The sequence below is a fragment of the Meles meles genome, chromosome 18 (genome assembly GCF_922984935.1).
Source record: "Meles meles chromosome 18, mMelMel3.1 paternal haplotype, whole genome shotgun sequence".
In the NCBI taxonomy this organism is placed as follows: Eukaryota; Metazoa; Chordata; class Mammalia; order Carnivora; family Mustelidae; genus Meles; species Meles meles.
In genome coordinates, this window is record NC_060083.1 from 24,128,188 (window position 1) to 24,344,134 (window position 215,947).

The 215,947-nt window shown below is 47.8% G+C and overlaps 5 protein-coding genes across 11 annotated transcripts; 3 read left to right on the forward strand and 2 right to left on the reverse strand.

Annotated features, from left to right (window-relative positions):
• The first annotated feature begins 571 nt into the window (after positions 1 to 571).
• On the forward strand, positions 572 to 151,603 carry NXN (nucleoredoxin). Of its 2 annotated transcripts, none has more exons than XM_045984455.1 (8): positions 572 to 1,049; positions 125,216 to 125,333; positions 126,948 to 127,081; positions 127,520 to 127,620; positions 129,227 to 129,333; positions 145,210 to 145,389; positions 147,053 to 147,177; positions 150,085 to 151,603. In XM_045984455.1, the coding sequence occupies exons 1-8, from the start codon at positions 684 to 686 to the stop codon at positions 150,265 to 150,267; spliced, it is 1,314 nt and encodes a 437-aa protein (XP_045840411.1). In that variant the 5' UTR covers positions 572 to 683; the 3' UTR covers positions 150,268 to 151,603. The 2 variants fall into 2 exon arrangements, with proteins under 2 accessions (XP_045840411.1, XP_045840412.1); XM_045984456.1 differs by lacking the exon at positions 572 to 1,049 and adding an exon at positions 112,430 to 112,669.
• A 4,373-nt stretch (positions 151,604 to 155,976) lies between these two features.
• Positions 155,977 to 164,138, reverse strand: MRM3 (mitochondrial rRNA methyltransferase 3). Of its 3 annotated transcripts, XM_045984457.1 has the most exons (4): positions 163,773 to 164,138; positions 163,273 to 163,517; positions 160,145 to 160,312; positions 155,977 to 157,303 (listed from the first exon to the last, which is right to left on the reverse strand). In XM_045984457.1, exons 1-4 carry the CDS (start codon positions 164,084 to 164,086, stop codon positions 156,759 to 156,761), a joined length of 1,272 nt encoding a protein of 423 aa, XP_045840413.1. In that variant the 5' UTR covers positions 164,087 to 164,138; the 3' UTR covers positions 155,977 to 156,758. The 3 variants fall into 3 exon arrangements, with proteins under 3 accessions (XP_045840413.1, XP_045840414.1, XP_045840415.1); XM_045984458.1 differs by lacking the exon at positions 160,145 to 160,312; XM_045984459.1 differs by lacking the exon at positions 163,773 to 164,138 and having other exon boundaries at positions 163,331 to 163,460.
• A 31-nt stretch (positions 164,139 to 164,169) lies between these two features.
• Positions 164,170 to 182,712, forward strand: GLOD4 (glyoxalase domain containing 4). 2 transcript variants are annotated; one of them, XM_045984460.1, is made up of 9 exons: positions 164,170 to 164,300; positions 165,845 to 165,894; positions 166,660 to 166,780; positions 170,734 to 170,878; positions 175,701 to 175,837; positions 176,651 to 176,737; positions 177,009 to 177,122; positions 177,212 to 177,298; positions 182,446 to 182,712. In XM_045984460.1, exons 1-9 carry the CDS (start codon positions 164,211 to 164,213, stop codon positions 182,509 to 182,511), a joined length of 897 nt encoding a protein of 298 aa, XP_045840416.1. In that variant the 5' UTR covers positions 164,170 to 164,210; the 3' UTR covers positions 182,512 to 182,712. The 2 variants fall into 2 exon arrangements, with proteins under 2 accessions (XP_045840416.1, XP_045840417.1); XM_045984461.1 differs by lacking the exon at positions 165,845 to 165,894 and having other exon boundaries at positions 164,174 to 164,300.
• A 4,242-nt stretch (positions 182,713 to 186,954) lies between these two features.
• On the forward strand, positions 186,955 to 195,263 carry GEMIN4 (gem nuclear organelle associated protein 4). The gene is made up of 2 exons (XM_045984476.1): positions 186,955 to 187,884; positions 191,036 to 195,263. The coding sequence occupies exons 1-2, from the start codon at positions 187,875 to 187,877 to the stop codon at positions 194,197 to 194,199; spliced, it is 3,174 nt and encodes a 1,057-aa protein (XP_045840432.1). The 5' UTR covers positions 186,955 to 187,874; the 3' UTR covers positions 194,200 to 195,263.
• A 143-nt stretch (positions 195,264 to 195,406) lies between these two features.
• TLCD3A (TLC domain containing 3A) lies at positions 195,407 to 203,460 on the reverse strand. 3 transcript variants are annotated; one of them, XM_045984477.1, is made up of 5 exons: positions 203,282 to 203,460; positions 202,768 to 202,851; positions 198,976 to 199,180; positions 197,518 to 197,613; positions 195,407 to 197,038 (listed from the first exon to the last, which is right to left on the reverse strand). In XM_045984477.1, the coding sequence occupies exons 1-5, from the start codon at positions 203,401 to 203,403 to the stop codon at positions 196,769 to 196,771; spliced, it is 777 nt and encodes a 258-aa protein (XP_045840433.1). In that variant the 5' UTR covers positions 203,404 to 203,460; the 3' UTR covers positions 195,407 to 196,768. The 3 variants fall into 3 exon arrangements, with proteins under 3 accessions (XP_045840433.1, XP_045840435.1, XP_045840436.1); XM_045984479.1 differs by lacking the exon at positions 202,768 to 202,851; XM_045984480.1 differs by lacking the exons at positions 195,407 to 197,038; positions 198,976 to 199,180 and having other exon boundaries at positions 197,556 to 197,613.
• Positions 203,461 to 215,947: the final 12,487 nt, after the last annotated feature.

Genomic DNA, 215,947 nt, shown 5'->3' on the forward strand with positions numbered 1-215,947 from the left:
CACTTCTCCTATAGTAGACAAAAACATACACGAAACATACATAGTAGAGAAAGTAGTGCAAGCGAGACCTAACCTGATGAAGTAATTGTGTACGAAGATGCCAAGTCCTGTAAGCATTGCAAGAGGCCAGGGGGGTCCGAAATGGTCGATGAGGCTTTGGGGAGAGAGAGAAGAGCACAAGCGAGCGAGCACTCGGGTGGGGGGACTGTGGGAATGTTTGGGGAAGTCCGGAGAGAATCGAGAGTTCGGAAGGTTGGGGGCCAAGCCCAGCTCCGAGGACTACAGCTTCAGAGAGGCCGGCTCGGCGCACCCCTCTCCTCTCTGCACTTAGCTGGGAGAAAGCCCTCAGAGTAGAGTGTTTCCGGCCAGCTTTCTCGCCCGGCGCTTTCCCCGGCCATTCCGCCGCGCGTGAAAGCCCCTGCCCCGCGAGCCAGCTGCAGCGGATCCGGGCCCAGCGCGCGGCCCGAGACTGCCACGGAGGGGGCGTGGCGAGAGCGGCCCGGAGGGGGCGGGGCGTGGGCGGGCCCGAGAGGGCGGGGCTCTCTCCTGCCCCGCGCCCGCCGCAGCCGAAACCGCTGCTGCCGCCGCCAACGCTGCCGCCGCCTCCGCCCGCCTCGCGGACCCAGCGAGCGGGGTCGCCGCCGCCTGCCCGCCCGCGTGCCCCGGGGCTGCGGTGGGCCAGGATGTCGGGCTTCCTGGAGGAGCTGCTCGGCGAGAAGCTGGTGACGGGCGGCGGCGAGGAGGTGGACGTGCATTCGCTGGGCGCCCGCGGCATCTCGCTGCTCGGGCTCTACTTCGGCTGTAGCCTGAGCGCCCCCTGCGCGCAGCTCAGCGGCAGCCTGGCCGCCTTCTACGGCCGCCTGCGGGGGGACGCGGCGGCCGGGCAGGGGGCCGGGGCCGGGCCGGGGGCCGGGGCGGCCGCGGAGCCCGAGCCGCGGCGCCGCCTGGAGATCGTCTTCGTGTCCTCGGACCAGGACCAGCGGCAGTGGCAGGACTTCGTGCGGGACATGCCGTGGCTGGCGCTGCCCTACAAGGAGAAGCACAGAAAGGTGAGCGGCGCGGGCCTCGTCGGCGCCCCCGGCCTGGGAGCGCAGCCCGCGAGTTGGGGGAGCAGGGTCCTCGCCGGCCTCGCCCGCGCCCCTCGCAGCCCCTCAGCCGGGCTCCTGCACGCGCTTCCCTTCGTGTCCCTCAGTGTCCCCTTCCTCTGTGTATGCCCGTCCCCGTCGGAGGACCCCGCCGTCCTGGGTCTCCCGCGGCAACTCCTCCGTGCGGGCGCCAGACCGCGCCCGTGGGGTAACTTTGACACCCTCCGGCCACGGACCCTGGCTTGAGCCTCGAGGAGTGGCGAGCCAGGTCCCCACGCGCTGGGAGCCTCGTAGAAGGGGCGGCCGTACTGGGGGTTCCGACCCCGTGACCCCGAGCTCCCCGCGGGAGGCGCGGGGAGGGGCTGCTTCCTTCCTTCAGCCGCCAGGCTCCGGGCGGATACCTGTAGTGGGTAGGGGAGGCGCTCGCCCCCTACCCATAATGCCCAGACCAGGAAGTTTCCTCTCCCCGAAAGAAATCAGCTTCTCAGGGGACCCCGCCCCTCCCCCACCCTGTTACCCGGGACTCCGAGGCCAGGCCGCCCTGCGTCCCGGAGAGGCAGCCGCTGACCGTGGCTTTGGGGGAGAGGGGCGCTCACTCCTCTCCCCTTCTCTTCCCTCCGCCCCCGCGGGTTCGACTAGTGGCCACCGGGGAGCTTTTCATTGTCTGCCCGTCCGGCGGTCCCTCCCCAGATGCCTCCCAGGCACGGGAACAGACTCGTCCCTGCGGCCCCTAGTTGCTGGGTCGGGGTTGTCTCGGCACACTTCGAATTAAACGCTTAACAGAGGTGCAGATTAAGTGGAGAAACGAGGACTGGGGGAAATTTTACACTTCGCTGTCAACTTTTCATTCCTGCTGAAATTAGTTGGGTTTTCGAGTGTGTCAGTTGGATGAAGGTGTCTGTTTTAAGAAAACGAATTCGGGAAATTTCCTCGTGAATCGAAACAGGACAAGTTTTGGAGCGCTCTTGCCTAATTGGTGTGCCTGACGCAACGTGTGAATCTAGCCCCTTCCCTTTCAGAGGAGAATCTTAGTTTATGGAGTGGACAGGAGAAGGGCCGTTTGGGGGGCTTTTAGGTGCCTCTAGGGAGGATGGTAACGGCATGCCGTGTGTTTCTTTTATGTGTACAGAGTCTTGTTGAGAAGCATGATTGAGATTTAGTAAGAGCGAAAGGCTTATACTGTGACCCCAAATGTCTTCAGTAAATCATCGATCCCCAGGCAGTGTAAGGTACAGACTTGGGATTTAAAGTATGAAATACAGTTTAACAAATACAGTTTGTAAATTCAACATTGGAAAAACATGGGCTCACTAACCACACAGAGGCAAAACTTGGCATTTTAACCACTTTTTAGGTAATTTTGCTCCTATTTGATTTATGTACTTGATAGTGCATGAATGTGAATGGCCAGTCCTTTATTTGCTTAAGATGTATGGGAATTCTTTGTTTTCCTTGGTGGCTGTTTTAATGATCTGTTTAGGGAGGAATAATGTTCAGAAAGTGATTTACCAAAAAATATTTTCATTGTTACCGCGAATTTCTATAGTATACCAGTGTGTATAAAATGTCCTTATTGGGGGGCGCCTGGGTGGCTCAGTGGGTTGAGCCGCTGCCCTCGGCTCGGGTCATGATCTCAGGGTCCTGGGATCAAGTCCCGCATCGGGCTCTCTGCTCAGCAGCGAGCCTGCTTCCCTCTCTCTCTCTCTGCCTGCCTCTCTACTTGTGATCTCTCTCTGTCAAATAAATAAATAAAATCTTTAAAAAAAAAAATGTCCTTATTGGGCAATACAAATGATTTCTAGTTTTTGCAAACAAATAATGATGGTAAATGTTACAGACCTAAGGCCTATTGTGTTTTTCACAGTGGATGAAGGAAATTTGCTGGATGGTAAAAACATGAAGCAAATTGAGATGTTTTGCAAATGCTTTAAGCTTTTTCTTGGAAAAGGAGACTATTTCATATGATCTGTGCCATGCCTGGTTCTCTCTGTCCTGGCTAGTCCTTTTGCACACACACAAAAAGTGGGTCTCTGTCCCTAGTCTGGACCTGCTCATTCCACCTGGGTGAGAGTCTGGACCACACAGGGCAGACCCTCATTTGAAAATACAGTTCAGAATGCTGAGCATGGCCAAACCGTGGATGTTCGCAATTGGGCAGCTCGAGATCTGATCCCAGATATATTCGTTGTGATACACCAGGTAAAAAGACTTCAGCTGTGTTTCTTATGGAAAACATACTTTTAGAAACTACAAAAGCTATGTACTCACTTTGACAGGAAGTATTTTCTCCCTTGAAATCAAAGAGAATAAACAATTCCCCTCTTTTAAAAAAAAATTTCGAGTTTTTATCTCTCCTCTCTGAAATCGAAATGCTTAGAAGTAAGTCTGTGAGCTTGTGATGGCAACGTCATGGTGAGAACGGTGAAGAAGGCCAGCGCATCCCCAGTTCAGTTCAGGGTGCTCAGTGGATGAACACTTACTTACCTTCTTCCTGGTGGACCCTGACCATGTTGTCTCACCAACTCTAACAATAGTTTCAAAGGATAGAATTTGTTTTACACAGAGGGGCAACTAGAGTTCCAGATTACTAATTTTTTAAAGTTCTCATTAACATTTGTTCTTTACAACCTTTCATATACTGCTTCCCGTTGGGATGACAAAAGGTATGGTTCTAATTAGTTATTGGCTGGCATTACTCTAAAGAAAATTGAAAAATTATGGTGGGGAAAGAAAATGCTGTGTGGTACTTTTTTTTTTTTTATTAATTTCCCCTTTATGTAGTAAGAAAGTCTGGGGATGACCATATATACGTTATGCTTGCATTTTGCCTGGCTCTGCTCACCTTGATTGGAACTGTGAGAAAACAGCAAGTAAAAGGACTCCAGCATCTTAAAAAAAAAAAAAAAAATTTCCCAGTGAAAGGTTGTCCTGTTTCTACTTGCTTTTGTGGTAGGTGCAAAAGTAATTGAAAGCTTCATTTTTTTTTTTTTTTTTTTGGCTTCCAAGCACACACACACATAAATAGCTGTATAGAAATTGTAATTAGATGATAATAAAACTTTGAGTGCCTTTTATAAGAGCAGTTTTGTCAGGAAACATATAATCTTGAAGTTAAGGTAGTTAGACTTGTTTTAATAAGTAGGTTTGCTTTTTGTTTTGTGGGTAGACATTTTTCAGATTTCTGTAGAGAGAGGATGGGATGAGTAGTTGGGAAGTTCAGGGATTTGCTCTATTCCTTCAGATGAGGATAAGTTGCTTAGTTGTCAGACTAGGAGGGTCGATCCCCAGGATCTATTTCAGCGTCATAGAGGGGAACAAGGGTTTTGGTTTTAAAGTCACTGGACTCAGTTCTGCCTAGGCGGGATGTCTGATGGACTGCATTTAGTCAGTGTGGGTGCACTGACATGAAATGGTACGGGACCAGAGGTCTTGGATCACACAGGTTTGCTGGGCTCTGGCTTGGCCTCAACTTCCTGCCAGACAGAAAGGAAAAGATAAAGTTGGGGGCAGGAGACCAGCACCCAGGAGGTACCCCTGGTCTACCTGCTCCAGTCAGCGGAAGTGGAATCTTCCTGCTTCCCTGTGTAGGTTGCTTGCCCTGGGTGGTTGTATTGGGTCAGATTCAAGTCAGAAGCTTGGTCTACAATTCACCAGAATCCCTTTGGCTCTTTGGAAAGGGGCGAGCTTGATACCAACCCAAAGAGTCTTAGAGCTCCATCGCTTCCAGCTCATCCTCCCCCAAATCCAGATTCCCCAGCCTCTAAGAGAATGACCTCTGTGATCGGGACAGACCACTTGGAAGGCGCTGAAAGACGGCAGAAAAGCACAGCTTTGGAAATTGGGGTTTTCTGCCTTCTGTGAAAGGAGCCTAGGCCAGGCAGGATAGGCTCCCTCTGTTCGTTGTGTTTCCAGGACTTGGATCTGTCTAATAAAAGACCATGGTTCACTTAAAGTAATAAGAGCAATTTTCCTTGAGAGTTTTCCTTGTTCTATCATTTGTCATGTATTTTTTTAAACCTTTAATTTTTCTTCTCTGCATCATGAAGATGTCTAGTGTCATAGTAGTGGTTAAAAATAGACACTCCTGTCCATCCGCGTGGGCTCAGATCCTGGCTGTGTCATTTGTTAGCTTGGAACCTTGTGCAAATTGCCCTGCTTGTCTGTGCCACAGGTCTCCTCCCCGGAAAGTGGAGATGGTAATAGCTCTTGCATGTAGTATGTGCTCAGTAAGTGCTCGCTGTTGTTCCTGAGTTGTCGTGAAATTGAGGAATTCTTTCAGAGCTTGAGCCTCTGGAATGAATCACATTACAGAAATGCAAAACCATTTGGATTTTTCTAACAAATGAGTTTTACCAGCATCCAGGAGGATATGGTGAAGGAACTCAGTGGAAAGAACTGAGGAGAAAGACCTAGAAGAATGAAACAACGAAAGCAAATGAATATTTAAAAAAATACCGCTCCTTAGGGGCACCAGGGTGGCTCAGTCAGTGAAGCGTCTGTCTTCCGCTCAAGTCATGATCCCAGGGTCCTGGGATCGAGCCCCTCATCGGGCTCCCTGCTCCGCGGGAGTCTGCTTCTCCCTCTGCCTGCTGCTCCCCCTGCTTATGTGCGTTCTCTCTGTCTCAAATAAATAATAAATCAATACATCCTGAAAAATAAATAAAAATTAAAAATACCACTCCTGAAAGAACTGAGAGTTCTGAGATTTACCGAGCCCCACACTCACCTTTGCCGGTGAAACTTGAGACACAGATCATGAAGCCCAGACATGATAAAGGGTGACAGCTTTAAGATGATCCTTTGTGAAGGAGATTAATTATGTACTTGGTGATCGTTTTGTGGTTTGCCTGAGCTGTTAGGCGTGTCTGCCACCAATGCTGCCTGCTTCAGTCTGGGCAGCCTGAGGGTTGCCGGATTGCCGCTCTTGCAGCCTGGGAAGGGGATGGTGCCCGCCCTCTGGAGAGGTGAAGACCTCACCCCCTAACGCGGCCACCTCCCTTCCAAGCTCTGGAATGTTGTCAGATAGGTTTGCTCAGATGTTAGTGTAGCCGGTGGTGGGTTACTGTTCAGGCCTCAAGGTAGCAATTCAGGCCCGACTGGCTAGCTGTCCACAGCCCCTGCTGATTGATGCAGGCTGGGCTGTGAACCGGAGCACAAGAAGAAAGCTGCGGGTTTTGAGGTTAGGGTCATTGATTTCATTTACGCTGTCTACCCACAACCCCTCTTTTATCATTGTTCCCTTTGGTCTGAGGCCTTGTTTTAATATCTGCACAAATTTGAGAAGGAGGGGTTTGTGTTATTCCCAGCTGGGGTGGGGAAATGAGCAAGTCCCTCTGTATATGGTCAGTGGGAGGGGGGGCGGGGGGGGTCTTTTTTTTTTTTTTAATAGTACTTGGGATTCCAGGGCTCCAGCTGGCCCCAACCAAATAGACTGGGCTCCTCGAGGCTTGTTTTCCTTTAAGGGGGGAGAGCATAGGCTCGGCATAGGATGTTTTCCTTCTTCAGGCACTGAATTCCAGCAGTGTTCAGTGCTAACCACCAGGGTGCTTAGTTTTCTGTCTTTCATTAACTTGCTTTTCTGCTCATTCAAAGGCACTCCAAGAAAATGGCTACAAACTCAGAATCTTTTTGCTGGTCCTGACTCTCATGAGGTCCTTGCATGCTATTGCTTTATACCTGGCCATTTTTCTAAAAGGAAAGAAGTGTCCTGGAATCTCAGGAGCCATCCTTGCTTCTCCTGTACCCCTCACATCCACATGGCACTGAGTCCTGGTGTGGATCTGATCTCTTTAATACGTCTCAGCTCTGACCTCTTCTCACCATCCCTACCATCACTGCTTGACTTCAGGTTTCATCTGGACTACTGTGCACCAGCAGCTTCTCCTGGGGCTCCTTGCTTCCAACCTTTTTTTTTTTTTAAGATTTTAATTATTTATTAGAGAGAGGGGTGGCACAAGAGGAGGGGTAGAGAGGAGGGGGCAGACTCCACACTGAGCATGGAGCCCGACAGGGGGCTCAGTCCCACAACCCTGAGATTATGCCCCAAGATGAAACCAAGAGTTGGACACCTAACTCACTGAGCCACCCAGGTGCCTCTCCTTGCTTCCAATCTTGACCCCTGAAATGATTCAGCTTAAATGATTCAAGCTGTCTGTCCTCAATGGTCAGTTTTATTTTGTTTTGTTAATTTCCAGTCAGTCGCACCAATGAACCTCACCTTTACTAAACATGACTCCATCTTTCCTTTCTGTCTGGGTTGAACCTCCTGCAACCACCCCACTAAGTTGACCTCACCCAAGCTGGTCTCTGTCCTATTCAACAAGACGAGCCCATCAATCACAAACCTGATATTGTTGCAATGTTGAGCTGCCATAAATGTTTCTGAGTACTCATTCTCAGTTTTTGTACTCACCTTGTGTGGACCATTAACAAACAGCTTATGGGCAAGCAGTGGCCTGCACACCCACCTTGAACAGCACTGCTCTAGACTGTTTCCAGAATGGTCAGATCCAAAATCGTAACTTTATGTCATTCTCCTGCTTAAGAATTCTTTAGTAGTTCTTCATAGCTTTAGGGGTCAAGTCCAAATTCTAGAGCATGGTCCTTGATTGTTCTGTCCCCTCTCTCACCTGCATGGTGTTCTCTTTCCTCCTGACTGGCTGAGTTGGGAACTTTTAAACTCAGTCCTGGTCTCCCTGTTTCCCTAAGAGGCTTTCCTGTCTCTTTTCCCTCTAGGTGAGTCGATTCTGTGGGCTTCCATAGCTCTTGTGCACAAAGAGCCTAGCACTTAGGTTGTTTTTTATTTGTTACATTATTTTTATTTATCTTTAAGATTTTATTTATTTGAAAGAGAGAGCAAGAGAGAGCATGAACAGGGGTAGGGGAAAGGGGAGAGGGAGAAGGAGGCTCCTGCTGATCATGACAGTCAGTCACTTAACTGATTGAGCCACCCAGGCACCTCGGGTTTTGGTTTTTGTTTTTGCTTTCATTTAGACCATAAGCTCCTTGAGGACAGAAACCAACCAGAGGGAAGAGATGCTAATTAGTTCTTAGGTGCAGAGACGTGGATAACGTGATCACAGAAAGCAGGCACGTGACTTTTCAACTGGGAACGTGAAAACATGACAGTTTCCATACCGTGTTAAGTTGAAATGTGCACTTTCACTATTACAGAGCTTGATTTTAACATTTAATATTAGAGTTGGGCCTTAATTGAATTGTATAATTGTATTCATCTCAGTATGTGGGTGTTTTTGTTTCTTTTTTTTTTAAAAGATTTTATTTATTTATTTGACAGACAGAGATCACAGTAGGCAGAGAGGCAGGCAGAGAGAGAGAGGAGGAAGCAGGCTTCCGCTGAGCAGAGAGCCCGACGCGGGACTCGATCCCAGGACCCTGAGCCCGACGCGGGACTCGATCCCAGGACCCTGAGACCATGACCCGAGCCGAAGGCAGTGGCTTAACCCACTGAGCCACCCAGGCGTCCCTTGTTTTTGTTTCTTAATGAGTGCTTCAGAGAACACTTACACAGGCAAATAGATGTGTAACTCGATTGCCCTGTAATTATGTGCTCAAAAATAGGAAAAGACTCTACTCTCCACTTTTGAAATGTCGAAAATCCGAGGCCATTAAAATAGTCTTCTCTCTGCAGACTTACTGTTCCAAGCTTTTGTATTTCATAGATAGTTTGTGTTTCTCAAGAATCTTTCTTCCAAGGAACTCAGAAATGCACGCCTGTTACATCTCCCAGCAGCTAGTAATCGGTAGATACCAAACGCTTTAACTTTTCAAAGTATGTTCGAGCTGGAGAACTGAAGCAAAGAGAACCGGTTATTAGATTAGGGTCACAGTGTCAGATGAAAGGGCTCAGCTGAACTCCTTAAATGCAACTCAGTCCTTTCTGTCCGCGAAATTGTATCTTACAAAACGTTCACATCAAACGTTCTCCATGGAAGAGGAGGGAGCTGGAAGTTCTCTTTTCAACAAATGGCTTTTGGTGTGAATTCACTCTAGATCTGCATAGAAGACCCCGAAATAAGACAGAAGTAGTTTTAACAGGAAGATGGGAAAGCCAGAGCTTCTTTACCGTTGCTTCCTTTCCGTGGTGGTGGTGTTGGTGTGTTGGTGGTGGTGGTGTTGGTTTCTAAGGGCTAAAGTAGATCAGCCAGTGAGTGAAGTGCCCCCAACTCCCTTTATCCTATGCAAAGCCTGCGGGCTGCTACAGTGCTTTTGTTCAGAGACAAAATTGAACTTCAGGTATCCTGCCGAGATCCTAGGACTAAATCAGTCCTCCCTTTTATGAGGTTTTCAGAAACTGCTGTTCTAACTTCCAGTAAAATCTCAAACATGTGCTTTCTGCTTTATGACAAGTAAGAAGTACAGTAATTGAAAATTGCTTGAGTGCTCTTATTCTCAAGTGAAACCCTGTAATGGAAACTTTTGTTCTGTGGCATCCATGATTAAAAGCAAACATAAATTTTCTGCCGCTTGCTGGTCCTAACTCTTGGACCAGATATACGGTGCATTTTTGTATGAACTACACTTAAGAAAATCCTTTTTAAAAAACCATGTATGCTTAAATTCAGCATTCCTTCTATCACCCACTCCCCATCTTATTATTTCAATGCAGACACCAATTACAGGTAAATTCAAGTAATATTTCGCCAGTTAAGAATGCTTTTATCTCAGATCATTGTTGCATAGTCATAAAACAGGGTGTGGTGAGTTTCACTCTTCTAGGGATAGGGTTTCTCTTTTTGTTTTCCTATGAGAATTTTATCCAGATGAAGCCGTCGTATTGCTTTTTATTTGTCTTTTTTGGTCAGCGTGCCAGGGATAGAAATCTGAATGGATGTAGTCTGTTTAAAATCAGAAGGTGTTGCCTTTTTTCCCCTTTAAATGTGATCAGGTCAAGACAGTTTTCTTTTGATCGTGGTGGCTCACAGCACAGCTGCCTCATCTGTTAGTCATTTCTCAGGGTTTGATGTGAAATATACAGATTGGGCGGAACAACCTGCGATGGGGAAAAACCACAGCTCTGGATGGCAGTGAGTGTAGGTGAGAGGACAGCCTTTTCTCCACTTTGGGCCCCTGCTTAGCTGCAGCTTAAGAAAGTGTTTGTCCCCACGGATCTTCACAAATTCTCCATGATTAGAAGTGAATGCTCAGAATCTGTTGCACAGGGGTAAGAGTATGGGTTCTGGGCCTGGGTTTCCCAGGTTTGAATCACACCTCTGTCACTCTCTAACAACATGATTTTGGTGCAAGCTACCGGGCTTGTGTATCTCTAGGTCCCGGTCCTTATTTTTACTTATTTTTAAAGATTTTGTTTATTTATTTGACAGGCAGAGATCACAAGTAGGTAGAGAGGCAGGCAGAGAGAGAGGAAGGGAAGCAGGCTCCCTGCCGAGCAGAGAGCCCGATGCGGGGCTCAATCCCAGGACCCTGGGATCATGACCTGAGCCGAAGGCAGAGGCTTTAACCCACTGAGCCACCCAGGCGCCCCTCTAGGTCCCGGTCCTTAAAATGGAGATGATAATGTCCACTTTATAGGGTTGCCGTTAAGGGTTAAATGAGTTAATGTTCGAAAAGTATTTAGAAGGGTGTGGAGTGCCTAGTAAATGCCTTTTAAATGTTTTCCCCAGGCGCTTGGATATTCCGGCCCCTATGTTATGCCTATTCAGAGTACAGGAGAGAACAGATCTCAGCTTTTATTTCTTTGTATCACTCCTACCTTCAGCATTCCCTTACACTGGGCACCTAGACTCAGCATCGAGTGGCCCATCATGTGATCTTGTTTCCCTGTACTTTCTTACCAGGACAGCGATAATTATGGCCAGTTGTTGATTTGATGACACATCTGTCTTTGAATATAGGTAGAATTCTAGACCGTCTCTTCGACTGCTTGCTCAGTTGTCCTGAATGGATTCCAATTTAAGTTTTGAGCTGGGAGGGAGTAGCAGAGTCTGGTCTGTGTATATTTCTCCTGCCATTTATTTTTTGACTATTATGGAAAACTTCAAACATCACACTGGTAGGGAGAATAGCACAGTGAGTCCCTATGTACCCAGCACCCAGGTAGAAGGATCACCAACTCATGTACACCCTCTCTCCCTCCCCCTCATTGGACTGCTTTGATGCAGCTCCCAGGCATCAGATCATTTCCTTCATAAACATTTCACTAGGGGTGCCTGGGTGGCTCAGTGGGTTTTGACTCAGGTCATGATCTCAGGGTCCTGGATTGAGCCCTGCATCAGGCTCTCTGCACGGCAGGGAGCCTGCTTCCCCCTCTCTTTCTGCCTGCCTCTCTGACTTCTTGTGATCTCTATCTGTCAAATAAATAAATAAAATCTTAAAAAATTTTTTTACTAGGGAACTCTTTAAAAAAAAATCACATTATCCTATCAAACCTAAAAAAAACTCTGGTAATTCCTTAATATTGGCAAATACCAGTCAGTATTCAAATTTCTCTGATCGTCTTATAATTTATTTATTTATTTATTTTACAGTTATTTGTTTGAATCCAGATAAGGTCTACACATTGCATTTGGTAGCTGTGTCTCTAAAGTTTCTCCTTCCACTTAAACTTTCTCTGGGTCTGCCCCCTTGCCACATTCCCAACCCCTTATCCGTATTTCCCCCTTAATCTATAAAGGCCTATAGAATGTTGACTCTTTGGTTCAAAAGTATCCTAGGCTGTTGCTGAATGTCCTGGTGTTGGCCTCCTCGTGGGCCTCCAGATGGGCTGTCCTTCTCCAGCTGTCCGCCGGGGCCCTGACCTCCAGCAGGCTGTTCTCCTACTGACACGAGGGCCACCACAGCCCTGGGTTTGTGTCCTGTCCTCTCAGAACTCCAGCAGAAGGAGGCCAGTTTGGTGACCTTCCCATCCCAGGACCAGTCCCCATAGTCAGGGTATGTAATACTCTGACCAAACCTAAGTCATATCCACACCTGTAGAGCCAGAGGGTGGGGTCACAGACCGAGTGGGTTGAGCATCAGGAAAGGGATGGTCGTGTGTGTGTGTGGGGGGGACGCTTACCCAGGAAAATGAGAATGTGTTACCCGAGGGAGGGGTAAGAATGAACTGCAGATGCCCAGTTGAGTCACGTGCTAACCCCATGGCGGCATGCCCACCGAGTGGTCAGCCTCTGCTGAAGCATTCTAGTGACCACGAAGTACCATCTCCTTGGAAGGCCATTCTGACATCAGCCGTCCTCTCCTCGGGGATGGCCAGCCTTCAAGGAACTGTAGATAGCTCTTCTGTCTCTGAGATGAAAGATTCCCTTGGTCCTTTGGCCATTTCTCCTCCGATTCGGATTCAGATTTCATTCCCATCCTGGCCATTTGTGTCTGAGCCCTCTCCAAGATTGTCGGGGACCTCTCTTAAAGGATAGTCCCCAAACCTGAACACAGATGCCAGGGTGGTCTGTCCTGGGTACAAAGGGTCAGGCATTGTTAACTTCTTTGTTGAGGTATTATCTAAACTTACACCGTCATAGTTTGAGATTGCACTAGCTTTTCTGACAGTCACATTACACTGTGTTGACTCCCTGACCTTTTTGTCAACCAAAACTCCAAAGTCTTTTTCATCATTTTAATACCTAAACAAACGAGAACATAGTCCCAAATCTTGTATCCGTTATCCTCAAGAATAAGCTTACTTAGGGGCGCCTGCGTGGCTCAGTCAGTTAAGCGTCTGCCTTTGGTCCCTGTCATGATCCCAGGGTCCTGAGATCAAGCCCCACATTGGGCTCCCTGCTCAGCCGGGGGTCTGCTTCTCCCTCTGCCCCTCCTCCCTGCTTGTGTTCTCTCTCTCTCTCAGATGAATTAGTAAATTTTTAAAAAAAATTTATTTATTTATTTAACAGGGAGAGACAAAGAGATCACAGAGGCAGAGAGGCAGGCAGAGAGGGGGGAAGCAGGCTCTCCTCTGAGCAGAGAGCCCGATGCGGGGCTCGATCCCAGGACCCTGAGACCATGACCAGAGCTGAAGGCAGAGGCCCAACCCACTGAGCCACTCAGGTGCCCCAAATTAGTAAATTTTTAAAAAAGAATAAGTTTACTTAGATTTGATAATTTTCTGCCATCTGTCAAAATCTCTTCACATGCGTGTCTGGTCATCCATGATAATCGTAACCCTTTCTGAGTTCTGAACTATGTGATCCCTTCCAGACTGTCACTATATCTGGGGAGGGAGGCCCAGGTCATACCACGGAAGACTCCTCCAGCCTAATCTTGGTCTATTAGTCAGTTGTCGAAACAACTTAAAATCCAGGCAGTTCTAAATTTGCCCAATGATATTTATTATTCAGCCGGCGTTTCTCCATCCAGTTCGCATTGACTGTCAGAGACCTGAACAGATCGCTTCCATAACTTAGGCATTTGCCGAATCCCTTTCAAGGAAAGATAGTCCGAAGTGACTTCTGTGTAGTGTAACCCATGCTTGCTTCTAAATTGATCACTTCTTTTCCAAAGTGTGTGTTTAGTAACCGTAATGAGCTGCGGCATCTGTTGGAGGGTTGGTGTCAACTCTGTAGTTTGCAGAATCTCCCCTTTTTGCCCATTTTGAAAATCTGTGCTCCTTCCATCTGTTAGCTGCCGGGGAAGAAACCATGGCTGGGGGCAGGTGATCTTGCGGGCACGTTTTCTCCCTCTTGGGTGTAATTCATACATTACAGGAGGAGAGTTTCGAGGTTGGCTGGGCCCCTGTGTAGTGTTGGTGCATTTGTTTCCTGCAGAGGACGTTGTAGGAAGAGCCAGACCAGAGTAGGACGGCCAGAGACCCTGTTCTTGTGTGGCTGGGAGCACCCGCCTTTGTTCTGGATGTCCAGATCCTGCCCTTTCTGAAGGCTGTGGCTGCCTTGTCCCCATCCCAACACCTCCCTTTCCCCACTGGCTCATTAGGGCACTAATAGAGCCTGAGGGAGTCTTTTCCTTAATGCCATTTCTCCCCATCGGGCTCAGGCAGGATGAGAATCTGGCGGGCTAATTAAGTGTGGCATTTTGTTTCAAAATTAGCAAGAGACAGGAAACTAGCTACAAAGCAACCGAGTGTCCTTGTGCAGATAGATTTTTCGTAATATTTGACTTTCTAGGATGAATTACTCCGTTTGCTTTCAAAATTTTACCGTATTTGAAAATGGGCTTGTTTTCTCACCCAGGTGCATTTTCTTATTCAAGCTGACGTGTAAACCCATTCTACGCTTAGCAGTTTGGCACCTAAGAATTCTGACATTTCACATGTTAGGTATGGGATGAATTGGAATTAAATGCCTTAAAGCACTTTTCCTGGGGGAAAACACTTTCTCAAACGTTGCTGGCTTCAGCCCTCGGATGCATTGTTCCTACTTTTACAAACGTGCTTACGAGTAAAATACCACTCAATACCACTTGAACGTATTCGCTTTCATTTGGAGTCGTGGAGAGTATTAATTTGCAGCAACTGTGGTGGGACCCTCTGGTTTTGAGGCTCTTTTCGAAGCACGGCTTTCCTGTGAAGGCTTAGTTAGTGACTTCTTCTGAGGTCACCAGAGCCTAGTTTTTGGCTCATACAGCCACCGAGAAAGTAGTTAGCAGGCGAGTCCAGATTCCTGGAACAAACATGGTGTGTATCTTCATGAGGAGCCTGGAGTCTGTGGGTGTTCATCCATAGAACAAATGTTCACATTAAAAAGCCATTTATCATTTCTTTACTCGGCATGCACGTAAACACAGTTTTCTACTTAACTTTTTCCCATTTGCAAGAGAAAGCCAGCATTTCATTTTTTAGTTATAAAAATAATCGTCCTTCTAGAGATAATCACTAAGAGTGTCTTACATATTCTTCCAGAAAAAGAATAGATAGGGCCATCTGGGTGGCTCAGTCGGTTAAGCATCTGCCTTCGGCTTGGGTCGTGATCCCTGGGTCCTGGGATCGAGCCCCGCATCGGGCTCCCTGCTCAGCGGGGGGCCTCTTCTCTCTTCTACTGCCACCCCTGCTTGTGCTCGTCTAATAAATAAAATCTTAAAAAAAACAGAATAGACATATCCTGCATATATGAATGTCTCTGCTTACATATTTTCTACACAGGTAGATTTAACATTTGAGATTAATTTTTGTTTTGTGAAAGGGCCATGTCTTCACATGTTAAATAAAATTTCAGATAAAATGAAAGACATGCAGGGATAAGGAAGTCTCCCTCCCACTGCTGACTGTAGCTTGCCTCCCCTAGAGCGGCTCCTGTGACCAGTGTCTTGCATATCTCCTGAGAGGTACTTTGTACATATACAAGCATGTACATATGTGTGTGGCTCTGAGACACACTTTAAAAAAAAAAAAGCCAAACCTTTTAGCAGGGAACCTGGTGTGGAGCTCAATCCCGGAGCCCTGGCACCGGGACCACGAGCCACCCCAGTGCCCCTAAGCCAAGCCTTTTAAACAGATCTTGCCTGTCCATGACAGGTGCTACTTTTTCTCTCTGGTGGGTAAAGACTAGAAATGTCTTTATGGGACATTTGTGGGACAAGGCCTGGCCTTGTGATAACTTTGTATCATGCCTGCCTTGGTATTTGAACCCAACACAGAGACAAGGAACAGAATCCTCCCAGGCACCACTATCCCTAGAAGGGAAATGGCTTAGCCTGACATGTTCCCTGAGTACGGTGGGCCTAGGAGAACTTTGAAAGCAGCTTTCCCTGTCCTTGCAGAGGGGCCCCCTCTAGAACTGACATAAAGCACTGAGAAGACCGTGTTTGTGGAATTTCCAGTGCTGAGCCCTGCCATTTGGCTAAATTAAGAGGTTCATTCTCTGAGCTGTCATTCTTCCCTTCTAAGAGTATTTGGGTCTATACAGGGACAAAAGACTTCCCCATGCCGGCCACTTCTATTATGCTGTGTCTTTTGTGATGACTGGTATTAGGCAAACCATATTTAATATCGGTTTTTATTTACTGAGTGTGCTGCACGTTGAGAAAATCCATCACCCCCAGAATCCAAAGTTATGAAATAGTAAGGGATTATGTCTGTTATTTTCATTACAGAAGGATCTTCATTTTATTAGGCTGAACTGTTTTAGATTGTGAGCTCCTAAGAGATGTTCAAGATGTGATTTCTTCCACTTGGGAAAAAACCTTCTTTACGACATCTTCGGGATGCATCTGTTGTTTGAGAAAAATGTACAAATATTACATCAAAAGTCATCATATCAAATATCACACATGGCTTTCCTCTTCCTTTAAACATTCCTTACTCATTTTTATAAGAGGCAGCCGAGAAAACTTACAACTACTTCAGTTGTAAATTTGTGGATGCAGGTTGCTTACAGAAAATCAGAAGTTTGCCATGGGAATTAAATAGGTTTATTATATAGATAAATAGATAATAGAAATTATGAAAGACAAACTTTGCAAAGATCTAGTGAACTTTAAAAGGGGATTTGATTTAAGAAGAGAAAGGGAATGAGTGTCAGTTGTTTTTTTTTTTTTAAAGATTTTGTTTATTTATTTGACAGACAGAGATCACAAGTAGGCAGAGAGGCAGGCAGAGGGCGGGAGGGGTGGGGGAAGCAGGCTCTCCGCCTAGCAGAGAGCCCCATGTGGGGCTCGATCCCAGGACCCTGAGATCACGACCTGAGCCGAAGGCAGAGGCTCAACCCACTGAGCCACCCAGGCGTCCCTGAGTGTCAGTTTAGAAGCGAGAATATATTCTGAACAGTTGGTCATAAATGAGGATTAAATGTATGTCCTGTAGGACAGAACAAAACTAGAATGATTCTTGCCTCACCTTATCTTCACGAAGGTATCCTTTCAAGGTATCCTTTCAAGCTGCGTAATAATAGTAAGACATTATTGGCAACACTAAATGTTCATTATGGAATGGTTAAGTAAATTACAGTCTCAGGATCATGTTGAACAGCTATTAAAAATGGAGTGAATGACCTTTGCTGGAACCCAGACCTGTACTTCAGATATTGTATTCAAAAAAGATCCTAAATTATATGGATACCCTGATTATAATACAACACTGTTTAAACAGATGTATAAGAAGAAAGGTTGGCCCAAATACCCCACATTGCTTAACATTATGTTAGGGTAGTGGTGTCTGTGGTGGTGGGTCCCTGATTTACAGATGCTCTCAATGTAATCACTTTCGTAATGAAAACTTATGTGAAGAAAATAATGGTGCTCTTGCCTGAAAGAGTGTGTATCTGGTTTGTGAACGCTTTGTCTTAGCATCGGGCTTTTGTTTGTTTGTTTGTTTTGTTCTTACCCCCTTTTGATCTAGTTGGCAGTTAAGTGGCATTTTCAGAAGATGAGCAAGTAACCTTGCTCAGTGGCGTCTTGCTGAGCAAAGTAAAACGGAGGGGGGAAAGAGTTAGTGACAACCTACTTCAAGAAAGCTTTCTGGAAAGAATAACTTGAAAGTGACCTTTTCAAATGAGGGGGAGGGTGGTTCAGTGGATTAAGAAAGAAAGATATTCTGGATATAAATAACCATGTGGGAATGAAGGGGGAAAGTTGAGAAGGAGCAAGTTCATTTGATCCAGCCCTGGAGAGAATTAAGTAGTGAGTACGGGTGCGGGGAGAGAGAGAGAGAGAGAGAGACCTGCCTGTTTGGAAACTGATGTGTGACCACAGGCTCCCAAACTTAGGGCGAACATTGTTACCTTTTATAAGGAAAACAAAAATTCCTTTGGCAGGTGGTCAGGAGAATACATTTCAGGTGCTTCTGATTTGGAGGGTATTTCATGCCTGAAGACTCTGGAAAGCTGACCGCTTACACGGTGATCGGGGCCTCTCTCAGGGTTTGGGCTTGGAATGAGAAAAGGTCTGGATTCCAGACGTGCCAGGTAGTAGGAAACTGATGCCTTCGTACCAAAGAGGTCAAAGTCAAACCCAAGAACCTCATCGCGGGCCTGTTTGCAGAAATGCCTTTTCTAATGTGCTTCGTTCCATCCAATAGAAGAAACCCAGGGTTAATGGCTTCTGTTTGTGAAATAAAGGAAAAGAAATCTCTCTGGGAATTTTCCACTACTGTGCAGTGTTGGGGAGAAGGGGAGCAACGACAGGGACTAAGAGGCCCCCAAGCTGGAGTTCTCATCAGTATGCACTCATATTACAAAAATCAAGCCTGTGCTTTTCATTGCTTTGTATGGACACTGGCCAGCCTTGGTCAGTCATGTGTTTTTGAGTATCTCATTTGCCGCGGGCAGTGTCAGGATGCAGCGAAATTAGTGGACAAAGTCCCTGGTCTCAAAGGCATTTCTAATTTTAATTTTCCTAGGGAGATAAGGCATGAGATATGTATGTGTGTACGTACACACACACACATTTATATATGAACTTAGAGTCTCTGTTGGACGACGATTGGTGAGGTGATTCTAATAGGGATGGGGTTGCCAGCAGAAGCTCCGAGAACTGAGTTGGACGGCTCTGACCTAGTCAGACAGCAGCTGGAGAGGCTGACCCCTCTCATGGGTGACCTGGCTCAGACCTTGCTCTTCCGTTCTCTAGCTTTGAGATCGGGCCATGTACTCTGATCTTTCCAAGTCGGTTTCCCCACCTGTAACATGGGAATGGTAGTAGTACTACTTTGTAGGGCCGCTGTGGAAGTTTGAAGATGACGAAGAATTGAAAAAGCCTTCAGCATGGTGGTGGCCCATGACAGCTGGTCGGGGGGTGGTGACCGCTGAGTGTCCGGTCCGGCCAGACCAGAATGTTGCTGAGGGCAGGGACTCTGCGCCCTTCGTCTTTATGTTCTTCATCCTTAATACATTTGGTATAACTTATTAATGAATGTTAGACAGAAATATTTATTAAAAGAAAGAATGAGGTGGTTGGGACCAAGAATGGAAGAGTTGGTGGGAGTTGGGTAGAAAGGGGACTAGAATTCCAAGCAATAAGGTGAGTCTCAAAGTTAAGAGAGACGTGCATTCTTCTGTATATTTGTGCTTGAATCATAGTCAAACAGATGCTCTTATTATATAGCATTGGGCAGTGGGTCTTTGAATGTTAAACCGGGAAGGATGTTGGGGATTATGTAGCCACTGCCTTCCTTTACAGCTGAGAAAACTAAGGCCTGGAGCGAATGCCGCCATGTTGCTGACCAGCCTCTAGGTCCCAGGTCTCCTACTGCTGGGTCCATGATATTCCTTGATATCCTTCCTGGTGGCACTTTATTTATTTATTTTTAAAAGATTTTATTTATTTATTTGACAAGTAAAGAGGCAGAGAGAGGGGGGAAGCAGGCTCCCTGCTGAGCAGAGAGCCCTATGCAGGGCTCAAACCCAGGACCCTGAGATCATGACCTGAGCCGAAGGCAGATGCTCAACCCACTGAGCCACCCAGGCGCCCCACTTGTGGCACTTTAAATAAAAATGGCCAGCAGCGTTGGTAGGACATTGCCAAATTTCGCTGGTAGCACGGAGAGATAAGCATCCTGGAAAGAGGGAAATGTCACAGTCCTGTTTTTCCCAAGTGATTTTGTGGATCTTGGCCTGTAGACAGCAGGACCGCGATTTTTCCCTGTCCCAGGAGCCTGTGCCTGCAAGCCGAGCCCCTTTCCTGAGGAAGGGCCGGGGTCAGGCCCGGGGCGCTGGTGAGACCTCCTTCCGTGGAAAGCCTCAAGTGTCTGGAGCTCATCGCTGAAAAAACAAACACGTTACTTTGCCGAACAACGACACTGAGCACTTATGAAGGGGATTATGACCAAGGCTGAAATATGGGCGATGTAAAGAAAGGCATTTAAAAGGAGCCAGGTGTTTCAGTTGGTGAGTCCAGGCTGATGGGGCTCCGAAGTGTGAAAGAGAAATTCCATTCGGATGACTCGGCGGCCTTGGCGTTTTTTCCTGCTGGGCCAGCGGGGAAGGGAGAGGAGGCATGTTATCTCGGGGCCTGTCCAGGCAGTTAGCGCCCTTCCCGTGTTGAAGGATCACCGGGACCTGAACTCCGGGTACCTCGCTGTGGGGCCTGGGGTCGCGGGAACTTGCCCTCTGTCTCCAAGAGATCATTCTGACCTGAGCAAGGAAGAGGGAAGCTGGAGTGGAGAGGAGCACAGTCGGTACGGAGCCGCCCTCCTTGGACCACACTTGGCTGTGGACTTGAGTCCGGAAAGGGGGCTGCTGGGCCAGACCAGTGATTGTCCTAGAGGGAGACTTTAGATGTCCCGAAACTTCGGATGGGAAGATTCCTCAAGGCAGTTCTTATTAATGCATCATCTGGTTGAGCTTAAACATTCAGAAACCCTGCGCCGTCTTCTTGAAGCCGTGCTCTGCTGTTTGCCCTCCAGAGAGCGGATGTGGCATGGAGCTGTGGTGACCGTGGGCACGCACGGTCCCCTCCCTCCCGGGGGACCACGCACAGGACTTGTTTCAGTCTTCTTTCTGCCTTACAACACTGCATGCGACACAGCCTGTGGACTCAGTGGTACCAGACTTAGGGCCACAGCGGTAGAGCCCGTGTCTGAACGCAGCTTATCTCCCTCCTTAGGACACGGCACAGCCTTGTTGCACACAGGGACACTGGACAGCATTTCAGCACGGTGTCTAGGAGCCATTTTAAATAGTGAGGTCACCAACAAAATGCACAGAAGTGTGAAAAACATGGCACTAAACAGACCACACAAGGGACAGTTGTTTACAGGACAGGCTGGAACAAGGAGGCAGCGTGCTGCCTAGTTGGACCTCGTCTGGGACATGTGTGGCAGGCGGGTGACTCAGATTTTTTCACCAGCGCGTGTCTATGAATGACTGCAAAGGCATCACTAGATCAATTTGAGGGTCACAAATAAATCTGTGCAAGGAGGCAAATTTGCAAAGATGGAATTCATGAACAATGATGGACCAAATAAACATGCCGAGCAACATTTATACTGTAATTGTGCTGGGTTTTAGGGCCCATGCCTTCGGCAAGTTCCTTTATTCCCACTACCTTTTTTAATTGTAGAGTTATAAAAAAATGAGAAAAATACACATTTGCAGAAGGAAGCATGCTCAGGTTTGTCCATATTCCACCAATTTCTTACATTTTGATGCCTATGTTTCTGGAGTTTTTTCTCTGCAAATGTGTCCCTGTCATCTGTACCCTCACACGTTTTACAGATATCCACGCATAACTGTGTTTAAGGACACCTGGGTGGCTCAGTCATTCAGCGTCTGCCTTCGGCTCAGGTCATGATCCCGGGGTCCTGGAATTGAGCCCTGAATCGGGCTCCCTGCTCAGCGGGAAGCCTGCTTCTCCCTCTCCCACTCCCCCTGCTTGTGTTCCTTCTCTCGCTGTCTCTCTCTCTCTCTGTGTCAAATAAATAAAATCTTTAAAATTAAAGAAATATGTTTAAAACAAAATTAGGGGTGCCTGGCTGGCTCAGTTATTGAAGCGTGCAACTCTTGGTCTTGAGGTTGTGAGTTCGTGTGCTCGCTTCGGCAGCACATATACTAAAAATTGGAGGTTGTGAGTTCGAGCCCCATATTGGGTGTAGAGATTACTTAAAAAAATTAAAAAAAAAATTAGTATCCTACCATACTCACTGTTATACAAGCTGCAGTTTGCAGTTCCTCATTGCCGGAGCCCAACATGAGAGGTAGGAGTGAACGGTGAGGGACGAGGCTAAATAGGCAAGCAGGGGACAGAAGGCGAAGGTGTCCTGATGAGAGCCACTGTTGCATTCTAAGAAGGGCCCTTCCATAATCAGATAACCATCGTAGCCATGTAGACAATGGACTTGAGGGCAAGAGACCAGAGCCACACAGTGCAACAGCTTCTAGCCATGTGTGACCTTGAGTACCTTGAAATGTGGCTGGTCCTGAGATGTACTATGTTAAATATACACCAGATGTCAGCAAGGTGGTGCCAAGAAAAAATGGAAGCTGTCTCATTAATCCTTTATTTTTTTTTAATCACTTGCGTGTTGGAATGATAATCTTTTGGCTATCTTGGGTTAAGTAAGCTATATCATGAAAACTAATTTCTACCAGATTCTTCCTACTTTTTAGTGGCTACTAAAATTTTTTGAATTGCGTGTAGATTGGCCCGATAAACCCCCGTCGTAAGTTGAAAATATCGTGTAAGTTGAAAATGCATTTTGTACCTGAACCTCCCAAATGTTGTAGCCAAGCCTTGCCTACCTTAAACGTGCTCCAAACACTTGCAGTTGGGCAAAGTCATCGGACACCAGGCTTGTTTTATAATAAAGTGTTGACTACCTCTTGCAATTGATTCAATACTCTACTGAAAGTAAAAACCTGTGGTTGTGTGAGTGCAGAGTGGTTGTGAGCGTACTGGTTCGTTCACACTGGAGGTGGTGTGACTGGCTGGGAGCTGCGGCTTGGGGCCTCTGGCCTGCCTCACGAGAGGGGAGGCACCGTACATTGCCAGCCCAGGAAAAGATCCAAATTCAAAGTTTGAAGTACGATTTCTACTGAAAACATATCGCTTGCGCATCATTGTAAAGTCAAAAAAATCAAACCACTGTCAAGTCAGGAACCGTCCATATATCTAGTGGACAGCATTGGACGGAGAGGGAAAGATGGTGAGGAAACTACACAGGGCAGTGGGGATGGGATGTGAGGGACGGAAGTGGGTCTGAGAAGCCTTTGGGGATACAACCCGTGGCGGTGTCCTTGGCTTTGGAAGTTGCTGTGGACCAGAACAGACAGACCGGGGAGACACAGCAGGATCTGTTCCAGACCACTGCCATAAAAGCGAGTCAAATGAATTTTTTCATTTCCCAGTGCATATAAAAATTATGTTTGTACTATACTGTAGTCTGGTAAGTATGCAATAGCATGTCTAAAAATGTACATACCTTAATTAAAAATACTTTATTGCTAAAAAATGCGGACCCTGTGTGAGCTTTCGGTGAGTTACCATCTTTTTGCTGGTGGAAGGTCTTGCCTCTGTGTTGACAGCTGGGGACGATCAGGGTACCGGCTGCGGAAGGTTGGGGCGGCTGTGGCCACTTCTTAAAATAAGACCACAGTGGAGTTTGCTGCGTCGATTGACCCTTCCTTGCACGAGCGAGCTCTCTGTCGCCTGTGATGCTGTTTGATGGTATTTGATCCACACTAGAGCTCTTTTCAAAATTGGAGTCCATCCTCTCAACATGGCCACTGCTTTATCAACCAGCCTTATGCAATAATCTAAATCCTTTGTCGTCAGAGCTCCTGGGTGGCTCAGTGGGTTGAGCGACTGACTGCCTTAGGCTCAGGTCCTATCCTGGAGTCCCGGGATCAAGTCCCACATTGGTCTCCCAGCTCTGTGGAGAGCCTGCTTCTCTCTCTGACTCTTCCTCTTCTCATGTTCTCTCTCTCTCTCTCACACACACACACTCTCTCTCAAGTAAATAAAATAAAATCTTTAAAAAAAATCCTTTGTTGTCATTTCGACAGTCTTCACAGAGTCTTCACCAGGAGTAGATTTTGTCTCAAGAAACCACTTTCTTTGCTCAACCACGAGAAACAACTCTTCATCCATTAACATTTTACCATCATGGGGTGCCTGGATGGCTCAGTGGGTTAATAAGCCGCTGCCTTTGGCTCGGGTCATGGTCTCAGGGTCCTGGGATTGAGCCCCGCATCGGGCTCTCTGCTCAGAGGGGAGCCTGCTCACCCCCCCCCGCCTGCCTCTCTGCCTACTTCTCTCTCTCTGTCAAATAAATAAATAAAATCTTTTAAAAAAAACAAAAACATTTTACCATCATGAGATTGCAGAAATTCAAATATAGTAATATTGGAAAAGTTTGAAATATTGTGAGAATTGCCAGAACGTGACCCAGAGACACAGAGCGAGCAGATGCTTTTGGGAAAATGACTCTGATAGACTTGTTCAGCACAGGCTTGCCACAGACCGTCATTATTTAAAAACAAACAAACAAACAAAAAAACCCCACACCGTCTGCAAACACGGTCAAGCAAAATGCAGTAAAATGAGGTATGCTCATATTTCTGTCCTCCCGGATGTATGTGTGCAAGTTAGCCCTCAGTGTGATGGCGTTTGGAGGTGGGGACTTTACGAGATGATTAGGTTCCCATGAGGTCACGGGATGGGGCCCTCATCGAGGAATCTGTGCCCTTATGAGGAGATGAGAGCTTGCTCTCCCCACACCTTCGTGTGAGGCAGTGGTCTGTGGACCAGGAAGAGAGCTCTCACCAGACACAGAAACTGCCAGCGCTTTGATTTTGGACTTCCCAGCCTCCAGGAGTGTGAGAAATCAACGTCTGCTGTTAACGTCCCCCAGTTTCTCGGTGTTTTGTTAATGGCAGCCTGAGCTAAGACAGGGTGAGACAGGAAGGAGTTAGTGGCTTCGAGGTGTGTCACCAGCTGAGACCTGGGAAATGGGAGGTTGTCGGTTTGCAGGGGGAGGACTAGTACAAGCAGGTAGAGATGGTCCTTTATTTGCAGAGTGGTGGGTCTGGGCTTCGGAAAGGCCTGTGAGTCACCAGCAGATAGAGCCAAGAGAGTGGCTGCGATTTCTAGAGAGTATGTGGAAAGAGAAGGGGTACTGTTCTTATCCTCATTGTACAGACAAGGATACTGAGGCACATAGCCCTGAAATTACTTACCCGAAGTCTTATAGCCAATGGCACCTGTTGGGTGCTCGCCTGCCCCTGTGTGACCTGAACTTTTTTTTTTTGCAACTTCCACACTTGCCCAGGCAAGAAGTGGGGGCACTGTCCTTTGAGCCTTAGGAGTCTCTTAGACCACACACAAAAATCTTCCCTTCCTTTAGTGCTTGGCCTTGTGAGAGCAATGGTGATGGATGGCAAATCGGGGGGAATTCTGCATTCCACTGCGCTGAGGTCAGTGCACGCGGGAGCCGAGTAGCACTGGGTTTCCCGGCTCAGCCTTTGCTCCTGGGCCGGCTTGGCTCCTTCGGTCTGAGCCTTTGGAGTGGATGAGCCTCCACTTCCTGGGTGCCTTCTGCCTGTTGATGGGGCTGGGCCCCTTCTTCTGCTGCTCCCCATCCTTCCTGCCCTATGGCCATTCCACTAAAGATTCTGTAGGACCCCAGGCCAGGGGCAGGGTGGCAGGGCGTGTGTAGCCCATCCCTCTGGACCAGGACTGGCTTCACCGTGAGGAATGCTGCCCCCACCCCCCAGCCCTGCCCAGACTCATGCCTGAGGTTTTTCTGCTTTCGTTCACTTCCATACATGGAAGTGGGGTTGCCAGCCTCCTTCGGAGAGTGCCTGTAAGCAGGAGGTTTGTTTCCCCACAACTGACAGACACCCTCTGGCTCACATTTTTAAAATGCATTTATTGGAAAAGACTCCAGATTTAACCACCCATGTCTGCAGAAAGGGAACTTGGCCATCTCCACGGAGAGAACAGGCAGCAGAATCTGCAGTCTGGTTTCTGAGAGCTGGGACTACAACATTTAATCTCCAATTTTGCAATTGTTACAAAGTTCTAATCTCATGAGTGATGAGCTAGTAAATCGTAAAATAAGAAGAAAAGCTTTTCCAAGGGGGAAGAGATCCATTTTATAAACACTGGGGCTCGCGTGTGTGCGCGCGCGCGCATGAACATAGATTAGCATATATACATTTTTGTCCCTGATTTAAGAGTATCTGAGGAGCACAAACGAGTATGTGGTTGTGCTCTCCGCTGGAACGAAGCACCAAACCCAACCCAACCCTCGGTCGCCAGTCCTAATACCTGTAGACCTTGAAATTGCCCCGCAGCCCACTGATATGTATTTTCAACGAACTTAATTGGCTCTGCTGAGGAAATACCTTTTTTTTTTTTTTTAAGATTTTATTTATTTATTTGACAGAAATCACAAGTGGGCAGAGAAGCAGGCAGAGAGTGAAGAGGAAGCAGGCTCCTTGCTGAGCAGAGAGCGCAATGCGGGGGCTTGATCCCAGGACCCTGGAATCATGACCTGAGCCGAAGGCAGAGGCTTAAACCCACTGAGCCACCCAGGCGCCCCGAGGAAATGCTTTTTAATAATGCGCAGTGCTAGGGTTCTACCCATTTTCCTTGGTGTTGGCTTCATAAACAATCAGCAATTGGAGCGTATTAACAGTTCGACTTCTAGAAAGGGATCATTGACAACAGTGGCTGTTAAAGTCATTTTGAGAAATCATGAGTGTGTGTGTGTATGATTTATTTATTTTAGAGCAAACACAAGGCGGGGAGGGGCAGAGGGAGAGAATCTTCAAGCAGACTCCCCGCTGATTGTGGAGCCCCAGGGCTTGATCCCATGACCCTGTGAGATCATGACCTGAGCCCAAAACCAAGAGGCAAGATGCTTAACTGTCTGTGCCACCCAGATTCCCTATGAAAGTATATTTCTTTTTTTTTTTAAAGATTTTATTATTTGACAGAGAGAGATCACAAGTAGATAGAGAGGCAGGCAGAGAGAGAGAGAGGGAAGCAGGCTCCCTGCTGAGCAGAGAGCCCGATGCGGGACTCGATCCCAGGACCCTGAGATCATGACCTGAGCCGAAGGCAGCGGCTTAACCCACTGTGCCACCCAGATTCCCTATGAAAGTATATTTCTTACGGAGCCTTTTTATTGGTTCGGTGTGTAATGTGCTGGTCCTCTTGTGCCAAAATTACCATATTGTCTTGTTCTTTTCTCTGCTACCATCTTGATTGTGTACAGTTCTTTGGATGTGTTTTGCTGGATTTTTTTTTGTAATCTGCCTCACATCTCTGAAATTTGTTAAGCATGGAATCTGAATTATTTGAAAACTGTAATTCAAGACTGTCCAATTCTGGAAGCATGTAGCAAGCTCTGGTTTTGTTTTGGGAGGCTGGAGGAGGGGCAAGAAGATCTATACCGGCCTGACCACTGCTCAGCCCACCCTCCTGCCCCCCCAACACTCAGTACCCTTCCTGCCTTAGATGAGATCTTAAAAATAAAATCACACCTTCTGCTCCTTTCTTATCATGTTTTATTTTGAGCTGAAAATAGCAAGCCTTAAGCTTCTTGATCTCTGTCCTTGCTCCCTTCCCCCACCGGATCCCTGTCTTTAATTGTATAAAAAGATTTTGAAATTCTTCCTTGATTCTTTCCTGCCTCGAGGGAAAGGGGTGAATCGGCACCAGCTTTATTGCTAGAGCCCGTGATGTTGATCTGAATTCCTTCTCTTGCTCTTTTGCTAGTTAAAAGATTCCCTGCTGTGACAGATGGATGTGTATTCAGAGGGCATTGAATTTGTAAGGTGGATGGAACTGCCTTCTGAGTTAAAGGGCTTCTTTTAAGCAACCCTGCTTTTCCCTCCTTTTATAAAAAAATGATTTCTCAAGCATCAGGCTGTCATCAACCTACTAATTGTTTTGCCTCCAAGCAGGACCAATACTTGGGGCAGATTGCTTCTGGCTGTCTAGCTGTTTGGTTTCAGCATTCTCCCCTTCCTGGCTGCTGCTGGCCAAATAGCTGTCATCCCAAGGTGTCAGGCCTGCAAGCTGAGGCCTCAGGATGGGTCCTGTCTGCCTACACCAGCGGCTGCTGCTCCCAGGCTCCCAGGGGGCTGGAGGGCCTTCGCTTTTCCCGATTGAGGAAGGGGGTAGTGCTGGAAAGGAGGCCAGCAGGGAAAAGACTTAGTCTCTGTTCTTCCTGTTCTAAAGTGCGGATCCCATATTCCTGTAGGGAATACACTTCCCAACCTCGGAGAGCAGTGGGGAGAGGCAGGGCATGGTGGGGGGGTCTAGTTCTGATCCCTGAACTGAAACATCAAGGGGTAAGTTTTCAACCCTGGCTGATATTCAGAGTCAATGGGGAGCTTTTAAAAATGCATATTCCCGGAGCGCCTGGGTGGTTCAGTGGGTTAAAGCCTCTGCCTTTGGCTCAGGTCATGATTCCAGGGTCCTGGGATCGAGCCCTGCATCGGGCTCTCTGCTTGGCGGGGAGCCTGCTTCCCCCGCTCCCCCCCTCTCTGCCTATCTCTCTGTCTACTTGTGATCTCTGTCTGTCAAATAACATCTTAAAAAAAAAAAAACATATTCCCTGTGCTTGTCACTGTTGCGTTACTGGCATATACCACATAGGCCATGCACCTATAAAATGAGTTGAATGCATGGAAACCCCACTCTTCCTGCCTATAATGTCTAAGAAGGTGAGTGGTCCGTCATTCATACGTGTAGAATCCAGAGTAGCTGTGAGATGTAGCCTTCCTTCCCACGTGAGACCCAGCAGTCAGCAGCTCCGGTCCGTCTCACTCAGGCCCTGATGGTTACTGGTGTTAATATGCTTGAAGGTCACAACTGAACTCAGGCATCTAGTGCTTTGTGATCTAGAATGATCCCCATAAAAGAAGGGGATGCTGGGGCGCCTGGGTGGCTCAGTGGGTAAGGCCTCTCTGCCTTTGGCTCAGGTCCTGATCTCAGGGTCCTGGGATTGAGCCCGGCATTGGGCTTTCTGCTCAGCAGGGAGCCTGCTTCCCTCTCTCTTTCTGCCTGGTTCTCTGCCTACTTGTGATTTCTGTCTGTAAAATAAACAAATTTAAAAATCTTTAAAAGAAAAAAAAAGGAGGTGCTGAGAATAAAGAATCATAATAAGGGGAAGGATTATAGCTTCCATTTATTGGGTGCGCATTCTACCAGACCCTGTCTAAGTGCTTTGTATGTATTTATTTGAAAAATGTTCATGGGGACCTCACTGGACACTCCTCACATGTTCTCTATTGTGCTGGAAGACTCCAAATAAACCATCAGTTCCCTGGCCTTTACAAGGTAGACGTTTGTTAAGGCAAGTAGAAGGTTGGGGTGCCAGTCCTAGCAAGAGTAGAAGCCGGAAAAGAAGCAAAGGAGAAAAAAGCTTTTCCTTTCGTGGGGTCCCTTTGGCTTCCCTGTCTCAACATGATCTCTGATGGAGGCACTATTACACTGGGTAGTTTTGCCAGTCACCCTGATCCGTGGTTAAGCCAGTGTTTGAACTTGGCCCTCTGCTTCCAGAACCTGCCCCCGCAGCTGTGCTGAACTACCTAGCGGCTGACCCAAGCTGTCACATGGAGGTTTCTTCCCAGCACAGAGCACCTTCATGGGATATACTCCCATGTGCTGCCTCGTTTAATTTTCATAAGAGCCTGTGAGGTAGGCGCTATTACCCCATTTCACAGAGGAGGAAACTGAGGTCCAGAGAGATGAAAAGGTGTGCCCACAGAGCCAGGAAGTGGCAGAATCACCTGGTCGATCACATTTTTTTTTAAAGATTTTATTTATTTATTTGACAGAGATCACAAATAGGCAGAGAGGCAGGTAGAGAGAGGGGGGTGGGGGGGGAAGCGGACTCCCTGCTGAGCAGAGAGCCCAATGCGTGGCTCGATTCCAGGATCCTGAGATCATGACCTGAGCCAAAGGCAGAGGCTTTAACCCACTGAGCCACCCAGGCGCCCCAGTCTATCTCATTTTTAAGGCGCATTTGGGAAGCAAATACGGCCTGTCTTTGGCAGGAATTTCTCAGCTGCAGTGTTCCTGGAGATAGGGTGGGCTAGGGTCTTGACCACACTGAACAGTCTTGGAAAAGAGAGAATTCAGGAGAGCGGCTGAAACTTTCAGTTCTCAGAAGACAGCCTTCTGCATTCTCAAGCACATACAGTCCATCAGCCCCTTGTCTTCTTTTAGTGAACCCAGTTCCCCCGACACACACACACACACACACACACACACACACACACACTCTTACTCTACCCCAGGAAGGAATGTCTATGGCAGTGAAGAAAGAGCCCTTTGAGCAGCCAACAGGGAGAAAACACTCGAGGTCCCAGGACTCCAGGGACATTTCCAGGCTGTGGTTTGTGGCCCTAACCCAGAGGAGCTCCTGATTGGCTGATCATCTCTGAAAGGTTAGCATTTCTGTGAAAGGGCAGAATTGACAAGATTCTAGAGGGAAAAAAAGGTTAAAAAAAAAAGTCATGGGAGACCTAAGTAGTTGGAGCAAATGGGAGAGACCCGCCCCCAACAACCAACAACAACACACAGAGCTGTGTGCGCTGTGGCCCTGTGACCTTCTTTGAGGCACGGGTGCTGGACCCCTTGATTTGTTACACTGGGGGCCTTCTGCAAAGAAACATGCTCTTTGCCCCTTTTTCTAGAATCATACATCTTATGTATCTTCTATTCCGTAACTTTTGGTAGAGATTTAGGAGTAAAAAGTACTTCGGTTTTGCTTCGGCTTCATCCCATGCGGAGGTGATGGGAAGTCTGGGCTGAACTGGTGAGGGCATCCTTTGTCTCAAAGGAGTAGCCGGGAGGTCAGATCTTTCAGAATGTTTACAAAATGTGGCATCTTCCGATTCCTAAGGGTCATCAGCTAATTAGCATTTAAACTGTGTGTGTCAGGAGCTACCTCTAATGGCCTGATTTGGTGCTCGGGTGGCCTCTTGGTGATTTTGGCCTTAAGGGCTGCCAGTGATGCAACAGCTCCTATCGCTGTGCTCTTTGTACCCTGCAGCCTATAGAGCAGCTGGGGGTAGGGGGCTTTGCACGGGAAGACGCTAGGAACATTCCGGAGTCGGCAGCACATGGTTTCCAGGGAGTTTATGTTCTTCTTATGGAGGAAAAGCCCTACTTGGGTCAGAGAAGCCATGAAGAACAGAGATGGCATTCAGCCAGGTGGAACCGTGTGGAATAAGTCGGAAGGCAAGCCTGGGACCTCCTGGAGTGGGCTGAGAAGCTAGGACTTGCCGTGGCCTGGAAAGGGAGGGGAGAAGGAGCATTTCAGGCAGAGTCCCCAGTGTGAGCTCGAAAGCAGTCATAATGCATACCGTCCTCAGAGCCCTTGGCTGTGTTCGGAGCGCTGCCAGCAGCGTGCTTCCCTGCCACAGGGCTGCGAGGTGAGGGTCTCACAGAGGGAAGACCGGCGTGCCAGGGACCGGGCCGATGCTTTGCAGACTCTTCTCCATATTACCCATGAAACAACCCTGGGAGATGGGTGGTGGTAATCCACTTTTTTCAAGGGAGGAAACTGAGGCTCAAAGAACCAAGGGGATTGACCCAGCCCATGCAGATTCGCAAGAGACCATGATGGGATTCAAGCTCCGGCCTGTCCAAAACCCAGCCTCCTTCTGTCACAAAGGCGGTCTGGTCCACACAGCTATAAAAGTCAGACCAGGGACTCGAACTCTGGTCCCGAGAGGGCCCCACACTGCAGGTGCTCTCTGGGAGTAGAGGAGTGCAAGTCTGCATTAAGGGTGGGGCTAGAGAGGCAGGCTAGTAAGTTTACCCTGGGTGTGTGATGATTTAAGGAGCCATTAAAGGGTTTTGAGCAGAGGCATGAGATGCTGATTGTGGTATTTCAGGAAAATTATTCTGGTGTGATTTTGCTGGGGAACTAGCACGGGGAAGAGCGGCCTGGGAGGCTAATGAGAAGGCGCGGGCCAGGGTGGTGACAGAGGGCATGCTTGTCACAGAGACTTGTCACAGGACTGCAGGCTTGAGAAAACCGTTTTCAGCCCCTTTTGGAGCTTCCCACAAGTACTTTAAAAGAGGACTGCTCTCTGTTACAAATCACTGGTATGTTGTTGATTACTGAAGCAACCATTCCTAGAGTTTTCTGGTGAGCCCTTTGGGCAGCTGACTCCATTTTAGAAAAAGCCATTTCCATTTTGCACCCAATTTTCTCTTCTCCATGTGTTTCGCAGTTGGTAGGTGGTTTGTTATTGTTGGTTTTAAAATTTTCCCCAGTGCGGCCCTTGCCCGAAAGAGAACACTGACCCTGTTGGTCACAATTTTAAAAATGTTGACCTCTGCCCAAGCATTTCTGGATTTTTCTCTTCCGTTTCTGAGACCGAGGACTATGAACTCCGTGGGAATCCCCAAACAGAACTTGGTGTTTTTGAGGTGAAATTGAGGAAAGGGACTTCCTTCCTTTCCTAACTCTCTCCTCACCTTCATTCACCCCGCTGACTGACCCTGCTGCTTGCAGAGGGACTTTTCCAGAGATGAAAGAAGAAGGATCTGGTCCTTTATCTTACTGACTGACTGATGGCAAGCTCTGCGGCCAGTATGGTTGGGCTCATACTTGCGACCCACAAGATCAAGAGCCTCGTGGCCTACCATCTGGGTGCCCTGGATCTGATCACTTTTAGTTATTTGAAACAAATAAACAACAAAAATTCACCCTTACTTTTGGCCCTTTGCCGTCTGTTCAACCGAAAGAGCCCTCCTGTTGCTCGGAGAGGAGTGACTGGCTGAAGCAGAGCGAACATGTGAGAGGAGCCGCGGTGTCGACCTGAACACAAAGCAAGGCCTTTCCAGCTGACAGGAAAATGGCTCTTTTGGAGGCGCTTCTCATACAGGGAAGGGTCTGTGTAAACTTGAAGCTCCAAAGTCAGAAGTATATTTGGAGTTTGGGGTTGCTACAGACAAGACTGGAACCCAAGTCACCTAGATGCCAAGCTCACCTTACAGAAGTTTGAGCACAGTTGTATCGCAGGTGATCTATATATTTTTTAAGTGGGAGAGTTATTGAATGAAATGACTTTTTTTTTTTTAAGATTGTATTTAGTTATTTGAGAGAGAGCGTGTGCATGTTAGCACGGGAGGGTAGGGGAGGAAGGGGAGAGGGAGAAGCAGACTCCCGGCTGAGCAGGGAGGCCCCCACTCTGGTCTTGATCCCAAGACCCTGGGATCATGACCCGAGCCGAAGGCAGACACTTAACCCACTGAGCCACCCAGGTGCCCCACCAGATTTTTTTTTTTTAAGATTTTTTTTTCTTGTGGAAAAATATACGTCATAATTTACCATTTTAGCTGTTTTTCAGTGTACAGTGCAGTAGCACTAGGCACCTTCACGTTACTGTGCGACCGTCAACCACCATCCATCTCTAGAACTTTCTCGTCTTCCCCACCTGAAACTCTTGATCTGTTAAGCAATAGCTCTTCATTCCCTCTGGTTGGCATCAACCATTCTACTTTCCTGTTTCTATAAATTTGACTCCCCTAGGAACCTCACAGAAGCGGAGCCATGCAGTACTGCTCTCGCGTCTGGCGTCTTTCACCTTCTGTAATGTCTTCAAGGTCCATCCATGTTGCAGCACGTGTCACATTTTCCTTTATTTTGTCAGGCTAACGCTGCGTCTCGTGCGTACCGCATTTGGCTTATCCGTTCATCTGTCTGTAGACGTGGAGATAGATTTCAAGCTCTCTTCCAACCTTGTGGTTTTATGAATCTCTGACTTACCTCTCATAACCTCATTTGTTTTCTGGCCATAAATTGGACTGCCAATTATGGATTTTTTTGCGCGGTGGGGGGGATTATTTTAAAATATGTTAGTAGTGTTCTCTTGAAGAAAGATCTACAACTGGGTGAGAAGGTGTTACTTAATTTTCAGTGCCTGAAGGCTGGAAGAAGTACGTAAGCTCTGGAGAGCAGACCCACCTGGGGGTGAAGTCTTAGGACCTTGCCAGCAAATACCTATTGCTTTTCCACTGTGATCTCAGACACCTCTGTCCAGTAGATCTCCTTGGAGCCTCTGTGCCCCTGCCTGTGACTTTTCTCTGGGGGCCCCTGCGCTGGGATCCTTCCCGTGGAGCTGGGAGTCTGTGGTCCACAGGGTCGCTTCTCGCAGGACACGCACCTCAGTTGAGAGATTTAACATTCACAAACGTTTTAGTCTCGAGAGAATTATGATGCCTGAGAAGGAGCTAACCCTAATATTTACCTTTAGAAAATGACAGGTTATTTAAAAGTAGTGAAATATGTTGGCATAGAGAAGGGAGGGTAGAGTCTCGAGCTTGCCTGTCCTGTGGAAACTCCGAGGAGGCAAACACAGGCTATGAATTTATGGCTGTGCAGCGGACTCCTATTTTTAAGGGTTCTGGAAAGCCTGCTGGGTTGTTGTAAAATAAGGCAAATGGTAAGGTGCCAATCCTGAGTAGTGAGGAGACTTGTCTGGGAGATAGCTTCGTGAGGGGAGCTGCCTTTGACCTTAGAAGAATTGATTTTTGGCAGCTCTGCTGTTGTATTTTAAGGTTGCTCAAGGCTCTTTTTTCTTCATTTTACCAAAACATCTATCGGGATATTTTTTTCTTTGAAAATTAATACGGGGGGCGCCTGGGTGGCTCAGTGGATTAAGCCGCTGCCTTCGGCTCAGGTCATGATCTCAGGGTCCTGGGATCGAGCCCCGCATCGGGCTCTCTGCTCGGCGGGGAGCCTGCTTCCTCCTCTCTCTCTGCCTACTTGTGATCTCTCTCTCTGTCAAATAAATAAATAAAATCTTTAAAAAAAAATCACCTATGAAAATTAATACGGGATCATGGTAGAACATTGGAAAATACAAAAGGCATATGGGGGGGAAATCACCTATTGGCCCCTTTTCCTGTGTCTTCATATTTCCATGTAAGAATATAATTTTTTTTCCTTTTTATTAAATGTTTTATTTATTTGTTTGACAGAGATCGCAAGTAGGCAGAGAGAGAGGGGGAAGAAGGCTTCCCGCTGAACAGAGATCCCGATGCGGGGCTCAATCCCAGGACCCTGAGATCATGACCTGAGCCGAAGGCAGAGCCTTAACCCACTGAGCCACCCAGGCACCCCAAGAATATACTTTACTTTTCTTTCTTTCTTTCTTTTTTTTTTTTTTAAGATTTTATTTATTTATTTGACAGACAGAGATAGGCAAAGGGACAGGCAGGGGGTGGGGGGGAACAGGCTCCCCGCCAAGCAGAGAGCCCGATGTGGGACTCGATCCCTAGACCCCGGGATCATGACCTGAGCTGAAGGCAGAGGCTTCAACCCACTGAGCCACCCAGGCGCCCAAGAATGTACTTTTCTAACAGATGATCTCTAATAGCTTCATGGTATCCCACTATATAAATATGCCGTGCTTTATTTAATAATTCCTTATTATGGGAAGCTTAGGCCAGTTCCAAATGTTGCTATAATAATCAGTGTGGATATAAACTGGGTTTTATGTACATCTTCATGCATGTCTTTGGTTATTTGCAAAGAATAAATCCCTAAGAACTCCTGGGTCAAAGATTCCTTTATATCTTTAGGTATTTTTCCGCTTTCATTTGCTCTATCCTCAGTGTGCCTGCCTCCTTCCTTCCTTCCTTTCTTTCAGGGGGAGAGAGAGAGCAAGCACTGAAGAGGGTTCGGGGCGGGAAGGGGGGCAAGAGCAGAGAGAGGGGGAGAGAGAAGGTCTTAAGCAGGTTCCACGCCAGTATGGAGCCCAGTGCGGGGCTCAATCCCACCACCCGGTGATCACAACTTGGGCTGAAATCAGGAGTCAAATACTTAACTGACTGAGCCACCCAGCACCACCCCCCCACCCGTTTCATCTCCTTTTTCCTCCCTTTAATTACTTTTTTAAATTATGTTCCCTGTTCTCTTTTTATTGTTCCTTTCAGTTCTGTAGTTTTGGCTCTGTTGTTTTTTATTGCCTTTAAATGGATCTTGTAAAAAATGTAACTGCATTTTTAGTTTTCTTACAGTATTTCCTCATTTTATTCCGCCCTCTCTCTCTCTTTTAAAACATTTTGGCCTAAACACAAGCATGCATTTTGCACATTTTTCTCCTGTTTCCAGTGGTCTACTCTTTGTATCTTAAATGCCACTTAGCTGTTGTGTTGTAGAATCTTTCTGGAAGCTTCCTAGTTTGTATTGTTTGTTTGCTCTCGAATAAAGTTTTGTCAGGTCCTGTATTTGCCCACAGATGGGGCTTGTAATTTCAGCTCGGTTGCCCTCTGTCTGCCTCGTTGCCGACAGTCTCCTTTCAGATCTTGGGATTGTTAATACAAAGTTATGGCTAGTTCAGCTCTTCAGTATCCCCACGGGAGCTGGGAAGATGCTGGACACATGGGCAGGTTTAGCAGGGAACATCTCTGTTCTCTTTCTTCTGTGTCGGTTGGAGCCGCTGAGCTGGGGTCAACTTTATGCTCTGACTTTTTTCTTTTTTCCTTCCTGCCGGCTGTCAGCCGTGACCGTGGCCGGCCCCCCTGTTTGTCACATTTCTGCTGCAGACGCCACACCTCCGCCCTCAGACCTCCCATCCCATGCTTTCCAGATAGCGCTTTCTAGAGCAATAAACAGCCCAAGTGATATGCTTATTCTGTGTCTCTGGCCCCTGGTGTCCTCCAGCACTTGCCCTTCTGAATAAGAGGTCATTAGTGGGGTCCGACCAAAGTCTCATTCCCTTAATCTCTGTAGACTGCTGCTGTTCAGGAGGGTCCTTGCCATTCTAGCCTTGGTAGCCTTTTCGAATCCAGCCCCAGCTACACTATTTATATCTGGCAAATATTCCTTTTCCTTCCGTCATGTCCTTATATCAAGCATAAATCTCCTGGGTTATTATTTAGTGAGGAGAGGCTAACCCATAAGTTGACGCGGATCCCTCTGGTTTTTTCTGCTGGGTGTAGCATTTTTCTTCCCTCGCTGGCCTGCTGCTGAGTGCTGCTCTGGGCTATATGACTTCAAAGCTGTCCCCCCAGAGGCAGCTGTCCTTAAACTAAAACTAAAACGAAAGACATTTCAGAGCTCTTTAAAAAATAATAATAATAATAATAAAACGCCCTGTGAATCCTCTGCTTTTCATGTGGTTCCTAGCCTCCCTCTGACAGCATGACCTGTTCTGGGCTGCCAGCTCTCATTCCTTTGATGTCTGTCTCCAGGATACCTCCCTGGAATCTGAGCAGAGAAGAGTGAAATTGTCTGGTGTGAGTGTGTTGAGAGGGGGTGTTGGGGGTCGGGAGGGAGGGACCCCAGTAACTTTGTGTACGTGTTCGGAAGGAATTGAGGTTTAACTGGCAATAACGCTGGATGAACATACGTTATTCTTGATTATGTGAATATTTCAGTTTTTCTTTTCTTTTCACTGCCCTTCCCCTCCCCACAAGTTTTCCCCTAAACTGTGACTTCGGTATTCATTGTGTAGGAGCATGGTCTGGTTGTTTTTGAGCGGTGTTTGTTGTTTCCCCTGTCTTCTTCTGGCCATTTGCCTCTCTGGAATGCCGGGCCTCCTCATTTAGTCATGCTAGTCCCCCTGTTTTTTTTTCCTTAAAAAAAAAAAAAAAAGGAATTTTTTTCTTATTACAGAGAATATCAAATATATACAATAGTGGACAGAACAACATCGTGAACCCCCATACACTGATTGTCCAGCTGAAGACAATGATCAGTTCCTAGCATCTTTTTTTCCATCTGTTCCCTTTGCCACCCTACTTCCCCTCGTCCCCTCTGTTATTTTGAAGCAGATTTCAGACATCCTGTCATTTCAGCCATAAGTATTTGGCTATGACCTTTAAAAGATTAGGATTTGAAAAATAACTAATACTGTTACCACGCCCCCAAATTAATAATTATTTGATAATGTCAAATAGGCAGGCAGTGTACAGATAAGGAGTGCAGATACTTCCTATTGTCTTATATATGTATTTAAGAGTCGTCTTTTAAAATTACACCTATATCTTAGTTAATCTCAAGCTTTATCTAAGTGTTTACCCAGCTAAGGCCTAGCCAGCTTTAATTAAACATCCCCCCAAGACTAATAAGGGGAATTGGTATCTGGCCCCATGCTGCAGACCCTTCTAACCAGATAGCCCCGGTAGCTAGAGCCCTAGGCTCCTTCTCTATGGGCTTGAAGCCCCTGGAGGCTATGATGGTTGCCCCATAAACTTTGAGTCTCTGAGGTCACGGCAAATTTTTGTTAAACATGTTCCAAATGGTGACATTTTTAAAAATTTTTTTTTAAATTTTATTTATTTGACAGAGATCACAAGTAGGCAGAGCGGCAGGCAGAGAGAGAGGAGGAAGCAGGCTCCCCGCTGAGCAGAGAGCCCGATGTGGGGCTCGATCCCCAGGACCCTGGGATCATGACCTGAGCCTAATGCAGAGGCTTTAACCCACTGAGCCGCCCAGGCAGCCCACCAAACAGTGACATTTAAAAAATGTTATTCCTGGGGCATCTGGGTGCCCCAGATGGTTAGTCGGTTAAGCTTCTGCCTTTAGCTCAGGTCATGATCCCTGGGTCTTGGGATCAAGCCCCAAGTTGGGCTCTCTGCTCAGCTAGGAGCCTGCTGCTCCCCACCCTGCCCCTGCTTACCCAATAATCAATCAATCAAATCAATCAATAAAAATTTTTTAAAAATAAAAAAATCTCATTCCTTTATCCTTGTTTAACAAACTTGCATAGCACTCACTCCTTTTGTACCTAACGTTGATCTAAGTGCTTATAGGTACATATTAGTTCTTTGTTCTCCTAACAGCCCTGAAGATTAGCTTGTATTTACCAGAGGGAAAATATTATTTTCCGTCTCTTTTATATCAGTAGGTTTTGTGATGGTGAACCCACTTCCTGCATTTTCTGGGACACTCCCAGTTTTATGTTATTTTAACTTTTCTGGTAAAAGTGAGTGTATATGTATAAATGTGGACTATGTCTTTGTACTGGGAAAAAGTCTATTATGTGACCATGTAATCGGAAAACTGGTTCAGCCGACCACTCTGACGCTTGACCGATGATCCTCATGCTTGTTAAGGCTGGTGCCGGATCATCCTTCTTGCCTCACTTGTCTGCGTGGCCAGCGTTTGGCATGGGAGCGCCAAGGCAGGCTGGCACACCTGGTTATTCTCTCCATGCTCCCCCCTCGCTTCGTGTATTTCACAGGGGTCCGATGGTCACAGCAGTGTCTGGTCTTTAGGTCATTCCTGGGGCCTGGACGGTGTGGAGGAAAGACTCCGAGCCCGAGCTGCATAGCGTGTCCGTTCACGGAAGGCCTTTAGCTGGGGTGAGCGTGGGCCCTGGGCTCGCACCTGCCAGGAGGCCACTCGCGGGGCTGGGGGTGGGCAAAAGGGGGCTTGCGCAGCTGTGGTGCTCAGACAAAGGGCCGCTCTTCTGCGCTAGGGGGAGGGAAAGGTAAGACTGAAGGCTTTGTCATGGAGAACATTTTTCATCTAATGAGAGAAGGCGGCTTCAGCCAGGTGTGCTAATGAATAGTGTTTACACTGGGTTGAAGCCTGATGGGACACGCAGCTTTACTCCATTTGAATGGGTGGCACGCTAGTGCTATGGAAAGACCAGCCGTTCTTTAGGGGACAACGGATATAAGCAGGAGGGGGACAGAGGATAGCGTAACCTCACAGCCACGGGGCCACAGATCTTATTTGGGGTATGTTTGAAGGATGCCAAGCAGACTTTGATCTGGGCAGCATGGTGGCTCTGCTCGCTAGACTCCAGCCGTCTACACCCGCCTTAATAGCATCTTCTCCCAGAGCTCTGTCACAGCAGGCCCCTTCTGTGACCCCTGGTCCTATTCCACACAGGACCCGGTCTGAGACACAGTAGGTGCTGCATATATATATATATATATTTATATTTATATTTATATTTATATTTATATTTGGGATGAACAAACACACACTCATTCACTGTAGCCCTCAATGGCTTGCAAAGGCCTGGGGTCTTCTCATTTTCACAAGAGCTTACCAGGTCTTCTCTGAACATGGATCACCTTTCATTTTCTAGATTCACCTTTCATTTTCTAGATTCCTCTTGATTCTGCTTTGGCCAGAAGATTCTAGGGCTTTCCAAGCTTTCCCCTGGCCACACCCTGACCCGATTTCATGGCTGTCAGTTTCCAGAAATTGCCCTTCCCAAACCTCATTGCCTGATTGGCTACCCTCAGAGGAGCCTCTGGTGTGTGTCCCTGCCCTGTTGTCACAGCCATCCATTGGGTGGTAGCCCCCCCGACGCCTCAGTGTTGTTCAGTGGGCGGGGGCAGATTTTTGGATGTCACGTAGACCACATAACAGCAGAGAAGTGACTCCTTGCCCAAGAATCCCCAGAAACCCAGGAAGGGGAGTGGAGTCCTGTGGCTGGTTGAAGTGATAGAACCATGAGTGGCAGCAGGCAAATGCTCTGTCCAACTAGAAAGTCCGCTTGGAAACAGGTTAGGAGAATGTTCTTAATTGGGTTGCAATTTGGCCAGACTTGGGATGATTTTTTTTTTTTTTGACCCTCAATTTAAGTACTTTCTCAGAAGTAACCCCTTGGTTTTCTTTTTGCGCTTCCTAAGTTTCCCATAGTCAGCGTTTATGACTTTTATGATACTGTTAAAAATAAATGCCTTCTTAAAAAAATAAATGGAATTCCAAAGACATCACCTCACTTGTTAAATTGCACAGCGAGGCAAGCACCCGGTGCCTCTTCCCATCTGTTTACTTTTCAATTAATAAAGGGCAAGGGATGTTTGTGCTCAAGGCTTGAGGCCCTCAGCTGCTTGCATTGGAATCTGTGAATTTAGTCCAAATTGATAACGTTCTGCTAGTCACGAAGGCTTTCATTTATTCTATCAAAGCCGCTTAAATGAAGGCGGATTTCTCAAACTGACCACGTAGTGTGGAGGATAAACAGCTTTCTAAGAAGTGTTTTGTGAATAATAGGGATGTGGATTTGCTGTAGGGGTCTTGAATAGTTTTTATAATGCATTGTTTTAAGTTAGTGGGAGGCAGAGATGAAAGGACATCTCAAGATAAGCCCTGTGAGTAATTTTTGTTCGAGTGAGGAGTTGAGGAGGATGGGATTTGCTTTAGCATTCATGTGCAGTCCTGATGCAGAAAGTGTCCCAAAACAGAATGCTGCCTGGGACTCACGGCAGGACAGGGCCCTCATTTTGGCTGGGATTTGGGAATTGAGCATGTGGTGATTCTAATATTAGAAAACCAGTTCTTAACCCTCCCCCGTTCCTTATCCTTAAAGCTCTCTGTCCCTCTCGCAGTGTGTGTACCAAGCCTCTCCTCCTCCTTCCTCTCGTGCTCTCTCTGTGAGCAGTCCTTTCATTTATTTCTTGGCTGCTTATCTTCTTATTAATCAGATTTTCTCCCTTGGCCAAGCTCTTCTCCCAAAGGCCTTGCCTCAGTCTTATGAAGCACTCTGGGCGGTTAGAAGGGTTCTGTGCTTTAGATGCGGATGTTGGCTTCTGCCAATGGTGACTGCATCCTGAAGGAGGAAATCTTACCAGAAACACCGAAGTACCTTCTGTGTGATTGGTTACAGTGTGTTTTGGTCCCAGGGGCACCAGGAATGAGACACTAAATTATCTTGCGTTTTGGAACTTTTGAGGATTTGGAAACAGGCGAATTTTTAGTCCTCTTAGGGGATTCAGGCTGCAGATATTAAAGTTGGTGGGAAGGGACTATTCCGAGTGGTCACAAAGATTGAAAAGAGGCAGGGTTAAAGGGGGGGGAGGAACTGAAGGGGTGCCTGGGTGGCCTAGTCGATTAAGCATCTGCCTTTGTCTCAGGTCGTGATCCTGGGGTCCTGGGATCAAGCCTCACACCAGGCTCCCCGCTCAGTGGGGAGTCTGCCTCTCCCTGTCCTTCTGTCCCTCCCCACTGCTCATGCTCACTCTCTCTCAAATATATGAATAAAATCTTAAAAAGGAAGAGTGGGGCTTGACCACCCATCTCTGATTTCCTTTGGGATTTGAATAATTCAGATCAGTCAAAAGGAGATTTTTACGGAGCACAGGCAAATAGCCTTTCTGAGTCTCTTTCCTCATTTTTATTCCGTTAGTTGGACTGGATAATTCCTAAGTTCTCTCCAGCTCCAAAATTCTATGTGAACGTCAGGCATTCACATGGATTCACGTATAGTTGAAGGATGTTTAGACTTTGCAAGAAAAACCTGTGAACTGGTTGACTTGAAATACTAATCCATGCAAATAATCTTGGAATTAGTATAGTTAACATATGGGATAATAATACTACTGACAGTAGCTATATTTATAAACATTTACCATATGTAAGACACTGTTTATTATTTATTTATTTAAGATTTTATTTATTTATTTGACAGAAAGATCACAAGTAGGCAGAGAGGCAGGCAGAGAGAGAGGGGGAAGCAGGCTCCCCGCTGAGCAGAGAGCCCAGGACCCTGGGATCATGACCTGAGCTGAAGGCAGAGGCTTTAACCCACTGAGCCACCCAGGCGCCTGACATTATTTATATTTTACGTGTATTAATTTAATCTACAAAACAATCCTATGAGGTAAGGGCTGATATTAGCCCCATTTTGTAGATGAGAAGCAGGTTAGGTAACTTTTGTAAGATTGTAGATTAGTTAAGTCATGGCATCTGGGTTCAAATGCAGGCAGGCAGGATTCCGTCCACCATTATACCCCACTGCCTCTATAACTAATTTTCCTCGAATGAGTCACGTTAGATCCCCTCAACAATTTACCAGACCTCAGGTAACCCGGACCCTGCCACAGGCTCTGGCCCATTTTCCTCTTGACTCTGGTCGTGTCTCCTGCCTGGAAAGTGTCTGCCCTTCTGCGCTCAGCCTGCCCAAACCCAGCTGTGACCTCCAGAAAGCCTTCCCCAGCTTTCTGGGGACCTCCAGCTCTTTGAGCTCCTTTCGGGAACGTCTGGTGTTACTTCCTCCTCAGCAATTTGGCACTCACATTGATTTGTAATTTTCATTTTGCTTTCCAAACCGTGTTATAAGCACTTTGAAGGAAGGGAAGAGGACTGAACATTTAGATCACCCTGTTTATGTTCAGGTGGGCCTTAGCCCAGTTCTAAATGGGCTTTTGGACTTTCAATTTTTGTTTCCCTCATTGAGGATGGTCGGGCCCGCAGATCAGCCCCCCAACCTCTGGACATAACTTCTCACAAGACTGTTTAGAAGAGGGGCGCCTGGATGGCTCAGTGGGTTAAAGCCTCTGCCTTCGGCTCAGGTCATGATCTCAGGGTCCTGGGATCGAGCCCCGCATCAGACTCTCTGCTTGGCAGGGAGCCTGCTTCCTCCTCTATCTCTGCCTGTCTCTCTGCCTACTTGTGATCTCTGTCAAATAAATAAATAATAAAATTAAAAAAAAAAAAAAGACTGTTTAAGAGAAATGAAAAATAGTTCTGGGGGTGCCTGGGTGGCTCAGTGGGTTAAGCCGCTGCCTTTGGCTTGGGTCATGATCTCAGGGTCCTGGGATCGAGTCCCGCATTGGGCTTTCTGCTCAGCAGGGAGCCTACTTCCCTCTCTCTCTCTCTCTTTGCCTGCTTTTCTGTCTAGTTGTGATCTCTCTCTGTCAAATAACTAAATAAAATCTTTAAAAAAAATGAGTTCTGTTTCATGGAGCTGGTAACTAATGTATGAAATTTCATTACCCTCAGCAGGGGGATGTAGAGAAAACTCAGTCATTAATGATGGTCCCCTGTTCCCACCAAGGGACTCTAGGGTAGCTGTGTTGTCCTTTGGGGCTTTGTGGTGACGAAACACTTGGGTGTCCGGAACTGGGTATGATAAATTCATCTTGCCTGTCAACACCGACTGATGGGGAGAATGTTAGCGATCCCGAGGCTTCGTCTGGTTACCAGGCCTGTCAGGGGCTCTGTGGAGGGAAATGGTGGCAAGTCAGGAAACCTCTGCCATCCTGGAGCGCTGACGGCCTCCTACTGGGAGCAGAAGCCTCGCTGGAGCCCATCATCCCAGTGTATAGGGTACAGGTACTGCTTGCCCACTCCCACTTCACTCTATTTTAAGTCAGAAATGGCCAGAAGATATCTGAGAGCTCCGTTGAGAATGCCAGGAGCCAGAACAGAAGTGAAGCGCCTCTTGCGTCCTTGTAATAGCAGATGACTTAGGCAAAGCTGGCCACATGGCACTCCCGCCCCCCTCAGCTGCTCAGAAGAGGGAGCCCCCCAGCCCACATACTGCCCACCGATGGCTGGGGCAGACGGGTACCTCTCAGAAGCTTCTTCCTTTGAAGAGTCCTTTCTGCTGGCTCCCACCAGAACTTAGGGTAGGGTGGCCTCCTTCTGGCCCTGACCCTGGGTCGGGGAGACTAGCTCTTAGATTGCTTTAAGATGCTTCTTGTCTTAGAAGGGGCTCTGGCTTTCACCTGAGGTGAATCAAAACTCAGTGACAGAGTCACCTCAGGGCCGGAGAGCAGCGAAAATGGAAACGGGACTCGAGTGGGTGGAACAGTTTCATTTTACAGAGAGTGAGCAGTTCCGCTAAGGAGATGACAGGTAGCCCCCAAAACTGTCCCTGAGTTTTGTTTCGCTCAAGACCTGTGGTTCTCGAACCCGAGTCCGCATCAGAATCACCTGAAGGCTTGCTAAAATACAGATTGCTGGGCCCTGCCTTGGAGTTTCTGGCTAGTTGGACCGGGGGTGGGGTCCCCAGATTCACGTTTCTAGCTGGTTCTCAGGTGATGCTGCTGATGCTGCGGCTGCCGGGCCAGGGATCACACTTAGGGAACAAGCACTCAGGACAAAACCAGGCAACGCTAGCCGGTACCCAGGCAGGGAGGCAGACTTTTCAGATGATCTTTGGCCTTCACTTTTTTCCTAAGTTTCCGAATAGATTAAAAATATTTTAAAAATTGGGGCACCTGGGTGGCTCAGTCGGTTAAGCGTTTGCCTTTGGCTCAGGTCATGATGCTAGGGTCCCGGGATGGAGCCCCGCATCCAGCAGGCTCCCTGCTCAGCCAGGAGTCTGCTTCTCCCTCTGCCCCTCCCTGCTGTTTGTGCGTACCCACTGTCTCTCAAATTTTAAAAATGTATAAACAATTAAATAATATATTCCAACACAGACTCTACATTGTCCTCCAGCACGGGGGCCTCCATTGCTCTGAGTCTGCGCTGTTCTTAGTTTATCCTCGGAGCCCTGTACAGAGGAGGATAAGCCATCAGCTGGGGCTTCCCCATTTCCTGGACATGAAACCCACCTGTGTCTTTCACTCTTCCTGCGGTCACGATGGTTGATTCCTCTCGGCGCATCCCTTCCTGGTAGCATCTCCATTAAAGGTTTACCCTTCCTCTTTGTATTTATATACGGTTTTTCCGTTGGGTTCTCCTTTCAGCCTTGTAAAATGACCTAGTGTCCAGCCGCAATTGTCATTAATCGTGTCCCAAGTGTCCCAGATTCCCACGGCTCGCTCTTTCTTTCCTGTAGATGAGCACCTCTAGCAAGCCGCCCTTGGCCCCGTAACCATATGCGTGCCTCTTACATTTCCTTCTTTGTGAGGAGCGCTGGATGGGTGGGCTGGGGCTGGAGGAGATGGCCCCCAACACCCAGATCCGGAGGGTCCAGATGTGGCCTGGTAATTGACTTCCCCTACCACCTGCGTGCAGCTAGATCTACTCTTTATTTATTTTTAAAGATTTTATTTATTCATTTGACAGAGAAATCACAAGTAGGCAGAGAAGCAGGCAGAGAGAGAGGGGGAAGCTAGCTCCCTGCCGAGCAGAGAGCCTGATGCGGGGCTTGATCCCAGGACCCTGAGTCCATGACCTGAGCCGAAGGCAGAGGCTTAACCCACTAAGCCACCCAGGCGCCCCTAGATCCACTCTTTATTATTTAATCCACTCAACACTCTGCATTCAAGGCCCTGGTCATGAATGACCCATGGATGAGGGTTTTCCGAGACAAGTAGGTCTGAATCACTAAACACAGCGGTGAGGACGGAGGGTAGAGGGTGCGCCAAGTGCCCCTGGCAGGTGTGACATGTCACTGCAGGACCAGAGCAGGTGTTCCTCGTGCAAATGGCAAATGTGTCAGAGAAGGCAGCCTCCTTCAGGGCCTTTCTGGCTCCCTGGGAGATAATGCTGATTGCAGTGAAAACGGCGAGTGCCTGCTTCCCATGCAAAGTTACCATTGCACTCTCCTCCCTGTGGGAAAAAAATAAAAATAAAAATACATATATATGCTTGTGGCTAAAAATAAACAGCATACATAGGTTTGTAATAAACAGGGATCTTTCTCTGTTTCTTTCTGTTCCCCAAAACTACCCCTTTGAACTGTTTACGGCTTTTTTATTGTTGTTTAATTCTGGTAATTATGTCTCTAAATAATACATATTCCCCGCTCCTATTTCTCTGTCCCTCCTTTTTCAACATTATTAGTTGCTTTTCTCTTAGGAGGGATGATTATTTAGCTCACTTAAATGAACCTTGCCTTCCTGGTTCTCTTGATATGATCATGTCACCATTCACAGCTCTCCCGATTACACTTTTCGCTTTACATCACGTGCTTATGCCTTGAACCCTGTCCTTCAGTAAAGACTTTCTGGTTGGAGACTCTTGGTGTCTTCTCACTTTCAGCTCTTTTCCCCCTCCCGGTCCTGTTTTCTGTACCTTAACTTTCACTCCACCAAAGTCATTGCTACTTACATTGTTATATAACTGAGATTCCTACTTGCTTGAGAATCTGTAAATATTGTTCAGGGCAAATTCAGCTGGTGTATTACGATTATTCTTTCGTATAGCTTTTTGGTTTTGTTTTTGTTGATGTTTCTAGTTTTCTAGTTGTCCCCCCTTGTCTTATTTGACTTACGGCCTCCGTTTTTCCCTTTAAAACTCAATTCAATCAGGCCTTCTGTTGAGTGCCTCCTTTCCCTCGGAGAGCCCCCCTTTCCTGGGATTCTTCAGTCTTCCTTCTTTCTAGACAGGTTGTTCTCTGAGTGTGCCACATAGCTGTCATGCTGGAACTTTCCCGAGTTGGATTTCCAATGGGATTTTATTCTAACTCTACTCACTGAGTGGGTCCAAGTTTTGTTTTTTCGTTTTTGGGGTTTTGGGGGGGTTGTTTTGGGGTTTGTTTTTGGGTTGTTTTTGTCTTTGTAGTCCAGATACCAATCACTAATGTTACCAAGGAGATCTTAAAGAGCAAAACGCATTTTTGAGAGCAGAGATTTAAAATTTAGTATATGAGTTCAACACGGGTTAGGTGTAAATGAGAGTCAGCTGTCTTTGGATTAAATGTTACTATAAAGTTTTTTTGTTTTGTTTTGTTTTGTTTTTTAGAAGATTAAAAAACGGAAGTAAAGCAAGGATTCCAAGGGCTGTTCTCTCTCCAGGGCAGCAACGGGGCTTTGCGATCTGGCCTTAAGTCTCCTCTGCTTGGGTCAGGCCCAATCAGGGCCTTCTCCCGGGGTTGAGGGATGGTATGTGGTATGCTAGGAAATGGTAGATGAAGATTTAACCCGAGCCCTGAGTTGAAATCTTGCCATTGGCCCCTGTTAGTTAGTTGATCTCCCGTATAAGACAGACAGTAAAGCCAGACTTCCTGGAATATTGGGAAGGTCAAATAAACCAAAGAAAAAGAAGGCATCCTGAAAAACTGGCATGTTCTGTAGATACAGGTTATTGTTACGAAGTTGTTGTGATCGGAAGCCTTTGCTGCAGAAGCGAAATCAGCAAAGGCTGAAAGTGAGACGAGACTGAATTGGGAGGTTAATGCACCATCAAAAAGAATTACACAGGGTCATATTTAATAACATAAACCAACATTTTACTGCGGGAGTCACCAACTCAGAGGCCAGTGGGGACCAGGCGGGTGAAGAGGAGTGAATTGGGCCCCCAGATGGAGTCCCCATCCAGGGGGAAGGCCCCACTCGCCTCCAGCTGATGCTGCCTTGGAGGAAGGAGGTCTTCTGCCATATGGGGATTCCATGTAAATCGGAAGCAGATCATAAAAATTATTCTCAGTATTACATTTACATAGCTGATCATACTATTTATGTGTCTCCTAGTTTTGTGATCATTTGTATGTGTTCGTGATATTTATTCCCTGATACTTTTCTTCAGGGGAATCAGGAATAACGTTGAGGCGAACCCAGCCAGAATGCAGCCCTTTGGGACACAGTGAGAAACTTACCCCCAGGTTAATGTTCATCCGGTGAAGGCATGTTGCTTTGGCCCCTTACCAGTTGGCCTTCTCCGACCTTCAGGCCTCCATCTTGTCCACAAGGCGTCCACGGACAGAAGCTCGTTGAATGTTCTCCCCGTGAAGTCAGATATTTCAGATATACTACCTTTCCCCAAACTGCCATTGTTTGGAAGTAAAATATGAAGTTAGCATGTTTTAAAGAAGCGGCGCCGTGCCTTCCTAACCCCACTCCCCTAAACCCTCGACTCATCGGCAAGTGAACATCACATTTGTACGAGGCTGGAATGGCCGCACATCTTCATCTGTGCCCTCCTTCCTTCCCCCAACAGTCCCGCAACCTCAGCAACTTCTCCAGAGTTTTGGCCAAGGTTGGCTTCAGGCTTACAAACTGGTTTTCCTTTATCTGTGATGTTTATCCTCACCTCTCTTAATTACCAGCAGCCCAGCTCCTCCGAGAAGATGGCTTTGTCGGTAGAAGCTTCTCTGACTGCTGATGTTCTGGGGAGTCGAAGGAACCTGATGTGGGGACTTCAGGAACTGGAGGACCGCTGGCGAGGGGTGGCCGGGCCTGTCTCCAGGCACTGTTTTGAAATGCGCTATCACCTGTTTCCCATTTAGCCCGTCTCCTTTTTACCTCTCTCTTCTCTGCCCCCAAGAGCCCAGGGCCTTCTTTTTTCTTTTTTTCCTTTTAAGATTTTATTTTTTTGACAGGGAGAGCAGCAGGCAGAGGGAGAGAGAGAAGCTGACTGCCCACCCAGCAGAGAGCCTGATGCGGGGCTCAATCCCAAGACCCTGGAATCAAGACCTGAGCCAAAATCAGATGCTGAGCCAACTGAGCCACCCGGGTGCTCGAAGCCCAGGGCCCTCTGGTGGAAGTATCCCTGCCCTTCAGCCAGATCAGCCCAACCCTCCCCCTATCCCTGGCCAACTGTTGTTGTTGTTGTTTTTAATCTCCTATTCCAGTACTCCTCCCAGCCTTCCATCAGATCACCATTCACCTTCCAGGGTATTCTGAACAGGTTACCGGCTGCTCAGGTGGGAAGACGGGCAGTCATATTTAAGAACAGAACTTTTCATTACCTAGAACCATGTTCCCAAGAACATGGGGGAAGGCTGCTGTTAAAAAAAAGAGGTGGGGGGGCACCTAGGTGGCTCAGTGGTTTAAAGCTTCAGCCTTCGGCTGGGGTCGTGATCTCAGGGTCCTGGGATCGAGCCCCGTGTCGGGCTCTCTGCTTGGCCGGAAGCCTGCTTCCCCCTCTCTCTCTGCCTGCCTCTGTCTACTTGTGGTCTGTTTGTCAGATAAATAAATAAAATCTTAAGAAAAAAAAAAAGAGAGTGGGGGGAGGAAGCCACATAAATAGTATATACTTAGGATTTGCAGATTTAACACTGTCCTGAATTTTTGAGTGCTTCAAGCAATCCCACAGGTTCCTGAGAGGTAGTAATTTGTAATTTTACTGAGACGTGGATTTGAATTGCAGCTTGGTTGTAAATCTTAACTAATTAAAACTTTCTTTGTGGGAAGGAAACAAAACAAAACAAAAACGGCTGTTTTGAAAAGAAAATCAGCTGCTAGTATTAATGATGTTAGGAAAGAAAAAGCAAAGATGTCCAAAGAAGGGCTAGGTCTTAGCCAGAAAAAAAGGAGTTTTGGATAAATTAAAGACTAGGATGATGAATTTTGCTGTGCTGGGAATAAGTCCACCGGATACTTCAGAGGGAAACAAGGAAGTTCATGAAAGTTTTAGCGGTTGCTTGAGCCAGAACAGCATTTTTTTCCAGTGAGATAGAGCTCTGGAGAAGGTTGAAAAGGGGGTTAACTTGGAGTGAGAGGTGAGACATTGAAAAGAAAAAAAACCAGGAAAAAGCCAGAAGCCTCGATCCCTCTTTCTGTATTTATGGGTTTGGGGATTTATGGAGCTGTCTGGATGTTCTTCTCTGGAATGTCAGGGCTCTCTTGTACCCCTGTCGTTGGATGTGATGGGACAGGTGCTTCGTGGCCAGCTGTCAAGAGTACTGTGAAAGAAATTCCTGCATTTCGTTTCCGGGTGATCTGATTCGCTGATGTTTAAGTTTCTGTACCTCTTCCTTACCATCAGTCCTTCCTTTTGACTTTTTCATCAGTGTGTGTGTCTCTTAGCCAGAGGCAGTGAGTGTTGAACTGAAGGAAGACCTTTATGGTCGGCTAGTCCTTGCCACTCGAAAACACCCGACTGCCCCCAGGGCCCCGGGCCAGACAGACTTCAAAGCAAGCAGTTACTTTGCCTTCCCATCTCTGTTTTAAAAAAACTCCTCCCCTTGCTGCACCCTGACCTGTCATTATCTGGTTGTCCAAAATTGCCACCTAGACCCGTCTCCCAGCACCGTAAAACCCTAGCGCCCGCCTGCCTTACTAGGACAGTTTTTCCTAGGGCCTAGAGTTTGGCAGAAGTCTGTAATTGACACGTAACGTGTGAATGAAGCTTGGTCTTTGAAAGTTGGTGTTTTAAAAGCAAATGAGGCTTGGTGGTTGCCAGAGCCTGGGGGAAATGGATTGGTGTGTTAGTGATTAATAGGTATGGGGTTTCAGGCTGGGAAGATGAGAAGGTTCTGGATATGGATGGTGGTAATGGTTGCAGAATCGGGTGAATGTACATAATGCTACAGAACTGTACTTGTAAACATGGTTAAAATTTTAGGGTATGTATATTTTACCACAATTAAAAAAAAATGAATTATGTCAAATGAGGCTTTCCTGAAGAATATGGCACAAACCATACAAGAATACAAGATCTTGGGGCGCCTGGGTGGCTCAGTGGATTAAGCCGCTGCCTTCGGCTCAGGTCATGATCTCAGGGTCCTGGGATCGAGCCCCGCATCGGGCTCTCTGCTCTGCAGGGAGCCTGCTTCCTCCTCTCTCTCTGCCTCCTCTCTCTCTGCCTGCCTCTCTGCCTACTTGTGATCTCTCTCTCTGTCAAATAAATAAATAAAATCTTTAAAAAAAAAAAAAAAGAATACAAAATCTTGGGGCCCCTGGGTAGCTTAATTGTTAAGTATCTGCCTTCAGCTTAGGTCAGGATCCCACGGTCTTGGGATTGAGTCCAGTGCGGGGCTCCGTGCTCAGCGGGAGGCCTGTTTCTCCCTCTCCCACTCCCCCTGCTTGTGTTCCCTCTTTCACTGTGTCTCTCTCTGTCAAATAAATAAATAAAATCTTAAAAAAAAAAAAAAGAATTCAAGATCTTTTAGAAAATTTGGCAAATACAGAGAAACAGAAGAAAATAGGAATCCTGAATCTCCCTACAGCTGACATCTTGCATTTAACTGCCTTTGTATATACCTCCAGCCTTTTTTCTGTGTAAATATAATTTTTATACAAAGGTGGGACTAAACTATATGTACAGTTTGTAGTTTTCACTCAGAGGGTTGCGGATATTCTCCTATGGCATTTACCATTCAAGACATCATTAGTTTTCACAGTTGTTTGATACTCCATCTTTCCTGACTCCCAGATAAGGTCCCCTTCCCAGTATTATAGGCACTTTCATTGTGACCGCTGTTGTTTATTAATATAGAGTTTTTAATATGTGTGTTTGGGGCTATTTGATGTCTGTCTCCTTACGAGAGTGTCAGTGCCAGAGGGATAGGTATTTTGTGTGTTTAGCTTACCATCCTGTCCCCAGTACCTGCCTGGCATGTTGTAGGTTTGTAAACAAAAAGTAAATAGAGGGGCGCCTGGGTGGCTCAGTGGGGAAATCCTCTGCCTTCCGCTCAGGTCGTGATCTCAGGGTCCTGGGATCGAGGCCTGCATTGGGCTCTCTGCTCAGCGGGGAGCCTGCTTCCCTTCCTCTCTCTCTGTTTGCCTCTCTGCCTACTTGTGATCTCTGTCTGTCGAATAAATAAATAAAATCATTTAAAAAAAAGTGAATAGATTTCTACATTGTTGGACATTTCCTTTCCTGATTTTTGCTCATAAAGTGTATATAAAAGCTCTTTTTTTATATAAATCTTTTTTTTAAGATTTTATTTGTGACAGAGAGAGAGAGCACAAGCAGGGGGAGCAGCAGGCAGAGGGTGAAGCAAGCTCCCTGCTGAGCAAGGCACCAGATGCAAGACATGATCCCTGGACCCTGGGATCATGACCTGAGTGGAAGGCAGTCACTTAGCTGACTGAACCAACTAGGCATCCCAAAGTTCATGTTTTCTTAAAGATTTTCTTAATTTGTTTGAGAGAGAGAATGCACTAGCATGGGGGAGGGGCAGAAGAAGAGGGAGAAGCAGGCTTCCTGCTGAGTAGGGGGCCCGATTTGGGGCTTAATCCCAGGACCCCAAGGTCACAACCTGAACCAGAGGCAGATGCATAACTGACTGAGCCACCCAGGTGCCCCTAAAACCTCTTTTTTTTTATAAATAAGACTTTGTACAAATTCGTAATAATTTCCTTGCTAAAAATTCTTTTAAATCTAGTACGTTTAGTGTAATAATAATAATTATGCTCTGTGTGGAGTTTTAGAAAACAAAACAGAAGGGAAAAGTAAACATCACTCACAGTCCTTTTTCTGGGGTCTGGAATAGTTTAAAGATTTTTTTTTTTTTTTTATTTATGTATTTGACAGAGAGAGATCACAAGTAGGCAGAGAGGCAGGCAGAGAGAGAGAGGGAAGCAGGCTCCCCGCTGAGCAGAGAGCCCGATGCGGGACTCGATCCCAGGCCCCTGAGATCATGACCTGAGCCGAAGGCAGCGGCCTAAACCACTGAGCCACCCAGGCGCCCCTGGGGTCTGGAATAGTTTAAATGGCATGATAATATCTGTTAGAACTTTGAAAGAAATTGCCTGTGAACCTGTCTGAGCCCAGTGCCTTTTTGGGCAAGTGGTGATTTGACGACAATGTCTAGATAGCCTGTGGTTATTGTTATACTCAAGTTTTTTACTTATTAATTACTTTTGGTCTTTTGTATTTTCCTCTGAGAGTATCTGTTTTATCCAAATGAGCTTTTAATTGGTGGAATTCTGAGGAAAGTTCTCAGCCTTCACCAGTCTATGAAGGAGTAATTAACATTGCAGTCAGCGGGTGAATCAGAGGTTTCCAGTGACGAAGAAGCCTGGTTTCTGGGAGATGGGCAGCAAAGGGCAGAGGTGTGTTTTGGAATCCAGGAATCTCTTGGAGTTGCCCAAGTATTTCAAAATGTTCTGTGTTCTTGTCAGGATTAATGAGATGGTGCATGTAAAAAGTTTAGTACTCACTAGATGGTTATTTACATTGCTCTTCTGTGCTGGATGCCCTAATAGCACCCCCGGGGATAGAAACTGGATGGAGAAGATAAGGGCCCTACCTTTGAGGAGCCCATCATCATATACAGGGAATACAGAGCATCAACAAACATAAAAAAAACTCAGGGATGGAGAAAGAACGAGCTTTCTGCTTGAGGAAGAAGCCTCACGTCCACGAGACATGAAAGAGAAGCATTGGCATTGGCTGTAGGAGGAATGAGGCAAGGAGGGATGCCCCAGACAGGAGAGATAACCCGTGTGGTGGGTGAAGGGGTCAGAGTGTGGCATATTCCAGGGCAACAAAGAACCGTGGTCATCTGTCGTATCTTCCATGTGATGCCACATGGAAGCTGGAAAGGCAGGTTAGGGCTAGGTTGTGAAGACCAAAAGAGCTGGTGACTGTTCCTAATAGTCAGGAGCCATTGAGGGTTTTAAAGCCAAGCAATGGTATGATCATAATTATGGTTTAGAGAGATGGGGGATGAGAGAGAGAGAGAGACTCAAGGCTGGGAACAGCTTGGGGGTGGTTGTGGTTGGTGCAGTGAGACACAAGAGAAACCCTGGGTTGGTGGGACGGTGGTAGCAGGGAAAGCAGACCAGGAGGGGCCTAGAGGAGCTTGGGAACTGAGTGGTTAGTAGAGTTGGAGTGAGAAGTAGAAGGAGATGAGCGACATCAGGCCCCTGGGAGTCACACACAGCACCTTGAAAGAATTGGCACAGGCTTCATCCAGGCCCTTCCTCACTTTCTCTTGTCTCTCTGGCTCTTAGCCCCAAACTTGACCCCCGAACTTGAGCTAACTGGGTCTTTTATTAAGCTCTTGCTTTGAGAATGTACCCCTTAGGTTTTATCTGTGGCCCTACCCCATTTCTAACTCATGATCTTTACACTTGGAATCTATGCCCATGAATACAGCGGTTACCCATTTCTCCTTACGAGAATGGCCCCAGGTAACATGGGTACACAGGAGCTGTGCCCTTTGCCTGGTAATGCTGCTAAAGGTTTGAAGCAGGGGGCGCCAGGTGGCTCAGTGGGTTAAGCCTCTGCCTTTGGCTCAGGTCATGATCTCAGGGTCCTGGGTTCGAGCCCCACATCAGGCTCTCTGCTTAGCAGGGAGCTTGCTTCCTCCTCTCTCTCTCTCTGCCTGCCTCTCTGCCTACTTGTGATTTCTCTCTCTCTATCAAATAAATATATAAAATCTTAAAAAATTTAAAAAAAAAAAAAAAGGTTTGAAGCGGGGAGCTGGGTTGATAATGACGTCATCAGCCAATACAAGAAATCCAGGGGAAGAAGCAGGTTGGGGAAAGCAGTTACCTTGGCTTGGACATGTTTGACATTCCCTTGGAATGAACAGGTGGAGATGCCAGGTCGATAGAGCCCAGAAAAGAGGCCGGATGAGGAATGAATGAGCCATTAGCTGGCAGACGTTGTCTAAGTTGGGGGAACAGATGAGCTCATCCTTGAGGGAGGACAAGAAAGCCAAGGGTGCAACCAGCCCTTGTATTTAGGGGGCAGGCAGAGGGGCTGGGGACGGAGACCAGCAAGGACAAATGATGGAGGCTAAGGAGCCAGGAGAGGCAAGTGAAGAGTTCAGAGGAAGAGACGGAGGGCCGTGGTGTCACGTTATGGTGTAGGCCCCTTTCTAAGTGCTTTAGCTCTGTGGTCCTGCCTGGTCTTTAGCACAGGGAACTGAGTGGTTAGTAGAGATGGATGGATCTATGAGACGGGTGCTCCGCTCTGTATGACACAGATGAGAAGACTCAGTCCCAAGGACGGCAAAGCAACTTCCGGAGGTCGCATAGCATTTACGTGGCAGGTTTGGGGTGACAAGAGCCCAGGTGGAAGAGTGGGCTGTGGGAGGTACAGTGCCAGCTTCTGAGACCTGGGGGAGGAGATAAGGAGGGAAACTGAGGAAGGAGGAACCTAGAGCATCCGTACTGGATGTCCTCTTTTCATGGTGGAGCTGAGGCAAGGCTCTTGAGTGAATGGCTCTGGGGTGGGAGAGTGGGCAGACTTGGAAAACACCTGCTGTGGGCACCAGCAAGGGAGCTGAAAGAGAGTGACGGAACGGACTCCTGAGCTAGTGGCGGAGTCCTCAGATGCCTTGGTGGCCGGAGGACTGGAGACCGGGTTTGCAGGGCGGCAAAAATCAAGAGCCGGCGGAGAATGCCCTCTTCGCTGCAGTGAGGTCCTAGCTGATGAGCCGGACCCTACAGTCTTGGCCGGACAGTGACTGAATCAGGGCGCAGAGAGCCTGGGCGAGCACCACACATCTGGAGGGAACGCAGCTGGATGCTGGGCTGGGGGACGTGGGAGGAACTGAGCTAAGAGACTACGTGAGCACAAGGCCAGCACAGGCCCTGCTGGGTTGTGGAGTCCGATTTCAGCGGGGCGTAGGTGTTCCCCAGTTGTGCCTCGCTGAGACGACACCTGTAGGGGTCATGTTGGCTTATTAGGCTGAACTTATATAATTGTAAGATGCTGTCAGATTCCCCAAGGCCAAAGAGATAGCTGTCTGGGAGAAGTGAAAGGATAGGAAGCAGGATTTCTAAGTTTGCCATCTGGGATTTGGGGCAGTGGGGTGTTAAAAATTCGGGATGTTGCCACGCTAAGGTGAACTGGAGGTCGAGGTCCTCAGCGTGGAGGGCATTATGGAGCTGGGTGGGCAGTGTAGCCAAGTGATGAACACCTTTAGGGTGCTGGTGGGAGTTGAGGCGGAGAGAGAAGGAGATAACATTTTGTTCTGTGGCCTGGAGGCTCGGGAATGTTTGCTCGTTCCGTGAGCAGAGGGAGGTCCGGACAGATGAGCTCCCGCGACAGTAGGTTTACCAAGATTGAACAGGGCGTGTTCCCAAGCGTTTTCTACCAGGATTGCTTTGCATCTAGTTGGATTTTTCTGGATTCTTTTCCAACAGTATTTTCCCAGTTGTTTTTTGCCTCCGGAGCTAGGTACTACCTAATAAATGTCGATCGATATGCCGTCCTAGCTTCCACCTGGGGTCCAAGTGAGATGAATGCAGGGATTTCAGTGGGCAAAGCATGGACAGTGGCGGTGGTGGTGGGGGAGGGGGGGACACACGGAATTTGTGACCCCCGATGAAAGTACGTATATATAAAGGGATTTGACCCAGTCTTCACAGACTTGGCTGCATTAATTTAACTTCCAATCATGCTTAGATTATAGAGCTTTTTCCTTGTTGTCACTCGTGTTTAATGGCATTTCCGTTTCCAAGAATTATCACACGACATTAACGGAGCCCTATCACAAAGGCTGCTTAATTGGAACAGCCCTTCCAGAACCATTTTAATAAGGAAAGAGGCTGTGCAGATTTGATTTAACCTAACTTTGTTGTCCGAGTCCTTAAATTCACCAAGGTCTCAACCAAACCCTTTTTAAGTCAGGAAGACAGAAGACGGTTAGAACTGAAGTGAGTTGTTGACTTAGCAGGCAAGTGAAGATGGGAATTAGGGGGCCCCCTAGCCCAGTTCACAAAGGAGGGTGCCATGGTGAGGCCACCAGTGCATCTTGGGCTCCTCCAGTTTCCTTTTAGATCGTCCTTCCTCCTCCCTCTAGTCTGAACGTCACAAAGGAAAATAGCCTTAATCAGGACCAGACTGCTTTGGGCCTGGGGTTCTGTGGCTCTGTTTCGGGCACAAAGGGCCAGGCCTCACACAGTCATCCTGTGATTACAGAAGGGAAGAGCTCTGTGTCTTGGGGGACTTGATACTGAATTTTCTGGGGGCTTTTGTTTTCATTTTGGTACTTCTGGTAGGAGAATGTTCTAGGTTCTTTTCTGAGTTAGACATACAGCTTGACTTTTTCATTTAAATGAAACTGCTATTTCATTTATTCCACAAATACTTAATGAGTTTCTGTTACGTGCCAGGTCCCGCACGGGCTCATGTGCCCAGAGCTCAGTAAACATTTTATTAGAACCAATTAGGGGCACTTGTCCACAAAGCAGACTACAAAACACTTTTTTTTCTTCCCTGACGTGCTATCCCCTGTGTTTGGAACGCCCTCCTCACCCTTGCCCGCTCTGCCCACCCTCTAGGACTCAGCTTGGCCATCACCTCCTCTGCAGAGCCCGATCGTGTCCGCTCTCCTTCCCGTTACTCCTGTGATGCGCTCGCTACGTGCCTGTTGCAGATCCGGAAGCTGGGATTTACCTCCTGGAGGCTGAAGAGGGTCGGAGCGTCCACCTAGGGTGGGTGGTCTGATTTGGGTGGAACGGTTAAATTGGTCCCAGCCAAGTCCTTGACAGAGTGCCCAGGGCCAAGCCAAACTGCCCCTAGGTACCAGGGTTGAGTTCAAGGAGTAGGGGTGAAAAAAAAGATGGGACGAGAAGAACAGGGGTCAGGAAAAGGCAGCGACTTGATCAGAGAGTGGGAGCGGGTTGAGAAGAAACGAGGAGGTGACAGTGTGGCACTTGGGGCTTGGCTTTTGGTTCCTGAGTCGAAGAGTTCCAGACGGAAGACTTCATCCCTTCGTTCACATCGGAATAAGCAGTCTTGTCGGAGGCAAAGTCTATTTGATTTGGAACTCCAGCATGCGTAATGGAACAGGAGAAAGTGAGTGTAGTATGAATATGATCAGCGAAAAGAAGATAAAGACCTGCTGAGAATATCTGCCTTCCACTTGGTTAGAATTTTTTTTTTTTTAATTTTTAAGAAAAGGATGTAATGTACAGCATGGTGACTGTAATTACTGACCCTGCACTATGTACTTGACATCCACTAAGAGGTTAGATCTTTAAGTGTTCTCACCACATACATAAAAAACGTGTTACTGTGTGAGGGGATGGGCATGTTATTTGGTCCAATTGTGGTAACCATTTAACAATATATGTGTGTGTGGAAACATCGCATTGTATACCTGAAACATACCCAGATTTTTTTTTCCAGTTATATGTTAAGAAAGATGGAGAAAAAGAAAGAATAAATAGCAGAACACCGGGGAGAAAGGAAGGAAGGGAAGGAGGGAAGGAAGAAAGGAGTGATGGAGGAAGGAAGGAAGGGAAGGGAAGGGAAAAGGGAAGGGAGGGAGGGAGACTAAGTTAGTTTCTAAGGAAGAGGTTAAGATGGTGATTAACTCAGAGGGAGGCCTGTTGGCTATTGTAGCTTCTGAGCACACTGGTAAGACCCTCCATACTTTGGCATAGCTTCACAGCTCCAAGATCACTGCCCCATCTTTTCATCTTGCCTTTCCCCCGTTTGCCCATAGCATTTACCTCTGGGCTGCCGGGATCCCTGGAAACCCCAAACACTTAGAACTTTGATTCCTTGAATATTTACAGTAGCTAATCTAGCTGGGGTAAATTTCACATTTCACCAGGAGGAACCATCGCTTAACCACGCCTAAAAATCTCCTTGATTTTTAAAGTTTGGGAATATATTTTTATTTATTTTCTTTGCCTCCCTTTTTAGTTAAGTAAATTTGGAATTTAATTTATTAATTTTACCTAAAACAAGGGATTTGACCTTTAATCATTTCCAAAAGCCCCCTGTAAGGGGAAATTATGTTTGAAATCATTTCATTTTCAGCAGGAAGAAGTAGAAAAGAATAAAACGGATCCTGAGCCATAGGAACCCGAAAGCACATCACTCCTTGAGGTTTTTCCCATTTGATACTGTGCTTTCTGGAAGATGCAATTTTCTGCTTTCATTTCTATTGTCGACCTGCCAGAATTTCCAGCAAAGTGGGCCCAGTATTTCACTGGAGGTTCCTTTTCCTTGGAAGCAACTCAAATAAAATCATCATTCCGTTTCTCCCTGTTCAGTTGACATTCGACTAAAACAGTGCTCTGGCAGCTAGACAGGAGTGAGCCTCAGTACTTTTCTCCCAGTTGTTGCCTTGCAAGAAGTACCTTTTCAAAATGCCGTTGAAAACAGAGAGTAGAGAGAAAAACACAGACCTGATTGCTTGGAGAGCGAAACTCTAGGGAATAGGGGAGAAGACCTGGCAGGGTGTCCGAGGGAGACCCTGGATGTTCCAGATCTGCCCCCCCATATGTGGTCACTCATTTTAGTGTCGTGCCATCCGGTTTCCGAGAGCTCCCACCCTTTGTTGGGTCAACTTTACATTTCCAGCTCCATGGTACCCTTGTTTTATTCTTCCTTTGTTCTGCGCCGGTGCTGGTGAGCATTATGCTGGGTACTAATTAATTCTCACTTTTGGTCCTCTCTTAGAAAGAATTCCTAGAAGTTATCCAGCATTCTACTTTGTAATACTCCCGTAGGTCCTAATCCTAATCCCACTTATGGTCCACTATAGAATCCCATTTTTTAAAAAAGATTTTATTTATTTATTTGACAGAGATCACAAGTAGATGGAGAGGCAAGCAGAGAAAGAGAGGGAAGCAGGCTCCCTGCTGAGCAGAGAGCCTGATGTGGGGCTCGATCCCAGGACCCTGAGATCATGACCTGAGCCGAAGGCAGCGGCTTAACCCACTGAGCCACCCAGGCGCCCCATAGAATCCTATTTTTTCTAATATGGCTTCCTTTCTAACCCCCCGCCCCACCTTTCATATTTTTATTTATCTGTTTTCTTCTACTTCTGCTTTTGATTCCATGAACTTACCACTTCCTCCAGGAAGCCCCGATTCCCCTGGTAGGGCTTGGGTGTGCCTTGCGTGCACCTCCCCTTCCCATATCATAATACTCTCCATTCAATTGCGTGTTTCATTAATTACCTCGCTCAGTGGACTGTGAGCTTCTGAAAGCTCAGAAGCAAGTCTTTGTTAATCATCTCTGTCTCCATCCAATCCAGTGCTGGCACAAGGTGGCATTTAGTAAATACTTGGTATGGTTTTGTGTGTGTGTGTGTGTGTGTGTGTGTGTGGTTTTGGGTTTTTGTTTTTTAGATTTTATTTTATTTTTTTTTAATTAAAAAATTTTTTTCAGTGTTCCAAGACTCATTGTTTATGCACCACGCCCAGTGCTCCATACAATACATGCCCTCCTTAATACCCACCACCAGGCTCACCCACCCCCCACCCCCCTCCCCTCCAAAACCCTGTTTGTTTCTCAGAGTCCACAGTCTCTCATGGTTCGTCTCCCCACCCCCCCGATTTCCCCCAACTCACTTCTCCCCATCTTCCCATGTCCTCCGTGTTATTCCTTATGCTCCACAAGTAAGTAAATACTTGTTGAATTGTGTATATCCTGTCTCCTCTGGGAATCTTGCTTGCTCTGTCAATTGCAATCTCAGTATTTGTTTTCTGTCTTTCCTCTATGATCTGTCTACTTCCTCCTCTGTAAAAAAAAATCTTCCTCTCTCTTCATGAACCCTTAATTAAGCTCTTATTCCATCACCGTCCTTTTTATTTCCAGGCTTCTCTTTGCAATAATCCACGCTCACTCGTTCCCCTACCCTCCCCTACTTCCAGTCTGATTGTATGAGCCCCCCATAGTTTTTCTTAGCACTTTGATGCATTCTTCTGTGAAAAGACTTCAGGTGACTGCAGTCCCCGTTGCATGGGCTTCAGCCTCTCATTAGATGGCATACTTGTGAAAGGCACGGACTTTGCATCCACAGATGTGGACATGTGGCAGGGACTCCAGAAATGTTTGTTAAGTAAACAAACATTTGTAGGGGATTTGTTAAATAAACCCCCTACAAAGAACCTTTGCTTATCGTTGTGGTGGCACATTGATATTATTTTTAAGCTCTCCCGTCTGCACAGGCATTAATTTGGGACCGTCATGTTCAACTACCAAGAACAAATTAGAATGCAGTTAAAAAAAAATCTTCCCTGAATTTGGGAGGACACACCATTCTAATTAGAGTCAACGTCCTTGCTGTAATGTGAGTGACTTTATGCCAGTGGAGGGGAAAAGAGAAATCTTTTTAAATGTGTTTTTTTTTTTTTCCTATTTCATTTTTCTCTGTTCTTTTACTGGAAAGGATAAGAAGAAGAAAGTGCTGGAAGAGAAATAGTTATCTGAGAACATCTGTCCTCTGTTCGTTGCCTGGGGATCTAGTGGGTAGTTGGAGAACCTGCCTCGTTATCATTTTTTTTTTCTTTTGGTCTTGTGTTGAGCCATAGTTTCTTTGGGAAATTGACCAAGTCTTTCTTTACCTTTTGAACTGGGCGTTGTGCTGAAGAGTCTCTGGTGTGGCAAGGCAAGGGCCAGAATCTTCATCTGTAATCACTTCTGTTTTGAAACGGCTAAGCCACGGCATCTTTTACTAGAGGCAGAGTGGGTTGCTGGACTCTGGGAAACTGACAAGGATAATGGACTTATCAAACAAAAGGAGAAAACGTGCCTTTCCAGGGCATGTGCCATTTCGATGAATTACATCATTGGGTGCTGGCAGTGGTTTGGTTCACAGCTTTTTGTTCTTCCAAGTTCTCACAGATTTCGGGGAAGGATTTTTGGTGACTAGTTGTTAATTTTGCTGTCTGACTTCACCTCTCTTGAAAGGAAATTAACATACAGAAAATTAAACAAGATTTTGTTGGTGACTGGAACAGAGAGGACTCTAATACAAAACTTCTGTGTGCCTCAAAATACCAGAAAGCAGATCAAATGACAGGCCATGGACTGGGAAAAAAAAAAATCTTTCCAACACATACAACAGAGAAAAAGGCCCATTTTTTTTTTTTCCCCCATTTTTTTTTTTTGAAATGCATAAATAGCTCTTAAATTGGAGTTAAAGAATTTAAACAGAGAGAGAAACATAAATATGTTTGTGAACATGAGCAGATACCTGGTTCCACTTACAATGAACGAAGTACAACTGATAAAATATAGTGGCAGAAAGAGCACTGGATAATACTCAGCGCTTGCAAGGGTGTGGAGAGGCAGGTCTTCCTGTGGTTCAAGGGAGTATAAACTGATGCAGTTTCCTTGGCGCTGTCACTCAGAATTAAAACACATATCATTCGGGTACCTGGGTGGCTCAATTGGTTAAGTGTTTGACTCTTGATATCAGTTCAGGTCTTGATCTCAAGGTCGTGAGTTCAAGCCCCACATGGACCAATTAATAGATAAATAAAATATTTATCATCTTTGACCTACCAGTTCAGTTTCTGGGAATTGATACATCCAAATTTACAAATGTAAACAAAGATGTCTATACAAAAATATTCATGATGGCAATATTTGCGGGTGAGATGTGAAATAGTATAAATGCCTAAGGGGAGAAGATTGGTTAAGTAAATTATGAAAAGATTTCTCATTTGTGCTGTGTAGATTGTGCTCGTCTTTAGCCCTTCTGTGCCCAGGATCAGTTTATAGACTCTCAGCTCCGAATTCATCCTTCATTGCCTAATCTATGAAAGGGGATCCGTTCCCTTTGAGTATTTCTCTGTCTCCAGCTGAGAGGTAAGAAAGTGATAACATGCATTTTTAAAGCAAGGGGGCTGGGAGAGATGATATTTTTGCTTATAAACATAGGCACAGGCACAAATATCTTCTGGAAACTACATAAAAAGATGGTGAGGGGGGCATCTGAGTGGCTCAGTGGGTTAAAGCCTCTGCCTTCGGCTCAGGTCATGATCCCAGGGTCCTGGGATCGAGCCCCACATCGGGCTCTCTGCTCAGCAGGGGAGCCTGCTTCCAGCGCCACCCCCCACCCCCGCCCTGCTGCCCCGTCTGCCTCGCTGCCTACTTGTGATCTTTGTCTGTCAAATAAATAAAATCTTAAAAAAAAAAAAAAAAGATGTTGAGAGGTGTTACCTCTAGGGGTAAGACTGAAACCTGGGGAGACAGACTCATTGGAGTTTCCTACCATCTGCATGGCTGTTTTTCTAGTTAGAGAAAACTACAAAACTTTGGTTAGACGTTAAAGGAAAAAAAAAAAAAGAACAACGAACAGACTTGCATCAGTGGAGAAACAGATTGTTCCTAGCTGGAAATGTGAAATACTGTAAAGACGTCATTTAGGGAGCGCCTGGGTGGCTCAGTGGATTAGGCCGCTGCCTTCGGCTCAGGTCATGATCTCAGGGTCCTGGGATCAAGCCCCGCGTCAGGCTCTCTGCTCTGCAGGGAGCCTGCTTCCTCCTCTCTCTCTGCCTGCCTCTCTGCCTACTTGTGATCTCTCTGTCTGTCAAATAAATAAATAAAATCTTTAAAAAAAAATGTCATTTAATCAAAATTAATGTATAGGTTTAATGCAGTCATGGTAAAGAAAAAAAAATCCAAGGTGAAGGCAGGGCATGGTTTTTATCGTTAAGAAGCTTAGAGTACAGTTTGGGAGACAGAAACATAATGTTCACAGAAAATGCCTTGAACAGTTACAAAGCAGTATATCAAGTGCAAAGCAGTAAAATTGAATACATGTGTATTGTGGGAACTTGGAGTCCTTTGAGAGAATAGACAGAATGGAGTTAATCAGCAAAAGATAGTTTTTTAAAAAAAAGCTTACAAAAGATAAGCTATAACAAGAGGGACTCTTTCTTAAAGTCCATAGTCTCCCTACCCCCTGCCCCCCCCCCAAATGGAAACTCCCTCTCCCCAAGTCGTCTTCATCTAGGGAGGGAATTCTTTCCACACTGTATTTTTGCATTGCAAAGACCTGTGTGAGAACGTCTGTGAACTGCCCACATTCCTTGTTCTGCTGCTGAAGAAAGTGGCCGAGATGCCTCTACATTTTCACTTTTGAGTTTGCAGATGACTGAAAATTAAGTAATCGAGGACAGACGGGACTGGGTTGACTGTACAAGGAGTACAATTGCTCCAAGAATCTGGAAACAATACTGACCACATTTGTTGGCATTAATTCATCGAAGCAATAACACTGTATATAGAAAGTATGTTGTTTAAGAAAAAAAGTCATCAGTTCTGAGTATTTGTTGCACTTGAACTCTAACTTGGAACTGATGATAAATTCTTTAAAAAAAAAAACAAACCAAACAACAGACAATATGATGCATTGGGAGCTTTAAAAAAAATTCCCACAGCATTTGGAAGACATTTCATCATCTCTCCGCCAGTTATAAAAATTAGAATTTTAGTCATAGCTTGTTTGATTTAGAAGGTGTGACATGTTGCTTCAACCTAGAACTGGAGAGAACTTTTTTTTTAATTTTTTTATTTTTTAAAGTTTTTTTTTTTTTTTTTTAATTTATTTATTTGACAGAGAGAGAGATCACAAGTAGGCAGAGAGGCAGGCAGAGAGAGAGGGAGGAGGAAGCAGGCTCATCTGCGGAGCAGAGAGCCCGATGCGGGGCTCGATCCCAGGACCCTGAGATCATGACCTGAGCCGAAGGCAGCGGCTTAATCCACTGAGCCACCCAGGCGCCCCTGGAGAGAACTTTTATAGAAGAAAACAGTTGCTTTTGTAGGTCTTCATGAAATTTTCTCGGTGAATGAATGAAATGACTCTTAAGATTTTCCCCCTGACAAATAAATTGCTTTTATGTGTGGAGGAGATTTCATGATGATTCTTTTGGGGGTTTTGTTTGTTTTAAAGATTTTGCTTTTAAGTAATCTCTACACCCAACGCAGGGCTCAAACTCACCACCCTGGGATCAAGAGTCACACATTCCACGGACTGAGCCAGCCAGGCGCCCCTAGTGGTGATTCTTTTGTAATATTAATGGGAAATAGATGTAGATATTAAAGGAGATCTCACCTGGTAACATTTCTTAAGATACGTTATCTGTTACAGGCCATTTCCCAGTAGCTGGCTTATCTGGGTCACATAACGTAGTTAAGATTCATTTCCTTTGAAACAAAAGTTTATGAAGCTTCCATTTTTCATCCCTTGCAAAGCTCCAGTAGAAATAAAGAAATGCTGTCTTGTGAATAGTCAAAAGTTGTCATGGTTTTGGTGGCTTTACTGTTTTTTCTAATCAGCGCAGGTCAGTCAAAATGCTATACTGAGACTTCATTCTAAAGGCACATCAGTATCTGCCTCTGTTTGGTATCACTGAAAAACAAACACAAATTCCAATAATCTGTCCCTTGCCAGGTAATAGAAAAATTGTGGAATGTCAGGGAGGACACTTATATGTAACACTTGGGTTTATGAGCTTTTGTAATTTCAGAATTTGCCATGTTTTGAGATTAAAACTGAGAAACAAGACCAAAGTCTTTTTTTTTTTTAATCGTTGAATTAATATTAACTTAAAAGAAGATAGCAAGATGTGTTCTCTGATAGGACAGATTACTGGCAGGGTGTGTATTTTTTAAAAGCCTTAATCTCGGTCTCCAGTGTTGTGTGTTTTTGTTTTTTCTTTTCCAGTTTTGTTTTTTAAACATGAGGAGTTCTTTTTAACCTCAAAGGTTACATGGATTCCCTCATAACAAAAGCAGGTGTACTTTCAAGTTTGGGGTTTGCAGACGGTTTTGGGCGCTCCAGTGGATGGAAGGAACTTCACGATGACCCTGAGGCCGATGTTCGGGCAACAGTGTCGGGCACTGTTCAGATTTAACCTCAGTGTCTTCAGTCCAGAGAGTTAGAATGTGGGCTTTTGAAACACCCAAACTGGGCTCTAGAGTAGAAAAATCAGGGGTCAGAAATGGCATGGTCCTTCCTTTGTAGCACATTTCCACCCCGAGCAACTCTGGGGAACGCTCACTTAAGACCATCAAAGTTGTTATGATTCATTTTGTTTCCGAATGTTAACACCTTTGCTACTGGTCCCTTTAGGTACAGAAGCAGAACTGCCTTTGATTAGGGGCCTCTGGTATCTGTAGGGGTGGCCTGGGTGGGAGAAGAGCGCAGTCACAGGCGGGTGGGCCCGGCTCCCGAGCCCATGCGGTCAGGCCACGCTCAGTCCAGTGCTGTTCAGCAAGTATGAAAACAACAAAACAGATATTCTACTACTTTCAGCAGGGACCCTACCTTCTTCTTCTAGTTTTTTGTGTTTTTTTTTGCCTCCCAGTATATTTTGTAGTTCTTTATGAAAGTGGAAGTGTCTGAAGATACGCTCATGTCAACTTGAGAATACTCCAGATCTGATACCTGAAAAATCCCTCTCTCCCCCACACCCGGTTCGGTCCCCCATTCCACCCCCACCCCAGAACACTACTAGGAGCCGAGGAACCTGGTGAGCTCTGTGTGGACTCAGGATTTCCCCAAACTCACCTTGGGCCATGCCACCCCTGCCCGTTCCCCCTCATCCTTAATGAAATGTTGGACATGTCGAGCGGAACACACTTTGGGAGAGGCTGCTCTTAGATGTAATCTGGACTTAGAGAAACCCAGCACGTTTATGGCGTAGCTGTAAAGTGGGGCTGCTGTCATTGATGGCACCCATGACCACTGCCTGGATCAGCATTCTGCGTCCGGGGAAGAGCGCGCCCACCAAGTACTGCAGATAGCTGTTGCAAAAGAGGATTTGTTCTCTGCCCACAATTCATTCTCCAAAGACAGAAGCTTTCTCTGGGTTCTCTTAACCTAAATCATTCTTCAAAACATAATTACTACTCACTTATTCACTTAATCACTACTCAAAGCTTGCATTATTGTCTGCATTATCCTAACAGTGGGGCAAGGAGGAGAACCTAGCAAGTCTTTTTTTTTTTTAATTTTTTTTAAATTTTATTTATCTGACAGAGAGAAATCACAACTAGGCAGAGAGGCAGGCAGAGAGAGAGGAGGAAGCAGGCTCCCCGCGGAGCAGAGAGCCCAATGTGGGGCTTGATCCCAGGACCCTGGGATCATGACCTGAACCGAAGGCAGAGGCTTTAACCCACTGAGCCACCCAGGCGCCCCCCTAGCAAGTCTTTTGTTCGACTATCAGGAAATATTTAGACAACAGCTCTCTCCTGAATCTTCAAGTATTAATTATTTCTAACCACCCAAATTCACAAATAATTTGTGAGAACACTGAGAAGAGTCAGGAGGCTGGAAGAAAGGGAACAAGGTGGGGTGAATGGGCGGATGGTGTGGAGGGTGGCTGTTCTCCATCTTTGTTCACTAGCTCAGGACATGTTTCCTGAATTGCCTAATTCTCTGGGAGGCAAGGCTCATTCTCTCTGGAATTCATTGACCAGTGATATAGTCCTTTTTTTTTTTTTTTTTACATTTTAAACATTTTTAAACACAGAGAGAGAGATCACAAGTAGGCAGAGAGGCAGGCAGAGGGAGAGAGGGAAGCAGGCTCCCTGCAGAGCGGAGAGCCTGATGTGGGGCACGATCCCAGGACCCTGAGATCATGACGTGAGCCGAAGGCAGAGGCTTAACCCACTGAGCCTCCCAGGCATCCCTGTATTCCTGTTTTTAAACCAAGGTCTTCATTTTAACCAAATAACTGTTAAATATGCCTTGGAAATTATGATGGGATTTTTCTCATAAAGTAGGTTTGTGGCTTGTGATACGGTACGAGTGCTAGGGGGACTGATAATTGATACACATTTCTTACTGTTTATATATGTCTCCAGGAAGGAAGGACAGCTGTGTGCAAAATGTTTATAGACTGAAGACAGGAATGCTATTGATCTGTAAGGATGATCTGTTCTCTGCCAGGAGCTGTACTAACAATAATCAGCATTTGCATAGCACTGTACAAGGCCTTTTGTAAATATTTTAGCATATGATCCTTACAACACCCACATAAGGGAAGTTGCATGGGCATTTTCATTTTTTTTAAATACTTTTTTTTTTTAAAGATTTTATTTATTTATTTATTTGTCAGAGAGAGAGAGAGAGAGTGAACACAAGCAGGCAGAGCGGCAGGCAGAGAGAGAAGCAGACTCCCCGCTGAGCAAGGAGCCCGATGTGGGACTTGATCCCAGGACTCTGGGATCATGACCTGAGCCGAAGGCAAAGGTTTAACCAACTGAGCCACCCAGCCGTCCCTAAAATACTTTTTTTAAAAAAGATTTTATTTGTTAATTTGTCAGAGAGAGAGAGGGAGAGAACAACCAGGGGGAGCGGCAGGCAGAGGGAGAAGCAGGCTCCCCCCTGAGCCAGGAGTGCCAGGACTCCATGCCAGGACCTGGGGATCATGACCTCAACCGAAGGCAAACGCTTAACCACTGAGCCACCCAGGGGTCCCTCCATTTACATTTGATGAAGCTGAAGCTCAAGAAGGTTAAGATTACTTGCCTAGAGTCATTCTAAAAATGGCCTTTTCTTTTTAAGAAATATTTTATAATAATATATTTTTTAAAGATTTTATTTATTTATCTGACAGAGATCACAAGTTGGCAGAGAGGCAGGGAGGGAGGGGGAAGCAGGCTCCCTGCCGAGCAGAGAGCCCGATGCGGGACTCCATCCCAGGACCTTGGGATTTTAAAGAAATATTTGAAGAGCATAGTGTGTATGTTTATTATTTACAGGCTGGTTATTCAGAAATACACAGTTTAGCAGCTGGCACTCTGGACTGGTCTTAGTGACGCCGAGTCTTAGTGCCTTGTAGTCCATGCAGGAACCACAAGCCTCACGTGGCTACTGAGCACCTGCCATTGAAATGTGCTCTGTTTAAAAATGCATCCTGAATTTCAGTGACTGCATACGGAAAAAAAGAATGTACAATATCCCATTAATACTTATTGACATTGATTCTATGTTGAAATGATAATATTGCAATTATACTGAGTTAAAATCTATTAAGATTAGTCAATGGGACTGGTAGGAAATTTAAAATTACATAGGTGGCTCACATTATATTTCTATCGGCCATTAATGGCTGGAACCATTTTCCGTGGTTTGCAAAAGTATGATTTGTGTCTCACACAAATAATACACCTTTATATCTCACTACCATTCTGGGAGGTTAATTGTCCTTCACCTTTGTGGGAAGGGGCAGGGTGACCTAAACTTCTCTTTTTAGAGGACTGCTTTAAGAAACTTACCAATTATTTTATAATCTCAGTGTAATTTCAGTGTTTTTAATGATAGCACCTTGCAGGAAAGTTTTGATCCATTAGCCCTTGTTGGGGGTCAGTGGTGCTCTGAGTGTGAGAGTGTATGTGAGCACACACGCGTGTGTGCGTGGGCTTGTGTGCGGCAGGGAGATAGAGGGGAAGAGGAAGATGGGAAACAGAACCTCCAGGGGCCTTTGCCCAACTGTGCGGCTCTCCACCCTTCAGGAATCAGATTCCCGAAAAAAGATTTGGACTCTCCACCTTTCTCCCCTTCCCCTTAAAGAACTCCAGCCCTGGGTGCCTGGGTGGCTCAGTGGGTTAAGCCGCTGCTTTCAGCTCAGGTCATGATCTCAGGGTCCTGGGATCGAGTCCCACATCCGGCTCTCTGCTCGGCAGGGAGCCTGCTTCCTCCTCTCTCTCTGCCTGCCTCTCTGCCTGCTTGTGATCTTTCTCTGTCAAATAAATAAATAAAATCTTTAAAAAAAAAAAAACAAAACTCCAGCCCTGTGGCTGAGTCCCCGTTCCTGTTGGGAGTGTACTGAGTTAGGGCAGAGCAAAAGGCTGAAAATCAAGTTAGAGAGAAACACTTTATAGCCGACTCGCAGTAGAAAAGAGACCGCTGGGAAACATTTTTCTTTATGAACCTTTTCTGATTTGTTGTCTCCCTTCCTCCCATCCCCGTTTTCTATGGGGTGTCATAAAAGTGGAGGCAGTTGTTACTCAGATGCAAGGCTGAAGTCGCGGTCAGCCCACAGGTGTCTTTCTCCACCGCCAAGCCCCGCACGCAGCCTTGCTCGCCAGGCCTTCCCCAGGCTTCGCGGGCCTTCCAGGATCACTGAAACATCAGCAGATGTTGTCAGGCATGTACCGACAGAGTTTGGTCTCATTCAGCCTAATTATTAAGATTCTTGGCAGGAATTCCACATGAATCACCTCCAAAAAAAATTTGCATTAAAGTTAATGCTATGAGTTTGACTTGAGCCCACAAAACTAAGAAAATGAAGCCCAGAAATGTGGCCTTAACTCCTCCTTGTCCACAGACCGGTGACTTTCCCCCTCCCACAAAGGATCGCGCATTTTAAGAACCTGTGTTTGTTGGGGCGGGGTGGGGGCCTGCTTCCGAGGGGTCACTCCAGAAGGGAGTTACTCTGATCCTTCTAGTTAAGGCAGCGGTCAGGCCCTCTGGCTGTGGAGTTCGACATCTTGGGTTTGAATCCTACTAAGCCACTTACAGGTCGTGGATGACTTTGGGCAGGTTCCTTGGCCTTTCTGAACCTTAATAATGCTCCATCTGGAAAATGGGCATAATAATGCCTCAAAGAGTTGTAGGTACTAAATACACTGTTGCATGTGATGCTTGTAGCTGAATGGAAGAGGCAAGCCAGCACCCGGTGACCGACCTCAGCTGCTTTTGTTAACCGCTCTTAAGTAATCGTTCCTTGGGGGAACGGTTCTGGGACAGCACGCGGTGTTGGCATGGTAGGAGAAACGAGCATATAAAGATGCTTCTCTGCTTCTCTTCTCTCCCCTCCCTCACGTCCCTGTAGACACGTTTGCAGGAAAGAAAACAAGCCCTGGAAAGCCTGTGGATTAACAGTTGACTCTTGGGGCACGGAGCAGCGTGAGACAGCTGCAGGAGGATGCCTGCTTTCTGGTGACCTCTTTGTCATCCCTGCGGTCTCCCTCCCCAGTCCGCGCCTGCCTTTCTAGAGGTGGGCTTAGGACCCTCACTGTGATGGGGAGCTTCAGAAAGACATTTTATGCCTTCTGCTTGTGGATATCAGAGGAAGATAATCTGCTTGCTCTTGGAAGATCATTTTTTCCCCTATTACCACTGTAGTTTTTATGGATAGCGCTAATGTTGTTTGATGCCTGGGTTGGATCACGGATATCTGTTCCTTGTGTGTGTGAACAATGGTAAGACTGGTGAGAGGTAGGAGGTGAGTCGTGATACTTTCCCTCAGTTTCAGGTTCAGTCTTGACTCATCAGCTGGAGTAAACAGCCAGGGATATTCTGGGGACGTGACCATGGAAGGGCTGGAACCTCCTCCTGGTGTCACTGTCCAGCTGACAGACGTGACTACACCAGGCCGTGTTCAAACTCCCAAGTGGAGGGGGGCAGCTCTCTTAGGACGAGTGTTTCCAGGACAAAATCCAGGTGATGCATCACCGAGCTAACATTTAGGGAGCGCCTGCAGCTTGCCAGGCGTTGTGCTGGTTTTAAATGACAAAGCGTCCTTTAATCCTGGAACTGTTGCCTGAGGTAGGGACCCAAGAGGAAGCTGGAGGTCAGGACGGTTGCAGTACCTGAGTCACAGTGGAGTTGGGGCAGAACTGGCAAGTGCAACCAGCTCTCCTGTTTCCCAGGCCAAGGTTCTTCCCTGGCACGAACTGCAGAGAAGGAAGGACTTAGCGTTCAGTAAGTCCGCTTCTGTGCTGGGCCCTGTTATCCCCCATTTCACTTAGAGATCATAGCCCCAACTTCCAAATCCCTGAATTTGGATAGGCTAAGTGGGTGCAGATTTGAATGCCTGTCTGCCTTCCTGAAGTCCATGCTGGTTCCTTGGAATGGCTCTGCCTCTTAGAAGATGCTTTTCGCTCAACAGATGGGGTCATTTTTTAATATCTATACAGAACAAGCCTAAGCTTTTAAATATTGCAAACCCTTCTTTCTTGAAAAGAAAAAGGCAGACATTTTTGGCACTCTTCTTTATAGGCATTGGCTTTTGAGTGGTTTTTGGCCTTCTAAGAAAGAACTGAAGTTTAGGCCCAGTCCCAGCGGTGAGAGTGAAAAATTAATGTCATTCATTCTTCTTCCTCTTGAACTAGCAGATCCCTTTTGCCTGTAAATAAACTCACCACCTCCCTCTTCCCACCCAGGGAGGGCCCTACACACTAGCCACAGCTTGCCAGCAGTCTTCTGTGAGGACGGAGATTTTCTCCTGACATTTCTACCTGATTTGTGTCTGTCTGGTTTCTACAAGAGGCAGTGGTATGTGGTGGGAAGAATTTGGGTTTGGGAGCTCAGTCTGGTTTCCTGGTTTTTCTGACCTTGGGCACGTCACCATTTCTGAGCCTCAGTTTCTCTGTCTACAAAATGCTTGTTTCTCCTCCTACAAGCATTTTAGCTCTACCCTTAGTAAAAAATGTTAGTGTTAAAAACTGTAGTGTGAGGACAATCATTTAACAAAACCCTCTGGTTTCTCTCTGTAAAATTTCTAAATTGAGTAGGATCCTTCCTTCAAGAAGCTTACTGTATCCCAGGAGAGAACCCCCATACCTTAATCACCATGACAGAGAGCAGAAGATGACATAAGCCTGGAGAGACAGTGGAAAGTGCTAGTTTTGTGGTTTTGTTTTTTTAAGGCCCAGTGCTGATTCCTACAGACACAGTCATGAATAAGACAGTCTTTGCCCGTAAGGAGCTAGGTCTCCTAGACCTGCAGTATTTATGGCTCCTATTAATGGCTGCCATTTTCCTATTTGTAGTTGTTCATTGCTTGTCCTCCATTGCTAGTACGTGAGTGCAGGAGAGCAGGAACCCAAGTTTTACGTCGTATTTCCTATACTAGCAGCTCAGCATCTGTTACGTGAATGAGTGGAGGGGTGAATTTATTAAGTGAAGTTAAGGAGACACTTATGGAACAGAGGTGCTATCCGAAAACCATGCACAAGGCAGGGCGGGCACACGGGAGGAATCCCAGCCCCTTTTCCTTTTTGTTCGGTGCGGGGGGAGGGGTTGGCAAGGTGGGCATGTCATAGTCATTTGCCAGAGAAGGTGACGTCCAAACTGATTCTTGACAGCAAAACAGTGAGTTAAGAGATAAAATTGGGACCAGAAACTATTCCAGGCAATGGGAAGTGGAAGGGACTATGTTCCCAGAGGATCACAGTGCACTAGGGAAGGGGTTCGCAAACCAGGGGTAATTTGGTACCCGTGGGGATATTTGTCACAATTGGAGGGGAGTAGAGCCAAACATCCTACTGTGATCAGGCGTCCCCCCCCCACCCCAAAGAGCCGAGGCAGAGAAACCCTGAGCTAGGGGAAGAGAACTGCCTGAGGAGGCCTAGAGGGGGACTGAGGTAGGAACAAGGGTGAATAGGACAGGAGGAGGGGGTGGCAGTGGGTAGGTAGTTCTTTGAGAATTCAGTGTCGTTCAGCCAGCTCCATTCATGGAAACTTCTCAGCCAATAATATCAGGTTGCCTTTAAATAATCCTGAACCAAGAATTCTTTTAACACCGAGTTAAAGAGCTCACAGTATTGAAGAAGTCTTTGCTGACTGCCAGGGGACTGGGCATCCTGAAGCCCAATAGATGATGCTGCCTGTCAATTCTCTATTTCCTTTCCTAATAGCAGAACATTCCGGATGTCAACGAGGCTGCCCAGCATTTTCTTTCTCTTATTAAATTTAAGCGATTGCCTTTCCACATTGAACTGGTGAGATATAAATGCATCAGACCCGGGAAGTTGCTTTCAAAAAGAAATGGAATTTGTTTCCTTTCCCCCCCCCCCCCCCTTCTCTTGACCACATGACTCATCGTGCTAATTGATTGTCCTCTAAGCAGTGTTGGGCGGCCCATGGTGGTTTTGTTCTTCCTCTGCTAGGAAAAAGCGAGGCCCTGATGCTGCAGCCTTTATTTTCACCCATCTGGGCATTTGAGGGTGGCAACAGCCCTTACCCTCCTCTGCCTCCTGGATTCCCAAAGACGGGGCGTTCCAGTTCTCCCGTGAGCCTGCCTTGGACTTGCCCGGGACCTGCCAGGAGCTGAAGGTTGTTTTCTTTCTCCCACAGGAAATAATTTTCCTGGGCACGGCAGCCCTGGGTTGCCAATCCCTTGCTTTCACGAGAGCTCGCGCATGTGTGACAGTGGCACTATTGTTGGGAGTGCCGGCGTTCCCACTACAGATCTTGTTTCTCTGCTGCGGGGATTTTTCGGAGAGGTGTAGTTTAAACAGTGAGGCATGCGACGTCACCACTGGTGGGGGGGGGGAGAGAATATTCTCTGTGATACAAGGCAATGGAGAAATGGGGTGAGCTGCTGATGGGGCACACGCTGTGGGAGCCTCAGTGGGTTGGGGTAGCCCAGGGCCGCTTGGTCCTTTCTATTGTCTTGAAAGTCTGGAAGGCTCGAGCATCTGTTGGTAAGGGTTTGAGAGAGTCTTGAACTGGGGGAGAAGCTCTTGTTAGGAGAACAGCTGTGCCAACTCCGTAGAAACTACCCTGGGCTAGGCTTGATGAGATGAGACGGATTAGTAAGTGTTTAGAATTAGTTAAAAGTGAAGTTGAGGGACGCCTGGGTGGCTCAGTTGGTTAAGCAGCTGCCTTCGGGTCAGGTCATGATCCCAGCGTCCTGGAATCAAGTCCCACATCAGGCTCCTTGCTCGGCGGGGAGCCTGCTTTGCCCTCTGACTCTGCCTGCCACTCTGTCTGCCTGTGCTCACTCTCTCTCTCTGACTAATAAATAAATAAATAATAAAAAAATCTTAAAAAAAAAATTAAAAGAAAAAAAAGTGAAGTTGAGGCAGAGATCTAGATAATTGCAGAAACCATCTAGTAAGCACGGCCAGATGACCCGCATGTAACTTTTGACTCCCCTAAACGCTTCACTATCCGTAGGCTACTGTTGACCCGAAACCTTCCCAATAACGTCAGTTAGTTGCCTGACAAGACGTAGTTTGTATGTTACACGTATTATATACTGCGTTCTCACAATCAAGTAGCTAAAACAGAATGTTAGTAAGGAAATAATAAGGAGGAGAAACATTTTCAGAACCGGACTGTAACAATCCATGTGTAAGTGGATGTGTGCTGTTCAGACCCGTGGCATTCAAGGTCACTTGTACTGTGTGCACCAGGCACCGGGTCAAGGGCTAGGTGCACACGGTCCTATTTGATCCACCCAACCGCCCTAGGAGGAAGAGGAGTCATTCTTAAGGCCTGTTTTACCAAAAGGTTCAACCTTGGAAGAAATGGATGGGGTAGAGGAAAATGGACGGTGTGGGGAAAGCTCTGGTCTTTCCTAGCCGGGCCAGGCGATGTCCCCAAAGCAGCTTAGGGATGTAAGTGCCGCTCGTCCCCTTGCCCAGCTTACCCACGGAGTGCACCCTGATTGTTCCCCCGGTGTGTGTATGACCGTATCCTGTTCATCTGACTCTTCAGAGAGCCTCTTTTCTTTCTCTCTCTTTTAGAGAAGACGAGCCATCAAGGGAAGGGGTGATAAAAGAGGAAAGAGGAAGGAAATGGGGTCACAGGTGAAAGGAGTGAGAGGAGTCAGAACTCAAGGCCGCAGGGGAGGCTGACGTTGTTCACATTTCAGGTGTGTGCATGCCAAATGGATGTAAACTTCATATTGACCCATCTCATTATGCATTCGGGGGGGTATACAAAGCAGAGGGCAGGGTCCCTGTCCCCATCGTAACCCTGCCAGAGCCCTCAGAATCACCTAGGCAGAGGCACCTGGGTGGCTTGGTTGGTTAAGCATCTGCCTTCAGCTCAGGTCATGATCCCACGTCCTGGGAACAAGTCCCACATAGGGCTCCTTGCTCAGTGGGGAGCCTGCTTCTCCCTCTCCCTCTCCCGTTCCCCTAACTTGTGCTGCGTCTCTCTCTTTCTGTGTCAAATAAGTAAATAAAATTTTGAAAGAGAAAAGAAAGAAAGACAAGACCTAGACAGAACTGTGGCAGCTGCCACCAGGAGGACCCCAGGTTGGAGGGGGGCACCACTTAGATACTGCCTTCGACCTTTTGGAGGCGTAATGTCCTCCATTCCTCACCTCCAGCTCCTGGGCTGGAGAGAGCAGTCTTGACAAAAGGAAGACCAAGGAGGGGGTTCTTATGGAAGACCTCATGCAGCGGCCCAGGCGCTGGCTTTGAGGTCAGGACAGGAGGATTGGTCCCTCTTTCTTGGCTCTGCCTGGACCTTACTCACTCCCCCCCACCCCCCAATAAGATGGTCCTCTAGAGGCATCTCTGCAACCCACGTACACTCAGAAAACTCACCTTTTCTGTCCGCCATCCTGAAGTGGGACTGAAATCAGCTAGACTGGTCGGCTCACTCCAGGCACCCAGCCTGCCCCTTCCAGCGCTTCCTCTCACCTGGAACGATTTTGCCGCATAAGGACATATGGCAGTGTCTAGAGACTTTTTAAAAATTTCATAAACTTGATTTTTTCATTAAAATTTTTTTATGCAAACCATAAATGACTCTTAATCTCACAAAACAAACTGGGAGTTGCTGGAGGGAGGTGGGATTGGGAGAGGGGGAGCGGGCTATGGACATTGGGGAGGGGAGGCGAACCATAAGAGACTATGGACTCTGAAAAACAACCTGAGGGTTTTGAAGGGTCAGGGGTGGGAGGTTGGGGCAACCTGAGGGTTTTGAAGGGTCAGGGGTGGGAGGTTGGGGGAACAGGTGGTGGATAATGGGGAGGGCACGTTTTGCATGGAGCACTGGGTGTTGTGCAAAAAGAATGAATACCGTTACGCTGAAAAAATAAATAAAATGGAAAAAAAAATTTTTTTATGATTCTTTTTTTAAAAAACCCATTTTGCCTAGCCCCCCACCCCCCCATCCCTTCGGGCAACTATCATTTTGTTCTCTGCATTTATGGGATTGTTAACGAACTTTATTTTGTAGGGCAGTTTTAGGTTTATGGAAAAATTGAGCAGAAAGTACATGTCCCCCCTTTTCCCTTCCCCCCGTTTTCCCTCTTATTAACCTCTTCCACTAGTGTGGTGCATTTGTCACAAATGATGAGCCCCTATTGATCCATTATTACTAACTAAAGTCCGTAATTTGCATCAGGGGTCATCCTTCGTGTCGTACCTTCTGTGGGTTTTGACAAACGCCTAATGACACGTATCCACCATTACCGTACGACACAGAAGAGTTTCTCTGCCCCCAAAATCTCCTGTGCCTTCTGGAGACATTTTTGACGGTCACGGTGAGGTGGCTGTCGCTGGCATCTCATGAGTAGAGAGGCCGCAGCTACGGCCAAATGTTCTCTGATGCGCAAGCCTGTGCCCCGACAAGACGGCACCAATGCCATGACTGGGAAACCCGCTGTGTGGAGCCTCGTGCGGCTGTGGTTGTGTGTGGGGTTTGGGTGGGGTGGAGAGGCTCCAGGGCTGGAAAGGAACCTGGTGTTTGGATGGCGGGAGGCCTGGCCTGGCGGTGCAGTGGCAGAAAAGAGGCAGCCGGGAGGGTTTGGAAAGGCCCAAGGAGAAAACGAACTGTAACTGGCAGGCAGCATTCCAGCCCTAATCCCTACACACATTCCTTTAACTCTCACCCTCTTAAATTCAAACCCTGAGGTCTGAGTCCAATTAAAATGCCAAAAATCGTAATTATTGGGCTGTGCACGGCAGGGTGAGCTTAGGTTACTCTCAGATGGAATGCAGTCTCTGATCCATCCAGGACTAAAAAGCCCAGGTCTTGGGTTCAGATAAGCATTTTTTAATGGGTTTAAGCATCACAGTTAATCTTCTCAGCTGCCTCCGTTACCTTTTCTGAAAAGGAAGGCAGTTGTCCTCCTCGTCTCAGCTTAGGGTACCTTGACGAGTTGGTCTCTGCAGTGTGTACTCTGTTAGCTTTTGTGATGCCAACATTGTGTTATGGGCAACAGGGCTTGCTGTTGGAGACCTAATCAAATACACACTGCCAAGCACTAGCCTTTTTTTTTTTTTTTTTTAAGATTTTATTTATTTATTTGACAGAGGAAGAGAGCACAAGTAGGCAGAGAGAGAGGGGGAATCAGGTTCCCCACTGAGCAGAGAGCCCAATGCGGGACTCGATCCCAGGACCCTGAGACCATGAACTAAGCTGAAGGCAGAGGCTTAACCCACTGAGCCACCCAGGTGCCCGAAGCACTGGCCTTTTTATACTGGGACAGGCTTATGCGGATACTGAGGTTTGCGGGTGAGGGTGGCAAGCTACAACAAGAAGGCTGCTTTTAAAGACAAGAGGTTTGTAAGGGAGAAATCCAAGCTGTCAGTCAGCCTTTTCTGAAAATGGGGTGGGGGGCGTGCGCGCTCGAAGTGGGTGGTGTAGCTTGCATCAGCTTGCAGACCTCTCATTGCTCCGTAAATCTTGTCAAATGGGAGCAAAGCCTTTATTCCCCTGATAGGCATGGGAGGAGAATCCAAAACCCAAACTCACTCCCCTGCAGAATGTAAATATGGATAAAGAGAAATATTCCTTTTCATAAATTACCTCCTCCGCCGTTATCTTCCCGATGTCCTCTAAAACCCCAAATGTAACCAGAAAAATGATGTTGTGGAAAAAAATTTTCCTTCGTGGGTGTTGGGGCTGGAGAGGGAAAAGCTTCGCAGAACAAAAAAGGTTCTAACCGAGACATGTAAAACAAGTTTTATTAAAACGTTAATTATCTCCCACCTGCTGGTCCTTTGTGAAGTTCAGAGGAAAAGGGCTAATTGAGAACAGCATTTGATGTTCACGAGCGTTGCTGGGTTCTTTCCTCTTCTTAAAAGGGATTTGTTCTTAATCAAGTTTATTTCATAATCAGTAGGTTCAGACAGGCGTTCACATTTGCATTTTTGACACTGTTTAATTAAGATCCTTACCTGTGAGGTGTCGACTTTGGTTGTTTCGAATTTATTGTCTCGGTAAGTTTGCATCTCAGGTTTGGGCATTTTTCCTTAGACTGATGGTGTGGGGATCGTGAACCGGCCATGCTCCTGCATGCCCTTTGTGAGTGAGGCCACGTTTTGTGTTGGCAAATCCAGGGGGAGCAAAGACTAAGCATTCCAGTGCTTTGTCGCTCTCTCTGAAGTAGAAGTATCCACGGGCTCTGAAGCGTCTATGGCCTTAAACTTGAACCCCCAGGCACCACACTCATTTTGCATCCTGCAACCCCCCAGGATTAACCGGCTGGCCTTTCTCCTTTATCTCCACCTTTCCACCATCTTCTTTTTGACCTGAATGGCACAATCATCCAGCCGTCAAGGCTCAAAGCTTTCAGCGTGTTGCAAGCATGAGAACTTCACTTAGTAAGCATTTGGCTCCAGCAGGGACTGGGCTTACTGCTCTGCCTTCTCACTCTCCAGGGAGGCAAGCGTCGCCTCGATGGTGGGGGGAGGAGCTGAGAGCTGAACCTGTTTGCTGACCAGAACAAGGCCGTGGTGCTTTCTCTTTGTGCTCTGAGAATCTGACTCCCAACTTCCTGGGTCTTGTTTTTTGAGTCTGGCATTTGGAGTGGATCAGTCAGTGCTTGCGTAAATTCCCAGGTATCTAGAAGGTTCTCTGACATCCCCACTGTCGTTTTTCTCTGTGATTGATAATCACAGTTGTCTGAAGACCTTAGAGCACCCTACTTTTTAAAGTTCTTAAAATCTTGCTGAACCTTCTCCAGTTCTGAGATGTGGAGTATCCCCCCCGCTCCCCTTTGGAAACCCCTTAAACCCAGTGTTCTGTCCTTTTCTGTGCTTACTCCCTTAGGATGGTGTGAATCCAAGCAGAAGGGAAAGGAACTACAGAGCACACACAGACAACATGGCTTGTCTGCCCCAGTTACCTCAGCAACCTTCGAAGTAGTTACTGACATCTCTGTTCTGTGAACAAGGGAACTGAAGCTTGGGGGAGGCTCAGCAGACTTGCCCTTGGACTTCATGTCTAACAGGCGGGAACAGAACAAGGATTCGAACCCAGGTCTGCACACCACCAAGAGCCCACGTGCTTTCACCCTACATAATTTCCTTTCCATTGAATGGGAATTGGGTTTAATGGAATTGTACTTTTTCTTAGGGAAAAGGAGGTAGAGAAGCCTTATAGAAACATGTGGAAAACCTTTCTTCCCCACCCCCCCCCGAAGCCAAAGGGGCCATCTCAGTAAAGGGGGTTTACTTACATCAAGTGAATGGAAAAACTGGGTCATGTCGCGGCCAGGAGCCTGTGTTTCTGTTTAATTGGCTAGCACACATTTTCTTTGTCTTTGTTTACCTTGTGGCTGGTTCTGACAATATGGATTCTTTCCTTAGCCTCTTCACTTGGGAGAAGTAAGCGGTAGGATTTTAGTGGACAGAGAAAAGGACCGAGAACGCCCGGGATTTGGAAAAACTCCACTATGTGGGGCAAAAAAAGAAATACGCTTGTTGACTTTGATGGCAAGAACATATGAATGGGGGGCCGCCTGGGTGGCTCAGTCTGTTAAGTGTCTGCCTTCTGCTCGGGTCACCATCCCAGGGTCTTGGGATCCAGCCCTGTATCGGGCTCCCTGCTGGGCAGGGAGTCTGCTTCTCCCTCTCCTTCCACCTGCCCCTCCCCCCTGCTTGTGTTCTCCCTCGCTCTCTCTCAAATAAATAAATAAAATCAATCTTTTTTTTTAAAAAAGCACAGGAATGACCACCTCCTGCATCACACCCCCCGAATCACACACAGCCCTGTTAGCACAGAACTTTGTACACACCCTCATCTCCCCTGTCCCATCAGTCCTTCATCACTGTGGTCTTCTCCCTGGGAGAGTACTGGCCAGTCCACCAACAGGTGTTTATTGAGCTCCTACTAGATGAAAGTTTGTTGGACCCAGATTGTCAGGCAAAAATGAGAGAATAAATAATAGAATAAGATCAAGGCATTTTTCCTTTCGATTTCGATCAAAGTACCCAGAGGAGTAAGAGCTGTTCTTTCTAGATACCTTCTTTATGTCATGTCATTTCAGGATCGCTGGAAAGGATTTTGATCCACTTTATAGACACTGAAATTTTCAGGATTTAGCCATTTCCTTTCAGAGCCTTAAAAGTCATTGTGTAATCAGGACTTTATTTCCTGTCTCTTCTTTCCTTTCTCCTGCTTTTCTCCTGTCGATGTCCCATCCCCCTCTCCTGCACTCTCCTCCCCCCCCAACCCCCCCACCCCCATCTCCCTGCCCCAATATCTGGCTTTTCTCTCACCACAGTGACTTTTGGTAGCTTAGCAACATTGATTCTCATGTAGCAAAGCTTCCTGTGAACTGCTGGCCCTCCCAAGGAAAAATCATGTGAAGCGTCAGGTATCCAGCAGAAGCGATCTCCTTGGGCTAAATATCCCCTTGTTTTGGTAAGGGCAAAGCCCATTTAGTCCAGCCTGGATGTGAAGGGACCTTCTGCTTGCTTTATTTATTGATTTTTTAAAGCCAAAGCAATGTTAGCAGAGCCAAGAATAACGTTGGAGAGACTCTGTACAAGAACATACCCTTGCTCAGTTTCCTGATGGGAATCCAGTCAGCCTTACACTTGGGACCCGGGAGCTTTGGTTGGAGAAATCCTGCATGGCGATCCGAATGGGATGGGTCCTGAATGCAGAGCCTTTTACTTCTGATGGGCTCCTGCCCACCTCCTGCCAGCCTTTTGCTGCCTTTTCCATGTGGTCTCATGCAAGGGTTTTGAGCCATATTTAGAGCCTTTGTTCCCATTTTCCCAGGAGAGCTCAAAAAGCCAGCATCTCAGTCCCCAGGTAGGCACAGAGCCTGTCTTCGGAACGGGGCTTGTGGAGAAAAAGGAGAGGGAAAGGCCATTTAATTGCAGAGACCATCCCTGGCTGAGAAACGCAACAGGAGAAAAATGGAAGACCGGAAGGAGGAGATCCGCTGCTGAATCCTTCAGCCTTTTCATTGCCGATCTCCTGCTCAGATGCCCACGTCTGTTAGTCACCATCCAAGGCTTGCCTGATTGTTATGGGACCGGTCCTGCCAAGGCCCCGTTCCTGGATCTCTCTCCCTTGTACCAGTCCATCTTACCCGGGGACCTGGCCTAGGATTGCTTTCTCTTAGATACCCCGCTTCCCCCTCAGATGGCTCTTGCCAGCTGATGTGCTCAGCCACGCTCCTCTTCCCTGCATTCCTCCATCATTCTTCCTTGTCCTCAGTCAGTTATGTATCTGGGGGGAAAAACCCCACAAATTAATAATAACAATTAATAGCAGATTTTAATACTCGTTATTATTGGATCTAGAAATTACAAGGACAGGCAAGTGGGCCGCTCTGGCCGGCAGTGTTTGTTACTAAGGTGAGGTAGACCAGTTCTCCACCGGGAGCTTCAGTTCACCAAGTAGCTGTGCGGGGTGGGTTACTGTGAGGTGTGGACACTCACTTTGCTTCCCTGGGTGCTAGACTGGTTATTGGGTATAGCTGCTACGGAACTGTTTGTTCACACTCTAGAAATCAGTTCTACCAGGACATTCACGGTGGTGAGATGCTTGGGATCAGACATCGGCTCGGGCTAATTTATTAACTTGCAGGGGGCATCCATCCCTGTTCTGGTGTCTGATCATTTGCATTCCGTCCAGGATGCTGCATTTCCCTGTTCTCTGGTGGCTAGAAAACCAGATTAGGAACTAGATTTTTTTTTTTTTTTAAGATTTTGTTTATTTATTTATTTGTTAGAGAACACAAGTGCACAAGCAGGCAGAGCTGCAGGCAGAGGCGGAGAAAGAAGCAGGCTCCCTGCCAAGCAAGGAGCCTGATGTGTGACTTGATCCCAGGACCTTGGGATCATGACCTGAGCCAAAGGCAGTAACTGACTGAGCCACCCAGGTGTCCCTAGATTTTTTTTTTCTTTTCAAAAAGGTAGTTGGATGGCAAGATAGAGGGATACTTCTTTGTACCTATTCCCAGCTCAACCCTTCTGTGAGCACTGAATCCACCCCCCTCCCCCGACAGTGTGGGGCATACTTCCAGAACTTGCTTTTGTGTATCCTGATTTTCTCTGTTCTTTGCTCACCACGCCCTACGTCACATCCATGGTACACCCGCCCTCCCCCTCCCCAGGTTTTCCTTTAGTTGTGCTTATCCCCCTGTCTAGGCCAAGGTCCTGTGGTCTGGCGGCACCATCTCTCTACTTTGCACTGTTTGGAACAGTTATCTCTAAAATCTCCGCCAAGCGAGCTTTCTTTGCTTCTCTTTCGGGGAATTTCTGGTTTTCCAGGTGCCTGCTTTCTGGGGAGGATTCCAGGGGTCCTCTCATGTGTGATCTCTCTTGGGAGGAGATTTTAGTTTTGTGGCCCAGGACATTTACGGCCAGCTTTTTTCTTTCTTTAGCCTCAGGTCATGAAGGTGGCGTGGGAGGGACTGCCCGCTGTGGGTGCCATGGAAATTTGAGGCCCACGCTGGTTGGACTCCAAGAATAAAGACTACTTTTACAATAGCCTGCGAGCAGCTCCTGCCTGCGGAGCTCAGGGAGAGAAGAGGAGAGACCTGGGCCTCCAGCAGGGCGGTTGCTTGTCTGAGAAACCGAGATTTAGCAAGGAAAGAGCCAGGTCCTCATCCAAATGACCTGTCTTCTTCCTCCAGCCTGCTAACTTCTGGCCTGATAGGCACGGTTCTTACACACATTGGTATGAAGAAAGAAATGAGAGGAAAAGATAGAAAACTCCTCTTTTCTTCTTCCACTTAACAGTGAAGAGTTGCAGGTTCTATGAACTGATGTCTCAGACACATGGAGGGGGAAGAGGCTGGTCCTTTGCTCCGAGATCTTTCCTTCACCCCACCTTTTCTCAGGAAAGACGGGACCACCCGCCCACCGGTGTTCTGGTCCTGCTCCATGGCCTGGCTTCGGGGACCTTGGTGGCTTCTGTCTCGTGGTTCCACATAGCCAGGCAGAGTCCAGCTTGCTTTCCTCAGATTCTTCGGGGTTCCGAGGCTCTGTTCTCCACAAGATCACAGTTCTGTCAACAGGGTTCTCTGCTTTTCATCACTTCTTGGGAGGTTGTGAGCCGATCACCTCCTCAAGTCCCAGGTTGATAGAATCAACCTCACCTTAAACCACCAGCTTCCCAGAGGCTCCTTCCAGATCCTCATGCCTTCCGGCTTCTCTTCCCCAGTTGCCTCCAACACAGCACCTATCCCTCAAGGCAGTATTCTTGCAAAACAGGCTCTTGTCAGTGATGCTGTCTCTGCCTGCGAGAAGTTCGGCTTTAAAGATTTTTGCTTTTTTTTTTCCTGAAGATTTTATTTATTTATTTGACAGAGAGAGAGATCACAAGTAGGCAGAGAGGCAGGCAGAGAGAGAGAGGAAGGGAAACAGGCTCCCTGCTGAGCAGAGAGCCGGATGCAGGGCTCGATCCCAGGACCCTGAGATCATGACCTGAGCCGAAGGCAGAGGCCTAATCCACTGAGGCACGCAGGCGCCCCAAGAGTTTTGCTTTTTTAAGCCAGAGCCATTAGAAACTCTAAAGAGACGATGCTCGTTCCTCTCGTCCTCTAGAAGTTCTGGACACGAAGCCGGGTCTTCTCAGCCAGAAGGTGGGTTTGAGTGGGTAGAACTGTGGCACTCGGGGTGAGCCGTCAGGAGGGACCTGGGCCTGCGGGCCCCACCCCCGCCTCCTCCTGTCCTTACTTCTCGGCCTCAGCAAGGCACAGAGTGGCCGTGAGTCTTGGTTTCCCGTTCTCTGAAAAGTGTGCACACAACTCTCTGACCATGACTCAAACACCGGGGTCTCAACGCAGGAACAGAGTTACTCAGTTTGTCCTTCTTGGGACGCAGTGTGGTGAGTGGGAGGAGCATAGGTTTTTCGTATTAGAGCCGCTGCCTGTTCTCCCTTCACCATCCAGTGGCTCTGGTTCTTTCCACCGAGTTCCTTCACTCTCTCGGAACCTCTGTCTTCTCATGTTGTAAACGTGGGGCTGATGATGGCGATGCCCACCTTCAGGACCGCTGCTGGGGTGAGATCACGCCAGGTGCCCGAGGGGCCAGGACAATGCGCAGTACGCAGCAGGTACTCACTTTGGAAGAGGTGGTTGTGAGGAGCGGCTCGCAGTTAGAGAAGAGAGTAAGACCATTGAGGCGCCTGGGGATTGGGCACGGCATGGGACCTACCCCACGGACTAGCTGCTCTGGCTACGGCTGGGCTTCGCCACTCCGAGGCGCATGGAAGGCTCAGCGGCTGGCCTGCCCAATGTGCTCGCTTCACTTAGTTGGAGTAAAACCAAGAGCAGCCACCCTGTGCCTTCACTTGTGTTAACGTTCCTTCCTTCATTCAACAAGCCGGTAAGCTAATACCTATATTCTCGCGGTGCCTGAAAAGGTACTAGGGGAGATTTTGAATAAAATAGCCCCCATTTACAGCTTAGTCAGTTTAGACGAGACAGAAAGCCAATCCTCATTATGCAGAGGGATAATTACTACTAAATAAGCTAACAAATGTCAGGTGCTTTGCACACAGTTGTAACCATCTTAGACATATAGAAGCCCCCCACACCAGTGTAAAAAGATGTCTGGAGGGGTGCCTGGGTGGCTCAGTGGGTTAAGCTTCTGTCTTCGGTTCGGGTCATGATGTCAGGATCCTGGGATCAAGCCCCGCATTGGGCTCTCTGCTCAGCGGGGAGTCTGCTTCTCTCTCTCTCCGCCTACCTCTCTGCCTACTTGTGATCTCTCTCTCTGTCAAATAAATAAAAAAATCTTAAAAAAAAAATGTCTGGAGGCAGAGTGGAATGGAGGGGTGCTCGGCTTCTGAGAGTAGCTGATGCTTGATCTAAGCCTTGAGGACGAGTGGGGACTTAGCGGGTTGGACAGGTGTGAAGATAGGGTGGGAGGGAAGTTTGAAGAGGGAAGGTGGTAGGAGGGTGCTCTAGGTAGCTAACTGCGAAAACGAAGAATCGCTTGATGCACGAAAGGACCTCAGTGCTTTCGCTGTTCTTGCTAAGGAGTGTGGTCTATATGTTCAGGGTGATGGAGAGCAGTAGAAGGAAGTTAAGCAGAGGCTTCTGTGTTTGGATGAGGATAGATTCGGGGGCGGGGGGAGGGCAGAATGGAAATGGTCAGGAGGCAGGTGTAGTAACGTGGATCTGAGCTCCAGCTAAGGCAGCTGGGATGGAGAGAAGAGAGGTGGGTTCAGGAGCGATCCAGGGAGTGACTGAGTAGAAGGAAGGAAGAAGGAAGATGGTGGACAACTCCCGGTGTTCTGGCTTGGCAAATTGGGTGGGGGGTGGTTTTTGCTTTTCACCAGGACAGGGAGTAACAGCAGAGAAAGAAGGGAAGGGGAGGTGATCACTCTTGGGACGGTGAACACGCCCGGTAGGCAGGCACCACATGTTCACTCTGGAGTTCGCCATTACCTACCGCGAGATGGAAAGGGCAAACTTTTTTTTTAATACAGAAAGAAAAAATGCACAGATCTTAAGTGTTGAGTTCAATGTGTTTGGCCAGCTGTTGTGTAAATATCACGCAAAACAAGATGTAGAACATTTCCATCTCCCTCGAAAGTTTCCTCTTGCTCTTTTCTAGTCACCCCGTGATCACGTTTGGTCTTCTGTCACTATCATTTGCTTTTGCACATTCTAGAACTTAATGTAAGTGGAATCACACATATGCCTTCAGTGTCTGTGGAAATCGTCTATATCGTGGCATGTGTCAGTAGTTCCTGGATGTTGCCGAGAGGTAATCCAATGAATGAACGTGCCACAAGTTCTCCGTTCTTCTGTTGTTGGAGGGGTTTCCAGTTTGGGGTGAGAGATGGCTGCTAGAAGCTGGGACAGTGTGTTGCATGAACATATTTTTAAATTTCCCTTGGGGAAATACCTACGAGTGGGATTATAGGGTTAGAGGGTACATGTGTATTTACCTTCAGAAGAGTTCTCGAAGCGGTTGCACCATGTTATACGCCCCCCAGCGGCGCATGAGGGTTCTGGTTGTTGACTCCTCACCAGCGCCTCGCGGTGTCAGTCCTTCATATTTCTACTGTTCTAGTGCCTGTGAAGTGGTTCAGTTTGCATTTCCCTGATGATTTACGATGTTGAACACGTTCCATTTGCTTATTGGCTATCCACATATCTCCTTTTTTTAAGTCTCTGCAAATCTTTTGCCTGTTTTTTCGTTTGTCTGTTTGTTTTTATTGGATCACTTCTCTCATAGCTGATTTGTAAATGGTCTTTATATAGTTGGGGTACGAGTCCTTCGTCAAAGGAGCATTTGTGCACGTTTTTAGATTTAATACCACTTGGTTCTACCCATCTAAAAGCAATGGAGGCATTTTTAGATTCTTTTTTTTTTTTTTTGCATTTTTTTGCCTTTTTTTTTTTTTTTTTTTTTTGCATTTTTAGATTCTTGCCGAGATATTATGAAAGGTGCTTTAGTGATTACAGTCCTTGATTTCGGTCTCCGAAAGAGGGTGTGTGGTACTGTTGCTGACTGTGGGTTTCGATGGGGGATTGGAGCTGAGCACGGCCCAGGCAGGCCGAGGAGAGGCTCTGGGTGTTAAGAAATATGTTCATTTGTGGTCCAGGGAGAGTCCTTCCCAAGCTGTAGAACAACCAGTGTTAGAGTCTTCCCAAGAATATATTCCTCTGTGTTATTTTTTTAAAATGATGGTAAACAATGGGAACTTCCAAACTTAATTTCACTGTAGAGAAAATACTATATGAATCCTATCTACTTACTCAGCCTCAATGGTTCACAGCCAGTGGGGTTTTGTCTGATCTCCATCAGTTAATTTCAAAGCAAATCCCAGATGTCATGTCATTTCTGTCATAAACATGTTCGAATGTATTTCCAAAAGATAAAGAATCTTTAAATACACAAACACACACAACCAAATTACCACACCTTAAAAATGAATAATTCCTTAATAATACTTCTGGTTTTTAACAGTTGATTTGAATGGCCTTTGTCTGAATTTTGATCATCACTGGGAGAAGACAAGCTTGGTCCTTTTTCCTCCATCCTGGCTCTTCTTGTATATAGTCCCTCTGGGGTCATGTGTTCTCACTCTAGCTGTCCGCTTCCCCTTCACTTTTTCTTAAAATCTTTATGTCCAGTGGTCCCAGGTGGCTCAGTCTCTTGAGCATCTGACTCTTGGTTTCAGCTCAGGTCATGATGTTGGGTTGTGGGATCGGTCTACACCAGGCTCCACACTCAGCAAGGAGTCTGCTTGGTATTCAATCTCTCCCTCTCTCTCCACCCCTCCCCCCCACTTGCGTTTCTGCACACACTCTCTCTCATAAATAAATATATCTTAAAAACAAAACCAAAGGAGTGCTTTGTGACTCAGTCGGTTAAGCATCCAGCATCCGCTTTTGGCTCAGGTCATGATCCCAGGGTTCTGGGATCAAGCCCTGCGTCAAGCAGGGAGCCTGTTTCTCCTTCTCCCTCTGCCCCTCCCCTGCTTGTGCTGTTTCTCTCCCAAATAAATAAATAAAATCCTTTAAAAAAAAAAAAAAAAGGAAAACCACCTTTATGTCCAGCACACATACATGCAGAAAAGTGCATAAGACATAAATATACAAGTTCCTGCATTATAACTTCCATATAACCACATCAAAGTGAAGAACTAGACCTTCACCAGACTCTAAAAGTCTGCTGCGTGTGCACCTTCCCTGGCCCAGCCCCAGCCCCCCCTCACCCTCCTTACCGTCCAAAGAAACCATCACCCTAACTTTCACGGCAATCACTCCCTTGCCTCTCTGGAGAATTTTCAGCCTGAGTGTGCTTCCCTAACCACTATAGTTTACTTTTACCTTTTTGGAGCTTTATATAAATAGAATTATTTATTAATCTGAAAATGAAGTCAAATTTGTCAGGCTTTTCGTTTAAGGTTGTGCTCTTGGGTCACTAGAAGAAATCCTTCCCTACCCGGGGGCGCTTTCATTCTTTTTGCTTTTACCTTCTGACCTCTTGTAAGCTTTATTGTTCTGCCTTTGGTGTTTAGGACTCCTTTTCACTTTTCCAACCAATTTCCCATCTCACTTTTCCCAGGAAGACATTCCACAAGCATGCAGACTCCAGCCGATTGTTCTTTGTTCTAGCTTCTCACCCCCCAACATGAGACTTCCTGATTGTGGACAGCGTGGACTCACCAAGCAGAGGCCGGGGCTCACGCTACCCACCAAAGAGGGAGCAGCAAGAGAGGGAGACAGTTCCAGACATTTGAGCCACCGACCCTGGTCTGATCCACCTCTAGGAACTCTGGCCCAGACTGTGGGATTTGCGGAGGAGGGCCTCGTTTAAGCTAGCTTATCCTCTTGTCAGCCCAAATGGCCTGCTTGGTTTCTGGTTAGAAGCATCTACCCTTCACCGTCAACTTATTCTTTTGGCCTAAAGAATGTTCTCCTAAATATGTAAAAGGAATTTGATGGAGGGATCTCCAGTTCTACCCACTGTGGGTCAAGGGAGCCTTGAGCGCCTTTTCCTCTTCTTTACTTCTCACTTCCGTGAGTAGAGGTCTTTGGGTGTGCTGGCTTCCGGCCGCTTGGAAGAGTCTGTAGCTTTTCTGGGGTGCTCTATTTTGAGACCGATTGTTTGGATCTGATCAGAAAAACAAACACTTATTTTGAATTTTCTCCCTGACCTCTCTGAGCTAGGTTCAAATGATCTTTTTTAACTCTACCACATGTGAATTACAGGAAGCGCTCTCCTGTTGGGGAAGTGGGTCATTTCCAAGATTTTTCTCTCCAGGAAAAGTGTAACTTGTTAGTTTACCGAGAAAGGCTCAAGCAGGCAACAAAGAAGTACTTATTAAGACATTTTCTTCTTTTATGTGCCCCTAACACAATCTTATCATAAACCTCAGCCCTGGTAGTTAATCTGAAGTTATTTAATTAAATTCTTTCATTTTACGTATGAGGAAATAAACACCCCCCTCGCCCAAAAAAGAGTGAATTGCTCAAGGCCATGTGTTGTATTCAGAGACTGAGGATTAGGAATTATGCCCTGACTGAGGATAAGGAAAACAATGGATTTAAAAAAAAAATTGTTGTGATCTCGCTTTTTTTTTTTTTTTTTTTAAATTTCTTGAATGAAACCTCATCCTTGAATTTGGTGCATCAGACAATCAGGTTGGAATGCAAGTGGAATTTCCATTCTTAACCAAACAAAATATAGCTCAGAGGTTCTCCTTGAAAGATGAATTGTTCTCAGTGTCATTTTGTTCATCACTCTCTGCCTGGACCAAAACACTGCTTTACCACAGTGGGCATTGTGGTTGAATTCCATACCTGTGAGAGAAGCTTCTAGAGACCTTTTGCTTGAACCGCACATACTTAGCGGAGTTGTTTTTTCTGAACCATCCGTTTTGCTGCCCCCTGCTGGAGGCCACAAAGACACAGTTGCTGAAAGCTCCTCCCCACTTTGTAGGAGGTAAACCATCCCCCCACCCCAGGAGGGGAAGGCCAAGTCCAACAAATTACCAGTAGATTCGCATGCAGTATTCATGTCGGATGTCTCCAACTCGGTCAGTCAGCCGGTGGTGTCTTTACCTGGTTGCTGGAGAGACCTCAGTTTCCACGGATCCAAAACCAAACTCGTTTCCCGACATCCACCCCTTCTGCTTCCTCTTTGTCACGCTGCTTCTCCATCCCTCACTCTCCACCCAGTCTTTCATTAATTAGTTCATTCAATATTTGATCTCTTAACAGGTTTTACCTGTTTATAAAGGCTCTGGTTAACTCCGTAACAGCGTCCTACTGATTCATAGACCCAAGCTACAATCCTTGGCATTTCTCAACTCATTTCCCCTCATTCTCAGGGTCCGATTAGGTCCTGCAGAATTGCTCTAGGAGTGCCTTAACCAGTCCGCTGACCTCCAGTCTCACCCCCGTGACAGGGCTCCCAGCAGACCTTCCTAACAACACCAGTTGTTCATACAAACACACCTTCTTTGAAGGTGGATTGAATCCAAAACTCCTTGGTGTGGACCTCAAGGCCTCTCACTGCCGAGCCCCACCCAGCTTCCCGTGTCCTCTCGCGCAGGCACGCTCACCAGTGCTCTGCGCTCTACCGTGTCGACCTGCCCCAGAGATCCTCAGACCACCACCGGCTGCCTCAACCTTGAGCCTTTGTGCCTGCTGATTGCTCTACCAAGGCTGGCCCTCCCTTCTTCTATATCTGGTGTTGCGGGGCTCAGAAATAAACTGTATGCATTGTCCTGTCAGGTGTGGAGGACTCTAACACACCTGGCCTCCACTCTGCAGTCACTTCTTGGCTCTGCAGATGTCTCTCGTGGCGTCCATTACCTCTCCTTTAAGTAAAGGACAATTTCTTGTCTGTTTCCCCCTCCAGACTATGGCCCCAGTGTGTAGCATTTCTCTTCTGGCCTCATTTTCAATAGTTTGTTTCCATGATGACATGAACGAGAGTCCTACTTGCCAGCCCCCGCGGCACCAGCCATCACCATCACTGCTCCCCCTACCCTCCTGAACACCCTCCAAGGCTTTATATTCCACAATATTCCAAAAACTTGCAGTTCCCCGAGTGTCCTGGGCTTCATCCTGCCTCTCACTCTGTCTTGGCTGCCTTCTTCCATCCTACTCATAACCTGCCTCATAAAATCTACATCATTCTTCAAAAAGCAGCTCAGTCATCTCTTCTTTCTCCATTTGCTCTAACTTGCAACAAGATTAAATAATCAAAATAGCTCACACTTTGTGTGGCACTCTCAGCTCTCGGCACTGTTCTAAGCATGTGATACTTGGCACAAAGTAAGCAGTCAACCAATGATAGCTAGAACTATTCTTATTTTTAATAATAAGTTGCATTAGGGGCGCCTGGGTGGCTCAGTGGGTTAAAGCCTCTGCCTTCGGCTCAGGTCATGATCCCAGGGTCCTGGGATCGAGCCCCGCTTGGGTTCTCTGCTCAGCAGGGAGCCTGCTTCCTCCTCTCTCTCTCTGCCTGCCTCTCTGCCTACTTGTGATCTCTGTCTGTCAAATAAATAAATAAAATCTTTAAAAAAAATAAGTTGCATTATGTTAATTGTAGTGTTGGTGTTTCTTCAAAATTATTCTTTTCTCTTGTCCTTTTTGTCTTTTGTTCCAGCTAATTTATTTATTCATCTAGAGCAGACTCTGGTTTTCTCACGTAGGCCTCTGCAGTAATGACAGTTGCCTTGGTGGCAAAAGGATGGCGCTTGAGCAGAGAACTCAGGCAGGAGAAGACAATGATTCTATTTTAGGAGTGCGTGTTGGAGAATGAAAAGAAGCTGAGAAGTGTTCATTCTCACTAGACTCCGGTCTGTTTCCTTTTCCCACCTTCCCTTTTCTGTTGTCCCATGTAGTAAATGAGCTGCCCTGTTTTTCCAGGGAAATGACTTAAATGAAGGCTTAAACATTTTTTCCTTGACCAACTGTGAGAAAATTGGGGTTTTTTATTTTCTTTGTGGAGGGAGGAAATCTACAAACTCATTGGTTGTTACCACTATTATTATGGACAAAGCTTCAAGAACTTCACTTCCCCCAGTCCTTCTACCACAGGGGCTATGGTGGTCTCAGGTAAGCAGAAGCTAAAAGTTTCCAGTAAGAGCCTGATGTTCCCTAGTGCATAATTTCAAAGGTGATAGTCTCTCTCAGTGACCTGAAAGTCATTGATTCGGGTTCAGTATTAACCTGGGTTCTCCAGAGAAACAGAGCCAATAGAGGTGTGTGTGTTTATAAATGAAGAGATTTAGTATAAGGAATTGACTCATGGAGTTTTAGAGGCCAAGAAGTTGCAAGGTCTGCAGTCGGCAGGCTGGAGACCCAGGAGTGCTGATGGTATAAGTTCCAGTAGAAGACCAAAAGCAGAAGACACCAGCGTCCCAGCTCAAAGACAGTAGGCAGTTGAGTTCCCTCTTACTCAGCCTTTTCTTTGCAGGCTTTCCACTCATTTGGACAGAGCTTATACTGGGGCGGGCACTCTGCTTTATTCAATCTAGCGATTTGCAATTTAGGTGCAAATCTTACCTGGAACCACCCTCACAGACCCACCCAGAATAAGGTTTAACCCGCATCTGGGCCTGCTGTGGCCCATTCAGATTATCACAGGTGCTTGCACACTCTGTGTGGCTGTCTGTCTTCTGATGGTGTGGTTCAGTGTCCAGGCCTGGAGTGTACAGCAGCTTAGCTGCGAGGCTCGGACTTGATTCTGGAGCTCACCTTTTTGTCCCCGGTTTCTCCATATACAGCTGGTATTACTTCAGGACTTCTTTGTTCTGTATTAGAACCACAGTCCTCAACTTTTACTCCCTTTTTTTTTTTTTTTTTTTTTTTGGCCACAGCACACACGGTGTATAAAATTACATGTATAGCATTCTTCTGTGACCGTGTCCAGATTTTGACAATTCCTTCCCCGTATCCCACCCTCCAGTTTCCCAGGAAGTAAAGCAAATAGCACCAGAGATGCTCTGTGACTTATCCTTTTTTTTTTTTTTTAAGATTTTATTTATTTGACAGAGACACAGCAAGAGAGGGAACACAAGCAGGGGGAGTGGGAGAGGGAGAAGCAGACTTCCTACAGAGCAGAGAGCCCTATGCGGGGCTGGATCCCAGGACCCTGGATCATGACCTGAGCCAAAGGCAGACACTTAACAACTGAGCCACCCAGGGCCCCTCTGTGACTTGTTAATGAAAGCATTTTCTGAGCTTGAGAAAAACTCGGGTGTTCATCAGTAATGCAGCATAGCTAGACGGGGAACGGCTAAAGCATGTTGAGTCCTGGTTAGGTACTAGCCTGCGATTTTTCCACTCAAGGAAACTTAGGAGAAACATGCACGTGCTGTGGTTCATATTTGAAAAAGAAATGATTTACAAACTTCCCTTTAGGTAACACTAATAATTGATTCCTTGTCTGTCTCATCATGGAGGTGATTGTATTGGCCCAGTCTTAATACTGGAGCTCCTGGATTCCTGAGAATTGTATACTCTTTGGTTAATGGCAGTTGTGACTATGCCTTCAGAATTACGGCAGTTAAAGGTCACCGTGTTTAAAATCAAAACATATGTCAAAGTTCTGGATGTGTGGGTGATTCCAAAGTATTTGCTTAGAAGGAAAGAGGATAGGATTCCTCATCCAACCTGGCCCTTCCTATTCCATGATGTTCCTTTACGCCTCCTAATTGATATCAGGTTATAAAAATGAGCCCTTAAAGCTTGCCTGTGAGTCTTCTGTATCACACAATAAATTCAACATGCTTTCCTTATTACTAAGACCTGGCAGAACCTGTGCCTCGCTAAATTAACTTCCCCTCAGTTTCTCTAATCTGTTACCTCCATTCCTTGTGTTGGGGAATTAGAATTAGGAAGTGATTCAGGATTGAATGGAAACTAAAAGGATGGCAGCAGAGGCTTGGAGCAAGGCTTCTCAACCTTGGCGTTTTTGACTTTTTGAGCCAGATCAGTTTTTGCTGGGGGCAGGGCGGTGTGCTATCCTGTAGATTGTAGAATATTTAACATTAGCCCTGCCTTTTACCCAAGACATGCCAATAACACCTGCTCTCCCCAGGTGTGGCAACCAAAAATGTTTCCAGATATTGGCAAGTGTCCCCTGGGAGACAAAATCACCCCTGGTTGAGAACCCCTCGTTTGGAGCAAGCACTCAATCCCAGCACCGTTCTTTTTTGTTTTTTTTGTTTGTTTGTTTTTAGATTTTATTTATTTATTTGACAGAGATCACAAGTAGGCAGAGAGGCAGGCAGAGAGAGAGGAAGAAGCAGGCTCCCTGCTGAGCAGAGAGCCCAATGTGGGGCCCCGTCCCAGAAGCCTGGGATCATGAGCTGAGCCACCCAGACGCGTCCCCGCCCCTAGCATCATTCTTGAGCAGCAGGTCAGCCTGTTGACTGAGAGCAAAGAAAAAATGAGGGACTTGTTCCCAGAGACACTAGGAGGGAGAGTTGGCGGGACTTAGCCGTTGATTGTTCGTGGAATACAAAAGAGCAGAGGGAATGAGAAACGATGTCAAGATTTACCTGTTTAACACTTTCTCCTTTCCCTTGTACTTGTTTCTCCGGTTAATTTACAGAACTGAGTATTTGCAATGAGGAGTATTGTGTTAGTGGGTAGAGCTAGGGAGCTAATTGTTTCTATTGAAACGCAGCTACACCAATTATTCTTACAGGATCTTTCTACAGCATCCAGTTTAGATGCTGCAGACATAACGCTCAGTATTAAGTACGTGAAAGTGAACAGGGACAGAAACTCCTGCCAAAATGCCTCGAGAAGATGGTTGCATTTACAGCTCAGGGCCGTTTCGAGGACTTTAGAGACCTCCCTCCACTTTGTAATCTGTGAAGGTTCGAAGCCCTTGCTGGATCAGAGCAGAGATGTGTCAGGCAGCCCCCTGGACATTGAAGCTGCCTGCCCAGAGCTTCTGGATCAGAGAGCGTGAGCAGGTGCCTGGTGAGTCAGAAGCTGGGACGCCCCTGGGTCAGCGTCAGGAGCTGCAGGAGCGGCTGCTGTGTCTGTTCTGGGATGGCCTCCTCAAGGCGGTCTGGCCTTTGATGGAACCTGGTGTGAGTAAGGACTGCCTACCCTTTGATGAGAAACAGATTTGTGTTGGGAAGTTAACAAATAATGAAGTAGAAAAAGATGCGAGGAAAGGAACTGTTTGGCAGATGGGGTTCGCCAGGTCTTAAGGTTCATCTGTGGGACGGCCACACCGGATAAAGGCCTGTGGCCGGGGGTAGAGCGCCGGACACACGGCTGTTGCCTCCCTTCTGGATGTAGGCTTCTCTCTGCTCTGCACCTGTCACTTGTGCAGTGATTGGGTTTTTGCTTTGTTTTTTTTAAAGATTTTCTTTGTTTTATGTATTTATTTGATTGGGAGAGCCAGAGAGCACGAGCAGAGGGAATGACAGAAGGAGAGGGATAAACAGGTTCCGCACTGAGCAGGGAGCCTGATGTGGGGCTCCATCCCAGGCCCCCAGGATCATGAATGGAGCTGAAGGCAGATGCTTAATCATCTGAGATCTGAGCCACCCAGGGTCCTGTGCAGTGATTTCTGAGACGAAAGGACAGCCTCTTTTCCTCTTTGTCCTTTCTGGACACTTCCCTTCTTCTCATTTACTCCTACACACAGGTACTGGGTGGCGAGCCTGGTACCCCCATGGTGGAGGGGCATGGTTTCTGCTCTTGGTGTCAGGGAGCAGGAGAGAATTGTGATATGTGTGTTGGGATGGTATTGGGCACGCCGCGTACCCAGCGCTTGTCACTCTGCTGGCTGGATGAGAGTTGAAAGTGATGAAATCGGGGGATTTCCCAGAAATCTCATCAAGTCTTGGAGAAAGAGTAAGTCTCAGAGAAATAGGACAGAGGGGGCCTATCCAGGTAGAGGGAAGAACATATGCAGAGGACAGGGTTGGGGGGGGGGTGTCTCTGAGGACAGACAACTGTGAATGTTAAAGGATAAGGTTGGCAGTTGGAAAGAGTGATAAGAGCAAAACGTCTGATCTGGGAAGGACATGAGACTTCATTTTGAAGGAGTCAGAAGGGTTTTGAACATGAAGTGGTTTTGTAAAAAAATGTACACTTGGATGCATTTGTGGATTTTCTGTTTTATTGCATTGGCTTCCTATAATGTACCAAAACACTGTATGTATGGAGACTTTATGATAACTTCTAATAACCAGTAGTATAGATCCCACATTTAAAAAAAAAATTTAAGAGCAAGAGAGAGAAAGAGGGCATGGGCAGGGGAGGGGAGGGGCAGAGGGAAAAAGAGGGGGACAAGGAGATTCCCTGCTGAGCTGGGAGCCTGATGCAGGACTCCATCTAGGACCCCGAGATCATGACCTGAGCAAGTCAGACGCTTCACTGAGTGAGCCACGCAGGTGCCCCAAATCCTGCATTTTTATTGTATTTTTCAGGGGGTTACTGGCTATTCTTGACTTTTTTTCATGTGCACTTTAAAGCAAACCTGATATTTTTCTTTTGGGATCACTTTAATTGAGCTACATATTAACTTAGCGCACAAGATCTCCGTAATGTTCCACGTTCTGATGCAGAAATGGTGTTCCTTTCCTTTTTACAAGGTCATTTTTGTGTTTTTCTGTAGTTTTTAAAGCTTGCCTCAAATAGGGCTTGCAAGAAACGTGAAATGGTTTTAAACAGGTGTTTTACGTTAAGCCTGCAGAAGGCCCAGTGGGTAGGAGATGGAGAGAAGTGACCCCAGGAGTGGATGCAGGGAGACCCCTGGAGCTCTTGCAGGGATCCAGCCAGGAGAGGATACACAGGAAGCCCCACAAGCCCTACCCACAACCTAAGTTACATCCTCCTGCCCCTGAGCCCCTCCAACTAGGTCAAGTTCCTGTAACTCTGAGGGTCTCTACTGGCAAGGTGAGGTCCCCAACCAGGACCTTCACTTACGCTTTGCCATATCCAGCATGTCCTTCAGAAGCTAGCTGATTGCTCGTATGTTTGTTTAAACTTTTGAATCTCCCAAATTAGGCTGTCTGTTTTTCTCTTATTAATCACAAGTTTGGGATTGTCCAGAAGGCCAAACTGCTACTCTCCAAGCTTTGAGAAAAAAAAAAAAAATGTCCTTGGTGTTTTGCAGCTCCATAGTTTGTGGGACTTGGCCTTCAACACAGGGAGACTCTACTTCCGTAGCTGTGCAAGCCCTTCCCTGAATATAACCTGAGGGACTGGAAAGAATTCCCTGGGGAAGCCAGAGAACTTGCTGACCAAGCTGGCATCGGTTTTCTTTCCTGTAAAATGTTTCCACTCGAATGTTCCGACTCCAGCCTGAGGCTGGCACCGGCTGAGGGTTTGCAGCAAAGCAGTATTTGAGTGCTGGCCTTGCCCTGACCCACGTTCCAATCATTTGTTTCACTAAGAGTATATATTTGGAGATAGCAAACTAGATTAGCTCACATCCAGCAGCGTAATTGCTAATTCAGTTAAAAAGTCTTCATTCGATCTGGGCCGAGACTGAGCAGCCTCAAAGGCTGCCAGAACTTTTCCAAAAAGAAGAGGCCTTCCCCTTTTTTTTTCTTTACGTACAAAAGCAGAGCTACGAGCACATGGTTAAAAAACGCAGGCTGTACTGGAGGGTAAAACACAGGCATCACTCAATAACCATACCCTGCTGGAGTATGAATATATGCACGTATCTTTCTCCACATGTTCATAAATACACGTATATGTATGGGTAATCTGTTTCATTTACCCAAGGAAAAAAAAAAACTTGATTAAAAAATTGTAAGTATGGGGGCGCCTGGGTGGCTCAGTGGGTTGGGCCTCTGCCTTCGGCTCGGGTCATGATCTCAGAGTCCTGGGATCAAGCCCCGCATCGGGCTCTCTGCTCGGCAGGGAGCCTACTTCTCCCGCTCTCTCTGCCTGCCTCTCTGCCTACTTGCGATCTCTCTTTCTGTCAAATAAATAAATAAAATCTTTTAAAAAAATTGTAATTGTGTGTCTTGACAGTCCTTCCCTATTAGCACATGCTGACCTGACTCAATCTGTGAAATACCAGCATTATATTCCACTGAATGGGAATAGCATGATTTATGCACCCCGTCCCCTGTACATGGACATTATAGCCCTCCCCCAGGCTTTTGCTGTTTCAGATAATGCTATGATTAACATTCTTACACACTCATGCATGCATATCTGTGGGATAACTTGTAGCATTGGAATTGCTGGGACAAAAGATACCTATGTTGTTAACTTTAATGACATTGCCCAGGTCCTTCATGTTGGGGACAGAGAGGGAGCTGCTTTACAGGAAAACCTCACTTCTGCTGCTTACTGCCAGCCCTTAAATGCTGGCAGTTTCCTCCTCCCAGAAAATGTTGATCCCTAATATGGAGGCTATCAGCACACGCATTACAAACTGAAAGGCTGCACTGGCAAGGAGCACGAGTGACATTTGGCAAGACAGATGACCTCTGGGTGCATCGGTTTTCTTGTCCACTTAGTGCGGGCAAGATGATCTGTTTAGTCCCATGCCATGATTTTCTGTAAGCCCGGGTACTGTTCTAGTTCTGAGACTTAGCAGCCTGGCCTCTGGGAAGGGCTTAACCAGGAGATAAACTTCAGTCTGCCCTTTAATTTTCAGCTCCTTTACCTTTCAGCATCACTTAACAAAGTGAGAAGGCTCCAGGCTATCTGGCCCTTCCCTGGGCAGCGGACAGGCTGAACAGCTTCTGGGTCATCTGTGTTTTCAGGAGAATTCATAACAGTTTACTTAACTGCATCATCCTCTTTGCTCCTTTAATGCCAAATACATTCCTTAAGGAGGCCCTTTAATTAGAAGAACCTCAGAGTGAGGGATGGGGTAATTATGGTTTCCGTTGCAATTAGCTTGGAAATTCTCTTGGGGTAGAAGTCTGGTGAAAAAAAATTCGGTGGTGCCGGACCAGAGAATTGTCTAGATAGGGCAGAAATGCAAGATGAGGTCTTCCAAAGCTTCGTACATCTTGGTCGAACTGAAGTTTATTAGAGAAAAGTGGCCTGAACACCAAAGGTAGCAGTTCATGTGGTGGAACCCCATTTGTTCCTCTGTTTTCTTTCGTTTAGAGAGTCAGCCCCTCTGCCCGACACCTGCCCCCCCCCCCCCCGGATTGATGTCTCAGTCGCACATTGTATGTGGAACAGAGAGCATGGACATTCAAGAACCAGCAGTTTGAGGAAGACCCATCTTTAGATTCCCTGAGAAAGAAATGCATTAAGCCTTCCCTCTCTATGCTCCCAGCCTTTCACTTTGGGAAATTTCAAACCTACAGAAATGTTAAGGATTAGTGTGATAAATGTCCGTCTTGCACCCCACACGTAAATTTACCAATGGTAAACACTTTCCTGCAATAAGTTACCAGGTGCTGGGGCGCCTGGGTGGCTCAGTCGTTAAGCATCTGCCTTCGGCTCAGGTCATGATCCCAGGATCCTGGGATCAAGCCCCGCATCGGCCTCCCTGCTCGGCCGGAAGCCTGTTTCTCCCTCTCCAGCTTCCCCTGCTGGTATTCCCTCTCTCGCTGTCTCTCTCTGTCAAAAAAATAAAATCTTAAAAAAAAAAAAAAGTTCCCAGGTGTGGCTCCTGCTGCTGCTGCTGCTGCTGGCCTGGGGAGCTGATTTTGAGGAACCTGTGGCATACACCCACAGGGCGCCTGACTGGCTCAGTCCGTGGAGCATAGGACTGTTATCTCAGGATGATGAGTTCAAGCCCCACATTGGCCGCAGAGCTTCCTTAAGAACCTGTGATGCAAATCTGTACAAATGTATGAGTGGTGGGTATTTTTTTGCTCCCCTGAACTATTCGAAAATAGATTGTGTATGTCATGGTAGTTCATTCCTAAACATTTCATTATGTATCTTGGGAAAACGGGAAGTTCTCTTTGCAACAACAGTATCATTCTCAAATCCAAGAAATGGAACAGCGATACCTGAAGGACGTAGGTCAGCTGTCTTCTAGAAGTTGCCAGTCTGAATTTGTGTCCCATGATAAGATTCAAGTCAAACATTTTTGGCAACATTGGACAGCTGAGGCATATACTTCGGATCGCAGTTTATCAGGAGGCACGTCATGATTTTGTCCTGTTGCTGGTGTCTTAGTCCATTGGGGCCACTGTAACAAAGTACTATAGACTGGATGGCTTAAGTAACAGACCTTTTCTCCTCCCAGTTCTGGAAGCTAAGTAGTCCTAGATCAAAGCCCCGGCAGGTCCTGTATTGGTGAGACTCATGTCCTGGCTCATAGATAACCTTCCTTTCGCTTTGTCCTCACATGGCCAGAAGAGGCAGATGAACTCCCTGGGGCCTCTTTTATAACGGCGTTGATCCCATTCATGAAGGCTCCACCCTCGTGACCAACTCACCCCACAAAGCCCCCACTTCCTAATACCATCGTGCTGGGGGTTAGGATTTCAACAGACAAACTTGAAGAGGCACAAACATTCGGTCTGTAGCAATTGGCAAGGCTGAGCCCAACCACTTGGTTAAAAAGTCCGCCAGATCTGTTTCTTGTAAAGGCATTTTCTCCTTCCTAATTAATGAGCAATAAATGCTCTAATGTTTTAGGACCATAGGAACAGTCTGTCCCCAGGAACTTGTCACGCAGTGCTTTATTTATTTTAAGGTAGAGGTTTCTTGAATACACCGCAGGGGAGCAGTGGACAGGACAGCAGAGGAGAGTGAGCCTGTCCGCCCCACCCAGTGGCTTAGCATTCATTGATACACCAACGACCCCTTGCCTAAATACGTTTTTACATGGGTCAGTGCAGAATGTGGATCTTTACATTGTTATTATCACTTCAGACTCATGGATTTTTAAAGAGTTCAATCAATCTATTAAATTTATTATTCTTTTTAGTGCTCTCACAACCCCAAGCCATATGAATGGGAACCTTTTCAGGGTATCTCTTGCGTCCTTTTAACAGGTCCCCAACATTCTTTTTTTTTTTTTTTTTTTTTAATGATTTTATTTATTTGACACAGAGAGACAGCAACAGAGGGAATATAAGTAGGGGGCATGGGAGAGGGAGAAGCAGAATTCCTGCCGAGCAGGGAGCCTGATGCAGGGGCTCCATCCCAGGACCCTGGGATCATGACCTGAGCTGAAGGTGGACACTTAATGACTGAGCCACCCAGGCGACCCTGTCCCCACATTCTTTAAGTATGTTCTTGCTGTTCTGGCGCACAGGCAGCTGTTCATGCTCGGCTTCTGCTTTCCTTGACCCCATCTTATTAGAATCAGCTGTTCTTCTAAGAAACCCTGCTTCCTTCTGGTGGAGAAATGGTGTTTAGAAACCAAGGTGTGGATGTCAGGCGTGCCTGCTACTAGGAGTGCCACTGCTTCCAGACACTTCCAGTAGACATAACAAAGAAACCCAAATGTTTTTTTAAAATCTCGAGCTCAGTACGGTCTGTTTGATTCAGAACCGGCATCACAGGGCACGTCCTTACTTTCTCACTGCATATCTGCATGCTTCTTGTCCCAAAGTGAGAACCTTATTTACAAATTTGTTTACAAATTTACAATTTATAAAATTTACAATTTATAATTGTAATATATAAATTATAAAATTGTATATAAAATCTTCCCTTCCTTCCTTCCTCTCTTCCCCTCGCTCTTTCTTTCCTTCTCTTTCTTTCCCTCCCTCCCTTCCTTCTTTCCTTCCTTCCTCCAGGTAAGAGTGAAAAGTCAGAGAACTGTACCCAAAAGTCCCTTGAATAATTTTGCTCTTCTGTTCAGATAATGTAATAATACCATAAAGAGTTAGGTTCACATGTTTCTATTCCTATTCAACTTTAGCATTTGCTTTTTTTTCTCATGCTTTTTGATTTTATTCTTTTAACACATAAAATATTTACATGGTCCCAGTGTCAAAACTGTATAAAACAATAAACTAAGAGAAGTCTCACTTCTACTTCCAAGAAGGAACCATTTTTTTTTTTAAAGATTTTATTTATTTGAGAGAGAGTGGCAGGAGGGGTAGAGGGAGAGACTCTTAAGCAGACTCCTTGCTGAGCCTGGAGCCAGATGCGGGGGTCGATCCCACAACCCTGAGATCATGACCTGAGCTGGAATCACAACCAGACGCCTAACTGACTGAGCTACCCAGCTACCCTGGAAGTAACCATTTTCATTAGCTCCTGATTTATCTTTTCTGTCCCATTTATTGCAAAACCAACAAATACCCATCTGTCCTAGGACATGTTCTTCACGGTTACCCAGGAATGGTCTGAGGTGCTGGTTCTCAGGATAGGCCCTGACCACAGGGAGCAGATTTGGGACAGTGAAATGCATTGTTCCTTATCCCCCACCCCCACCCCCGCTCTGTCAATTTGCTTAGTTGTGTCTGTTGCTTTAGTCATCTGTGCGAAAGGGGCTGCACTCTGTGGGAGGATGGTTAACGGATCACGAGGAGGACCTGAGGTGCAGGCCTTCCAGAGAGAATGAAGATGTCCGAGTCGGTTTTGATGGTCGGTGTAACGGCCTTTGACAGGAATGGAGCTGACGCTGGGTGCCCCTGGAGCAGATCCGAGATCTGGGAAACAGATTTTGACAAAGCGGAGAAGTTGCTGCTCTGGCGGGCCTTTTAATGCAGCTGTTGTTTTGTACTGGAGTGATTGGAGTTTCCCTTTCCTTTTCATACCCTAGTATCTAGCTCTAATCCCCAGATGTGAACCCCCCAGCTGCAGGGGACACAGCTTTTCTTTAGAATAAACATCTCGGGGAAGTTAACTTTTCACGTTTGTTGTTGTTCTTTCCTTGACATTAAGGAGCTTTTATAAGCAATTAAAACGAAGAGAAAACCCAAACCAAAAATTCCCCTAAACTGCAAATGACCTCAGTAGGGATCTCTTCCAGTATTTCTGGTCTTAACTCCTTTGGTGAGTTTAGGGAGTGCCTCTTGGTCTCACTTCCAAGTGACAACTTTCTGCTATTGGTAAATGTGGATAAACATGTCTAATAGATTCCATTAAACACGGTTGTGGGGTTAGATTGAGCAGCATTAGCTGTAAAACTCTAGCTGACCAGGATGTTGGATCTGAAAGTATTTCCTGGAATGACTTGGTCTTTTTCTTGAGTGGTGAATGTTCTCGGTAAAGAAACTCCCGGACAGTGGGAGATGGGACGGCCTCTGAACCAGATCCTCCCAGTCTTAAATCATTTCATCAGTTCTTCCTTGGGGGGTGAAGCCTAATTTGACCATGGCAGGGCGCTCGGAAGGGAGGAAATAAACTCTGAAAATTGACCGCTGCCTGATCTTGGCTAGTCATGGGTTAAAGAGGGAGATGTGAGGTTTTCCCTGATATTTTCCACTTCTCGGTCCTTCTAGTACTTTTGTGGTTTTGTTACATAGAATACCAGCTGTATTACCTTATTACCATTTACTTACTATTTTTCTTTAAATCAACTCACTTTTAAAGTTTTGATTTGTTTCGCTGTTGAAAGAGAGATGAGCAGGTGTTGGAGAAACGTTCATCATTTATTAGCATCAAACTAAGACTTTTCTCCTAAAGTAATTGGAAGGACCAGAAGAAAATAGAAAATGGAATAATATTTGATCCTGTTTTGATTCAGTATTACTGAGCAGGGAATATTTGTGCCACCGAAAATTGACTTCCATTGGGTATAGATAAGGAATTCTGCTTAGGGAAACCTTGTCCAGTGACAGATTTTTGACTGCCCTGCTGGTGTTTGGGATGGTGGTAACCACTGACACAGATAGCTTTTATGCTTGTTTTTAGACTCTCCTTGAAAACTAGGGGTTTCATAGTAGTGGACATGGGTCTAAAAACGCCCTTATTTCAGATCAAGGCACTGGTGTTTCCTCTAGAAACATCCACAGGCATACCTATTGCAATCCATGTGCAAAAACGCCAGAAGATGTGACAGGATAAAAATAAAGGTGAGACACAATAAGATAAACAAGGGACGAGATACATAAGAAATAAAATAAGGAAGGAGAGGACAAAGGAGAATTAGCAGCGAGGCTAAAAACGTGTATCACCGTGACTGTACACCTGCTATATCGGGATGTAAGGTTGTGCATGTCCTAACAGCTCGTGTCATCTTGGTCAAGAAAGAAAAGCCTAGCCTTTGCTAGCCCCGTCAGGCTCCCTAGCTGTGGTCCTGGTTCCTGGTGACCTCTGTGTGGTGACGACTGAAGGAAGCAGCTTGGAGGGGGTGGGGTGGGGGGAGCTGCTGCTTCATTTACAGATCAACCAAACGCTGGAAAAGCTCTAGCCAAAAACAGTAACTTTGGCTTTATTTATTTTTTTGTTTAAGATTTTATTTATTTGAGAGAGAGAGCACAAGCAGGGGGAGTGGGAGAGGAAGAAGCAGAACCCGCTGAGCAGGAAGGCCCCCCACTTGGGGCTCCATCCCAGGACCCGGGGATCATGTGCTGAGCTGAAGGCAGCTGCTTAACACCTGAGCCACCCAGCCGTCCCTAACTTTGGCTTTAGAATAGCTGGTGTTGAGCCCTTCTGGCAACAGTTAATTAGCATAATCAGCTCTCCATTTGAGGCCATACACTTGCACCATTGGTGGTAAAGAAGGCCTATCTGTGTGTTTTGTTCTAGAAGAGGTCTGTGCCCAGCTCATCCGAAAGTGGCATCGTTAGAAACAAGTTACAAAGAAAAAAGGCTAGAATGGAAATCTCTTCTGATCTGTTTGAAACCACTCCCTTAGGAGAATATTTCTGATTGTGACTCATGAATGGTCACAGTACAGGATCTGGATGAGCCTAGTAGCCCAGGGTTGTGTCCATCCCCTTGGCCTGTGACCTGCTCCTATCCGAAGAAGAAGAAGGGCTCCGTCAGAGCCACAGGTAATCTGAGATTTCTGATGGATCTCTCCCCCAAGTGGGGAAAAGCAACTGGGCTATGAGGTAAAACCCCGATAAAACGTTGGCCTGAGAGACCCTGGCTCATTAAGCAAGTATCTAATCCGTACTTGCCGTCACCTCTTTGGCCGGGGATGGGTGTCACCAATAAACCCCAGTTTATTGTGGATGATGGGGCTGCTTGCAGGCAGGCCAGCTAGAGTGAATTTAGCCGTCCAGGGGCAGGCCAGGCTCTGCCATGGAAACCGGCGGGGGCGGGGGGGGGGTTCTAGTGAAAGGCAAGTACTTAGCAAACAAGATGAAGCCCTGTGTTTACATCTGGAAGGTCCCCAGCTTAAAGCATGCCCTCCCATGAGGTAAGATTCTCCTCCTGCCCAGCGCTTCCAGTCAGAATGCTAGAAGCGAGGGCCGTGGTGAGAAAGCCAACCTGAGGGGATTTCCTGTTCCTCCTGTGCTTGCGAAAGCCTTGACTTTGGTGTGTCCGTCTCCTCTTACATAGGGTTTCAGGCCATTTCTTTCTTCAGCCATTATTGAAAAGAATTTTGGCAGATGCAGGGGCCAGATTAGACCTCCTTATCTCCGTCTCCCCTCGGGGACTGCTGTCGAGTTCCCTGTCTCACTTGACAGGGATCATTCTCTGTTGGTTTCGATGGAGTTCTCTGGCACACTGGATTTGATTTGTTGTAGCACATACATTCCCTGTGCCAAGGTACACAGAGTCTTCTGACTTAGAGGCTTGTTTTATGATTTTTTTCCCTTTAAACTTAATTTATTCTACATATCCCATGGCAGAGCTAAGCATTTGCGGGTGTTGGGCCTGCCAGAGCTGGTGGTGTGGATCACATGGGGCCGTGTCTATACTCGTTGAAGGATGGGAGGATTGCCTCCTTCTGGGGCCCATTTGCAGAGAGAGCTGGGCTAATTCAAACAAAACTTTTGAACAGACTTACTCCCGAAGAGAACCTATGGGATAAATGGATCCTAGGGCAGCAGTCAAGTTCTTGCTAGCCTTAGGAAAGCTCTTTCGGACCGGATGGAAAGCCCTCCCTTCCCTCTGCTTGCAGCCCTAGGCATAAGTCTGCGGGGTCTCCTTGGGGCACAAGGGGTCCCAGAAGATTCAAGGACTGAAACGAGCAGGGGGGACTGTGAAGGCTTTTAACCCTCTCTGTGTGTATAAAGAATTCTAAACTTTTAAAACTCCCCTCAGGTGAGCAGATGGAATCATTTAAAAATCCACTCAACTGGGGCACCGTGGGTGGCTCCGTTGTTAAGCTTCTGCTTTCGGCTCAGGTCATGATCCCAGGATCCTGGGATCAAGCCCCACGTCAGGTTCCTTGGTTAGGGGGAAGCCCGCTTCTCCCTCTCCCACTCCCCCTGCTTGTGTTCTCTCTCTTGCTGTGTTTCTCTCTGTCAGATAAATAAAATCTTAAAAACAAAACAACAAAACTCTCAACAATGGGTTCCCCCTTTCCCAGTACCCGGTAGGGCACGGACTTTCAAGGTGTGGAAAAACTGGGATGGAGACCAGCAAGGTATGGTGAGAAATGAGAATTAGAGATAGCGATTCCAGATAAGTCATTCGCTTACTCAGCAGAGATTTGGATTATGGGCGGACTTGGCGCCAGGCCCTGTGCCCAAGATGGGGCCTCTCAGCCCTGTCCTCTCAGAGCTCGGCAGGGCCATTGAGGAAGACGGGTCACACGTATTGTGAAAATCACAAGCAGGGCTAGGAAGGAGGAGCATCAGGACCTGGACGTACAATGATGGACCCGGGCTAAGACTCGGAGGGGGCAGTGGGCAGAGATGGCTCTCCTGAGGAGATGACGTTTGGTCTGAGATCTGCGGGATGGGTCAGAAGTAACCCAGGGAGGGAAGAAAAAAAAAAAAGAAAACAAACCTAGTCACAGGGACATATGTAGGAAAGAGCAGCTAGGACCCAAACTTTACTGCCTGGCGTAAGAACTGCCAGGCAGCTTCTTAAATCTATCTTTTTGCATCTCACCCTCAGAGAGTCAGAAGGGGCCCAGCAATCTCTAGCCCCCCAGGGGATTCTGATGCAGGTCTTCCTGGGAGGAAATGCTGCCTTAAACGTGGTTGGAGAAGCTCTTTCTTTTCAATGTGCCATTTTTCGCTGCAGATGACTCCAGGCCTCCTTTGTCAAGTTGGATACAGTTAGGTTTAGCATAAATGTAACCCAACTGCTCAGGGGATCTTGGCAGCTTCCTGGTCACGGTGCGTTTTTTAAGTTTCCTTGATGGCAGCACCACTGCTGTGGCCGAGGTGGGCTTTTACTGGGTGGGGGTGGGGGGTACTTTGTGGGGAGGAGTCAACCCAATGACAAAAGTAAGACCGAGCCGGCAGGGTTTCCTCCTTGGTAGAGGACTTTCTCTTTGTTTTCTTTTTCTTCCTCCCTTTCTTTCTTTCTCTCTCTCTTTCTTTCTTTAAGATTTTGTTTATTTGACAGCACACACAAGCAGGGGGAGCGGCAGGCAGAAGCGGAGGGAGGGGGAGAAGCGGGCTCCCCACTGACCAAGGAGTCTGATGCGGGACTCGATCATGGGCTCGTGATCATGACCTGAGCTGAAGGCAGATGACTGAGCCACCCAGGTGCCCCTCTATAGAGCTTTCTGGAAGCAGTGGGGCCATGGTCAGCATGTAAGGGTGAGCTGAGCCCCACTAGATTCTCGTCCCCTTTTCTCATCACTGCCTCCACTGGCACAGGAACCGAGGAATTCAAGGTGACAGGACTGGTACTGGGACTGGAGCCACTGATTAAACTACATGATGCTTTTTCCATCCGCTGTTTCAAGTCTGTGCTTATATCAGGAGAGAGTGCTGAATGCATTCCTCCTTTAAATCCCTGGAACACTTGCTAACCTCCTTGCCAATAGAGAAAGCAGACCTCAGAGCCTTCTGCAGGCACCAGTGGCTGGATAAAGTTTAATAATTATTTGGTTTTTGTTCTTTCACTTATCTTCTGTTTAGTGGTACTGGTTTTCCATTTACAATAGCGATATAAAATTTCCTTTCAGAATAAATTTTGTTTTCTAAAAAAGAGTGTTTAAAACCTGTAAATAAGAGCTAGGAAGTAGAGACTGTCATGTCGAGTTAGTGACAGTGATAGATGTGAACAACGGCTTGTGGGAAATCTGCACACCGGAAGGAGCCACTGGATTTTCTGTGTCTTTCCATCCTCTTCGCAACCCTCCTAGGCAAGAATGGCCATTCCCCCCGGTTTACAGCAGAGATCGCTTTCTCAGGGAAGTAAAGGGACTTGGACAACCTGGTCCATGTCACCACTCTGCTCTCTCAGCCTGTTCCTCGCTGTGACTAGGGCACACAGTGAGTGACCACAAATGCTTCTGAGCCCCCCCCCCTCCCCCCCCACCCCGCCTTACTTCCTCTGCCTGGTGCTTTGGGCATTTTCCCTTTCTGTCTGTGGCCTGGAGCTCTCAGAGGAGCGGGCAGGGCTGACCCCACCCTCGGTCCCGGCCTTTTTCATTTCAGCCTGGAGAACTTGGGGTCTTAATTGTTAAGTCACCCAGATCTGAGCTCAGGTGCACTCGGGTGGTCTGGAGCCCAGTTTGAAGCTTGTAGACACTGAAGAGTTCAGTTCTGATAAAGGCTGACAAGATTTTTTTTTTTTTTTTAATTTATTTGACAGAGAGAGAGAGATCACAAGTAGGCAGAGAGGCAGGCAGAGAGAGAGGAGGAAACAGGCTCCCTGTGGAGCAGAGAGCCCGATGCGGGGCTCGATCCCAGGACCCCGAGATCATGACCTGAGCCGAAGGCAGTGGCTTAATCCACTGAGCCACCCAGGCGCCCCAAGGCTGACAAGATTATTGAGCTCCTGAAAATGGTCTGGTATCCCAGAAAGTTCGAGCTGCTTCTGGAGAATCACTTTGTGTGTGGTTTCTGTTCAGAAGGCCCCGCAGCTTGAGTTCCCAAAGCAAGTGATTAGTGGCATAGTCGAGGTCTGATTCACTGGGATGTTTCTATTCTGGAGCAGAAAGGCATTCTGGTGGCAACCTCAGAAACTGTACATTCCCAGCCCCTTTCGGTTCTGTGGCACCAGAGGCTTCTAGAATCTAGAATCAGCTGGCGCACCTAGCTGGGGAGCGTCCGCAAAGCACAGCGCCTCGCCGAGCTGTCTTGGAAACTGACGTCGGTGGCGACAGGCAGTGTCTGTTTCTGGATGTCACTAATGCTGTGGTACCTTGGGAATGTGCTGGAAAGGACACTCGGGTTTTTGCAAGTGGCCATTCATCTTGTCTGTAGAAACCTCAGGCTTTCCTCCCTCCTGACTCAGCTTAGGGCAGCGTCTTCTGGAGCCAAAGAGAATGCACAGCCTTTCTGAAGGGAGAGCCAGCCCTCTATGGGGGGGCCTCAAAGAGGGACGCTTCTCTCTGCAAGTTTGTCACAGTTTGTTCACGGTCGCCTTCCCTTTGACCCACAACTCAGAGAAGTGGGTTGATTTTTCTCACATCAGCATGTAGTATTTTTAAAAGGCTTCTATTTAAGAAATGCTGTATTTTCCAGGCTGCTGGCGGGCACTGGTGGGCTCTGTTACCTTGGGCGAGTCGTCTTGCTACCGTCCTGCATCCATAGCACGCAGAGGAGTTTCCTCCCCAGGGTCCTGGAATGCCATGGGGGCGACAGAGGAAGGACAGATGAGAAAGGGATTAGAAAGGGTTCAGGATACAACGCTATTTTGCTTTTCTCTCGCTGGTGTTTTAAGCGGTGAGGATTTCATGGTGTACACGGGCCCCCGTGCACACATATGCACGCATCTGGCTTAGTTAGGGGTTGTTTACAAGGAACAGAAATGCGCTCAAGCTGGCATGAGTGGATTGGGTTAGGCTCTCAGAATACAGTTGTTAATCACACGGGCATCCAGATGCAGGAAATCGAGTTCAGCCGGGAGGCAGAGGACCAGAATGGGAGTCAGAAAGAGGCCCTCTCACCCTCCTCCTTGGGGGCTGCAGTTTCTCATTTCCTTCTCTGTTCTCTGCCATCTGTTTTTGTGACTGCCCCTTCTCGGTCACCTTCATTTTTCTCTGCTTGTCGTTGGTCTAGCAAGTCTGCTCCTGCCTCCGCATCACCTCCAACGCTGTATGTCTAATCAGCGCTGGTTCACCTTTTCCACATCCCTTCCACGTTTAGAAAACAATCTCTGTTTGTCTTCTGGGATGAAGGGACAAGGCAGCTTGCCTCCAGAGGCCAGGGACTAACGGGGTGGGGGGCAGTGAGAATGGGGGGGGCAGTGGGGGTGGGGGCGTTAGCTGCCCTGAGGGCTGAGAGGATCAATATGGTGCTTTCCTCTAACGTAGGTGTTACACGTTGGTTGGGAAGTTCCGACTGTACTGAATCTGTCTTTTATTTCTTTTTAAAGATTTGTTTTTTTGACCCAGAGAGCACAAGGAGGGGGAGCAGCAGAGGAAGAGGGAGAAGCAGGCTCCCCACCAAGCAGGGAGCCCTACTCGGGTCTTGATCCCAGAACTCTGGGACCACAACCCAAGCTGAAGGCAAATACCCAACCAACTGAGCCACCCAGGCACCCCGTGAATCTGTCTTAGTTCCCAATTTCTAAATTACCAGGAGAGGGTACAGCTGGCCTCAGATCCGGTGTGCACGCCTGCCGCAGTCACCTGTGGCCCGAGATCGCTGCCCGTGGAGCTCGCGTGTCCCACCATGGGGCTTGGGGGTGTGGGGCAAGGACCAGCATCACGGGTGGAGTGTCCAGATGGCAAGCAGGTTCAGGTACACAGCAGACTCCTTTCCTCCCTTGAAGGCAGGGACCTTTGTCCTTAGTCTCCATAGCCCTACACCGTCTGGCACAAATACTTGGTAGGCTTTCGATGCCCAGTAAATGTCTGTTGAGGCGTAAGCGACTAGGCATACGCGTGGTATAGATCTGAGGTTACTCTGAGCGGCGTCTTAAAGTATGATGCTTGATCTCTCTAGAAAACTCCCTCGGCCCCCGTTCCCCCGCACCCCTGGCCATGTCCTGTCCTCGGACGCTGCTTCACCCCACTTCTCTAGCACTCCTAGCGACCGGGGACATTCTTGCTGTTTTCTTCTTTCTCGTTACCATCTGAAGCCTCAAACTGAGAGTCGTTAACCAGCGAGGCCGGCTGCCTGTGTTTCTTCTCAGTATGAAGCATTTGGAACCAATTGTGCCGTGGCCCCTTTGAGTTAGCTGTTTAGAAGTAAAACAACACACACTAATACTTCATTGTAAAAATGTCTTTCCGGCCAATATCTTGGACTTTTGTGTTTCTGTGGAAACGCCCATCTATATTTCCTGCTTGGGTTTTTTGTTTGTTTGTTTTTTGGTTTTTTTCTTTTTTCTTCCTAATGACCAGACATTAACCTGGCAGAAAACTACTATGTTTTTAAAAATTCTGCTGATGTTAAGCAAGCAGCAGCAGTTACCTTTGGAGATAAGAAATCAGCATTCAGTAATTGGACATAAATTGTTGGTGGCTGACATCCTGTTGAGAGTGACAGAGACTGCAAAGACCCTCTGCTTAATTAACGATTTCGTCTCAGCCCCTTCACTCACCCTGTTTCGTAACAGCTCTGTTTGAGCAGAGAGATGTGGATCGACGATATTTCTTTGTAAGAATTGGGGAATGTAATACTTTGTTCTGTATGTACTCTCATATTTCTTTCTATATTGGGTGTGGAGCTCTTTTTTTTATTTTGTTTTGTTTTCCTTATTCTACATGAATCACTTGGATGCATAAATTCAAGGACATTTGTTTGCGGCTCTCATACATCTGTCTTGAATTTCATCTTTTCCACCCTGTCTTCTACTTTCCAAACAATTTACCTCCCTCTTTCTCTTTCCCTGCTGTTCCTCCTTTCACTGTGGACCCTTTCATTTCGAGAGCTGGCAGAGGGGACCCATGCAAGCCGCAATCCATTTCTATATAACAGCCTTGGGGGGCATGGTGATCACAGCTTCTGAAGACAGGACGCGACTCCTTTCACTCAGGACACAGCTGGTCCATGGCAGGGTGACTCCTGCCGCTCCTCAGAGCTGCAGCAGAGCCTGCCGGCTTCCCGGTGACATAATGGTGTTCCTGTCACGGCCCAGTCCAGTCCAATTTACGGAGCACCTTGCTGTGCCAGGCTCTGCGCAGAATGGGCCCCAATGACTGTCCTCTTTGATCTCCACCCCCCCCCAGACTGGGAATTTCTCACATCATTGTAAATGTTTCCTTTCCTCCCCTTGTCGTTTGGCCCAGGCTCTGCTGGCCTTCCTGAGGCAGGAAAGTGGTAACAAGAGGTTTAACTGGGCACTTGGAAAGTTCTGCCAAGAAACAGAGCTTTCCTGCAGCCAGTGGGGGGGTGGGGTTGCACAGCAAAAAAAAAAAAAAAAAACAACCAATGAAATAACAATCAGCTAGGAAATGGAAAGGAGTGCTCTACTGAGTGTCAATGGCCCCGCCGTGGATCAGGTACAAACAGTGCTGAAATGCTAAACATTTCTGTAATTCGCACAAACCACACTTCCTGCCCCTGTTTTCATCTCAGGAGTGGACGTGGAAACGCTGAGCCTGCGCTGCCGGCCCGTGTGTCACAGCACTGGGGTTAGGAGGGGTGATGCCGTTGCTGTCCCAATCAAATGGAAACTGCGGGAAGTTTCCAGCCTACTGGCCTGATTTCTTTTTGGAAAGCAAATTACTTAGTAGCTGTTTAGGAAACTACGGTGAACGTGGAAACAGCAGACACCAGCTCGGCTTGGTTTTCATGCCGCGTCTGGAGAGTCCCATGTGAGAAGCTGAGAAGCTGCCTCTTTCTTGGCCTGAATGTCACCGGTGTCACCATAATCATTTATGGAGTGCCGACTGTATGCAAAAGCAGCAGGAGATTTTATTACCCGGGAGGGACGCGTCTAGTGAAGGACACGTGAGCCAGTCTTTTGGTTCCGAGCCCTACGAAGGTGACAGGAATAGGCTTCTGGAAGGATGGAATCCCCTCTTGCTGTTGACTTGGCAAGTCACTTCACAGCCTGAAACTCCCTTGTTTCCACGGTGTGCGACGTCTGCCTCTTTCTCATCGGAGCTTTCCACCATTGTACGTGGTTCGGGGGGGGCTCGGTCACGTGCAGTGTTCATGTTGGATGTGTCATTCTAGTGCTGAGTGAGAGCTAGTAGAAAATCAGAGCCTGGAGCTCCAAGGTCATGGCTTGTCAGCACCCCCAGAATGGAGGAGGCTTGAGGGGAGCCCTTTTGTCGTGTCCGGGACCTTGCGCTAACACCATCACAGTGGTGGTCGTCAGGGGTTGGGGGGTGGATTCTGTTTTCAGATGAGAAAAGGCTTCTTAGCATGGATTTTTTCTTCTTTTTTTCAACAAAATGAAACAAACCTTGCTAACTTGTTTTTTGCAAAGTCCCTTGGTTGGATTAGCTGAGGTGAGTGGATGGTGCCTGCCACCTTCCAGCTAAGGGCAAGGAATGGAGAGAGAGAGTCCTGCCCTGAGGAGCAACTTCCTCCAGCAGAATCGCCACATCTACAAGGCACGGCATGGCACCTTCCTTCCACACGGTCCTTATTTCGAGAGTTCCTTTTTTCCTTTTGTGCTTCCTTGCAACCTTCTGGGTCCCATAAAAATCTGGTGTGCAGACGTTCAGGATTTATTTCTCTGTGGTATGAACTCAACATTCTGGGTTGAACTGGTGTGGTGACGCGTCTCTCAAAGGAGGTGGCAGATCGGGGATCCCAGTGTTGGAGTAAAAATACACTGCTCAGAGCGAACGTGGGCCAACTTGAACTCTTTCCTGGTTATATCAGCAGAGGAACCTCAGTGACACAAGCCACAGAAACCCCAGCTCTGCCCCCTCATCACCCAGGACCCTGGAGCCATTGCCTCTGGGACAGGGACACGGTCTCTCAGATTCCAGACCGACTCTGGCTCCTCGTCCTGTGTCATGGGCAAACTCCCAGCCTCTTTAATCCTTCTCCCTCTATAGCATTTGGCCCTGGTCTGTTATTACTAGCCACCCTCTTACCATTCCAAACCACTCTGCCCAGCTAGAGGTTTTTTTGCACCAGATGGGGCTTTAGGAAATCCCCCTGTCAGCTTGTGAGAGCTACAGCATGGGGAAACAGAACAGCCTTTCCCTCCGTCTGTGGTGTCGGCCAGAAAGAACTTGGCAGCCATATGTTCCTTTGTACTCCCCAAACTGCTCCTCTCCTGGCTTGTTGAGTCATCAGGGCAGGAAGCTGTATAGCAGAATCAACGAACCTCTTTAATTAGTGTTACAAATGATACCAGGTTCCAAGCGTTGAGGAACGAGATTCTCCAAGGCCGCAGGGAGCTAGAGCAACAGCGAACTATGGGCAGGGGAAGGAAAGAAATACTTTGCATTTCAGTGATTTTGAAAGGGCGAGAAGAAAATACTGACATTTTTCTGTTCATGTTGGTGGGCATCATTTCGAATCTTAATGATTTGTTGTTGTTGTTGATTGAGGCTGATCCTAAGGTGCGGCTTTCTGAAAGAAGTTTGGTGACGGTTGGTTGGTGAGTGAGTTCTGAGAAGGAGGGAGGAGGAGGCCGCCGGGCTTCAGCTCCCTGCAGGCTTCTTCCACGACTGGTCGCATGTGGGATGCAGCCTCCTTCCCATGCTCTTTGTCACCAGACTCACAAGATGGGGGCCCACGGCCACTAGGCCCTGGTCTCCAAGCCGTGGGGGACACTCCTTTTTTATTTTTTAATTTCTCATGCCCACCCGCATGGCCACCGTCAGCCCCCCTTGCACCTCAGGTGCTTGTAAGCGTTTCTTAGTCAATTTCTGTCACTCCACAGAAAGAAGGGTCCACAGGCTGGGGCCAGCCTGCAGTGTTGTCTTCATTTCCATGAAGAAGGGGAGCTGTTGCCCCGCCCCCAGCATCATCGCTGGGAAAGTAGAGACTTCTCTGCTCTCCCTTCCTTTGTCAGGCTTGATCTGCTTACCTGCTGGCAGAGGTTCTCTTGTAGAATGTTCTCATCCTGGGTCCCAGCGGACTAGGGCCGCCGAGCTGTCCCGATCACAAAAGTCCATGACTCCCTGTTAAGTGCTCTTGGCAGTGTGACCGCGTGCAGAGCCCTTCCCCTCAGTGGACTTTCTGATGTAAAACCTGGAAGGGCACACGTTAGACGTGTCCTCATGTAAGAATGGCCAGGGGCCGTTCTGAGCACATGGTTCTCCCAGGAGATGGGTACTACCGGACTGTTTCACCATTGAAGAGCCAGAGGCTTGGAGAGACCAATCTGGCTGAGGCAGCAGAGCAAAGGTTCCAGTGGGTGCCGTCTGCACCCAGAGCCCGAGCACTTGCCGGCCACACTGCTTCCCACCTTGACGCAGTAAAGCTGGGGGGCTGCCAGAACACAGCGATCCCCTGGGAGAAAGGATTAAGGGGTAGTGGTTGGTTTGTGCCCAAGACCATGTGTGGCCCTTCATCCTGGGAACCGGCCGTGCATTTGACAGCGCGCTGGAGTCACAGGGTAAGGCAGAGGCTGGCTTGCTGTGGACGGGTGCGGCGTGTGTTGGAGGGCTGGCGGCTGCCGAGGAGAGACACTTGGATAACGAGATAAAAGGAAGTGCCACACCATTTCGGCACCTCTCCAACCAGGGGCAGAGCAATTTCTGTTGTAAAAGAATTCATGCAGAGCGAGGTGAGGCTCGTAAGAACTTAAGTCCACACAGCACCAGTGAGTGACCGGCATTCCCTCACTCCATCAGGCTGTCTCCTGGCCCAGTTCCTCTACCTGTGGGTGCCCCAAATGCTACAAGGCTGGAGAAGTCATTTACTCCACCCCCTCCGCCAGAATGGGAGCCGGCAGCTGACCTGGGCACTAATAAACAGGAGTTGGGGGGGTCACCACATTTTTCTGCCGCTGCATCCCCTGAGATGGAGCAAGCCTATCTCCTGCACCATGTCTTCCTTCCTCCTGGCAGTTGCTGTGCTTTTCCCAGGGCCTGGACAAAAGTAGTCATGGTTCAGTCTTTCCCCCCACCCTTTTTAAGATTATTTATCAGAGAGAGAGAGAGTGTGCGAGCAGGACCAGGGGGAGCAGCAGGCAGAGGGGGAAGCAGGCTCCCTTCTGGGCAAGGACCCCCCCCGCCCCCCGCCCTGCCCCGCCATGTGGGGCTTGATCCCAGGATCCCGGGATCATGACCTGAGTCAAAGGAAGACGCTTAACCGGCTGAGCCACCCAGACGTCCTGTGGTTCCATCTTTTTTTTTTTTCAAATTGTGGTAAAACAGATAAAAGGTAACATCTGTCAACGTAATCCTTTTCGACTGGTAAACTGTAAGATTCCTGAAGGCAGACCCAGTATTTCACCCCCATTGTTTCTGTCTTGCAGAACTTTGATTCATGCTGGGAGGCAACGAGAGCCAATATTGCATCCCATAGCCCAGCTAGGTCAGCGATCTGTTGGTTAGAAAACTTACCGTTCTGATATTTAGAGTAATGAAGGATCAGTTTTGTAATGTCGCTCCAACCCAGTCTTGTCTTTCATGTTTAGTACAGCCTGGAGAGGCAGAGATGATCCCAGAAGGAGGGTGTGTGGCGCGTGTAAGGCCTGATATCTGTGCCTGTGGGAAGCAGGTGGACGTGTTCTTTCCTGAACCTCGCACTCTGTGACCCGTGGGGCACGGACCCTCTTTCTGAAGGAGCTATGGTGAAGGGAGCATTGATCATCGCTCCAGCTTCATGAGCGCAAATCCTCGAGGAGGACTTTGGTTTCTCGTCCTCAGCCTGGCCCATCCGCCCGCCTCTTTCCCTTGGTCTCACCTGCTGGTCGGTTCTCTGTGTTGGCTTCCGGCAAAGGAGAGGTGGGAAGATGAGGAGGGTGCAGGGGTCCAAGGCCCCATCGGAGAAAGGGAGAAGAGCTCTAATTCCACCAGCACTTGTTTTGAACAATTTGTTCTTCAACTTAAAAAGCCTTCTGGGCCCCCAACTGTCCCAGGGCACTGGGAAGAGTCTTAGACATCAGGGGGCCCTTAGCTAGTGGTTATCTAGGCATCTCGTCTGGCTGGCGTGAACTTGGCCAGCCAACAGCTGTACCAGGCTAAAATTTCAGTCACAGGACAGATCATGCTGGAATCATGCCTCAGGAGCAAGGTTTCATCTTACCTCTGGGACAGAGTCCTGCTGGAGCATTGAGAGTGATCCTGAGATGCCAGTAGCGACAATAGCAACAATAATCGTAATTGATAGTAATCACAGCAGCTAACCAACCCTCTAGCACCCCGTCCGTGCCGGCTCTGTCTAAGCACTTCATGGAACATAATCTAAATCTTCACAACATCTAGCCAAGGGTAGAGGTATTGTTATCCCCATTTTTTAAAAAGATTTTATTTATTTTTTGTCAGAGAGAGAGAGAGTGCACACAAGCAGGCAGAGAGGCAGGGAGAGGCAGAGAGAGAAGCAGGCTCCCTGCTGATCAAGGAGCCCGATGTCGGGCTCCATCCCAGCACCCTGCGATCATGACCGGAGCCAAAGGCAGCGGCTTAACCCACTGAGCCACCCAGGCGCCCCTGGTCTCCCCATTTTGCAGATGAGAAAACCAAGAGCGAAGTGAGATAGCTTGTCTGAGGTCACCAACCGGCGGGTGGCCAGAGCGCAATTAGATGTGGGCCAGCCTGGGCTCCAGAGCCTATGCTAAGTAACCTGCAGCCTTATGGGCCGCCTCCAGATTGTGTGTGGAGGGCTTCTTTTCTCTCCGACCATACAGAAAATGAACTTCAGTAGTGTTCAGTTAGGAAGGGTGGGGACGCTTTTAAGGCTTTGTGGTCAGCGCTTGGTGGAAGGGCAGGGGGAAGTCTTGCCTAAGAAGACTCTCCGACCTTGCCAGGGAGCTCGCTGGTGAGTCTTACATCTGTGTTAGCTTTGGGCTTGATCCCATAGATTTGCAGCAGCTGTTGAGAAGTAAAAACTTGGACCCCCAGTCAAGTGCAAGGCCCAGACCTCGGAACAAGAGGCAGATTCTGAGTCACCCTCCAGAGTTGGGGCTTCTCGGAAATCGCCAGGTTGCATTTCCCTGTGGCATCTGTGGGTGCTGACAAATCCCTCCTCGTGTGTCAGAGGCCCTCGGCTTTCGAGCGTGCCATTTTGCAGTTTGCCGGTTCCCAGCCCTGTCCCTTTTGATATTTGCTTCATTGTTTCGTGGGTCACTGGAGAAGCGTTCCTGGCCGGCATTCCTAGGATGATAGCTCCAACCACAGCCTCGGCTTCGCTAACCAGAACCAGCCGCCAGCCGAGGAACGGGAACTTTCAAGTAACTCAATAGCCCATTTTGTCATCCTTGTTGATTTCTGCCAAGCTGAGCTAATACTGTCTCCTCTGCCTTTTTTTCCCCCATCTCCTCTTTGTTGCCTTGCTTCTGAATCCGGCGGACTAGTTCTAAGCCCTTAGATCTCTGAGCTCAGAGGGTTTGCTGCGACCTCTTCTGCCCACGTCCCCCGGCCTCTGGGCAGCTCCGAACGGAGGTGGCACAGCCAGTCCGACTGTCGTCGAGGTGAACTCGGGGTGGACGTTTGGCCAGATGGCCACCCGGAACAGGGCAGGCACTGGATGTGAACATCACTCACTTGTCCCAGCGGCAGCCGTGCCAGCCAGGGAGGCCCTGTCCACGTGCTGAGGTTGCCAGGAGCCTTTTCTCTCCCGGGTCTGGTTCAAAGGCTGCGGGGATGGGGGTGGGGCGCAGCCAGCCTGGGGTCCTCCCTCCTCCCCAGCACCTCCGCCCAGGCACACTGCACTTGACCCTGCGGTCACCTGGCACAAGGTGAGGAGGCCAAGCCGAGAGTCCCATCCGAACCACACGTCACACGTGTCACACGTGTCAGAGTTCTGAGGAGCAAGAAGAGCAGCGTCCACAGAGGCTACTCGAAACAATTTCCAGATGCCCCTTGAAAATCTGGAAGTCCAAAACGGAAGTGGCAGGCAGAGAAGGAGGGGGCTGGGGGGAAGCCAACAGACCTCGTAAAACCTGGCCTCAAAATAGGTATGTGTTTTGCAGAAGGTGCTCATGGCAAAAATACCACCGTGACAGAAGGAAATCCCGTTTTCCGGGGAGTTCTATATACAGCCCACTAGCTATGCGGTTGATTGATTAACTTTACAACAGCTGACAGGGAAATTTTTTTTTTTTTTTTTTTTTGAAGAGGAAGCTGACAAGGCAAGGGGGCAAGAAGCATAAATTGGATGCGGATACTGGTGACGTGTCCGAGGGTACCGTGCTTTGGTTTGCACAGCGCCTCCTCCCCCGTCACCTCACCTAAGTTCCAAATCTGTCTGGACGCGTGGGCATTACTGCTCCAGGCAAGCAGGACCGCGGCTCCTACTGACACCCACGGGAGCTGAACGGGCCTGCTAGCACCCATGTTCATTCTTCACTGCCGGATTTCCTCCCAAGAAGGAGGAGCTCTAAGAGAGTGAGAAGGCCCCGATTCTGGTTCCCGTCTCCGATGAAATGCTCTAATATCACACCAGGGAAGAGGAGGAACTCCTTCCTTGGGGATCCTTAAAACTAAGTGCAGTCAGGGGCACCTGGGTGGCTCAGTCGAGTAAGCGACTGCCTTTGGCTCAGGTCATGATCCTGGAGTCTCGGGATCGAGTCCTGCATCGGGCTCCCAGCTCAGCAGGGCGTCTGCTTCTCCCTCTGAGACATCAGGGGACCCTGTCTCATGCTCTCTCTCTCTCAAATAAATATATGAATCTTTAAAACAAAGAAACAGGGGCGCCTGGGTGGCTCAGTGGGTTAAAGCCTCTGCCTTCGGCTCGGGTCATGATCCCAGGGTCCTGGGATCAAGCCCCGCATCAGGCTCTCTGCTCAGCAGGGAGCCTGCTTCCCTTCCTCTCTCTCTCTCTGCCTTCCTCTCTGCCTACCTCCGATCTCTGTCTGTCAAATAAATAAATAAAATCTTTTAAAAAACAAACAAAAAAAAAAAGAAAGAAAAAAAGAAAAAACAAAAAAAGGAAACAGAGTGCAGTCGGCGCTCAGTCCTGGGTGGTTCTGATCTTTAGCATCGTGAAGGCAGAGGATGAATTGGAGGCTGCGGGCAGTAGTCAGTTCCGACAGAGTTCAGGAGCGTAGCGGCAGCGTGGGACCAGGATATAACCTCCCACTCTTCACAGTTACATCATCTCAGAGTTTAGGCAAATGCTGATTTTTATTAGAGGGAGTTTTATGGATGGGGCAATATCTTAGCTCTCTCCAGTTGAATCAAGGTCAAGCCATGCCCTACAAGGAACTCCCAAGACAGGCGAGGTCATCATCTGGGGTCCATAGGCCACTTGGGATCAGACAGGTTGACCAGCAGCCCTCAGGGAGTTCACAAAATCTGTGAAATGACACACAGACTTTTTTTAATGAATGTGCATTTTTCTCTGGGGAAAGGATCTGTAGCTTTTATCTTCCAAAGTGTCCACGACACTAAAATGGTTATGAAACCTGCTTTAAGAGGCCTCTTTGAAAACCGTTAGTGGACTTGAGATGTCCTACACACTTGAAAAGGTACAGGGGTGAGTCTTGGGATCATTTCTTCAAGCTCTGGCATTTCTCCTTTCCAGTCAGCGTCAGAGAATCATCAAAGAGGACCTCTGTGACTTTTCTAACATAAGATTCACTTTCTGACTGAGGTATCAAAATGGACATCCTTAGAAAGATCATTCCCGTGCCTTCTGCACCAACTCAGAGCAGGGCAGCTGTGATCCTGCAGCCTGAAAAGGACGGGCCTATGCAGTCTGTGCATCCCCTTTGAATGCTGGAAGTTCCTCAGTAAACCGTTGTTCTATAAAATTATACCATAATGTATTAGTTTACAGAAGGATGGACTTTGCAGTGTCAGAGATGAATCTAAAAGCATCATTACTTTCCACCGAATCAGTGGGCTTTTATTTAGAAACAAAAGATCCAACAACTGTGGATAAAACACAAGCCAAGACCTCCTGTCTCCCTTGAGCCCCAGTGAGAAAGAAAGGGGGGGAAATCCCTAGTAAGGAGAGAGGGAAGGGAAGGGTTATAGGGTTTCTGGAGAGGTTTCTTACCTTTCCAAGAAGGATACTGAGAGAAAAGAATGATTTCTGATGATTAAGGGTGGGACGGAGGAAGGGTGTTCTAGTCCTTCTGCTTACAGGAGGGACCCAGAGCAAATTGTTCCTTTTATCTGTGCGGGGTCAGGAGACAGCATCTTTGTTTTTAGAGTCTTAAAAAGTATTGTACTACTGCCCCTAGGGTATCCCCCAGCAGGCCAGCCAGCCCGCAGGTCCCCCTTTTATTATGTCAACTGGGGAATGGCCCTGACCCACGCTGGGTTGGCTCAGCTTCTAGGCGCTGGCTGCCCAGGGACCAGGAGCTACCTGTCCTTTAAAAATACCTAGCCAGGAGCCAATACATGCTTACATTTCAAGTACAATGTGGGTGCCTCTTTTCCAATCACAACGTATCTTCCATTTTTATATTTCAGGCTCACAGGCTGCAACTTACTTTAGGGAACAGTCAGGTTGCCCCTAAAGAAGGTCTGTAGCCAGATGCTCTTTGTTTGTGGGAGCCCCAAGGCCTAGGAAAGCTGAGAGATGGGATCCCTTAATAATATGTGTGACCAGGGAAGATTTCTTCTAGGAAGCCAAGGATGGTTTAACCTTGCAGTTAAAGGCTACTAACGAAATACATTGCAACAGATCCAAAGAATAACCCTATGGTCTCCTGGGTGGCTTCAGTCGGTTAAGGGTCTGCCTTTGACTCAGGTTATGGTCCCAGGGTCCTTGGATCAAGTTGCATGTCGGGCTTCCTGCTCAGCGGGGATCCTACTTCTTCCTCTCCCTCTGCCTGCCGTTCCCCCTGCTTGTGTTCTCACTCTCTGTCAAATAAATAAATAAAATGTTTAAAAAAAAAAAAAAGAATAACCATAAAGTAACCATCCATTCCTGATCAAAAAGTTTGGTCAAAAAGTTATGGGAGGCTATTTTTTTTAATTGCGGTGAGATAGACATGACGTGAAATTTACCATCGTAACCATGTTTAAGTGTACAGTTCAATAGTGTTATATATATTCACATCGATGTGTAGCCAGCACCACCATCCATCCCTGTAACTCTTTTGATCTTGTAAAACTGAAATTCTAGGGCCACTGGGGTGGCTCAGTAGGGTAAGTGTTCAACTCTTGGGAGTTGATCTTAGGGTCGTGAGATCGAGCTCACACTCCCTCACACACACGTTGTCTCTCAAAGAAATGAATCAATTTTTAAAAGAGAAACACTGAAACTGTACACCCATTAATGTCACATTTCTTCCGTCTCCACGTCTACCAGCCCCTGGCAATCACCATTATAATTTCTGTCTTTACGACTTGGACTACTCTAGGTACCTCATGGAAATGGAATCACACAGTGTTTGTCTTTTTGTGACTGGCTTCTTTCACTTAGCGTGGTGTCCAGAAAGTTCATTCATGTTATAGCATGTGTCGGAATTCCCTTCCTTTTACAGCTGAATAATAATCGTGTAAAGAATATCTCACACCGAGGGCTGAAATTACGTATGATAGTAAAAGATCTATTATCCATTAAGATCAGGAAGAAGTTAGAGATGCTTGCTACTTACTGTTCTGTTCTGGAAATCCCAGCCAACCTAGTTCTATAAGAAAAGGAAATAAATGGTATAAAGGTTGAAAAAAGAAGCTAAAGTTACCTTTATTTGCAAATAGCATGGCTTTCTATGCAGGCTCCAACGTGCTTTGAAGAAAGAGTATACTATACATTCAAAAGTTAGCTGTTTTTCCAGCTCTGTCTTTCTATTTGTGATCTCGATCCCACCTTCTGGCCTACTCATCAGCTTTGTTCTTGGATTTTTCCTTCTCATTAATTTTTTCCTGATCTGGATTATTCCCAACAGCATATGTTAAAGTATCTCCCATCTATAAAATATCCACCCCCTGACCTCATCTTTAAAATATCCTCTCTCTGACCTCATCCTGTGTTTTTCCAGCTACAGTCCTGTGCCCTGCTCCCTTCACAGCAAAACTCTTAAGGAAAGTCGTCTATAGTCACCACCTTAGCCTCTTATCTGCCATTTCCTTTTTCCCTATACAACTTTCCCTCTAATTATTGTCCTCCGCTAGGTGTCTCGTGTTGGCAAGCAGACTCGAGTCTGTCTGGTCCCCCTCCCACTCCAGGTGTGTGTCCTGGACAGAGCAGCACCCAGTCCTTCCCTCTTCCATTCCCTCAGTCTTTCATCCTTGCATCACTGACTCCTTGACCGGTCAAGGTCGTGAATGACCTTGGTTGCCATATCCGTTGGTCAGTTCTCTGTCCTCATCATACTCAACGTCTCAGCGGCATTTGACACGGGAGTCTAATCTCTCCGCCCCAAAACATTTCTACCATCTGCCTTTTGGGACACCAGAGTCTCCCTGTTTTCCTTCTCTGTCACGTGTCACTCCTTCTCAGTCTTTTGTGGGTGGCCCCTGTATCTGCCCGGGGGTGCCTTTCATCTGTAGCCATGTCCTATCCTTGGAGAACCTCATGCAGGCCCGTGACCCCTGAGAGCATGCAGGCAGTGATGATTTCCGATTTATTTATTTATTTTTAATATTTTATTTATTTGACAGAGAGAAATCACAACTAGGCAGAGAGGCAGGCAGAGAGAGAGGAGGAAGCAGGCTCCCTGCGGAGCAGAGAGCCCGACGTGGGGCTCGATCCCAGGACCCCGGGATCATGACCCGAGCCGAAGGCAGAGGCTTTAACCCACTGAGCCACCCAGGCGCCCCGTGATTTCCGATTTATATCCTGCTCTGTCTCCTATCAGGGGTTTGTGCTCAAATGCCATTTCTTCAGAGATGCCTTCCCTGATCCCTCTCTAAAGCAGGTGCCACTCACTACCTCCCTCAGCACGCCTTTGCTCTTACTCTGCTTTTTTTTCTTTTATTCGAGTATCTGAAATTATTGTTCTAGTCTTGTTTGTGGCGTGTCTCTCGCACTAGAATAGAAACTCTGTGAAGGCAATGACTTCATCTGCCTTGTTCTTTCTTGCATCTTTTGTGCGGAGTTAAGGAAGGAAGTTAGTGCTAAGTTAGTAAGTGACAGTATCTACTGAGTGCATTTTAGCACTCACCAGTCACAAAAAAATATGGGCAAGAGACAGTGTACTTACAATAGAGAGACATGAAATGCCTAAAGATCAATGAGTAAAAGATAAGCAACAAAAACAAGGCTTCATTTCTTCCTATCAAATTAAAAACAAAACAAACCAAAACCAAAAAACTAACACCGGTGAGAATACGGAGGAATGGGCTCTCTCGTTGACTGCTGGTGGAAATGTGAAACTGTCCCAGCTTTCATTAGTGGTGAGTCATGGCTGATTTTTATCTCAACTTTGATGGTTTGCTACATTTCTCATTTTTTCCAATCATTACTTTTCTTTCCCAGTAATTACTTTTCAAACCAGAGAAGTCACTTCATCTTCCTCCCTGCCCACTTTCAAGTTTATTAACCTGGTGGGATCCTCGCACTAGCGAACTTTCGGAGCTAAGCCCGGCAACGGGATGGTCTTGTTCCGTCGTTGAACTTCTTCTTCTGAAAATGTAGACGCTGCAGCCTCTATCAGGTTTCTCTGGAATGATGCAGCTCTGGGCAGTGCAAACTACGTGCAGAGTCGCTCTTGCTCGAAGGGCTGGTTCGGGAGCCCACTGCAAAGGCGGGGCCCAGCCAGTTGGAGGTGGGGTCCCATAGCCTTTCCTGCCAAGACTCGAGTCTCCAAAGACAGGGAAAGCCCTCACACTTGTCGGTACATACCCCACCCGACTCTCTCGCTGCTCGGGATTGAATTGAAAACAGTAATCTGCTCTGTGCAGCCGGACTTCTGCTGCCTGCTTCCCTTGGACACATCTGTGCCCCATTCTGCCAATGCCCAGGCGGCCGGCCCCCCTGCCTGGGCCCCCGGCCCCCGGAAGGGAGGCTGCAGCTGAATCACCAGTGGGCCATTCTTCCGTTTCCCCTGGTTTCTTTCTTCTCTGGAGCCACCTTGGTAGTTGGACATTTTGTGTAATTATGTCGCTCTCTGGGCTTGGCAGTCAAGTTCCAGAGCGCCCAGTGGCCCACCTGAATGGTGTTCACCCGATGGCTGGGAGCACAGAAAGGGAGCCGGCCCCCACTCAGCTCCCCGTCCTGGGCTGTTGGCACAGCCACCCTCAAGAGCCTGCCAGTAGACTGTGGGTTGTTTTAAGTGGCACCGAGAACTGAGGGCTGGGGCTGGCTCAGGATGCTGCTTCCCCTGTGTTTGTGGGTGAGTGGCACACACGGCCACTGCCGGTGCTCCAAGTGCGGGAACCCGGTGGAGTGGGGAGCGGGCCAGACTCTGGCTACTTGGTCTTCAGTTGAATACCCTTGTCCCCTCTCCTTTGGGGCTCGGGGGGCACAGCTGAGCCGGGGAAGCAGGGGAGCGCCTGCCTGCTCAGAGGGTTGAGAGGCACCAACAAAAAGCCTCCCTTCCTGCCTGGGTGGGACAAGCTTCACTTGTTGGTCGATCTGTACTTCACTGTGTTCCGGTTCGTTCACCGCTCGGGCCCGAAGCGCAGAGAGGATGCTGCAATTCGTGCGGCTTGGACTTAACCACCTGTTTCCCTGTTCTTCTTACAGCTTAAACTTTGGAACAAATACCGCATTTCCAACATTCCCTCACTAATATTCCTAGACGCCACCACCGGGAAGGTCGTGTGCAGGAATGGGCTGCTGGTGATCCGCGATGACCCAGAAGGTAGGACCTTGACGTGGCCATCCCGGACTCCCCGCTCCGTCCCCCTACCCTGACGCCGTCCCCAGTGACAGAGAACATGCACATGCAATGTCTATGAGCCGGTTTACTCCGCGAGAGCGTGTGGCCATGAGGAAGTCACAGTATTCTCCAGGTCACGGTTAAGATTTTTAAAGAGATCAGAACGTCCCTGCTGGGAGCTTTAATTCATGGGCCAAAGGAGATGGAATCAGAAAAGGGAAGTTCGGTTTTGAGGGCTGAGTGAGAAGCCGTGAGAGCCCGGAGGTGGACTTCGGTGCTGTGTCCGTAGTAACCGTCACCTTCACCATTAGAGGCAGACTCGAAGCTTGTGAGCTTCTTGTCTCTTTAAACTGTCACCATCGCAAAGTCACGGTCTCTGTGTCGCTCTCCTGGCCCCGGAGGTGACTGACCTCATTTCTTGGTGCTGCCCAAGTCCCACAGCCTTGGCCTTGCTGACTGTCCGGGTGGGTGGCCGAGTGCTCCTCACCGAGCCGCCCACCGGCTGTCGGAGCTCTGGTTCTCTCGCCACCGCACTGGAGCCCTCAAGTGTCGCGAGGTCTTCCCTCCCTCACTTCCTGCTCAGGGGATTCAACCCTGGTCAGAGATTCTCCTGGGGAAAATTTCACCTGCTTCAAAGAATAGCCCTCGGTTAAAACCCAGGCCTGGTAGAACCCAGTCTTCACTTTCTCAGATCACACACACACACACACACACACACACACACACACACACACTCACACTCTCACTCTCACTCTCTCTCTCTCTCTCTCTCTCCTCTGAGCTGGTTAAAAACGCATAGTTCCCAGCCCCACCTCCAGAGATGTTGGGGTCCCTTTGTTTCGGGGTGGGCTTGGCCACTTGCATTTTTAACCAGTCTTTGCTTCTCCCATCTCCCCCACCCGAGGCGATTTCTGAGGCAGTGGTCCGCGGACCACCCCGTGAGAAAACACTGTTCTGTTGCTCTTCCTGCCTGGGGCTTACGTGTCATCAGAATGTAGAACATCTGGGTTGAGTGAGTTTTACTCTTTCCTTTGACTGGATTTAATTCTCACTGGGTTCCCCGGGCCCCAGCCCAGACCAACCGCATCAGAATCTCTGGGGGTGGGCCCCGGGAGCATCGTATTCTAAAATTCCCCGACTGATTCTAAAACTCTGTCAGAGTTGGGAGCCGCTGAGGTTCCAGGGCTGGACTTGAGGAAACTCCACGAGGCAGTGATTCCCCAGCCTGGCCCAGCATCAGACTTACCTGGGGAGTCTCTTTGGCTTGGTTTTGGACATACCTCTTCAGCCTTAGCCCCAGATCCCAAGACTCGGAGCGTGACCCAGGCTTCCGTAACTTTCCAACCCCCCACCCCGCCCAGTAGACGGGCCCTATGATCACCTGGGTTCAGGAACCACTGTCTCAGAGGCAGGTAGGGCTCTGCCACAAATGGATTCCCCCTGTGTCACTGTGTTTTAGCCCCAGAGTCTATCCTTGTGTTAACAAGTACTGTTTGATGGTAATGCTGTCGGGCCGTGCCTCTCTGAGGTCTCTGGGGCCAGAGGCCATAAGGAAGAATCTTAACAACATTCTCACCATCTCTTGCCTGTTTTCAGGTTTGGAATTCCCTTGGGGACCTAAACCCTTCAGGGAAGTCATTGCAGGGCCCTTGCTTAGAAATAATGGACAGTCCCTGGAGAGCAGCAGCCTGGAGGGGTCTCACGTGGGAGTCTATTTCTCCGCACACTGGGTAAGTGTTCTGTCCAGACGGAAGGGAGCAGTGATGTTGCCACCAGGGCGCATCGTGGTGGGCTCTTGGAGGTGTTACTGCTCAGGCAGGTCTCCCCAGTGTTCTTTCTTCCATCTGCACCTGAAGCCTTGTTGGCACGTTACGGGCGCTTATCATTATGAACTATGATGGCAGCAAGAAGATGACTTCTTTTGACTGGTTTGAAAGTATGGTCTTTCTGACCCACTCTGATGAGGCTTCCAGCAGTCTCTACGGGGGTTTGTTTAAACTGCTGCTCCCTGCTGTGCCCCGTGTGGGTGGGAGGTGCCCTTGAATAAGCTGGGTTTCGCTCTCCCAGTCCTACTTGGTTCCTGCTTACCTGGTCTCTCTTGGCAAGTGGCTGGGAAATGGGAAGCCAGACCCAGCGTCAGGCTGCAGGATCCCCCTTTCCTCTTGCAGTGCCCACCCTGCCGAAGCCTCACCCGGGTCCTGGTGGAATCCTACCGGAAGATCAAGGAGGCAGGCCAGAAATTTGAGATCATCTTTGTTAGTGCGGACAGGTAACGTGAGCTGGAGCGAGTGGCCGTGTGGTTCCCTTTTCCAGAGGTGGTTAACGTGCATTTGTTTCTCTGGCCTTACCATCACACCTCCCAAGGGTAGAGTGTGGAGATGGGGGTTAGGGAAGCCTTATGCGGGATGATTGGCAAACGGAGAGATACATTTCAGATTTCCTCGCACAACTGTCTGAAGGGGAGCTGAGAAAAACCTGTCCTTGCTGTAAATATTGGGGCCTGTCCACTTCCAGCCTGGGTCATTAGAGATCAGGATGTGATTTTCTGATTTGTTCAGTGTTTTGGATCACGATGAAAGGGCTTGGAGGGGAAGGATGGGAAGGATGGGAAGGAAAGAGCCAGAGGCTCATGGAATTTGACACCTGTCTGGGATGGCTGAGCCATAATTTCCCCTCACTCTGGCCATGTGCTTGGCCTTGGGGCCATCCTAAGACAATAAGGGTGAAGTCTATTCCTGGAGCACATCAGGTCCTTTTCATTGCGACTTTCTCTGCTTCAGGCCCTCTTGTTGGTTTTACTCATCAGTGACCCTCCTTCATCACAAAACCTCAGCTCCCATTCAGACCAAGCCACCAGGTGCTCCTGCTTCTTAAGTCCCTGTTCACAGAACATTCTCTGGCATGCCAGCACACTGAGGGCCTTCTGTCTCTTTGTTTTTTGTTTGTTTGTTTGTTTTGTTTTAAGATTTTATTTATTTATTTGACAGAGAGATCACAAGTAGGCAGAGAGGCAGGCAGAGAGAGAGGGGGAAGCAGGCTCCCCGCTGAGCGGAGAGCCTGATGTGGGCCTCCATCCCACAACCCTGAGATCATGACCCCAGTCGAAGGCAGTGGCCTAACCCACTGAGCCACCCAGGCGCCCCCCTTCTATCTCTTTGAAGTCTGCACTGTGCCGTGCTCCATCCCCAGATCCCCATCTCTGCATGGGACTGGGGATTAGATTTGAAGGCATAATGCATGGAGCAGTCGCTTTTTAAAGCTTTAAAAAAAAAAACAAACAAACTTTATTGAAGTATCACTTACGTACAATTCAATGACTGTTGACCAGTGTATGTACCCCTGTAATCAGTATAGACATTTCCATCATCACAAGGTGCCTTCTCAGTCCGCACCCTCAAACCCCAGTCCTGGGGAGCCCCTCATCTGCTTCCTATCACTATGGTTAGATCCGTTGTTCCTAGAGTTTTGTTATACATGGAGTCCCAGGCTTCCACTTGGTTAAGAGTGTGCTTATACACTGTCATACGCACAGACTAGAAGTGTCATGGGGAACGCAGTGTCCACGGACACCTAGGCTGCTTATAAAAGTGCCACCTGTCTCTGCTGACAAATGAGAAGTTCGGCCGGAGTTCAGCTGCTAGGACCCAGGGAGCAGGCTGCTTGCAATGGCCTAGTTCACATCTGCCTGTCGCGTGGAGGTTGTTGCTTCTCCGTGTACACCAGAGGGGGTAGAATAGTCCACCCCCCCCCCGTTATCTGGTATCTGAGGAGCACAATAGGGGTGCCAAACCTGGGGAGCCCCGGCCATAGCTTGGTAGAAGGCGGGAGGACCCTGAGCTAATACCAGAGCCTCGCTTCCATGTGTGTCTCTGTAGGTCCGAGGACTCGTTCAAACAGTACTTCAGTGAGATGCCCTGGCTTGCTGTCCCCTACACTGACGAGGCCCGGCGGTCACGCCTCAACCGGCTGTACGGAATCCAAGGTAGGCCTTCCTGACTCCAGGGGGCTCCCCGAAGACTTGCTGGACTGGCTCACCACACCTTTGGCTTTTCTTTTAGAGGGAAAAGGACATCTTTATTTCCATAACTGTTCATGTTCCTGGCTGTCTTAAAAATTACATGCTGTGAGTTCTATGGTGTGTAAATTATACCCCATTAAAGCCATTGTTGTTGTTGTTTTTTTTTTTTTTAAGTACCTGTCCAGGCAGAACAGCCCCTTCTCAGCCCCTGACCTCGTGTGCTCTGATGCAGTTGGGCTGTGGAGCCCGCAATCCCAAATGACGCGGGCAGAACCCTATCCTAAGGGTACCTGTCAGACCTAGGAATAGTCTTTGGTTCCATGAGTGAGACTCTGAGTCTCTGTCTCCTCATCGCTCATTATCATGATCCGAGCCTCAGTTTCCTTATCCACAAAGTGAGCCTGATAAATCCCTGCCGCAAGGGGTCTCTGGGAGCATTCCTAGGGTGAGGGATCTAGAGCATTTCCTCGTTCCTGAGGCACAGTAGTGAGGGCTGAGTGGCTGGGACTTGTAGGTGAGAAAACTCATTTCCTGAGAGTGTTGAAAACGAGGACTTAAAGTACTAATCATGTGTGTTTTCTGGGAATAATGGTTATTAAGTGAGGCAAACTATGTTTTTATTTTCTATTACGTGAATACCTTCTTCCCAGCCTTCACCCGGCTGGCTTTTCTCTTGATAAAGCACTTAACTGACCTATTAAGAATTAAATGCATTCTTCTATGTCAATTATATCTCAGTTTTTAAAAAAGGATTAAACTCATTTCCTTGGTAGCCATAGTACCAGGTCCCGGTTAGCCCTAGGCAGACACAGCTAATATTTGAGTTCTCAGTGGTTCTTGTGTTATAGGGAGTAGGAGGGGGAAGAAAAAAGGCAAATCAAAATTTAGCCACAAATTCCACAGCTTAGAGGGGACTCATAAGGTTCTTTGAGCTTTTTCTTTACCATTTAGAGAAAGCATATGGCTTTGTTTGGAACTAAGCTTTAAAAAAAAATGAACAGTTAATTTTAAGTCAGTGCTTCTCCATTCCAGTAAGAGGCCTCTAGGGAGCTTGTGAAAAGGCAGATTCAGATTCCCTGGGTGTGGCTACGAGTGGGGCTGAGATCCTGCCTCTCTAGCAAGCCCCCAAGTGACAGTGATGCGGGTGGCCCAGGGTCCACACTTTGGGGATTGGTAAGCTATAGGTCTTCTTGGAGCGAACCCTTCAGGACTGTGGCGGCTCGTGCCTCCTTTTAAAAAAATGAAATCGGGGGGGCGCCTGGGTGGCTCAGTGGGTTAAAGCCTCTGCCTTTGGCTCAGGTCATGATCCCGGGGTCCTGGGATTGAGCCCCGCATGGGGCTCTCTGTTCAGCAGGGAGCCTGCTTCCCTTCCTCTCTCTCTGCCTGCCTCTCTGCCTACTTGTGATCTCTGTCTGTCAAATAAATAAATAAAATCTTTTAAAAAAAATGAAATCAGTTCCCTTCCCAAACAAAAGCTTAGTGATAGATAGGAATTGTTTACTGGTCCAGAAGGAAGGGTACCGGGTTGAGTAACTTAAAGAAGATATTACAGGCTTATTTCCTTCTCACACTCTGTTTGCACAGAGACTTAAATCATGCGGGCCTTGGTGTAGGAGCATCTGTCGAGAGGAGTATCAGGAATGACCTTTGGCTGGTGGTACTGAACAGAGGACTAAATTGCCCCTTTGTCAGGATAAGTGAAACTTCAGGTCTCTGAATTCTTTCATTCATTCATTTGAGAAGTTATTTACTGAGAGCTGGCTAGAGGAGGTCTGTTGAGAGCTGGCTAGAGGAGGTCTATTCTTCCCGGCCTGGGAGACACAGTCTTGAGTAAAGACAGACCGCATCCCTACCCCCAGGGTGCTTACAGTCCTAGACGGGAGGCTCATACCCCATCAGTCAATTGTACAAATAAGTGTAAGTGCGATTGTGAGTGCTCGAAGGAAGGTGCCCCCAGTGCCGGCGGGGCCTGTAACAGGGAGTCTGGATTGGCTGGGAAGGTGAGAATGTTACGTTCAAACGGAGATCTGCAAACCTTAGGAGTTTTAAATGTAAAATGGAGGCAAAGAATGTTATCAGCAGAAGACACAGAGGCCCTGCTGGTGTAGGGCTGCTGGGAAAGAGAGCCAGGGCAAGGGTCCTCTGAAATCAGAGTATGACAGGGAAAGGGCAGGGCTGGAGGGTTTTGAATGTTTTACTTGGTCCCCTTTGTTCACTTAAAAAACACACCTTGGTCCTAGGATTCAGATCTTCACCCCAGAGGTAACTCTGTGTCGCTTAAAGGACATGTGACAGTCTTACTTTTTTTTCTAAGATTTTATTTATCTATTTGTCAGAGAGAGCGAGAGAGCGAGCACAAGTAGGAGGAGAAGCAGCAGGCAGAAGGAGAAGCGGACTCCCTAGTGAGCAAGGCCCCGCTTTGCAGGGCTCGATCCCAGGACCCTGGGACCATGACCTGAGCCAAAGGCAGATGCGTAACCCACTGAGACACCCAGGCTTCCCATCACAATCTTATTGTAACTGCATAGTGGGAAAGAGGTGCAGTCAGCCAGTGTGAATGTACCTCAACCTCAGTCCCTGGGTTGTGACCAGATGTTCTTGGAAGGGCTCCAGGTGAGACCTACTGGTAGGCTGGGTAGTTCCAGATCTTTCCTTAGTGATACCTAGATTTTGCTGCCCTTCAGTGCCCATGTTTACATGCAGCCGTGTCCTGCTTCTTCTGAGGGCCATAGATTTCTCATCTTGGTCCTTGCAGCAATACAGAGACATTCCTGAGTTTTCTCTATTCTCTACTCCCCATATACGCCAGCATGCATCTTTGATGTGTGTCTTCCCCTGACTCCCCAGCAAAGGCCCTTCGGTCATGTTCTGGCTTCTCCTGCCTCCTTTCTATCAGCTTCTGTACATGTCTGTGCGCGTGCGTGTATTCACACACAAATGTGCACAAAACGTGACTCTGCGACATGCTTGGGCCTTGGAGCATACCCTCACAGATGACTGCGGAGGCATCTTAGAGGTACGTACCAAGAAGAATGTCAACTCTCCTGCCTCTACCAGGCCTGGGGCCTCTTGGACCTTTGCCTGGGGCATTGTTTCCTGTTGCTTATATTATTCCACGTTCACTGTTACCACCTCTTGTCTAGGCCACCAACAACTCAGTCTTGTCTCTATCTTCCGCTGAGTGACCTTGAACTAGTTCCTTATCCTCTCAGTAAAATTGAGAGGCTTCAGCGTTGGGCCTTAATAAATATTTAACAGATTAATTAATTAATTAATTAATTAATTAAGGAAAGGGGGTAAATTTCCTTTTACAATAGAAAAGATAACTTTTGGATGTCAACAAGCTTAAACAAAGGCAACCAACAATATTAATAACATGTATGGCAAATCATCAATACCTTTCATAGAAAAAGAGATCTCTTTAGAAAAAAAGAGAGAATTGGGCACCTGGGTGGCTCAGTTGGTTAAGTCTCTGCCTTTGGCTCTGGTCATGAACCCAGGAGCCCTGCATCAGGCTCCCTGCTCACCGGGAAGTCCGCTTCTCCCTCTCCCTCTGCTTCTTCCCCTCCTTGTGCACCCATGCTCACGCGCTTGCTCGTTCTCTCTCTCTCTCTCCGTCAAATGAATAAATAAAAGCTTTAAAAAAGAGAGAGAATTTAGTAAAAACTATGTATAGGATATGAGGCAGGCAGTTCATCCAGGGCATTGGTATGATAGGATCATATCATTTTCATATGACGTGAGAAACATTCAGCATAATTTACTTCCATGATTTACAGATGAAAACACTGAATTTGGATCTATCTCATTTGCAAAGAACTCCCAGCACCCCCACCCCCCATCCCCACTAAAAGAGAATCCCTTGTGTAGGGAAGAGAGCAGACTGCTGGTAGAAATGTAAATCAGAACAACCTTTCAGGAGACCAATTGGCAATATACATCAAAGGCCTTTAAAAATCTACAAAACCTTTAATTTAGAAGTCCCACTTGTAGGAATTTGTGCTCAGGAAATTATCCTATAGTGCCCAGCAGAAGCGGAACTTCTCTTGAGCGAGTGGTGGATTTTTGTTTTTAGTTTTTTTCTTTCATCTTTTGTGTATGTTGTATTTCATTATGGAGCACATTTTTCCCCCCTTTAACCCCTAGAAAACCCAGAGCTGAATTTGTAACCACCTTTAGCAACTTTGCAAAACTCACCTTTTTTGTTGCATGCCCTTGACCCTATTAGCTTCATTTACTCTTCCTGTTTTCCCTTCAGGAGGATATTTTCATCTGTTTTTATTGGCTTCGATCACATACTTTTTAAGCAACCTCCAGTCCTTTTTGGAAGAAAGGCAGAGTAGGTTTAAATGCATGGGAATCTATTTCTTGAACTCCCACTAACCACCAAGCCTATGCACTGAGCTCCGTGGGACATAGGAAATCAGAGGAGTAGCCCGGTGCTGCCCTTGGGTGGACAGGAGGAGACTTACACTGGGGGGATAATCTCAAGAGCAGAGTATGACAGTGTCTTGAGGAACTAGAAAGTGTTGGTCCAGTAAGTGCCATTTTGTATGAGGGCTTAGAAGATTGCCACTTGCCCCGGCCACCACAAGGCCACTCCATGCAGAGGCACATTCTTTCCCAGCCCGTGCCATCAATGAGCCGAATCTTTCCTCCCCGAGGTAGAGCCCTTTCCTGGATGGGGGATGTGGGGAGGCGGGACGCAGGTGTTCCTGGTGGTCAGTGCTAATGCTGTGGAATCACTTGAAACTAACAATTACCAAAAGATGGTCTATATCATGCATAGTCACTTTGAGGGTGGCAGTCTGTGCCCTCTCTCTCTGCTCCGTGAGATGCCTCCGGGGACCCTCGGGGAGTGGGGCAGGATTGGTACGGAGCAGCAGTCTCAGAAGGAGAGATCACAAGCTGCACGGTTCGCGGGCGCCCTACAAACTGTTGGGCAGGACACAGGAGAATTAAATGGATCACGTTCTGCCTGCCTTGGGCCAGCGGACAAGGGAACGCTCAGATTCCGCAGCTGCCAACCTATAAATATTACAGACGTAGGAGCCGCGGTTGTTAGGTGTGGCCCGGGCAGCCGGAAAGTGGCTGCCCACGACCGAGGAGGAGGAGAATGGGGACTTCTCGGAGACACGTTGATCTGGCACCAACTCTTAAGGCCCTGGTGGTGTGGGGATGAGAAGCACGCACGTGGTCGCGACTGCAAGGGGCTCTCGGTTGAGGACCAGCAGGCTGACCTGGAGGGGCGCTGTGTGCAGGCGAGCAGTGGGCAGCGAGCCGCGGTGAGAGAATGAGATTCAGGCCGATCCCAGCTCCCACCAGCGAGCGTCCTCTGCCTCGGGCTGGCCTGCTGCTGCTCATTGGTTGGCTCCCCTCTGCCCTCTGTGCTAGTCTCTCTTCAGAGCGGACCTGTCTCCTCTCCAAGCCCCCACTCCTGGCTTTCTCGCTCTCAGGTGTATAGTCTCCCTGGCACAGTGTTTGTGCTGTCCGCTTCCTTGATCACTGACCTCTTGGCCGAAGCCTTAGGACCCATTCCTGAGGGCATCCTGGCAGGCTTTGCCTGCTGACCTTGATCCGTCTGCCTCTGGCCCTGTCAAACCAGACATGCACTAAGGCACAGTGACATGAGAGTGTGGAAAAAAGCACAGGAGGCTTCTCAAGGCAGCACCTAGTGACGGGCCGCGCAGTGGAATAATCTGGAGCTGTTGAACCAGGAAGGCTTCCTAGAAGAGGTGGCTCTGGAGCAGAGCCTTTCAGAGTGGACGGGATTTAGATAGAGAATGGCGAGGGCAAAGGTCAGAATAGGATGCCTGTCGTGTACCGCAGGGCAGAGTGGGCAGTTAGTCAATGACACCTCCTCCTAGCGAGCCTCGAGCGCCATTCCGCACATCTCCTTGATTTTGACCCTTTGCACTCTGGAGCCTTTTGAAAGTTTTGATTAAAGTGGTGATCAGTGCCATAGTGACACTTAATCTAGACTGGAAGAGAAATCCCAGAGGCAGATTGTCCACTGGTACTTCTGATGGACGCAGTGAGCACCCACTGTGACTCGGCCTCACACCAGGATTCGTGACGGGCCTACCTGTGGGGAGAGGGACAAGTGGCCCATGTGGCTGCTGCAGCCCAGAGCCCATCCCCCTGCGTCTGCCTCCGTCCAGCCTCACAGGGTCACTCACGATCTTCTGCTTCATGGCATTGTTGGGGGGGGCGGGGTTCTGCACGCATCAGGGGTCTGGTTTCTGTTGGAAGTGCCTGTTGTTGGTAAGTTCTTGTGCAGCGGTCCGTACTGATCTTACCAGCCAGCCGCAAGTACAAGTTCTTGCAAGTTCAGGCACTCCTCGGGGATGGCACAGGTTCGGTTCTAGACCCCATGCTAAAGCGATACCTCAGCAACAGATTAATTTGGAGGTTGCTGTGGGATGTTGTAGTCATCCAGGGCCAAGATGGCGGTGCTCAGGGAGGGAGAACGGCAGTGGGGGTGGCAAGACCGGACGGGTTCTTGACAGAATTTGAGGATAGAGGCTTAGAGTTTGCTGACAGATTTGATGTGGGGTGTGAGAGTGAGGGAGAGTCAGAGAAGGCTCCATGGCTTCCTGCCCAAGCAGCCGGAAGGAGGCAGCCCCTGTCAGCAAAGTTGGGGGAGCTGTGTGCGCTGGGCGTGGGGCATGTGGCCAGCAGCCGTATGGAATTCAGTTGAACAGTAGCTTAATTCTGACCATGCTGCGTTTGAGATGCCCATTAGACACTCAGCTGGTGGTGTGGATTCAGTGGTCTGGCATTGGGAGGGAGATGGGCCTTGAGGTAGAAATCTGCCATTTTCCAGTTGTCCCGTAGTTCTAGATCGAGCCTATTATGGGCTGAGGTCTCGTGGGAATGACTGGGGATATTGGCAATCCACTGACCTCCCTATTCTCCTCTCGCTTCATTTGCTTTTGTTTTCGGAAGCTTGGGGCTACCCCTAAAATCCTTTCCCCTTCTTCCTCTCCTTCCGCATCACCCGTCTCCTATTTCCTGCCCCTCTGTTTCTTGGGTTTCTCTTGCATCTCCTTCACAGAGGCTTGGTGCTGTAATACACCTGGAACCCCAGCATTCCTCCGCACCAAGTTTTCCTGCTTCATCCCAGCATGTTGGATGCACCAACATAACCCTGGGAACCTTCCAGAAGATTGACTCCACTAGTAGGATTCATCCCCTGCCTAGAAGCAAGCCCTCATGGCTGTGGCCTGGCTTCCCAGACTCTGGAGTCTGGTCTCAAATACCTTTGCAGCCCCATTTCTTACTGCTCCCCTGTGTACACCCTCCCCCCACCCCCCACCCCCCAGCCCTGCCATCTCTCCTGGCCTGCCACCCCAGTGCCTTCCCCCCGGAGCAGACCTTCCTCTTGCGGCCTCCCATGCTCATGTGATCCCTTGCCATGTGTCCCGTTCCTGTGTGTAGCTGCAAGGGCTTACTCCTTTCTTGTGGCTTGGCTGCTGCTTTAGGACAAGGAGTGGGGACGTGTAAGTTCCAAGCCAGGAGTTCTTTTCCTTCCTATCCTCCTTCCTCTCTTTCTTGTTCACTCAGGCTTTGCTTCAGGAATCATTTCTTGGGCATCTCCCGTGTGCTCCAGCCGGTAGGAGGCGGCCGAGGGAAGCAGGAGGCGTAGTGAGGTGCCCCGGGCCTGGCACCTGAGCAGCAGGAAGTCTCTTCCCGACTCACTGAGGTTGCGTGGGTCCAGCATCCGGGCTCCTTGTCCTCCACCTTGGATGGTTTTCGCTTTGGAGCCCTTGTAGTTCACATCCATGGTGTGGTATCATTTCTCGAGTCTTGGAAGCAGGGATCTCCTTGCCAGGTGTACCATCTCTTGGTTGGATTTTGCTTGTTTGCATCTGAGGATATTTAAATGCCTCCAGTCCAGCTCTGATACCTATGACCTTGATGGAATTGTCTATTCTTCTCTACTCATCATAGCATCATGGAACCCTGAAAATTATCTTTGATTGAATCCTGACTATTTTCTGAGCTTTGTTTGACTCTCTGGTTACAACTCCATAGTCACTCATGTTTATATGTATGACTGTATATTCTGGGCTCTTTTTACTTTTTATGTAATCTCTCCCCTTAATATGGTCCTCAGACTCACAACCCTGAGATCAAGAGTTGCATGCGGGGACCTGAGTGGCTCAGTTGGTTAAGCACCTGACTCTTGATTTCAGCTCAGGTCGTGATCTCAGGGTCATGAGATGAAGCCCCACATCAGGCTCTGCATTCAGTATGGTTTGCTTGCAGGTCTCTCTCTCTCTCTGCCCCTCCCCCTGCTTACTCGTTCTCTGTCTCGCTCTCTCTCCCTCTAATAAATAAAAATTTTTTATTTAAAAAGAGTTGCACCCTCCACCAACTGAGCCAGCCAGGCGCCCCTACCCACAACACTTTTTTTCCTTCTTCTTTAAAAAGATTTTCGTATGTATGTATGTATGTATGTATGTATGTATTTATTTGACAGACAAGGATCACAAGTAGGCAGAGAGGCAGGCAGAGAAAGAGGAGGAAGCAGGCTCCCTGCAGAGGCGAGAGCCCAACGTGGGGCTCGATCCCAGGATGCTGGGACCATGACCCAAGCCGAAGGCAGAGGCTTTAACCCACTGAACCACTCAGGCACCCCCCTTTTTTCATTTTTTAATATTTATTTATTTGAGAAAGAGAGAGAGAGGCAGAGAGAGAAGCAGGCTTCCTGCTGAGCAGAGAGCCTGACACAGGGCTCCATCCCAGAACCCTGAGATCATGACCTGAGCTGAAGGCAAGACACTTAACCAGCTAAGCCACCCAGGCGCCCCTACAACACCTCTGACACCAAATGTGTGCGGATTTTCCCTCCACACTCACCTCCTGGATTCTCTGACACCACCTGGTTGTCCTACAAGTCAGCTGAATTCTGGCACCATCTACTTGGGCTTAGTGTCTGATCCCACAGATCTAGCACTCAGTCCCACCAGAACCCCCACGCTTCAGACATTAATCATAAGTCTAGGCCTCCCATGCTTCTGACCAACCAGCCGTAAATTAGGGGTGCCCATGACCCCCTCTTTGGGTTTGGTACTTTGCTAGAATGGCCCATAGAACTCAGGAAAGCAGTTGATTTATTCTCATCAGTTTATTGTAAAGGCTACAAGCCAGAAAGAGCCAGAGGGAACTGATGCCTGGGGTGTGCTGGAAGGGGCACAGAGCCCCCACGTCCTCTGGGCACACCACCCTTCCAGCATCTCCACCAACCCAACCCAAAGCTCTCTGCCCCCACCAGTTAGAGATCTTTATGGAGATTCCATTACAAAGATAGGATTGATTCAATCCCTGCCCATTGTGGATTAGCTCAGCCTCCAGTCCTTCTCTCCCCTCCCCACGGGGCAGAGGTCAGGGGACCCGGCTGGAAGTTCCAACTTTCTATTCAGGCCTTTCTGGCCACCAAACTCCACCTTCTGAAGCTTTTTAGGGGTCCCCAGCGACTGGTCACCTCACTAACATGCAAAGACACCATCATGCCAGATTCCAAGGGTCTTAGAAGCTCTGTGTCAGGATCTGAGATCAAATGTTATAAGACCAAATATTACAACAAGAGGTCCTCTCACCCCTTCCTCCCAGGAAATTACAAGGGTTTGGGGAGCTCAGTGCCAGGAACTGGGGATAAAGACCAATTGTGTGTTTCTTACTATATTACAGTATCACCATGTACACCATGTACACACAGTCCACACGTACACGGGGTCAGTAGAGGGTTCTTACTGTTTTGAGGATCCGGTCTTTAGCAAATCCTGCAGGGCTGTCTGGGAGAGCTCACGCTTCCTGACTGACTCTCTGTGTTCCGGGGTCTGCGTCTCCTCCTGAAGCCGTCCGATGAAGAGCAGCACCCGGGACGTTCCCCTGCCCAACCCCGAGCCAAGCCACCACCATCTGGTCCGTGCCTTACAGGGACCAGGCACCCTGATCTGATGGTCACTTTGTGTATTGAGGCACATGAGCACAGAGCTTCCCTGTGTGATCCCGACAAGCTCCAATGAAAATGAGTAGTATGCAAAGAACTGGGGATCCCCTGCTCATCCTGGAAGCTGGACCCAGAGCTTGGCTGGGTTCCGAGCACCACCCAGCATCCCGAAGGACGCCTTGCATAAGATGCCTTGTTGAGCTGCCTGTGCAGCTGGCCGTGGCAGTGTACAGATCTTGAGGACTTTACCAGACCCGTGACTGGCCTTGATGCACTTGCACCTGGCCTGCCCAAGCCGAAAGTCCTGTTTCTGTCGCTGCTGCTGCTGCCGCTGCTGGCCGCCGGTCCCTGCTCCCTCTGGAGCTCTGGACTGAGCCCAGGCAGTGTTAACCAGCAGCTTCACCAGGACACCTGTGCTCACCGAGGCCCTGGCGTCCCTTTGTCCCACGGGAGTGGCCCTTTTACTCTGAGTCCCAGGCCTCCCTACTGCCCTAGCTTCATGCAGCCCTACGAGCTGTTTAAAAATGCTTTTCTAAGAAAGGGGTTTAGACACACTTGGCAAAAGGCAAATCCCATTAGCAATTGTCTAATCCTGGCTGTCAGAGAACACCGTATTCTTTGCAAGGAGGCTTAGTGCCCCTTCTCTCCTGGGTTGGGGGCCCTAGCGTTTTGTTCCTCCTCTCCCCTCTGTGGGCCCCAACCTTTGGGGAAGGCAGACAGCCTAAGGGCTGTGTAGGGGACAGAGGGACAGATGCAGGCCCCACCTCCAGGAGAACAGTCCTGGAGTGGGATGGTGCTTCCAGCCTTGGGGGGTGGAGGGGTAGCGGGGGCGGCAGTGGGAGGACCCTGGGCAGCAGGATCGCCTTCTCTGGCTTCTCTGTCGCTCCCTTTCCCTCCTCCTCCTCTTCCCTTTCCCGCCTTCCTCTTGGGATTCTGCCATCCTCCTCCCTCTTTCCCAAACTTGGCCCTCTTTCCCGCCTTCATCAAAAAATGAATTTGAGGCAGAACCTATTGATTCTGTACAGAAACAACCCATCTGGAGATCGTGTTCCCCTCGGTGGAGGGGGAGGAGGGGCCGGTGCCAGTGTGTTTCATGGCCGATCCCAGTGTTTGGAGGGCTGGCCCCGGAGCTCTGGGCGGGGGAGCTGGGCACTGCCTCGGCGTCCCGTTCTGGGTGTCTCGTTTACTTTGGAGCACATAAAAAAAAAAAGGAAGGACAAAGAGTAAGAACAAGCACCCATGTGGCCACCACCTAGAAGTGACCATTTTGCTTCGGGTGTTGAAAATCTAAACAAATGGGTATGCGAACACAGACCAAGGGAGCCTCCCGTGCCGCCCCGCAGCACTGGGCTCCCTCCCCGGGGGAAATGCTACCATACGTTTCATGTGTATCTTCGTAATTGGTTTTCATATTTTTACTGCCTATGTACGAATCCGTGAATAATAAATAGCCGCACCGGATGTGTTTTTTAGAAGCAAACTTAAGTGCTGACATGCTGTAATACCCATCTGTAACTTGCTTTTCTCACTAAACGTTCCGTGTTCAAGACTTCTTGTTGCTACTGATACCTGGTTAATTTCTCTGCAGTGCCAAAAAGGGTCTCACCGTGGGAGGGACCGCAGTTTTTGTTTTTTTTTTTTTTTTTTTTTTGTTTTGTTTTTTTAAAGATTTTATTTATTTATTTGACAGAGAGAGATCACAAGTAGATTAAAGAGACAGGTAGAGAGAGGGAGAGAGGAGGAAGCAGGTTCCCTGCTGAGCAGAGAGCCCAATGCGGGACTCGATCCCAGGACCCTGAGATCATGACCTGAGCCGAAGGCAGCGGCTTAACCCACTGAGCCACCCAGGTGCCCTGTTTTGTTTTGTTTTTAATATTTTATTTATTTATTTGACAGAGAGATCACAAGTAGGCAGAGAGGCAGGCAGAGAGAGGGAGAAACAAGCTCCCCACTGAGCAGAGAGCCCGATGCAGGACTTGATCCCAGGACCCTGAGATCATGACCTGAGCTGAAGGCAGAGGCTTAAACCACTGAGCCACCCAGGCGCCCCGGGACCGCAGTTTACATAGCCTTTCCACTGTCGATGGACACTCCGTTGGGTCTGGTTTCTCTTTCTCACAAGAATGGGACCATAAATGTCTTTGTGCCTCCCGTCACGGACACGCGGCCCCGGTGGCATGCGGGCTCACGGGCCAAGTTCAAGCTGGCCAGAGCCATCCCTGCACCCTGCCTTGCGATTCTCCCGAGTTTCACCACCCAGACCAGCTGCCCTCTCCCTCCCTGGGCTCTCCAGGCAGGGGCTGGTTTGGGGGAGTCAGCGGGGAGTACAGACAGAGCTGCTGAAGGAAACTGGCAAGCCATGTGGCCAAGGCGGGGTCTGTGCATGTCGTCCTTGTCTGACTGCCCTCCAGTTCTTCTTTGGTTTTTATTTTAAGCTAATACACATTTATCATAACACCGGTTAAGAGAACTCAGATCTCTATCCCTCTCACCCACATTCCTGCCTTGCTGCATACTTGTTTTTCCTGTTCTGAGTTCCTTTTGGTCTCTGTCCGCACGCACACGTACTTACCCAGAGCTGCACTCGCACACGGCGCTGGATATTCGCTACTTTCTATTTAACCGCATTCTACAAACTGTTTCCTCCTTGCTGTAGTCCCCGCCATGGGATCACGCGTGTTGCCCGGCCATGCGCCCTCACCTGCTTTTCCTGCTGAGGGGCTGCTTTTCCTCCATTTCTCTCTTCCAGCTCCCAGCAGTCTTTGCGTGACGACTCCCAGCCCCCTCAGATCCTATCGCCGTCTAGAAGCAGAGAAAGAAAGCTCTCGGGGTGACAGCCTGCCCAGCTCCCGTCCCGCTGCCCTGAGCTTCCCGGCCCCAGGCCCCTACCACCGCCACCTCCTTCAAAAGCTTCTCTTCCCCGCCACAGTAGAAAAGCAGCCAAACTCAATGTAGGACAGGCTCAGGACACACGGCTTTGGGATTGTTTTAAAGACTCACAGATAGCTTCCTCCCGGGAGGAAACCGTTTGGAGCAGGCTTTGAGGCCTTGCTCTTTCTTTGCGGGTTTTGAGGGAGACTGTGAAGGGGACGTGTAGGCGCTGCTCGTGGGCCAGCCCGGCTGCCCAGGGCCGAGGGCTTGAGGCAGAAGCTTTCTCTAGAAGCTGGGGCGTGTTATGTTCTTCCTCCGCCCTGCCTTAAGCTTGGGATGGCGTAAGTAAATGGACACCAGCCCCATGCGTGCTAGATGTCACAGAGTTCCCGGAGTCCTCAGCGGTGTCGTTGACCTTCTCTCTGCATTCTCTCTGCATTCTCTTTGTTCAGCTAACTGCCTCCAGCCAGCCCGGAGATTGCTGTTGATCTCACTAGGCTATGGCACCAGTGTTCCTTACCTCTGCCTTCCCAGGGGCCAAATAATCAACCCAGGGACAACCAAAACTAGCACTAAGGAACCACTTTATAGAAGAGCTAGTGCTCATGGGTCATACTCATTGTACGGCAGTTTCTCCGCTCTCGGCGTTTTACACTTACCCTCTTGTTGGCTGCTCACAACACCCAGCGAGAGGAGGAGACGGTCTCCACCCCCTGTGACAGCTGTGGAAATGAGGCTCCAGGAAGTTTAAGTGGGTGGCCTGGATCTTCCTTAGAATTCTCCCTGTGCTTTCCCTCAGCCATCCTGGCCAGCCCAGCTGGGAGCCGACGAGCTCCAGCAGAGATGAGGTGCTCCTTCTGCATTCCCTTCAGAGAAGCCCCTCGCTGGCATGGAAGTTATTTCGTACAGAGGCATCGATTAGAAATTTTCCATTCCCTTTCAGTTTCCCATTAGAGGCTTTGCCCTATTTTCTTCTTAGAGGTCTCTGCCTGGGGGAACCTGCTTCAGGCGAGGGGAGTGGGGATGGCTTGCTGCGGGGAGGAGAGGGAAGAGGGGATGGCAGCCCCAGCCTCCCTCTGTAGCCTTAAGGAGGAAGTAGAGAAAGCTGTGGATGCTGGGGCTGGGGTTGTTGGGGGGCGGGGGTTCCCCACCTGCAGTGGCCAGGTAGAAAAACAACAGGCAGACCAGGGCTCCTGTCTCAGTGTGGCCACTTGTGGCCTGATGACCTTAGGTGGGTGACCTAAGGGCTGGGAGAGCCAAGGCCCCAGGCGGTGCTGTTCTTCGGTAGAATCAGCTGAGGATGCCTCAGCAGCCAGCTGGGGGCTCCCATGTCCTTGTCCTGCTGGTCCCCAACAGCAAGGACTTCAGAGTCTATAGTTAACGGTAACCGAGAAGGCCCCTTAGAAACTAGGAGTCCCTTGGAGAAACTGAGGCACCACACCAGGAGGTGGGTTTCTTTGCCTTCAGGTTTTACTTTTCTTCGCGTCTCTGTACTTTGCCTCTGTGTTCTTCACAGACCAACTGAGCATCCCACGTCTGGACTGCAAACAGGCCAGCTGCTCTGTCTAATCACAGCAGGAGGCAGGCCCCGGTTCAGCCCAGCACTTGTCATTGCCAAGAACTTTACCAAAGCATATTTGAGATGGGGTATGGCTACGGGAGGCATTCATCAACAGCCGGCTGGCCTGTCGCGGTGTCTGCGTCCATCCCTCAGGACGCGACGTCCACCCATCCTCGGGGATGGGGAGCCCAGACTCTGGAGGCTGACCTGCAGCTGTAAGGATGGAACTGGAAACACCCCAGATCTCTTGTGTGCTCTGCGTGACACACAACTCAGGAGGCCTGGCCAGTCCTGAGAATGTCCCAGAAGCCCCCAGGAGCCCCTGCTGCGTGCGTCTGTACGTGATACAGTGGGAATGGCAGTTCTCCATTTCTCTGTGGACCCGTTCTCCGACACGCCAAGCCACTTCTTCTAATAGGTGTGAACATAATGGACTTGTTTAAGTCCTTTTGAAGTCAGGCCCACTGCTGCCTGCCTGTTGAGCCAACAGCCGCACCAGGTTACAAAACACTGGGGCCATATTTCTGGTCCCTCGACGGCTGTTGCCCCTTCTTCCCCCCACAGAGAAGTAAAATGTCAGCGGAGCAAATTACTCACTGAATACTTCGGAATCTATAAATATTAAATTGTTATGGCTGTCACTGGCCCAGATAAAATTAAAGCTCTGGTCAGCTCCAGAGGAGAGGTGGCTGGTTGGGGGCGGGGTGGGGGTGGGGGAAGGGAGCTGCTGTCAGTGGAGAGAGAAGTGTCTCCAAAAGGACAGAGCCATGGCTGTGGTTGGTAGGGGGTACCCTGGATGGAGGAGAGGCAGCGGGCAATGGGGTACAAAGAGCCAGGAGGTAGAAATCCCAAATGCGACCATAACAGGATGGGGTTTTCTCTGGTTTCTCACTTGAGGCTTGATGGTTGGGAAAGTGTGTGGTTTGCTGGGAGTCTTGTGTCCCATTTCTTACTCCAGCCCAGGACCCTCTCCAGGCAGCAGGGCTGGAGATGGGGGTGGGGTCGCGGACTCCCTGGCAGCCAGCTGTCCCCTGTTGTGTGCAGCCCCTGCCCCAGGCTCCCGGCCCTCACACTGGCTAGCTGGCAAGTACGCGGCATGGGCGTGCGTTTTCACACCCTTTGCTTGGGTTTTCGGTCCCCTGCAGGTGGCAGGGGTATCTTCTTTGGGATCTCCTGAGGATTTATTGCGTGTTTCTGTACGCCAAGACCCGGTGCTAGGTTCTTTCAGCGCACTACCTTGTCGATCTTTACAAAGTGCGAGAAGAAGGGAACTGTTGTCCATTTCCCACACTGCAGTGGGGGACACTGACACCATGAGGCCAGGAGAGGGGAAGGGAGTTGCCAGCTTCCTTGAGGAAGTCGCAAGGGAGTCCTGTGGCTGTTCAGCGACTGAGCCTGGAACCCGCCCCAGCACTTCCCCACTCTCAATTGAGCTCTCTCTCCCTTGCAGGCATCCCCACCCTCATCGTGCTGGACCCCCAGGGGGAGGTGATCACGCGGCAGGGGCGAGTGGAGGTGCTGAATGATGAGGACTGCAGGGAGTTCCCGTGGCACCCCAAGCCTGTGCTGGAGCTCTCCGACTCCAATGCTGTGCAGCTCAACGAGGGCCCCTGCCTCGTCCTGTTCGTAGGTAGGAAGCCTGGTAGGAGTCCCAGGGTGGGTTGGACTCAAAGGATCTCACATTTGGGGGAGTGTCTGTCCCTGCAGCTTCTTTCTGTCACCAACAATGCCAAGCCTGGGCTTTTGTCTCTCCCAGCAGCCTTGCTTTTGACCCCAATGATTTATTCATGGCTTTGCCCCTGCGGGAGGGGTTCTGGGAGCTGACTCTGTGCTTTCCTTCCTAGACTGCCGGCTGGGAAGAATAGGTCAGGCTGGAGCCCGGCCCCCACGACCAGACCCATTGTTGGAAGGAAGCCGGCTGCGGCAGCTGGGCAGCTGCAGGCTGGGCCCCCTTGGGCGAAGGCCCCACCCCCACCCTAGCCGCAGGGCCGCATCTCAGGCCAGGTGTCCCTCTCAGTCGCCCCACTCTCTGTTCAGTGGGGGGCTGTTCTGCGGGGCAGGAAGACACCAGAACATTCACTCCAGGCTCCCTGTAGCCCTGTGGGATGACCCCTGTTCCTTTTGCAAAGGAGCGACTGCTGGCTGGCCACCTCACCTTCTGCCTTGGGACATGTTACTCAGCTCCATCTCAAAATAATTTGGAGTCCTAGGATCCATGGCTGAGATGCTGCGAAACCCATTCAGTTGATGGGGTGGGTAGGGGAGGTGTTCTGGAAGTCGGGTGTGGAAGCCTGCAAACTGACTTGAAGGCTGGTCGCTGTGCTTAGAAAAAAGAGGTCTCCTGGGGAAGGATGGTCTTGGGGAATCCTTGTCCTCGGGGCTTTGCTGCCTGCTGCTGGCTCACACACCCACATCCCAGGGCCTCTGGGAATCGTTCTGAACTGAGGGACAGTTGCATCTCACAGGCCCTCTCTAGATGTCGGTTAGGAAGTCCCAGAGAGGCAAAGTGAGTTCCCAGCATCACAGAGCGGGTTGGACGTGGGTCAGGAATAGGTCCTGCCACGTCTGCACGCTGTGGGCCCCTGGGGCAGTGTGGCATTCCTGGGTGAAAATCCTGCTGCCTGCCTCCCCTTCCCTGCTTTGCCGCTCAGGGAGTTGTCTTGTTCTGGGTTACAAGGTCCTACGGAAGTGAGCCCCAGGGCGCCTCGGAGTTGCTCCCCCACTGCTCTTTCACTGGAGGCCGGGGGCTCTGGGGCATCCAGGGAAGGCAGTCCATCCTCTCCCTGATGAGTCCAGCCAGCCATGAAGTTGGTTTTCCAGGAGTCCCAGTGCCTCCCCCTTGCCACAAAGCTGCAGACTGGACTGCAGTCCGGACCCCCTCCTCAGTGCCCCAGCTACCACCCCTTCTGCCAACTTCAGTAGGAGGTCAGATCTGAGGTCATTCTGTGGTTCTGTGATTGAGAGAAAAACTACAAGGACCTCAGGTCCTGGCTTCGGGGAAGCTCGGCTTCCAAGGCCAGTTTGTGATGAATTCGGTGGAAAGAATAGCGGTGTCTGGGGTGTCAGTGAGTTGTTCCTGCGGGAGCGCAGTCCAGTGGTGCGCATGCGCCGCGGACACCCCACACCCCCCCAGCCCCGTGTACCCTGGAGGCGAGGTCTGTGTCCCAGGTGAAATGTTGCTTCCGTGCAGGGGCTGCCCAAATGGGCATTTCAGGCCCGGACCCAGCTCCCTCAGGGGGCGCCACTCCATCTGTTCCACAAACCAGTGCTTCTCGTGTCTCTCCCCATTACAGATTCTGAGGATGATGGGGAGTCTGAGGCAGCCAAGCAGCTGATCCAGCCAATAGCCGAGAAGATCATTGCCAAGTACAAAGCCAAAGAAGAGGAGGCCCCACTTCTGTTCTTTGTGGCGGGGGAGGTGAGTGCCGCCGGGGCCTGGCCCGCGGGATGCTCAGCAGGCCAACTTTTGGGAAGTGCGTGATGCAGCTCTAGGGGATGTTAGATGGAACCCCATGATCTGGGATGAAGAACGCACAGACAGATGTGGCATGAAAAAGTGTGTCGTCCCATATGGAAAACCATTTCCTGTGGCTGCTGTACCTTCTTCCCTTGTTTGCCACTCAGCAGCCTGGGAGCTGCAGGGGCACCCTCTCGGGAAAGGGCTGCTCCCCAGGCTGCTAGGAAGAGTGGCAGCCACAAAGATGGTCAGCGGCACTCCCTCCGTCCTGGCTGGGTCCAAACCAGGCCCGGAATGCTTTACAAAGTGTCTGCGTGGCCAGTCTCTGGGCCCTGGCCTGTAGAGTGGGCGCTTCCCATGGCTGGCAATACCCACGACTCAGACCTGTATTTCCCCAGCCCCCCGGGGCGGGTGCTGAGGCTGGACACTGCTGCTGTCCCAATCTCTTATCGCCTTGTCTCTTGAGGGCCTCCAGTGGGGACAGACTGCGCAGAGGACTTCTTACAGGGCGAGAAGGCCAGGTGCTGAGCTGGGCCAGCTCCCGCAGGGGGCCAGAGCCTCTATCCTGGCGACGCAGGAGTCCCTGTAAGATGGCTGTCGCTGCTCTGACTCGGTCCCCATCCCCAGGCAGCCCGTCCACGCATGCTCCACCATCTCCCCCCGCCCCACCCCAGCGCTGGCCCAAACCTGGTGATGGACAAACACCCTTTCGGAACTCCCCTGCCTTCTTTCTGCCCATCTGCATCCCCAGTGGGTCGGAGCCCGGCACTCATTTCACGCCGTGCTGTTGGGGTCTCCCGAGAGCCCACATGGGCAGACACCCCGAACCACCACCCATTCATCACCGTTTCAATAGCCACCCCTGCTCAGCCCTGCCGGGCCCCTCGCAGGCAGCTAAATTCCCCCCTGCTCTGCTGCTGGGTGGAGGGAACAAAGCCGGTTCACAGGGCCCTGCCTTGGGGCGACACAAGCCCCCTCCACACAAAGCACAAGTGGAGGCTGCTCTGGATGCATTAAACTCCAACCCCTTTCAGAGGGCTGAGAGGAGAGATGGCGCACAACAGACCGGCGGAGCCAGGGGGCAGGGGTGGGGCTGGGGAGCTCTAGTGAGTGCATTAGGCATGTGACTGAAAAGCCGCACTTGGGTCTTCTGTGTACCAGGCAGCTAGCTTGATGGGCACCATCCCGTGTTCCTCCCCACCGCCCCACCCCCCGGACCGGAACAGCGTCATTATGTTTCACAGATGAGCAGAGCCAGGCTTGGAGGGCGCCCGCCGGGCATGCGCACTTGCTGGCTCGCACCTAACCCCGTGCGAGTCGTTCTGGAATGCATTTTACAGGGGACAAGGCCTGGGCTCACAGAAGTGACTTTTCAGGGCCACACATCTTTAAGTGGGTTGTGCAGAAGACAGCGTGAGGTCAGTGGGACTCCGTGAGGCAGTGTTCTCACTCCTGTCCACATGGTCCTGCAGGTGGCCAGGCCCCGAGGGCAGGATGCCTGCGCCAGGACAGGCGAGGGTCTGACGGAATCCTCTGCTGTCCAGAGCCCCACCTGGCCATCCTGTCCTTGCTGTGCACTTCACCTGGGCTCCTGACCTTGCAGCTCTCTTAGTCCCGTTCCCTGGCCCTCCATGCTCACAAGCCAGGCGGCATGGAAAGGGCTGGGTGGGGTGCTGGGTCATCAGGCACTGACGGGGCACCTCTGAGCCAGGACTCTGACCCTCTCCCACTCCTCTTGGAGCTAAGGGCGTTTGTCGTGCTCTGAGGGCAGAAGTCATCCCACTGAAGCCTTAGTAGACGTTAAAATTCATCTCCCCGTGGTTTCCTCTGAGGGAGAGGGGAGGGGCTACAGCACTGTGCTCGGCTTGGCCCAGACCTCCTAATGGGAGTTTGGTGGACCGTCATCTTCCAGGAGTCTCCCCTCTGCTTATCCTGGAGATGGTTGATGAACCCACACAGAGGGCCTACGGGGCGGCTGGGGGTGGGGTGGTGGTCAACAGGAACAGAGATGCTGAGTCACCGGGCATTGCTGGAAGTGTGTGCCATTTCTAATCATTTCCTAAAGATCTGCCCTTTGAGAAAGGAATGGTTTTTGTCTGAGAAACCAGTGAGTGGTAAATTTTGTGCCTCCTGCTCGCCAGCATTTAAGGCCAGGACTGCCCCGAGCCCTTCCTGTGCAGAGGGACCTGGGCCTTCCTCCACTTCAGAAGGCTATGTGTGCTGTTTTATAGGGAGATGGCCTCAGCACGGGGGTGTGGAGTCCGTTTCCTGCTCTCTACCAAATGAGCGGTGGTCTGAGATGTTTGCTCCCTTACAAATTCTGGGTTTGCTTTTGTACTCGATAAGGGAAATTCACCTGGACAGTCCAGTCCGTGGGACTGTATGGTCGGTACAGGCTCCTGTATAAGCTTCATGAACCCTGTCTTCTGAACTGGCCGTGCAGCTCCTGCCCCCCTAAACCTCAGGGGTGGGATGGGGACAGTGAGCCATTTCTGTTCACATCATTCCAGAGTTGGAAGTCCAGATTGGCCTCAGATACCCAGAGTGGGGCTGCAGATAATTGAAGAGATAATGGCAAAAGGAAGTCATTAAAGGACAACACATTTTTAGCAAGCAAGCAGAGGTTGCTTCTGTGCTAATGAAGAAGGAGGACTTGTCTGGTGGTCTGGGGAGATGCAGAGTATTCTCCAAGGCAGGGTCGAGTCCACTGCTCCCTGTTCTCCGAGAGCCCATCCTTCCCGGGGACCACCCACTCTTCAGGACACTGGAGGGGCAGCTTTCCCTGCCATCTGGGGGGGATGCTACAGGGGACTCTCTACCCTCTTTCTCAAAGACTTACTGGTTTTCTCTCCCTCTGGTCACTTCCAGGATGACATGACTGACTCCCTGCGTGATTACACCAACCTGCCCGAGGCTGCCCCTTTGCTCACCATTCTGGACATGTCGGCCCGGGCCAAGTACGTGATGGACGTGGAAGAGATCACCCCCGCCATTGTGGAGGCCTTTGTGAATGACTTCCTAGCAGAAAAGCTCAAACCAGAGCCCATCTAAGGGGGCTCCAGCCTCAGGAGACGTTATTTAAAAACTCAGTCTTCTCCTCTTCCTTCTCCCCCTCCTCCCCTCCACCCTTGGACTTTTCCGGCGTGTCCCGAATCACACAGCCCAAGTGTCCAACCTCTCTGTGGTGCCTTGTTTTCTGCATTAACTCCTCAGCTAGCACCCCAAGGTGCACCTCCTCTCCACAGCAGAGGAGCCCCGCCGTGGCTGGAGACTCTGCTTGGGGTCCACGGGGCTGGCAGAACCCGGCCAGAACCAGGACGGCGGCCTGCTCCCGGTCACTAGCTCTCGGTGAAGTAGTTGCCGGGTGGTCTTGTGCCAAGTGAACATGGAGGGACAGCACACTGGAGCTCTGGTCCCACCCCTGGTGTCTGCACGCTCACGCAGGGCCCAGCACAGCTCCGTGAGGGAAAGGGAGCTGCTGACGAGAACCTCCTTTCTCCTAAGTGACTTCGTCTCTCTTGGTGTGAGGGGAAAACACCAGCTTGGCAGTCGGTTCTTGGGCCAGGGGATCTCCAGATCTCAGAGGAAGCTCGTGTTCTTTCTCGGGGAGAAAAAGCGTAGCTCTGGTAGTGATTCATGTAGTGATGGCTTTCGCTGAGCTCCTACCACGTGATAAGAACGAGCTTCTCGTTTTTTCCTTACATCTTTCTTCCTGGATCTTACCTCTCCAAGTTTCTGCCTTCTCATACGAACAGCCTCTATGGTCTTGGAGTTTTGTTAATAAATGCCCCCCTCTTGGACAGCTTCCCGGGAGGCACCCAGCCCTGTGTCCTTAGAGGAGCCCCACCTCACTGGCACAGACCTCGACTCAGCCCAGCTCGGGGCCTGGGGCCGCTGTAGCTCTGCCGAGGTGCCTGTGTCCGCCTTTGGTTACCCGTCATCCCTCTTTTCTTTTCAAAGCAGAACTAAAAAGAGACAAGAAATTACCAGAAGCCTAGCTTTTTTTTCTAAGAACCCGCACAAAGAGCTATGTCCACTAAAAGTGGGCCTTGGATGCACGTGGCTAGGCTCAGGTAGCTTGGCTCCCACAGAAGGAAGTTAACAGCTGTGTCCTTGGCACTTGGGGTGGAGGGCTTCGCCTAGGGGTTCACAGGGTTTGGGCCTCTCTCAACCAGGCGTTAGGGTCCTTCATGCGATCACAGGCCTTACCCTTGGCTCCACGCGTCCCCCAGATCCCCGTCAGCTGTTGGCAGCGCTGCTCCTTGCTGACTTGATTGTTGACGCGTAGTTCGGAGGTTCGGAGTTAGCTGGTAATCAGACAGTCACTTGTCACAAGCCTGAAATGCATCCGCCTAGTGAGAAATAAAGCAGGCATCTCTGGACATTATCCACAACTTGGCCCTTCCTGTGCTTTGTAACAAAAATCTTTTTGTTCGTGGTGCTGGGCTCTGGGGAGGGGCGGGGGACATACAAGATCCTCTTGACTTTCTTTGGAGGCGGTGTCTCAGAATTGTCAAGAACTGGTCATCTGAGGCCGAGGAGCTCCTTTGGCTTAGCGGACCACAGGCAGATCCCTGCTGGAGCTCTGGCTGCCGTCTCTTCTGGGTCCGCTCGGCACTGGCAGAGGGTGGATTCCCCGATCACAGGCCTCCTTGTGGACACTGGTGCTCATTCCCTCCCCACAGGGGAGCACGTGCTCTGAAGCCCGAGGCCAGTTGCTGAAACAGGAACCCCGCGCAGGTCTCCCTGTGAAGAATGGGCAACCCTAGCTCTAGCCTGGGCTAGGGACTTCTCTGGGAACCCTGCCTGTTCTCTGGGAACTCTCCTCTGGGAGTGTGGCGGATGCAAGGACGAGGTGAGCTCCCCTCACTTGGAAGATGGAGTTCTCTGGATTTCTGCCTGTGTCCTGTATCATGATAGCCCGGGAAGAGAAGTCTCTTCTCTTCTGGTACAGAAGGAACCTAGTCCTGTGAGGGGTCCCTGTAAGTCTCTGCAGCAGACAAATTAGGTCATCTTTGATTCTTCTAGGGCCTTACAGGGCTGACTGAACTACTTGCCTGTAAGGGCCACTGAACCCTTGTCACCAGATTTCCCCTTTTAGAGCGGCATGTGGGTTGAGATCAGTGGGAAGGTTTACGACAAGAAAGCTCTGGGTATATATGGCGGCTCTGAGCGCAAGCGCTGGGGCAAGACTACTTCGCCGATGCCAGCAAAACCCCGTCTCATTAGGGCCAGAAGTCCTCAAGGTTCTTGATGCAGACGATGTGGGTGGCTTCCCAAGTCCCACTAAGCAGCTCCAAGATACCTTAATTCTTGTCACTAATTGGAAGCAGGTTAAAACCCCGGCTGTGATCTATTCAAGGGCTTCAGTCAGCAGCGAGGGAAACCGTGCCTGGAGGCAGGAAGGTGGGCGGGAAAGATGCCATCCTGGGGTTCCAGATCTTGTGCTCGCCACAATGACCTCCATATCCTGTTCTACCCGTTTTCACAACAGAGATGAGACTTTTTTTTTTTTTTTAACGTGTCCCCAACAATAAAGATCCGGTTAAGAGAAAGGGAGTGTGTTTGGAATTGGTACATAGTGGGCAGCGCTAAATGCCAGGGCGCAACGGAAGCTTCCTTTCTGGGAGCGAGGTGGCTGCCTGCTTCCCCCCCACCCGGACCCACCCACCATCGCCAAGCGTGTCCTCAAATGCAGTGGCTCTTGCTTACCCAAGCACAGGGAGCTGGTACTGTCTTTGGCATCAGCCAAGCTTCAAGTGGTAATTTTCAGCCAGACTTTGTTTTTGCCTCTTGCCTAATTAAAGACACAAAAAAAGCTGTTCTCTCCTCCTGCTGCCTTGTTCTGGGGTAGCAAATGGAACTCTGCAGCGATCTAGAGACAGAATCATGGTCCCAGATCAGATCAGCGGGACCTAGACAGGTGTCAGCTTAGAGAGAATACCAAGTGTTCGTGCGTGTGTGTGTGTGCGCGCGCACGCACCTGCACATGTGCAGAGACTTGGCTCGTAGCTCCGGGAGGGATCTGAGTGGGCACCTGGCCCAGCCCTCTCCGGACACACAGATGTGTCTACATCCTGATTGTAAGCCATCTCCCTGGGCCAGGCTGGGGAGGCTGGTGCTTGCCCCATAGGATTAGAACATGGCCTCATGTGGATGGTGGGGAGCTTCCACAGTGGCCCTCTGTGGCTCCTCTGGGTGGTGCCGTGTGAACAGAGAACTGACCCTGAGGCCCACAGTTAGGGATCTTTCAACTTCCCTGAAGCATCCTTTTTTTTTTTAAAGATTTTATTTATTTGACATCATAAGTAGTCGGAGAGGCAGGCAGAAAGAAGTGGGGGAGCAGGCTCCCTGAGCAGAGAGCCCGATGTGGGGCTTGATCCCAGGACCCTGAGATCATGACCTGAGCCAAAGGCAGAGGCTTAACCCACTGAGCCACCCAGGCTCCCTCTTTGCTGACTCCATGGCTTATATCCAAGCAGGTCGCCCAAGGGAGAATTCTTTGTTGACAGATGGCTGTTGCTTATTAGCTTCATTCTTGATTGTTCAATGTTAGTAAATGGTGCAGAGGATATATTTTCTGGGAAGCAGAGGGCAGTTTGCAGGAAAATTTTATGTTGGGTCTACTTTATGGCTGGGATTTTTCCGTCTAGTGGGGGAACTATAGCATTAGGATGTCCTGGGTATGCCTCAAATGTGAAAGATGAAGAAAATCTGCTTTGTTTAAGGTACAATGTGTTCCAGCCTCTTGGGGGTTTGGAACACTTCCCAAGCCAGGAAGTGTGTGGTTGTAGTTGGGTAGGACTTGTTCTGAAGGACTGCTGGACTTCTGTTAATAACCTACCAACTCATGGAAGCCTGTCGGCCAGTGTGTAGCCCAAAGGAGGCAGGCAGCCCCAAGTCCAGATTCCTGGGTGCTCGTGCCTCACACAAGCCCGTCACCCACACTGGCTAGAACTAGGATTCAGTAGGAGGCATGATGTTGGGACCCAGGGCTAAAAAGGAAATCTTTGGGCATCACAGGATGTGGAAGGAAGTCCCCAACGAGTCAGGAGCCACTATGCCTCCCGGTCTGCGGTCAGTATGCACCCCGCGCTCCCCACCCCAACACACATACATACCTCCCATCACAGAGGTGAGAGGGAAGCTGGGAGGCCAGAGCCTGCTGCAACCCCGTCCCCTCCCCAACCTTATTCCCTTCTTGCATACTGAGTGCAGCAGCTTTGAGGAGGGCCCTCCAAACAGGCGGCTCCAGCTGAAGGTAGCTTCCTTACAATACAACAAATGTAGTAGGACGAGAACCGGTGCCATCCGCAACAGATTCCCACTCGGTTACGCCTGGCCCCTGAGCGTTGGCCTTGGCCAAGGCTTCCTGAGTCCAGCCAGGGCGGTACAGCTTGCTCCGTCTCAGCTGCACCGACAAAACAGGGCGACCTCGTTCAGACTTTCAGTCGCCCACAGCAATAAAGAGCTCATCCGTGCACTTGGCTTCTAGCTCATTCCCTCTGTGTGTTCACTGATGGAAGACAGAATGTAAGTTCCTGGAGCTTAAAGATGCCTACGTGAGTTTCCTAAAATCGTTTTAAGTGAGCCAGCCAGATCTGCTCCCGGGGACGGGTGGGGTGAGGGGCTGGGCCCCAGGATTGTGGGGAGGGAGGGACATCTGGGCCCTACAGCACAGCTGGTGGCTTTCAGCACTAGTCACAGGACCCCCGGTGAGGTGCTGCTGCTGGGGCCTTTGAAGGGCAAGATGTCCAAAGTAGAGCTAAAGGCAGCTCAGCCTGGAGGGGTGCAGTAGGTGTTCCCATTAACCTTGGGGCAAGGGGTAGCAGGTCACAGGTGAAACTGATAGAAACCTGTCCCCAGAGGTCTGCTCACTCTCTGGGCCGTAAGGACAGGATTCTCATAGCAAGCTGGCCGGTGAGGCTGGGGGGCTGGGAAAGGGCTCTGCAGCTCTTCCTGCCCCGAAGCTCCAAACCAGGGTGAGGGTTCCCAAGGGGAGTTGCAGGCGTCCGGGGACAGCAGCATTTGCCCAGAGCTGCCTTCCCAGACGTTCCACTCCAGGGAAGGAGTTGGCCCGCTTTTTCTTGCTGCAGCCACTTCCCACCTCTGATTTCTCCTGAGTGTTTGGTCCGCCGTCTACCTAGGCCTCAGATTCTGCTGAGAACCAGAAGCTGGATGTTTCTCCACCTTCTGCCCCTCTGAACACAAGAACACAGGCCTGCTCTCTGTGCAGAGAGGCCAGACTCCAGCATTTCCAACAACTTGAATCCAGGAAACTCCTGTCCTCTCCTTCAGGGCTGGGAGTGGCTTTGAAGCACGGCTGCCACCTCGTGGCAAAAATCACCCACAGCGCTCGCTCCGCACAAAGGCTAGGAGCCTGGGGACAACAGTGTCTCTGAGCCCGTGCTTGTCACGTACTGCTCATTTTTTATTCTGATTTCCTGGGGAAGCGGCAAAAAAACAAATGTTGGCCTTAAGATGGAAAAGAATGTAAGAGAGCAATTTTCCATCATCGTTCAAAAAACACTCTGCCACCTCCTGCTTCCCCTGTAGTCATTTTGAAGAAAGGAAAGCGCGCCCTCTGCTCTGCTGACTGATCATCACAAATATGCAGGAAGTCACAAGTCAGGGTACATGAGCCACTGACTGCAAAGTGAATGGGATGTAAATCTCTTTCACCTGATGTGACAAAATAGGCTGAGAGTTACGGGATAGGTATACTTTTTAGTTTTGTTTTTACTGGAACAAGGCATAGGGTTTGTTGCTCTTTCATTGATCTTTATTTTGTAACAAGAATCAGCAGGAACAAATAATCCAGGACAAAGCTGCAGGAGACCGGTTTCATGCTAGAAAGGCATGAACTTCCTGTTCGTGACCTCTGCTTTCTTAGTACTTTTCCAAGGTGTTGAGAACAAATGTCAACAGACTCCAGTGGTAGAGGTCCCGGCGCTGCCTCCCAGATTCCGCCCGCTGGTGGGCCAGGCAGTACAGCTCTCTGAAGCTAGAGGGCCAGGCCCCAGCCTTGGTGGGCTCGGCACAGCACAAAGGCTGTGGGTTCTCTGACCTTCTAAGAGCTGACAGGGCATGGAGGGGCTCAAGAACAATGTGCGGGCCACAGGCACGGAACATCTGCATGAGGTCCCGGGCAGCCTAGATCACAGTGCGGCCCCAGAGCGGGGAGTCCAGGCCATCCGCCTGGGAGAGACTGTTCCTGCCAAAACCGCTCCCCTCAAACATATCCCACTCTGCCACCAGTTGGGACACAAGTCATGCTCGATCTCTGGGTTCTCTCAAGAGGAAATTTTGTTAGGGAGCAGGGGGATAGCTCAGGAAGAATTCTCATCCTTGTTGTTCTTGAGGATAAGCAGAGACCCATGGAAATTCTTACTTTTCTGGTAACCATATAATAGCACCTTGCCTACCGCTTGCCTCCTGGATGTGGCCTGGGAAGCCACAAGTTACTGCCTCTATCTCCTAACAATGCAGGAGGGACTGGGACCCCCACATCAAGGACTGACTTCCAGGTTCCCTCTCAGTGGTTAACTCCTGTCCCTGCTTGAGTGTTCCGCCTTCACACGCAGTTGTCTCTTCCCTTCAAAAAGCAGGATGCTCGCAGCCATAGCCGAGTTCAGGCTGTCCACACCAGGCACGACGGGGATCAGCAGCCGCTTGCCCCCGGTGCTCTCGGCCAACTGCAGGGACTCCAGGCTCAAGCCGTGGGTCTCCCCACCTATCACCACAGCTGCTGGTGCCTCTGTCCAGTCCAAGTCATAGTTCTGGACCTCAAGTTCAGGGAGCCAGGCTTTACCGGCTCCAGGTTCTAGATCGTCTTCCTCCTCCTCCACCTCCTCCTCATACTTGTGCAACCTCGAAAGTCGTCGCTCACATACCCAGCCATGGTCACTGGCTTTATTAGACAGCTGGGCCTGGGCATGAAGGCCACAGTTGTCAGCCACGTAGACCCGGGTGTTGGTGGGCAGGTAGTTGGGCAAGGTTTCCCAGTCCAGATTATTGATGATGGGCATCTGGAAGTGTGCACCCATTGCTGCCCGTAGCACTTTGGGCTCCCAGGCATCCACACAGCCTAGAAAAGACAGAATTCAATGAGGATTATAAATCCTCCCAGACAAGGGGACTTCGGAGTAAATCAGATTAATTCTGGATCAGGAAAGAAAGCAAAAAATTTTCTACTGTAGCCTTCTTGAGAGCTGGGACCTCTGCCTCCCCAATTATGGCAGCATCCAGCAAAGAGACCACAGGATGAATTCCTGCTAGTGCTGAAACAGACTTTTTTCCTCCCTTCAACAGGACCATCCACCTGGGCCAGACACTGTACAGGAGATGCAAAGAGCATTAAAGTCCCCAACCTCGAGTGGCAGAGTGTGCAATGGTGTTGGGACAATATCTGAACACGACTACAAGATCAGTAATTGACGTAAAAGCAGCATGAACAGGGTGACAGAAAACCCTGGTACAAAGTGGAGTGATCAGGAAAAACATGCCACGGAACAGGACCCTGAGCTGGATGTGGAAGGATAGGAGGAAGCTGTCAAAGGAAGGTGGGGGGGTGGGTGGGGGGGAGGTGATAGAGAACGCCACAGCCCAGACCCTGTAAGGAAGGTGATCTGGCCAGTAATGGGTGGGGTGCAGTGGGAGATGAGACAGGAAGCAGGCAAGAACCAATTTAAAGGAGGGTGGGTAGCCACGCTGAGGAAGTCTGGGATTTTTTCCATTAGACAACATAATCAGGTGGAAGGATTTTAAGCAAAGTAGTGACAGAATCTGGTTTATGCATTAGAAAGGCCCATTTGGCTTCAATGTTGAATCTGCACCAGGGCAGCGAAGCCACTAGAGAGGGGGAAAATTGATGGGAACCATTACAGTAATCCAGGGAGAGCCAAGGCAACAGCCTTCTCCTACATACACCCGCACGCCCTCTCACAACATAGTAACAAAGCTAAAGGAAGTCTTTGTAGAATTGCTAAGCCCAGGGTGTCTGGGTGGCTCAGTGGGTTAAATAAAGCCTCTGCCTTCGGCTCAGGTCATGATCCCAGGACCCTGGGATCGAACCCCACATCGGGCTCTCTGCTCAGCGGGGAGCCTGCCTCTCTGCCTGCTTGTGATCGCTGTCAAATAAATAAAAACTTAAAATAAATAAATAAATAAATAAAAAGAATTGCTAAGCCCAGCCACTTGCACGCACTCTTTCCCAGGACTGCAGGCCAGGGGTCCGCCCTCCCCGAACTCATGAGCACAACTCTCTGCATTCTAAGTTACTGCAAAAATTAACCCAACTTCAGGAAAGAGTTAAGTAGGCAAAGCAAATTTTAAAAAGAGAACAGAACCCTGCCCACACATTGCACCAATGGGCTTCCCCCAACCCCACAAGGACCCAAAGATGGGAGGTGGGCTCTCTGTCAAGAAGCTGGAGGTGAGGGAGGGACAGAGGAGGGGCCGAGACCATGAGGGGAGCCATCCAGTCTGACCCCTCTCCCGTGAGGAGTAAGGGACAAGAGGAGATTTCCCCCCTCGCCCTCATGCCCTCCATCCTGGGCACCACACCAAGTGTTCCCTGCTCTTTCCCCACCTCCTCTCTACGCACCACCACCATCAATGTGGAAACCGCCTGCCTGCAATATAGAGGTACACTTTCAAAACCACACCAGCTCTTGGGGGTGGCTAAGCAGGGTACCGATGATGGAACCCCAGACCTAGCTCTCATGCTGGTATCCCTGCATCTACTCCATCTATTCCAACAACGTGGGACAGGGACAAAGGGTTGAAAGGAGCCACTGAGGCAAGTCTCAGCAGTGGGTGTCATTACTAGTTTACCATGAATGATCCTCCTCCTCCCACCCTCCCCACAAGTTGTAAGAAGCAGTTTTTAGGTATGTCCCAGGTGTTAGGTGAGTCTCTTTAGAACCAAGCCTGCTCATCTCATTTCTTTTCTTTTTTCTTTTTTTTTTTTTTTTAAGTTTTTATTTATTTGAAAGAGAGCAGGATGGGGGGCGGGCAGAGGGAAGGGGTAGAAGAAGGAAAGCAGACTCCCCACTGAGCAGGGAGCCTGACATGGGGCTGGATCCCAGGACCAAGGGATCATGACCTGAGCCAAGGGCAGATGCTTAACCAACTGACTGAGCGACCCAAGCGCCCCCTACTCATCCCATTTCTGATGACAGGAGAGAAATGTCATGAGGCTAACTTGTGTGGGGGTGTTTGACCCATCCCAAGGCTAAGACAAATGCATCCAAATTTCATAATCACACTCCATCTGCATCATTCCTTTTATAGCATTCAGCAGGTCAAGAGTTAGAAAGGTCTCATATACCCAATATTTTGGGAATTCAAGATCAATACAGGAAGGACTTAAAGTGTTAAAACTGGCATCTATTTCTTCCCCTGACTGATTTTAAGTTCTTTAATAATACAGCAGGTGTCAAAATAATTTTAAAAGGGACGCTTGAGTGGCTCAGTTGGTTAAGCAGCTGCCTTCGGCTCAGGTCATGATCCCAGCGTCCTGGGATCGAGTCCCACATCGGGCTCTTTGCTCGACAGGGAGCCTGCTTCTCCCTCTGCCTCTGCCTGCCACTCTGTCTGCCTGTGCTCACTCTCTCTGACAAATAAATAAATAAAATCTTTAAAAAAAATAATAATTTTAAAAGAGAATCCGCATTTCCTCAAGTACTCAGTGTGTGCCGTGCCAAGCCAAGTGCTGAGAACTCCACGTGCATGCCATCTCAATCTTCAAACAGTCTTACCAGGTAGATTCTACCATGTTACAGAGGAGGAAACCGACACTTAGAATATTGCTCACAGATCTAGCTAATAAGGGGCATATCCAAGACTCAAATCCATGAGTGTCTACCCACAGAGCTGGCTCACTTACAAATGGCCACCCGACCCACCCAGTAACAAGTGCTCTGACCTTTGGTGAGCAATACTTTGCTGCAGCCAGCCCCAGCAGCAGATCTCAGAATTGTCCCCAGGTTCCCAGGGTCACGGAGATTGTCACAAATCAACGATAAGGGCAGCAAGTGGCGAAGCTGAGTCTCTGGGTAGGTCATCTTAACATGGTCAGGTTTGGCAAAAACCCCTGAGGAAACAAAACAGGTGGTTCACTTGCCTGCTGTGACCAAGGAAATTATTTGGCTTTTCATTACTTTATCCATCTTCTTATATTTAGTTACATGAGCAATACAGGAATACATTCTGATTAAAAAAAAAAAAACTCATACAGGGACGCCTGGGTGGCTCAGTGGGTTAAGCCTCTGCCTTCAGCTCAGGTCATGATCTCAGGGTCCTGGGATAGAGCCCCACATCAGGCTCCCTGTTCGGCAGGAAGCCTGCTTCCCCCCCTCTCTCGCTCTGCCTGCCTCTCTGCCTACTTGTGGTCTGTCAAATAAATAAAATCTTTAAAAAAAATTTCATACATACAGTCCTACCAGTGATACCCAGACCCTATAACTGTTTTGCTTTTTTTTAAAGATTTTATTTATTTGACATAAACACAGTGAGAGAGGGAACACAAGCAGGGGGGAGTAGGAAAGGGAAAAGCAGGCTCCCCACTGAGCAGGGAGCCCCATGCGGAGCTTGATCCCGGGACCCAGGGATCATGACCTGAGCTGAAGGCAGACCCTTAACGACTGAGCCACCCAGGCGCACCCCCATAACTGTTTTGGATCAGAGGCTGTATCCCTTCAGAATGTTTCATGCATCTACCTACGTATATATACATCTACCCATAAAAAGGCACTATTTTCTTTTGCATAAAAGATTCACACCCTCTGTTATTCTGTAACGTTATTCAATTCTCTAACATGAGATGTCTTAGAGAACTTCCCACATCGATCCATTTGGAACGACCTTATTTTAACTGCTTCACGTTATTTTGTAACATGAACATCCCAGGTTTATTTAGCTCTTCCCCAACTGACTGCCATTTAGCTTATTTTCCATTTGTCCCTATTATAAACAACCCTGCAGCGAACATCCCTGCATCTCTATGCACATGTCCTAACATTTCCTGTGGAAAAACTCCTGCAAACACAATCAATATATGCTGTGTGTGGGCTCCTAATGTTAACCGAGGCTCCTAAACTGCCCCCCACCCCCCGCCACCATCTATTTACACCAAGAACACAAATACCTACACCTAACCCATCAAAATGAAGGCACCAGGATGATATTGGGCACCTGTCTAAACGTCCTGGCCTTAGGAGCCACAGACAGCTTTAAGACCAGTCAGTGGCGGGGGGGGGGGTTGGGGGGGGGGGCGCCTGGGTGGCTCAGTGGGTTAAAGCCTCTGCCTTCGGCTCAGGTTATGATCTCAGGGTCCTGGGATTGAGCCCCGCATCAGGCTCTCTGCTCAGCGGGGAGCCTGCTTCCTCCTCTCTTTCTGCCTGCCTCTCTGCCTGCTTGTGATCCCTCTCTGTCAAATAAATGGATAAAATCTTTAAAAAAAAAAAAAAAAAAAGACCATTCAGTGGGGCAGGGGCCTCAGGAGTTCTTTAACTTCTACCTGATCAGCTGTAGTGGTAAGAGGTCTCTACCAGAGGCCCTGCTTCTATCACTGGAGTTTAGAGAGGTGCTGGAAGTCTGACAGGCGGTCTTCTCTCTTTCTCCCTTTGCCCGACCCCCCTCCCCGATATAAATAATACATAAGAATAAGCTAAATAATATGTATTTTTCAGAGTCATGAGATGATGAAAGCAGTCATGACACGGAGGGCTACAGAATTCCTGGGTGGGCTGGCCACTGTTAGCACACAGGCCCAAAGTGGCAAGCATAGTGAAAATGAGTGATACCTGCATTGTAGCATAAAGTAAGAAATTAGAAATGTAGCTAACGAGAGCATAAACACTTAGAGTAAGTGAAGGACTCTAGCAGTCCCAAATCCCCACCCTAGGAGAGAGTTCTTCTAAGCGCAGGGTCACAGATCCTTATGACTTATTGGATTACAGAACAAGAGATGGTCCCCAGAATATCCTCTCCCAACTAATAGCTGAACTTTACCACAAGGAAACACACGCACAATGATATGAGAGACCCTGCCCCAACTGCTCCTTACTATCCAAGAGAAAATTCTCCACTTACTGCCATTCAATTATCAGATCTAAGGTATAATTCCAATGTCAAAAAGATATAAAGAATTTAGTTTTGGGGTGCCTGGGTAGCTCAGTGGGTTAAAGCCTCTGCCTTTGGCTCAGGTCATGATCCCAGGGTTCTAGGGTCAAGCCCCACATCGGGCTCTCTGCCTACTTGTGATCTCTGTCAAATAAATAAATAAAATCTTAAAAGAAAAAAAAGAATTTAGTTTTTTCATATTTAGAAAAAATATCTTCCAAGTGCTAACAGACCTCACAGTCTATTAGAATCTTGTTAGAGTCAACCAAATAAAGACACAGTTTCCTGTTCAATGGGCTAAGCAGGGTAATAGCTTGCAGCTTATGCCTCAGTAAGTAAGCTTCTAGAATAACGGGGTCAATGCCAGAGAGGTATCACCACACTGGCAGAAGTCTTGTGCAAATGGAGGGCTAAATATTTCTGTAAACATTTTCTTATGTTTTAGTTAGACATTAAAGGTTGAAGAAATTATCTAAAAAATAGAATGTTTAAGGAAGAGTGGTTATTCCTAGAGACTGTGAAGAACCATAATACAACTGACAAAAAAACCGAGTGCAGTTTCCACTGAAAATACTGTAAGATCCACAGATTTCAGAACTGTATTTTTGGTGGGTGTCTTTTTTTTTTTTTTTTTAAGATTTTATTCATTCATTTGAGAGAGAGAAAGCACAAGCAGGGGGAGTGGGAGAGGGAGAAGCAGATTCCCCGCTGAACTGGGAGCCTGATGTGGGGCTGGATCCCAGGACCTGGAGATCATGACCTGAGCTGGAGGCAGATACTTAACCATCTGAGCCACCCAGGTGCCCCTTTTTCTGGGTGTCTTAAGAAAACATTTTGAATTTGGTTCAAATAAAGTGTGTTGCCCTAAGACAATCATGAATAAGTAATCCCAGATCTCTACTTCTAGTGACACATAGTATAACCACTGACCCATTATTCCTTGTGGTGTTACTAGGTCGGACCAATCCTTGATATCCTCAAATTTCACCTTAATGAGGCTGACACCTTTCAGCTTATCAATGGGTAGCTCCTTTATGTATTCCAGACGGCTAAAGAAGAAAACTTTGGGCACAGCACCAGCCTTGAGAGCATCTGCAATCAGCCTGCGGCCTTCCAGCAGGATCTTTCCTTGCTTTTCCCGAAATGGCCTGGACTTAACTATTGTCATTACACTGCTGTGGGTGGAAACAAAAAAGACGGGTAATTACCAACATCCTTGTTACGGAGACACACCTAGTTCTTAGAGAGATATAAAGACCTTCACAGACATAAACGAATTCCAAAGAAAATACTTATTCTGCCCTCCAAGCATAATAAAAACCAGTGGGTTATACCGGGAGAAGTCCTCCAACGGGAGGAAAGACGTTAAGTTCCCGCTGGCAGGTGGGAAGAGAAAAGGGAATACAAAACAAGTCTCAGGAACACATCACCTCAGCCTTCTGTCCCCGGGTAAAGCCTTATCATAGCGAAGCCCCGACTCTTCCCAGGTGCACGGCGTCTGGGATGGGGACACCTGAAGCGGCTGCTTTGGTCGCTGCTCGTAGGGACTGGCTTCAGCCGCAGCCCTCTGGGGCTGCTTCCTAGGACCGGGTTTCCGTTCCACGACCTGTCCGGATGGAAACACCACCCTCACGGGGCTCCGCCGCAGAGCCCGGACCCAGCGCCGCCCGTCGAGGTCCCAGGTTCGGACCACCCACAGCAGCGGCCGCGTGGCCCACCTCCAGCCCTTTACCCGGGCCGCCATCTTCCCTCGCGCCGTGGGTCGCGCCGCGGAAGCGCGCCGGCGGCGGCCAGTGACGTCACGACCCGTCTGCGCATCTGCGGGCTGGCCGGCTTCAAGTTCTGCCGGACTTGTGGCGTTGGTAGCTATGGCTACTCGTCGAGCTTTGCACTTCGTCTTCAAAGTGGGAAACCGCTTCCAGACGGCGCGTTTCTTTCGCGATGTCCTGGGGATGAAGGTGCAGACGGGGCCGAGAGGGGCTGGGGCGCGAGGGTGGGTGGCCGGGTTCGCTGCGCCCCATTGGCCCAAGAAGGGGACAATTGGGTGTGTCTTGAATCTCCGATGGCGCCCAGGTGTCCGACCTTTGCCCTGGACTCCCCATTAGCCCTGTCGGGTTTTCAGCTTCAGGAAGCGTTGTATGTTGCTGGTTGGGTTGGTGATCTTGGAAGGGGTCTTTATTAATCGCCGACTGTGTCCCCACACACGTTTGTTTCATTTGAGTTCATTCACAAATATTGAGGCTCTGCCCTCGTGGACTTTCCAGTCTAGTGGGAAAGACAGTAAACAGAAAGTAATATAGTACTCTCCCAATGAACAATAACCCAATCTCTTCCGGTTTGGAGCCTTTCGGCTAAATTAATCTGCCTGTGTAGAGCTCTGCTTCTCTGAGGCCTGCTTTGAATAGTCTCTTACGGGTATTCGGTCTCCCGGTGAATGCTCCGGCCCTCCTCTCAACAGTCCAGATCTAAGTGTGAAGTCAGAACCCATTGTCTCCAAGACCCGGAAGTGGCCTCTCCAGCCCTGAGTGGCTGTGATTCTGCAGGGATCACCTGGGTGGCAAATGCAGGTGGAAGCTATTGGGGAGCTCCCGATAAGCCAGGGCTTTAGAGGTGCAAGAGTGCAATTTAATGTGGAGAGTGCAGAAGATGTAGAGGGCAAGGGAGTTACCTGAATTCATCAGTCACTTAAAATCTATCGTCTGTGCTTTATGGTCCTGTGTTGGTGACAGCTTTGGTGGCAAAGATGAACATGACCTTAGTATCTGTCCTCAACTAAAGCTTCTGGCCTAGGATAGGGGTGGAGATGACAGTTTGGTTTGTACATAGCTAACAGTAATGGAAGTGAAAACTTCGTAAGTGATGAAAAACCACAAAACTCTCCCTTAATGTGTTTCCTCATTGATTAAAGGGTAGTTGTGAAGATTAAACACTTAATATCTGATACATCATATGTATTATATAAGTAGTAGCTACTAGTATTATTAAAAATTACTACAGGAGGGGCGCCTGGGTGGCTCAGTGGGTTAAGCCTCTGCCTTCGGCTCAGGTCTTGATCTCAGGGTCCTGGGATCAAGCCCCACATCGGGCTCTCTGCTCCGCGGGGAGCCTGCTTCCTCCTCTCTCTCTGCCTGCCTTTCTGCCTACTTGTGATCTCTGTCAAATGAATAAATAAAATCTTAAAAAAAAAAAGGAGAATAGAAACTTAAGACATTGAGAGGCTACTGTGTGTGGGGTTCTGTGTCAAATGGTGTAATAAGTATATCTATTCTCACAACACATGGGGAGACTCAGGCCCTAAGCAACATTCTCAGGCAACGTTCTCAATCTCAGACAACTATTGAGTGACAGCCAGGATTCCAAATCAGAATTCTCTAATGCTGGAGGCCATCCTTTGGTTTTCTGGGTGGTGGTGTCGGTTTTAACTTCACAGTGCTGCTTCCAAATCTAAGTAGATTTCACAATCTTGTTTGCCTGACTCTTGGTATTCTAATTTCCTTATCAGATTCTGCGGCATGAGGAATTTGAAGAAGGCTGCAAAGCTACCTGTAATGGGTATGACACCTTGTTTCTTAAAATCTCCTTTAGGCTCTGAATACCTTTGGAGAACAGAAGAAAGTTGTTTGAAGTGAGTATAAGGCAGTAGAATAAATTCAGGAATCAATAAATTAAGGTGCAGCTCTAAAAAACACAAGTAAGTGTATCCTCTAAATGAATCATTGTATTTTTTTTTTTTTAAGATTTTATTTATTTATTTGACAGAGGGAGAGCGAGAGTACAAGCAAGGGGAGCAGCAGGGAGAGGGAGAAGCAGACTTCCCCTGAGCAGGGAGCCCAGCGCAGTCCTCGATCCCAGGACCCTGGGACCATAACCTGAGCCGAAGGCAGATGCTTAACTGACTGAGCCACCCAGTGGCCCTAAATGAAGCAATGTCTTATTGAGTGTTTTAGCTTAGTAGCCATAGCAAACTGGAAAATTCCAAGGCCTAATGAGAATTGCATGCTTGTTGAGAGATGGAAAAATATAAAGGTCCGGTTGGAGAAGTATCTTTATAGGAGTATGCCCCCTGCTTTAAAGAAAAGGTAAACAAATCCTTCCCTCAAATAAGTGCCAGACAGGTGATCTTTGGAGTTTCTGGTGGTGGGGCCCATGAGCACTGTCCAAGCTGCTTTTAGCAACAACTGAGAGGTCATCACATCCTTACAGGTACTTGGAGGACCAGAGGGGACTGCCCACTGTTCTGTCCCGAGAGTTCCTGAGAGGAGGCCTGATGCAGATTTTGTCTGTATTCACTGGATTCATTTACTTACATCTTTCTAGGCCTTATGATGGGAAATGGAGTAAGACAATGGTGGGATTTGGACCTGAGGATGATCATTTTGTCGCAGAACTGACCTACAATTATGGCGTTGGACACTACAAGCTTGGCAATGACTTCATGGTAAATGGCATTTTGTTTGAGCAGATTTTGGCTGTGCCTTTTATTGAGTATTTATTAAGTATGATGACTGCTCAGTTGATGGCTTTTGAGTGCAGATTAATGCTTGTGCACCTGTCTCAGAGCTGCTTTGGGAGGAAATGGGTTCTTCCAGTGTTCAGTAGGAGGCAGACTCAAGACTTAGAGACAGCTTTGACAGAGACAAGACTCCTTTAGGGGAATGACTGAACCTTGAGAGATAGAAGGACCGGAGTCATTGGTCTGCTCAAGCAGGTCCTGTTCATCAAACAGAGAAATATTTTCTCTCTAATGAACCATTAGGATTGGGCTCTGCTATTATGGCAGTGCTAATCAGAGAAAAACAGGAGAAGCTTTTCAGGAGAAAGAGAGAGAAGCATTGCATATACTGCATTCATTGCTTCATTCATGCAAGAGTTCAAGGCACTATGCATCTAATAGTTAAAGGATCTGCCTCTTATTGAGCAGCTACTACGTGCTACATAGAACGCCACTGGGTCCAAGTACACGGTGAGATAGAAGTAGCCAGTTTTCTCTCAGGATCTGCGGAGCAAATCTGCTAGATGTTATTTTGGTCAGTTGATTCTGTTATTACTCTTAACTCATGTTAAAATAATAATGACATTTAAATGGAATTTTTATGACTCAATATCTGTAAAAGTGTTTTGTAAATGAAAAGGATAGTTCAGATTTAACATAATTAGTGTCTGTTTTTCTTTTTCTCATTCTTCATGTCTTTACTCATTTATTTTTATTAGGGAGAGAGTCTTTTTTTTTTTTTTAAGATTTTATTTCTTTATTTGACAGATCACAGGCAGAGAGGCAGGCAGAGAGAGGGGGGGGAAGCAGGCTCCCCCTTGAGCAGAGAGTCAGATGCGGGACTCGATCCCAGGACCGTGAGATCATGGTCTGAGCCGAAGGCAGAGGCTTTAACCCACTGAGCCACCCAGGCACCCCGAGAGAGAGAGTCTTAAGCAGGCTCCACGCCCAGCTCAGAGCCTAATGAGGGGCGTGATCTCACAACTGTAAGATCATGACCGGAGCTGAAATCAAGAGTCAGATGCTTAACTGACTGAGCCACCCAGGTAGCCCTAATTTATTCATTTTACAGATATTTATGCGACTTACTATATTGTTTATATTTATAGTTACTATACTTATATATAGTTATATATAAGTACATGTATACTTACTATATTTATATTTATTGTGACTTACCTGGTTAGGTCCTGTGGTTTCAGCAGAGTGAAACATGTTCCCTGGCCTAAGGGGCTTCCTGTCGGGTGGGGGAAACAAGGAAAGAGACTAATTAGTGCGATTAGTGCCAAGATTGGAAAAAGTATAGGTGGATGTATGTGGGCAAAGATGAGGCTGGAGAAATAAGCTGGGGCCATCAGAGTAGGGTGTTTCCACTTTATCCTAAAAACAGAGTGAAGCCATTTTTGAAGCAGGGGAGCGACACAGTATGCGTTGTGGGCGAGAATTCCCCTGGCTGGAGCATGGGTTCTGGTTTCGAAGAAAGCAAAACTGGAAGTGAGGAAACTAGCTCAAAGGGTAGTACAGCAAGGGACTCAAAGTCCCTTAACTCACGCAGTAGTGGGAGATGGAGAGACCTGGGTGGATTTGAGAGATGTTTAGGAGGTAGAGTTAATAGGATTTGGTGATTGAGTGTAAATGAAAATTTCTTCATGTTTCTTCTTATCTTTTCCTTACTCTCCAAATCTAAATCAGGGAGAGGAAGAAAGAGCAAAAGCATCTTGGCACCATCATCATGTCACCAGCTCAAGTCAGATGTTGACTGATGGTGCTGCAGGGGTTAGAGGTCATGTAGGTGGAGAACAGTGGGGCTGCTCCACTGTGGGTCTTCCTAAGAGACTCTGGTAATAAAATATCCCTAATAAAAGGAAACTCTGGGCTCCACAAAAAGAAAAACAGGTTACATAGAACTCCCATTTATATAAAGAATTCCCATACATTAAAAAGAAGAGGATCCAGGGGCACCTGGGTGGCCTACTTGCTTAGTGTCCAACTCCTGATTTTGGCTTCTGATCTCAGGGTCATGAGATTGAGCCCTGCTTCCAGCTCTCTACTCAGCTGGGAGTCTGCTTGAGATTCTCTCCCTCTTCCTCTGTCCTTCCCCCCCCTCTGTCTGTCTGTCTTTCTCTCTCAAATAAATCTTTTAAAACAAATTATCAACAACTTAATTTTTTTAAAGGGGCAAAAACTGAACAGAGAGCCATAGAAAATGATTCAGAAATGTCTCTCAGACATTGAAAAAGATGTTCAACTGCCAAGGTGCCATTTGTCACCAATCAGATTGACAAAAATCAAGAAGTATGATAGCACACTGTGTTAAAAAGGGTGTTAGCCAACTGCCACTCTCATACATTACTTTTATAAGAGCATATATTACTACAGCGTCAGTTTGGCGGTATCAAAATAATGCATTTGACCTTGGTCCTTGCAGTTTCACACCTAGGAATTTAGTTTACATGTATGTTAACAACATGTGTGAAATGACCTGTATTAAATTATGTATGATGGTATTTATTCATACAACAAATATTTATTGAGTGTCTGCTATGTGCCAGGCACGGTTCCAGGAAGTTTGGATAACCAGTGAACAAAATGGGCAAAATCTATGTCTGTCAGGGGAGGGAATCAGGGCCTGACAGACAATATATAATAAGTAGAATAAATAAATCGTTCTGTGTTGTTTTAAAGGTGATCGTTGTTATTGGAAAAGAACAGCAGAGGAAGGGAGATGGGGAGTATGGGACAAATGACTGGTTTTAATTTTAAGGAGGATGTTGAGGGTGGGTATCAGGGAGGAGGGGACATTTGTGGAAAAACTCATGTGAGAGAAGAGAGTTAGTTAGCCATGTGGGTATTGCAGGGGAGAGCAATCCAGATAGAACAGGCTATGCAAAAGCCCTCAGACAGCACCTGGCATGTTCCAAAAAAATGCAGGGAGGCCAGGTTGGCTATAATAGACGGAACAAGGGGAAAGTGGGAGGAGATGGGTCAGAAACCATGGGATCAGGTTGTGTTGGGCCTTTCAGGCTGTTAGAAGCCATCCCTGAGTGAAACTATGAGCTATCAAGGGTTTTAAGCAGGGGAAATACAACATAGGGTTGCTGTCTTGAGAGTAGAGTATGCATCAGAAAATTTACTTTGGCTACAGAGTGGGTGATGAATTGAAAACTCAGGGAAAGAGAGGTTGTTACGATAATCCCAGTTAGAACTACAGCTGGTCTTATCAGAAGGTGTAGTGTACATTTTTAGATATTTGTGATCAAATTTAAGTAATACCTAGATTTAAATTTTTAAATTTTTTAAAGATTGTATTTATTTATTTGAGAGAGAGAGAGAGAGCTTGAGAGAACAAGTGGTGGGGAGGGGCAGAGGGAGAAGCAGACTCCCTGAGGAGCAGAGGACCCGACATGGGACTCAAATTCAGGACCCTGGGATCATGACCTGAGCTGAAGGCAGACACTTAACCGACTGAACCACCCAGGCACCCAAATTTTTTTTTTTTAAAGGCAAAAATAAAAATAGAATCTCAAGTAGGTAGCTGGCAGGCCAAGGTAAAATCAAGATTTCTCTGACTAGATCGTTAAAATTAAAAGAAAGTATCTTTGGTTTTAAAATGGTCAAACTTCTCAGGGCGCCTGGGTGGCTCAGTCAGTTAAGCGTCTACCTTTGCCTCAGGTCATGACCCAGGGTCCTGGGATGGAGCCCCAGGTTAAGGGGCCTGCTTCTTCCTTTCCCTCTGCTGCTCCCCCTGCTTGTGCTTGCTCTCTGTCTCTCAAATAAATAAAATCTTTTTAAAAATCACTAGAAGAAAATTTTGAATGCCAATTAAATCTTAGGTGACATGATGTAAAGGTAGTGGGGTTTTGCCTCATTATCTTGTGTAATACTGTTTTTTGTCATAGGGTATCACACTCGCTTCTAGCCAGGCTGTCAGCAATGCCAGGAAGCTGGAGTGGCCACTCAGTGAAGTTACAGAAGGTGTTTTTGAAATCAAGGCCCCAGGAGGATATAAGTTCTATTTGCAGAATCACAACCCACCTCAGTCAGGTAATTATACTGGGACTAATAAAAGCCCTCCGTGTAACACTATCTTTGATGAAAGGAGAGAGGAACCAGATCTCTTTCTCCTGTGGAGTTTCTATATTGACATCATATCTCTTCTGAGCCAATATTTCTTATTTTTTGAGAAATCTTTTTTTTTCTTTTTAGAGAGTGACTGAGAGAGAGCACGCAGGAGGAGGAACAGTAGAGGGAGAAGCAGGCTCCCTGCCAAGCAAGGAGTCCAGTGCAGGACTTGATCCCAGGACCCTGGGATCATGACCCGAGCTAAAGGCAGATGCTTAACCAACTGTGCCACCCAGACATCCTTGGAGAGGGAGAATCTTAAGCAGGCTCCACACTCAGTATCAAGCCCTATGTGGGGTTCGATCTTACAGCCCTGAGATCATGACCTAAGATGAAATAAAAAAAAATTCGACACTTAAACAGCTGAGCCACCCAGGCACCCCAAGAGATCATATTTTCATATTAGTACTTTAGTGCATAATCCTAGGGGATCTAACTGGTTCTGATTCTGTTCTGTTGGGAGTATATCTGTTTCAGCTGTAACAGAAAACCGATCTCAAAATAGCGTGGACAATAAGAAAATAGCTGACAGAGCAGGTATTCTGTAGGTTAGCTGATTCAGCAGCTCAACAATGGCATCAAGAATCCAACTTTTCTCTCTCTCTCCATCCTCTTGTCTGCAGGGGTCTACTTCTAGAGCCGGTTCCCTTGTGGTTGTTGGGTGGCTGCCAGTAGCAACTGGGGCTTCCTGCTTCCACATTCTCATATGGCAGGAGAGACTGACTTCCTGTTGCTTTTATTAAGAGCAGAGCAAAACTCTTCTGGAAGTTTCCTGCAGACTTCCTGGTCAGGTTTGATTCATAATCCTGCTCCTGAATGAATCATTGCTAAGGCAAATAGGTTTATCCTTAGACTGGTTGGTCTTCTCTCTCCCGCTGAGGTCAGTTTCGCAAACCATAGTGCTGGCGCTAGGTGAGTGAGGATGGAAGGGAAGTGAAAGGCCCAGCACGCTGACTGCCATGTGGAAAGAAACTTTGCACAACATGTTTCGTTTACTGAAGAACCATCCTCATCCTATGTGTAATCCCTGCACCTTCTGCTCTCCGCTCTGCCAAAAGAAAAACAATAGCAGAGAAAAACACCAGTGAATAGCAAAGGCAGTTCTCCCTGCCATTTCAGTGCGTGGGCAGGCTTCCTTAAGTGGACCTGAGATGGGACACACATATTCTCTTCCTTCCACTAGTCTGCCTCAGCTCTCAAATGCCCCTCCTACTGAGTCTGATTGTGTGTGCAGTGCTACTTGCTTTTCATCTGGAGCTCGGCAAAGGAAATAACGATCTGTTCCAGTGTGGGAGGTTAGACTGGTGCTGTAGGACTTACTGGCAGATGGTCACATTTTATAAGCCTTTCGAAAGAGTCTATTCTTTGTTTTGTGGACAGTGAAAGATTTTTTTTAATTTTTTAATTTTTTTATTAACATATAATGTATTATTAGCCCCGGGGGTACAGGTCTGTGAATCACCAGGTTTACACACTTCACAGCACTCACCATAGCATATACCCTCCCCAGTGTCCATAACCAACCACCCTTTCCCTACCCCCCTCCCTCTGGCAACCCTAAGTTTGTTTTGTGAGATTAAGAGTCTCTTATGGTTTGTCTCCCTCCCAATCCCATCTTGATAAATGAATCCTATTCATTTATTCTTTTCCTACCCCCAAACCTTCCCACGTTGCATCTCCCCTTCCTCATATCAGGGAGATCATATGATAGTTGTCTTTCTCCGATTGACTTATTTCGCTAAGCATAATACCCTCTAGTTCCAACCATGTCATTGGAAATGGCAAGATTTCATTTCTTTTGAAGGCTCTATAGTATTCCATTGTGTATATATACCATATCTTCTTTATCCATTCATCTGTTGATGGACATCTAGGTTCTTTCCATAGTTTGGCTATTGTGGACTTTGCTGCTATAAACATTCAGGTGCACGTGCCCCTTCGGATCACTACATTTGTATCTTTAGGGTAAATACCCAGTAGTATTTACTGGGTCGTAGGGTAGCTCTATTTTCAACTTTTTGAGGAACCTCCATGCTGTTTTCCATAGTGGTTGCACCAGCTTGCATTCCCACCAACAGTGTAGGAGGGCTCCCCTTTCTCCGCATCCTCTCTGGTGCCCACTTATGATCTCTCCCTCTGTCAAATAAATAAAATCTTAAAAAAAAAAGATTTTATTTATTTATTTGACAGAGAGAGAAATCACAAGTAGGCAGAGAGAAGGCGGCGGGGGGTGGGGGGGGGGAAGCAGGCTCCCTGCTGAGCAGGGAGCCCAGTGTGAGGCTCAGTCCCAGGACCCTGAGATCATGACCTGAGCCGAAGGCAGAGGCTTAACCCACTGAGACACCCAGGCGCCCATAAATAAATAAAATCTTTAAAAAAATAAAAATAAATTTTAAAAGATACGTAAAAAATGGAGAGCCCCACAATCCCAAGATGTTTTTGTTCTTTGGAATGATAATACCTTTGTGGCATTAATTTCCATTTGGTAATCGAGTCAGATCTATCAGTCTAGCTGGTGTCCAGCCTTCCTTTCACTCACTGGGTCCTGGGTAGTCTCATCCACTTGTTACCATTCCTGTCCTTCATCCTTCAGGGAGTCAGCTGGCTGGAATTTGTTGATTTCTCAATGAACAGGGAAAAGGAACAGTCTGGTAGGCAGAGGCATCTGTGAGAAACATTTTGCCTTTGTCATGGTATTGCTGTTCTTCTAGCAAATGGGGCTGAGGCAATGAAAACCAAAGAAGAATATACTGAATTTATCATAGAGCAGCTCTTCAGAAGGTCACCTTACAATATAAAAATTTCCAATGATGTTAAATGTTTTAGTTTAACTTTTACCCGTTTTGCAAAAAATAGATATTTTTCCCTAGACAGATAAGCCAAGAAGAAGAAAGAAGAAAACAGTGCCCACATAGCCAGATAATCACTATTAACATTTTAGAGTGTATTTTTCCAGTCATTTATCCAAAAAAAATCTATATGTCATATGTTCCCTTGTAACGATTCCATTATTATTACCGTTATTACATGGTGGGAAGATTAAACCGTTGTCTAAATGTTGGATATTTGTGTTGTCCCTATGTTTCACTGTTATGAGCAGTGCTGTAAAGAATGTCTTTGTCCTGGGCGCCTGGGTGGCTTAGTGGGTTAAGCCGCTGCCTTCGGCTCAGGTCATGATCTCGGGGTCCTGGGATCGAGTCCCGCATCGGGCTCTCTGCTCAGTGGAGAGCCTGCTTCCCTTCCTCTCTCTCTGCCTGCCTCTCTTGTGATTTCTCTCTGTTAAATAAATAAATAAAATCTTAAAAAAAAAAAAAAAAAAAAAGAATGTCTTTGTCCTGAAAGGGCTTCATACATTTGCAATTACTTCTTCAATTGGTGATAATAGGATTGCTCTTTGAAAAGCTGTTTACATTTTTTAGGCTTTGGGTACATTCTGTCAAATTGTTGCCCAGAAGTGTTCTAGTTTGCCCTCTGCCAGTATTATATGATTGTGATTTTTTTCCCCCTGCCCTATCACAGTTAACACTGTACTTTTTTTTTTTTTAAGATTTTATTTATTTATTTGACAGACAGAGATCACAAGTAGGCAGAGAGGCAGGCAGAGAAAGAGAGGGGGAAGCAGGCTCCACTGAGCAGAGAGCCGGACGCGGGGCTCGATCCCAGGACTGTGAGATCATGACCTGAGCTGAAGGCAGAGGCTTAACCCACTGAGCCTCCCAGGTGCCCCTAACACTGTACTTTTAAAATTATTTGCCAATGAAATAACAAAATGTTTTAATTCTAATTTATTTGATTATTTGTGAGGTTGAATTTTTTTTGTATGTTCATTGACCATTCCACTTCATTCTTTGTGGATTACCACTTTGTGCTTTTTTTACCTATTTTTTTCTAGAATGTTCATCTTTTTCCTAATAATGTTTGAAATTATTTAAATATTAAGGACTTCTTATCATATACGTTGCAAAAATGTTTCCTACTTTGTCATTTATTCTTTGAATGCAATTTTTTTCTTTTTCTTTTTTTTTTTTTTTTTTGGTGGTTATTGCCTAGGTATTTTCCATTTCATGCAACTAACCTAGTATATTTTTTCCTTCATGGTTTTTCTATCTCTGGTGTCAGGTTTTTAAAAAAAACTTTTCCACCCCCAAGCTGTAGCAATAATGACCTGTTTTTAGTATTTTCATGGTTTCATTCTTTAAACTTAATTCTTAAGCCTAAAATCCCTTTCTTATCATAAACTAAGTTTCTGGGGCACCTGGGTGGCTCAGTGGGTTAAAGCCTCTGCCTTCGGCTCAGGTCATGATCCCAGGGTCTTGGGATCGAGCCCTGCATCGGGCTCTCTGCTCTGCAGGGAGCCTGCTTCCTCCAATCTCTCTGCCTGTCTCTGCCTAGTTGTGATTTCTCTCTGTCAAATAAATAAAATATTAAAAAAAATAAATAAACTAAGTTTCTGGGGCACCTGGGTACTCAATTAGGTAAGCGACTGCCTTCTGCTCAGGTCATATTCCTGGGGTCCTGGGATTGAACCCCACATAGGACTCCCTGCTCCACAGGAAGCCAGCTTCTCCCTCTCCCTCTGTTGCCCCTGCTTGTGTGCACACTTTCTCTTCCTCTTTCTCTGTCAAATAAATAAAATCTTCAGAAAAAAATAAACTAAGTTCTTACATACACTCAGGCCTGATTTAGTCTTTCTTCAATTCCATTGCACTGATCTATAAATTGCTATTGTTTTATTACTCTCCAGATCCTATATTGAAAGTAACTCTAGCAGTGTCTGATCTTAAGAAGTCCTTGAACTACTGGTCTAATCTACTGGGAATGAAAATTTATGAAAAAAATGAAGAGAAGCAAAGGGCTTTGCTGGGCTATGCTGATAACCAGGTGAGTGATCTTGGAGAGAAGTAATCTGTTACTTTGAGTTTGGCTTATAAACGAGGTTACATGAAGGTTATTCTCAGAGTTTTTTCACAGTGATTCAATATTTACAGAGATAACAGAAAGAAGAAAATAAAAATTGCTGATAACCTCATCACCCAGATACTACCTCTGTTTATATTTGGGGATATAGCCTTTCAGAAATGGAATTGCTGAGTCAGAACAGAGGGAGACAACATCTAGTACTATAATGATAATCTGTTTTATCTTTTTTTTTTTTAATAACTTAGCATCTGAACATGATTTAGTCCTTGCACTCTGACCCAGCACATGGACTCATAGGAATTTATTTCACAGCCATACTCACCATTCATGTGTGCAAGGAAATGTGTAAAAGGTTATCTGTTCCAGCATTGAAATAGCAAAAGATAAGAAATAACCTCAATGTCCTGTGCATTAGAGGCATAGCTTAATATTTTTTGGTTAAATAAATAATTAAACCAATAATTTGGTTTAATCCACTCCATAGAGTGGATTACTGTGCAGCTATCAGAAAGAATAGGGTGAGTTGTTATGTGCCAACGGAGTAACATTGGATAAAAGCAAGGGACAGAATAATGTGTAAATGATGCTACTGTTTGTATTAAAAAAAAAATCTGTGCATGCCATGTGTGTAGCAGGACACACAGGAAGCCTCTGGGAGAGAGTAGACAAGAAAGATAATTTTTACTTTATTCCTTTAGTACTGTTTGATTTTTTTTTCTTTTAACCACATAACCTGTTCCAAAAAACTAGACCCACTTTCTTTCTTCTTTTCAGTGTAAGCTGGAGCTGCAGGGTATCAAGGGTAGAGTTGATCATGCAGCAGCTTTTGGAAGAATTGCCTTTTCTTGCCCCCAGAAAGAGGTAATGCTTGTTCCTGGATCTTTTGTATAAGGTCTGGGACTAGCCAGTTGAATCAGCTAAGAACTTCAACCCTCCCTTCTTTAGGTTCATTCCAATTGTGGCTTGGTATCAAGTTCACCAGTTGTCTCAAGAGTGGCTGAGATAATAAAATCAAACAAGTGGTGCCTGGGTTCTCTCTGATTGATCTGATACTCCCCTAGGGCTGACGAGGACCATAGTGTGGGAGCGGTACATGACCCCTTGCTCGCTTTCCCTCTTTATCTTCCTCCAGTTACTGGACTTAGAAGACTTGATGAAAAGGGAGAACCAGAAGATTCTGACTCCCCTGGTGAGTCTGGATACGCCAGGGAAAGCAACGGTACAAGTGGTCATTCTGGCTGACCCTGTAAGTATTACTCAGGAAAGGGATGGGCTGCACCAGGGGTTTCTTCAAGGTGTCTTTTTGCCAGATTTCTTTTCTCTTTATCGATGTAGGATGGACATGAAATTTGCTTTGTGGGGGATGAAGCATTTCGAGAACTTTCTAAGATGGATCCAGAGGGAGGCAAATTGTTGGATGAAGTGAGTCTCATTTCTGACTTTGTATCCCCATAGGCCTACAGGGGATAGTGTTAAGTGTGTGGGGGAAGGGCTGAAGCAGGAGGGTCCAGTGCTGTGTCCTTTTGGCGGGAGGGTGACCTTTGAGCCAGGAACATGTGTCTTCATTGCTACCCATATGACTCTTTTTTAAAAAAGATTTTATTTTTAAGTGGGGCGCCTGAGTGGCTCAGTTAGTTAAACGTTCTGTCTTCAACTCAAATCATGATTCCAGAGTCCTTGGATCAAACCCCACATGGGGCTCCCTGCTCAGCGGGGAGCCTGCTTCTCCCTTTTCCCTCTGCCTGATGCTCCCCCTGCTTGTGCGCTGTGTCTCTCTTAAATAAATAAATTAAATCTTTAAAAAAAAAAAAAGATGTTATGGACACCTGGGTGGCTCAGTCATTGAGCTTCTGCCTTGGCTTAGATCATGATCCCAGCATCCCGGAATCAAGCCCTTCATTGGGCTCCCTGCTCGATGGGAAGCCTGTTCTCCCTCTCCCACTCCCCCTGCTTGTGTTTCTTCTCTCGGTATATCTCTCTCTGTCAAAAAAATAAATAAAATCTTTTTTTTTTTCAAGATTTTGATTTATTTATTTGACAGAGATCACAAGTAGGCAGAGAGGCAGGCAGGGAGAGAGGAGGAAGCAGGCTCCCCGCTGAGCAGAGAGCCTGACGTGGGGCTCCATCCCAGGACCCTGAGATCATGACCTGAGCCAAAGGCAGAGGCTTAACCCACCGAGCCACCCAGTCGCCCCTAAATAAAATCTTAAAAAAAAACCAAACATTTTATTAATAAGTAATCTCTACACTCAACGTGGAGCTTGAACACACAACTCCAAGATCAAGAGTCACATGCTCTACCGCCTGGGCAGCCAGGCGCCCCTAAAATATTTTTTTTTTTTAAGGAGTCTCTACACCCAGCATAGGGCTCGAACTCAAGACTCCAACATTAAGAGTTGCACACTCTACTGACCAAGCCATCCAGGCGCCCCAGCACCCAAATGACTCTTAACTGGGTATAGCATTCATGCCTTCGCACTTGCTCACGCTGCCTGGGGAACCACTCCTGCCCCGTGCATCATGATTCTGCTCAACGAGGGGAAAGGCCTGGATACACCCCCCTGCTTCTTTAGCTCTCTTGATCCTCTCATCTCCAGTGTACGTGGCAGTCCCTTCCTTTCTAGTGAATCGTTCTCTTCAGCATGCAAACGAGGTTTCATGTCTCTCATCTTTTACAAGTCTTTTGCCCCATATCCCTTCTCTACAGTTCTTTTTAAAAAATCTGCCTACACTCTGTTTCTCCTTCTTACCTTCCCTTCACACCTGAGTCTGTTCTGCACTGGCTCCTGTCACTCAGGGGAATGCTCCTGTTGATATCACCCGTGACTTCATCTTGCCAAGTCCAGCAACTACTTTTCTATCCTCATCAAACTCAGTCTTTAATCAACATCCAAAGCCATCATTGTACCCCAGCTTCTAGCACATACCTGGTGTGTGGTAGGAACTTAGTGAATGCTCTGTTGATGATTCAGGGAATGAACCACTGGCTCTTCACTTACTATCTGTGTGATTGACTGTAAGTAATTTACTTAAATTCTCTGAACTTCAGTTTTGCTGGTTTTATTTTATTTTGTTTTACGTAATCTCTGTGCCCTACATGGAGTTTGAACTCGCAACCCCAAGATCAAGAGTCACATGCTGGGGTGCCTGGGTGGCTCAGTGGGTTAAAGCCTCTGCCTTTCGCTCAGGTCATGATCCCAGAGTCCTGGGATCGAGCCCCGCATCGGGCTCTCTGCTTGGCAGGGAGCCTGCTTCCTCCTCTCTCTGCCTGCCTCTCTCCCTACTTGTGATCTCTGTCTGTCAAATAAATAAATAAAATCTAAAAAAAAAAAAAAAAAAAAGAGTCACATGCTTTACCAACTGAGCCAGCCAAGATCCCTTAGGCTTTAGTTTTCTTACCTGGAAATTTGAGAAAAAGTTATGTACCTCATAGGATGGTTGTGTGGTTTACAGAGCATGGCAAACTGCTGACATTATAAGAGACATTCAATTTAATTAAAGCAGGAAATAAAATATATAGCATTAATAAATTTTATCGTAAAGGAAAATAGAATCCCGGACACCTCCCAGTTGGCACATTTGTTCGACTTTTTCCTCCTTGCTTTTTCATATCACGAACTTCCTCTTCTGTCAAGTTCTCTTCTTTGTCTTAGAGATGCTGCCATTTTCATATCTCCCTGACAGCTTCCCAGACACAAGCACATCTTTCTGTCTCATTCCAGAACGATTTACCCACAGCCCCACTTTAGCTGTCTTTTACTTTCATTCCACATTTTTCATCTTCTCTGAGTAGAAGTTACCTACTACTCTGGTCACTTCTTCTCTGAGCTGCAACCATCATCCATTCTCTGACTTCCTAATTTCTAGTTCCTACTCCTCCCTAAGCTCTAAACAAGTATTTTTTTGTTGTTACTGAGGTAAAGTATACACGAAATATAAATGAACAGAAATTCGGTATTCTGTCTGATGAGTTTTGACAGCTAAATATTCTCATACAACCACTGTTCAAAATATAGAGCATTTTCATCATTGTAGAAAGTTCTCCCATGCCCATTTCCAGCTAATTCTCACCGCTGCCTCCCAGAAGTAAGTATTATACTGAGTGTCACATTATTTTTGTCTTTGAACGTCATATGAATGAAATCATTCAGTAGGTATTCTTTTGTGCCTGGCTTCTGTCACCCAGCGTAACATTTTTGAGATTCTTCTATGTAATACACACGTCAGAGTTCTTTTTTTTTCTCTTTTTTTTATTGCTGAGTGGTTTTCAGTTTTATAAATACAACAATTTGCTTATCCATTCTTCTGATGGTGGATATTTGAGTTGTTTCCAGATTTTATCCACAATAAGGAAGACTGCTGTGAACATTCTTGTGTCAATCTTATAGACGTGTTTCATTTCCCCTAGGTAATCATTAGGAGTGGAATTGCTTTTACTTTATGAAAAACTGCCAAACAGTTGTCCAAAGTGATTGGCCCATTTTACTCTCCTGTCAGCCATGTATGTGTCTGAGAGTTCCACCTATTCCATACCCTCATCGGCATTTGTGTTTTTCCGGGTTTTTGTTTTAGCTGCCCTAGAATGTGTAAAATGGCTTCTCGTCGCGATGAAATGGCTTCTCATCACGATGAAATGGCTTCTCATCGTGGTTCTAATTTGCATTTCCCTGATAACTGCTGACCTTCAGCACCTTTGTGTATGTTTATTGGCTGTTTGCACACCTTCCTTTACGAATTATATGTTCAAGTCTTTTGTCCATTTCTTTCTAGAATAGATTTTATTTATAATATTTGGTGATTAAAAATTCCAAAAATACACAGGAGAGTACAACAAATCTCTGTGTGACTGTCACTAATCAACACTGCTGTAATTTTTCATCATTCCTTCCCACCCCACTTTTTTTGGCTAGGGAATTCTTTCCCTACCCCACCCCCAAGATTTTTTTGATTATTCATTTGAGAGAGAAAAAGCATGAGCAGGGGGAGAGGCAGAGGGAGAGGGAGCAGCAGACTCCCTGCTGAGCCATGTGGGGCTCAATCCCAAGACCTCGGGATCATGACCTGAGCCAAAGGCGATGCTTAACCATCTGAGCCACCCAGGCGCCCCTTTTTCGCTAGGGAATTCTAAGGCAAATCTTAGACGCTGTGTTGTTTCAACCCTAAGTACTTAAGTATTTTATACATTTTGATTTTTTTTAAAGATGTATTTGAGAGAGAGTGCTTGCCTGCATGTGCCCATGAACTGGGGAGGGGCAAAGGGAGAGGGAGAAGCAGACTTTCCACCAAGCAAGAAGCTTTATGTGGGGCTCGATCCCAGGACTCTGAGAAGATTAAACAGTTTTTGAAGTGACTGGATTTATGCTTTAGAAAGCTGATACTACCAGGAGGGATGGCAAATGAAGGCAGATGCTTAACTGACCGAGCCACCCAAGCACCCCAGTATTTTATACATTTTTAAATTATTTAAAAGAAGTAAAAGTCAAGGAATTTTCTTATGTACCATATTGATATTAGCACAATTTTAAAAATCACCAGTACATCCTTAATGTCACTTAAAATCCAGTTTTATTAAAATTTCCCTAATTAGGGACGCCTGGGTAGCTCAGTCGTTAAACATCTGCCTTTGGCTTGGATCATGATGCCAGGGTTTTGGGATCGAGTCCCACATCAGGCTCCCTGCTCAGCAGGAAGGCTGCTTCTCCCTCTGCCTCAACCCCCAAACTCATGCTTTCTCACTCTCTCGCGTGCGCGCTCTCTCTCTCTCACAAAAGTAAATAAAAAAAAATTTTTTTTTTAAAGATTTTATCCATTCACCCGACCGACAGAGATCACAAGTACGCAGAGAGGCAGGCAGAGAGAGAGGAGGAAGCAGACTCCCCGCCGAGCAGAGAGCTCGATGCGGGGCTCGATCCCAGGACCCCGAGACCACGACCTGAGCCGAAGGCAGAGGCTTCAACCCACTGAGCCACCAGGCGCCCCAGTAAACAAAATCTTTTTAAAAAATCTGCAGACAGTTGCTCAATACTTTACATCCGGTCAGATTAAACATAATGCTCTATGCCGAATGAATGCTTTTTTTTTTTTTAAGATTTATTTATCTGGGAGAGTGAGAACATGAGCTGGGGGGAGAGGGAGCAAGAACTAAAGCAGACTCCACGCTCAGTGCAGAACCTGACGTGGGGCTGGATCCTGTAACCCAGAGATCACGACCTGAGCTGAAACCAAGAGTCGGACACTCAACCCACTGAGCCACCCAGGTGCCCCCTGAATGAGCACTTTTTTTTTTTTTAAGATTTTATTTATTCATTTGACAGAGATCACAGTAGGCAGAGAGGCAGGCAGAGAGAAAGGGGGAAGCAGGCTCCCTGCTGAGCAGAGAGCCCGATGCGGAGCTTGATCCCAGGAGCCTGAGACCATGACCTGAGCCGAAGGTAGAGGCTTAACCCACTGAGCCACCCAGGCGCCCCAAATGAGCACTTTTTGTTAAAGACCACAGGCAGTGCAATGAGGTACAAATGACTGTATTGTTTTATGGGCTTAAATATGTATTCCAATTCTCCTTCCTGCAGGCAATGGCGGCAGATAAAAGTGATGAATGGTTTGCTAGACACAAGAAATCAAAGGCTTCGGGGTAACAGAAGACATGATGTGGAGCAAGTATTTGTGATTCCTGTCTAGCACCTGCAAGGCCGGATGTGTCCATGCATGATAAAGACCCTCACACCTTGCTTGTTTCCTATACCAGCAAGGAGGCTGGGGTGGTAAAAATCTGTGTGTCTTAATCTTTGAAAGCGCTAAGATAATATTTTAGAAATAAAATCCTATTATCCATCCAGTTAGAGGAGAACTGTTGCCGTAATAAGCATTGTTACTGGAATGGCACGTTCTTTGTGTAACTCTATTAGATTAGTCATAAATTATTTTTTAGATTGGGCAGCTATGTGGGACACTACCTGTGGTTGGAAATGGAGGGAATTTTGATAAGCTTATAGCAGGACTACTTCCGGCACCATGCTGTTCTAATGCCTTCCTCTGGCAGGCCTTGACACTGAAAAATATTAAAGAGGGGCGCCTGGGTGGCTCAGTGGGTTAAAGCCTCTGCCTTCAGCTCGGGTCATGATCCCAGGGTCCTGGGATCGAGCCCCGTGTCAGGCTCTCTGCTCGGTGGGGAGCCTGCTCCCCGCCTCTCTCTGCCTGCCTCTCTGCCTACTTGTGATTTCTCTCCTCTGTGAAATCAATAAAAAATCTTTAAAAAATTTTTAAAAATTAAAAAAAAATATATTAAATTTGTTCTTGAATCAAGAGATTTGACTGACACCCCACACATTCTTTGCTTTGAAATTTTGAGCAGCCAGAGAAGACAGATGGAAGGGGCTAATGTGCTATGTTGCTACATGCCTGGCTTCATGCTATTTTCCTTATATAACTTTTTAAAATCTTCATGAGAATTTCGATTTTTTAAATATGGGTTAGATTTCTTAAATATGGATTAGATTATTTCTTCAGCCTGAAAATTTTTTTCAGTGATTTTTTTTTTTTTAAGATTTCATTTACTTATTACAGAGATCACAAGTCAGCAGAGAAGCAGGCAGATAGAGGGGGAAGCAGGCTCCCTGCTGAGCAGAGAGCCCGATGTGGGGCAACCAGGACCCTGAGATCATGACCTGAGCCGGAGGCAGAGGCTTAACCGACTGAGCCATCCAGGCGCCCCTTTTTAATGCTTTCTTGTAGTTTTCTATTTGGTTCCAAAGAAGAAATAAATTTTAATCATTGGAAATAGAATTATATTGGCCATATTTATTTTTTTTTTTTTTAAAGATTTTTTTTTTTTTTTTAATTTGACAGAGATCACAAGTAGGCAGAGAGGCAGGCAGAGAGAGAGAGAGAGAGAGGAGGAAGCAGGCTCCCTGCCAAGCAGAGAGCCCGATGCGGGGCTCGATCCCAGGACCCTGGGATCATGACCTGAGCGAAAGGCAGAGGCTTTAACCCACTGAACCACCCAGGCGCCCCTGGCCATATTTATGATAAATGGTTTTTGAAAGTATACTTCTTGAATCACGTTGTTACACCAGCCTCTGAGACTCTGTTTAAAATGGTAGTGTCCAGGTTCAGATTTTAGGCAAGAAGCTGAGGAGATTGAAAAGTATTGACTCAGAGGTTACCAGTTCCAGAATAATATATATGAAATCACCTGTGATGTTTGGTGCTGCCAGGAAACTTCAGGGTTTCAGCTCACCTTCTGTTAGGGTAATCTTACCTTCACCCAGAGAAAAAAATCTTTTTCCAGCTCCACAGCACTTTTCATTCAACTTAAACTGTCTTGAGACAGAGTTTCAAAGCAAACCAAGTTATATATGTCCCTTGTCTAGACCATTGATTCACTTTTTTCCTATACACGGGGAAATTATTGTATGGATTTTGAATAATACCTCTTAGGATGGTATGATCTATTAGAAAACAAGGTTATAAGATGGTTTTGCCCAAGCTGGCATTTTAAAACATGAATTTGGAAAGTTCTTTGGCTTCTCTGGGGTTGTGTTTTCATAACAGTTATTTTGGGTTTTTTGGCCTTGAGGGTTGAGGAGTTCTGGCATATTAAGTTTAAATTCAAACTTCCCTTGGGTTTAAATCCAGAGAAATTTAGAATGGCTGGGTTGCAAGCACTCCCCGAGCCTACCCAGGGAGTTAGTACGAAATCCATATTTGCTTGACATCTTGGTAGAATTAGCAAAGCTGTGGACCTTCACAGCTCCTTTATGGGATTTTCTGCCCATCTCACCTGTCACATGCAGTTGCCATTGTGGTTTAGCAGTTTTTAGGAGGGTTCCAATTTGTCCACTGAAATTTATGGTGAGAATTCATGGGAAGTTTCAGTTTGGTCTAAGATTTCTTACCTTTCTGGGAAGTCAGTAGGAAATTTACTCTGGCCTTAATGATCAACAACAAAAAAAATGCTCTTGTTGTTGTTGTTGGATTTTATTTATTTTTAGAGGGCCAAGGTGGGGGCAGTGGGAGAGAGAAACTTAAGCAGATTCCACACTGATCCTGGAGCCCAATGTGGGGCTCAAACTCATGATCCTGAGATCATGACCTGAGTGTGGAAACCAAGTCGGTTGTCACTAACTGAGCCACCCAGGCGCCCCAAGAAATACTCTTGCCTCAGACTTCTATGACAGAGTCAGTGATCCAAAAATCGAAAATTAAAAAGATAGACATTGAAAAGTCTTGCTCCTACCAATTCCATTCCCCTTGCCTCCTTATTAAGCAGACAAATATATTTATTTTCTCCCTTTTCCCCACAAAATTCAGCATACTGTACACACTATATATTTTTTAGTAATGTATCCTATAGTTGCTTTCTGCAGTCCTAACTATGGTGCATTTTTACTTTATCAGGTTTTATAATGATTTATGGAATGGTATGACTTACACCTACAGTGCCTCAGTTAACACCATATTTTGGAGCAAGATGTTCCATAATTATTTTTACTAGTAATTCACACTTATTGTGAATCGGGGCCTTAAAGCATCAAAATGTGCTTGTAATATCCCCCAAAAGAAGAGAGGACAGCACAACTGTTGTACAAAGTGGCTCTTGCCCAACCTAAAATAGTTCTTCAGTCACTGTGACATCCTGGAATACTTTATTCTCACGTCATGTACTTAGTCTATAGCAACAGAAGATCCTGAAAATACATGGTGAGATTTGGTTTCCTTTGTCCTCTGAAATCTTTATGGTTGTTGCTTCTGTTGTTTAATGGCCCTTCAGGAACTAGAACTGACCTGATGTCTTAATCTATGAAAATAGTTTTTGAGGAAAAGTGTTGGGAGCTTTTTTCTCTGAAATGCCTTTAATGATAGCATATAGCTTCCTCCATATCCCAGGGCACTTACTGTGCATCGATGCCTCTGTGATAATTGGCACTAAGGAGTGGAAGCTGAGCACAGACACTTTGGCCCTTGCCAAAAGGGGTGTGTTTAGCCCTTGTGAAGGAGTGTTTTGTGCTTCTAAAACAAACTCATTTACACATATTGTCCCATAGACATCTCCAAGCAGAAATCAGGGTTAGCTACGAACTAATTCCAAGAAAACCTTGGTTGCACGGCCTCTAATGAGGCTTTTGGAGACTGGGATTTTAAAACCATCTGATCTGTTGTTTCTCATCTGCTGTGTTGTCATGCATCAGTTGCTTCACTGAAAGCTTGACTTCCCTCAAAATATTAACTCCGTCAGGCCTGCGTTCCAGTAGGGGCTTTTGGTAGTAGGATTTGACTTTAGCTTTTTGGAAACCAAAGCCCCTTTCCCCTCACTAATGTTGGGTTAGTAGTGAACGGACAACCCCTGAAAAGAAAGGGGCCTTGGCCTACTCTCCTTTCCCCTTTCCCGGGAGGCCAAGCCTCTGGAGAATGGTCTTTTGACCTCAAATCTTAAGGTGTTTTCATAGCATGATTCTTCCCCCAACCTCTCTCCTCCTGCCAAGCATTCACATATACTCTGGGATAGGAAGGCTGGGAACTCTTATTCAAAATCATAAAGCCAGTTGTGATGGAACTTTCCCTAGAGCAGAGCTGCTTTTTATATATTTTGGACACCTCAGGACTCTCACAGTCACTTGGAGTTTAATCATCTTTCCAACAACAGTCACTCACACTCATGCAGTTTAAGAGATTTATTGATGGTTCTCAGCTATGGTGGTTATGGTTTCGGGATGTTTCAGCCATCGGTCTTTAAGAAGCCCTTTTCCCTACCGGAGGAACCCTGCTACTTCATTCTGTTTCACACTCTGTCCTCCTTAACCAGTTTCCTTTTTCTTTAGTTCTTCCACTTTGGCAACATAGATCCTCATGGCATCCATCTTGGACATCCCTCTGTTCTCGTTCCACGCCTCCCACTTGGCCTTGGCTTTCACATCTGTAGCAGGTGGGGAAGGAATGTTGCAATCGCCCTGGGTGGCCTGTTTGTAGAAGCTGTACACCATCAGTTTCTCCTGATCACTCACAGGTCCCTTCAACTGCTTAACAGCAGCACAGGCCAGCTCAAACTCCACTTGGCACATTGGAGGAGGGGAAGCCCGGCCCCTATGTCCTCTCTAGGTGATAGCTGGTGCTGGAAGCTGGAGGATGGAGAGTTAGAAACACTGGAGGTTAGTGATTAGGTCAGGGAAGAAGGGAAAGGGAGCACAGGAGACATGGTAATGTGTGAGAAGAACGTGGGAAATTCGTGTGTGTGTTCTCAGAACCGGGGGCTATTGGATTGGATCTCCCCCAACGTTGCTCTGGCTAGCAAAGTGCATTTTCTTGGGGGAGGGCAGCCAGTAACACTTTAAAGGCGCCTACGATTCCAGAAAATTAAGGATACTGTGCTGCCGTGAGAAAAGTGCGCTGGGGCGGAGCTGTTGGGGAGTGGAATGTGCGTCTGTGCCACAGACACTCTTCAGGGGAGGAAGCCTCTCCGAATAGCCCATCTGTGCGGATTGGTGGGCAGCCTGGGGAGGTCGTTCAGTACGGATGAACTGTAAGCGAAGGATCCCGAGGGTTCCCGGATGGGAGCGAACGCAGAGCCTGGGACGGAGCTAGCGGGTAGGAACCACTGGGACTCGCGAACCGGGGCTGGCAGGGGCTGGACAGAGACGTGGCTGAGCCGCGGGAGCAAAGGGAACCTTGGGGGCTGGAGCTGCGGGGCGGGGCGAGGCGCACTCTGCGGAAGGGAAGGGCGGGTACTTGCCAGTTGGCTGGTTGGGGGCCTCGGGCTGGTAGGGGGCGCTGTGGGCCGGGCTGCTGGGGCGCCGCGGACCTGTTGGTGAGGACTGCGCGTGCGCGGAGCGGAGGGAGGCCTGCGGCCGGCGGCGCGGCTCCTGGGCAGATGGTGGGCGGGGGCTGAGGCGCGGCCCGTTGTCCCGCCCCCACGCCCGGAACCACCCATTGTGCCGTGGCGCCTGCGCCGCCCTCGGGGCGTCGCGGGGGAGGGGCGGCCCGCGCGGCAGCCAGCGTCTCCGCCATGGACCTAGGTGGGTGTCTTGGCTCCCGGTTCTGAGCCCTCGTGGTCTGCGTCCCGAAACCCGCGACCAGAGCAGTGCTGAGCGGGCCGGGCTAAGAGAGCTGTCGGGGTCGGGAAGGGTGTGGGAGGGCGGGGGTGTCCTCGGGGCCGGGGGTGGGGGGGAGGCCCCGCTCTAGCCCCGGCCCCTCCGAGGTCCGCGTCTTGCCCCCCTCGGGGTGCCTTTCCACGTGAAGGGCCAAGCGGATGTGTAGAGTTCCTGAACGTGGACAGGTTCGTGCACGTGCTTTGGAAACTGCCGGGCTCGGACGAGACGCCCCAGGGGAATCCTGGATAGCCCGACGGTTCCGTTTATTGGATGGCCACTGGGTTCTTGAGCAAGCGTCTTACGCACATGGGGTCCTTCTCGACAAAACCGGGATGATGAGAACGTACCCACCACACCGAGTTTGGGGGCGTTTTGATTGAGAGTACGTGTATACAGTGACTGGTGCGTGCCTTGCGCACAGCCGCTTAACCCGAGCAGCAGTTGGCGGGAAGGGCTGCAGGAGCCGAGGTGGCACTCCTGAACCTACCTGCGCTTTGATTCAGAGACTCCCAGGGTCTGGGTCTGGGAGGAGGGAGTGGGGAGCTGGTATAAATCGGTGGCTCCTTTTCTGGCCTCCCCTCCCCCCCCCCCACCCCCGCGCTGGACATGCTTTTAAATTTTTTTTTTTTCAATTTTTTTAAATTTATTTGACAGATAGAGATCACAAGTAGGGAGAGAGGCAGGCATAGAGAGAGAGGAGGAAGCAGGCTCCCCGCCAAGCAGAGAGCCCAATGAGGGGCTCGATCCCAGGACCCTAGGATCATGACCTGAACTGAAGGCAGAGGCTTTAACCCACTGAGCCACCCAGGCGCCCCGCTTTTAAATTTTTTATTTATTTTTTTTATAAACATATAATGTATTTTTATCCCCAGGGGTACAGGTCTGTGAATCGCCAGGTTTACACACTCCACAGCACTCACCCTAGCACATACCCTCCCCAATGTCCATAACCCCCCTCCCCTGGACATGCTTTTTTTTAAAGAGATGAGACCAGGAGGCTGTCCTGATAGAGCTGGGGTGAGGTACCCCAAGATGTGCCAGGAACAGGCTGTGGAGAAATGGTGTCGTCCTGTCGCCAGCCAGGCCTTCCATGGTGTAACAGCAGAGCTGGAAGCATGGAGGGCTGCAGCTGTGGTGATTTTTATGGTAGCCCCACCACACTGTAGTTGGGACCTCTGAGCAGATTGTTCTGAATCTCAGTGTTCCCTTCTCTAAAACAAGAATGGTTCTCAAGAGGTTGATTTGAAGAATTTTAAAAGAGATCTTGCACAGTGCCTGGCACGGAGTAAGCACTTAATAAACATACATGGGCACTTAGTAGTGATAAAAACACGTGGGATTTGCCCAGCTATTAACCAATAGGCCCTGGGACTTACTCCTTCAGGTAGCACAGCAAAGACATATTGGGGGACAAATATCTCAGCTGACTGGGCAATAAGTTTAAATTTATAGAGTCGATGGGAACATATTTTGGGAGCCTAGGAGAGCAGCCTGAGCCAAAAAAGGGAGAGGGGCAGAATCCCTAGTGAGACCTCTGAGCAACTACTCTTTCTGGGAGCCTGCCTCCTTCACTGGGAGCCAAGTTGGACTGCCTTCAGCAGTTGGTTGTATGGGAGTGCTGATCCTTTGGCCTTTGCCGCTCCTGTGAAGTCGAAAGCCAAGATAGATTTTAATCTCCTGAATCAAGATTCTCTTGTTGGCTCCTGGTCTGTGAAATTGGGAAAGATATGTTCTTGGGGGTGTGGGTGAATGAAGAAGGGGTGGCATCTCCGGGCCCCTGGAAGAGGGGGAGAAATGGAATACTGGATAGTGAGTAGCGTTTGTACTCTGATTTTGTTTCTGGGCCAGAAGCAGCTTACCTGAGAAAGACCTACGTCTTTTCCCGTTACTGAGCAAGTGAAGGCAAAGAATAGTGACAAGGTTCCCCTCCCAACAATGGAAAGATTTGTGGGGTATCAACACTTACTGAGCACTTCTCAGGCTCTTTGTAGCCAGAGGCTTATAGTAGCTGTATCCTGTGTAGCGGCAGCTCTGGGAGATGGAATTGGGAGCTTACACTGAACAACCAGCTCCGTGTTGAGGGCTTGACTACTATATATCATTTGATCCTCCCAGTCTAATATGAAGTCTGTATTTTCCCCACATACACAGAAGGGAAGCTCAGAGAAACTTTAGCTGCTTCTAGATGGTTGAGCTAGGATTTAAAGCCATGTCTAATTAAACATCCCCAAATGCCTTCCTTGATAAGCCTTTTGATTCCTGGCTCCCTGGAGAAAGGACTTTTCTTTCCAAATCTACTAAAGTATTTTTCTGAGTTCTACCAAAGAACCAGAGCCCTTTGGTAGCTTGTTCTGTTTGACAGAGCTGTAGGGTCAACAGCTTCCCTGAAAGGCAGAAAACTAGAAATTTGTTTGCAAAACAGGCTTTAGGAGAAAAGAGGGAAGGCAGGGCTTGCCTGATTGCTTCTATGTCCACAGCCCTGGCCCATGCCCCTTTTAGGCTGTATCATTACTTAGAAGCGTGACTGTCATATTCCACAGTACATACTTGGTGCCCCCTGTAGCTTGGTACTACTGTGCTCGCTCGCTCTCTCTCTCAGCCCTTCCTCCCCACGTCCTCTGCTGGCCCATCCTTTGCTGGAGGGTCTAGCCCTTTCCTTTACACATGCTTTTCATGCAGGGTCTCATTTACTTTTTCATTCAGTTGACCCCTCTGGGCAGAGACCTCCCTGAGCCACATTTCCATTGCTGGAGGATGGCTTGACCTTCTTAATGTTCTACCTCAGACTCCAAATAACCAAAACTGAACACTGGTGCCTCCAAAGCTATTCTGATTCTGTTCACCCAGTGATGCCCATGGTCTTCCCAATCCAGGCTAGGGAGTTTGGGAGTCCTTTATTCCTTAGCTGAGTCCTTTTGATTCCAGCTCTGCAGCGGCTCTTAGAACCCACCCTCCTCCCCTCTTAGAACCCTTATTGTCTCTAACCCCGATAATGAGAGCCAACCTCCCAGCTGAGGTCTCTCTTATTTTAAAGATTTGTTACCACCCTCTGTCTTTGCGGCTTCTGTCTGTGCAGGACCTGTGAATATCTGTGAGGAAATGACTATTCTGCATGGAGGCTTTTTGCTCGCCGAGCAGCTGTTCCACCCCAAAACACTGACAGAAATGACAAAGTCTGACTGGGAACGCGTTGGGCAGCCCATTGTGGAGGCCCTAAGGGAGATCTCCTCTGCCACAGCTTGCTCCCAGCCCTTTGCCTGGAAGAAGAAAGCTCTGATCATCATCTGGGCCAAGGTTCTTCAGCCCTACCCCGTCACCCTTTCAGATACTGACACTCGGTGGCAGGAAGATGTGTTCTTCTCAGTAGGCAACATGATCCCTACCATCAATCACACGGTCCTTTTTGAGCTGCTCAAATCTCTGGAAGCTTCTGGACTCTTTATCCAGCTCCTGATGGCCCTGCCCACCGCTATCTGCCGTGCAGAACTCGAGCGCTTTTTGGAGCACATGTCCATTGACACGTCTTCAAAGGATGTGGCCTTTTTCCTCAGCGTCTGGTGGGAAATGATGAAGCACAAAGGCAATCAGCAGGACCCCCTGCTCTCCCAGTTTAGAACAATGGCCCATAAGTATTTGTCATCCTCAGACGAGTTTTCCCACCCTCCAAAGAGGTTTAAGTCGGACCCAGATGTGTGTCCCACCATGCCCCTGTTGGCCATGCTGCTTACCGGGCTGAAGCAAATCCAGAGTCGAATCCTCTGCCCAGGGATGAAGTGCTGTGCGTTAGCCAACTTGGCAGACATGCTGACTGTGTTTGCACTGATGGAGGACGACCCCCAGGAAGTGTCTGCAACTGTGTATCTGGATAAACTGGCCACGGTGATCTCCGTGTGGAATTCGGACACCCAGAACCCGTATCACCAGCAGGCACTGGCAGAGAAGGTAAAGGAGGCAGAACGGGACATCAGCCTGACCTCTCTGGCCAAGCTTCCAAGCGAAACAATCTTCATCGGGTTTGAGTTCATGTGCAGCCTGCTGCGGGAGTGGGGGGAGGAGCTGCAGGCCATGCTCAATGGCAGCCAGGGGACAAATTATGACAGCTTCCGGCTGTGTGACAGCCTGACTTCCTTCAGCCAGAACTTGAGGCTCTACCTGGATTCTACCAGCTTGTCCAAGGAGGAGAGGCAGGTGGTCTCAGAGCTGGCAGAGTGCGTTGCAGACTTCCTGAGGAAAACAGCCAAGGTGCTGAAGAACAAGGGTTTTGAGAAGGACATCACTGCCTCCATTGCCATGGCCATTATCGAGCAGAAGATGGACCGGCATATGGAAATGTGCTACATCTTTGCTTCTGAGAAGAAGTGGGCTTTTTCAGACGAGTGGCTAGCCTGCCTGCTTAATAACCGGGCCCTCTTCCGAGAGCCAGACCTGGTGTTAAAGCTGCTGGAAACGGTGATAGAAGTGACCACGGCAGACAGAGCCATCCCTGAATCTCAAATCAAACAAGTGATCAGCTTGATTCTGGAATGCTATGCAGACCTCTCGCTGCCAGATAAAAATAAAGTCCTCTCAGGCACCCTGCTCTCCTGGGGGCGGAAGGGTCTCTCTGAAAAGCTGTTGGCTTACTTGGATGGGTTTCAGGAGGACGTCAATACAACTTTCAACCAGCTCACACAGAGTGCCTCTGAACAGGGCTTAGCTAAAGCCGTGGCCTCTGTGGCCCGCCTGGTCATCCTGCACCCGGAGGTCACCGTAAAGAAAATGTGCAGCATGGCCGTGGTCAGTCTTGGCACCCATAAGTTCCTGGCCCAGATTCTCACTGCCTTCCCCGCTCTCCGGTTTCTGGAAGAGCAGGGTCCAAATCCATCCACCAGCTTTGTGGTATCCTGCCTCAAAGAAACCGTCTGGACAAAGTTTTCCACACCCAAGGAAGAAAAGCAATTTTTAGAGCTCCTGGGCTGCCTGATGAATCCTGTGAAGCCCCAGGGAATCCCGGTCGCCGCTCTTCTTGAGCCAGATGAGGTACTGAAGGAGTTCGTCCTGCCTTTCTTGCTGCTCGATGTCAAAGAGGTAGACCTCAGCTTGAAGATCTTCATCCAGACTCTTGAAGCGAATGCGTGTTTGGAGGAATACTGGCTCCACACCTGCTCTCCGTTCCCCCTCCTCTTCAGCTTGTGCCAGCTCCTAGATGGCTTCAGCAAATACTGGCAGCTCCCCAGGGAGAAACGGTGCCTCTCTTTGGATGGGAAGGACATGGTGATCCATATCCTGGAGGTCCTCTGTGAGATTATATTGGCCAACACTGAGACCTTCTCCCCAGACACCTGGATCAAGTCCCTGTCTTGGCTCCACCGGAAGCTGGAGCAGCTTGACTGGACTGTGCGCCTGAGAATGAAGAACCTCTTCGAGGGCCACTTTAAGTGTGAGGTGCCTGCCACGCTCTTTGAGATCTGTAAGCTTTCTGAGGACCAGTGGACCTCCCAAGCCCACCCTGGGTACGGCGCGGGCACAGGGCTGCTCGCCTGGATGGAGTGCTGCTCCATCTCCAGTAGCATTTCCGAGCAGATGCTGTCCCTCCTGGTGGTGGACGTGGGCAACCCCGAGGAGGTCAGATTGTTCAGCAAGGGCTTCCTGGTGGTCCTGGTACAAGTCCTGCCTTGGTGCAGTCCCCAAGAGTGGCAGCACCTGTACCAGCTGACCAGGAGACTGCTGGAGAAGCAACTCCTGCATGTCCCGTACAGCCTGGAGTACATTCAGTTCGTTCCTCTGCTCAACCTGAAGCCCTTCGCCCAGGAGCTCCAGTTCTCCGTGCTCTTCCTGAGAGCCTTCCAGTTTCTCTGCAGCCAGAGCTGTCGTAACTGGCTTCCCATGGAAGGCTGGAGCCATGTAGTCAAGCTTCTCTGTAACAGTCTGACCCACCTCCTGGACTCTGTTCGCACGATTCAGTCGGTTGGCCCTTGGGCTCAAGAACAGGACCTGACCCAGGAGACCCTGTTCTTTTATACCCAGGTGTTCTGTCACGTTCTGCATATCATGGCCATGCTCCACCAAGAGGTGTGCGAACCGCTCTATGTTCTGGCCTTGGAGATCCTCACCTGCTATGAAACCCTGAGCAAGGCCAACCCTTCTGGTAGCTCCTTGCTCCAGAAGGTAAACGAGCAGCGCTTCTTGAAGTCCATCGCCGAGAACATTAGCCCTGAGGAGCGGCGCCAGACCCTGCTGCAGAAGATCAGCAACTTCTGACCTTCGTACACCAGAGAACAGCTGGGCCCTGGCTTGGTGGGGTCTCTAGGGGCTCGAGCTGAGAAACACAAGCCTTTGTTACATGAAGTTGTACACAAGCTAAAAACATATACAGCAATACCTGTAAAGAAAATAGTTTCTTAGGTGTTTGTAACATACAAATTATAAAATTCTCGTTTGAGTTTCATTGTGTCTCTTTTGAGTTCTTCTAGTCATAGTCTAGACTCAGACGTGCTGTGCAGTTGGGCTCAGCTAGAGTCTTAAATATCAAGGCCAGCTGGGAGAAACGTGTTCATAACTGGACTTACCCACCCTAGAATTCAGCAAAGAAGTCCAAAGGTGAAGATACCCAAGTGGAAAAATGACAAGGTGTATGTTCTTTTCCACTGAAAGCCTCTTCAAGAGCCCCTTCATGGAGTCTTAGCAAGGGCAACAAAGGAAAAAAAACTTCTGACACCAGTTGGCCATGTGGTTTGTGAACCCCAAAGGCCTGCCCCACTGTAAAAAGGAGAACATTGGACCAAAAAGAGTGTCAGGGAGTAGACTGATAACCCACACCCAAGAAAGTGGGTGTGTTCTGGAGGACTTCTGCCATGGAGTTTGAGCTCCATTTAGTGGATGCAGGAGGGGCTGTTTTGTAAAACAGTCTGGTCAACACCAGAGATGGGTTTAAAGGCTGGGGTATAATTATCTTATGCCTGGGGGAGGCTGTCATGGTTTTCAAGATTGAGTGGCAGCAGGCAGTGGTGTACACAGGGGCTTAAATACGGGACCTTAATGTGTCCAATGTCTATCTCAGAACTAGGAGAACTGTTTGCAGAGGTGTTTGAGAGGCAAGGAGGGAAAAAGGATATGCCCCCATCACTTTCATATGCTTAACCCTCACAATAAAGCATTATTCTGGCTCCCTTCCAGCTCCTAACTGGGATTCACGTAGGAAAGGAAGATCATGCCAAGAGCTGCCTGACCACTGGGCTTGAACCCTAGGACCCGATGAGGTACTCTTGGAACCCCAGGAACATGTTAGAGGAAGGTATGAGCTAGGCCCTCCTGAACGCTAAAGGTGTGACCACACCCCCACTTCTGCCAGTTGCATGGTAGATGTGAACACAGACCGGAAACCAGAGCTCACGGCAGGGATTCCAGTCAGGTCACAGGATGGGTCTGAAGAGAAGTCGATACTGATGTATTTTCACAAATGAGAAGCTGGGAAATATTAGTGCACTTTAATCACCACAGGGGTGATTTATAAAGACAGTAAACAAAAACGGTAAAAAAAAAACAAAACAGCATTTGACATTTTTTAAATGGCACCCATTAAAGACAGAAATAGAATTTGAGACACTGTTACATACGCAGTACTTTGCAAGTTCATGGACAACAGTGAGTTAAAAGGCACTTTAAAACATCTAGATTTTTACTACCATTTGAAAAACAAAAAACCTCATGGTAGCAGTTTCTAAAAACCCATCCTAGTGGATAAGGAACAATTAGTGTTGGCACCAGAGGATCCTATCTGCAAATGGTAGGTGGGTCAGTCCACAGGACATGTTTTGGCCAGGGCGCTCTTGCCCTCTTCCCCAGCCTTCTGCGGCAAGGTGGCAGTACGCTTCTGCGGGAACAGGCTTTGTAACAGAAGCTCTGGCTTAGCAGGAGGCAGCCTGGAGGATACCTCTCACGGTTTAGGATACAGAAGCCCGTTTCCACATCCTATGAAAAAGACAATGTCAAAGTGAGGGGTTACCCGGGAAAGAGCTTGCTAGGCACCACGTCCCTTTACCCTGCGGTTTTAACAACAGCATCCTGTGCGTGTGGACGTGATGAAAGCTAGGTTTGAGGGGACATAAGAAAGGAATAGGATTTGTGACGGGACAACAAGCTCACAAGTTTGACATTAGTCTTCCAACATCAGCCTGCAGTGGCGCAGACCCATCGGCCTCCCAACCCACTCAAGTGTTCCCTTCCCTGCTTCTCGCTCCCCTGCCAGGGAGGCTTCTGAATGGAAGTCAGTGGACACGGGAATTCAACACTGGCACGTGGATGACAGGATGAGTTACCTAGTAAACAGTAAAAAACTACCTACCCACAATGATTTTCCCAGGCCAACATCACAAGAACCGAGTTCGTCACTTGCTACTGCTGGCCCAGTGAGTATAGATGCTGCCCTGAGTGGTAGGAAAGGTGGGTAGCCGTCAATATTTGGGCCAGGCAGGTGCCCGGACACTTAGCACCCTGGTCTACCTGTCTCCACACCCCATGCTTCTACCTCCCAGAATCCTTGAGGTAAGACCCGAGGAGGGATCCTTGGGCTTTTTGTTAAAACCGCCTTGCTGCCAGTGGAGGTCTGACAGGATCCAATCACTGTTACTTAGAAAAAAGTGCTTTGGCCAAAGGGGCAGGTTAGGAGAGGGAGATTAGATGACTATCCTTTAGAAAAACTCAAACCCAGCTGCTCATCAATACCCAAAAGCCTGAGGCCAGCCAGGGCACAGTCTGGTCGGTGGGAATACTGCGTGGAGGCGGCAGCGAGCGAGAGGCGGCACCTTCACGGCCTGACTCCCGGGAGCGCTTAGCCGTCCTTTTTGACTGGGAGGCTGTCAAAGAGCCGGGTTGCCTTCTTGCACAGCAGAGAGAACCAGTAGATCTGGGGAGCGATGAGGAAGCCATTGGCCACATTGCAGTAGAAGGGGATACTGGATGGCACCTGGAGTAGGCTTAGTCCCTGCTGTTGGCCATAGGACCAGTACATGAAAGGGAAAAGGAGGATCCGACAGGAGAGGAAGGTGGTCAGCGTGAGGATTCCGTTCACTTTGTACAGAAGGGTGTGCTGCTGCTTCAGCTGCAGGAGGAAGGGGAGGAGAGGGCCGTTAGCGCCACGCCATGCGTGCAGTGCCTTCCGGGAGCGACCGGCCTGAGGCCCGCGGCAGAACAGCCACAGGTCCGGTCTTCTGACACGTGTGGCAAGCTGGCTGAGTGCTGCTCTCTTTCCGTGTGCACACAGGCTCGAAGTTTTTCCTACAGTGATACGAACTTGGCCTAAGCCACCCAGCCAAGAGGCACACAAGAACAGTGGATTTAACAACAAGAACAACAACAAAACAAAACAAATCTGTGGCCAGAAGAAATACTTAAAAAACTGTATCAAGTGTGAATCAAAAGTACAATGTCACCCCCACAGGCTCAGAAGACCAAGTGACCTTTGCATCTGTTGAAGGGTGTCCTGTCCCACCATTCCTAGCGCTATGGGATTCCCACACACCCCCAGTCAGCTGGGGGCCAGCTTCCTCCCACCACCATAGCCCCGTCATCCATACGTGCCTGAATCAGGACTCGGCCCAGCGACACAAACGGAGTGCTCAGTTCTGCCATGAAGATGCAGCCGACAAAGAAGTCCCCCAGGTCTCCCCTGAGCCTCTACAGAGGAAAAGGGAAGGAAAGGGAAATAAGAACTAGAGGGTAAGGAACCACCAGAAGGAACATTCTAACGAGGGCTACTGGACAGGGTAACCATGAGACCATGAAGGGAAAGGGCAATGCTAGGGGAGCGAGTAGAGACCTGGTTGATAGCCTTCGGCTTCCACAGCAGTAGCGCTTGGAGGGGCAAACCCCCTTGGATCCAGAGGCAACTCAGAGGTCAGGGGATCGCATCACACACCAAGCTTTTTCTGAAATCCAATGACAGCCGGAGGGAACCCTGTAGCCTACTTTTGGGTATCTAACTTAGTCATGCCAAGGGCACTTGACCAATTTAGTTCAACAAAATATGTGCCAGGCTCCTGTGCTAGATGTCAGGGTCCCAGAGCAACCAGGAGAATCTTCGTTACAAATGTAATGTACTCTCACCACTCCCTTTATCTTGTCAGAAAAAAATAAGATAGTGGAGAAGGACCACTCTGTCACTTACTACCATAATAAGTAAGCTCTTAGAGTCCCAGCTGCTTCTTCTCTGGTACAGGGCGGAGAATATCTAATTGTCATTTCTAATACTTCAAATTATTAGTAGAAAGCGATGAGCTTTGCAGTCCAGAATCTGTCACCTGGTAGGCACTTAGGAATTACTAATTTCCTTTCTGCATTCCCATCTCTCTTACTCAGGGGTGGGGGGAAGAGGGGGATGGGCAAATGGACCCCATTCTAAGGCTATATGCTTTGAGAGTGGGTTTTTGCGACATCAACATACCACATACAGTACTCTTTGACAACGTTAGAGCACATCACCAGAGCTACTCTCATTTTTTTTTTTTTTAAAACAACGTGGGGGCACCTGGGTGCTCAGTGGGTTAAGCCTCTGCCTTCGGCTCAGGTCATGGTCCCGGGGTCCTGGGATCGGGCCCCCGTATTGGGCTCTCTGCTTGGTGGGGAGCCTGCTTCCTCCTCTCTCTGCCTGTCTTTCTGCCTTCTTGTGATCTCTGTCAAATAAATATAATCTAAAAAAAAAAAATCTGTATGTTGTTTTGTATTGTATTGTATGCTGTTTTATATTGTATAAATAAAGACAGGGCCTCTGACAGAGCCAGGGAATCACAGAGGGCTGGGGGACTGCATAAAGGACAGCACTGGTAGGGGGGATCAGCGACATTGCAGACTGCATTTTTCCCCCACAGTATCTGCCGGGGAGGCTTTACCAGGGAAGCAGTGGGCACAGGACAGTGGGTGCGGGAGGAAGGGGAAAGAAAGAGGGACAATCCAGGCTCATAAGTACTGGTCAAAGACACCCAGTGTAACAGGAGGAGATGAGGGACTGAGTCGGCTGTCGGCTGTCTGGGAAGGCCATACCTGGGCAACTGGCACAAGGACAAACAAAATGACTGCGTGGTGTGTGATCATGAGGCGGTTTTTACACAGGAAGTTTCGGAAGGTGGCAAGGGAGTGTCCGCGGTTCTGGTCTCTGGTTCGGTACCACTCACAGAGGTACATAGCGTAGGAGTCATAGACCATGTACGGAATCAAGAACCAGACATACTCTCGGGCAAGCCAGTGCCTAAAAGAAAGCGTATGAACAGTCCATGAGAAGATGACAGATGTCAGCTTTGTACCTAACTGGCTATTTTCACTCCAAACGCTTTACAAGGGAGACTCTGACAGTGATGAATAAGGCGAGTGAAGATTTTTCTCTCAGTTACAGGGCCAGTTACTAGGTGTCAGAGGCAGAAAGCTGGGACTCACTCAGCACCAGGTGTTTCAGTAACCAGCTGTCACCATTTCCCTGATTTAGCCTTTTTGAATGCATTTTCTGATCAAAGCTAACTTTGATATAGATATCTCTACAAATGATTCATTAGCCCCACCAAGAAACTTGTTCGGAGGTGTCTCAAATGCCCAATCCAATATTTCCGGTTTAACTCTACTTAGTTGCTCAATAGTTGGGAGTTTCCTCACATATTTGCTCGCAACCCCACTTTCAGGAGTTTCTGGGAAGCTACCCTGACCGTGGGTAATTGTGTGGGTAATTGCGTGGGTAATTCTGTGGCTAATCCCAATTCCACTCATTAAGAAAAATACATCTGGAAAGGAGCCGGAGCTCAAGGACTACCTTACAGCAGTACAGATACAAGCAGAGAAGCTGGGACAAAAGACAGATTCCCCTTTACTTGCCCAAAGGGGTTGATTCCATATTTGCAGAGTCTAAACTGACTCTTTATCACAGGCCCAGAGCAGATTAGAAGGGAAGTCTCCAATGTCTACCATTTTGTTCCCAAATGAGAAATAATCATTCTACAGAAAAAGGAGAAAATCAAAACAGAAATCATACACTCTCGCTGAGAAGGATTAGCTTCATTCAACTGCCACATTTTTACTGAGTACCCCTGAGTCAGCGAGAAGAAACAGTTTAGTTTCATGGTTCTCAAACTACCTGAACCCCAGAATCACCTGCAGTGCTGGTTAAGGACTCTACTCCCCAGAGCCTCTACCTGCATGGCCTTGCAAGCTCAAGTTTGTATTTTTAACTCTGTTTCTGGTGATTTCCCAAGAAGCCAGTCCACTGAACTGCAACACTGGCAATATATTCCAGAGAGGGTGCCATTCAAATTTCTATTCCTGAACGAGTCCACACTTCTCGCGGCATGACTGTATCATTAAGAAGCAATGAAACAGGCAAACACGTAAGTAATGGCAAATACACTAGATGTGCATGTGAATTCCTCAGGTTCCATTTGGGCAACAAAGATATGGCAATATTTATTCTACTGCTCATCTACGGCCTCCAGTTGCTTTCTTGAAGCAATTCCAAGCACATTAACTATGAAGAACTACTAAGCTTAGCTGAAATACAACTGACCCCTCCCCTCCAGAGGTGCATGGGATTTTGATATTTTGCACAACAGTACCGATTCAATGGGATGTGAAATTGTGGCTGGTAGGCAGGACAACAAGAGGTCTGGATTATAATCTTAACTGCCACCAGCCGGGGACTTAACTTTCTTTGTAGCATCAAGATAATAATTCTTGTTTTTTCCTTCCCTGACAAAGTTCTTGTGTGGATTAAAAAACTAGAAGTGTGGGGCGCCTGGGTGGCTCAGTGGATTAAGCCGCTGCCTTCGGCTCGGGTCATGATCTCAGGGTCCTGGGATCGAGCCCCGCATCGGGCTCTCTGCTCCGCAGGGAGCCTGCTTCCTCCTCTCTCTCTGCCTGCCTCTCTGCCTACTTGTGATCTCTCTCTCTCTGTCAAATAAATAAATAAAATCTTTAAAAAAAAAACAAACCAAAAACTAGAAGTGTGAATGTCCTTTTAAATGTAAAAGGCACTATCCAAATATAAGTGCTAAACTGCTAAAACTGCACAGGATTTTTAGCCCTTCTGGGGATCTGGACTCCTTTAAGAATCTCCTGAAATCTCTGGTCCCACACCACATTATGCATATAATTTTGGGGGGGATTTATAGATACATATTCTGTGTGAAGACATAACATGGAAAAGCATATAATAGAGGCGCCTGGGTGGCTCAGATGGTTAAGCATCTCCCTTCAGCTGAGGTCATGATCTCAGGGTCCTGGGATGGAGTCCCATGTCGGGTTCCCTGCTCTGGGAAGAGTCTACTTCTCCCTCTGCCCTCCCTCTGCTTGAGTGCAGAAGCATGTACACTCTCTCTCAAGTAAAATCTTTTTTAAAAAGGAAGAAAAGGCATACGATAGAAAAATATTTGAGAGTACAGTACACGAACCCCAAAAGGCCTTTTTTTTCAAGATGATCTAGGTGCCTTTAAAACATGCTTATACATACATGCAAAGACAGAGGGCACAGAGATGTGTCTATCTCCATTTTGTGACCAGCGAATCTAAGGCATAAAGATACAGAAATGGAGGAACCTGAAAACCAAACTCAGGTGTGCCACCATGATCCAGCCACTAAAAACAGAGCTTCTGAGGGGAAGACACAACAGGGGTGCTACAGAACTAACGGTGTGCAAACATCTTCTGGAATATATAGTGGTTGCCCAATGCCTGCCCTTATATCAGCTCAAAAGAGGCTGATTTCAAGCTTGATGTGACAGACTGGGAACAGTAAGAGAATTTGCTGCATGATCAGAAAATGCTCAGTGAAAATAAAAAATTGAAGCCAGCCAAGCAAATACTGTTAGCCTTTGGTATATGCAGTCAAGATCAACTGACCTATCTTCTCTCGGTATCTATCATTCATTGCCAGTAGCTGGTTTTGTTTAAAATAGGCACAAGAAGGAAAGCACAAAAGTCACAACGGCAGGACTAATCCCAAGTAAGATTCAGACACTAAATTTGCAGACCACAGAGAAATGGATACCCCACTCTTGCTCCCATCCCTTTCCAGGCTCAACTGGTAAGAACCAGGACACTTTGCCGAATCGACAAGAAAGGGACTAGGAAAGGCTGTGAGACATTCCCTGCACATTGGACTACCATTCTTTAAGGAGGAGAAAGTAAGAGTGGTTCTAGGAAGACAGGTGGAAACAATGGCTTTTTAGAAAAAGCTGGCACGGGGCAGAACTGCCCAGGTCTAAACACTATACAAAGTAGACTGGTCTTTATGATTTGTTTCACTCGATGCACCTTTCCTGACCTGCCTGGGGACTGAGCTGTAATTCAGGTACAGGTCAATTTCCTGAACGCCCTAGAAACCTTTTCATTGCCTTTAGCAAATCCAGAGGAAACACAGGAGCAGACCTTGTAAAGAAAGGGTTGGTGGATTTGTCCCTTTCCACAGAGGGTCTCTGCTAACCACCCTTGTCCAAAGAATGCTCCAGAGCAGGGCTCTAGTGAAATCATTTAAAAGACCCAAAGGCCAGACCCCCACTCCAAATAATTCTCACACTTAGGTGGCTCATAAAGAACTTGAATCAGTGGGCCACCTGAAATCAGACTCAGACCCTGTCATTCTCTAGCATGTCTTCAGTTTACTTTCTCTGAAGTGGGTGAGGCTGAAAGAGGTAAAGAGAGGAGGAGGGGCTAATTATGGGGCCCAGATTCTCCCATCAATCAGCTACCTAACCGTGTGTGCTGATAAAGGACTAGCGCCTGGGAGCCACTCAAACGTGGAAACTTCGAAAAAGTTCAGCGCTGTCATTGGTGTTTGCACCTGGCGTTGGATGTTACCTGTCCGTGATCACGTCGCTACAGGAACGGATGATGACGATCCCTGACCCGGTGGCCAACACAGCCTGCACTGAAGAAACCAGCCTAACGTGCGGCAGAAAAGAAAGGAGGGGGGTGGGGGCAAAATCCAGTCCAGCGGACAGCATAAAGCCCAGAGCCTTCAACCTGCCTCTCCCCTAGGTTGCCAGGGCGGTGAGGGAGAGCCTCCCGCCGCCGCCGCGCTCCCGACCCCAAAGCAGCTGGCAGACGTGGACCAGCCGCTTCCCGCCCGGTCCTGACCCGCGTGGGCGCCCTCCATCCTCCTCCCTCTCCCTCCCTGGGAGGACGCCGGGGTCTTCCGAGAGCTCCGGCCAGCGCCCCGGAGGGGCATGGCACCAGGGAAGCAGCCCCCTCGCTTCCTGTCGCCCCCCTTTTCCGCCCTCCGCGCGGCGCAGGGGCGGGCGCCGGCGGGTCGGGGAGGCGGGCAGCCCGCGCGCGGCCGGGTGGGGCGGACGGCGCCCGGCTTCGCCCCTACCTGGTGCTGATCATCACGCAGTCGGAGTCACTCCAGGCGGGCCGCGCGCGCCGCAGCCCCCAGGTGCAGAGTGCGAAGAGCCCCGGGAAGAAGAGCGAGCCTGAGGCCAGCGTCAGCAGCATGGGTGCTCCGGGGGTCGGTCGCCGCGCTCGGCGCCCTTGGCGTGGCTCAGGTAGGCTCTGCGCGACTCCCGGACTGGCGCGGCCCGCCCAGCCCTATTTCTACCCTCCTCCCTCCGCCCCCGCCCCGGCCCCGGTCCCGGCCGCGCCGCGACTCCGGCAGCCGCCGGGCGCTGGCCCCGAGCCCGCAGCGCCACTCTCCGCGTGACCAGGCCGGCAGCCGCGATAGGCGCGGGCCGGCCGGGCGGGGCGGGGTCTCGCCGCCGCCGCCCCTGGGCCGCGAGGCTTCCCCGGGTTCCCCCGGCCGGCCGGAGAGCTGGCGGCAGCGGCGAGCTGCGACTCCGGAGGTTCCGAGGGCACCGACGCCGCGCCCCGCACGAGCCTTCCGAGCGGCCGCGGGGGGGCCGAGGCTCCCCTGGCGTCTGTTCCGTCACCGCGGACGCGTCCCCCTCCCGGCGGGACCGACCCGATGGACGGAACGCCCCGCACCTGCCCCCACTGCCCTCCTTGGCTCCCCAGCCCCAGGCGAAGGCGGCGGCGTGGGGGAAGCCCCGAGAAAGCCGGGGAGAAAGATGCCTTCGGCCGAGCCCCCCATCCCTCCCCCGAGGGTGGGCAAGCCCTCCGCGTCGGGCCCGGGCATCTCTCTTTGGCAGAAGGAAGGAGAGGACCGGCGGGCTTGCGGCCATGCCCGCCTGGCTTATCTACCAAGCTGTGTCTTAAGGAGTCTTAACGGGAGTCTTAAGGAAACGATCCCTCTGTAGGCCACTGATGGCTTTTCCGCGTCCTGCCAACTGGTGCAGTTCCTCCAGAGGGGGCGGGGGTCGCTCCTCCACGCTCTAAATCCTGCTACGGAACCCAGCAGTCCCTCTCTCCATCCGCCTAGCGAGGTGGAATACCGAGTCTGCAGACTTTCTGCGGCACCGCGGTACTGCCTCTCGCCTTCGGGTCAAGATCCTAGGCAGTCTCCAGGACTGCTGACAACGTTTTCTTTTTGAAAGTGCTCCATCCAGGTGCCGCAAACCTGAATGGGTTGGAAACGAGTCATCTTCACGCAACACCAGTCACGTGGGCCAATACAGTAGCTTCAACGTTACTGGCTTCTCTCCCTCTTGGGACTTCCAAACGTTTTACTTTGCTTTGGTCTCTATCATCCTCAGCTAACGTGGGCCGCAGGAGTGGGGAATTCACTTATGCCTACTGCGACTGGAAGGCTCTTTGTGTCTCTTCCCATCATCACCATGCAAAATCCTGAGGAAAGCCCCGTAAGGGGCTCAGCCTCTCTGAGCCACTGTTTACTGATTTGTGAAAGGAAGAGGCTAAACTAAAAGCTCTTTAAGGCTCTTCCAGTTCTAAATTCTTACGATTCTGTGACTTTTAAAAGATAACAGATGATTGCAATTAGATGCCAATTACATTTCTCTAACACGGCAGTTACTGATGTAGAAGCAGGCATAAACACAGCTTTTAACATCTTACATATTGTTGAGGGATTTAATCAACATTAAGGAAACAGAATACCCAAAGGAAAATCTGAAATTTCTTCCAATTAGGGTAACATCTGTAACTCCCAAATTCACTGCTAACATACTTGGTGAACTGAAAAAGACACTTCAGTATGGTAGCAAGATATCTGGCAAATACAAAGCTTTCTGTATTTCCACATTTGCATGTGGACAAAGGACAGCTAAGTGTAAACTTTTCGTGGTCTCCAAAATGATTGCTTATGCATTTCGCTTTCTATTCCCTACCTATTTACCCCAACCACCTCCAGCTCCAGCTTTTCCAGAGGGATAAGTGGTTACCAGTCTTCCCTGCCTTCTCTCCTTAGGGATCAGCGGACGGACCAAAGATGCTAACACTTTTAAGTCATGGGAACCCATCTAGTCCCTATGCAAGAAGTTGTCTGTACAGCTCTTTTTTTTTTTTAATATTTTATTTATTTATTTGACAGAGAGGTCACAAGTAGGCAGAGAGGCAGGCAGAGAGAGGGAGAAACAGGCTCCCCACTGAGCAGAGAGCCCGATGCGGGGCTCGATCCCAGGACCCCGAGATCATGACCTGAGCCGAAGGCAGAGGCCTAAACCACTGAGCCACCCAGGCGCCCCGTCTGTACAGCTCTTAAGGAGTCTATGAAATGAAAACAAAACAACATAGGTTTCACATACAGAAAATAGCAAGTCAAGTCAGTTTCCAACCCCGGGCTCACGCTGTCATCAGAAAGTTAAGCTTGAATCATCAGAAAGCCAACAAGCATAAATACGAGGCTTGGTTTTTCAACCCCTTAGGCAAATGACAAAGCCTTTTTAACAGAAACTTCTACTCATCCTTCAAAAGTTTTGAGTTGTGTTTCCTTCTCCAGGAAGGTTTCTATCTATCTGTTTCTTTTGGGCACATTTATAAATGTCCCTCTAGATCACTAACTGTTAGCTCTTTGGAACAGGACGATGTCTTTTCATTTTGTTTTCCAAGTTAGGCCTGGCACATTCCCAGTGCTCAAGAAACATTGATACTTTTCAAAGCTAATATTTACTGAATATTTACTATGTGGCAGGCACTGTATCAAACATTTTACAAGCATTATCTCATTGGATTGGTCACAAAGAATCTATCTTCTCTCTCTCTCTCTCTGTGTGTGTGTGTGTGTGTGTGTTTGTGTGTGTGTGCAAAATAAAAACTGGCCCAAGTTCACCTGGCTGGTGGCAGAGTTGGGATTTGAACTCATTACTTTCTGCCTTCAAGGTCAGTGTGCTTAATGACTACACTGCCTTCAAACTTGATAAACAAGGGAAGAGTAGTTGTTTTTCACAACATAGTTTCTGATTAATAACCACTGTTCCTAATTGTTTCCTCATAAATTTAAATGTGTGGACTGTACTTTATGGGTTCTGATGCTGCTATTATTAATATCATTTCATATTTATATATGCCTTTACAATTTTTCAAATCACTTTCACATATGTTATCTCACTTGGTTCTCAAAATGACCTGGTGAGGAAGGTGAACATATTAATTCTTTTCATAGATGAAGAAACCGAGGAGCAGAATGGTAAACTGACAGGCCACTCTACGACGTGGCAAGGCTCAAGTTAGAACCCGGGCTCCTGACTGATGTTCGGGGCGATTTCATCTCGTAGACTTGGGATTTAAGGAGTATTTAGTTATGTCTCTTAGATGGATTTTGAGAGTGAGGTTTGGGTTACCAGATGTTAGTTAAGAGAAGACTTGCCTGCAAAGTGAGAACTCATTTACAAAATTCCCTTGAATGGGAATTGATCAAGCTCCAAGTGTGGGAGGGCCGTGGTGGGATTTCTCTGGTTTCTACCCTATCTCTCCCATTCCTTTAAACCCTGATCTGGATACCATTAGGGGATAGGATAGCGGAACTCTCCCCATTCTGCTCCCTGGTTTCTCTAGCCTTAAACTGAAAATACCGTATTTACTTTTACGAGACTCTGAGAATAGTCAGGTGAATGCCAAGAAGATGTGCAATGTGCGGGCTGCTACCCTCGATCAAGGACATTTTCTTCCTATCCATAAAATTGCGTCAAGGAAAAACAACTGAGATTCACACATGAGACGACCTCATTTCGAGCTCCAGGACTGAGAGACCTTGGAGGTCTCTAGCCACCCATTTACTTAAATCATAACAGAGAAAATGAAACTCTATTCTGAAATGAGTTATTTTGCTTAGAACCGCACCTCATTTCTGTATTACAGGCTTTGGAAGCAGAGAGAGAGCAAGAACAAGGGAGGAACAAAAATGATGGAGACACAGAGCTACAGCCCAGGAAGAAGATCCATCAGAAGACCGAGCGCGGAACAGTTACGGGGAATAAAAGGGGCACGATCCAGCTCCTTTGACTCAGGAAAACAAGCAGAGAGATGGATCCAGAAACTGGAATTCACAACAAGGGGACAAGAGGGAGGCACTGTGAGACACAGAGAAAGGTAAAAGGAGGTGTACAAAGAGGAAGGAAGTGACAGCCTTTTAAGGAATAGCTGGAACCTTTAGGCTGGAACCAACCAAAGCCATACTGCATTTGAAGTTCTATGGCACAAGGAAGGAGGCGGCTTGTTTTTAGGCCAGAATGTGGCAGGAGGAAGTTAATCAACTGCCTTTCTCCTCTTTCTCCTGCACTCTGTTTGCACTCCACAAGAATACCTGGTCAATGCGGCCTGGTGCTGATACTTGTCTACATGTTTCCCCTCTGGACTGCGGGCCTCTCTAAGGGGCAAGGCAGGGCCTGCCGGTTCAGAAGGCAACCATGACACACAGTGCAGCGGGGAGCCTTAGGGGGCCTGAGTTCCAGCAACGGCCCTGCTTCACGTAAACTGAGTGACATGGGGAAAACTACTTAATCTCTCTCTAAGATATGGGTTTCTCTACCGACCTCACAGGGTGGTTACGAGAGTTAGATGAGAGATTTTCAGAAATACATGTAAACTATGTGCCGGACGGGGGCAAGGGAACCTTCCTTATCTTGGTTCCCTGCAGCACAGTTACTGGGTGTTGAAACTTCTCAGTAAACACGGATTGGACTGAAGACGATCTAGGCCTGGCCTTAGCCAGCTTCCAGGCTGCCGCTTCCTCGGTTTTATCCTGGACTATTTGCAAAAGCAAACTCTAAGTCTAAGAGGCCCAGTCACACCCCAAGCACATGGTTTCTACAAACAGTGACTACAGCTGTGCACCACAGGGAAGTCCTTGTTCTGGTACACAGTGATAATGATCCCTGTCAATAAAGACCATAACTTACACAAAGAACTGATTCTATAGTACCTGCCTTTGTGTATTGCTTTGTATTTTTAGGGCACTCTCACCTCTTTCTTTTGCTGTAAATGCAAAAATTTGCTTGTCTGCAGAGAGTCACACCTAACTAAAAGTAGTGTGAGTTCCAAACTCAAGTTTAAGAAAATAGTTAAGGGCATTGAACCATTAAGGAAATTACCTTTGAAATGAGTTAGAACCAGCAAATTGCTGTGAACAAATTCAGCTGCCTTCCTAAATCATAAGATCAATAATGTTTAGTGACTTCTTGTCTCGTAAATAATTCCGTAAAAGGATTGTTTTGTTTACTCAACTAAACTCTGATGGTATTGTTATTTTTTTAAATGAAAAAATATGTCAGGGGCTCCTGGGTGGCTCAGTCTGTTAAACAAGTGACTCTTGATTCCGGCTCAGGTCATGATCTCAGGGTCGTGAGATCGAGCCCCAGCATTAGGCTCTGCATTCAGTGAGGAGTCTGCTTGAGATTCTCTCTCCCTCTTCCCCTCCCCCTGCTCAGGGGCACTCTCTAAATAAATTCTTATAAAAAATTTTTTAAGAAAAAAATATGTTAGAAAATGCCCACTATGGAAAATAATCACAAATAATGCCATCACTGAGAGATATTACTCTCAGGTATTAATATTTTGGTAAAATTCTTTTTTAAAAAATGTTTTACTTATTTATTTGAGAAAGGGAGACACAACGAGAGAGGAAACACAGCAGGGGGAATGGGAGAGGCAGAAGCAGGTTCCCTGCTGAGCAGAGACCCCCATGCAGGGCTTGATCCCAGGACCCCAGGATCACGATCTGAGCCAAAGGCAGACACTTAATGACTGAGCCACCCAGGCGCCCAGGTAAAATTCTTCCCAGACCTCTTTAAATGCATTTATTTTATATATATATATATAAATAAATAAAATCTATCTATATATATAAATAAAATCTTAAATATATATATTTATAAATATATATTTTAGATTTTATTTATTTATTTGACAGATCACAAGTAGACAGAGAGGCAGGCAGAGAGAGAGAGAGAGGAGGAAGCAGGCTCCCCACTGAGCAGGGAGCCCGATGTGGGGCTTGATCCCAGGACCCTGGAATCACGACCTGAGCTGAAGGCAGAGGCTTTCACCCACTGACCACCCAGGCGCCCCGCATTTATTATATTTTTGATTGAGATCGTGCCTTAATTTTGAATAATATTTCACTTATAAGTATTTTCAATGTTATTAAAATCTTTACAAACTTCATTTTTTTAAAAAAGATTTTATTTATTTGACGGACAGAGAACACAAGTAGGCAGAGAGGCAGGCAGAGAGAGAGGAGGAAGCAGGCTCCCTGCAGAGCAGAGAGCCCGATGTGGGGCTCGATCCCAGGACCCCAGGATCACGACCCGAGCCGAAGGCAGAGGCTTTAACCCACTGAGCCACCCAGGTGCCCCACAAACTTCATTTTTAATAAGTCAAAAGTAATTTGATTTTGGATTATTATAGATTATCTTTCAAAGTGGGTTATCGCTTGTTTTGAAAGGAAATCTTTTTTTTTTTAAAGATTTTATTTATTTGACAAAGATCACAAATAGGCAGAGAGGCAGGCAGAGAGAGAGGAGGAAGTAGGCTCCCTGCTGAGCAGAGAGCCCGATGTGGGGCTCGATCCCAGGACCCTGGGATCATGACCTGAGCCGAAGGCAGAGGCTTTAACCCACTGAGCCACCCAGGCGCCCCTTGAAAGGAATTCTTAACTGGGAGAGAGTGGGTTTGACCACAGATGTATACCCTGGCACAAAAACACAGACAAGGTCTTCATCTGTTCCGGTAACTTCAAATTTAAAAATAGTTAAGAGCCCCATCCTTATTAGCATTCGGTTTATGTCTTTAAAGTGGGCGTGATAATATCTATAGAAACTCAAGCTACTATGTAAGTATCTAGTTTTTGTTCTTTATAGGCTGAGCTCTATTAACCTATTTAGGAAACTGTAATTGCGTAGGCCCTTGGCGCCTGTTTAAGCAATGAAGGAAACCATTCTTTGCAAAGCTAAGTCTGTAGTGTCTTTTACCACGCACAGGCAATTTCCACTCCAGACTTAATGACTTCTCAACAAGATTATGGCTGAAAATCTAAAAACAATGCAGAGGAAGCTAATTAGTTACAAGGACATAAGTTTCTTATTTGGGTCGGGATCTTTCTTATACACATAGCAACTGGAACCTTGGCCTCAAGCATTCTAGCCGAGGCTTATATAGCAGCTGAGTGTCACCCCCGCCCCCCAATCTGTGACCGACCTCACAAAATCACAAACTGTTAATCATGAGTCGAAAGGCTGAATAAACCGTTGAGTTAGGGGCCAGACTGAAATACATTTACCCTGGAGGTAGAGCAAGTTCCCATGTTACGAGGTAACATGACGGCGCTGCCCAGCACAGGTCTTAGAAGGATTCAGAAAGTTTTATTTTTATTTTTTAAGATTGTATTTATTTATTTGACAGAGAGAGACAGACAACAAGAGAGGGAACACAAGCAGGGGGAGTGGGAGAGGGAGAAGCAGGCTTCCGGCTGAGCAGGAAACCTGACGCAGGGCTCGATCCCAGGACCCAGTGATCACAACCTGAGCTGAAGGCAGACGCTTAACCGCTTAACCAGCTGAACCACCCAGCTACCTGGAATTCAGAAAGTTTTAAATCCTACCGCAATGTGAAGGACAGGAAACACCTGCTAGTCAAGACTCTGCCACTTTCCTTCTTTTGTGTGTTCTAAGTCCACTGTTTCTTTACGCAGCATCTGTGGCTCAACTGGCTCCTCTTTATATGTTTTCTTCTATTTCAATTTTAAGAACCATGTTCATTCCAATCTGCTGCTGTTGAACACTCTACTGTTGGGATTCTGGCCAACAGAGCAGCGCACCCATAAAGCTTCAAAAATGATTTTAACATTGAAAAGAAAGAGAATATAGTAACTTATGAAGAAAAACTAAGAAAATCAACTGAAATATAGAATAAAAGAAGTGAGATAAAGTGGCTGGATACAAGATCAATCCACAAAATTGAACGGTTTTTCTATAAGCCAGCAAATATCAATTAGAAAATGTAACAGAAAAGGAGGACCATTTACGGTATTTTTAAATTTTTAATTTAAAATTTTTAATTTAAAATTTTTAATTCCAGTACAGTTAACATACAGTATTATATTAGTTTCAGGTATAATACATTTTTTAGATTTATAAAATCTGTTAGAGGGGCCCCTGGGTGGCTGCCTTCGGCTCAGGTCATGGTCCCAGGGTCCTGGGATTGAGCCCCACAGGGAGCCTGCTTCTCCCTCTCCCTCTGCTGCTCCCCCTGCTTGTACTCTCTTTCCCTCTGTCAAATAAGTAAATAAACAATTTTTTTAAATTTAAAAATAAAAAAAATAAAATCAGTTAGTTTTAGGCCTAATAAGAAATATGCAAGACCCAAATGGAGAAAGCTACAAACCTTTACTGAAAGCTATAAAAGCCTAAACAAATGGAGAGCATGGTCCTAAAGGGAAGATTCAATACCGTACACATGTCAATTTTCCTCAATTGATCATTAAATTCAATACAATTCCAACGGAATTCCTAACATGGTTTTCATAGACTCAGAAAGCTCTTCCTAAAGCTCACAGGAATTAGAAAAAATGTGCAAGAATGGCCAAAAAATATTTGAATAAGGAACACTGGGGGGAAGGGAGGAATTTACAATATATAAAAACACCCTCAAATTATCATAATTAAAATAGTGTAGAAGAAACAAACCAATGGAATAAAACAGAGTCCTGAACCAGACCCACCAAATTTAATATGTGGCAAACACATCATACTTGTGAAGAAAGGAAGGACTAAGAACACCACAGAAACCATTAGCCTTCCTTTGGAAAAAATAAAATTAGTTGAGTACCGTCCCCGCAGAAATGCTGTCCTCCCAGAACCTTGTGACCTTATTTGGAAATGGGGTCTTTGCAGATTTAATTATGGTAAGGATTGAGGTGAGACTAGACTAGACTAGGGTAGGCCCTAAATTCAATGGGAGTGTCCTTATAAGAAACAGAAAAGGACACAGACAGAGAGAAGAAGATGACATGGAGATGGAGTAAGAGATTGGAATGATGAATCTACGAGCCAAGGGATGCCAAGTACTGGCATTTTTCTCAAGGACAGTTTCTCTCTCAGAGCACCCCCCCAAAGGAATCAATCCTAGCAACACCTTGATTTCAGACTTTTCTAGCCTCCAGAACTGAGAAAATTAATTTCTGTTGTCAAAAGGCACTCAGCCTTTGGTAATTTGTTACGGCAGTCCCAGAAAACTAATACAATGCCACACACTAAACACAAACATAAATTCCAATATATAAAAGATTTAACATGAAAAGCAACATTATAGATGTATCAGAAGAAACGTTTGAAAATTATTTTTGGGCATGTGGGTGGTTCAGCTGGTTAAGTGGCTGCCTTTGGCTCAGGTCATGATACCGGAGTACCAGGATCAAGTACTACTTCAGGCTCCCGCAGGGAGTCTGCTTCTCCCTCTGACCTTCCCCCCTCTCATGTGTGCGTGCTTTCTCTCTCTCTCAAATAAATAAATAAAATTTGAAAAATGTATTAAAAATATTTTTATTTTTAGAATTCACAGGCTAGAGAAAGCCTTCCCAAACAAGGCATGAAACCCACATGTCATATAGAAAAGGACAGATTTGTGTACGCTAAAAACAAAATTGTACATCAAAGGGCACTAGTTACAAGTTAAAGACAAGTAATAGTTTAGAAAAAATATTTGTAGTATGTAGCAAAGTCAGGGTTAATATCCAGAATAGACAAAGAAATCCTACAAATCAAGAAGAAACACAAATGACCCAACTGAATTATTCAAATAATATAAACTGGAAATAAACAGAATACAAAAAGGCCAATAAAAGCTTTATAAGTAAATATTTAAAAAACTGGTAATATCCAGTGTACATAAACACACAAGGATATAGGCACTTTTCTCAATACTGGTAGAAGTAGAAATATGTGGGGTGCCTGGGTGGCTCAGTGTTCCCTCTCTCGCTTGTCTCTCTCTCTGTCAAATAAATAAACAAAATTTTTTAAAAAAAGGAAAGGAAATAAAACTTTTAACTGCTTTTCCAATGTACACCTAAAACATAGTCAGGTGAAATATTCTTGGCTGGTGGAGAAGGGATATCAACCGTGTTATCAGTGATTGTGAAACTGGAGAATATTATGTGTGGGGGGGCTGTTCACAAGATTTTTACGTTCAGCAGAAGGAGGCATGGGTTTAAAAAAGACATTTAAAATTTTTTTTTTAACTTTAAGAAATATTCAGTGGGATCCCCCTTCCCTTAAAATTGCACGCAAAATGTGCAAATGTATATTTCTCTGGGGGAAAGAATCTACACAGAGTTCTTCATGTCCTCCAAGGGATCCAGACTCAAGAAAGATTAAAAGATACTGGACACTCAAGGGAGTTAGATACAGTGAATCAATGGTAGTTACATTATAATGATTATACTAGTTAGTTAATGTCAATTTTACAAAACAAATGTTACTTTTGTTGTAAAGCTTAAGACTTACACAAAAGGGTTTGTCATTTTGGCCTCTATAATTATCACCTTGTTGAGTAGGTGAGGGAATTACTAAATGTGAACCCAATGTAGCCAATGTGGAAGGGTTCTAAAAACATCTGGGAGCTAGCATGTATGCATGACTGAATGCCTGAGCTATGATCGTGGGAACAGGGGAGCTGCTGAAGCTAGCTGGAGATTATGATCTGCTTAGCAAGAATGGGCCTGCACAGAGAACCAGAGTACCAATCAAAACAAAACCGGGTATCTAGCCTATGAGAACAGGCAGACACCTGAATTTCAATCAAGAATGAATGGTGGTGTTCTGGATATTCAAAAAACTGAGGCTTGGTCAGCAAAAGACTGTATCTTCATGAAAAGCCATGTACTAAAAATAGTGCTTAAAGGAAAGCCAAGAAAACATTTTTCAAACAAGATTTCTTGCAGAAATCAAACTACATTCCTCCATTACAAGTTGATGTGGGAACTTTGCCACCCGTAGTGATAAAAGGATCTATGTGTGATGGGGTTTGAGGAGTCCTAGGGGGCATTTTGGAAATTTGTAGGGAGTATTTTTGGTTAAGACAACGTTGGCAAGGGGCTATGCTACTGGCTTAGTAGGTAAGGATCAGATAATTCAGACATGTTGCAGGTTTTTTGTTTTTTGGGGGGTTTTTTTGGCAAGAAATTTCACAAAAAACTCAGGTGTTTAGGGGAAGGTCATTATGGAGGGGAAGATTATTATAGAGAGTGAAGGTCATTATGGAAGGGAAGCTTAAAGAATGATACTGTCTTGATCTTATAAAATAACATACTCTGCATGATGTCCACTTAATGTAGTACAGCTACTTCGAAAACAGTGAAACCAGTTGCAAATACAACAGGGTATTGGGGACTCCTTTTAACTGAGTCAGAAAGAAATGCTAAATTGACAGGCACATGGGATTTAGAGACCTCACTGGGTTTCATTAACAAAGGCTATTTTAAAACTACTTAATACTTTCATCTATAGATTTAGGTTTTTTTGTTTGTTTGTTTGTTTTGCATAATGAGAAACGTTATAAGAATTCGTTTGGGGATTACTGGTTGTTGTTGTTTTCCATTTTATTTTGATGCTGTCCTCAGACATGCATACCGCAAACCCCTGTGGCCTATCCTCCTTTGCCAATCCACCCTTTTTCCATTGCCCATTAAAAGATAGGACTTGACTGGGATGGTGGTGACCTATCTGTATGCACTTACCAGAACTCCTGGCATTACAAACCAGAAGGTGAATTTTACTATATGTAAATTAGGCCCTCATATAAAAGATACAGACCCAAAACAGATAGATAAAATTACATTTTCCTTTCCAAAAAAGTGCTACAAGAGTATGACAGTTTATTTGTAGACACTTTGGGAAAAATGTACAAAGAGTGTACATTCCCTCGCCCACAGAACAGTACTATTTCTTTGCTATCATTTTTATATGTGCAAACTACACATGAACTGGGACCACACTATACATTTTTGCTTTCTCAAATGTACATTTTTTTAAAAGATTTTATTAGAGAGAGAGAGAGAGAGATCACAAGTAGGCAGAGAGAGAGTGGGGAGCAGGCTCCCCGCTGAGCAGGAGCCTGATGTGGGGCTTGATCCCAGGACCCTGAGATCACGACCTGAGCTGAAGGCAGAGGCTTAACCCACTGAGCCACCCAGGGGCCCCTCATATGTACATTTTACTTTCTGGTATATATTAAGCACATTTTTCCCTGTCATTAAGTAACTTTCAAAACCATGATTTCACGAGTCAAAACTATTCTATTGTACAGCCCACTTACATGTTTAAGCCTCCCCTTCCGGTTAGAAATCGCTTCCATGTTTTTACTACAAACAACTTCGATAAAACTAAAAAAAGAAAAGCTGCGTGGGGGCAGGGACTCTTCCATTTTGCAATTTCACCATGTTTGACTGGTAAAACAACTCTTCCTTGGCTGCCATCGCCTCATTGTTTTAAGTGTCTGGAGAAAAAGTGGTTCCACAGGGCGATCTGGCCTCTCCTTCCTTTGCGGTGCATAAGAGTTAGACACCCTAATATTACCTGTATTACCAGCTTAAATGTGCATAGCGCTTTTTATCTTTGCGGGGTAAGCAGGGCAGCGGGAGTGCTCTGCTCAGGAACCCACAGCTTATCGGTCTTGGAATGGGATAGGCTCTACATAC

Excerpts from the sequence above, each read along its gene's own strand:
- MRM3 (XM_045984457.1), bottom strand. The coding sequence starts at position 164,086 with ATGGCGGCCCGGGTAAAGGGCTGGAGGTGGGCCACGCGGCCGCTGCTG. Across the intron at positions 163,518-163,772 it reads CCCGGGGACAGAAGGCTGAG|CAGTGTAATGACAATAGTTA; the intron begins GTGATGTGTTCC and ends TTCCACCCACAG. Across the intron at positions 160,313-163,272 it reads AACACCACAAGGAATAATGG|GGGTTTTTGCCAAACCTGAC; the intron begins GTCAGTGGTTAT and ends TTGTTTCCTCAG.
- GLOD4 (XM_045984460.1), top strand. The coding sequence starts at position 164,211 with ATGGCTACTCGTCGAGCTTTGCACTTCGTCTTCAAAGTGGGAAACCGC. Across the intron at positions 170,879-175,700 it reads TCACAACCCACCTCAGTCAG|ATCCTATATTGAAAGTAACT; the intron begins GTAATTATACTG and ends ATTACTCTCCAG. Across the intron at positions 177,123-177,211 it reads TGGTCATTCTGGCTGACCCT|GATGGACATGAAATTTGCTT; the intron begins GTAAGTATTACT and ends TTATCGATGTAG.
- TLCD3A (XM_045984477.1), bottom strand. The coding sequence starts at position 203,403 with ATGCTGCTGACGCTGGCCTCAGGCTCGCTCTTCTTCCCGGGGCTCTTC. Across the intron at positions 202,852-203,281 it reads TGCGTGATGATCAGCACCAG|GCTGGTTTCTTCAGTGCAGG; the intron begins GTAGGGGCGAAG and ends GCCGCACGTTAG. Across the intron at positions 197,614-198,975 it reads TCCTTGTGCCAGTTGCCCAG|AGGCTCAGGGGAGACCTGGG; the intron begins GTATGGCCTTCC and ends TTTCCTCTGTAG.
- NXN (XM_045984455.1), top strand. The coding sequence starts at position 684 with ATGTCGGGCTTCCTGGAGGAGCTGCTCGGCGAGAAGCTGGTGACGGGC. Across the intron at positions 125,334-126,947 it reads GATCCGCGATGACCCAGAAG|GTTTGGAATTCCCTTGGGGA; the intron begins GTAGGACCTTGA and ends GCCTGTTTTCAG. Across the intron at positions 129,334-145,209 it reads CCGGCTGTACGGAATCCAAG|GCATCCCCACCCTCATCGTG; the intron begins GTAGGCCTTCCT and ends TCTCCCTTGCAG.